The following is a 282,374-nucleotide window of genomic DNA, read 5'->3' as shown; positions in this document are numbered from 1 at the left end:
TCCTATAGCCTGTTCCGCCTCCTCTCGGGGGGCTGAGGCTGATGGGCTGCGCCTCCTGTCCACAGCCCCTAGCCAGTCTCTGGGCATGCCTTTCCCTCCTCCTCCAAGGGCTCCTGGGAAGTGCATGCAAGGGTGCACTTGGGGGGGGCATGCTGGCATAACCAGTGTCACCAGGGCACAGACCCCACCCCCACCCCTGGGAGTCAGGCTTGGCCTGGATCCCCTTGAGCTGTCCCTGCAGATTCCACAGCATCCACCAGAAATGAAACAACATTGGACAGGGACGGGAATGAGCCGGGCTCAGTGCAAAGGCTGCAATTTGTTTTTTAATCGGGTGATTTACAAACCTCTGAGACATCTGGACCACTCAGCCTCAAAGCAGCTGATCCCACACTAGCTAATGAGGGCAGTGGCTTCCAGCTGGAGGGCCTGGCAGCTGGCACTTCTGGGTCTATATGTGCCCTGGTGGCTGGACCGGCTCTCCCAGTGGCGTCCACTGGAGGAAATGCCTGAGGGCTCAGCTTGGTGGAGCTGGGGCCCAGCCTGCCTGTCTGCTCATCTCTGTGCCTGTGCCTGGCAGTGCCTCCCCTCTTACTGTCTGTCCTACCTTCCCTGACTCTCCAGCAGCAGCCTCACAGAAACTTGTTGTGTCTCCTGCTGGGGGAATATCCTCCACCACCACTTGGCTTTCACAAGCCAGCATCCCAGTGACATCTCCCTGAATCCCGTCAAAAATGCTCTCTCCTTTATTTAAGGTTCACCAGCATTCTGGTGACCCTGACGGCATTCCCCTTGCATGATAGTACTATCTTCATGGTCCTTTCCTCCTTGACCAACTCCCTGCCTGTGGCTGGGGCTGACTCCTCAGCTTTGCCCGTGCCCAGAAGCCATGAGGGTCATGATTTGCCTGTGTCCAGAAGCCATGAGGGTCATGATGCCTTGAGGCTAGAGTTTCCATCCTGTCCCCAGGGTCTGGCATTTCCCCCGACCTCAGTGGCTCAACAGCAACCAACCTGAGCAGGGAGATAATCTCCAACAGGGTCCCTGAGGTCTGAGAAAGCGACCCATCTCAGGTGAGGCTCCCTATAGAATAGGGCATCTTGTCCCTGGGTCCATTGACCCCCAAGGAATACATAAATAGAAATCAGAGGGTCCATATATTTGGGTTGGAGAAAATGACAACTTTATTCCCAGTAACTTTTTTAAATGTTTATTCATTTTTAAGGGACAGAGAGAGACCAAGTGTGAGCAGGGGAGAGGCAGAGAGAGAGGGAGACACAGAATCTGAAGCAGGCTCCAGGCTCTGAGCTGTCAGCACAGAGCCCAGTGTGGGACTTGAACTCACAGACCACGAGATCATGATCTGAGCTGAAGTGGGAAGCTTAACCGACTGAGCCAACCGGGTGCCCCATATTCTCACTAACTTTTAACTGAAGTTTAGCATTTTCTTCCACTACGAATGTAGGCAACAAAACACAGTGGTCAAAGCAGGAGCTTTGACTTTGTCAGCAGCAGAAATCCCGGATATTTTCATCTCACATCCCTACTGGTGGAGAGGCCTCAAAATGTCACCTTCTCTCAAACTTGGTCTAAAGTCACTGTAGCAGGGGCACCTGGGTGGCTTAGTGAGTTGAGTTCCCAACTCTTTAGTTTAGCTCAGGTCGTGATCCCACAGTCATGGCATCAATGTCCACATCAGGGATTCTCTTGCTTGGTATTCTCTCTCTGTGCCTCCTCCATTTTCTCTCTCTCTCTCTCTCTTTTTCTCTCTCTCTCTCAAACTCTTTCTCAATAAATAAACATTAAGAAAAGAAATATATCACTATGACATAAATGTGTTTCACTCTTTTGATAACTATGCTTCAACTGATTTCCTTTGCAATCCTTTATGTTTTATTTTTAATGCGTTAAAAACATCATCCAGGGGATCTGGTGGCTCAGTTGGTTAAGTGTCTGATTTTGGCTCAGGTCATGATCTCGAGGTTTGTGAGTTCGAGCCCCGCATGGGGCTCTGTGCTGGCATCTCAGAGCCTGGAGCCTGCTTCAGATTCTGCATTTCCCTCTCTCTCTGCTCCCCACCCCCACCCCCTGCCAACTTGTGCTCTGTCTCTCTCTGTCTCCCAAAAATAAATAAGAACATTAAAAACAAATTAAAAACGAAACAAAAACAAAAAAACACATCGTCCTAACCAGAGTCCACGGGCTAAGTCCATGGCAATGAAAAGACCCAAGCACTGCCATGGAGTGACTCCCAGGGGAGAGGGAAGGGGTGACCTCTGGTCAGGAGGGGTCCTCTTTCAACCCTTATGGAGGGGGACCAGGAAGTGCTGGAAACTAATATTCTGGGACAGTTGGCTGGGCATCCAGACTAGCAGAGGGCTTTATTCCATCTCTTCCTTCTACTTATTTTTAACTTGTATTATGTTACGACTTCTATTCCTGAATGTTTCCATCATGCCCAGCAGGGAGCTTGGCAGAAGAGGATTTCCAGCTGAACGGAGAGGAAAGTGAGAGCCTGGAGGGTAACAGTTTGTGGTACCCTGGATTGGGGCTTGGGGTGATGGCCAGCAGCCCACAGGGCAGCCCTCAGTTTCCCAGTTGGGGGTCTGGGAATGACCAAGCCCGGGGGTTCCCTGGAGATGGCCCATCTGGCTGTCACTCATGGCTAGTGACACAGGGAGGGCCAAGAAGTAAGCCCCAGACAGGAACTAGAGTGAGCCCACAGCACCAGGCCTAAGGAGTCAGGGGCTGACAGCAGGCCTTCAAACTTCACAGCCTAGATCCCTGTGCTCAGGCACTGTGGGTAGGGGGCAGGCAAAATCGGCAAGCTATCTAGGTCAGAGACACCGGAGTGGTCCCCCAACCTGTTCTCTGCTTCCTCTACAGTGGAACAGATGCTTTGGGGGTCCTTCCTCTGACCACAGCCGCAGCTGTGATGGACAGTTCTGTGCAGGGTCTCAGCATCCGCCTTCAAAAGCACAGAGATGTCTCCTTTTACCTGGCTCAGGGCTGTCTCTGAAGTCATGGGGATTGGGGTGGGCACAGCCAGGAAGCGTGGGGAAGTTTATTTCCCAGGTAGGGCCCACGAAGAAATGCCCCAGCTTCCCACCCCCCCAGCATGGACCACTCTGGGGGGTCCTTGTTGAGCTGAGCCCCTATCTCCTAAAGCAGACACCTCAATAGCACACCCCTTGCCCTCTTCCTCTAGCCACATAAGATCACCTGCCAAATAAACTATCCGCACCCACATGTCAGCCTGCGATGTTGTGATTTATAATAAGAAATGTGTCTTGGGTCTTCATCCCTGGTTCCTGGCCCAGAGTCCCTAAAACCCTTGTGATTTCTAAGTGATAAGAGCACTGGAGGCATCTTTTATTCTAACCTTTGGTCTTTGACCCCAGTTCCTGACACAGTAGTACATGCCTTGGGGTTTTCTGGGTGGTAGGAGTGACTTTGGTTCTAGTGAGGCATCTGTGGTGGGCTTCTGCGTGTTTCCTGGGTGGGGGCTGGTCACCAGAAAGACCAAGCCATAATTAGAAGCTTGGAATTTTCAGCCTCGCCCACCATTTTCTTAAGAAGGAGAACCACCAGGGGCGCCTGGGTGGCGCAGTCGGTTAAGCGTCCGACTTCAGCTCAGGTCACGATCTCGCGGTCCGGGAGTTCGAGCCCCGCGTCGGGCTCTGGGCTGATGGCTCGGAGCCTGGAGCCTGTTTCCGATTCTGTGTCTCCCTCTCTCTCTGCCCCTCCCCCGTTCATGCTCTGTCTCTCTCTGTCCCAAAAGTAAATAAACGTTGAAAAAAAAAAATTAAAAAAAAAAAAAAAAAAAGGAGAACCACTGAAAACGGACCTAATGATCTCTCCATCGTGCCCATGTGATGAAGTCTCCGTAAGAATGCCAAAAGTACAAGGTCCGGGCAGCTTCCAGGTTTGCAAACACATCCACTTACCGGCAGGGACATCCCCTACGTACACGGGGACTCTGGCTCTTGCACTTGGGACCTCCCAGATCTTACCCTCCGTCTCTTCATCTCTCTGTCCACCTGAGTCCTTTGTCCTATCCACTAACAAACCGCGGGATGTGTCTCCCTGAGTTCCGTGAGCCGCTCGATCAATTTAAGCCAACACAAGGAGGGGCCACGGGAACTCTGAATTTATAGCCCATCGGTAGAAGCACAACCCGGACTGGAACCGAGCCCTCAACCAGTGGGATCTGACGCTGTCTCCAGGTAAAAGTGTCAGAACTGAGTTAAACAGCAGCACAGGCAGTTGGCATCACAGAATTGCTTGGTAGGGAAAACCCCACACACATCTGGTGACTGGAAGTGTCAGAGAGGAAATGTTCGGTGTGGGTTGTGAAGGGGTCCCACAAAGAGTGGGGAACTGGGGTTTTCCCTACTCACGGGGAGAGGGGGGTGGGGGTGGGTAAAGACTGCCTTTTTTCTATCCTCCGGGCCCGGTTCTGCTTTTAAGGAGACCCAAACTGAGACCTGCGGTAACAGAATTTTGAACCTGGGCACGTGCTTGCCCCCGATCAAGGCCACAATCCCCAGCTTTGCGCTATAGCTGCGTGTGACCATGACTGAGTTTCGGCGAATGACAATCCCACAGAAAGCCAGCAGACATATCCTGTGCTGTCACTAGGAAGGTGCGCCCTCTCCCTCCCACTAACTGGAAAGCAGAAGTGGTGGTGAGCCACCGTGGGCCATGTGGGCGAGGATTTTTGCACACCATCGCGTAGTCCCCTTCCACACTAAATCAGGAGCAGCCCGTGTGACCAATAGGATACGGCAAAAGGGACACAGGGGGTGACTCCCAAGACTCGTTAGAAGAGGCATTGTAGCTTCATCGGTATCTTGGACCCCTCACCCTGGGGGACGTGAGACTCTGTGCCGTAGGACCCTCAGGCAGCCCTGTGGACAGGTCTGCGGGAGAGGTGACTGCGGCCCTTGGCTGACATCTGGCTGCCACCCCATGACTCATCTCATGCCAGAGCTGTCCAGCCAAGTCACTCCTAAATTCCTGACCCGCAGAAACCACGAGAGACGATACATGATTGACTTAAGCCAGCAAGTCGAAGGGTAATTTGTGACAAAACATTAGCTAACTGTTATGGGTTGAATCGCACCCCCCAAAATTCGTATGTTAAAGTCCTACCCACCCCCAATACCTCAGAATCTCATGGTATTTGGAGATAGGGTCCTTACAGTGGTAATCACGTTAAAATGAGGTCACTGGGGCAGGCCCTAAGCCAACGTGATTGGCATGCTTATAAAAGAGGCAATTTGGAGAGACACACAGGCACACAGGGAGAGCACCATGTGAAGACAAAGGCAGGGACTGGGCTGATGCTTCTACAAGCCAAGCATTGCCAAAGGTTGCCAGCTACCACCAGAAGACATGGAACAGATTCCCTCTTTCAGCCTCAGAAGACACTGACCCCCATGACACCTCGACCTCACGCTTCAAGCTCCCAGATCAGTGAGATGATAAGTTTTTGTTATTAAAACTATCTAATTTGTGGTCCTGTGTTACAGTAGCCTCGCGAACGAATGCCATGACTGATCGGGGAAGAGCTAAGGGATTGTAGGGCAGCAGAATGGAAGGTTCCTGGGCCCTTCACATCTCAGTGAGGACCCCCAGACCAGCTCAGGCTTCTATGTACCGAAGAAAGAAACTTCTCTCTTATTTAAGCCGCTGGTCTCTACCACATGCAGCTGAAGCTATATCCTAACTAATATAGCATCTAAAACTTCCTCCTCACATGTACTTCCCTCTCCCCAGCATTCATATGGAAATGACTCCCCCCAAATAAATAAATGGAGACCTGCACTATCATCGATGTAGAAACTGCCGTCCTTCCACATGGAGACTCTCAGCATTTCTTCCACGTGACGAGCAGGTGGGCGTGGGCTGGAGGAGACGCAGAAAGCCAGCTCCCCACTCTCCCTGTGAAAGAGCGACAAGTCCTGGCAGGACTGAGGGAGAGGCACTGGGGACTGCTGACCCTACTCGCGGACGCAGCACAGCATCTCCCTGTCAAAGAAGAAAACGTACCGGATGCAGGAGAGGCCGCACAGATCAGGAGCAGAGGCCAATATGAAGATTCAAAGGCAATGCGTCTCTCTGTCAGAGCTAAAACAAGCCACAGGCACTTTCTCACTCCTCCCCAAGGCAGGCTTTTGCACTGTGCTCTCCCTGAGCAACATGGGCACTGGGGAAGATGAGGTTGTACTACCAGAATTCTTGCTGATTCGTGTGACGGAAAGCCAGCATACCGTGGCTTAAGTAAAGAAGGGTTATAGCTTAAAAACTGGAAAGTCCATGGCGAGACGGGCTTTAGGTACAGCTGGATCCAGGGACTCAAACAATGCCATCAGAAATCTATCCCTCACCATCTCTTGGATCTGATTTTGTATGTACTGGCTCAAAACTCAAGCAGGTAAATAAGGCTACAACAGCGGCAGGCTTATATTTTCCTGGCGTGATAGCAAAAAAGCTCCCTTCTTTCCCGAAGTTCTGGCAGAGGCGCCAGGGCTGATGTTCATTGGTTCAGCCTGGGCCATGTGACTATAGTCTTGGCTCTCATTGCCAAGTCTGGGACAGGTACCCACCACTGGAGCCAGAATGGAGGTTGAGCCCCACCCAACCGCTGCACCACATAGGCCAAGAGCAGGGGAGCTGTGGTTTCCACCCCAGCAATCAAGCCACTTGCTGTTACCAGCAAGCCACTGGGTGATGATGGCCATGTTCTACGTGGATGTTGTTTCACACTGACAGGAGGACTGAGGAAACAACTCCAATAGCTGAGTGGCCAGCCTGTGCCAGGCTAGAACATCTTGGCCACAGTAATACACAGCCAGCCCATCCGTGCGGAGGGGAGACCAAGACCCCAACCCAATTCTGGCCCCAGATTAACTGAGTTGGCACTTCCCCTGGACCAGGGGTGGGACATTTCTTTAATGCACACAGTTCTGTACCTTCCTGGGGCAGAACGCCCTTTAATGGTTCTCAGGTGGTGCCCAGTTATCCTCAAATGGGGTCTTGGCTCTAGCCAGCAAGGCCTATGCTCTCTGGCTCCTTCCTGTTCCCCCACTGTGGGTCACACACACACATACACACACACTCACACACACTCGTCCATCACCAGTCCAAGACCATCCCTCCCTGGTCCTCCATACCCTTCAGTGTATGGTCCCCACTGAGCCCCTCCTTCTGGACTGCAGCACCCTAAGAGCCTAAGCCCAGCCTGCAACCCCCACTTACACTCTAACTCATCCCTACAGAGGATCCTGGTCTCCCCAACTACCCTGGGAGCTCCCAGGGGCCGGGCCTCCTCCTTGCTTCCTCTCCCCAACCAGATCCTCCCCTTTCAAGGCGGAGGATAGATTGCATCTACCCCAAGGGGAGACAAATAATCTCATATCTGGAGGCACTACGAAGCAAGAGAGCTAACAGTCAAACCAGGGTGACTTCCCAGAGGCAGCAGTGGGTGTTTACTTGGGCTGCAACAGAGTTACTGAAGCTATCTGGGCCCCTGACCCATCCCAGGGAAGAAGAGACCTAGGGGCAGACACAACTGGCAAGTGACTTGGGCCTGGGCTGGATCCAGAATAAGGAGGAAGTGAGAGAGGACTGCGTGGCTGAGGCTATTTTTACCTAGACCTGTGCAAATAGAGGCGTGGGCTGGTCCGGCCAGTTCTTCCCCTTCCCTGATGCTTGGCAGCTCCCCCTGGGTTGGGAGACAGAGAGGAGGGATGGGTACAGGAAAAGCAGATGTGAGAACTGCCCCCAGGGGCGCAGAGGCTCCCAGCTTTGAGGCCCGGGCCCTCATCTAGGGCCTGTGGACTCAGAAACTAACAGTCTGCCTCCCAATAGCCAGCCACACACTCCCACTCCCCATGGCAAGCAGTGTGGATTGCGGCTGGAATCAAAGCCAAGGGTCAGCCTGGGGTCAGAAATTAGGCTGAGCTGAGGCCTGTAATTAGAGTTAGACATCATCCTGGGGTCATGGGTCACTCTGGGCTGGGGCCCATGATCAGTATCAAAGGTTAGTTTGGGTCAAGACCCGTGATAAGGTGAGAGGTCAGACTGGGGTCAGGGATCAGTCTGCAGTCATGGTTAATTCTGGGTGGAGGCCCAGGTTCGTGGTTAGGGATCAGCCTGTAGTCAAAGGTCAGATCTGGCCTCGAGTCAGGAACAGGTCTAAGCAGGAAAGGCCTAGAGGAGCTCCATTTCTCTTACTTACCAACTTTCACTGACACCCACCCTGGGCCTATCATCCCAAGCAGAGGCCCCAGAAATCTTCCCAGAAGGGGTGACTGACATCAATTCAAGCCCAAAAGCAGGACAAAGTCACCCCTGAGCAATGTGTGGAGGAAACCATTCCTGGCAGAAGGAAAAACCCAGGCAAAGGCATGGAGGCATGAAAAGAATGGTGTTCTGGAAAGTTTGGGTGGGATGGGACCAGCCTCCAAGGCCAGGCTAAGGAGGGGGAAGAGAGGCTTCCCTTAGAGCCGTAAGAGGGCCACATTAGAAACCTGAGACACAGAGGCGTCTGGGTGGCTCAGTCAGTTAAGCGTCAGACTCTTGGTTTTGGCTCAGGTCGTGATTTCACAGCTCATGGGTTCAAGCCCTGCATCAGTTCCCGCGATGACAGTGCACAGACCCTGCTTGGGATTCTCTTCCTCTCTCTCTCTCTCTCTCTCTCTCTCTCTCTCTCTCTCTGCCCCTCCCCTGCTTGCTCTCTCTGTCTCTCAAAAACAATAAATAAACTTTAAAAAAAAAAAAAGAGAGAGGGCAGCAACTGCTATGGGTTTGGGGAAGAATCATTCATTCATTCATTCATTCATTCTGCAAATATGAATAGAAGATTTATTGTTTGCTAGGCACCATTTCAGGGACTTAAGATATGCTGGGAACAAAGCTCCTGAAAATCCCTGCCCTCATGGAGCTTCTGTTCCAGCAGGAGAGAGAGACTCACAAATAATTAAAGGGCATGGCAGCTGAGAAGGTGGAAAGCGCATGGGGGAAAGTGTAGACCGGGTGAGGGGCCCAAGAGTTGGAGTGGGGGGAGCAGTTTGCAGTATTCAGTACCGATACCTGGGGAAGAGTAGAGGGAACAGCCAGTCCAAGGACCTGAAAGCAAGAGTCGGCCAGCAATGAGTTTTTGGAAAGGCAGGGAGGCCAGTGTGACAGAAGACGAGAGGGAAAGTATCCATTGGGGCACTCACTCAGGGTCCGCAGGCATTTGAACTGAGGAGTGACACGATCTCACTTGTGTTTTAAAATAATCAGTCTTGGGGCGCCTGGGTGGCTCAGTCGGTTAAGCGTCCGACTTCAGCTCAGGTCACGATCTCGCGGTCTGTGAGTTCGAGCCCCGTGTCGGGCTCTGGGCTGATGGCTCAGAGCCTGGAGCCTGCTTCCAGTTCTGTGTCTCCCTCTCTCTCTGCCCCTCCCCCGTTCATGCTCTGTCTCTCTCTGTCTCAAAAATAAATAAACATTAAAAAAATAATAATAATCAGTCTTGGAGAGAGAGGTTAAATAACACCAGAGAGATACAATCAGGAAACGCAGATCATGGGACGCTAACACACAGGACCAACCCAGTTTCTTCAAAAGAGAGTTTGCAGGTTGAAGAGACATGGAGAACACCTCTGTGTTAACTTCCATTGTGTGAAGCTAATTTAAACAAACAACTGGGTTTTTTTTTTAAAGCACTTATAAGGCAAAGAATGAAAAAATTTTAAAACCTGAATATTTAACGCTATTAAGGAATGGGGCGTGATAATGCTACGCTGGTCATTTTTTTTCTTTGACTCCTTATCCTTTGGAGATACGTAATGAGATATTTACAGATAAAAATTGCTTCCAAATGATTGAGGTTGGAGTGGGACACAGGGAACGAACTAAGTGATGGGGGAAAAAAGGGAGCTCATTATATTATTTTATCTACATTGTATATTTTGTAGCTCTTCTTAATAAATTAAAAGACAATAGTCATCGGGGTGCCTGGGTGGCGCAGTCGGTTAAGCGTCCGACTTCAGCCAGGTCATGATCTCGTGGTCCGGGAGTTCGAGCCCCGCGTCGGGCTCTGGGCTGATGGCTTGGAGCCTGGAGCCTGTTTCCGATTCTGTGTCTCCCTCTCTCTCTGCCCCTCCCCTGTTCATGCTCTGTCTCTCTCTGTCCCAAAAATAAATAAACGTTGAAAAAAATTAAAAAAAAAAAAAAGACAATAGTCATCAACCTGGCTGCTGAGATTGGAGAATGGGGGGCCAGGGAGAAGCCAGGGGTTCCGAGTCAGCTACTGCTGTGAGCAGGTGAGGGATGAAATGAACATGAACTGCTACGGGAAGGGGGAGCGGAGCAGGGAGGGGCTTGCCAGGGACACTTTCCCTGGGGAGACATCCCCCTGGCTCCTGCCTCTGGTTTCCCCTCCTGCCTTGCCCATTCCTTTCCTCTCTCCCTCCCAAATGTCCTTCCTCTGCCCCCTCTCCTCACCCCCGATCTCTCCTTCCTCGACTCTCTTCCTCCCACCTCCCTTCTCCAGCTAGTGTCTCCCTGGCCTGGTTCCTGGCCCTGTGCAGGTGGCCCCTCCCAGCAGGTTTATGGTTTATGGCTGCAGTGGGTTGCCAGTCGCCACCCGGCTGCAGCCTCCCAGGCCTGTTCTCCCCATGCTGAGTGAGGGCTACCTTCTCTAGGTTTCCTCTGAAGAAGAAAGGCTGTTTTGCAAGAGCTACTCTCCCTCCTCGGAACGGTCCCCTCAGCAGTTCTAGCCCCGCCTGGCGGAGGTGGAGTGGGGCCCAACTTGGCAAGGAGACCATGACAAGGTTTTTGCCGTTCTCCTCCCTGGAAAGAAGTCTTCTCTTGGGCAGGATCTCTCCCCACCAAGCAGGGTTGAAGCTAGGAGGGAGCTGACCTGCAGGGGGAGGAGAAAGGGAGACCTCCCGGGGACTCCCTAAGACTGCCTTGCTTGAGCAGCGCTGAGCTCCCTGCCTGCACCCACAGGGAGAAGGGGACTGTGATCTGTACGGAGAGGCTGGACCCTGGACATGAGACCCCTGGCCCCACCAGGATTCTCAGGCCCCAGAGCCTCAGCACCACGAAGACTGGACTAACGAGAGTCTTGACATCAATCAATGAGGCCCAAGGCCAGAAGAGAAGGAAGGGAGTTGCTAATACTTTCCCAGCACAAGCCACGAGGGAACCCAAGAAAGGGGGAAGTTGTGGTTCCCAGTTGCCAATCTGATGTGGTGAGGGTATGAAGTCAGTATTAATTTTAATTCTAAAACAATAAAGACAAGCTGTATTTTTTGGACCTGGGAGTTTGTGAACTGTGAGTCCCACCCACGTGAAAGGGAAGGCAGGGAAGGGAATTAAGGGCTTCTGGCCCCAGTGAGGCCCTGGCCTGGCTGCACCACACTGCAGATTGCAGACCGTGGTCCCTGCCCGGGGGCTGGGCAGCAGACTACTTCACGGCACGTGGACTGCCGGAAGGGTCTCTGCCCCTCTCACGTGGTACTGGGAACCAGGAAATAGCCTGTTTCCTCAGGAAGCCCCCCGCCCGCCCCCCCCCCCCCCACACACACACACATGCCCTGCCCAGAGAAATCAGAGGGCAGAGCCTGGGGTTGATGGTCTGATTTAATAAGATGCATTTAAGGAGTATGGCCATATGCCTGTGGGGACAGTTAGGCTGTAAAGATCCCAGGGGCCTCTTTGCTAGACATCTGTGGCTGAGGACCAGCTGGGGACCAGAAGAGGGACAATAGACAGGCTCTCCCCACCTAGCCTGGGTCCCTTGCTCTGTCTGCCCAATCTTCAACCACAGTCCCAGTCCTGGAGCCCACTCTTCAGTCTGGAAGTCACACGGTGGCTGCTGGAAAGGGCCCAGGTCAGACTCTAGGTCCTGTTGTTGGGGAAAAGGAAGTCAGCTGGATCTGGATGCTTTCACCCCAGCCCTGCAAGGACCAGGATAATGGTTGTGCCTGACGTTTTCCAGGCCTGGTCTGTGCTCCATCTTCTCTGTCCATGACACCCCAGCTTTGGGCCCATCCCTTTCTGGGAACACCTGGTTTATCCACACCAGCCTCCAGGTTACCTGCCAGGGTTTTCCCTTCCTGTCTCAGCTCCCACCTGCTCCCACAGAGCAGGCCTCTGCAGAAACACCTGCTGGGCCCAAGCGCCCTCACCTCAGCAGGCAATGGCTGGCAGTGTCCTGTCTGAGGCACATCGGCTGACGACAGACCTGCCCCAACCGTTCCCCACCACAGCAGCCATGCTTTGTCTCCCTCGTCCCAATTTTTGCTCCTATGTTTATGTATGAACACGAATTAAACATTAAATTGAATTATGTATGAAAATAACTCATAAAATTACTTATTTATTAATATCCACTAAGTTATAAAATGGAATTACAGTCTTCTCCACTGGTGCTATCCATGCTTTGTTTTAATATCAGCATTAGGAGACCTCATAAAATATCTTGGAAAACATTCTGTCTTCTCTGCTGCTGTCGAGCAGTTTGATTACATAAAAATCATCTGTTCCTCAAAGGTTTCAGAATTCTCCTATTATAATCCCAAACATCTCGATAGACTGAAAATTCTAATGATATGAACTATTTATCTTACATTTTCCATCTTAATTCTTCATTCACATGGGTAATGGTGATTAATATTCATAATTATTCCTGATATGTGAGTCTATGTTTTTATTAACCATGTATTCTTGTCTCTACCCCTCCCCCCATGTATACAATCTTTTACCAAATTGGTGGGGTTTTCTTTGTCTCATTTTTCCTTCCTCTAGCTGCTTAGGACTTACATAGAGAGCTCTATTTTTTTTTTTTTCAGTTGATACGCTTAAATTTTTAACACACACACTATTCTCTTGTGTTATCGATTATGTTACTTACCCACCCCCACCCCCCAGCCCCGTCTGTTTTGTTCCACCCACATTATCTTCCTTTTCCAGAATCTCTGCTCAAGGTCAGCTACACACTGATTTACAGGAACACAGGGCCAGAAGGCGGGGAGGCGAGTGTGTAAGTTAGACCTGTGGCGTTAGTCTGAGCTCTCCCTGGGGTGGAAGTGCTCCAACACCCATGGGGGTCCACTGCCCCAGGAGTGAGCTTGGAAAGACAGCCTGGTCCTGTGGTCCTAAGCACCCTCCCTGAGACTCATTCCCTCTCTGCCCCTAGTTACCCAGAACCTTGCCCCTAACTCCGCCTCCCAACACACCCTGGCCAATGCCAGCTGGGAGCAGGTGTGCCCATTCACAAGGACACATGCTCACATGCCCTAATACATAGACACGCTCACATGTGCACACACACAAAGACGTTGCAGTAGGCATTTGACCAAGAGACTGTGGCTGCTGTTAGAGAGTAAACGGGGGTCCTCCCCTCTAGAGTCTTCCAGAATCACTGCACCATGACCCGTAAGCCAGGTTGCACGATGACAGACTGTTGACCCCCTGGACTCAACTGAGCATTGGGATTTTGAGGAAAGGAGTTCCTTTGTCGAGTCTCCCCTTTCTGTGCCCAGACTGGACCCTCTCCCAGGGTAGGAGACCTAAGTCTCCTCTTCCTGTCTCCCAGAACAGGAGCTCTCCCTCTGCCTTCAGTTTCCATGCCTCAGTTTCCCCTCTGTGGTAGCCTTAGGCATGCATCACTTGGACCTCCCCTCAAGAAAGAACTTGCCACTCGGCTGTGAGGAATGCAGTGAGCTGACAGCCTCTAGACGTAGCACCTTCAGGATCTTTTGAGCTGAGGGCCCGCTCTTCCCAGATAGCCCCCAGCCATCGACCGAGCACAGTGAAGTTACTAAGGCATCTGTGTGCCATCTTTGCTCTGGAGCTCCCTGCTAGGTTGGCTGGGGCTCTGTCTGATCTGGCTCTCTCCCTCTTTGTCTTTCACAGGCTTCCCCTGCCATCCCATAAACTTCCACAGTCCTCGTTCCATCTTAGCATCTGCTCACAAGAGGACCTGAATCGACACACCTAAAGTTGGCACCGTCCCCTCTGTTCCCTCTAAGCCCTGGCCTCCAGGACGAAGGGATGGGATGGTGTAGGCCATTTCAGAACCGGTCCCTAGGCTTCATTTCCCCACCTGTCAAGTCAGGACAATTCCTCCTCCATCACCTGTACTCCAATGAACTTTGTTTTTTTCCTAAGCGCAGCTATAGCACCACCAGAAATTTCCCCAGCACCCATCTCAAGCAGTGCTAGGCTCCCCTGGAGGGGCAGCCTGTGTCTGAGCCACTGTGACATCCACAGGGCCCATCGCTGGCCAGCACCAGTGTAGGTAGGTAATACACGCGGGATGAAGGAATGCTATTTGCTGCCTGCTGTTAGAGAAGGGATGGAGGGTACATTGCTTCTTTAAATACGTGTCTGGACCCCTCTCGCCCTCCAAATCACAGTCTGGAGTTAAAATGTGTCTCTCACAGGAAGGCCCAAAGAATCCTAGAGCGACTGCATCCACACAGCAATGTAGTTGGCTCTGGAAGGCAATCCTGGAGCCGTGACTCCCCAGGACAGATCCCTGCCTGGCCCCCACCGTGCAGGCCAAAACTGGTCCCCAGGCACCGTTCCCACTCTGCTGCAGAATCGCACGACCAGTGGGTTCCTGAGCTGGGAGCCTTGAAGCAGTGAGTGCACGACTAAGGGACATGGAGAAGGACTGGGGGAGGCCAGGGTGGCACCCACTGCAGGAACGAGGCAGGCAGCCAGGAAGCCAGGCAGGCTCCAAATGAGTAACTGCAGACTCTTTCCTGCCGTGCCTGTCATCACGGGGAAAGGCAAGTGACTGCCTCTTTCTCTTTCCCCCCATCTTCTGCACCCCTGTGATTTCCGGCAGCGGCAGCCGGATGGGTGCTGAGGGGGGAGGGGGGGGCGGGAAGAATTGGGCTACAGACTGGGGACAGATTCCAGGAATCCAGGAAGGGACACCTCCGAACAGAATACACCAGGGAGGAATTGTTCCCCCCAAAAGGACATGGGGGAACAGGGAGCAGAGGGTGGCTGTGGCCCACTCCCTAAGCCTGGACTGGTGAGGCAAAGGCCACCTCCAGATGGGGAAGAGAGATCCCAGTTACTGCTTCCCAAGCCCTCAGGTAGCCTGCTCCTGCCCTTCAACTTCTGATATCTGCCCCCACACCCCTCCCAGCCTTCCCAGATAAGGGGACAGGTGAAAGGCTGGCTTCCCCATAAGATCCTTTAGGACTCTCAGGTGATGCCCCCTGTGCCTCAGAACACAGAACTGAACAAGCAGGAACAGTTAGTAAAAACACGGTCACACCTAACCTTGGCTGAATTTTTAAAGTTTTTGTTTGTCTTTGCATTTTTCTGTTTTCTGCTCCTTCTTCCACTTCTGAATTTGTTTTGTGCCTTCTGACAAGTAAGGAAGGGTGGGTCCCCCGGGGGAACAATTTTGAAAGAACAAAGGAGTAATTTTCATTGCAAAGAATCTGCAGGGAAACGATTCTCCCTTAGTCACCTGCTTCCTTCCTGGGAGCCTGAGGAGCAGGGAGGAGGCCCTGCCAATTACCCTTAATGCCTCAAGCCTGCCCAGGCCGCTAAAGAGGAAGGTTCTTGTGGACCACCCTCCAGAGCCAGGGGAAAGGAAGCACATTCCCAGCTGGGAGCCTTGATTCCCTGTCTCCTCTCCTCCCACCAGCCACCTGATGGGCCTGAGTGTCAGGTGGCGAAGTGGGGTCTGGCTCCCTCCTATTCCCAGTCCTCACCACCTTCCTCTCAGTGCATTCTCAAGTAGCCAAGATTCCTGTCCTCAGAGAGAGCAGAACTTGAAAAGACCAAGAGACAAGCTTTAATGGTGGGACTTCAGTATCCTGCAGTTTGCTAGGTGGTGTGTGTGTGTGTGTGTGTGTGTGTGTGTGTGTGTGTGTGTGTGTTGAATGGGCAAAGGTTTATGAGAGCCAAAGCCCATGGATTTGTCATTCACATCAGGCACTCCTAGGACACTGTGCCAGCAGAGCACTCCCCAGAACTGGGACCCAATTCCACTGTCCCGCTGGAGAACTGAGACTTGAGAAAGGGTCACAAGGGGAGTCAAGGACTCCTGGCTCGTGAGCCAAACCTGGCCCCCAGAAATGGAGATGGCAGAGGAGAAGCCTGGAGATTCTTCAAACACATCATCCATTTAAAGGCTGGGTCCAAACCCCAGAATAGCCAGGTCAGAGGCATCTCCACAGTGCCGGTATCTGGGGAAGGGCTGCTGTCCAGGCTCGTCTGGAAGGAGGGAGAAATTGTGGGGAGTACAATAGCTCTCCAGGTCCCTCTCCATCAGGAGGTGCTGCTGTCTTATCTACCTCTGTGTGCAGCACAGAGCCTGGCACACAGCAAGGGAGAGAGAGAGAGGGAGAGAAGGAGGGAAGCAAATGCTAGCACCCCAAATAAGCCTAAGTCGAGGAGGGCCTGGGAGCTCATTCCTTCCAGGCTTTTCCCTGACTCCCCATAACTTCATCCCCCACCCCAGAAAGCCAGGGGCCGAGTTTCCCACGCTGTAAGAAGGGAAGCCTCGTTGGGTCTGCAGGGAACTCTGACGCACCTGCTAGTCAACCAGCGCCTGGAGTTGGGCCTCCTTCAAACAGCCTCGCCTCAGGCTGGGCGCCCAGGGACGCACCAACCCTCTCTGCCTCTCCACTGAACAGCCATCCCCTTATCAATACCCGCCATCCACCTTATCTCTGCCGCCGCCGCCTTCAGCCTCGATCACAACGTCTCCAGCCCTCGGAAAGAGGACAAGGCGGCCACCCGCTCTTGGTCTACAAGAAGACCTCCCGGGGCGCGGCGCCAGTGTACCTGAGCCTCATTCTAGGGACGAGTAAAACTGAGTCTGAGGACGCGCCGTGGACGCAGGCTGATCCGTTGTCACCCAGAGGCCGACTCGCCCGGTCTTGGAAGCGAGGCACCAGAAACAGGCGGCCCGAATCCAGGCCTTTCTCTGCACTTCGGTTTCCCGGGCTGTAAAACAAGGAAGGTGGGGCGGGGGGAGGAGGGGGAGGAGGTCTTCAGCTCCGTTTTAGGTAGGCTGCGCAGCCTGGTCGCGAGCACCGGGGACAGATCTTCCCTCCCCGCATGGGGGCGCTGGAACTTTGGCCCAGCCTCCCTCGGGAGGTGCCCGGGCAGGGGCGCGTGAGGGCGCGGACGTGCCGTCCTCCCTAAAGCACAGCCCCCTCACTCCCTGGTCGTGAAGGGCCCGGAAGCCCAGCCGGTGCTAAGCGCGTCCTGCCAGGTCGCCTGGGCTCAGAGGTGGCACCGAGGATCCCAGCGTCGGGCCTCACTCGCGCTCTTGTTTCCCCTCGCTCTGCCTGTCCCGGCGAGGGATGAGTTGGGGCGATTGAAAATGCATCAAATCACGCGCCCCACCTCCGGGTCGCTTACGACCTAGGGCCCTACGCAGGCCGCAGCCCGCAGGCCGCAGCCTGGGGGATAAGAAGTGACCTGTCCTGTCTCAGAGTCCGGCCCGCCCGCACCTGTCCTCCGACGCGCAGAAATGGGAAATGGGGAGGCTGGGAGGGAGACTTCCTGGAGGAGGTGGCTCTGAAGGTGGACGTGAAGAGCGTCCTGGGGTGGGGCTGAGGGGGCGTGTGGGAGTGGGAGATCTCAACCAGGCGCTTGGAAACGTTGTGATCTAAGCAGGGGAGGATGTGGCGTGTTGGGGTCTCAACACTCCCGAGGATGCGGCCCGAAGGGCTGAAGGCTTGTGAATCCCCGGCGACTGAGGAGGACTGACGTGGGTGATCCGCGGCGAGATCGCAGGGACACCCCACTGGCGGGGGAGCCCCCAGCCCCGCCCCACACCTGAGCGGCGGCCCCGCCCCTGCCGATCCATTGGCTAGACCCGCCGCCCGTCAGACGAGCCCCCGGGGCCCGCCTCCAGCCCCGAGCTGCGCCTCTTCGCGTTGGGGCCACCGCGGCAGCGCCACTCGGCCCGGCTCCCCGCCGTCGACCGCGCGGTGCGCAGCCCGCCCGCCTATTCCCGGCGCGGGGCCGCCTGTCGCGGGGTCGGGGCGGACCATGCGCCCGACTAGCCCGCCGCCGGCCCGCTGGCTATGCGTGCTGGCCAGCGTCCTCGCCTGCGCTCTCGGCCCCGCGGTGAGTGTCCGCCGGGCAACCCACCCCCCTCAGTCCCGGCCGCCGCGGGTGGAGTGGGGGAACGGCGGGAGCCGGGCCGTCTGTGCGCACGTCTGTGTAAGGGGAATGGGGGCACGGAGCGCTGGGTCTCGCCTCCCAGCTCAGCCTCGGACTGGCTCTAGACCCGAGGGATGGGATCTCGGTCGCGCCTAGTCCCTCCCAGCGCTACTGGGAGCCCGCTCGGCGCGGTGATCTGAGACACCGGTGGAGGGGCGCCAGGAGAAAGCGTGCTCCCCAAACTTGCCTTCGGTGTCGTGGCTGCGTCGTGCGTGGGGAGAGGAAGTCAGTGGGTGCAAGGTTGGGGGCTGTGGTCGATTGGAATGGAAGGCCCGGTAGACCGTGGGTGGAAGGGAGGGAGGCTGTGAGGGTCGTCGTTATGGGCTGTGCCCGGCTGGAGGTGTCTGCGGGGCGTTGTGTGTTACGTGGAGGAGTGACGTCTCAGCAGCAGACCCAGCGCTGGGAAGGGGCTTTGGGGATAAGGCGGCTGACTGGCAGGCCCTTCCTGTGCCCTCCCACTGAGCAGAGCTGAAAGGTAAGAGCCCGAGGTGGAAGGTGGTGGGCAGTGAGGCGTTGAGGGTGGTGTTTATCAGGAAGGGCCAGACTTGTGCATGGGGAAAGCTGAGCAAGGTGTGAACAGCCAAGAGGCAGTGGCATCCTCTTCCTCCCACTCCTGGTTCATCCCCACACAGGTATGTGTATGCCTCTGATGTGTGGCTGTGCCCTTGTGTGTGGCTGTGGGTGGCTCACCTGCAGGGCAGATCCTGGTTCAGGCAGGAGACGCGTGGATCATCTCCCTCTAAGATCAGGGAAGACCTCAAGACTCACCGAATCCAACTAAGCCCATTTTACAGATGGGCAAAATAAGTCCCAAAGACACCTGTTCACCCCCCCCCCCCCAATCAGACCAGGACTGAGGTTGATTTTCTCTCTTTCCCTACCCCAGGAATCTGGGGTTGCTGCTTGAGGAATCTGGGGTTGCTGCTTAGTCAGAGCCTAAAACCCAAGTGGGTCCCAGGTGTGGCACCAGCTCCAGGTTGGCTGCTGGGTGGGTAGAGTATATTGATCACCTACTCTCTTCTAGCCCATAGTTACCTCCCTTACCGTCACCTCCACCAAATCAGGAATCTCTGTGTTTCCATCTAGCTAATGTCTTGTACATCCTGGGGACGAGAAGCTCATTGTCTGTCCTGGGAGCACAACTTAATAACAATTGGTAGGAGCCTCCCCTCCTCCCATCGAGAGACATGAGACCCACCTCCTGAGCACTCAAAGCCCCACCTGCTTCTGGCCCTGAGGCCACAGCTCCACAGCCCTGGCACCACTTAGAGCCCCTCAGTGTCCTGGAGCCTCCGGGCCTCGCCAACAGCCCTCTGGCTCTCCCAACTGGGTGTGACCACTCAAATTCTCCTTGGATGAGCCAGGTTTCTTGGGACCACCACTGGTACCTCACTCCCCATCCTTGGAGGCTTCTCAGCCCAGGGGTGGAATACTTTCAGCAGGGCCTCCTGTCGTGCTAGGCCACATCTCTCCCCACCTCCTGAGGCAGTCCAGGCCTGCCTCCTCCAATGCCTACTGTTCCCTGTCCTTCCACATTTTATTCACTCAATACCCCACTCTATCACCTCTTCCAGACAGCCTTCCCTGATTGCTCCAGCCCACTCAGCCCTCCCCCCCCAACTCTGACCCGACTCTTCAGCCCTACCCACCTCCCACCCTGGGCTCTTCTGACCACCCCATGGATCAAGGGCTGTGGTCTGTCATTTTTGCTGTCCCCCACAGCCCAGTGCAGGGCTGGGTCTGAAGAGGGAGGACAAGGAACCCACCCAGGACCAGGTGAGGGCCGCCTGGGATGAAGGGTTCCCCACATGCTTCTCCACTTGACACTCCTCCCCACCAGACACCACTTTCTCCCTCACTGAATGGACACCAGGCAGTCCCGCTCCAGCCAGACTCAGGGTTGAGGGGGCTGATGTTATCAGAGTCATAAAATGGCAGCTGCAAAGTTCAGTTTAAAGACCCATGGCCTTATCGCTCCTATTTATGGTGCCCTGACCTCAGTCAGGGAAGGGGAAATCTCCGAACAGGGAAGCAAAAACAGGGAAAGAAAACCTCTAGTGTCTCAGAAGAGGAAGTCTGCCCCAAGGCCACCTGTCGGGCAGGCCTTCTGCTGCCCCTACCCCCTGGACAGCAGACACAGGGCTCCTCACTGGTAGCAGAACTGGACAGGGCAATGCCCAGCCCAGGGACAAGGAGAGGGGTGTCAGAGGAGGAGCAGACCCAGGTCCTTCCCTGGGAAGATTCTCAGGCTGGTCAGGGAGAGCAGAGCCAGTAAGCCAGGAGGAAGGCCCCGGGGCGTGAGGGACATCTCCCAGAACTGAGGCAAGAGTAGCTGAGAGAAGCAGTCAGGGAAGGCTCCCCGGAGGAGGCAAGACAATGCCCCAAAGAGTTTCGCCACATGGGCCAGCCTTCCACCAGAGACTATAAAGGAGCCTCTGTTGGCAGGACCAATGGGCCTGACCCCGGAAGGAGGAAGAAGGCCCCAGGTCCCCCTCTGAGGCTGAGATGGCCCAGGGGTTTGGGGAAGGTTTGGCTCCTCTAACCCCTCTCTGAGGCAGTTGCTGGCCACCTGCTCCTGAAGGGCTGAGTCTGCCGTAGGCATCCCGCCCTGGCCATCGGCTCCCAGCCTCTCCAGAGGCCGTCCACGGCTGGCCCGTCTCTCTTGGCCCCCAGCTGACCACCCTGTGGGCTTCTGGGAGCACGGCTACAGTGGGGTCAGGGCCTCCTCCTTGAGCAAAGTGATAACCTCAGGCCCGCCCAGGGCTCCTGGGGGACTGTGCTGGAAGAGTGACCTCCTCCTCGAAGTTTCCAGCCTCCCGTCCTGGTGCTCTGGGTCTCAGCCTTCCCTGACATTTCTGGAGCACATGAGACCTGGTCCCCGCCCTACTCTGTGACAATGGTCAGTTGACCTTGAGAACAAGCTGGTCTCTGTGGAAGGGCCTCAGTTTGCTCATCACAAAAGGGAGGGTAGGAACGTTGGCCCCGGCGTAGGAGAAATGGGGCGAGAGGGCTGGGTCGGAGGCCAGCTGCACCCTGCGACTAGGGCGTAATTTTCCCTCTGAGCCTCAGGACTCTGTGGAAGGGGACTGGTCCTCTAGTCAGGACTTCCAGGATGCTTGAAGGACAAAGTGCCATGTGAACTGAGATAGGCCATTTCTTCTCTTGATGCCCCAGCTCAGGAGCTCTGGGGACGGGGGTGTCCTCATGAGGTAAGCCGGGCAATGTGGGGTTATGGCTCCAGGCCCAAATAGGTGACGACTTGTCTCAGGGAAGGCTGGGTGGCAGGCACTGGGCCTCCTCGCACAGGGGGCAGCCTCAGCCTGTGCGAGCCTGCCACTCGCAGGGGTCCCTCACTGCGGCCCCTCTGGCGGTGGTTGCAGGAACGGGCAGGGGACTAGACGAAGCCCTGTCCCTTTCTCCCTGCTTCTGCTACTCAACCTCCCACGCTCTGCCCTCCCCAGTGTGACTTCCCACCGCAAATGTATACAATGTGCCGAGTCTCACGCACACCTTAGATGCGTTTCAGAAGTAATAGAGACACAGCTTAATGTCTCCACCACATGACGAGACTTTTTAGTCAAACCTTATCGTAAAGATTTTCAAATAGATTTTAAAAAGGAGAATAATATCATGAGCATGGAAATACCCATTCCTTGGAGTGATGTCAGCAAAATGGCAGGATGGGAACTGCCCACGCTCGTCCCCCCAACCCCTAGGTGTGACAACTAATAACCCGTAACAGTTCGTATTTGCAACATTTCCCTTTGGCGGCTCAAGTATCTTAAAGTAAATTATAGACATGATGACCTTGTGCTGCAAATTGTCTTAAGATGCATCTCTAAAACCAAAGGACATTTTCCCATGTAACTATAATACCGCCACCACGCCTAACAAAATGAACAGGCATTCCTGAATATCTTGTGTTCAAGTATCTCCAAACAGCATTTAGTCAAGCACCCCAGTATCATCGGGGGGTTGGGTCTGATAGCGAGGAGCATTCCTGCCTGGGTTGTGACGAGCCTGGACAGCGAGCTGGGGGGTGGGTGGGCATCCAGCCCTCCACTGGGACATGGCCCAGTCTTTATCTGCACTCCTTTCCTTGTGGCTCATGATGTGAGGGTCCATATCTCTCAGGAAGTCCCTCCCGCCCCCGCTATCTGAAAAACAAGCTTTCTGCCCAATCTGTCATCAGAAGAGGGGAAGAGGTCACCAACTGCCTCTGGAAGTCTCGCAGCCTCGTGGCTCAGCCCTCTGCATGGGGCCCCAACACCAATATCGCCCTCCACCCCCACCCCGGACACCACGGGTGTAAACTGAGTCCTCTTTCTCCAAGAGTGCCCAGGATGACTTCCAAGAGGCAGAGGATTTGAACCTGAGTCCCTGCTGCTCCTGCCTCACTGGCTATTGCCACGGTGGTCCTCTGCAAAGAAACTCGGAGAGGCTTTGTGCCCCTAAGTACACCTCACAAGAAGGGCCCTTAGATGAGGCCAGGCTTAACCACAGGCCGAACATCTTTGCTTGTATTCTGATAATGAGAGCCCTTGTCCTGGGACCACCCTGCAATATGGAAAGTTCTTTCTTGCCCCAAGCCCAAACCTGCATCCCTGTGTCTCCCTCTCTGTCTTTACCCCTGCACCCCGCACTACCACCCAGAGTTCAGCCTTTCCCAGGAGGAGGTACGGGTGGCAAAATTTGGATATTTAGAGGGGAGGCTTCCGACTATCAGTAAAAAAGATATAAAAATACATGGAGGGAGGGGTGCCTGGGTGGCTCAGTCAGTTGAGTGTCCAACTCTTGATTTCAGCTCAGGTTGTGATCCCAGAGTCATGGGATTGAGCGGGGAGCCTGCTTAAGATACTCTCTCTCCCTCTGCCCTTCTCCCCTGCTCAAACACTCTCTCTCTCTCTCTCTCAAATTAAAAAAAAAAAAATTTAAAAATGGGGGTGCCCGGGTGGTTCAGTGTCCAACTTCAGCTCAGGTCATGATCTCACAGCTTGTGAGTTTGAGCCCCGCGCCGGGCTCTGTGCTGACAGCTTGGAGCCTGGATCCTGCTTCGGATTCTGTCTCCCTCTCTTCTCTCTCTGCCCCTCTCCTACTCACACTCTGTCTCTCTCAAAAGTAAATAAACATTGAAAAATTTTTTAAGTAAATAAATGATTTAAAAAAGTTTTTTAAATACAGGGAGGAGGAAGAAGTCAGACTGCAGTGGGGGGGCGGGGAATGCCCGACTCGAGACCTCCCTTCTGGTGGGTACAGCTGCTGTCTGTCTATCCGTGGGACCTTCAGACTGCCTGGGGTTCTGCGGCGCTCGTCAAGGCCGTGGCGAGGCCGGGGTCCCCTCGCAAGGCTGGCCTGGCATGTAGGGCTGGTGGGGCCTTTGACAACAACTGCTAACCTTGGTTGGCAGTCCCCTAGTGCCATTTATGTGTGACCCCGGACACAGCCCTGGGAGTGGACAGCGCTGCCATTTGTCCCCATTTTCAGACGAGGTGGGAAGACTCACCCAAGGTCTCCCAGCCAGGGAGTGGCCGGCAGTCTGATTCTGGAACCTGCGGACTTAACTGGGCTCTGCCGTCTCACCAAGAGACGTTGCTTCTTCCCAAGCAGCTGTAGCATGCCCCGGGCTGCCCCGGGACGCAGGAGACATTTTTCAATTCATAAAATGTACAAATCTGAAGTGACATCCCGGGGAATTGTCACATACGTATCTGAAGTGACGGCTCAGGCAATTGTCACCCATGTGTTCACCCGTGTGGACACTGCTCAGATCAAGCTATTCCACACTCCCCATCACCCCAGGGGTCTCCCTCGAGCCCCTTTCCAATAGGACAAGGCCTGATTTCAACTTCTTGGAGTGCCCTCTGCGAAGCTGGGAGCGGGTTTCTCCTCTTTTCTGTGACTTCTGGATCGCATGACTTACCTTACCTTCCTGTGCCCCCACTTCCTCCCCTCTGCCCTTATCTCCTCTTCCTCCTCCTCTTCCTCCCCCTCCTCCTCATTCTCCCCCTTCCTCCTCCCCCTCCCCCTCCTCCCCCTCCTCCTCCTCCTTCCTCTCCCCTTTGCCCCCATACACCCTCTCCATCTCCTTACCAATTCAAACACAAAAGCCAGAATGAAGGGCACAGCCTGGGAAGCTGGGTTGGGGTCCTGTGTGCCTTTGACCACACTGCTTTCTCTCTAGGTCCTCAGTTTCCTCCTGTGACTCTTTGTTGCCCCATTATTTCAATAGGGGGAGGAGGCTTAAATAAATCATGGGATGGTGAGGGGAGAACAGTAAATGAGACCACCACAGCTCTTTATTCTCCGTTCCCCAGTCCCCTACAACTTGGCGGGGGGGAGGGGGGGGGAGGAGGGTGGGGAAGGGCCCTCCTTGACAAGGCTCAGAAACACAAACCACTCACGGTGACTCCTAGGGCTTGGTAATCCCCAGGCGGGAAGTGCTTTCTCCGGTTTTACCTAATCTAGCCTGCTGCATTTTTCTCCCCTCTCAGAAACCAGCTGCCCCTCAGAGGGACTCCTGTTTCCTCACCATGCTGCTTCTGTCTCCCTTGGCTTCTCCCACCACAGTTCTCCAGCCCCAGATGAGGCCGGGAGTTCTGACTCCAGACAATAGCTGTGGGCTCAAGCTTCCCTTGAGGGATGGGTATGGCACCCACAAAACCTGAGTCAGCCCTCCACCCTGTCTTTCAGAGCCCCTAGCGTCTAACAGCCACAACTCCCAGCATCTACACCCTACCCCAGATCTCAGGGAGCCCCACATGCGGGAGAAAGCCCTCATGGTGGAGATAGAGGGGAAGGGACCCAAGTAAGCCGGTGGAATTAACAAGACTTGGTTAATCCCTGCCCCCAACCAGAGACTCAGGATTCTCCTGCCAACTTCCAGTCTGTCACCTCCCACCTGCAGCCAGTACCATGGCAGGGGACATAAGAGGACCTGGAATGAAGGGAGGCTACAGACTGCCTCACCCTTGCCTGGGTCTCCTCTTCTGGGCTCAGGAACTCCTGTGATAGAGAAGGTGCTGGGGACTCGGTCGGGCCTGAAACTCTCACCTCAACCCACCCACAGGGTCAGGTGACTTTAAGCCCACTTGGAGCTCAGCCCAGCACAGGAATTGGTGAGGGCTTGAGAGAAAGCCCTGTTTTCTCCTCTCCCCGTGGGGCCTCAGGAGACAAGTTGGGAAATGTAGGCAGTAGTCGAAATAAGGAGGGACTTGAATGCCGGTTTTGAAGTGTGGGCTTTGACTGCTAGGCTTTGGGGACCCTGAGGTGCAGGTGGTGGTGCTGAAAACTACTACCCTGGCCCAGGCAGGCACTGGAGGCCTGGCCCCTGCCTGTATCCCACAGCTTGTCTCCTGATGCCTCAGGACCCCTTGCTGCAGTCACCCTAGGCTTTTGCAACCTTGCATGGATTAGACATTTTCATACCTTCATACTAGAATCAGTAGGCTTGGCTATATCTGGCTGGGAATTTTCCAATTTCGCGTGTCTGCAGTCCAGAGGGATAATGAGGATGTTTAGCATAGGGAAATAAGTGGAAGAGGAAGTTCAAAGTCTGCCTGAATTCCTCAATGATAAGGACTACAGGGAGCTGCCCTGGCCCTGTCCCCCAAAGGGCAATGGTAGACCAGATGGCCCAAAGCAAGGCCATGGAGAGGAATTGACGCAGTCCAGACTAGTGGTCAGAGATATAGGTCCTATCTAGGAATGTGCATTTGCTAGGTGACCTCAGATCCCTCTTTGGGTCTCTCTTTCCCCTACCCTTCTTCAGATGGGCTCTAGCATTCAACTAAGCTGTGGTAAAGACAGAGCTCATCTTCCAGACCATGCTCACTTTATTCAGAGATACCCCAGGCTCCTAGGTTATCCCAGGGCCTCCTGCCCCTGCTCTGCAAACTGCCTCTCAGGAAAGGCTTTATGGCTGTGCTGATGGGCGGTGCAGGCAGACTTGGCTAGAGAAGCTGACCCGATAGCTTTCCAACGTCAGAAGCTACTAGGAACCCTATGATGCCCTCAGTAATTTTGCAGAAGAATTATCTCTTGGTAAACAGCATGGCCACAGCTCTGGCTTAAGAGGACCCAGTAAATGAGGGCATCCATTGTCCTGTCCTCAGAGCACTAGTCTGGACTCTCTTGGTTACAGGGATAGAAAACTCAACTGATTCTAGAAATAAAGAACGACATTGACTCATGTTGTTGGAAGCAGGGCTACTTTCAGACATGGCTGCATCCAGGGACTTAGATGATGTCAAGAGGATCCAGTTTTTCTCTATCTCTTCATTCAGGCTTTACCCGTGTGGCTTTCATCATTGTGTTCCACAACAACACAAGAAGAAACAAGATGGTGACAATAGTTCCAGCCCCTGCACCCTTTGAGGTTTCCAGTCTAGTGGGAAAGACAAAATCCAAAGCCCCAGGAATGAGCCTGCTGGCTCTGAACAGCCTGACTGGGGCCATGTGCCAGGCACTAAGGCCAGGAAAGCTCTGACGGGCTCAAGTCTGATCACATGTTGATTTCTTAGAAGAGGGTTCATCAGAACCCCAAGAACTAGGGGTGGGGAAGGAGGTGGTTCCCCCGATAGAGATGAGGACGTGGCACCAGAGGAGGGTAAAGGATGGTAGAAAGGCAGCAACAAGAAATGTTTACTACCATCCATCCTGCGTTCATGTTGTGGGGGGAGCGGAGGGGAGAAGGGGCAGAAGGCAGAACAAACCCTGTTGCTGGAGCTGGGAAGGCACTTTGGGGAGAAGCATGCTCCAGGCAAGCAAGACAGCCCAGCAGTGGGACACAAGCCCATCCCCAGGTTCTTCTTCCAGAGGCCACCTCTGGGGTCCTTTGGCCACCCCTCTTCCCATGCCTGAACAGCACGAGCCAGCCACAGATCTCTTGAGATAGAGCATCTTGAGTGTTTCAGTCTCAGTAATGCTTTTGAACAGGAAGGGAAGCATGGGACCCCCAAAGAGGGACCACCGCACATTTCCTTCAAGTCTCATATATTTTCTTTTAAACAGTTATACAAAACAACAACAACAACAACAACAACCACAAACATATATCCTGCTACATAATAGATCTTTGTTACTCTCCATATGCCAAGTTTGAAAGACTTAACCAGCTAATGCCTTTACCCCAATTAGATGATAAAGTTAAAGGTCCAAGATCGAACCCAGTGGGCCTTCCAGGCCATGGCACATGGGTGAGCGAGGTCTAGGTGCTAGGGAGTCTGAAGGCATCCTGGACAAGGACATCCTCCCTTGGGCTAGGCCAGCAGTGGTGCTTAGCTGCATATGGGAAGGTTGGACGGTGAGGACCTCTGTGACAGTGAGGCTCCATCAAGGCCTCCACAAGGGATGAGAGAGTATTAAGTGGAAGGGACTCAGCTGCACAGCTTCTTGGGCACTGAGTTGTCCAGCTTCAGCTTGGACCCCCTTCCTCTATAGCAATGGAGAGCTCCCTGGCACCTGGAATGCTTATCCCTCTGGGGGATCACCTTACTTAGAACAATGGTCAAAGTCACACCCTTGGTGTGATGGGGATACACTTAAGGAAAGAAATGCTTTCCCCCATAGCCCCACTGCAACAAGGCTTTGAGTCAGCAGGGGGAGTTGGTAGAGGCCCGTTTGGCCTACAAGGAAACTGAGGGAGGTAAGGACCTTGTCCCAGGCCAGAAGGAACAAGTTGGAAGAGACACTGAGAGTCTCTGATTCTGGAGCTGCCTCACTGAACAAGACTGTTGGGGACTATGGCATTCTCTTCCCTGGGCAAAGATGAGGAAACTGATGTGGGGTTGCAGCCACTTCCCTAAAGCCAAAGAGACCAGTGGAAGCTTCTACCAGCTCAGTGGTTCCTCCATGGAGGCCTTCACCTGCCCTTGCCCACCCAGTGGTTCCCAAGACCTGTTTTGTTTTTTTTCTATCTGTTCCTGGGCAGCCATCACCCCTGCTCACCTGTTGACCCCAATGCCAATGCCTGCCCACCCCCCATGCCTTCACACAGGTCTGGTTCCATCCCTGATCCCCTCGTAGGGTGCAGGAAAGGGGAGGGGAGAGGCATGGGCTTTCCCATCACTTCTCCCCACCTCCCAGAGGCAGGAGTAGGGACAGAGGAGGTTTGGTGGGATGGCAAGACGACCTAGAGGGGCCTCCCTTATTTCCTGAAACCTCCCTTCCTTCATTAGATCTGATATAGCTTAAATTGTTTAGAAGCTAAGAAGAAGGCAGGTGATGTGTGGGTAAAGAGGGCCAGTGTCCCCTTCCCAGCCTGGTGACCCAGGAGACCGAGCACAGGCTCCTGGAACGAGGACAGAGGCTGGAAGATGCAGCCAGACTCCTGGATTCCTCCCAGGCCTGGCTCCAGGGACCAACTCCTCCTAACCAGGTAGCACTAGCTGAGCCCCACTCATCCGCAGAATCTGAGGCAAGCACTGAGGACTCCCCACCCCGGCTGGAGGGGAGCAGAGTCCAGAGGGCCAGCTCTGAGCTCTACAGAGAGGTGCCAGAGGGGTGTCACCCACGAAAAGGCTAAGTTGTTACAGCTGCAGCACTATTGGAGCCATCAGGAAGCCATGACAGGGCCCTCAAGGCAGACCCGGCTTTGGGGACTATGGCCAAGAGTTCTGGGTCCAATCCAGGTCAGGGTTGGGTTTTAGTCTGGGGTTGGGATTGGGGTTCCATCTGGAAGCTGGGTCGGTCAAGTGACAGGCCTTGTTGGGTCTCATGCTCCTGGAGTCTGTGGATGAGAGGTAGGCCGTGGATGAGGCTGACGGGTCCCCCCTCCCCCTGTCTCTGTTCCCCAGGGCACCCGGGCAACCATCCTGCAGCAGGAGGAATGTTACTATCTGCAGCTGATCGAGGTACAGCACAAGCAGTGCCTGGAGGAGGCCCAGCTGGAGAATGACACGGCAGGTGAGGCCCAGCAGGAAGAGAGGGCCGCGGACCTCCAGGGAGCCTGGCTTGTCCTCACCCCGTGAGCCCAGATCCAGGGTACATGCCTCCCACACGCATCAGACGGGAATGGCACCACAGAGCTGCTGGGGGTGAGGAGAGGGCGCCGGGAGAAGCTGGGGGGCCAGGAAGCGAGAAGTCCTAACAGGCCTCTCCGGTCCCATCATCTGCCCCTGGTCTGGAAGCGTCCTGCTGTTAGCCCAGGAGAACACACTACGTGGGGGGTTCTGAGGCCCAGCTTCTTCCTCCCAACCCCAAGCTCTGCACCCAGAGGGCCACCGCACACACACAGGCCCCCGGGCACACGCGCGTCCCTCCCCATCCCAGCCCACCTTCAGCAGGCCAGATGAACCACCCGCTCATTGTGCCGCTGATGAGACAAGTCTCAGTCAGACTCAGAGGCTGAGCGCATGCGGGCCCGGCTCCCCCTGCTCAGGGGGTGTGGGACAGCTCCAGCCTGGTAGTGCGAGGGCGTGAAGGGCGGTGCCAGAGGCACCCTCAGGCCGACGCTGCCCAGCTGCCCGGAGCCAGCAAGGCCATCACATCAGATGACACCTCCCTAGCCCGGGCGCCCCACACTTGGCACAACAGCCTGGGGAAGGAATGGGAGGGATTCCGGAGGCCTTCCTTTGCGAGGTGCCCTCGGGCCAGATTCTGAAGGGTGGGCTGGATGTGGAGAAGCCGAGAGGCTGCGAAGGTGGGAGGCGCCTAGGCAGACTTCCCCTGGGGACTGGGGGTGGGTATGGCTCGAGGCTCACTGAGGGCAGAGGAGGGCTGGAGCCGCTGGGTGGATGTGCCTGCTCCGGGCCTCCCTGCCAGGTCACCCCCCGAGGCCAAACTTGCAGTTATGTAACAGCCTTGCTCAGGAGCGGGGAACATCTTTATATCTCCCAGGCTCCCCCGTCTCCTGTCACCTCTCTGAGACTGACAGTTATGCAACCCTTCCTGGATCCCTCCTTCTTGGCCCTGGTGCCCAGAATCTCTGCTTCCTACACCGTGAGTGAGTGCGTGTAGCCTCATGGGTGGACTTTGCCTCCCCAGCTCTTGAGGAAGGACAGACTCCTGTCTCCTGAGGCCTTAAGACTGAGACCTGGGTGAGGGGTGGCCTGACCATCCACTGCCTATGCACCCCTCCCCACCCTCCAGGTGGGAGAGGCGGGAGACACCGCGGACCGTCCTCAGCAAACCCCAACAGTAGGATCTGGGGGTGCACGTAGCCCAGAGAGGCCCTGACCCCGGATCTAGGCCCCATTGCACTGCCTCCTAGGCCCCAAGGGTAAGCCACCCCTCGTGATCCAGGTGAGGTAATTGCTGGCACAGGGTGCCTGTCCGCTGCCAGCATCCTGTCACCAGGAAGACAGCCTGGGATCCAGAGGAGGGCGAGTGAGTCTGCCCATGACCTTGTGTGGGTGGGGCTCTGTGCGTGTTCACGCACATCCAGATGCGTGCTCCTGGCCCACGGCCGTCTGGAGCGGTCTCTGCGTCTGGGGTCTGTAAGCTCTATGTCTGACTCTGAGTGTCTGTGTGTGTTGTGTGTGATTGTGGATGTATGAGTGTGAATATCTGTGGTGTGCCCAGTCATGTCTATGCATGTGTGTTTGTGACTTGTGCGTGTCTCTCTGTGCCTTTGTTTGCTGGGGTCTGTCCTTCCATGTGCAAGTAAGCATGCATGTGTGTATATTTGCATGCATGACTGTGGTTCTTTGTGACGCTGAGTGCTTGTCTGTGTGTGTGTCTGTCGGTGCACACATATCTATAAAATGGCACAGTGGAAGCCCCCACCCTGCCTCGCCACCCCCGCCCCAGTCTCCAGGATGTCTTTCTTGTTGAGGTGGCAGTCCCTTTCTTGTGGGGGTGACACACACAGCCAACAAGAGCCCTGTTTCTCTGTGGGCCTGGGGACATGTGTGGTGGGGCCTGTGGGGCCTCTCTGGGGCAGGCACACAGAGAATACTCCTGAGGCCCAACCCAGGACAACAGGCTCTCCAGATAGCCAGCGTTTTTTGTTTCTGATTTAAAACAATTTGTTTAAGTTTATTTAATTAGAGAGAGAGAGAGCAAGTGAGCATGAGTGGGAGAGGGGCAGACAAAGAGGGAGAGAGAGAGAATCCACACTGTCAGTGCAGAGCCCGACTGGGGCCCAAACTCACAAACAGTGAGATCGTGACCTGAGCCGATGTCAGGAGTTGGGTGCTTAACCGACTGAGCCACCCAGTGCTCTAGCATTTTCTTGGCTGTTACTCCCTTCTCAGCTTCCTGACCCTGCTGCCTCCTCCAGGAAGCTTCCCTGACCACATGCCTCTAATGGACTTTCTTCCCAGGGTTCCCTGCCATGTCCACTGGCCTGCACCCCAGGACAGTTCACAGCCCAGTCCTGGTGGTGTTGAGACTCCTTGAGGCCAAGTGCAGCCCCCCACCCAAGGGCAACACCCAGTCTCCCTCTCCCTGTGCCACTTGTGGTGAAGCAGAGCTCAGGGCCAGAGACCCAGCTCTGAAACTGCTCTCTGACTATGCTGCAGCAACAGATCCAGAGAGCTCTAAGTCTGGTGAGGACACAGACACAATAACTGGCCTATAAAACAAGGTGTGCCCAGCATTGTCAGAGAGGGCTGAACAGAGTCCAGCAGAGCAAAATTCCCCAAGAAATGGGCATCGAGCCCTTCAGAAGAAGAGGAGCACAAGAGGTTTGCTGGAGAGGGAGCGTATGAACATGCGAACAGGCTGCACCATTCACCGGCAATGTGACTTTGGGCTTAGTTACCGAGTTGCTCCCTGCCTCAGTTACTCGTCTGTAAAATGGGAGGGTTAAATAAATAAGTTATGTATTCAAAGAGGGTAGAACAGTGCCTCGCACATACAAAGGCTACATAAGTATTTGTTGATATTATTAATAGCGTCTTGAACCGCTAGCAGGATTTACCAGGCATGATGAGCCCCTACATGGCCTCCAGAGAGGCTGGCTCAGGAGCGGGGGAGGGACCGGGAATCAGAAGAAGGCCACGGAAGCGTCATGACAGGGTGGACAAAAGGGCTTGGGGCCCTCGAGGAAGGGAGGCTGTGTTCTCTGGCAGGGCCAGAGTGGATCTGGGTGTTCTCAGAGAACGGATCAGAGAACGCATCCAGGTGTTCTCAGCCTTCAGCCATAGGTGCTACCTGGCTGCTGCAGCCCCGGAAGGTACCCCTCCCCGGGGCCACCCACCCCAGCACTCAGAGTCCCGAGGCTCTTTCCCACGTGGCGACATCCTTTCACCTCCTCTCTCTCCCCAGGCCCCCTTCTTGAGAACTTAGGAACCTTCGGACCTGGGCAGGGCTGGGCTTGGCTGAGCTGGCATTGACTTTGGCTCAGGGGTTGGGTTTCCCAAGGAAATCTATGGGACTGGCAGGGTTGCAAAGAAACAATTAAACCTCCCTCAGGGAAGGGGTTCCAGGGGAGTTCCAGTCCCTCAGGGGCACCCAGACCCTGAACAGGCAAAACCATGCATCTGCCAATTCAAGCAGCCCCCTAGGGACTCCACTGTGCACCCTTCGCTAGCCAGCCCTCGAGGCTAATACGTACATGGTGGAAAACACGGCCTGCAGTGCAGGGATTTCTCTGAACTCCCGTCCTGGACACCACCACCCCACAGCACAAGTCACAATTTGACGGAGTTAGGGGCATCTATGTTGCTTTTGACTTCTATGAAGACTCCTCAAGAACTAGCCAACCCCCAATATACCCATCGTCCCATCACACCCAACACCTCCTTTTATAACAAATATTTTCTAATGTCTCCTTTCCTATACAATGAAATTCAGGACATGTGCCTTCATTTTTTTTTTTTTTTAAATGAAGTTCTGGTTGTAAAAGGAACATAAAAAGGAAAGTGATTTATAATAAAATACTATGTACATATTCAGGCACAATCACACTAAAAGATAAGAAGACACAGTTTGAAGGTTGTCCCTATAAACTCTGGGAATGCAGTAGCTATAGATGTAGATTGATACATACAGCAGTTGCTTCACTGACTCAGGTTCACGGGCAACATTGCTGTCGGTAATGTGATTTTCCAAAACCTTGAACAACTCTTAATAATGTTCAGCATTTGAGAAAGCACAGTCTTCTCTCCCTTTACTCAGTTACATTTTGGGAAAACCCCATGTATGTTAAGCCTCTGCGGTAAGTGCCTTGTGTTTAGATGTGAGATGGAGGAAGAGTCTAGACTCCGGCCATTACAAAAGAGTTTCACCTGCACAAAGGCCCAGTGGCTCGTCTGAAAGTCTTGCAGAATACTCCGCTTACAGAATATCTCCCTGGCACAGACCCATCAAATGCCAGGCGAGGCCTCCAATCTCTGCAGCAAACAAAACCCCACCACTGTTCAAAACACCCCCAGGGGGCACTCCAGCCCTCACTGAGGACTGTGGAGCTGTAGTGATGCCTCCTCCCCACTCCCTGTCAGGACAGGCCCTTTACAGCCTGGGCAGGGTGATGCCACCCACCCCTCTCAGACTGAAGGCTCCTCTAGGTGGGAGCCTGGAGGGAGAAGAAGAGTGGGTGCCTGTGGACTCAGGCCCCAAGCCTGGAGGCACTCGGTGGCCATGCTGACCTCTGCGTCCTCTGCCTTCACCCCTCAGGCTGCAGCAAGATGTGGGACAACCTCACCTGCTGGCCAGCCACCCCTCCGGGCCAGGTGGTCGTCTTGGACTGCCCCCTCATTTATAAGTTCTTCTCTCCAGTTCAAGGTAAGAGCCTTGGGTGGAAGCAAGGGAGCCGGGGCAGCACAAGTGGTGCCAGCTGGAGTGGGTACTCACCTGTCGAGGCAGTGAGAAGGCAAACGGGAAGGGGACAAGGGGTGTGAGCAACTGGGGGTGCGGGAGGAGCTTTGTGGAAGAGGATGTGCCAGAACCAGGTCTTTGAAGGATTCGTGGGGTTTGATTAGCTCTTCACGTAAAAGATAAACACGTGGGAAGGGCTCACTAAATATTTGCTCAGCAGTTGATAACCAATTGACGGACAGATACAGGACTAATTATGGCTCCCATGTTCCCCGTTGTCTTGGGCTGGTCGTGATTCAGTCTTTCACTGCCTGGAGCCGATGACCTTTTGGGCTTTGCTTACACACCTTGTCATGTTTGTTTGTTTGTTTGTTTATTTGTTTGTTTTTATTTTGAGAGACAGCGAACATGAGCAGGGGAGGGGCAGAGAAAGGAAGAGAGAATCCCAAGCAGGCTCTGTGCTGTCAGCACAGGGCCTGACACAGAGCTCGATCCCACAACTGTGAGACCATGACCTGAGCTGAAATCAAGAGTCTGACACTTAACCAAATGAGCCACCCAGGTGCCCCACACCTTATCATATTTTTAAATGAATGTTCCCATAGAAGGCAGAAAAGAAGAGGGGCCTCTTTAGGAACTGGGCTTTCTTGTTACTGATTAACCAAAGAACCTTTCCTGCATATATTCAGCCATTCTTTCATTCAGTGAATATTTATGAAACATCTACTAGCATGACAAGCATGGGCTAGACAAACACAGCATGAAAACAGCCATGCTATCTGCCCACAGGGACCTAACGTTCTAGTTGAAGAGACATTTAGCAAGAGAACAAACACGTGTCACAAATGGTAAGAAGCGCCAGGAGGGAGAAGGGGGTAAGGCACAACATTAAGGCAGGTGTTCACGGATGGACGGGCTCGCCGAGGGGGTGCTACTGCAGCTTCTGTCTGAGGACCTGGAGGCCGGAAAGATCCTGGGCTGGGGGATCACTGAGAGGGAGAATCAGCAGCCTGTGGGATGGGCACTAAGGCAATGCAGTGGAGGCCAGGGCGGCTGGAGCAGAGAGAGCTCAGGGGAGGGAGGAGAGGAAAGAGACAGGTGGCAGAGGCCAGACCGTGCTGGCCCTGAGCACTGACTGAGGACTTGGGATTTTTTTCCTAAGTTCACTGAGAAGCCACTGGAGGCCTGAAGCCAGTAACTGACATAGTCCAATTTAGGTTGAGGTTTTTAACCAGTAATTCAGATTTTTCATGAGAAGGAGGGATTCTGGTAGTGCCATGGGAAGACCCATTCACAGGGCAGCTGAAAAGTGGTAATCGTTCGGACTTAGAGTGTGGGTGGCAGAGGAGAGAAGTGGGAAACTTGCCCATGAAGGGTGTGCCAGGCTCATGGCGGGGACAGAGAGATCCAGCATGCCCCCCTGGGGTTTAAGTTTGATGAACTGAGACACTCACCAAGGACTAAGGGAGAAAAAAAAAAAAAAAGAAGACTAAGGGAGGAGCAGGTCTGGAGTGGGGAGGATCCTTTGGAGGAGCAAGTCCAGAGGGGGAGGACCTGAGGGAGGAGCAGGTCTGGAGGGGGGAGCATTAATGAAGAGCAGGACCCAGAGTAGAATTCAGAGGGGGCTCCTGGGCGGCTCAGTTGGTTAAGCCTCCAGCTCTTGATTTCAGCTCAGGTCATGATCTCAGTTTGTGAGATCGAGCCCTACGTTGGGCTCTGTGCTGACAGCTGGAGCCTGCTTGGGATTCTCTCTCCCCCTCTCTCTCTGCCCCTCCCCTCCTCGTGCTCTGTCTCCTCTCTCTCTCTCTCTCTCAAATAAACATTAAAAAAAAATCTTTTAAAGAATTCAGAGACTGAGCAGAAAGACTCTTGGGCATCTCTTACTTCAGGTGGCCTTTCCCTCTCTGGACCCGTTTCCCTGTTTGTACAATGGGGACAGGAGGTGGGCCAAAGGGACTCTTTGGGGCAGGCTGGTTTTTCCCCCCAGGGCCCCGTGTTGTGGCCTCGGCAGTCAGTGAACGAGAGGTGTCAGTGCCCTCCCTGGGGAGTCTGGGAGCAGTCACAGATGTGCCGTATTCCAGGCCAGCCCCCACCTAGCCCAGCTCTCCAGCGGAACCCGGCACCTGGGTGGGTAGGCGAGGAGCTCCTCTGGCAGCTCTCAGGTGTCCAATCGGCAGAGCCTGCAACCAGCCTTCTCTCAGATTCCCTGGAAGTGCCTGCTACTTGTGCTCCTCCCTGACACTCTGCTAATTGCATTCCTCCTGACGGCATTTCCTTCTGTCCCTGCTGGAATTATCAAGGCAGCAACTTCACATAAGAATCTGGACCGCAGCCCACCATCTGGCTAACCCTGAGGCTGCCAGCCTCCATGGGGCCCACATGGTGCCTTGGTGCAGATGAGAAAAAGGTAGCCCTTCCTCAGGCAGAGTCAGCCTGTCACCAGAAGCCACCTTGTGACAAGCTGAATATGAAATAGATTGCAGCCCCCACCATTTATCAGCCAGATGCCCTTGTGCAGTGGACAACCTGCACAGCTGTACTTGGTGCCTTAGCCTCTGAAAATGATGGAGAGAAAGAGGAGACTAAGTTAGAGGCTGAAAATGTAAGGGAAAGAGGTGTGTTTTCCTGGGAGGAAGGTGTAAGCCAGTGACCTTAAACTCCAAAGAGGGAAGTTTGAGAGAAAGGCAAATGTGAAGCAGGAATAATACCATCCCTAACTCTAGTCCCTTTGGGTGACAGGACTGAGGAAGGAGTGTCCTCCCTGGAAGGGTTGGAAGGGACCTAGTTCCACAGGGAAGGCTGAGGCCACCTGAAGAGAATAAAGACGGTAGAGTTAGAAAGAAGTCATCTCCCGGGCTGGGTAAACATCCCGGGGGAGGAGTGCCGGCCAGGCAAGGGATTGCTCATCCAGGGACCAAAATGTTTGCGGGGACCTGATCCTTTAATTCGTGGTCTGTATGTCTTTCGTCTGTGGTGTTTTTACCTTTAAATATTTGAAAAGACATTTTTTAAGAGTGAAAACTAGGATCGCTAATTTGGTTGAGAAAATTCAACACAGGCTGCTAACTGTGTCTCTGGGGTCTAAGGGACACCTCCTCTCCCCGCCTCACCACCTGCACTGTGAAGCCATAGATAAGAGAGTTGTGATGCCAACCTAAGACGGTTGCCCCGGTTGTCTGGGACAGGATACCACGGACGGGCTTTTAGCAGGAGAGCACCACGGTCACATAGAGGATTTAGAACAATCTCTCCAACTCTCTCGGGTTGGGAGTGGGGTAGCGGGGACAGGAAAGCAGGGAGAGCCATCAGGAGGCTCCTACCTAATTCCGAGGAGATAAGGTGGTGGTGGTGGTGAGGAAGGGAGGCTGGGGCAGGACTCGTGGCTGAGGTGAGGTGGGGGGGGGGTGCGGAAAGAGGGCAGTGGGAAGGAAACGAATGCCCGATTTCTACCTCTAGTCACTGAGCCGTGCTTTTCACATGGAGGGCCCAGGGAAGAGTGGAGGGGTGGCTGTGACTTCTTTTCATGACATGGTGAGCAGGAAGAGACTCCTTCCTGCATATCACCCTCTACACACGCAAGTTCTGCTGGTTCCCAGGGCCGGACTGGGCTGCGTCTTGGGGTCCCATGGTGGCCACCTTTGAGATCTCCTCAGGAAGAGTTCCCTTTGAGACCTGGGCCCCAGTCCCAGGGCTCTTCAAAGAGGCCACCCAACCTTGAAGATGTCCCCCTATCCCCTGCCTTCCCCCCAATACCCAGGGCGGCCAGGGTTCCAGGGGACAGGGTGGCCCTTCGGCCACTCTGGAAGTTCAGAAAGGTGCAGTCAGGCTAACCCAGGTCTGTATCCCAAGCCTGCTGCTTCCTTGCTGTGTGACCATGGGCAGGTCACCACTCTCAGCCTTGGCATCCCCCTCTTTGAGTGGAACTAATAATAGCTCCTAATCACTAGCTTTAACACAGTACTGTTTGTTGCCTCCCCCCCCCCCCGACAGAAGGCATGAGAAGCTGCTGTGTAGATACAGATGGGGCACCTAATTCATGGTACCAGGTGCCTGCTATGTCATGGGCCTGGCCCATGGGGCCCTGGTCCTTCTGGTGAGAGTGGAGCTCAAAACTTGAGGCATTAGTGTCCCAACCTCAAGGCTGGCTGATCTGACCTTGTCCCCTTTTTCTACTTGCCCCAGGCTGGTGGGGGAAGTCCACACAAGAATCGGATCCTGGGAGGGGCCCACGGTGAGCTCCCTAGATCTGGGGCTGAAGCAGGCCGGCGGTTTACTGACGGTCTGGTCGAAGCCCGCCTGGGCCACAAGGGGGAAAGCTAAGGAGCTGAGCAGGGCCAGCAGGAGGACCTCTCTCTCGTGCTGGGAGCCCCCTGCAGCAGTGTGCTCGGGAGGCCTGCGCGGGAAAGGGCTGCCGAATCAGCAGCCGGCCCAGCCCAGTGCCTCTTCCTCAGCAAAGTCCCTCCTGCTTCCTCTAGGACCGCGCAGTGGCAAGAGACCCAGGCCCAGCTAGTCCTCCCTGACTGTCCCCAGCCCCCCAGCTGTCCCTCAATTCCTCAGCCATAAAGTAGGGTGCTAAGAACCTCTTTCAAATGGCAGCCAGGAGGATTAACAGAAATAGCAGACAGGGAATCACCTGGTATATTCCAAGCCCACAGCCAAGTTTAGAAATAGTGGATGTACATGCACGGTGGACCCCCCCCCCACCCCCCCCCACCGAGCTCTCTGGACAGCTCGACGTCTCCAACAGCTCTGCACCTGGACACCTGACACAAGTCCCCAGGTCCCTTCAGTGCAGACGGGGGCAAGGGGGCAGCTGAGAAGACTCTGGGGGTCACACCTGCTTCTACCCTCTTCTCTCCGTGTGGCCTTGGGCAAGTGACCAACCACTTGGAGCCTCACTTCTCAAGTGTGAACTGGGCTTCCCTTCCTCACTGGAGGGTGGAGGGGACTGAGACACTGAGCCTACACTGCTCTGTACAGTACTGATGAATGAAGAGTTCTCGACCTTGTCTTTGTGATGGAGCTGCTGCTGGTGGTGGTGATGGGGACCATGGTGGTGACCGTGATGGTGACGATCGCGGTGGTGCTGGTGGCGGCACTAGTGATGGTGACAGTGACGATACCAGTGATGATGGGGACAGTGGCTGTGGTGCTGGTGAGGAAGGAGCTTTAGGGCAAGGACGTCAGGACCCATCTTCTTTCTCGGCTTCACCTCACCTCCTTCCCTGCTGTGCTCTCCCTCCTCCCTCTTCCTCCATCCCTTCACCTCCTGCTCCTGCCTCTTCTCTCCTCCTGCCACCCCCACCCTCCTCTCTCCCTCTTTCCTCCTCCTCCTTCTCCTCCTCTTTCCCCCTTCCCCTCCCCCATAAGCCAGCTTTCGCCCCGGACTCCAGTGCCCCCTTAATGAGTCCTGGGATAGAGGGACGGGGATCTTCCCTGGCTCACCCATTTTCCTTCTTTTTTCTTCTTTTTTCTTTTTTCAGTTTATTTATTTATTTTGAGAGAGAGCTAGAGAGCAAGCAGGACAGGGAGAGAAACCCAAACAGACTCCACACTGTCAGCGCAGAGCCGGATGTGGGGCTCAAACTCCCAACCCCGGAATCATGACCTGAGCCAAAATCAACAGTTGGACGCTTAACCGGCTGAGACGTTCCGGCGCCCCTGGCTCACCCATTTTCTATTCAACTCCTCTCCAGGGCTAGAGAGTGGGCAGCCTCAAGGTAGCCCTCAGGTCACAGGCACTCTCATCAGCCCTGTCCCTTCGCTACAGCTTTGGGCCTCCAAGGACAGTGGAGAACTCAGTGAAGTTCAGCCGTAAGCTCCTGTAGCTCCATTCCCTGCACACACGTGCCTTTGCCCGGGCAGGTTCCCTGCCAGGACTCCCTGCTTCTCCATTCGTGGGCATTTCAGACCTGCACCCTTAACCAGGTGCCCTCCACCCCCACTTCCGGCCTCACCTTTGGTCCCTCTCCAACAGCACATCTGAGCCACACCAGGTGTGGGAGGAAATCAGGCCCATCGGCCCAGGCGAGCTGACCCAGGAGGAGTCCCGCGGCCCAGCCACAGGACAGAGAAACCATCTGCCACACCGGCTCCTGTGGCCCTGTGACAAGAGTGAACATTTAGCTCATGACAAGGGCCATGGGTCATTCTGTACCCAGAATTCAGGCCGTGACAAAAATCGCTTTATTTGTCTTGCACCCGGGGTCAGTTTCAGATGCGACAAGGGGCAAAGCTGAGCCCAGGGATGTCTGCTCTGACTGTCATTCGTGTTGCCAAGCCCTGGAAGAGCTTTTCCCTGCCCCCAAGTGCCCCGGCAGCTCCCTGGGAGTCTGGGTCAGGGCCGCTGGAGCCTGATACAACTGGGGGTGCCGGGGAAAGGCTGAGCTCAGAAACAGCCCGGCCCCATACCTACTCCACGGACTCACCTGCTCCCAGCCTCAGCCTCTCTCCTCTCCCCCTCTCCCCCCCACCCAGGCCGCAACGTGAGCCGCAGCTGCACCAACGAGGGCTGGACGCACCTGGAACCTGGCCCCTACCCCATTGCCTGTGGCTTGAATGACAAGGCATCAGATTTGGAAGAGGTGGGCCTCAGTCCGCCCCTGCCCTCCCACAGTGCCCTGGCCTGCAAGGCCCCTTCCACCCTCTCCCAGCAAGGAGTGAGGTCGCTGTCTATGCCGAAGCCAGGACTCGTGGGGTCCGCCTTCCCCAAGCCTCCTCCCTTGCCAGGCCTGCATTTCCAGGGGCTCATCCCCCTCTCTGTCCCTGACAGGGAACAGGAAGGGGACTTTCATGAGGATGACACACAGTGGCAAAAGCTGAAACAGCACTCGGCCCTCCGGCCGGGCCACCCCGCTGACTCATGGAAGCCTTGCTCCAGCCCTAGAGGGGCAGGGAGGGCAGATATCATCTCCCTATCTCATGCAGAGGGGAAACTGAGGGGCAGATCCTCAGCAGCCAGTCAGGGACAGGGACAGGGACAGGGACAAGACCATGGTCCTCAGTCCCAGAACAGGCATATGCCCTGGAGCAGGTGAAGCATGAATGGTTGCTGTGCAGATGTGGGCCCCGGAGCCACGTGGGGATACTGATGGGAAGCGAGAGTATAACTGGAGTCCTCAGCTAGGAGCCCCCTCACTGCTTTGGTGTGGGGTCGTGGGTATGTGTGTGTGTCCGTCTGCTGTGACGTTTGTCCCACCCCCAGACACCCTTCTCAGAGCTTTTGCTCCTCCCACAAGGGCAACTTCTTCAGAGGCCTTCAAAGCCCACCAGGTCCCCAGGCAGGATCTAAATCCCCCAAATCCCACTTAACCACTTGCCTGTTCTCCAGCAGGGTGTGGGACGTGGAGAGAAACAAGGGACTCACCCAGTGGCCAAGGATCTGCATACGTGTCCCTAGGGAGGGTTCCTGGAGGGGCCAGCCAGAAGCCTTTGGATTCCAGATTAGTCCCGTCCCCCTGCAGAAAGGCTAGATTGCCCTCCTCCTGCTGACCCCTGCCTCTGAGAGCCCCAGAAGGGAAATTGTCCCAGTGTCGTCTTTAGTATTCTAATTCCGTGTGTGGCTCTCTCGCTGCATGGCGGGAGGTCCTCATGTGGAGTCTGAAGGGCACAGTGTTGGGCCGCCGGGGGGCCGTGCCCAAAGCTGGCACGGAAGGGGTGCTGAACACATGACTGCAGAATGAACAAACAGGCACATGGAACGCGTGAGGTCTTTGCTCTTTCCGTCACTGACATTTCCCTCATGAAAGAGCAGAGAGAGGAGGTTCAAGTCAACCCCCGCCCCGCCCTGGGAAGCAGTCCTGTCCTGTCTGTGGAAACCCAGGGGAGGGGTGTCAGGGGTCCGGGGACTGGAGGGGGCGGCTCAGCTGCTCTTGGGACCCTGGAGTCTCTTCATCTGCCAAGGCAGGGATGGGAGGCAGGGTGCATAAGGCACGCACCGCTGCCAATACCCCCTAGGTGAGCCCACCCCAGCCCCACCTAAGACCCCCAACCCCGCCACCCTCTTCCCTCTAGCAGCAGCAGTCAATGTTCTACAGTTCTGTGAAGACCATCTACACCGTCGGCCACAGCCTGTCCCTCGCTGCCCTTCTGGTCGCTACAGCCATCTTGAGCCTGTTCAGGTGAGGTCCAGCCACAGCAACAAGCCTCAGAGCAGACCTAGCCAGGTGGCTCCTGTGCTCGAGCCCAGCCTGGCCCAGTCATGCTCTGGCCCCCTTCCCTGTCACCCCCAGGCAGCATAGAGTCCCTGCCCTGTCCCCCTACCACGCCAGCCTCCCCTGGAGAGAGCAGGCTGCTCAAAGTTCTCCACCTGTCTCGGCCTAGTCCCCGTGGGATGGCCCTGCACCTGGAGATCGGGCACCAGAGGGTGGGGCAGGCTCTGGAGGCTGAGGCACTCGGAGGCCAGGCTGCGCCAGCGTTGTACCTGGGGGCGGGGCCTGCCCTTGGAAGCCCTGTGCTCCCCCGCCCTGCCCTTGCTTCGAGCGCTGGACAGTGTAGTTGGAATGGGGGGTCCGAGGCCCCCTCAGCCTCCCAGCTCTGCCCGCCTTGCACAGGAAGCTCCACTGCACGCGGAACTACATCCACATGCACCTCTTCATATCCTTCATCCTGAGGGCCACCGCTGTCTTCATCAAAGACTTGATCCTGTTCAACAGCGAGGACGTGGACTATTGCACCAAGGGCTCGGTGAGGACCCCGCCCAGGCCCACCTCCCTCTCCCTCTTCGCCTTTACCTTCTGCAATCTCAGTCCCTCTCCACCTGCTGCTTCTCCCCTCTTCCTCTCTTCTCCTTCCTCCTCTCCCTCCCCAAGAATGGCCAAACCCCTACCCAACCCCGTCTGCGGCTCCTTGAATCCCACCCCCCTCCCAGCCACAGGAAGTGGTGCTCAGCCACCTGGGAGGGAGCTCACAGACCTGCCCCTGCCTGTGACGGATGCCTCTCCTTGGTGGGAAATGCGACACTTCATAGCCAGAGTCCACAGTCCCCCGTCCCTCCTCTGTTGCTAACTTCCAGAGTGATCTTCGGGAACTCCCTGCCTCCGTTTCCCCATCTTGCAAGGACTTCCAAGCTTCCATCCTACTCCCCCACCCCTACCACCACCTGGATTCGGTCCAGAAACACACACAGCCCTTCTCTTCCCTTCTTCCCCTGCCATCAGTCCGTTCTGGGCCTTCCTCAGGAAGGGAAGTTAAGACAGTGTCTAAGGAATTAATTGCCCGTCACTAAGGGGTCCATCTCCAAATGACTGTGAGCTCAGGACCCCCTCCCTGAGTGCCCCGGAGCTGAGACAGAGAGTCCAAGACCAGCCCTGGCTCCTACCCATTCCTGTGGCCAGTGACTCTGCTTCATGAGGACCTACCCCAGGGGCAGTGCGTTATTTTGGGCGTCAGCAATACCTTCTCCTCAGAGAATGGACCTACGATGGTGGAGTCTTAGGCATGTAGACAAGAAGGAAGGGAAACGCAGGGGGGCCACTCTGGACAGTCCCAGAGCTCCTCAGAGGATCCCACCCAGGAGCTGGGGCCCATGAGCCATGGACCCGGAGAAGCCAGGAAGCCTCCAGCACACTTGTTAAGGATAATTGTGGAGACCGGCTTTCTGATTCATTAGCAGCTCTCGGAAGCTTTTCTAAGGCAAGAAGCACAGATAACTGTCCTATTAAAGAGATGAGCTATTCTAGTTGCAAGGCAAGTGGGGGAGGATGGGGGACACAGGCCCGCCTGTAGCTGGAAGGACTGAAGTGGGACCTGAAGGAGCTTGCAGCCACAGGAAAAGGAGAGCAGACTACTGAGGATGCCTCAAAGCCAAGGGCACAGAAAGGAAGGAGTGGAATCTAGAGAGCTTCCCGGAGGGGGGAGGGCTTTAAGTTCTGGCTCACAGGTATTGGGGCTTGATCTGAAATGGAAAACTTTGGGGCGCCTGGGTGGCGCAGTCGGTTAAGCGTCCGACTTCAGCCAGGTCACGATCTTGCGGTCTGTGAGTTCGAGCCCCGCGTCAGGCTCTGGGCTGATGGCTCGGAGCCTGGAGCCTGTTTCCGATTCTGTGTCTCCCTCTCTCTCAGCCCCTCCCCCGTTCATGCTCTGTCTCTCTCTGTCCCAAAAATAAAATAAAAAAAAAAAAAAAAAAAAAACGTTGAAATGGAAAGCTTTCTGGGAGAGAACAGAGGACAGCGAAGGTCCTCCAGTTGTGCCAGGTGGGCCACCCAGAGCCCCAAGTTGCCCTGCTTCTGCCCCCTCTTGCCTCTTCTCCTCAACGCTTCCACCAGGGCCCCCCTCCACAGCCCATAGCCTACAGCCCCACACATTCAGGGAACCCTTGCAAACCCAAGCAAGAATTCTCCTCATACCTCTTCTAGCTACCTTCTATCCTAATTGAAATAAGGTGAATGGGTAGGTGGGGGCGGGGTTAAGTGAATGGGCAGGTAGACGGATGCTGAGTAAATAGATGCGTGGCTGGCTGTACAGGGGGAAGGATAGATGGGTAAAGTAGGAAAAATTGGGTAGATGACAGGTAGAGGGGCGGATGAGTAGATAGGAGGTTGGATGAATGGGTGGATAGCTGGTTAGGTGTGTGGGTTGGTAGAGGATGGCTAGTAGGTGGATAGGTAGAAGAATGGAGAGATAGGTAGGTGAGTGCGTGGGTGGGCTGATGGACGGGAAGATGAATAAATGATCAGTGGATGGACAGACAGATGGGTGAGCTGGTTGAACACCTAGTGGGTAAATAAACGGATAGGTGGGCAGATGGATGGTTGGATGGGTAGGTGGGTAGATAGACATATAGAAGGAAAATGAATAGATGATAAATTGATGGATGGATCGTTAAATCTGCAAACTTATCCCCAACTATCAGATGATCTAAAATCAGGGATAAGGGGAAAACCACCGGGTACATTTCGAAAGGGACAATGCAAGAACAACAAAGAGATTAAGCTGGCCGTGCTGCGCCTGTGTTTGTTGCCCCGAACGGAGATGTGGGCAGGCAGGGGACCCCAGTGAGCCCCTTCTCTGTTCCTCCCCCTGCAGGTGAGCTGTAAGGCAGCCATGGTCTTATTCCAGTACTGTATCATGGCCAACTTCTTCTGGCTGCTGGTGGAGGGCCTCTACCTGCACACCCTGCTGGCCGTCTCCTTCTTCTCTGAGCGGAAGTACTTCTGGGGGTACATACTCATCGGCTGGGGTATGGTACCAGGGAGGGCTGCCAGGCTGGGGACGGAAGGGGCAAGGCCTGGGGAGCTCACTAGGGGGTGGGTGCCAACCCTGCCTGCACTCGTAGGTCTCCCTGGGCTGCCGGTCCTGCCTACCAGGCTCTAGGCCAAGAGTTGACAAAAGTCCGCCCCAGTGTCTGACCCCAGGGTAGGTGCCCTCAGGCTGCAGCTGAAACTAGAGCTGATCTGTGGGACAGAGAGTTTCTGTGAGCATCCATTTCCCCTTCAGCCCTTGAAACGCAGGGCCACTGCTAGTCTGCAAAGTGCCCCTGTCAAATTGAGAAAAAGACCCTCCCTTTAGGGGGACACAGCCCCTCGGGCATAGCGCTCCACCCCCTCAGTAGAGCAAGCATGTTTGCACAGTGAACGGCCTGTGCAACCGCAGGTGGCAGCCCCGGAAACCCACTCTTCTCTCCCTCCCTTTCTCTCTCTTTCTCTCTCCTAAATCTCTCTCTTGTGCCCTTTTCTCTTTTTCTTTTCTTTGGCCCTGACAGGGGTGCCCAGCATATTCACCATTGTGTGGACAATCATCAGGCTCTATTTTGAGGATACTGGGTGAGCTGCCACCCCGCCCCCTCCCCCAGGCTGCCATCATCTGGGGCAGATCCCCTAGGTGGGATGAAGGGAAGCTGGGAGGCACAGACTCTGGGCCTATGGTCTCTAAAGGGCTCGGGGGCAGAGCCGGAGCACCTGGGAGGGCCTCTGACCCTGGCTGAGGACAACCGTTCTCATTCTCCCCCACCATGCCCTATCCAGATGCTGGAACACCATCAACTCCTCATTTTGGTGGATCATAAAGGCCCCCATCCTCACCTCCATCTTGGTAAGGCCTCCTCCCACCACGTAGAGATGGGGAAACTGAGGCCTAGATTGGGTAGTCTGCACTGACTTCAGGTCACACAGGAAATTCGTGTCAGGATCACAACGGAAACAGAGGCTTCCCAGTGACTCGGGGCAGGGTCATCCCCATCCTTTTCCCCATCAGTTTCTCCTCTAGGGTAAAGAACACAGATGGGGAGGGCCAGTCCTTCAAGATGTGAAGTAGAAATCCCAGATGACCCCCAAAGTGGGGAGAGCTAGGGAAGAGAGAAGACGGATAGACAGCAGGGTCCTGGGGAAGAAACCAGGACATCAGTCTGGGGAGCCGGACCCCTCAGCCTCCCCTCTCTGACCACTAACCTTGGCCGCATCCACCAGGTGAACTTTATCCTGTTTATTTGCATTATCCGGATCCTGGTTCAGAAACTTCAGTCCCCAGATGTTGGCAAGAGTCACAGCAGCCCATACTCGTGAGTATGCTCTGGCTTCCCTGCTGTCCCCATCCCCCGTCCCCAAATCTGCCCACGTGTCTTTGAAGTTTTCCAGGAAGTCAGGTGACTCCAGAGTCACCAAAAAGCCACCTTGCTCTTGCCCACCTCCACCCCCCATGACCTGGCTCAGCCCACAAGTGTCCCCCGCTCCATCCCTCCCTACCCTTGCCAGGCCCATAAACCCCGTGCCCGCTTCCCCTGCAGGCACTTACCTAGCAAGCGATCTGCCCCAGGTATGTATCCACTGCCAAGCCAGGGAGCTTGAGAACACAACAGATCACTTGTGCCCTATTCACACCAGGTGCCCAGTCCCTGGCAAGGGCCTGGCACAGAAAAGGGACACAGTAAGTACACAGTAGATGGATGCCCTGGGGGAGCCCCCAGCTGAACAACAAGATAGCCACATAGGATTAAGTAGTCCCCAGGAATAGTTAACAGCAGTTTCCATGCCAGGTGTGCTAAGGGGTTTCCACATATCATCTCATGTCATCCACACAGTCTCCTATAAACTGTCCACATTTTACAGGGAAGGAAACTGACACTCACTCCCTCCTCTTCAAGGATTTGGGAGCACATGGCCCTGGTAGGGGGGAGGGCACAGTGTCCCTGGGACAGTGGTCATGCTCCTTGCTTGGAAGGAAAGGTGTGAGGGCTGTCTTCTGCTCTAGGCAAGACTGGAGAAATAGGAAGGTTTTCATGAGAACAGGGCTTGAAGCCAGAACTAAAGAAACACGGACAGGGTGGCTGTGAGGAGGTGAGTAGGGGTCTGCATGCCTACCGATGGGAACAAGAGACTGATTATCAGTGCTGCAGAGACAGGACAACCCTGGAGCATCCCATAAGGCCCGCCCAGTCCTGGGATTCTGGACCGTTCTTGGCCTGGCTTCTCTTTGGAGAGTCTTGTGCTGTGGTTCTAAGATTCTTAGCTAGAATGTCACGAGCTGCTGGATTTAGGATTCTATTCTGGAATCCTGTGATTCTCTCTGATGAGACTAAGACTCACGTTCCTGGTGTGACGGCATTCTCCCCCGCTGGGTGCGTAGGAGGAACTTCCCCTCCAGTCTGAGAACAGGGCCTGTAGCCTGCCAAGGGGCAGTACATCAGGCCCGGGCATCCTTATCCTCTGCTTTGCCTGTGGGGCCCGGTTTGCCCCAATGCACAACTGCTCCAAAGGGCTTGAATCTGGGGCAAAGGAAGCCGGTCATCACCAGGTCCACGTGGGTGAGATAGAAACTGAGCAGCTGTCGGCAGGCAGAGGGGTGGGGGGAATAGGAGATGGGGCTCCCCGCTGAGGGGCTGTCGGCTCCCACTCTCCACCTCCCCATAAGCCTTCAATTTAAAGAAAGCCTCCATCTGTCAGCCTTGGGCATGCGGGAGAGATTTGTGGCCCAAAAGGGGTGGGCAGTGCTCAGGATCTTGGCATGGCTGGGACCCAGGTCTAGGAAGGAGCAGGAGGGGCAAGGCTGGGGGACCTCGGGCCCAGGACTAGGTTTCCCTGGACTGACTTCCGAGGCAGAAGGGATCACGGCGGACACCCCCAGCCCTCAGACCTCTCCCAGCCAGGGAACCGTGAGTTCACTCTGTCTGGACCGGCTGAGGTCAGGTGGTTGGGAGGCCTGAACCAGGATGAGCCCTGCTGCACAGGAGAGGGATGAGTCATTTAGAATGAATATCGACCCTGTGAAACACACAAGGCTGGAGAAGGAGGAGCTGGTCCTTCAGAGCCTGCTGAGAGTGTGTGTATGGGTGTGGGGAGCCAGGGAGGGAGGGATGCAATCTCAGAAAAGGTGGCAACTTCTAGAGAAGTGGACAGGCAGAGAAGCCAAAGATGGACTAAACCAGGCATAAACCGAGTGCCCAGCATCCTCCCAAGTGGCCTTGGGCATATGTGGTCAGCACCCCAATTACAAAATCTTCCTTCCCAAATGTCCTCATCCCTAGTAGAGAATTAGTCTCTTGTGGATGCACTGCACTTTATAAAACCCAAAGTAGTTCTGAGTTTCCAGCGAGGCCCATTTCTGTAATTTGATCATATTGAACATACATTTACCCCCACTGTAAAGATTAGGGAAACTGAGACCAGGAGAGGGGGAACCAGGATCTCCTGTTAGCTGAGAACATCTCTCCCTTGGCTGCCACAGACCCTGAAATACTATGTCTCATCCTCAGGGTTCAGCACTGACCTCCTCTATGGTCTCTCCTCCAGAAGGGTGAGAAAAGAGAGCTTCCTTCTCCTTCATGCTTCCTTTTAGGCTAGGAGACTTGGAGAGGGGGTGGAGGTGGAGGCTAGAGGCACTGCAGATATGGAACAGGAACACATGTGCACATAATATTTCCAGGAGCCAGTGGCCTGTCCTCACACATCCTGGTCATCATCCCTACCTCCTATACGCACTATCTGCCCTCCCTCTTGTCCCCAGGAGGCTGGCCAAGTCTACTCTTCTGCTGATCCCCCTGTTTGGAGTGCACTACATCATGTTCGCCTTCTTTCCCAACAACTTTACAGCTGAGGTGAAAATGGTCTTTGAGCTCGTCATGGGGTCTTTCCAGGTATGAACCATCCACCAGTCTGCATTCTTCTCTAGGCTTTCAGGAGATTCAGCCTGGGGCCTTGACCCCTTGCCACTGGATTCCATTTTTTTCCCACTGTAATAAGTCCTGATTAAGCACCTACTTTGCCCTTTGGTTAATCAGGGGAATGTAAGGACCAGGGCCAGGGGTGGTACAGGGGCTGGGGGGCTCCTGGAGTCTGTCCACCTCACCTCTCCTACTCCCTTCCTCCCCAGGGGTTTGTGGTGGCCATCCTGTACTGCTTCCTCAATGGCGAGGTAAGCCCCTCCCAGACCTTGGGGGCCAGGCAATAGCACTCAGGTTGAAACTCAGGTTTCAAGGTGCGGAAACACTAATGGGATAAGTGCAGAGCAAGGATGGGTTAAATCTTGCTACTCCAAGTGTGGTTGTCAGACTAGAAAACAGGTGATGGCACATACCTAGGACCTGGTTAAAAAGGCTGATTTCTGCCCTCTGCCCCCCAGACCTGCTGACTTAGAATCTGCATTTTAAGACACACACACACACACACACACACACACACACACACACCTGGGATTTGTGTGCACATCGGTTTGGTTAAGTGGCTGTGTCCAGCAAGTGGGGATAGGGGCAAGGGGGTGGACTGCCGGTGGAGGCTGAGTTACCGTGGAGCCTGGTTACAAAGCACAGAAATCCATCCACTCAGATGAGCGCGAGTGAGCTGGGGGGCAGCGATCAGGGGAATGGGGATTCAGCCACCCCCAGGCAGTACCCCTCCCCCTCCCCGACTGCATTCTCTGATCCTCTCTGCCTCCTACCGCCTGTGGCTCCAAGGCCTTGATTTGACCCGGGGCCCCAGTGGTCCCACTGTGCACTAGCCTAGGTAGCGTCCGGGTCTCTCAACTTAGACTCCCCAGGAGGATTTGACTGGCTGGCTCGGCACCCTAAATCCAGAGCAGCCCGATCAGCAGTGGAGGAGGCTTACTGGGGGCGGGCTTCAATACCTCCCTTTCCCCAGGTGCAGGCGGAGTTGCGGCGGAAGTGGAGGCGCTGGCACCTGCAGGGCTTCTTGGGCTCGGACCCTAAATACCAGCACCCGTCAGGAGGCAGCAACGGGGCCACATGCAGCACGCAGGTCTCCATTCTGACCCGCGTCAGCCCGGGCGCGCGCCGTTCCTCCAGCTTCCAGGCCGAAGTCTCCCTGGTCTGACCGCCAGGCGCCCAGGGGCCCCCGGCCGCTCCTCCCGTCCGCACCACCCACCCCGGGCGGCACCGGGGACCGAGGCCTGCCCGGGCGAGGCCAGCCCCGGCCCTGGGCTCGGAGGCTGCCCCGGTCCCCAGGCCACTGTCCGGACGCCCCTCAAGAACTCTGCCCTTGCGCTTGTCTGAGAGTAGGGTGCACAGATGCGGGAGCCGCTTCTCTGCAAGCAGGTGCGCCGGGGGCTCCCACCTGAGGAGACGTGGGGTGGAGCTCAGCCATCAGATTCCTCCCCGAAAAGTCCTCGTCCGCCAAGCAGGGCCAAGAAGTCCACACACTCTCCCCTGACTCGGCGCTGGTGGCTCTCGGGCGCCGTCCAAGGCAGGCAGCTGCCCGTCCTCGGACAATGAATGCGGGATCGTGGTGTGCGCCGAGGACACAAAGATCTTGCCCCTGAAGATCACCGGCCACCACCACCTCGACGGAGCCTGAAGTTCCACCATTGCGTCAAGTTCCTTTGGGTTAAGCATTACCATTAAGGCATCTCTTCCCAGATGCGGTCGCCTCCCCCAGCGTCGTCCTCTGAGCTGCCAGCCCTTCCCAGTGGAGGAGTTTGCCTCAGACGGGTGTGGTTTTGATAGGGAGTTTAGTTTGGGGCGCGCAGGTGTCTCCATAGTCCCTGCTGAAGTACAGGCAGTGGGAGCTTCCCCTGGCCGCCCACCTATGTGCCAACTATCAGAACCAGGCTGAGAGATGCGCGCTCGTGCGCCCCTTAATCCTCCCATCAACCCGGCAAGGTGGGAACTACTGTCCCTATTTCACAGGTCAGGAAACTGAGTCTCACAGACAGGTGCCTCGCCTTGTCACACAGGTAGGGTTCCATCTCGGATCCGTCAGATGAGAAAATGAAAGCACAAATTCTTAACTGCTGCTTTTTATATATTGTAACAAGCTTCATCCTCTTAGTTATTTGTATCACCACTGATATTATTGCTACCATCCCTGCAATCCCATTCCCACCCCAGCCACACTGGAGTGTGGCTGAGAAGCCCTCTAGCCCACATATTGTCTGGACAGGAGCCTGGTGGTCAATAACATCCTGTGCCTACCCTGCACCCTGTGGCCACGTGGCTTCCTGCCCACACTCCAGCCAGAAGATCCCCTCAGGACTGCAAACAGGCTGTGCGACAATAAATGTTGGGTTGAATCGGCTTGGCTTCCCTGGTGGTTGATGTTCCCACGTGACCTAAAACGGGGACCAGCTTTCAACTTACGGCCATTTTCCCCCATTCAGAGGAGGGGAGGTCGAAAGCATCACTGAAGCCAGCTGTCACCACCCTTCTGGCTTTGGATGGGAATCCTACACTTCTAGGAGAAGCGCGGAGTTCTAAAGGCCTTCACCCCATGTCTCATTGAACGGTATCCCATGTCTTCTGAGCGTGGGGAAGTTATACTAGGTTCTCGTTGTGTCCCCTGACCTTCTAAATCCAACCAAGAGAAGGAGATTCTATTCTTGGATTAGTACAGAACAGCTGACCGAGCTGCCGCAGTCCCAGAAATGGTTAAGTGGGAGCATGTTGCAGGCCACAGGGATTCCTGCAGACAGGGGTGCATGGGGTATAAGCTGACCATGTTTACACTGCCCAGGGTTCAGGTAAAAAGAGATAGAGGACAGAAATGTCACCAAAATGAGTGACAGAGCCAGTACGACTGGTGGAATGGTTTAGACACAGGCAATAGGGCAAAGTAGATGAGTTCAGTTGGCAAGAGAGGTCTCCCTCCAAAGCCGTTGCCTGACCCCTTGGCTTCCACTTCCTGCAAACCTGCAGAGGGGTTGTCTTGTTTGGGAGCAGGAGAGGGATGCCAAGCTGGTAAAAAGAAGCTAGAATAGGCTGGCAAAGCCTCAGATCTGCTTACAAGGCTCCTTCAAAGCCTTGTCCTACTCAGTACCATCCCAGAACCCGTCACCCAATGACAGCCCCAACCAAACCAGCATGCTGAGGAGGCCTGAGTCAGGGGTGGTCAGGCCAGGATCAGAGTCACCGTGAACCCAGGGCAGGGGCAGCCCCAGGCACATACCCTTGGACCAGTGGCCCAGCAGGTCTGACAGTGGCAAACTCCATCTAGAGTCACATGTCATGCCTGCCCTGTGCATGGTCAGCTGTGGGACAGAGAAGGAAATATCCCTACCTTTGGTTTCAGCCGTTCTCTGGCCTGCTGGAGAGCGCATTCCCAGCACTCACCGTCCCTTCCTCTGCCCGGGCCAATGGTGGTGACCACCAATGAGGTGTGGAGAGCTGGGCATGGGCATTTGGGTCACCCGGAACTTGTTCTATTCTTCCCCAGGAGTCTCCCATCCCTACTACTCCAAGGCATGGGGATAAGAGATAGGGAACAGGTGGGAGGGCCATGCTCCTCTCGCCCAGCTGGGCCATGTCACTGATTTCCCTCCCTGCCTCCCCAGCTCAGTGCTTCTCTAAACTGGTTCCAGAGATGTTGTCTACCCGTAAGGTCCAGAAGACCCAGCCCTACTCTTTTAGTCCTGATTCGAATTCCGATAGTCTTGTAGATCTTGAGCAGTTCCCTGTATCTCTGGGCCTCAGTTTTTCCACCTGATGGATCGCTAGGCTTAGCTCCTGGCTAAGGCATGGGTGGCTCATGAGGAAGGGGCTGTCCAGAGCCCTCTGCCACCCGCTGTGTCCTCTGGGCTGGGGGAGGACAGCAACTGGAGGGAGATCCCCAAGCAGACTGGGGACCGAGGGAGGCACAGAGGTTGGAGGCTGTGAGAGAAAACAAGAACAGTTCTCTGAAACTGAGAGATGAGCTCAGGCTGGTGGAAGAGGGTAAGGGGAGGAGGGAAAACAGAAGTGGGAGGAGTCAAGAGATCCAAGAAGTGGGGCATTTGCAGAGGAATGGGCAGGACCTTGCCTCCCAAATCAGTGACCCCACAGGCTGCCCGAGCTATGGGAAGGCCAGGAGGGACCACCCTCCAAGCTAGACCCAGCCCATCCACCACAGTGCCCGAAATCCCACCGTTAGTGAGTCATAGCTTCACAGTAAAGGAGAGAGCCCAGGGGAGACCGGATCGATCAGCCAGGAGGGTGGCATATGAAGCAAATGTGGGGAGACGCAAGACACGGGCAGCAAAAGGGAGAACACTGGTGAGGTCCTGCCCTGAGAGTAGGTGAAAAGTCCAGTGTTGGGCATTCAGGAACAGAGAGAAGCTGAAATACTGTCTCGGGTGGACAGAAGCCAGGAGCAAACATCCCCAGGTGCCTATGGAATGGGAATAACCACGAGCAGAATTTCTCCTGCACACCTTCTTCCCCCCAACCTCCCCAGTCCCTCTCCTGCCTTGCAAGGCACTTGTCAGGCCAGGCCAGCTCATCTCTAGCGCCACCTGGTGGGTACCTCAAGGACTTCACCAAGGTCGGCCTTTGGGACCCAAACATCACAGGGTTCAGGCCCCTCCGTAGCAGGCCAGGTGACACAGAGGGCAGGCCTCTCTCCTCAGCTCCATTTCAGAGTGAAATACAAGAGGGAAAATGTAGTGAGGCCACAGGACTGGTGACCCCAGGGACAGCCTAGGAGATTAGGGAGACCCAGAGCCCAGTCCCTAGACCCAGTCCCCTGACTTCTGTGGCACACAGTGATTCCTGTCCCAGTCCCAACTGTAGAGTTGGGCCTCTAGGGCACAGATTAGGCCCTGGCCCTTGACTGAGCCCTGACCCCAGGTCCTGAGGACAAAGTCCAGTTAACTCCGGTGGGCACCTCCTGGAAAGAGGAGCAAGGAGCCCCGTCCAACCTGGTGCAGAGGGCCACCATCACTGTGATGGCAGAGGCCACCATGTGGACAGTACCTGTCACTCTGGGGCACAGGCTGAACAAGGAGGGTGGCCAGTGTGCCAGCTGAATGGATAGGGAGCAGCCTCCCAGGTGAAGAGACCTCAAGTTTTCTCCAAAGACTAAGCAGGGGTCTCTAGGTCCCGAGAGAGCATGATGGGTGCCAGGGACACCCCAATCCAAGTAAGCAGGTGCCTGGGGTGGGCCCTTAGCCGCAGGAATCCAGTGGAGGTTTCTTAAATGAGGCCAAGGGGATGAGGGTGGTCTTGGGTCCTGAGAAGGGCCCCAGGGGCAAACTGAAGAAAAGCTGCCAGTCCATCATCCAGGTGTGAGGGAGGAAGAAGAGAAGGGGGTTTGGGGAGATGACCTGGTTGGGGACATGCTGAATGTAATGTCTGTGGGATGTCTGGGGAGAGCCCCAAGGCTACTGAAATCAGGATGGAAAGAGACAAGGCCCAGGCAGGAGTGGGGAGGCCTGGGCAGCCCCCATGGGGCAGGGGGCACAGGGAGTCCGTATCTGCAGGCACCTCCATCTGGCAGTGCTGGGCCAGGCAGGAGAAGGAGTCAGAGTCAGCCCCTCTGTTCCCACCACTTGCCCAGGGCCTGTTTTCCTGAGAAATGACCCTGCCTCCTCCCAACTCTCCCTATGTGGGAACAGGAACTGCTCTTATCTCTCCCAAGGGAGGGGGCCAGAGCCACAGCTGGCAGTCATTAAACACCCTGATCAGGCCGGGGATGGTGGAGATATTAATAGCCAGGAGTCAATGGCCCAGGAGACACAGCCTCCCGAGGAGAGGGACAGTAACCTCAGCAGGCCATGGGGATGAGGAAGATGGGTCAGGAGACCATCCTGGCAATGCCCTAGCCTCCACGCAGGACAGATGGGGGTAACCAGAGTCCAGAGAAGGGAAGGGACTTGCTTGGGATCACCAGCAAGTCACTGGCAGAGCCTGGCCATGAACCCAGGTCTTAAAATCCCAGAGCCCCGCTTTGTTATACGGATTGTCATAGGTGAGATTCATCAAGAGTGCCCTGTGTGGAAACAGGCAGAGCAGACCTAGCAGGAGACACTAACTCTTTAGTCTCTTTCCAAAAATCTTGATATTTTGTTCATTGTGTATTTTTTACATTAGCTTTGATTTTTTTGAAGTATTGCATTAAAAAACTGTTTATCCTGATTACTGAGTTTTTTGCCACCTCCTTAAAATTTGCATCTGAGGCAAATGCCTTGCTTGCCTCACCCTGGTCCCAGCCCAGCTCGTACAAGTCCCAGTATCCCTAGGTCCCAGTATGTCAACGTGCAAGAAAGGGAAACGTTCTGCACCGGCCTCTATGTGGCTCAGAGGGAAAGGGTCCCACCTGGGTAATGCCTAGTAAAAGTAGGCAGCTCCAGGGTTAATGCTGTGGCTCAACCTAGTATTTTCTGTCTGTCCCCTCTACCTTCCTCAGTATGTTGACTTTCATCACAGACGTACCCCCTCGTGATTGCAGATGGCTGTCACTACCCCAGGCATCATGTTCTCACAGAACTCCATCCAGTGGCAGAGAGAACGTTTCCTGTGTGTCTCCATTTATCAGAAAGATAAACTATCCCAGAACCCATCTTCTGCACACTTTCCTCAGGCTTCTGGGCCGGGACCAGGTCACATACCCAAGGCCTGGCTGCAACTTCCAGAAGGAAAGTTGATCTAATAAGGAAGGAGGGAGGGATGGCTGCTGGCTCTCTTTCTGGATGTTTCTCTGGGTAAATTTGCAGCCTGTCAGCATCCCTCCATCTGAGCCTGGTGGTATAGTAGTGTGAGGTGTGTAATGTAGAGGTGAGGAAGTCCCATCAGTCCAGAATAAGTGCACAAAACAGAAAAGACTCTAGGTACTTTGTGCAGAAAGATATTGAATGTAGGGAATTAAATGTAGAAAGGTCTGGAGGCATGGAAGTGAGGGCACACTTCTGCCCTGTGGTAGGTCATACTACCCCAGCTGCCACCTTGCAGGAAATTACTGTCAACATCCTGGTTGCACACCCATTAAGCTGTGACAAGAAAATGGAAGGAACAGTGTCCTGCTGCTGTGAAAACTCCTGTCTGCCAGATCCCAGCCAGCAGCCACCACACTGCGGGAAGAATGGCCTCCGCCTCCCTTCTGTCTTCCAGCTCTCTCCTGTGGTGCTTCCCTCTGGTGGGGCCTAGGTTGCATCCAGATCCCCAGCAGCAAGGGGGCGCTGGGAAAGGTAGTCCTCAGCATTCCAGCCCCTGCAACACACAGGAATATGGAAGGGGCAGACGGGGATGGTGGCAGCACAGAGGCTCAGGTGGCCTTGTAGCCCGTGTCACCAGAAAGAGCCTGAGATAAGAGTCTGTGATCAAGAAATAGGAATTGGGGACAGAGAAGTGTGAAACAGGGAAACGGGGAAAGCCAAAATGGTGGTGAGTTATTGCACTGGTCACCGGTGTGGCTACTGGTTCCCTCTATGAGAAACAGGCAGGACACGCCTCAGAAGAGTCCTGAGGGTCAGGATTAACTGCTGGTTCCCACCATCTGTCACTCCCGGTCTGCCATGTCAGTATCGTCATACTTCCACGCATGAGTTGTCAATGGGTTCCTGCAGGTGTCCCACACCATGGCTTCGGAGGAGCTCTGGGCAGAAAGTGATAGATGAGGTGGGGAACAGGTTTTTCCTGTAGAACTGGAAAAAGTAGGTCAATAGGCTACAAGGCAGCAAGTCCAGTACGTGGCCTCCTGCCGGCAGTGCGACCCTCTGTACTAGGGTCTTTCCACGGATACTCACTGCGGCCAAGGTATTCATAGCCTGTTCTCTTGGCTGGGGCCCCAGGGCCTGCCCTGGCAAATCCGGCCCCGCCTTGGCTCACCCTGGCCCCTCAGTCACGCCTCTCTCCAGCCCTGGGTGTGAGCTACCCTCACCTCACCATTAACCATGGCGGTGCCACATGCCAGGCCCACCGGCTCTAACTCGGCCACCTTCCTCATACCCTTTGGAGCATGCAAGAGCTTCTGGCGGGCCTGCCAGGCCTCTGGGAGCTGAGAGAGGCTTGGTGGTGCTCACTACAGCCTTCTAGCCATCAAATCCACCCATCTACTGTCTTTACCTAGTGGGGCCACCTAAGGGGCACAGGCTGCTTGGGAGACGGATTCCAAATGCGGAATGGGACAGACGCCTGCCCCCTCTGTTTTCGCTTTTTAGGGTTTTTCCCCCCTCTCAAGATTTCATCCCAGAGGATGAGACCATGACACATCCGAGAGATTCTTCCCCTTCTCCGTCTTGCCATTCACCAACTTAAGATGGGCTTTCCACCCTCCTCCTCCATCCTTCCTTCCGGTTTCCTGAGAAAGTGTCCCCTGGGTCATAATGGTGGAGTGGCTACTAGTTTCAGGGGTTGGGAGATGAGAGTTACATTGGTCCAATATTTTCAAAGTGTGAACTCCATGATATTCATTCAGCAAAGAGTCACTGAGCCCTTACTGTGTGCACAGAGGGACCAAGGCACAGGCCCCACCCTCACAGAGCTGACCCTCTAATGGAGGAGTCAGATGCATAAATGGGGAAAATCACACGAGGATGAAAAAGGACAGCGCAGGGAACACAGTCAATAATGTGATAATGTATCGTGTCAGATGGTGACCACACTTACCGTGGTGAGCGCGGAGTAATGTACAGAGATGTAAACCCACTATGCTGTACCCCTGAAACTAGCACTGTATGTCAGTTACACTCCAATAATAAAATATAGAAAAATAACCTATTGATGTTCACACACAAAAAATTTTAAATGAGGAAAATTACACAAGGAAGAAGACAGGATGAGGGGCTAGAGTAAAGGGGTGCTCTGTCAGTTAGGATGGTCAGAGGAGGTCTCCCCAAGGGGTAACAGTGGAATAGGAGCAAGTCATTACCCCATCTCGATAATCAGAGGATTTTAAACCACAGATACCAGAGCCAGGGCCCGAGACCTTAAGGACCAGGTCAAAATAGGCAGTCCCCTGCCTCTGCAGCAGCAGCCTGAATAGCATGTGAGGAGAGCACGTACCGGGGGCCTGGGCCTCACTGCCTAGCCCAGGGCTCGGGTGCTCACTGCTTCCCGAGTGACCAGGACGGGATGCCCGCCTGGACATGGGGAGGCTTGTTTCTTGGGCCCTCCACTGCAACAGTGACCTAGGCCCACAGACTCCATCTGGGTGTGGGGACCAAGAGGTTTCCCCCCCGACCCCGCCAACCCCAGCTCAGTGTCCTCAGCGGTGCCAAGTGACAGAGAACAGGCAGCTCTTGAAAAGACTAATATTTACTCTTCAACTGGGAGCTGGCACAGGCCGTTTCCTGCGACTGGCGTCTGGCTCACCCCACGGGATGGACACAACAGGAAGCACCCGGGAGACAGGCAGATGTCCCTGCGGACACCAGCACCCAGGATGAGGCAACGTCGCCGAGACGGGGACGGCATGTGCCGAGGCCCCATCCCACACAGCTCCGCTCCGTTTGCACACCTTCGTGGCGGAGCGCTCACGATCTCCCGGAGCCCTGCTGTACGGCCCTGTGAGAAAGTTCACCGTACTCTTAGCCCCGTGTTCCTCGCTTCTGGCCGCTGCTCTTACCCCTGGGGCCTCAGAAAACGTGCCTGGAATAACCCCTCAGAGCCATGGTGGTCCTGGTTAGCTTCACCCTGCCGGCCCCAGCCCCCTCGGCCTTCACTTCCCCAGGCACATGCTTTCGGCTGTCGCCGGAACAGACTATTTCTGGGGTGGGAGGAAGGACTTGCCACCGGGGGCACCTCCGTCCCTCCTGCAGCTGTGTTCCTTTTTCCCTGAGAGTCCCCCGTGAGAGTCCCTCAGCTGAATGCCTCATGTGGGAAAGAGTCTCCGCCAGGAAACTACTGGTCAGACGGCGAGAATCTGGGAAGGATAGAGTCCCCGGTGGCCAGAGCTGGCTCACCCATCTACTTTCCCCTCTGGAGTCCCCTCCTCTCTGCTTTCTGCCCTTCCCCTTCCGCCATGTGTTCCAGAAGCGCTCCCTGACCATTACAGCCCCCGGCCTCGGCTTCAGTTCCCCCACGTCACCCACTGGAGAACCCTGGGAGCTCAAACACCCTGCCAGCGTTTGGGGCTAGAGCCCCGCAGAGGCAGGCCTTCCCAGCCTCAAGTCCAGTGAGGGCTGGGCACAGCGGGGGCAAGATCCCCGGGGGCAATGCAGGCCCCCTGGTTCACCCAGGGCTCTCAGACCTGGATGCTGACCCTAGCAAGTATTCTTCTTTCAATTCCTTATTGTCTCTGTCCCTAACTCCCATGCTCCTGGCCCCTTCAGGCCACCACGCGGATGTATTTAACACGTATCTTTTAGCATACATTCTTACAAAATACTTTATCATTTTGTGTGCGTAGATCTCCAATCACATAAATGTTATTTTTCTACTCAGTTCTACGTTTTGAAGACCCATCCATGCTGCTGCATGACACCAAGTCTGGAACTTCCGCCTGCTGTGTGGTGGCCATGCTGAGCCTGCGCACTTTACCTGTCCGTGCGTGGAAGACACACGGATTGCTTCCTGCCAGTACAGATCATGCTTCTGTAAAACCTAACTTCACACAGGTCCCCTTAAGGATCTGTGTGAGAAGTTCCCAGGCACATAGAACCAGGAGTGAAGCATCCACATCATGAGGCCTGAGCCCACTCAATTTGGGTAGGTAGCCGAATTAGTTTTCTAGGGCTGCCGTGACGAAGTACCACAGACTGGGTGCGTTAAACAACAGAAATTTATTTCCTCACCGTTCTGGAGGCTGGAGGTTGGAGAGCAAGGTGTCGGTAGGGTTGGCGTCTTCTGAGGTTTCTCTCCTTGGCTTGCGGATGGTTGCCTTCTCTGTACCTCCCAATGCACACACGTTGAGGTACTGGGGTAGGGGTTAGGGCTTCAACATATGCATTTGGGGAGGGCACTGTTCAGCCCACGACAGGGGCACTGCCTTTCAGATTGGCTGTGCATGAAGTCCTATAACCACTCCCTCCCTCCAGCATTCGGTGCTTCCTAAGTGTTACCAAACTAATAGGCACAAGGTGACATCTTACTGCTGTTTTAATAGGTACTTCTCTGTTATTTCTAATGATTTTACACATCTTCCTATGCTTATTAGCTTTTTGGGTTTTCTCTTCTGAAAACTGTTCATTGTTCTACTGAGGTTGCTGTCTTTCTTGCTGACTTACGGGAACTGATTGTACATTACTGGCTTCAGACATTCTAAGTACCTTCTCCCACTCATTTTCCCCGTGAAATCTTTATTTGTATGCAACCAAAGTCATCAATCATTTTGCCTTAAGCGTTGTATCTGTAACATTTTTATTTAAGAGCACTTTCCCATCCTTGGTCACAAAGATACTTTCCTTCATGTTCTTCAATGAACTTTATCGTTTTTGCCTCGCACATCCGACCCAGTGACCTCTTGGAGCCGACACCACAGAATTAGGCAGCACTTCCCTGCCAGGCGCAGCCACAGAGACCCCTTCCTCTCTGAGCCTCACTCCCCCACTGGCACTGCTCAAGGATGCTTGGCAGTTGTCTGCTCCCTGGCCCCGTCAGGAGGTAGAGCCCAAGAAAAAGGAAGGCAACTCCATAGCCGGAACCGGCACCCGGCCCTCCTGGAGCCGGAAGGGCATCTTTCATGGGCCACGATCCCCCTTCACTCTTTGTGGTGCCGCCGATGGCACACAGTACCTTGTCAACAAGGAGGTGGAACCAGGTGGTGGCCAAAGGCTCTGCCAACTCCCAAATCCCAGAACCCGGTAACTTAAGAGTCTACTTTGGAAGTCTCTGCCCTCCCCCAATCAGGACAGACGGTAGAGAGGAGCTTGGACCATGCATTCCCCACCGCGCCTCAAATATGGGCAGAAAATTGGTGCATCTGTTTCCATTCTGGGAACTTCGTCAGCTGCTTACAGGGAGGACCTCTGTAAAAGGGTGCAGTCCCTTGGGCCCCGAGCCTGACGACCGGCTGGCAGCTGCGCCTCCTGCTGGCCATTCTGTGGTGGGGCTGGTCCTGGGAGATGGAACTCAATGGTCCCTCAGAGCACGGCCAGGAGCTCAGAGCCTAGAGCAGGGCAAGTGCCCGCTCACAGGCACACAGATAAGCAGGGGCAGAGCCTGCATAGAAGGCGGGCCTCCCAGCCCCCAGGGCTGCTCTGTGACTGCTATGTTGGCTTTTCCAAGGTCTTTCCTGGACCCACGATCGCTTTCCGGAGTCTGGGGGTTGGTGCTAAGGACTGAGGCCTGGCACCTGTCTAGACATTGGAGACGAGGATGTGAATTCCACTTCTTTCGACACCCCCCGCTCCATGATGCCAGGCCCACATCACACCCTCTAGGAAAACGGACCCAAAACTCAAAATTTTTTACACAAATACACACAACGTAATAAGCACCTTAGATTTATTCTCCTCTCACTTCTGAAGCCATGTTATTTAATTTATATATACATAGTATATAAATGGCTATACAATATTCTTTACATATATTAACACGAGTTTAGGCTTTACTACTGTGTGAGAGTTTGTTAAAACATACCCATCATTTATTCAAAATAGATCTTTGTTATTACATGAAAACAGTAAGAAGCTTGTACAACATGGACAGCAAGCATTCAAAACGCATATGTGAAGGAAATGGTTTTGCCCTGGCTAAATCAGTCTCAATCTTTTACGCTCTTAGTAGAAAAGTCTATTAAATGAAACAGAATTCGGGGGAGGGGGGGTCAAGTCGTACAAATAATTCATTAAATATACTTCTGAAGTAACCCCAGAATCACAGAAGCGTTAAAGAAGGTCACACGTACCAAGCACAGGTTAGAAGAACAGAATGGATTTGATAATTTGACCCGAAATAAAAGGCGCTTGTGAGCCGCGGCTCTGCCATCAGCACACACGGACAGATGTTTCCATATCCGGCCATTCCCAGGTCTTACTGACAAGCCCTTTTCCTCAGGTTCCCTGCCAAGATGTTTCCCCAGCAACCGGGGTCTGACATCACTGCTCCCAGACGGGAGACTCAGAGCTCTCCCCATTTGGCTCAGGGATGGACTTGAGGTTTGGTTCGACCAGCAGAACCGGCCTCCCTGGATGCCGGAGGGCCCAATGCCAATGGTAGCAAGAGCTCTGTGACTGGAGGGCAAGAGGCACGTTCAGGGGGGAGAAAGAGAGGTCACCACCTTTCTAGACTGGAAGACTGAGCCCATTTACCTCGCAGGATCATAAAAGGCCTGTCTTTGTAAAACCTGGAAGACCCGGCTGCACTGTGCTGCGTAAAGCGTGAACTTCCTCTCACCGGGTGAAAGCCTTTTTCCTCCTGCACGTGAACAGGGGATTCACCCAGTATTCTCCTCCACTAGGCTTTTCTCCTCATGACAGCATGCCGGGGGAGTAGGTGGTTACCACCGCTTCCCAGCTGAGGACCCTGTCCCTGCGGGCAGAACCTGCCCACAGTGGTGGAGGCCTGAGCAGGAGAGTCAAGTCTCTCTTCCTCTACCGTTGTTCACACTCACAGAGCACAGTGGAGCTTCCCTGTGCCCGGGCAGGATTCTGTGGAGGAACGTTTGAAATGTGAGCAACAGCAGAGCGGGGTGCACATCTGGTCCTTGTAAACACTCCCATGCCTGCCGGGCCCCACTTGCGCTGCCCTGTGCACGCACAACAGCAGGCTCCTGAGGGCCACCTGCCCTGCATGTTACAGTGAGTGGCCGATTCCTTCAAGGAAAAGCAAACAGCAGCCCCGGATGAAGGTGCAGCACGTGCCCCCAACACGCCAACTGCTTGAGGGCGGCTGCTTGAGGGCCCCCAGCTCTGCTCCTCACCTGTCTCCTGCTTGCTGCACCCCAAACAGCCGGCCCTCCTGGCTGTCGTCTTTGCCGACCCTGGCAGTGCTGACCGCCAAAGTGCTGTTGCCCTCTGGGCCCCGACTCCCAACTGTGTGCTGCAGCTCCTGGGGGGCACGGAGGAAGAGGGCCGGGCCTCAGTGCACTCTGCTCCGCCCCTGAGCTCCTGTACCCACCTTATCAACTACAGTGAAAGACGGCTTTCCCCCACCCCTCCAAAGATTCCAGTTTCAGCCTCTGTTTCCAGGGCTGCAATGTGTGGGACAGACACGGAAAGAGGCAGAAGAGTCCTGGAGAATAGGGGCACCTAGGAAAATAACAGGGAGCTCAAGGTGAGGTGACAGAAATGAGATTGTTTTAATTTCAGCACTCCTCCTAACACCCTTTTTCCAACTCCTTAAGGAATTTTAAAAGGTTGCTTCACAATGCCTGTAACACAGACCACAGGGGTGCAAGACTGAGAAGCAAAACCGGGAGCCTCCGGTCACATTCCTCCCACCACCAGCAGAGGGGCCTCTAGTACTGAGAGGTAATGCCACCCCCAAATACACCCCTGATTGTCTCCTCCCAGGAAAAAGAAACTCAGGAATGATCCTTATCACAGTAAGGCTACCCTAGGGAAATGAAACCAGAGTCTACATGTTTCTCTCACCTGCATACTTGAGGAAGGGAAAACCCTGTGGGCCTTGGCCCCATGGTTGGGAAACCCTGGCCAAGAGCACTGAGCCACATTCCAAGCCCGATACAGGAGATGGGAATAATGCACTCCGACGTTCAAAGATCTTGCAGTATCTGATCCCAGAAGGCACTTTTAAGGTTTGTTTTCAACATTATTTCAACTATTCCCAGATCCACCCCTGCGAGGTTGGTTGGGCAGGTAGCATTGAACCATTGGGAAAATAAAGTGCGAGAACAGCAATGAGTCCGTGGGGTAGTGAGGATAACTCCTGCGACGTGGAGCCACCTTTCTGGCATCAAGGATGACACAAGGGGCCACAAAACTCCAAGCCTGAACCAGGTCAACCCTGAGCTGGGATTTCCCTTGGACAAAATCCCCAGAACTACTTCTCTGTCATTTGTCTCTTCCTCCAGTGAATGAGGCTTCTTTTAGCTGGGTTCCAGGTGAACAATGTTTATGTGGTTATTATTTTGTACTATTTGTCCAGTGCATCTTTTCCCTCTCATTTGCAAAAACCAATCTGAAACCCCATGTAGATGTTAACTGATGAAAACCCCATTCAACCAAGTGTAGACAACATCTCCACCAGTGCAGGAAGCATTCACCAGGAGGGCCTACTCTTCAGGATAGTTCTCTACTGCCACATATGGATCACAGATTCTGCCCCCGAGAGCATCTGGGGTATAGGGCTACACGGCAATAAACATGAGCTCAAAAAATATTAATAACTCACTTATAGGCTGTGCTTACCAACGTTTAAAGCCTTTTTTTTTCTTTTCTTTTTTTTTTTTTTGGTACTTCCAATGTACAAAGACTTCTCTTCCCTCCTTGGCTTTCCATTCTATTTTACCATCTCTTCAAAATTATCTCCCAGAGAGCCTGAAGATTCGCCTGCTGGGTATGCAGAAAATTACGAAGATGCAACACTGATAGAGTGACAACTGTGCAGTTGACATCTGAGGATGTTGCCAATATAACTTTCATACCAAGATATTTTGATTAAAAACAGAAAATTGTATTATAAGAAAATTACTGTAGCATCATTTTCCCAACAGTTTCCAGTCACATAAACTTGTTTTTCTTAACCTGATACCAAGGTAGCTCAGTAACAATGCACTACCAGTAACAACCAAGTACAACTGAGTTCCCTAAAATAATATTCTTGCTTTCCCTACGTACTCAATAATTCTTGTGAAGCTTTTCAACTTTTAAGATCAAAGTAGGATTATTTTAATTTATCAAGACCACATAATTCAACCCAAAATATCCCACGCAACTGTCAGTGAGCTATTCAGATTCTAGACTTCTACCAAGAACAATCCAAAGAGGGGCGCCTGGGTGACTCAGTCGGTTAAGCGTTCGACTTTAGATCAGGTCATGATCTCACCGCTCGTGAGTTCGAGCCCCACATAGGGCTCTGTGCTGACAGCTCAGAGCCTGGAGCCAGCTTCAGATTCTGTGTCTCCCTCTCTCTCTGCCCCTTTCCTGCTCACGCTCTGTCTCTCCCAAAAATAAAATAAACATTAAAAAAAAAAAATCAACAATCCAGAGGGCAAACTCCTGAAATGGCCTCCTAAATGTACTGGACAACCCAGGCTGAACTTTCTGGAGACCAAAAGGATCTTACACAGAGCCTCTTTTTGGACAACTGTGATCAATCACTATTTTAACAGAGAGAAGAAAAGTAACTTTTCAGGGCATGGGGTTTATTATATCCTTATCCTTATGAAGCTTGAAAAAAAGTTAACACCTCCTTAACTCCTGTTCATAAAGAACGAGGCCCTCCATCTAATTAAGATGACTGGAAGAGGGGTAGAAGAGTAATTATCTCAGGAGGTCTTCTGGGAACAGGTACACAGGGTCAGGCATTCATCATCATTAAGATGACAGGCACTCAGCTGCCATGTACAAGGCTGATGACAAGGGTTTTTTTTGTTTTTTGTTTTTTGTTTTTTGTTTTTTTACTACAACCTGCATCTGTAAGGTGCCACTGTGTGAATCCATGTGACTCACCTACTCCTGTCTGTGGCCCCACCGCAAAGAACCCTGAAATTCTCGGGCTCATAAGCTCATCCTCATGAGCTTATGATCCAGTAGCACTGGTTACTCAATTTTTTAAATATTCAGATATACCCTGCAGACAAATACAAAACTTTTCTGTGCCCACGCAGTCCCACCACCATAAAAAGTTATATACAAATTAAATAAACTCGGCTTTCTTAACCATTTTCTCAGCTTGAGTTTGTCCTTTCCCCAAATGAAGATAAGTTCAATTTATATCCAAAATACATTTAAATATTCTAAAGGTATCGTATCAGACCTAAGTTATCAAAAAATGTAAACAAAATTTATCTAGCTTATACTTATGAACCATATTTTAAAATGTTTAATTCACCCTGTATTGACCCTCTACAAAAAACTAACCAAGTCCCATTTAGACTGAAAAGCTGATGTGGGTTTTAAAGTGGTTCCTCAGAGACAACCGCCAGTTACTAAAGCTAGTGTTATTGAATCTAGTGGTTTATTGCATCATTCAATTTAAAAGACCAAAATAATTCCATTCTGATCTTCTAATAATGCTCCTTCTGAATGAGCCCCCAGATTCTGCTGTCCTAAGTAAATGTGCTGAACTGGAGATTCCGCCATGATGCCCAGCACAAAACTGGGGCTGGGGCCACCTCGTGTTTTCCATCGCTCCTGTTAAAAATCCCCAACTTTCAGTATCACTCTGATTTGGTCGAAAGGAACTTCAAGGATGGAAACTCGAGGTGAAGTCGAGAAGCAAAAAGGGAAACAGAGGTGACTCTCACAAGAAAACGAAAGGATCCATTCATCACATGATGTCATCTTCATACTCCATAGTCAGACTGCTTCTCCTGAAGCTGCCTGGTCAGTATCTGATATGAAGACAGAAAAGCCACTCCTATGTGGAAAAGGATTTGCCAGAGGTTCCTTAGCCCATGCAGGTACATGTTGCCCAGGCAGATAAAGAGCAGCATCAGCACCACCTTCACAGTCCTGGCTGGACTGTAGAACAGGTACAAATAACACTGAAATGACACCATAAGAGGCAGTCCAGTCAGAGAGGAGAAAACAGCCACAGGTCCGATGCAGGACTCACTTCCTACACCTGCACACACAGTGTCATCTCACACAGAGTAGCTCATTAAACTGAGATCATGACAATGGAGCCCGGCCTTGCCAGGTGAGCTGCTGTTAATCAAATCACTGGATGAAAGTGGAGATCCAGAAGAGACAAGAAAAGTGGAACAGATGTCACAGGGGGAATTAGAACATGACACTCTTGAAAACATTTAAGAACTACAGACAGAAATGCCCAGGCTGTGGGCTGTGGAAAAAGAAGAGGTGCAGGTGAGCGGAAGAGAGCCAGGCCAAGACACCCCAACAAGAACGGCTGGTCTCCAACTGGACTTTTCCTTCCGGGGAGTCATGACAGGTAGGAAAGCCAGTAAAAGAAGCTATGCTTTTATTATTTGTTTTTCCTGAGTTCCAGCGACATCAGGGACCAATGTTCCCTAGACATCCTCCTTACCGTGTCTTCAAAAGCATCTCCGACACAGGGAAAGGTCTCACAGCAGGGAGGGGGACTAACATTTTGTGTAGGGCATTCACACAGAAAAGAGGCCATTCTTGTTCCACAAAAGCTAAAAGTAACTTTTGGGTTCAATGTTTAAAAAAAACACAAAAAGCACATTCTCAAAACACAGAGCAGTTCGACAAAGGCTCAAGCTCCAGTGGGAGGGAAAGAGTTCCCCACTGAAAGAGCTACCCAAGTAAGAACGCAGTCGGGGGAACGAAGGCCAAAGTGCGAGATCCCTGCAGCCCTGAATCCAGGCTCTCGGTACCTCAAATGGCAACACTCGAGGCCTGGGACGCTTGCTTTCTAAAAAATGAGTGCATTTTTGGTCCCGGGTGGAAAATTTCTTTCCCCACAATCATGTCACTCTTAAAAAATAGACCATTCTGGGATGTATGTGGAAGAGAGAAGAAGCGTTCTTTGAGAAAATAAATTTTAATTGAAAGGAAAAGAAAAAAAAAAAAAAAGCTTAAGAATGTAGACAAAGTACTAAAATCTGAGCCTCTATGGAGGATGGGGAAAGAAAATTACAGGTTTTTTGTTTTTTTTTTTTTTTTTACTAGAATTAACTCTACCTACAGAGGGTTCAAAAGCTCCATTTTACTCTGCCCTGTAAGCATGCAGCTTATTTGAAAATAACTAAACAGTAACCAGGGGCGCCTGGGTGGCTCAGTCGGTTAAGCAGCTCAGGTCACGATCTCGAGGTTCATGAGTTCAAGCTCTGCGTTGAGCTCCATGCTAACAGCTCGGAACCTGGAGCCTGCTTCAAATTCCGTGTCTCCCTCTCTCTCTCTCTGCCCCTCCCCACTCACACCCTGTCTCTCTCTCCCAAAAACAAATAAATCTTTTTAAAAATCTGAAAGTAACTAAACAGTAACCAACAGTAAAAACCCACTAGTTAATGTTGTAATGTTTGCCTCGTTTCCTAACGACAGATTTGAGTCAGATGGTATGACCATTAAAAAAAAAAAAAGTTTTGGGGGCGCCTGGGTGGCTCAGTCGGTTGAGCGGCCGACTTCGGCTCAGGTCACGATCTCGCGGTCCGTGAGTTCGAGCCCCGCGTCAGGCTCTGTGCTGACGGCTCGGAGCCCCGAGCCTGCTTCAGATTCTGTGTCTCCCTCTCTCTGACCCTCCCCCGTTCATGCTCTGTCTCTCTCTGTCTCAAGAATAAATAAACGTTAAAAAAAAAAAAAAAAAGTTTTTACCTAGTCTTGCATTTAAACAACACACACGCACACGCACACGCACGCATATGCAGTTGTTACTTCTGCGGGAGGACATTTCTATACTTGGACTGCCGTGACACTAAGCAACACCCTGCCTCACATTAGTCGGGTAACCCAATCCCCACAGCACTCTCATCTTTCCCTTCTTGAAATGTGAGTCCCAAAATTCCTGGCTTCTGTTCAGCCGTTGTGAAAGGCTCTGCGGCCTAGGGCAAATGGCTTTCCCTTTGAGTCCAATGCTGTTCCTTTGTGAAACCAGAGGACTGGACAGGATGGGCCTAGCGTGGTTCCACTAAGGGCCTGTTATTCCGTGACAGGCCTTGGTGGAACAAAATCACATCTAGAAATAAGCTGACGGTCCCAACAGAAGAACAAAATAAGGTCACGGGTTCAACCCACTCAAAATATCAATGTTTCACCCACCTGGAAAATACAGGCTACAAAAGGAATAAGAAAAGCCAGAATAGTTCCAATTTCCTCGTGGGCAACCTAAAACAAATGTAAGAAACAGGAGAAAAGGAATATTCCGATGAAAGGAAAAACGATGACATGAAGCTCTTCACACCTCATTGGGTCTGGTTTGGTTGATAATGCAAAATCCCTGACTGGGACAGAGCACCCTGTTTCTATACCAGAACCGGGGTTGACATGCAACTGCTTCCAACAGCCTGGACACACCATGTGCCCTCCTGTCCCCGAGCATCTGTACGAAGCCCCCAGGCTGGAATGCCCCCCAACACTACTGCCTCTCAAAATCCACTCATTTGTCAGCACTAAGCTTTCCCTAATTCTGCATTCTTCAGGTACTGCCACCTCCTTAGTGATGTCACCACACTCTACTTTGTGCCCCATCTTAACTGTCTTGTCGGCCATGTAACTGTTCTAGTGCGTACAGACGCTTGGTAAGTATCTGGGCATGGATAATCATAAAAAATAAGAGCAGGAAACAGCACCCATCAGCCAAAGACAGGACGCAGTAACAGGCGGTCACCACTCTTACAGCACAGGCCTGCTGCCACTCTCCACACAGGTCAGTCTACATTAGTCTCCTGAGAGCAACACCAGCCATGCTTCAGACCTTAGCTACCGCAGTGATGGTGCGGGCACGATGGCTCTATTTTTAAATGAGGTATCTATCCGTTTATGCCTACAGTGATTCTATGCTTTTTCAAAGTGTTTTAAATACTTCAAAATTTAAAAAAATATTTTAAGAGCCCTGACATACAGAGTTGCTTTGATTTAAGCAGCCTGGCAAACCAACTGCCTAATGATACAGTTCTCTGACAAAGACATAGGGAAGTGGCATCTTGCTTGATATAAATCAGACTAGGAGGCAACTTTTTAACAGGCAGAAACAGCCTGAACCTCAGAGGCTGAGAATCAGATTCGCTCTTGACGAGCAATCAGGACCCTGGGGTGACTCCTGGGGCCCAAGGATGTCCCTGTAGCAAACTATTTCTCACCAAGTCCCCCTGACAGGCCCCTTTGGCTTCTTGGGACAACAGACACAAAAGAGCAAGTTTTATATTTGTTCAACTTACTTAAAGAATAAACTTTAAAATAAAAATTGTATTTTAATTAAACAATTGTTAAAACCTTTGTACATAATAACCTTACGAATAAAGTGTCTCCCCCATCAGCTTCTGCCATCATAGGTCCTTCAATTTAAGCTGTAAAAACAAAGGTTACCTGTAGAGAATGTTCTGCGAGGTGAATCCCACGGATGAGGTTCAGAGCAGCACACATGATGTTGAGAATGAGCGAAAGGACACCCAGGGCTGTCACTGGCTCCATTCGGAAATTAGGAGCTTCACAATTAAAAAAAATAAGTGTCTAGTGAAAATAATTTCTATATGAAAGAAAAATAAACAAAGACATTAACTAGACCTCCACTAATGATAGGCTCATTATGTTAAACACAGAATAACAAACATATTAATTAAAAGCAGCTGCTGTTAGACGGCAAAAAGGCAAGAAATGGAGGACAGAATGGATCTGGGAATCTGAAGTGAGTTTCTTTCGGCACGAGGACTGTCTCTGAGTTAAGCACAGGTTTTTCAAGGCCTGATTTTCTTTCTACTTAAAGCAGTGGTTCTCAGAGAGGGGCGATTAGCCCCTCAGTGGGCAACTGGCAATGCCTAGAGATATTTGGGGTTGTCAAAACTGCAAACAGGGTATTACTGGCACCTAGTGGGCCACGAATGCATCTAAGCATCCTACAATGTACACGACAAGCCCCTCACAACAAAAAATTATCCAGTAAAAAATGTCAGTATGGCTTAGGCTGAGAAAACCTGATGTAAAGCAATTTATGGCTTTATTTGTAAATTGATTGTCAAACTGACAGCATTTCTATCAACTCTCAGCTTCTAAACAAGGACAGTATTCAGGGACTCGTGGGCTTCCGGGGCAATGTGCAGCAAATGCAGTTTTTTAAATTCTAAAATAATTGGGAAGAGGAGGTAAAAACACTGATTATTTGAGCCACAATCTGTTTCTGGAACTCTAGACCAAATGATCATTCTCTCTTCAGAGATAACTACCAAGACCGATTCTGGTTCACACTATTAAATGGTGACACCCTGCCCCATTCTCTTAGGATGATCTTTTAAATCATCCCTTCTGGTCCTTACATTTCCCACATACACACACATGCGCACACACATGCACACACACAAGTATCTAGCCACAACCCAAGGGATGCCTAGTGTTAGTGTGTTAGAGTTTCCACTGAGCTTCCAAAGCTCCTGTTAGAACAGAACATGCTACCTGTAAAGATTCTAGCCTCAGGACAATAGGGTGGGTCAAACCACAGTAAAATGTCCTAGAAAGATAAGCAAGTTGATGTTTTCTGGATTTTACTCCTCTTGTCTAAGTGGTTGAAAAACAAAATATATTACAGAGCCACCCCATTTTTATATACGGCAAAAGAAAAAGCTTGCAGCTCAATTACCTTCTACGAAAGTTAAGTTCAATCCTAGTATAAATTACACGTTACTGATTGGCATAAAAGCCAATCCAGGAATGTATTTGGTTTAAATTTAAACAGATTAAATCAAAACACAAAGTTAAGCCAAAAAGGTGAACATTAAGGAAAAACAATTTTTTTTAATGTTTATTTTTGAGAGAGAGAGAGACAGAGAGACAGAGCACGAGTGGGGTCAGGGCAGAGAGAGAGGGAGACATAGAATCTGAAGCAGGCTCTAGGCTCCGAACTGTCAGCACAGAGCCCTATACGGGATTCAGATTCACAAACCGTGAGATCATGACCTGACCGGACGCTTAACCGACTGAGCCACCTAGGTGCCCCCCAAAATGTGAACATTTTTAATACACCACTTTTAAAATTCAAGCAGTGAGTTTAGTATAAAAACTGTTAAAACAAAATAATTAGACTGTCATAGTGTAGACAACTCTATCTTTCAAAGAAGGATTCAGCTCTTAGACCATTACAGAATGGTTAGAAGATAAATTCTACTTTAATTGAAACTTGGTTTAATTGTGTGTGTAATCATAAACAAGGAATAAAAAAAAATCCTGCTTTGTTATGTGCTCTTAGACCATTACAGAATGGTTAGAAGATAAATTCTACCTTAATTAAAAATTAGTTTGTGTGTGTAATCATAAACAAGGAATAAAAAAAAAATCCTGCTTTGTTATGTGCTCTTAGACCATTACAGAATGGTTAGAAGATAAACTCTACTTTAATTAAAAATTAGTTTGTGTGTGTAATCATAAACAAGGAATAAAAAAAAATCATGCTTTGTTACATGCTAGGCATTGAGTGGCTAGTGGTGTTAACGGCGGACTAAGTCGCAGAGTGCCAGGGCACCCAGCTCGGAAATCCACAGGGCTCACGGGGAAGCAAACTGAGAACATTCGAAGCCCTGGCTCTGGCCCTGCCCACCCTCATCCCCAAGGCCCTTCCCTCCCAGGTCAAGGAGGGCATGGTTTCTCAGTGGAGATTTACAGTGTTTTCACTAAGTGATAAGATGAGATAAGGATTCATTGTCAAAAGAAAAAAGAGAGAAAGAGAACAGACAAATCTGTACACTTTAGTAAGTGACTTCCAGCAAAACCGAATGACTTCCCTTTACATTTAAACGGGTAGACTTCACCCTGGTTGAGAAAACAAGTCACTCTTCTGAATTTCATCAAGAGTTGCACCGCCCCCTCCCCAGAATGACTATGGTGACAGTTTTTTTGTTAACAGTCACCTGGAAACAGGTCAGTCCATATTTTCCAGACATATTTTCCAGACACCCATCCCCTAAAAAACAACTCCCTGGTTTAAAAAGAAAAAAAAAAAAGCCAATTGCGTTTGAAATACCTAATGTCACCTCATCTTCACCAACATCGGAGAAGAGCAAACCACTTACCAGGCTCCAAGTGTATCTGTGTGTGACCGTTCATTATCCCATTCGCTATATCTGTGTCCTCCACAGTAAGAACCACTGGAGGCTGGAAGTCAAGCTCCTCCTGAATTTTTTCTAAGCTGCTCTCCATCTGAGCGGAACTTACACAGTTAAAATGCCACTTCACTTTCTGAATGATGCTATCTGCAAAAAGAGAGCAACCCAAGTTGAGCAGTTGCATCAGAATGGATATTACAGAACAATATGTGCAAAATGAAGTTCACCTTTCTGAGCAAGCTAGTAAGTCAGCCAGATTCTGGGAGTGTCTGGATACACCTAAAGGTCAGATGTTCACTGGGTGTCATTACTGCTCTCATCAATCTCTTCAGTGCATAATACTTAAAATGCGATTGTCCACAGAGAAGGCAACAATGCTTCCCGGAACCTCAGTAATGAGGGAGTCAAGGGATAGGGGCTGGAGTCTTACTCAGCCACTGCTGATAGTACAATCCTGGGCCGTTCACAGAATGATGCAAAGCTTAACAGAAAGGGGAGACAGTTATTCTTGAATGAATTACCTCAAAAAAGGTACGGGAGAAAAAACTTACAAATAAATGTGAATATTTTGTGCAAACTAAAATCACATACTTGAAAGATATCGGTTTTAACTGCTTTGTTTGCCTTAGTATTAATCGATTACCAAGTTTTAATAAGCACTTGGAGTTTCGTACACACGTACAATGCCGGTATCTAGTATCCACCATTATATTCTACTCTCACTCACTGATGAGCAAACACGATGCCGGGGCAGGGTCTGCCGTGTGATCAAGCACACCACTTTAGAAGGAAGGCACATGCAGAGCAGCGGGAGCAGAACACGGTCCACACTGCATATCAACCGCCACAGCTGTGGTCTGCCTGGGGCCAGCGTGCTCTCTGTAGGAAGAAGTGGGGTTGAGAGCAGCGGTGGACAAGGCCTCATAGGGAGAACCGGGGAGAACTCTGTCTACATCACAGGTCTGCCTGGCAGAGGCCTGCGTACCAGGGAGCTTGCCAGCACCTTTGGGTGACAACAAAATGCACCAGCCAGTGGACCACGTGAGGGAGTAAGAGGGCTACGGCAGTACAGCCAGGAAGCACACGTGCCAACACGCCTGTGCACCTGACCCTTAGTACCGACTGCTGCCAGCCCCTCATTCAAGGGCATCACAGAGACAACAGCTAGTTTACGTACAGGCCACAGGATGCCCCCCCACTCCCACCTCTACTCCTGTTCTCCCAAGAGCTTAGAATGACTTGACTCACACCTGAGGAAAAGAGAGCACAGGCTACAGCTACCATGCTGTGCTCCAAAGCCTCCGAGCCTCTACAAGCCTCTCTGACAATGCCTAAGAGAAAACGATCCTCTTCCAGGGCAGTATTTCTCAGACCTTTGAATAAAGGGGCAGTTTTTCTTATTTCCAAATGGGTACAGACTGATTCTGTGATAAAATGCAATAAAAAATACCGCAGGAATGTCAAATCACCATATGAGTTTCTGGACACTTATTCTCACTTTCTGTACCTCCCTCATGATAGAACAAATTCCCACACCACCCTTTGAGTAGCACTGCTCTAGAGCAGGGGTTAGCAAATTTTCTTAAGCTGCCAGGTAGCAAATATTTGAGGCTTCTAGGCCCCATATGGTCTCTGTCACATCTACTCAACTCTGCTGGGTAAGGGCAAAAGCAGCCACAGGTGACCCATGAAAAGAATGAACGTAGCTGGGTTCCACTGTATTTGCAAGAAAAAAAGAGGCGGGGGCAGCTGGCCCTTGGACCAGTTTGCTGACCCCTGTCCCAGAGGGCTGTGGTGAATAATCGATACAAGTTTCACCACTCCCCAACCTGCCTCAGGCTCTGAACCTTGAAGCCCTCCAGGCCGCTCCTTCACTGAAATCTCTTGGTACAAAACTGATCTCCAGTGACATGTTATAGCCCCTGCAGTGGTTTTCCCTGATGGTCAAAGCCAAATCTAAACCATTAATTCTACACATACGATGCCGTGAGAGAACAGTAAATAAGAAAGAGGGTTACAAACCAAATTCAAGAAAGGCGTATGGCCTGGAGGCTAGGCCAATACAGGTGGTGTCATAGGAAGCTGTGAATTCCCACCACACGGTCTCCAGGAAGCAGAAGGCCATGGCCGCTGGACACTGGCGGGAGCAGATAGCCATGCAAGCCACATCCCCCAACGAAGAGAAACTAAAACAAAAGGGCAGCATCTCCATTACCGGGGAACAGACCCCTGTATTCCCATCCCATATTCAGACACAACGATGCTTCCACCCTGCTCTTCCTTGGCCTTGAACAGCCCTGGAGCTGTTTGCTGCATGCATACAGTCCCTTCAGCTGGACCTCCCTGGGACTCTCTTGTCCCTCCTCTAAAATAGAGAGCAGTTGGGGCACCTGGGTGGCTCAGTTGGTTGAGCGTCCAACTTCGGCTCAGGTCATGATCTCACGGTTTTTGAGTTCGAGCCCCGTGTCAGGCTCTGTGCTGACAGCTCAGAGCCTGCAGCCTGCTTCAGATTCTGTCCCCTTCTCTCTCTGCCCCTCCCCACTTGTGCTCTATCTCTCAAAAATAAATAAATGTAAAAAAAAAATTGAAATAGACAGCAGTTATTTGCCACTGACAGTGTGCAATCACTCCGACTAATTTGTGCACGAAGGATGCACGCTTCATGAGGGAGAAGTAGCCTCAGACTTCTCTGCATCTATTGAGGAAAATATTTTTTTTCTTTAATCCACGTCAATATCTTTCTAATGTTAAATCATCCTGCCATCCTGAAATGAAGCCAAGAGGTTATGAGTTTGTACATATGCACATACACACAACTTACTGGATATAGTTTGCTAATGTTTTATTTAGGATTTTTGTGTCTATGCAAAGTAATACTGGCCTGTAATTTTCCTTTCCTGCACTATCTTTATCTGGTTGTGGTATTAGGGTGATTCTGGTTTCATAAAATAAATGCAGGGTTCTTTTTTTCTACCACTTTTCAGAATGTCATGCTACCATTTGAAGTTCTGGGGACTCGAGTTCTCCTGTCTGTGGTGTCTACTGACTCACACTCATTGCAGAGTGTCTCCTCTGCTGTCCTGTAACTTTTGGTGAGAGGGGACCAGTGTGGAGCTTTTGTCTTTTTTTCTTTTTTTTTCCTTCTTTAAGAATCTCTCGAGGACTGAGTTGTGGCACACTTCTTCCAGAGTGGTTTTATGTGCAGCATTGGTGGCATCGTCCCTTCCAGAGTGGTTTTCCATTTGCTCTGGCCAGCTACTCCAGGAGTGTCATCAGTCTGGAACCAAAACTGAGAGCTGAACCTTGCTTAGGAATTCCTAGACCATGGAGAGTATGAACTCAAACTCCAATCCTACAGGAGGCACAGAAGCTGGGTTTCAATTTCTTAGATGAGATTTTGTGTTTCCTTCCCATTCAAAGCCAGGTAGAGATGAGCTACCCTGTACTGGTGGGTGGCTATTTCTCACCTATTGTCATTCCACCTGGACTGTGTGTGGCCTCACAAGAATCACTTCTTCATGCATGGGTCTTCTCACAACACCTCAAGCCCAAAGGCCTTTCCCTTAATGGGTACCGAAACTCAAGCCCTGAGTTTACCATGACTGACTTATTACCCAAGAGCCTCAATGTCAGCTCGCACACTTACCACACCCTGATACTCTGTTCCCCATCATTTCTGGCACCTTGGGAATTCTTTATTTTAAGCTCAGCTACACATTTAAAATAATTTCTCACATTTCAGAATGTTTCTGGAAAAGAGTTTTACAGTTATACTGTTCTATCATCTTTTCATAATCACAAGTCTCTATATAAAAACTTTTGTCAATTAAAAAAAAAAAAGGGGGCGCCTGGGTGGCGCAGTCGGTTGAGCGTCCGACTTCAGCCAGGTCACAATCTCGCGGTCCGTGAGTTCGAGCCCCGCGTCGGGCTCTGGGCTGATGGCTCAGAGCCTGGAGCCTGTTTCCGATTCTGTGTCTCCCTCTCTCTCTGCCCCTCCCCCGTTCATGCTCTGTCTCTCTCTCTGTCCCAAAAATAAATAAACGTTGAAAAAAAAAATATTTTTTTTAAAAAATAAAAAAAAATAAAAAAATAAAAAAAAGACAACCTGCTCCTTATACAAGGAATTTTCCAGAAGCCCCTATTTGTGGGCTGACTTGTATCTCCCAAAAAATAGGCCCAAGTCCTAACTCCCAGTACCTGTGAACATGACCTTATTTGGAAACAGTCTTTGCAGATATAATTAAGATGAAATGAGATTATAATAGATTAGGGTAGGCCTCCATCCAATGACCGGTGTGAAATTTGGTTTTAGAGACAGAGGGGAAGAAGGCCATGTAACCAAGAAGGCAGAGATTGGAGTAACTCTTCTAAAAGACATGGAATGACAAAGACTGCCAGCAACCACTAGAAGGTAGTAGAGAGGCATGGGAAGGAGTCTTCCTTAGAACCTCCAAGACAGCACTGCCCTGCAGACACCGCGATTCTAGACTTCTGGGCTCCAGAACGGTGGGAGAATAAATTTCTGTTGTTTTAATTTGTTATGGTAACCGTAGGAACATAACTCAACTCCTTAACTATAAAATAAGCTATAGTACTGCCCACCTGTACAAAAAAAACCAAAAAAACACACACTTCAGTTTCATCTGTGAAAATAATGGTGAATATTTAATTCAAAATACAAATGAGCAGAACGTTTTATATTCTAGTTTTCAAAAAATGACTGAAGCACCCATAATTTCATTTGATGCCAAAGATGTTTTCTTAACAGAGAAAGGTTTGAGGTGTAGCACCAAGATCCCATAAGGTGTTAGAGAATCAGAGCGTAATGAGGGAGGGACGTGAAGGACAGTGGTTTTGGGCACCCAGAGAAAGGAGGCACAAATGCAGACAGAGGCAGCTCAGCTTTGGCTCCTGAGCCTCCAGAGCCCACACCACAGGGTAACAGCCGCATGTGTTTGCTACCTGGTGCCCCCTTCAGGCAGGCCCCCTCTTGCCCAACGACACCAGCAAGCCCCAAGTCAAGCCTGGCCTTTTCCTTTTGTTTTTCAGATTCTGAGGCTGAATTCCCCTAAAAGGGCCCTACCTTATCAGGTCAACTAAAAATTTAGTGTTCAAAGGGAGCAGGAGGAACTTGGCAAATGAGAGGCCAAATAATGGAAAACAATGACGTAAAATCTATGACAAGCCGTTGTGATACTTCAAAACCTGCCAACCCCTGTGCCCTCCTGTAGAATGGCTTCGTGCATATTAGTCCTAGAATAAGAAATGACAGGGGCGCCTGGGTGGCTCAGTTGGTTAAGGGGCCGACTTCGGCTCGGGTCATGATCTCGCGGTCTGTGGGTTCAAGCCCCGCGTCGGGCCCTGTGCTGACAGCTCAGAGCCTGGAGCCTGTTTCGGATTCTGTGTCTCCCTCTCTCTCACCCTCCCCCGTTCATGGTCTGCCTCTCTCTGTCTCAAAAATAAATAAACATTAAAAAAAAAAAAGAAAAAAAAAAGAAATGGCAGAACACATGAGGAGCAGCCCTTGGGGCCCAGCTGCCTGTATTCAAATCTGGGCCCTACCACTTACTAACAGGACAACCTCAGCTAAGTCACTTAACCTGTTTCCTCCTCTGTAAAACACGTATGATACTGTCACCCACCTCACAGGCCAATAAAGCACTTAGAACAATGCCTGACATATAGAAAGCACTCAACAATACTAGCCATTCTTACTAGGATTATTGTAACCACTTGATTCCTACTTCCACTGGAGCATTTTCCCTACTGTATTATATTCAGTTAGGTATTTCTCTTGTTCCCTCCTTAGCCTTTAAGTTCCCTCAGAAAAGGGACCTACCTGTGCCCATTATTCACTCCCCTGCTCCATTACATAATAAAAAAATTTTTAATTTAAATTTAAAAACCAAACAGGCGAAAAATTTAAAAAGTAAAAAACTAAAGGCAAGAATTAGAAGTCTTTTATTTTCTTGGCTTTCCTACTCTCATCCTTTTCCCTCCCTGACATTATACCCTAGACTTCTCCCCCTTCCTCAGCGTTTCCACCCCTCCATCTAATGCAGAATAAACTACCAAACTACAGATATGAAAACTGATTGAACCCAGGTCTCCCGACACTCAAGAGCAACCCCACCAACAGAAGGGCAAGAGTGGGAACAGCACACCCCCTTGATCCGATGGCTGTAAATGCACACAACCTCACTCAGACTGCTGTCTGACAGCAGACCTACTCTTAACACACAGTGTGATCGGCCTCATGTTACCCCAACGTATGGTTAAAAGTAAACCCAAGTTTGTGGATGTTGTGGAAGAGTGAGCATGCTTGCTTACTGTATACTGAAGTCACGTCCTTCTGCAGAACCTCGACCTGGGTACTGGGTCAGTCGCAAGGCTAAAGTCTTGAGCCGTCTCCTGCATTCCAGAAAATCCTGGGTGTGGTAAAAGTCAGTGGAGGCCGAGAGGGGCAGTCCATCCCTCACCCTCACCACACAGGCAAAAAGGATCATAGACATGGTCTGCAGGGGAAGTCATGAGGACACCTGAGGAAAGCAAGGGCACCTTGTTACTGAAGGCAGACGATGGTAAGAGAGACGCCCCCTGCCCTTGAAACGTCCTTTCTGGCTGTTTCACCCTCACCCCACTGTAACTGCAAATGTTGCCTTTATTATTACTTCCCTGGCCTCTACTGCTAGGTCACGGCCTGTCTTCATCCCTTCATTTTCCTTCCTGTCTCTTCTTCACTTATAATCCTCCTTTCCCTTCTCTCTAATGAATCTCTCCCTTTCCAGAAGTCTACCAACGAGGATGAGGGAGAAAGGAATGGAGAAGCAAGGAAGCAGTGCCAGAAAGGCTAAGGAGCAGCAGCAATGACAGTGGGTAGTAGGACACAGGTAGCAAGACGGCCCCGAAGGGACAGGAAACACCCGACACTGAAGCAGCAGGGATGGGGCCCAGTGACCTATGCGTTTCAGGTCACCCAGGCAGGTAGGTGCTGAGCAGTTTTGTTGTCTTATCCTCACCTGCAGTAGAGGGATTCTGAGCATCCAACCTGAAGTTGGTGGCAAGGAGAACAGAAGGTAAAAATGGAACCAAGGGAGTATAGCATGTCCTCCTGAATTTCTCCAAGTGTTTGATCCCAAGCCAGTCTTCGAAATGATGACTGAGTCCCTACAGATGGCTAAAGGAAGTCATTTAGCAAATTATACTACAGTAAGTTACTCAATATTTGGCCATGAAATGTGGGCACTATTTAGCAACAAAAGGAATCAGATCTTGAGCCCTCGTGGTGCCTTTGGCAAATCAGACCAAAACGCTTCTCAGGGTGAAAAGAGAGCCTGGCAGAGCCTGGCTGGGTTTTGGCCCCATCTGCTAACTCTGCAGGTGCTTGCACAGGCCATAACCTACACACGTAGGCCGTGGCAGCCCGCAACCAGGGGTTAGTGAGGTGGCCAGCGTAGCTTTAATGGGTCTTTCCATGCACCCACACATCCCGTTTCACAGATTTTGTTCGTGAGGTCCTCTACTTGATAGGATGGTAATAGGTACACACACTGGTGGGCTTTTCTTTCAAAGAACTCCAAATACGTCACCTTATTTGGCCTCTCAACTCCTACGAGCAGTAGGAAAGGGGAACCCCCATGACGCACACTACTCTCTTCACCTCTGTGCCTCTACGGATTCTTTTCCTCTGTCTGTTCCTCCTCTGATCTCCCCATACCCAAATCCGCAGCCACCCTTTCTATGACCCCTTCCCAGGCTTGTCTGGCTGGAAGTCTTCCACCTCCTCCGAATTCTCAGAGACCCTATCTCCTTGTTCTCTATTTTACTAATTTTTCATTTCCATTACCTAAGTGTAGGTTCTAAGAATAAACACCCTATCTGGAATGCATAAATGAGTAATTCTTCCCATTTTACCCATGAAGAGACTGCAGTGGTATAAAAACAAGAGAAAGCCAAAAGAAAACTTGGTCTACTAGCCAACAGATCCTACAAAGTCCGTTTGTCCCATCTCCCCACACTTTCCATTCAAGAGTAAACATGTGAAAAGCCCCAGGAAAAATACCTCCACACACAAAATTGCTAAGTTCCCAGCGCCAGTGGCAGGCCCTGTCAACTGCCAGAAGGCCATGTGGGCCGCACCCCAGCTGCTTGGCCAACGCTGAGGCCTCTGGTACCAAAGAGGTCATCAGGGATTGGGTGTGTTGCGGCTAATCTCATGACCTTCTTATACTTTCATGAATGCTTGAAATATTTAATTTAGAAATAATTTTTTTTAATGTTTATTTTTGAGACAGAGAGAGACAGAGCATGAGCAGGGGAGGGGCAGAGAGAGAGGGAGGCACAGAAGCGGAAGCAGGCTCCAGGCTCTAAGCTGTCAGCACCGAGCCCCACGCGGGGCTCGAACTCACGGACCGCAAGATCATGACCTGAGCCAAAGTCGGACGCTTAACCGACTGAGCCACCCAGGCGCCCCTAGAAATAAATTTTTAAAGACTTACAGGCACAAAGCCCTGATAGAGACAGTGGAAGACTGTAAGATCAACTTGACACTAGGCCTTAGGAGCAAAACAAGAATGACAACTTGCTTGCTACCTTGAGAACAGTGTTATTTCAGTGCATGCAAGTTGTAACTATTCTGCAATGCATGTAGAGGAGTGTTTAAGAATACTTGTAATTAAGGGGTGTCGGGGTGGCTCAGTAAATTAAGCGTCCAACTCTCGATTTTGGCTCAGGTCATGATCTCATGGTTGGGAGATCAAGCCCCCAAGAAGGGCTCTGAGATGGGCTCTGTGCTGGGCACGGAGCCTGCTTAAGATTCTCTCATCCTCTCCTTCTGCCCCCTCCCCTGCTGGTGTGCACTCACGCGCACACACTCTCTCTCTTAAAAAAAAAAAAAAAAAAAGAATACTTGTAGTGAAGATGTTTCTAAAAACACTACTAGATAAGAAAGAACAATATAAAGACACTGAGCCCCCCCCCCACACACACCACGCCTAAAAAAGAGAGAACGAGAGAAAGACAATGAATTAATGAGATACCAAGAGAGTCAGAGACTGGACAGAAACGCCCCAAGGCAAAATAAGAAAGACACTGCTTAGGGGGCTGAGTAAATTCTCTGCTCTTTAAAGGAAAAGCAATATACATGTATTCCAACTGTCAACCCCCAAATATCCTCTCTAGTGCTGTTTTTATGGAGCATCTGCCATGTGCCAGGTATCGTGTTAAACCAATAAAAGAGAACAGTGAACTTTTACAAGTGATAGTGATCTAAGAACGAGTTCTACCACTCTCTAAAGGACACAACTGTCCCTTTAGATTCTCTACTTGACCCACTTGATCCTTTTGGTGACCAAACAATAGCATTCAAAATAAATAAAACTGTTGGTCAGTTCTCCCAAGTTACTAGTACTGGAAACTAGTGAAACCCACATACATTTAAGATATTTAAAATTTTTTCTGATGCTTCAATGAAGGGGATACTGGGATATTAAGTGTTACTTGTGTTTGTGTATACATATGAGTGTGTAAACATACAGGACGACAGCTGCCTGAGAGGTAGAGGGATTTTACACACTGCTGTGTTAGAGTCTAAGAACAGAGACAACATTGTTTTCCCCTTTTTGAAAATGTACTTTGTATTCTAAAAAATGAAAAAAAAAGTAATACAAATAGGGAGAGACTCATCTTTGTGTCCTCACAGCGCTTGGTAAGAGCTTTGCATACTGTAGGGAGCTGATGTTTGCAAATTCAGATTATGAACTATGATGAGATGATCTGTACTTGCATAACAGATCTGACCACTGCTCAAAAAAGAATGAACTGGGGGCTTTTGCTTCTGAAAAGGTAGAATTGAAGGGCTTTTTCCTACTCCCACTAATAGTGGTATAAAAAATATGGACACTATATACAACATAAACATAAATAAACATCTGAAAGGTGGGGACAGGAAAGCAGACTGGCTAGGGACTTTGGAACCTGAGGAATGGCACAGTTATGAGTTTGCTCAATTTTCTTTTTGCCTCAGATATCCTAGTCTTGGTGCTGGAGAAACCGGCAACCCAGAAATGCCAATGAATGCAGGCAGGAAAAAAGAAAAAAAAAAAAAGCCCAACAATGAAAAAGAGCCTGGTCTCTCCAGCCAAAGAACCAGGAAAGGTGCACGCAGCCTAGCAAAACAGTAAAGGTTTAGACAAAAACATTCTACTCCAGGCAACCACCACAGAAAAACTGCAGCCATCATATACCCACAAGAAAAGCTGAAATAAGAGTCCAGACTTCTATTTTTGCTTGGCAGTAATGAGGTGTCCCCACCAACTCTCCACACGGCTGGAGTGTCAGAGATCAGGTAGGGAGCTACAGGCAGCAAAGAGCCAGCCTCTCCCATTGTATCATTAAGGAAACAGAAATCCCCTTCTCTTCAGGGACCCAAAAGAGGCCCACTGGGGAAACCTGAACTTTTACTCCCACCTGGAAGTAATGAGATAGTATCTCCACCACCCCTGCTAACACAGTGTCAACAAAGGCCAACTAAAACAGATCTAAATAAGATCCAGAGTCTCATAACACCCCAAATGTCCAGGTTTTAATAAAAAAATCACTGGTCATACTACGAACCAGGAAGATCTGAAATTGAGTAAGAAGAGACCATCAACTGATGCCAACATCAAGACGATAAACTTTAAAGTAACCATCATAGGGGTGCCTGGGTGGCTCAGTCAGTTAAGTGTCCGACTTTGGCTCAGGTCATGAATTCAGGGTTCGTGAGTTCAAGCCCCACATCAGGCTCTGTACTGACGGTTCAGAGCCTGGAATCTGCCTCGGATTCTGTGTCTCCCTCTCTCTCTGCCCCTTCCCCACTCAGGCTCTGTCTCTCTCTGTCTCAAAAATAAACATTAACATTTTTTTTTAATTTTTAATAAAAAAATAAAACAAACCATCATAAAATGCTTCAATGAGCAATATAAACACACTTGAAACAAATGAAGAATTAAAAGTCTCAGCAAAGTAATAGAAGGTATAAAAAACCAAAGGGAAGTTTTAGAATGTAAAAAAATACAATAACTGAAGTAAAAAACTCAACAGATGAGCTCAACAGCAAAATGGAGGGGACAGAAGAAGGAATCGAATCAGTAGACATGAAGACAGAACATAAAAATTACTTAATTTAAACAATCTGAGAGAAGTTAGATTGAAAAATATTATACAGAGCCTCAGGGACTGTGGGACTATAACAAATTATCTAACACACCTGTCACTGGAGTCCTAAGGAGAGGAAAAAGAGGGTAGGACTGAAAAAGTATTCAAAGAAATGTCTGAAAACTTCCCAAATTTGGCAAAAGACATAAGGCAACAGATTCAAAAAGAATAAATCCCAGGGGCACCTGGGTGGCTCAGTTGGTTGAGCGTCTGACTTTGGCTCAGGTCATGATCTCACTGCTCATGGGTTCGAGCCCCGCGTCAGGCTCTGTGCTGACAGCTCAGAGTCTGGAGCCTGCTCTGGATTCTGTGCATTTCTCTGACCCTCCCCTACTTGTGCTTTGTCTCTCTCTCAAAAAATAAATAAAAACATTTAAAAATGTGTTTAAAAAAAAGAATAAACCCCAGAAAGGATAAACCTAAGGAAATCCATGCCAACAAAAGTAACAGTCAAACTTAAGAAAACTAAAGACAGAAAAAATCTTGAAAGCAGCAGAAAATAATACAGAGGGGGGAAAACAATTCAAACGACAGCAAATTTCTCACAGAAACCATGGAGGCCAAAAGGAAGCATGTTTCTAAAGTGCTAAGAGAAAAGAACTGCCAACCCAGAATTCTGTATTTGCAGCAAAAATATCCTTCAAAAAGGAAAGGAAAATTAAAACATATTTAGATGAAGAAGACTAAAAGAATTTGTTGCCAGCACACCTGCTGTAAGAGAATGGCTAAAGGAAGTTCTCTAAACAAAAAGGAAATGATAAAAGAAGGAAACTTGGGAAACAAAAACAAACTCAAAGAGAATAAAAACATGGGAAAATACAATAGACTATACTTCTCATGAGTTTTGTAAGTTATGATTTTTGTAAGTTATGTTGGATGACTGAAGCAGTTACTAGAACATTTCTGATACTCTCAATGTATTTAGAGGAAATATTTAAGACAATTAGTAATGGCGGGTACAGAGATGTAAAGGCAGGTAAAGTTTCAAAGCTTCACTTGAAATGGTAAAATCCTGTCTGCAGGAAACTGATAAATCATAAATATGCACAAACATAGATGTACATACATGCATATATAAGTATGCATATGTACACAGGTGTATACTAGAGCAACCACTGAAAAAGCTATACAAAGAGATACATTCAAAAACACCATACGTAAATACAAATGGACTTCTAAAAGATGTCTGAATTATTCACAGGAATACAGGAAAAAAGAAAACAGAATTTTAGTGCTCACTTTGGCAGCACATATACTAAAAATTGGAACGATACAGAGAAGATTAGTGTAGCCACTGTGCAAGGATGTCACAAACTTGTGAAGCGTTCCATATTTAAAAAAATAAATAAAGAAGAAAGAAAACAGAATAAACAGAAAACAAAAAGTAAAAGACCATATTAAGCCCTAACATATCAATGATTACAGTAAATGTAAACGGTCAAAATACATAATTAAAGACAGAAATTGATAAAGTGGATAAAACACATGATCCAATTATTTACTTTCTACAAGAAATTCACATCAAATATAACAATATAGGTATAGGGGCGCCTGGGTGGCTCAGTCGGTTGAGCGGCCGACTTCAGCCCAGGTCATGCATGATCTCTCGGTCCATGAGTTCGAGCCCCGCGTCGGGTTCTGTGCTGACAGCTCAGAGCCGGGAGCCTATTTAAGATTCTGTGTCTCCCTCTCTCTGACTCTCCCCTGTTCATGCTCTGTCTCTCCCTGTCTCAAAAATAAATAAAACGTTAAAAAAAATTAAAAAAAAAAACAAGCAATATAGGTATATTGAAAGTAAATGAATAAATATACCATGCAAACATTAATCAAAAGAAAGAGTAAGTTATATTAATATCATAAGCAGACTTCAAAGCAAAGAAAATTTCCAAAGATGGAGAAAAACATTACATAATGATAAAAGAATACATCTACCAAGAAGCCATAAAACTAAATGTATATCTACTAAATAATAGGGGTGTAAAATAGGTGAAGCAAAATTGATAAAGTGAAAGGAGAAATAGACAAATCCACAAAATTACAGTTGAAAACTTCAACATCACTCTTAACAATTGATGGAAAACCAGCAAAGATATAGGAGATCTTAACATCACTATCTACAAGTAGGTAATCAACATTTATAGAACACTCCATCCAACAACAGAGTTCCTTTCAAGCACTGACAGAACATATGGCAAGATAGATGTGGGTCATAAAACAAACCTCAACAAATTTTAAAAATGCACACAGAGTATGTTCTGGGACCACAATGTAATCAAAATAGAAATTAATCAAAGAGAGGCACTAGAAACCTCCAAACACTTAAAAATTAAACAACACACTTTTAAATAATCAATGAGTCAAAAAGGAAGTCTCAAAGGAAATTTAAAAATACACTGAACTGAATAAAAAGGAAAACCTATCAAAATTTGTGAGACACAGCTAAAGTAGTGCTAAGAGGGAAATTTACTGCACCAAATGCTATCATTAAAAAAGAGGAAAAGTCTCAAAATAATAACTTAAGCTCACATGTCAAGAAACTAGAAAAAGAAGAGCAAAAAACAAAAACAAACTGAAAACAAACAAACAAAAAACCCAAAGCAGGCAGGAGGAAGGAAATAATAGAAATCAATGAAACTAGGAACAGAAAAGTAATAGAGGAAATCAATGAGATAAAATTTTAGTCCTTTCAAAAGATCAACAACATTGACAAATCTCTACCAAAACAACAAAGAAAAAACTAGACAAGAGACATATTACTAATACCAAGAATCAGATAGGAAATATCACTATAGACACTATGAACATCAAAAAAATAAACAATGGAGGGGCGCCTGGGTGGCGCAGTCGGTTAAGCGTCCGACTTCAGCCAGGTCATGATTTTGCGGTCCGTGAGTTCGAGCCCCACGTCGGGCTCTGGGCTGATGGCTCAGAGCCTGGAGCCTGTTTCCGATTCTGTGTCTCCCTCTCTCTCTGCCCTTCCCCCGTTCATGCTCTGTCTCTCTCTGTCCCCAAAATAAATAAACGTTGAAAAAAAAATTTTTTTAAATAAACAATGGAATACTATAAACAACTCTACACCCATAAATGTGACAATGTAGGTAAAATGGTCAATTCCTCAAAAAACACTACCACAATTCAACCCAATATGAAACATGTAATTTAAACAATCTTATAACTAAATTTCCTATTAAGAAATTTTCATCTGTAATTTTAAAACTCTGAAATCTCCAAGTCCAGATGGTTTCACTGGAGGATACTACCAAACAGGTAAAAAGGAATGAACACCAATTACACACAATCTCTTCCAAAAAATAAAAGAGGAGGAAATAATTCCAAATTCATTTTATGAAACTAGTATTACCCTGATATTAAACCCAGAAAACTGTAGACCAATAATACTCATGAATTTATATGTGAAAATCCTTAACAAAATACTAGTAACTAGAAATCAGCAATATAATAAAAAGAATTAGACATCATAACCAAATGAGATTTATTCCAGGATGCAAGGCTGGCTTAACATAGTAAAATCAACCACTATAATCCATGATATTAAAAGGCCAAAAAAAATGATATCAATTAATACAGAAAGGGTGTCTGACAAAATTCAACCCTGCTTCATGATAAAACTTTCAGCAAAATAGGACCAAAGGTGAACTTCGTCAATTAGAGGAAGAGCATCTACAAAAAGCCTACAGTTAACATCATACTTAATGGTTAAAGACTGAATGCTTTCTCTCTAAAATCAGGAACAAGGATGTCTGCTCTCACAACTATTTTTCAACACATTACTGGAAGTTCTACTCAGTGCAACAAGGCAAGAAACAGAAATAAAAGGTATAAATATAGGAAAGGAAGAAACAAAACTACTCCTATTTGCAGATGACAAAATCATCTACATGAAAAATCCTGAGGAGCCCACCAAAAAAACCTTCTAGAACTATTGAGTTCAACAAGGTTGCAAGACATAATATCAACATACAAAAATCAATGTACTTCTATAAACTAGCAAGAACACACAGAAACCGAAATTAAAAATAAAATACCATTTACAATCACACCAAAAAAAGATCCCAATAAAGCTATAATTTTTAAAATAAAATACTTATAAATCTAACAATACATGTACAGACTTCTATGCTGAAAACTACAAAACACTGCTGAAAGAAGTAAAAAAAAGTTTTAAGTGAGAAAATACATCATGTTCACAGATTGGATAACTCAACATAGTAAAGATGTTAATTCTCCACCAAACTGACATAAGGGTATCATGTAATTCCTATAAAAATATCAGAATGACAGTTTGTAAAGATAGAGTATTCTAATTATATGGGAAGGCAAAGAAACTAAGATAGCTAAAACAACTTTGAAAAGGAATAAAGTGGAAGGAACCATGCCATTCCATTTCAAGACTTATTATATAGCTACGGTAGTCAAGATTGTGTGGTATTGGCAGAGGAACAGACACACAGATCAAGAGAACGGAAGAGAGAACAAAGAAATAGATCTACAGCAGTACAGCTAAATTATTTTCAACAATGGTGCAAAAGCAATTCAATGGAGGGAGGACAATTTTTTCAGTATTTGGTGCCAAAGCAATGGATAGCTATAGAAAAAAAAAATTATTGACCCAAACCTCACACCTTACATAAAAGTCAATTCAAAATGGATCATAAATGTAAATCTAAGAAGTAAAACTATAAAAATGGAAGAAAATGTAAGAGAACATCTTCAGGACTTGGGGATGAGTTCTTAGACATGACACCAAAAGCATAATCCACAAAAATCAGTAAATTGGATTTCATCAAATTAGAAACATTCGATCTGCAAAAGCTCATGTGAAAAGGAGAAAGAACATGGACAATCCAGCGACTGGAAGAAAATATTTGTAGACCACATATCTGATAAGGGTCTCTATATATCTAGAATTTATAAAGAATTCTCAAAACTCAACAGTAAAAAAAATCCAGTTAGAAAATGGGCAAAGTACGTGAACAGACATTTCACCAAAAAGAACATACAGATGGCAAATAAGCACATGAAAAGATGTTCAGCATCACTAACAAGTCAGGGATAGTAACTTAAGATCACAATAAGATAATGCTCTATACCTGTGAAAACACCTAAGATTTTTTTAAAAGTGAATGCTGTCAAGGCACACAGAGGAAGTGGATCTCTCATACATTACTGGTAAGACTATAAAATGGTAGAGTCGCTCTGGAAAATAGTTTGGCAGTGTCCTTTACTTTTATTTATTTATTTTTTTGGCAGTGTCTTAAAATTAAACATGCAAGGGCGCCTGGGTGGCTCAGTCAGTTAAGCATCTGATTCTTGATTTCAGCTCAGGTCATGATCTCAAGGTTTTGAGATTGAGCCCTATGTCAAGTTCTACACTGACAGCATAGAGCCTGCTTGGGATTCTCTCTCTCCTCTCTCTCTCTCTGCCTCTCCCCTTGCTTGTGCTTCTCTCCCTCTCTCTCTCTCAAAATAAATAAACTTTAAAAAACAAAACTAAACATGAAATTAACATATGATCTATCATTCACACTCCTGGGCATTTATCCCAGAGAAATGAAAATTTACATCCACACAAAACCCTGTGTACAATTGTTCATAATAGCTTTATTTGTAATGGCCAAGAACTGGAATCAACCAAAAATTCTACAAATACTGAATGGTTAAATAAAATATTACATTCATACCACAGAATACTACTCAGCAGTAATAAGAAATGAACAACTGAAATTCAGAACAACTTGGATGGATCTCAAGAGCACTGTGTTGAGTGAAAAAAAAAAAAACCAAACCTCAAAAGGTCACATACCGTAGGAATCCTTTCATGTAACATTCCCAAAATGACAAAATTACAGAGATGGAGAAATGACTAGTAGTTGGTAAGGGTCAGAGATGGTGGGGAGGAGGGGAATGGTTGTGATTATTATAAGGGAGAGCAAAAGATCTTTGTGGTGATGGAATAATTTTGTATTTTGCGACGGTGGTGATAGGAATCTACATTAAGTGCTAAAATGGGCATGGAGCTATACATACTGTATATCAATGTTGATTTCCTGGATTTGATGTTGTACTATACCTAAGTGAGATGTAACCAATGGGGGGGAAAGTAGGGTAAAGGGTATATGGGATGGCTCTGTACTATCTTTGCAATTTCCTAAAACTTGAATTATTTTTAAATAAACTTTGAAGAATAAAGTATTAACTTCAGATCTTTATATCACTTACTTAAATTATGCTCCCACTTGCTTTTTATGTGTAAGCGTCATTTTTAAATATCTCTATAAGTAGGGGCTCTGGATGGCTCAGTCAGTTAAACGCCTGACTTCCACGCAGGTCATGCTCTCGTGGTTTGTGGGTTTGAGCCCTGTCTCGGGATCTGCACTGACAGCGTGGAGCCTGCTTGGGATTCTCTCTCTGCCCCTTCCCCACTCATGCTTTCTCTTTCTCTCAAAATAAACTTTAAAAATAAAATAAAATAAAATAAACATCTCTATAAGTAGATCAATAATCTTTTCTGCTAATTAACTGTAGTTTCAATGATTTCTGCTTGAATGTTGAAAAACATGTTTTATAGTGAGCAGCTCCATAACTACATGACATTTCCAAACTAGAAGGTATTCTAATCTCAGGATTAATTAAAATAAAAGCTATCTGCATTTAACTAGTATTCAGTTCAAAAAATAAGAGGTAGTGAGGCGCCTGGGTGGCTCCGTTAATTATCTGCCTTCGCCTCAGGTCATGATCTTGTGATTCGTGGGTTCCAGCCCTGTGTGGGGCTCTGTACTGACAGCTCAGAGCCTGGAGCCTGCTTCAGATTCTGTCTCCCTCTCTCTCTGCCTCTCCCCCACTCACAATCTATCTGTCTGTCTGTCTCTCTCAAAAATAAATAAACATTAAAAAACTTTTTTTTTTTTTTTACATTTTATTTATTTTTGAGAAACAGAGCGAGACAAAGCATGAGCGGGGGAGGGGCAGAGAGAGAAGGAGACACAGAATCCGAAGCAGGCTCCAGGCTCTGAGCAAGCGGTCAGCACAGAGCCTGATGCGGGGCTCGAACCCACGAAACGTGAGACCGTGACCTGAGCTGAAGCCGGACACTCAACTGACTGAGCCACCCAGGTGCCCCTAAAAAAATATTTTTGAATAAATAAAAATAAGAAACAAGAAGTGATGGTATAAATCTGAAAAATCATGCCACAATAATAAAAAAATGTATTATCGATTATACAAAGACAAAAGCACCCTCAGAGTACTCACACAGAGACAATAGTCTCTTCCAGGTCTTCCCGGCTCCCTCTACAAGCCAGTAGACTGGCTTCCTAACCTAACACCATGCCTGGCACACATGAGAAGCCTTCAGTAAAAACTGTTAAGCAAACGAATGAATGACCTAACAGCTGCCTTATTTTTGCCCACTGAAACAAGAAATGTGGGTTTTCAGATCTTGTCATATCCTAATCTATATTTTGAACACTTTTCCACAATAAATTTCTACTTGGAGAGAAAAAGACAGATGGAATTTTTCTGAAGTAGAAACTGAATTAGTAATCAAATATACATACCCAAGTCACTGCTACCACGCTTTATAAAAATTACATTTTAATCTGCCTCCCCCATTTCCTAAATCCTCTTCTCAGCATCTATTTATAAACTGCTCGTGTCATAGATTATCCCTACTCTACCAGCAAAGACTTTGTCCTTAGCTGGAGGCCACCCTTGCTTGTTCCCATTGTTTTTTTTTTCCTCACCCTTAGCCCACCCCCAAATCCGTACCACATATGCTCCTCCCCCTCCTCCTCCAAAAAAGAGGGAAAGAAAAAGCATGAGAGAAGAACAGCATTAAATGACCAGACCATGACCAAGCCTTGCAAAACAGTAATGCAAACAAACAACGAATTTCATTGGGCACACAAATACTCAAACACAAGTCTTCGCCATGAGGCATATTACCCACTCCTCAAATACACAATACAGAAAACAAAACTGGGTTAGTCACCCTTATTGAATTCATCTTCAACTTGAGAACCGGTAACCTAATGTGTAGATCACTCAGGATCCTCTGTTCCATGTCTCTTGGGGATGGTGTGGGGATAGGGAGGGTACACATAACTCTGAAATGAGTTAAAAAGAGTAGGGGACTGAACTTGATAGCGACTAACATTACGTGCGAGGCACTGTGCTAGGAACTTTTAAACTGATAATGTTATTTACTGTTCAAGACTATCTATGAGGTAGGCATGATCTACACTGGACAGGTAGGAAAACTAAGACATAAGCGAGAGAGCCAGGTTTCAAACCCAAACTTCCTTACTGAAAACATCTGAAAGCCTATGCAATCTTTTCAATACACTCTGCCTCTCTAAATCCAATTTTGGGGATCACGGCTACCCTATTTCTATTTTCTTTCTCCTAGAGCATTACTACTCAACTAATCAAAGACCTGTTAATAGAAGAAGCAGAGGCCTAGAGTCACACTTGTTACAATTACTCCTTACTTGCTGTGTTACTTTGAATAAGCCAATTTTCCTCTCTGACCCTCAATCACCTTTTGGATGCAGCTTGTTTCTGAGGCTCTTTCTGAGAATAAAACTTTCGGACTCCAAGATGTCTTCTGTGTTGTAAAGACAAGCAGAGCTATAACCGCATTGTCTACAATGTATTTTCCAGAGCAAACTCTATTATATCGATTTAATTCTATTTACCAATATGAAACCACCTTCAATTATTTACATTTTAATTTTACTAAAATAACCTTTATCGGGATTAATTCCTTTGTAAAATTTAATTAAGATTTACCCTATCCATTGGTCTGAGCTTTACTGTTTTGTTCTGACCATGTAACAAATGTCACCAAATACTTTTCGCCACTAGGAATAATTCTTTTGTGGTTTTGATTTCTAAAAACCTCATTTTTCCCAGAGTGCTTTATCCTTCTGTCTCTGGAGGTCTAGAGGTAAGCCTGTAATGGACACAAATGTACATCACCTCCTACATCTAATGTTCGGAAAAGCTGGTCCAGTGCACCCAGTATTTGGTAAACCAAGTCGTATAATTTCGGCATGGTAAGGGAAGTTTGCTATTAAAATTAAACAGTACTCAGACCAGGGCTTCGTGGATAATCAAGGATAATCAAGGAAATCGTCCCCTCTCTCATTTGGACACACCCCTTCTCTTCCCACTGGGAGCAGCGCTCCACGCGCATCAGTCAGTTTAGGGTTCCAGCAGGCGCGCCCCGGTTGTCCCCGAGTCCAGAGAGCCGCCCGGGGAAGAAAGGGAGACAGGCGACTCGGGGAAGACCCACGCAACCGGGTGGGGCTAAGTCGGGCCTGAGGGCGGGGCGGGCCCGGGGGCCGCCTCCACCTCCAGGCCCGCCCTGCGCCACACCCGACCCCGCCTGCCTTCCGCTAACGGGCCGCGGCACCCGACTCCGCCCGCCAGCCCTCACCTCGCCCCGACGGCGGCCTCCGGGAGTCGGCGCCCGCCCGTCGCGCCGCCTCACCGCCGTACCACCCGCCGCCTCCTCTGCAACCTCAGCCCACCGGGCGGACCCGGCCCAGGTCACTGGCGGCCCAGGCGCAGGTAGGCGATGGTGCGCATGCCCGAATCTTGAATCCCTATTTGCAGCTGCTAAGCGACACCCGCACCCGAACCGGCCAATCCTGGAGTGGCTTCCCCGCCCAGTCCCGGAGGAGTCCCGAATTAGCTAGTTCTTAAAGGGCTGCCACCCAAAGGCACAGGGGGAGTGGCAGGGGCGCGCGCTCCTCCCAGCTTTCTTCCCATCTGCTGGCTCTCACCCGCTTGGGTTTGACGTCCAAGCGTGTAATTCCCACGTCCGGAGGTGCGAGGAAACTTCTGGGTCTAAGCTCGATTCCTCCTGGGGTAGAGTACAGAACTGACGTGCCGAGACAGGGAGGTTCTGCGTAAGCCCGCGACACGCCCCCGCTGTGGGTTCTGCCGTCTGCGCAGCTGGGCGGGAAGTCCGAGATAGGCAAACCAAAGAGCACAGCCTCCTGCCAGCCTGGATGAGGTGCTAAAGTCCGACCCTGGAGGGACACACCCCAGTCTGGGGGTGGAGGCACTCACAGGTGTCACACGGATGGATGGTCCAATGCAGGGAAGCGGAACTCGTCCATTTATTTTTCGCCCAACACATTTTGAGCACCTGCTGTGTGCCGGGCACTAGGCCTGGCGGTGGGGACACAGTGAGGAACTCCTGACACTAAACACTATGTTAAGAGAAGGCAAAGCGAAAGCACTCATCAATTAAACAATTACACAACATGTGTTGAAATACAAACTGAGATGTGTGCTCTTCCGAGAGGAACAAGGTTTTTGAGAGAAGTTACAGGAGCTTCTGGTCTGAACTTGGGAGTCCGAGGAGGCTTCCTTGAGAACGTGACACTATAGCTGACTGGTTGCTCACTAGGCAAAGGGGAAAAAAAGAGTGTTTCAGACAGAGGGCGGTTTGTGTATAAAGAACAAGAAGGCGGCAGGGCTCCTTTAGACGGATGAAAAGAAAGGTGGTGCATGAGGAGCTAGTGTTTAACAGGCACAGAATTACAGCTGGAGAATATGAAAAAGTTCTGGAAATGAATGGTGGTGATAGCTGCACAATAATGTAAATTTTTAAATGTCACAGAACATTTAAAAATGGCTAAGATGGTACATTTTAAGTTATGCATATTTTGCCACACCAAAAAAAAAAAAAAGACAAGAAAAGGAACTGAGAGTTTAGAGAGTAAGGAATAGGGTGAGAGCCACTAGAGAGAATAGAAGAGCTAAGACCAGGTAAGACCTTTGTAGGCCATGCTAGAAAGTTTAGGACAGTGGGAAACTGATAAAATTTATCTTGTGTAAAATCACTTTGGCTGCTGAAGTTAAGATCAAAATGAAAAAGGCTCACAGAAGCCCTGGTAGGACCAGCTGGGAAGCCAATGCAGTCATCTGGGCAAAAGACGATGAAGCTGGAGCTCGCTTAGACTTGGACTGGAGCGATGGTGAAGAGGAGGAGAACTGGACAGTCTGCAGAGACATGTAGGAACAAAATCAACAAGACGTGGTGACGAATTGGATGTGGAAGAGTAACAAAGTGGCTTCAAGGATAATGCCACTGTTCAGCCTTGAGTGAATGTGTAGATAGTGGAGGGGTTTCTAGATACAGAGAAACTGGAAGAGGATCTGATTTTGGAAAGAAAAATGATCTCTAGTTCTATCTCAGACAAGTTGAATTTGAGGTAGCCTAGAGACTTCTGGTCCAGATGTCAATGTAGGCAGTTGAATGTACAGGTACAGGTCTGGGCTAGACATCAACTTTTGAAAGTCATCACCACATGGGTAGAAACTGAAGCAGGCCTTACATAGCCAGAGAAAAATTACAAAATGAAAACAGATGACCTCCAGGGATCCCCACCTCCTGGTATTCACACTCTTGCGTGGTCTCCTCCACGTTGAGTCAGGGTTGGCCTGTGTGACAAGTGATCATGAGGCTAGGTCATAAAAGGCACAAAAGATAACAGCAATGAGATTTGATTGGTAACAGAGATTGAAACCTCCTCACTGAATGTGAGGGAACCACTGGGATTCCCTCTCCAAGTGTATTCGCAGGTGAATGAAGACCTGTTCTTGTCACCACAGGTCATGAAGACAAAACTCTGGCTTAAATGGGGAAGGAAAAATTGGTGCCAGACCCACAAAAACCAAGAGTTTTTGAATGTGGAGCCTCAGGCTCTCAAAACCTGCTATGTGAGTGCTTTATAATAGGGCTTTGTGCTCTCTGACGGGTGCAGATAGAGTGGCTCAGGCACCATAGTGGATTGGGCTACAGGGGTAAGATGTGGTGTCTGCAGTCCTAGCCCTCCTCTCCAATCATTGGTCATTTTGACTCCAGGCTCCAGAGATTTTCTTTTCCAGCCTTCTTCATTCCTCTACTTCCAGGCTTACACCCTAGGTTGCTGTATCACCACAGAAGAAGAGCTCCACCTCTGAAGTTGTAAACGCAGACACCTGATCTCTGACTGTCCCTTGGCTGTTCTCAGAATTCTGCCCACTGTTGCCTGGCCTGCGGAAGCCTCTACTTGTCCTTCTACTTTGTTGTATGTATCACCTTTCTCCATCCACTTTATTTCCTTCTCCATCCACTGAAAGTGCAGGGTTTATCATTTCCATCACATTCTTCCCAATATGCTCACCTCCATTGTGCAGTTTTTCTTCTGTCACATCTGCCTGGGAGCACTCCAACTCAGGAAAAAAATCCAATCTTCTGGCTTCTCTAAATAAGCCCCTGAGCTGGAAGTGCTGCTGGAAAAAAAAAAATCGCACAACCATACAGATCAGTGCTATGTATGTACCTCGCCAGCCTCCACCAGGTCCTCAACACTGCCCGGCAGTCCCATGTTTGCTGGGTTGGCTCTGTCTCCAGCTCTCCCCAACACCAACCTCAAAATCTCCTGCGTGCTCCCCAGATCTACCACTCTTCAAGATCCCCCTAGCCTCCCAGGTGCCCCCTTCACCGAGGAAAGAGCAGCCATTAAAGTAATAGCCCTCAGTTCCCACCAACTTCTGTCCCTCTACCACCTTCTTTCCTTTTTCCCCTTTATTGCCAGGTTTCTTGGCAACAGTGGCCTGCTCTAAAGACTCCATTTGCTTCATCTTTCCTGTATTTCATAGTCCCTGGAAATTCTCACTTCTGCCTCACCACAGCACTGAAACCTCCTTCATTAAAGACATTCAAGTTCTAGTCTTTACCTGGCTTGACCTTTCAACAGCATTTGTCATTGCTGTCCTGTCTTGCTTCCTCAGTCACTCTTATTTTTATATGACCCCCCCCCCACCTGATTTCCTCTTATATCTCTAGTCTCCCCACCCCTCCCCCATGCTCCTCTGTAGCCTCTTTTCCTTGGCCATGAGAGAAACCAAGTCACTCTCCTTGGGCAGTCTTATCCACTGCATGGTTCCATTTCCACAAGTGATGCCCCTCAAAGCTTATATCGCCAGCCCAGCCCTTGACCCTGAGTTCCAGACCCAAAGAGCCAGCCATAGACTTCTACATCTCCGTCTGACATCACCTTGCATGCACGTGTCCACGGCTGAATTGATCACTCTCTCACTTCCAGTCCAACTTCTCCTTCACTGTCCCCTGTCTCCAAAAATGGCATCACCAGTCTCTCAGTTGCTGAAACCAAGACACCAGAAGTCATCCCTAATTACTCCTTCTCCCTCCCTCCTCCATTAATTCACTAAGACCTGGCAAGTCTATTCCGAATGTCTTTCAAATGCACACATTTTTTTCACTCCTCCACCGTTTCCGGCCTGCACACCTGCAGCAAGTAGCCTTCTCTGTAGTTGTTTGTTTGCTTGTTTTTTAAGGAAAACTCTAAAATGCATCTCTGACTTCACTTCTTTTTTGCCTAAAACTGTCTATAGCTTCCATGGTTCCTAGGAGAAAGTCCAGACTCTGGGTACCAGTCACCTGGGTAACCTCTACTACCTCTTCATATTGAGACATCTGTCTGTTTTCTGTGGAGCCTTTGGGGACTTTTCCCAGGGAGAGAGCCTTGCTGGGGTTAATAGTACAGGCTTGGGAACCAGGAAGCCCTGAAGTCCTGGTCCAGTTCAGGTATGTTGCCCCACTTTTCTCACTGGGTTTTACTCCTCTGTGAAATGGAATGAAAGCTGCCTCCTCACAGGGTTGACTAAGGGAATTGTGGAGGGAGAGCCCAGCAAAGTAGATGAGCCTGCTCTGGATCAGGGCCACTACTCAGGGAAATGAAGCTCTATGAGGCAGAATTGCCCCCCCCCCCACCCTCCCAGATCCCTTTTGAGTAAAGGCTTCGAAGATCTTCCTCCTATATGATGTGGCTGCTGTTCACCCTGTGCTGCAGGGAAATCCAGCCTTGTTCCCATGTCCGTAATGGATGGGTTGAACCAGAGAGAAGACAACGACTTCAGAGTGTCAGCGGTTGCCAGCAGTAACTATGTGGCCCAGGAGGGTAGGACCAGCTTCCTTCTTTTATCTTGCAGCAAGCCACCTCTGCAGTATGGTGCATAGGCAGTATGGAGTAGTAAGTTAAGAACGAGGGCTCTAAAGCCATACTACCCGTGTACAGATATTGGCTCTGCCCTTAGTGGCTGTGAGATCTTGGGCAGGTTTCTTAACCTATTTTCTCATCTGTAAAATGGAGAAAATAACAGTTCTTTTTAGGGCCGTAAACCTAGTGAGCTTTATTACTACCCAAAGGAAAAATAGGTGTAGATACAAGTTTCTTCCTCAGCAAAGAATAAAGCTAACAGCAGTGTTTTCCTACTACCTGCAGGGTTTGGCTTGGCAGGAGGCAGTGGCCAGGGTTCACGTTCCAGACGCGTATCTGGAGGCACCAGAGTGATGTCGAAATAGGGAGGAGTGGACTTGGAGCCAGATATCTGGGTTCCAGCCACAATACCCGTGTGGCCCAACGCAAGGTGCTCCTGCAGATAGACTACCCAGCGCCTAAAAGGCGAGGAGCTGACGCCCGGCCCCGCCCCCGAGGTTAGCTCTCCAGACTGCGCAAATGCAATCGAGCGCCTACAGCGCTGAGCCCCCAGGGGGCGGGACCGAGGCTGACGCTCTGACCATCGCTCTTGCGCGCCCAATCACAAATGACGTTCCGTCTCTTCCCAGTCACCGGGAGGACCCAATCAACGTCGAGAGTGTAGGCCCCACCTAACATGGGTCCCTGCTTCAGTAATAGTGCGCCTGGGGCTGCCGGTTGGCTCCGGTTTAGATGCACGGGGGTCCTCAGGGCCTGAGACCGGGTTCCAACCTGGCTTCTCGGGATGTCGGTGGCCTTCGTACCGGACTGGCTGAAAGGCAAGGCGGAAGTTAATCAGGAGACGATCCAGCGGGTGAGCGCTAACGAGGGCGGAGAGAAGTTCCTTGGTTGAGATCTTGAAAGGGTTCGGGTTCGGGAAGCTTCCTAGAGTGAGCAGCATCCCAGTTGAGGCTTGTGGTGGGTTTGCGTAGGGGGTCGGCTTGCAGCGGTGTGGCGTGAGACCGGAACGAAGCCGGCAAGAACACTGGGGCAGTACAACCCCGCAATGAAGAGACTAGGGGGTAGTGTGCCTGGCCGTCCCGATGACGCACTGCGCTGACCCTTTCTCTGGTCTTTCAGCTCCTGGAGGAGAATGACCAGCTCATCCGCTGTATCGTGGAGTATCAGAACAAAGGCCGGGCGAATGAGTGCGTCCAGTAAGTACCCGCCCCTCCTCCCAACTTTTGGGAGGAGGATAAACCAGTGTGGTGATACAGCAAGCTGACCTGAACTAGGAGTCTTGGGTGACTGATCCCCTATGAGGCTCAGAGGTTACTTACCTGCTCCAAACCACACAGACAGCACATTGTGAAGCCTGGAGTCAGATGTGGCACCCTCTTTGAATTTGAATTATGCTCACTGCAAACTTCCTTCAGGTAGACATGTCAGTTGATGACAACAGGGGTGGGGAGAAGATCACGTGGAAAACTAGTCTCTGGAGATGAGCGCTGTGGCCCCTTGCTCATCATGGATCCTCAGCTCATCCTTTTTCTGAGGGGGTCAGACCATTTGACTGTTAAGTTAGTTCCCTTTCATTTTCTAACTCACAGTCTGTAATGCACACAAGGACCATAAAAGACTTACAAGTTAAGCCAAACGCACATTCAGCACAGTAATTGAATGTGTTTTCTAGTTATATACCAAAATGAGAGAAAACAGTCTTTCTAAATGTAGTCCATGAATTATGCTCCATTTATTATTACATTATTTCATTCTTACTGAAGACATGTTTAAGAAAGGCATGCTTTTCCCACCCCCTAAAAAAATCACCCACAATCCCTCACTGAATAGCTCAATGGAATAGTAGAGGTATCTTTGTGTAAGTCTTTGCATTTGATTCTGGCATCTGACAATTTGCTTTTTTACAGTTTATAGTAAACTCTCATTTTTCTATATAGAAGTTGCAAAACGTTCCATTTGGTGTAGCGATTCTCAACCTATGCATAAGAAAGTTATCAAAATTTCCTGGTGGGCTTTTTCACATTGCATAGGCCATGCTTCCTGCCCTCCTAGTCTGGTTTGCCTTCCTGGGTAGAGAACTCTGTCACCTGATTGAGAATCACTACTATAGTAAGCTCACATTGATCCTTTGAAGTGCTTTGTCCCTTTAAGTTTGTTCAACAGACATTCTATAAGTACTACTGAGTACCAGACACTGTTTCAGCTACTGGGGAATCAGTACCAAAACCAGCTTTGCTTTTTACCAAATCAGGTACCTTGTCTGCTCTTACAGAGTTTACATTCTAGACTCCAGAAGCTGGAAGGAGGAAATCATACAATTAGGCACATAGTAGTAAGTGCTTTGAATAAGAATAAACCAGGGTAAGTGAGGGAGAAGGGATGCCATTTTACACAGGGTATATCTGATGCGACATTTGAGCAGACACCAGAGGTGAGGGAGCCAGCTATATAGATTTGTGAGGCAGAGTCAGCATCAGGTGGAAAAGCCCCCTAGGCTTCAAATCACAGCAAGGAGGACGCTGCAGCCAGAACTCAGTGAGCAAAGGGAAAGTGGTAGGAGCTGAGATCAGAGACGTAACTGGAGGCCCCAATCTTATAGCCTTGCAGGCCATCAGAAGGGCTGGAAGAGCTCAGCTTTACTCAGAATGAGATGGGAGCTTTTGGAGGGTTTTAATCAGAGGTATTGCAAGTCTTGACTTATACTGTACAATGATCCCTTAGGTTGCTACTTAGGAGTCAAAGGTAGAGCAGGGAGACCAGTTATGAGACTGGTCCGATACAATAGCCTAGGCAAGAAGGGGAGTGGTTTGGCCCAGAGAGGTAGCCATGGAAGTATAAGTGCAAACAGGTAAGAAGCTGGATATATTTTCCTTGGTGTTAAATAAGGAGGTTGATGATACTAAATCATCTAAACAATAGATGAGCCATTCCACTAGGGTGGGTAAATTCCTTTCCAGTGTCTTGTTAGTGTTCAGTAAAAGCAAGCCTCTGATTTTTGCCCGTTTTTTACCCATAGGTACCAGCATGTGTTACACAGAAATCTCATTTATTTGGCTACCATCGCAGATGCCAACCCCACCAGCCCTTCAAAACCAATGGAATAATCTTTCAGCTGGCTCTCATAAGGAGTAATTGAGGGTAACCCATTTCCTATGAAGTAGAGATAGGATCTTTACCAACTCAACTGCTTGAAACATGAATGAAACCTCTGTGACTCTTTTAAAAATGTGAAAAGGTGAAGAAAGCTACTAAATTAACTGTATTTGCAGCGTAAATACTTATTTTAATAATTAAGCAGATTAAGTTGACTCCAGATGTCCTCTTTCCTGTTTGGATGTTTCGATAACAAAGATATCATGGGCATCTTCAATTCAACCTTTTCAGTTTCAGCCTGAAGAGGAAACTGAATAGATGTTGGGCAATCAACAGGAATTGGCAAGACTCCTAACTGAGGCCCTGCCGAATGGATGTGTAACTGTGTGCTCCCTCCTACCAGTTTGTAGTTGTGGACCTGACCATTTTTTTCAGGTTGCTTTGAAATAAAGCTCTCCTTTCCATGAAAGACTCCTATTGAGGTATAGAGGTTTTCATATAATAAGTGTTCCATTTGGTCTTCTGGAAAAACCGTAAGGACTTAAAAATATATGTAACAACGGGACACCTCTGTGGCTCGGTCAGTTAAGCGTCCGACTTTGGCTCAGGTCACGAACTCACAGTTTGTGAGTTCGAGCCCTGCATTGGGCTCTGTGCTGACAGCTCAGAGTCTGGAGCCTGCATGGGATCCTGTGTCTCCCTGTCTGTATCCCTCCCCACCCCTCAACAATGAATACATGTCTTAAAAATATGTATATATGTGACAACACCATTATCATTGCTAACCAAATCAATAGTAATTCTTAATTATTTAATATCATCTAATATCTTTTAAAATACTTTTTTAAAATATCTTTTTCCACCTATCTTTTTAAGGTTCTTGGCTGGGCCTCTATAATAAAAGACAGGTTAACAAAAGAAAAGCATATAAGTTAAGTTTGATGTGACATGGGAGTGCTTCATAAGGAAATGAAGACCCAAAAAACCAGTTAAACCTGAACATTTTTATATTAGATTTGATGAAAAGTAGAAAGTTGTGGAAAACTGTGGGTGGAACAGTAGGGTATGAGTGAAGCGTAGTAAATTAGGGGAACTTAGCATGGCCTTTTCATTCAAAATCTCAGTGTCCCTCCTTTTTAAAAGATAAAGATGCTCCTTTCTTCTGGGTATAAGAGGGCACTTCTCACATGGGGTCTCATGACCTTGCTTCTTGGGAGGTCAGAAAATCCTTCCAGCATCTCATTTTTCAGATTCCTTCAGCTTAAAATATTCAGTACAGGGGCGCCTGGGTGGCGCAGTCGGTTAAGCGTCCGACTTCAGCTCAGGTCACGATCTTGCGGTCCGTGAGTTCGAGCCCCGCGTCGGGCTCTGGGCTGATGGCGCAGAGCCTGGAGCCTGCTTCCGATTCTGTGTCTCCTTCTCTCTCTGCCCCTCCCCCCTTCATGCTCTGTCTCTCTCTGTCTCAAAAATAAATAAACGTTAAAAAAAATTTAAAAAAAAATATTCAGTACACCAAGGTGTCACGCTTTGGAGTAGCATGTCCTGAACTCCATCAATTATCACAAAATGTCTTTTTGTTGACTTGTCTAACTCTGGGTCCAAACAAGATTCATAACACTGCATTTTGTTGACATCCCTTAAATCACTGTAAAAATACTTAGCAGTTCCCCTTCTTGTCTTCATTGCCATTTGTTGGCAAAACTAGGTGATATGCCCTAAAATTAATCATGTTCTGGATTTGCCTAGTTGCATCCCTATGATGTTATTAAATATGTCCCAATATTGCCCACTTTTCCTGTAAACTGGTAGATCTAGAGGCTCATTCAGACTCAGATTCTAGTATTTTTGGCAAGTATACAACATAGGAGGTAAGAGGTACTTGCTTCTGCATTATATCAGGAACGACCTGATTTATCCATCAAGTGCCCAATAGTCTTTGACTTAAATTATGATCTACCTAGCTTTGATCTATTATTTCGTTAGGGATTGCATACCGGTGATTTTCTATTTTATCATCCCTCCTGCCTTTATTAGCTTTGTCCAATAAAGAACTTTCCCTCTTTGAGACTTCTCTGTAAAATGAAGCGAGGAGATTTTCCTAAGTGAACCCAAAATTAAAACCTCCAGTGCCTGGCTCCTTTTGTAGGAGTTAAGGGTTGTAACCTAGAGAGGCCTCATTTTGAGTCCCAACTCTATCATAACCTCTGACCGCTGCTTCCTCACCTATAATACGATGATAATGAAAGTAGTATCTGCCTCCTGAGGTTGTAAGATTGAGGTAATGTGGTTGAGAGCTGGGCACATAGTAAACACTCAATGTGTGTTGGCTCTGATGTGTTATCTAAGGGCTCTGGCCCTTTCTGGCCCTTCTCTAATCTGGGAAGAAGCCAGTTCTTTGTTTCCTCATTCCCCCATTCTTCCATCCTTAGAGTTCTAGTCCATTAATGAACGACTCCTTCCCCCACTGTTCATGGGGTTGGTGCCCATACTCTATGCGATGTGGTCTGCTCATGGGCCTGATCTGTTTAGCAGATATGGTGGGCACAATGCAATGTTTTTAGTTTTGAATTAGGTGCTAACATTTATTTTTTTTTTTTAATTTTTCTTTTCAACGTTTATTTATTTTTGGGACAGAGAGAGACAGAGCATGAACGGGGGAGGGGCAGAGAGAGAGGGAGACACAGAATCGGAAACAGGCTCCAGGCTCTGAGCCATCAGCCCAGAGCCTGACGCGGGGCTCGAACTCACGGACCGCGAGATAGTGACCTGGCTGAAGTCGGATGCTTAACCGACTGCGCCACCCAGGCGCCCCTTAGGTGCTAACATTTAAAGAGGGTCTCCCAATAAGCCTGAATTTCTAGCAGTGCTGGGCCTGCAGGTCCACATGGCAACCATCAGCTGGAGTTGGATGGCAGTTTCCCCCTTTACTAGGCAGCTTGACCTGTTCACATAGGGCTTGGCTCGAGCTGGAATAAAAATGCTAGCTGATGTTTCAGTTTGGACCTCCCCTAAAACAGAGCCTGAGACAAGGCCTTGGGTGCAGATAGTTTATTTGGGAGGTGATCTCAGGAAACAGGAATAAGGCCATGAGGACGATGAGACAGAGAAGGAAAAGCCGCTAAACAAGTGTGTTATCAAAATTACCGCTATAGGCAATAAAGGCTCAATTCTGGGGCAGGGGTCAGAAGGATGGACCTAAAAGCATACAAGCGTCTCAGACGTGTCTGCCTGAGAGACCCTGGCTGGGGTTGCCTCCAGGGGAGTTAGCTCCTCTGTACTAACAAGCAGCCTTTGTGGCCAAGTGGGCCCTAGATGTCAGAGGAGGAAGAAAGTAAAAAGCTGCATGGCAGCCCCTCCGATGGGCTTCTGCTAGCACAATGTGAGTCTGACCTTGTAGGAACTGTCCACTACTGGCACGGGAGGCAAGGGTCTGTGACAGAGCACTGGAGGTTCCAGTGTATGGGTTCTGAGCAAGCCGGTATGGCCTATGGCAGTTTAGGGTAGCTTCCTGTGTAGTAGGGGGAATAGCCGTAAAGACAAAGTCCAGTTCCCCCTTAGAGGGAAGGAGTTGGTGACCTGCTGTGTTCCCCTCTTTTCGTCTCTTGGAAGGATATGTCAGTCCGCATGTAGACAACTGAATCAGGGCAAATCAGAGGCCTCTGGAAACAGCCAAGTCTGTTTAAGCCACAGTTTACCCGAATTGCCAGAAAATTGCCAGACTCTCCAGAGGGCCCTTTTCTGGAGAGATACACTGGAGAAGTTGGCACAGGCCACTTAGCTGTTATGGTACATGCCCCAGCCCGTCTCTACCAGTCTGCTTCAGAGGGAAGCAACTACCATCCCTCTTAGGGGACCCAGAACTCAATATAGTTGTGAAAGGTGATTTAAAAAGGTAAAGACCAAACCTGACCAGACTGTATTAACTGCTTTTCTCAGAGGATCTCCTGCTTCAAGATTAAGCCTCCACTCTGCCTGTCAGCCCTTTTCCAGCTCTCGGGGTCAAGCTGATCTCCCAAAGCCGATATACGGCCTGGGCCTTTCTCTTGGGTTTCCAAGCCTGCTTCCCAGGATTTGCAACTGTGGCGACTGATGTCATTATCACCTTCTCCCGAGATGAGGATATGGCAGCTAAAACAAAGAGAGCAGATAATTTGAAGTCAGGTTTATTCCACAGAATGTTAAGCTATTTTCTCCCACTTCCTCATGAGGCTTTTTGACATCGCAGTCTGACTTTTGGGGACCGTAAGTAATAATATGGCTAGGGAAGAAATGATGTTCAGTGCTATCTCATATACTCTTGAGCCTCTGTAATAAACATCCATTACTAAAGGTGATCCTGACTATATTTCTTAAGCTGGACACATAGTATCTTCATTTTTGTTGTTACTCTACCTCACACATATATTGTTTTGATTCTATTTTAATAAAAGCGATTTTAAGAAGTTATCTGTTACCTCTTTTCCAAATGAAAATCCCACAGATTCTTCCGGAATCTAGACATTCCATTCAGTCCTGGGACATTTCTTTCCTTCCTAAATCTTTTCATCTTTTAAAAAAATTTTCTAATGTTTATTTATTTTTGAGAGAGAGAGAGAGAGAGAGAGAGAGAGCACTAGCAGAGCAGGGGCAGAGAGAGAGGAGACACAGAAATGGAAGCAGGCTTCAGGCTCTGAGCTGTCAGCACAGAGCCCGACGCAGGGCACGAACTCACAAACTGTGAGATCATGACCTGAGCCAATGTCAGAGACTTAACCAACTGAGCCACCCAGGTGTCCCATCGTAAATCTTTTTAATAAGAGTCTAGGGCCCAAAGGGAAGTTGTTTGTTTTCATTTCTGTTTGTGATAAATTCATTCATAAAAAAAATACTTACTGATCCACTAGTGTGTGCTGAAGGTACTACAGTGAGTAAGCCAGACAATGTCATTGCTCTCATGGAAACTTTATTCTTATATAAAGAAGGCAACACGGTATAAATAACCTGTATTTCTGGGAGAGACAGGCAACAAAATATAAACCATCAAGGAAAGCTTCACATGGCAAGAAGTGCTGTGCAGAGAATTACAACAAGGTAATGTGCTAAAGAGTGTCTGGGTGGCCACTTTAAGTAATGGAGTCAGGAATGACCCAGGGAGGTGACGTTGCAGCTGAGATATGAACAACAAGGAATCTGACACATGACCATCAAGGGACCCAGCAGTGCAGGCAGAAGCAAGAGCTATGCAAAGACTTTTCATTCCAACTGGCTTTTCTTTTCTCTCTCTCTCTTGAGTCCATGTATAGAGCAGTATTCACCTATGTGGTCATCAATTCAATTAGAACGTGAGTTCTCGTTTGGCCAGGCCTGTGCTGGGTTCTCCAGTGAGGAAACTAGAGGAGACAGGGCACTGGGTCGTGCTTTCAGGGAGCTCCCAATAAGCCTGACAAGATAAAAGAGGCCTACACCCAGGCACGGATCAGGGTACTATGCAGGACTGAGGATGCTGAGAAATTGTCCATATATTGAAGCTGCACGGATTCCAAGTGGAAACTAGCAAGTGCTTCTTACAGAAAAAGTCTATGCTTTTCCATTCCTGAGCACCCTTTTGTCTGCAAACAAAAAACTGCCCGTTGTAGCAGAAGCTACCAGCATCCCACGCTCATTTCTTGAACTTTATTTACTCTTTTAATTGTGCTGCAACCAACTCCCAACAGTCCATATCTGTATCTTTATTCCTGAGGACTTTTTTCTAAAACTAGACGGCTGCCTTGCCCAGGCATCGTAGACCAGAAGAACCTGGAGATTACCATGCTGGCAACAGCTTCTCAAGTCAGGACTCTCAGTAGATGGAGTATTAACATCCCAGCTTCCTCACCCCTCCGTAGGGATAATTCCAAGATGTTTCTTGTGTACTAGTTGCCAGAGTTCCTCATCAGGATTAGGTTCTAATCACCCAGTATGGTAGCCGGTTTATTAATAGCACACGCTTTACTGCCTATCTTCTTTGTTTCACTTTTCCATCCTCTGAATGGAGTTTCCTAGGGCCACTTCTTGCACTCAACTTGTACTCAAACCATCATCTCAGAGTCTTCTGAAGGAAATAACCAAGATACCAGTTGTTTAATGCCTTACCCTTGGTAGGTAGACCCAGATGGACTGGCTTAGCAAATATAGCTTCCATTAGCACCAGAGCAGATAATTTTTTACCCAAACCCTGTCTACTTGCAAACATTAGTGTCTAGAAAAAGCATCATTAGGACCAATTTGGAGTTTGCAATCAGAGAACAAGTTGATCAACATAAAGTGAGGAACCTACCTGACAAGAAGTGCTTGTTGTCGTGAGTTTTTCATATCCATTTGATGGGAGCCAAGCTCCCTGCTGAAGAGGACGAAGCATTAGACATTTGTGAAAATACAATCACGCTTTAAAGCAAGTTAGTGACGGGGCGCCTGGGTGGCTCAGTCGGTTGAGTGTCCGGCTTCGGCTCAGGTCATGATCTCACAGTTTGTGAGTTCGAGCCCCCCGTCGGGCTCTGTGCTGACAGCTCAGCCTGGAGCCTGCTTCGAATTCTGTGTCTCCCTCTCTCTCTGCTCCTCCCCTGCTCATGCTCTGTCTCTCTCTCTCCTTCAAAAATAAATAAAAACACTAAAAAAATAAAAAAATAAAGCAAGTTAGTGGCAAAAAAGCCACTTGCCTAAAAGGCCAACGGATGTGTAGTATCCACAATTAAGGTGACTTCTTAGTTTGCAGCCATTGCCTCAGTGGCCATTTCTGTGCTGCCATACCCCTGTGCTTCTCCTGGTAATTGGCGCCACCCAAGCTGATCAGTCACGGTATCTGCCCACTACTGTGACCATCAAGACTGATGCACATATGAACCTCATCAATTCAACAGATCTCTCGCTGGGATTTTTCTCACTGGTGCTGGCAGGAAAAGTGCCTTCCCCTCAGATTTCCAGGCTGTAAGAATATATGCTGGGATCTGCCACAGCCATGTCCCCTGACTCCCGTGGGAAAGCCCATCTGCTCTTGACTAATATCGTGAGAATGTTATTCTCTCAAAATGTCCATTTTTCTGTCAAATGGAAGTCTACTTGTTTCCCACAAAAGAATAAATCTAGGATTTCAAAAAATGTATTTAAAAAATTTCAATATAGATATTGTTATCAAATTCTGGTAATACTTCTTTTGCTATGTTTAGGTCCTAAGGTTACCTCCAGGTTTGATGATTGGCTAGGAGGACTCACAGGACTCAGCATATATACTCGTACCTATAACTTTTTATAGCAAAAGAATACAAAGCAAATCAGCAAAGGGAAAAGGCACATGGGGTGAAACCCAGAGGCAACTAGGTTCAAACGTCCCTTTCCCAGTGGAATCACACAGGCTAAGCTTAATTCCTCCAGGGATGAATCATAACAACATGTGAGAAATGTCTACCAGGGAAGTTCATTAGAGACTGAGTGCCAAAAGTTCTTACTGGGGGCTGGTCACATACGTGTATATCCTCTGCCTAGTACATACCCAGTTTCCAGATCCACAGAAGGAAAACAGGTGTTCAGCAGATTGTTTGCTCAAATAGTTCAGGCATAATAAAGCATTCTAATCATTCAACTGAAGTTTTCAATAAGCATAGGAAATTGATTGCCATTCAAGTTCCCTGATTCCACCCACAGAGCAGCCTTTTAGGCAGGCTTTTCTAAAGATAGCAGTCTTGGGCCTATTAATTCTTTTCTGCACAATTTCCTATTTAAGATGTAGGATAGCCTTTAATTAAAAAATGGTATAAGGAAATAAGGTAGAATTGTATATGTATCTTCTCACTGGATTCCTTTTCTCCCTTTTGTTCACCTTTTTTCTCCTTTCCCTAAATTATAAAAACATAAAAGTTACTTTGGTAGGGATCCCTGTGTATTATAGTGGATATACTTAAGGAATTTAGAGGCAATAGATAACCAGTACACCATACACTGGGATAATCATATGCCTTTTCTTTATTCTGTTAATATGATCAATTATATGAATAGATTTTCTGATCTTGAACCATCTTTGCCTTCCAGAGTTAAAGCCAACTAGGTCAGGAACATTTAGGGGTTTAAATGCTGCTACATTCTATTTCCTAATATTTTATTTGATTTTTATCTTTTTTTTTTATTTTTTTTCAACGTTTTTTTATTTATTTTTGGGACAGAGAGAGACAGAGCATGAACGGGGGAGTGTCAGAGAGAGAGGGAGACACAGAACTGGAAACAGGCTCCAGGCTCCGAGCCATCAGCCCAGAGCCCGACGCGGGGCTCCAACTCAGGGGCCACAAGATCGTGACCCGGCTGAAGTCGGACGCTTAACCGACTGCACCACCCAGGTGCCCCTGATTTTTAAATCTATGTTTATAATGAGATTGGTCTATAACTTTCTTGCCCTGTCTTTGGTATTGGTATAACAAGATAAGTTAGGTAGCTCTCTTTTTCCATTTTCTAAAATACTGTGATTGAGAAAAGATTATTGATCCTTAAGGGTCTGGTAAAATGTGCCTATGAACCAATGTGGAACCTGTGTTTTTCAGAAAGGAAGACTATGTTTGGTCATAATGGTTTTATTATGAGTCATTTCAAAGAAATATAAAAGTAGAGAACATAGCTTGCTCAAAAATCCCCATATACCTCTCACCTAGATACAATTATCAAGATTAAGCCACATTTGTTTCATTCATTATATCTAAAAAACAAAGGACATTTTCTTGCATAACCAAAATGTCATTATCCTTATGTTCATTATTCATTATTAGATGGCTAACAAAATTAAGTGTGTTTCCTTGTTTTCACCTACTATCTAGACCATTATCAAATTTCCCATCTGGCTATGTCAAAATGTCCTACACAGTTGTTTGGAAAGAAATTAGGGGTTACTAATTCAATTTTTTCAATGGTTGCTAGTTTATTTAGGCCTTCTATTTCTTTTGAGTCAATTTTGGCAATTTCTCTTTTCTAGAAAATTATGTTTCATCTAAATTGGGGCGCCTGGGTGGCGCAGTCGGTTAAGCGTCCGACTTCAGCCAGGTCACGATCTCGCGGTCTGTGAGTTCGAGCCCCGCGTCGGGCTCTGGGCTGATGGCTCAGAGCCTGGAGCCTGTTTCCAATTCTGTGTCTCCCTCTCTCTCTGCCCCTTCCCCGTTCATGCTGTGTCTCTCTCTGTCCCAAAAATAAATAAACGTTGAAAAAAAATTAAAAAAAAAAAAAAGAAAATTATGTTTCATCTAAATTTCCCGACCAGCACTCCTGATTAGTTTTGCCAGGGTCCTATCCATTAAAGTGCCAACTGCTGGTGTGATCCCACTGTAAAAGGCTTAAAACTCAGAATCAACACCTGAATATTCCTGCTACTAAGGTTCTCCAAATCAAGCCTGAGTTTGTAAACTCCTTGGATATGAATTTTCTACTCTGGAGGAAGAGGGAGGAGGTATCAGTCCTTTTGGCGCATGCTGGCCCTAGGCCTGCCTTCTCCCAAGAGTTCCTTCGCCTTAACCACAGCCTGAATAGCATACCTTATTGCTCAAATCCTGTGAAATATAATTTTAATTCACAGGACAGAATAAAAGAATTTTGAGCAAGGAGGGAACTTAGAATGTATTTCATCCTGCTTATTTTCCAGATGAAGTCACTGAACTCCAGGATCAAAGTGATTTGCCCCAGATCATTTGATCAGGAGACTTTACTGGAGGAGGAGGGGGGAGGAAGGAGACTTTACTGGAGTGGCAAGATAAAAACGAATTCCAGGAGATTTAATGCATTTTAAATACTCCCCAAATTAAGTACACTACTACATTCCAGAGCCCTAAAGTCTAGTTACATTGAAGTCAGCTGCCCCAAAGCATAGTAATGACAAATTATTCCCCATGGCAATGCTTTTCTTCCTTCCACAAGTCTTTGTATGAAAGTCGGTTTTACCAACCCATTTCATCTCAAAGTAGGCAATGTACATTTCACTTTTTTCCAAACCTATAAATGGTCAGCTGTAACACTGTAAGCAAAATCAGACCCAGGACCACTAACTTCTCAATTCAGCCTAGGTTACAAATGTGAACCCCAGGAGACTGTTGCTTTGATAGAGATGCTGGACTTTTAGAGAGGTGAAAATGGCAACCTGACAGAGACAGCACTTCCACTGTGGTGCAGAAAGTCTCTGTACTTTACAAGGTGGCACAAGTGCAAAAACAAATTAGAAACCACCTGAGTGACCCTGATTAAAAAAAAAAAATTTTTTTTTTTTTTACGTTTCTTTATTTTTGAGAGGCTGAGAAAGACAGAGCATGAGTGGGGGAGGGGCAGAGAGAGAGGGAGACACAGAATCCGAGGCAGGCTCCAGGCTCCAAGCTGTCAGCACAGAGCCTGACGCGGGGCTCGAACCCACGAACCGCGAGATCATGACCTGAGCTGAAGCCAGACGCTCAACCGACGGAGCCACCCAGGCGCCCCATGACCCTGATTTTTAAATTTACTGTAAAGCTACAGTAATCAAAACAGTGTGCCACTTCAGACTCATCAGGATGGTAATTATTAAAACAAAACAACAGCAGAAAATGACAAGTGTTGGGGAGGATGCTGAGAAATCGAAACCTTGTGCATTGCTGATGGGAGTGTAAAATAGTGCAGTTCCTCATAAAAACAGAATCAGCTTAGGACCTAGCCATCCCACTTCTGCGTATGTACCCAAAGGAATTGAAAGTAGGCTCTCAAAGAAATATTTGTACCCTCCTCCCGATAGCCATATTATCACGATAGCCAAAAGGTAGAAGCAACCCAAGTGTCCATCTGCTGGTGAATAAAGGAAATATGGTATACTCACACAATGCGGTTATTATTTAGCCTTAAAAAAAAAAAAAAAAAAAAGAGAAGGAAATCCCGCAATATGTGGTAACAGGGTTGAAACTCGAGAACATTATGCTAAGTGAAACAGGTCAATCACAGAAAGACACATATTGCATGATTCCGCCTGTATGTGGTAACTAAAAGAGTCAAACTTATTCAAAGAATAAAATAGTGGTTGCCAGGGGATGGGAAGAGGGGGAAAGCAGTTGCTATCAAGGGTTACAAAATTTGACCTATGAAAGATGAATAAATTCTAAAAACTTGCTGTACATTTTGTCTATTGGTAACAATACCACATTGTACATTTAAAAATCTGTTAAGAGGGTAGATGTCATGTTAAGTGTTCTTACCATAATAAAGTAAAAAAAAAGAGTGGTTGCCTGAGGCTGGGTAGAGGGGAGAATACAGTTGGATACAGAGTTTCAGTTTTCCAAGATGAAAAATGTTCTGTGGATAGATTGGTGGTAATGATTGCACAACAATGTTAATGTACTTAATGTCTCCAAATTTTACATTTGAGTTAAATGACAATTTTAGGCAGTGTGTATTTTAGTTTTAAATTTTTTTCTTCAATGTTTTTATTTATTTTTGAGACAGAGAGAGACAGAGTATGAGCAGGGGAGGAGCAGAGAGAGAGAGGGAGACACAGAATCCAAAGCAAACTCCAGGCTCTGAGCTGTCAGCACAGAGCCTGACGCGGGGCTCGAACCCACGGACTGTAAGATCATGACCTGAGCCGAAGTCGGATGCTTAACCGACTGAGCCACCCAGGCGCCCCTACAGTTTTAAGAAAATAAAACAAAAACAAAACAGTGTGGCCCGGGCATAAAGATAGGTACATGGAACAGTGTAACAAAGTAACTGCAGAAATAGAATAATAAGTGGTCGCAAAACCAAGGTAATTCAATTGATAAAACGCAGTTTTTTCAACCAAGGTGGTGGGACTACTCTGTTTTCATGGGGGAGGGGGGGTGTCAAATGAACCTCAACCTCTACCTGGCACCACAATGAAAAGTTCCAATAGATCGTATTCTTACACGTAAAAATTAAGACTATAAAACTTCTAGAAGAAAACACAGGAGAAAATCTTCAGGAGCTTGGGGTAAGCAGAGATTTCTTAGCACAGAAAGAGCACAAACCATACGAGAAATTGATCAAGTGCCTTCACTAAAATTAAAAACTGCTTCGCACAACCACCGTCTAAACAACGAAAAGGCCCAGCTGAGGAGAAAACATTCGCAATTATATATGAAAAAAAAGACTTGTACTTAGAACATATACGTCCCACTCGTTTAACAAAACATTTGTACACAGAACTCTCGCATTCAATAAGACGAAAAGGAATAAAAAAAAAAACGGGAATGGTCTTGAACTGACCCTTGACAAAAGAAGTAGAATGGCCACGAACAGAAAACTATTCCGGGGACGCTGGAGCCAAAGAGGGAACGAACGCACATCTCAACCTAAAAGGCTTTTGAAATGAGACAGTCTAACAGGAGGAGAGCGTCTTAACTACTCCTTGCGAAAAGGAAAACAGGCGAACAGATCGGTCGGTTGACTAGACGTCAACGACTTAATTTCTCACTGCTTGCTCACAGGTGTAGACAACACGGAAGCACCGCGACACCGGAAAAAGCGCGGACGCTCACGGCTCCAGAAGGAGGGCGAGAGGAAGTAGAGAGTGCAGGCGTGATCTCAGCTCCCAGATTGGGCGACTGACTCCGGGGCGGGGCAAAAAAGGACCAGCTCAGGTATGGGAGCTTCGGGCCAGAAGCTCCTCTGGAGCCCCCAGACACGCCCACCTGCGCGCGCACCCTTCAGTTAAACACCCCCTTGGAGACAGTGCTCTCGCGGTATTTGTCCCGACTCTCGCGGGGTTTAGCGTGGCACTGGGAGGCCGGGCCCCGGGGAGGGGGTGGTGGTCGGTTAGTGGCGTTGGGCTCCGACCGCCGCGGTGGCATTGCTTTCTCCTCTGCTTACGGGGAGCTGCTCAGGCTGGAGGCTAACCAGGTGAAGAGCTCGCCCGCATGTGTGTGCGCGGTACTTGGGAGTCGGGAGGCCCGGCGCTGGAGGGGACCCCGTCTCAGCCTCCCGTGGTGTCGAGGCAGGCCGGCGCGAGGCGACCGTGGCGCGGGCTCCGCCCCAGCCTCCGCCCTAGCTCCCGCCCTGACCGCTTTCCTCCCCCTTTCTCCTAGCTCTTGCCGCCGCCTCGGTCGCGATGGGGGCGCAGGACCGGCCGCAGTGCCACTTCGACATCGAGATCAACCGGGAGCCGGGTGAGCCGGAGACTGGGCTCCTGCTGGGGCCTGGACCGTCCCTGGGGAAGGAGAGGGGTCTGCCCTCATCAACCCTCCCCCAAGCCATTTTGGGAGCGGGTAGACGCAGTCAGCACTCCCTTTTCTCCTGAACGAAAAATCCATGGAAAGGAGATTTTCTACGGAAAATCTATAGCCCGGATCCACCACTCCCATTCTACTCGGAGTCCGGGCCTCGCGCTCCCAGACCCCTTGCGGGGACACTACGCCCTGCACCCCCGAACTGAGTGTTCGTACCATGCCTGGCGCCAAGATAAAGGGGGTGCAATCCTCGGACTTTTTCTCTCTCAGTGTCTCAAGGGGCAAACACTCCCAATTCCTGTTTCTGGTATTTTTCTCTCTGTGTGAGGTTTGGACTTGTATATTGTCTTTCCTACGCCTTGTATATATCATTAGTAGATTAACCCCACTAATATTTTTCCTAAAGTATCTTTAGCCAGAATTTCTTGGTTCGTGGGAAAATTACTTTGTGAAAGTCTTGTGCGATAAACCAAAGCAGTCTGTGCCAACAGGCCTGCAGCACGAATGCACGTAGCATTAATGCTTCGCCTTTAGGGAAAGCAGCCGTTCGTGAGTATATTTTATTGAGAATAAAATGTTTTCTTCTGAAGACTAGTTGCTACGTAGCAGACCCTTCAGGATTACGAACTGTTAGCCTCCCCCCCCCCCCCGTATCTGTGGCAGAAGTTTTAGTTGGAAAGTCTTTGTGCAGCGTCTTGTTCAACTGATTCTTACTGAGATCCTGCAACTGTTCAAGACTGAAGACAGCAAGGAGTAAAACAAAGGACTCTCTTCCTTGTAGTTTGTATTCTGTTTGGGGGAAGACCAGACCATAGAACAAGGGGGAAAAAATACGGTGGCTTATAGTAGGGGTACTGTTTTAATATGTTGGTCAGAAAAAGCCTTTTCTGAGATGACAGTTAAGCAGGCATCTGGAGGAGATGAGGAGGGGAGCCATTGTGGATACCTTTGAGGAGCATTCCTGGCAACCGAAGTTAGTACAAAGGCCCTGAGGAGGGAGTGTGTTGGCATGTTTGAGGAACTGCTGGAAACCCCTGGTGGAGTAGAGGAGCGATGAGAGTAGCAGGAAATGGCTGCAGACCATAGTGAGGACTTTGACTCTGAGATAAGATATTGAAGGGTTTTGAGCAAAGGAATGTTATGATCTTAGAAATCTTGTTGCATTCTCAGTTTTTAATGTATATTTTTTGGGGGGTTGATGGATTTTCCTTTATTTTGGCTGTTATAGTTGCAGAACTGTATGCATTTGTCAATAGTCACAAAACTTTACACTAAGAAAGGATTAAATATGCTGTATGAAAATTATATCTTAACAAAATATTATCGTTTAAAAACATCACCTAAAATAACCACAATCATTCTGTGACACAGAAACATCACTGGGAAGAGATTGATATAATTAGGTTGAGCAGTTCATTCACTCTTTGTGGTGGTTGTAAATGGAAAAGACGATAATTTTTAGCTGAAGCTCATGGATGGGTGTCAAAATTCCCTAAATATTTGCATTGTGTTTTTTTTTTTTTTTACCTGTGTTGCATAAAATCAGATTGAGCAAATAGTGCTTGTCACATTTATCATTACATTTCCACAAATGCAATATGTAACTTACTTTATCTTTTATGCATTATAAAACTTGCTTTCTCTTTGAAATAAACATAAAGTACTTCCAAATTTACATTTATAGCACCCAAAAGAAAAGGAAACTCTTTTTAGGATGTGGCATAAATATTATTGACTTACCTTTGGAACAGTGTGAAAATATCTTTTTTTTTTTTTTTTTTCAACGTTTATTTATTTTGGGACAGAGAGAGACAGAGCATGAACGGGGGAGGGGCAGAGAGAGAGGGAGACACAGAATCGGAAACAGGCTCCAGGCTCTGAGCCATCAGCCCAGAGCCTGACGCGGGGCTGGAACTCACGGACCGCGAGATCGTGACCTGGCTGCAAGTCGGACGCTTAACCGACTGCGCCACCCAGGCGCCCCGAAAATATCTCTTTTTAAAAAATTGTTTTTAACCATGTTTATCATTTTTTAAAATTTATATCCAAGTTAGTTAGCATATAGTGCAACAATGATTTTGGGAGTAGATATCCTTAATGCCCCTTATCCATTTAGCACCCCCCCCCCACAACCCCTCCAGCAACCCTCTGTTTGTTCTCCATATTTAAGAGTCTCATGTTTCATCCCCCTCCCTGTTTTTATATTATTTTTGCTTCCCTTCCCTTATGCTTATCTGTTTTGTATCTTAAAGTCCTCATATGAGTGAAGTCATACGATATTTGTCTTTCTCTAATTTTGCTTAGCATCATACCCTCTAGTTCCATCCATATATATATACATATATATACATATATACATATGTATACATATATATATATACACGTATATGTATACCATATCTTTATCTGTTCATCCATCGATGGACATTTGGGCTCTTTCCAATACTTTGGCTATTGTGGATAGTGCTGCTATAAACATGGGGGTGCATGTGTCCCTTCAAAACAGATACCTGTATCCCTTGGATAAATATCTAGTAGTGCAGTTGCTGGGTCATAGGGTAGTTGTATTTTTAATTTTTTGAGGAACCTCCATACTGTTTTCCAGAGTTGAGCATTTTTTCATGTGTCAGTTGGCCATCTGGATGTCTTTGGAGAAATGTCTATTCATGTCTTTAGCCCATTTCTTCACTGGATTACTTGTTTTTTGGATGTTGAGTTTGATAAGTTCTTTATGGATTTTGGATACTAACCCTTTATCTGATATGTTGTTTGTGAATATCTTCTCCCATTCCGTTGGTTGCCTTTTAGTTTTGCTGATTGTTTCCTTCGCTGTGCAGCAGCTTTTTATTTTGATGAGGTCCCAATAGTTCATTTTTGCTTTTGTTTCTCTTGCCTCTGGAGACATGTTGAGTAAGAAGTTGCTGTGGCCAAGATCAAAGAGGGTTTTGCCTGCTTTCTCCTCGAGGATTTTGATGGCTTCCTGTCTTACGTTTAGGTCTTTCATCCATTTTGAGTTTATTTTTGTGTATGGTGTTAAAAAAAAAAAAAGTGCTCCAGATTCATTTTTCTTCATGTTGCTGTCTGGTTTTCCCAGCACCACTTGCTGAAGAGACTGTTTTTATTCCATTGGATATTCTTTCCTGCTTTGTCAAAGATTAGTTGGCCATATGTTTGTGGGTCCATTTCTGGGTTCTCTATTCTGTTCCATTAATCTGAATGTCTGTTTTTGTGCCAGTACCATACTGTCTTGATGATTACAGTTTTGTAATACAGCTTGAAGTTGGGGATTGTGATGCCTCCAGCTTTGGTTTTCTTTTTCAAGATTGCTTTGGCTATTTGGGGTCTTTTCTGATTCCATACAAATTTCAGGATTGTTTGTTCTAGCTCTGTGAAGAATGCTGGTGTTATTTTGATAGGGATTGCACTGAACATGTAGATTGCTTTGGGTAGTATTGACATTTTAACAATATTTGTTCTTCCTGTCCAGGAGCATGGAATATTTTTCCATTTTTTTTGTGTCTTCTTCAATTTCTTTCATAAGCTTTCTATAGTTGTCAGTGTATAGATTTTCACCTCTTTGGTTAGATTTATTCCTAGGTATTTTATGGGTTTTGGTGCTCAGTTTTTATATTTTGAGGCTTGATGGATCTTAATCCTTACACCATAGTGAATCCATGTTTCAGATAACAGGGCTTATGTTTTTTTAAGAATTAAAAATAGCATACTCATAAAAAGTGTTGAGCAAAACAAACAGATTCTATACATAAAATACTCCTTTCCTAGTACATATTCATATCCTAGATTTGCAAATAACCTTTGTTATGAAAAATCTATAGAAGATGTTTGGTAAATGTTGTGTGAATTTCAGTCCCCAACATCCAAGGTAATTCATTATAATACCATACCATTCTGACAGAAGTGACTAGCAGTCTTGAGAACACTGAAACACAACAAGGAATGCTTATACTGTTCTAGGTTGACCCAGTTGATAATTGGCAATTTTATATGGTTCAGTCTCACATAGAATACTTTTAGCACTTTTCAGTGTATTATCTAAGTAGTAGGTAATTGATTTTTACACAGCTTTTAAGGATCACTTCAATTGTTTGAAATGAGGTACCCCACTTTATAGGATTTAACCATTAGTAAGTATGTCATTTGAGTACTTAGTCAAGTGATATTCTTGACTTCCTGAATTGTTAATAATTTGCTTAATGTAAGTACAAAGTAGTAACAAAGATGGTTTAGAAATGGCCATACTGTTGGGGCACCTGGGTGGCTTAGTCGGTAAGTGTCTGACTTCGGCTCAGGTCGTGGTCTTGCAGTTCGTGGGTTTGAGCCCCACATCGGGCTTTGTGCTGACAGCTCATGGCCTGGAACCTGCTTCAGATTCTGTGTCTCCCTCTCTCTCTCTGCCCCTCACCAAACTCACTCTCTGTCTCTCTCTTGCAAAATTAAATAGAAACATTAAAAAAAAAAAAAAAAAAAAGAAATGGCCATACTGACCATATTGATGAGAGATCAAGAAGTATTGATAAAAACTGAGTTGAATACAACACAGTATGTATTATTTTCCATTACTATCAATGGAGATGTGTATGTTTTATAGCAAGTTAACTAGACTTTTGAATTACAAAACTACAAAATGAATGCAAGTATATATTTTAAAAAAGTGCCTTTTTTTAAGTTTATTTTAAGAGTGAGCAAGTGCGTGCACTCTTTTAAATATAGTTTTTTAAAAATTATTAAGGTTTGATAGGTTCTATTTTAGGGGAGGGGCGGGGGGGGGGGAGAGTGAATCTCAAGCAAGCTCCTTGTTTTCCGCACAGAGGCCTATGCTTGTGGGGCTTGATTTGGGGCTCTATATCACAAATCATGAGATGACCTGAGCCAAGAACAAGAGTGGGTTGTCTGCCCTACTAAGCCATCCAGGCACCCTAGGAAGAGTCTTTATATATGAGTTTTTCTCTGTGAATCCAATAAAATGGTTCCTATTTGAAATAATTCCAGACTATATCTTAGGAATTTTTTTTTCAGAAGGTTTTTAACTAAAATTTTCATTTCTTTAATAGTTGCAGAATTGTTCATATTATTTCTTCTTGTGTGAGTTTATCTGTGGGATCTGTAGTGATAGCTCTTCCTTCATTTCTGATATTGATAATCTGTGCCCTTTGTCTTTTTCCTTGGTCTGTTTGGCTAGAGGTTTATCATTATTATCATATTTATTATCATTTCAAAGAACTAGATTTTGGTTTATTTTTTTCCACTACTGTTTTTCAGTTTTTATGATTTCTGCTCTTTATGTCCTTTCTAATGCTTGCTTTGGCTTACTTTGCTCTTTTTCTAGTTTCTTTAAAGTGAAAACTTGGATTGTTGACTTGAGACCTTCTTTTCTAATGTAAGAATTTAATGCTATAAATTTCCCTCTGTATGCAGGACACCACAAATTTCGATATATTGCTTACTTTATTTTAGTTCAAAATATTTTCTAATTTCTCTTGAGGTTTAATCTTTGGCTCATGAATTATTGAGAAGTGTTTTGGGGCACCTGGGTGTCTCATTTGGTTAAGTGACTGACTCTTGGTTTTGGCTCAGGTCATGGTCTGATAGTTTGTGGGTTCAAGCCCCACATTGGGTTCTGTGCTGTCAGCACTTGGGATTCTCTTTGTCCCTCTCTCACCCTCTCTGCTTTTCCCCTGTTCTCACAGATGTGCTCACACCCTCTCTCTCTCTCAAAATAATAAACTTTAAAAAAAAAAAAAGAAGGGTTTTAATTTCTAAGTACAGTACTTGGATATTTTGCAGTTGTCTTTCTGTTAATGATTTCTAGTTTAATTCCATTGTGGTCAGAGAATATACTTTGTATGACCTTAGTTCTTTTAAATTTATTAAGGTTGATATGTTCTATTTTAGTGAATTTCTCATGTACACTTGAAAAAACGTCTGTTTTGCTGCTTTTGTATGGATCTACATTTTTAAATTCTTAAAAAATGTTTATGTATTTATTTTGTGGGAGAGCACGACTGGGGAGGGACAGAAAAAGAGGGAGAGAGAGAATCCCAAGGAGACTCCACACTGCCAAAGTAGAGCCTGATGCAGGGCTTGAACTCATGAACTGTGAGATCATTACCTGAGCCAGAATCAAGAGCCAGATGCTTAACTCACTAATCACCCAGGCACCCCTCTGTGGAGTGTTCTATAAATGTCAGTTTGACATTTGGCTAATAGTGTTGTTCTATTAGTTTGGGTACGGGTGTCATTTCGACACCAGTTGGCTAATAATGTTGTTCAGTTCTGTATTCTGGCTGATTTTTTTGTCTCCTTGTTCTGTTGATTACCAAGAAAGGAGTATTGAAGTCTCCATATATAATTGTGGATTTGTTTATTTCTTCTTTCAGTTCTGTTAGCTTTTCCTTCGTTTACTTTGAGGCTCTCTTGTTAGGTGGATGAAGACACCTTTAGGATTGTTAGGTCTTCCCAATGAATTGAGTCTTTTATCATTATGTAATGACCCTTGTTAATTTCCTTGCTTCAGAGCCTGCTTTGTCTAATGTGAATACTGCTACTTCAGTTTTTTTTTGTTAGTGTTTATGTGGTATGTCATTTTCTATCCTTTTATTTTCTAACTTCTATTTAAAGTAGGTTTCTTGTAGATGGTAAATAGTTGGATCTTGTTTTTTCTCCCCCCCTGGTTTTATTAAGATATGATTAACATATAACATTGTGTAAGTTTGAGGCGTACATACGGTATGAAGATCTGATACACATATATTGTGCAATGATTGTCATAGTAAAGTTAGTTAACACTTGGATCAAAAGCAACCTGTTGCTTTTTTATAATAACCTCTTTCTTTCGATGTGATTCTGGGGATTAGAATTCACTTTAGAATGGATGTTGTTATACTGTCATTTAATCCTTACAGCAGCCTTGAGAGGTAGGCATTTTTGCATCCCTCTTACAGATCAGCAACAGTCTCAAATAAGTAACTTGCTCAAGGACACAGTGCTTTATTAAGAACTGAGATTCAAAGATGGATCTTGTTTTTTAACCCATTCTCACAATCTTTTAAACAGTATATTTAGACTATTTACATTTAATGCAGTTATTGTTTGGATTTGTCTAATATTTGTTTTTGCTTCCTCTGTTTTCTTGTGTTTGGGATTATTTGAATATTTTTTAGTATTTTTAATTTTTCTATTGATTTTTGATGATCTCTATAATTTTCATTTGATGCAGTTTTAATAAAAATTTTATTATACAGCAATAATCTAATCAACACTTTTCCAAATCCAAATGATACTGAATACAGATCTACATGGTGGATCAGAGTGACTCCAACAAATTATATGGAGTCAATCTCTCTGCATAGTTTTAGTGGTTACTCTAGAGATTACAATATACATATTTGGCTTTTCATGGTGTATCTAGAATTAATATTTTACCACTTCAGGTGAAATGTTGAAACCATCCCACCATGTAATATCCCTTTACCTCCTACTTTATAGTGTATTTGTCATGTGTATTACATCTACAAACACTGAAAGCCTTTGCTTTCAAACATCACACATAGTAGTTTAAGAAGAGAAAAAATACTCTCATTACTTTCTCTCATTATTTCTGTTGCTCACATGTGTTCATTCCTGAAGTCTCAAGTTCCCTTTGGTATCATTCCCTTCTACCTGAAGAACTGGCTTAAAGTATTTCTTTTAGAGCAGATCTTCTGGCAACAAATTCTGTTTGTTGTGTTGTTTTGTTTTGTTTTGTTTTGTTTTTAACCTGAGAATTTTACTTTGCTATTACTCTTGAAAGATATTTTCACTAGTTATAGAATTCTGTGTTGACAGTTACTTTCTTTTAGTACTTGAAAAATGTTCACTGCCTTCTAGTCAGTTTGGATTCTGATAAGAAATCCATAGTCGTTCAAATTGTTTTGCCCCATATGTAATGTGTTACTCTTGTCTGACTACTTTTAAGATTTTTACTCTTAAATTTTAGCAGTTTTATTGTGATGTGTCTGGGTGTGAATTTCTTTGTGTTTATTCTCTTTGGGATTTACTGATCTTTTGAATCTGTTTGTCTTTTGCCATCTTTAAGAAATTCTCAGCTAATATTTCTTCAGCTATTTTCTGTCTAGCACTCTTTTCCTCTTTCCAAGACTTTGATGACACAAATATCAAACGTTTTGATGTTATCTCACAAGTCTGAGGCTTTGTTCAGTTTTTTTCCCCCCAATATTTTTTTCTCTCTGCTTCTCAGATTGGATAATTTCTATTAATTGGTCTTTAAGTGCACTGACTTTTTCCTCTGTCATGTCCATTGTACTGTTGAACTCACCTAGTGAATTTTTAATTTGGCAATTGTATTTTTTGGTTTTAAATTTTCCTTGTTTTTGCTTGAGAGTTTCTGTTTTTCCATTCATTTGTACTTAATGTAGTATGATTGTAATAGCTGCTTTAAAGTCTTTGTGTAACAGGTTTCTAACATCTGTATCATTGTGGAGTTTCTGTTTTTGTCTTTTCCCTTATGGGTTATGAGACTTTCATGGTTCTTTAAATGTAGATAAATGTTGAATTGTATCCCAGACATGGCCCTGAGTGTAGCTTAATTCTTGTGGAGAATGCTCACTGTTGTTGGTATTGGTGATGATGATGATGATGATGATGATGATGATGATGATGATATTGTAGTAGGCAGTCAGCCTGCAACCACCTTCTGCTGTTTAGAGTCAGTTCCACGCATGCATAATGCATGGATAAGCCCTGGAGTTCGTACCTTATGGGACGGTTTTCTTGAGGGAGCTCCCTCTTTGAGATTTCCTCAACACGTTTTGGCCCTTAAGGACTCCCTTTTTTGGTCATCTGGCCAGAAAGCTCGAGTTTTAGTTTCCTTACTCTCCCATGTACTTCTTATGATTGTGTCTGTCTCTGAGGCTAAGTGGCAAGAGAATAGAGAGTAAAAGCAGCAAAGGGGCACCTGGGTGGCTCAGTCTGGGTGGATCAGTCGGTTAAGTGTCCAACTCTTGGTTTCAGCTCAGGTCATGGTCTCTTGGTTGTTGGGTTTGAGTCCCGCATCGTGCTCTGCACTGCTGGTGTGGAGCCTACTTGGGAATCTCTCTCTCCCTCTCTCTCTCTGCCCCTCCACCACATGTGCTCTCTCTCTCTCAAAATAAATCAACTTAAAAAAAAGATAAAAGCAGCAAGGATTCTTATCCTTTGGGAACACAGTTCCTCTAGTCAGCAAGATTTACCTCCCTTGAAGTTTAAAATTTTTTTTGTTTTATTTTTTTTTTTTTATATTTGAGAGAGAGAGAGACAGAGAGACAGACAGAGCATGAGCAGGAGAGGGGCAGAGAGATGGAGACAGAATCTGAAGCAGGCTCCAGGCTTTGAGCTGTCAGCACAGAGCCTGACTCGGGGCTTGAACTCATGAACTGTGAGATCATGACTTGAGCCGAGGTCAGCCGCCTAACCGACTGAACCACCCAGGCACCCCAACCCCTTTGAAGTTTTATATGCTTGCTTGGTCACCACTGCTCTTAGGCTGCTATCACTGTGGAATTGCCTAGGAGTTAAAACAGGACAGAGTGGGAAAAACAGACAGAAAATGAGATTTCCCCCATTCACTGTGATCTGTAGGAGTCCTCTTTCCTGCTCCCTAGACTAGAAATAGAGGGCTTTCCTCAGAGCTCTTTTCTGTACCCAGAGTGCAGTTCTGGGTTTCTTTTGGTTCCAGGTCACGAGATAAGGTAGGAAAACAAAATCCATTACCAATTGGGTGGACTTTTGTGTTACTTCCAAGTCTGCCTGCTTCCATTTATTTTTATTAGTCCTTAGGTATCTGTTCCATGCTTCCTGTCCAAGGTTTTTTAGTTGAGTTGCATTCAGTGAGAAAGTTAGGGTGGAATATATTTGCTCCATCCAGACTTCCTTATAAGGAAGTCTGAATCTAGAATTCCTCATAAATTTCTAAAGATGTTAACGGATAGAAATTAGCCAGTCATTTTTCATTGTCTTTATAAATACGTTCATGTTTTCTGAAGGCATAAGCTTTTTGAATGAAATGTGATACCCACTTTGGAAATACATATATATGAAATCCTCATTGACAACTTCATTTTTCTGACAGACTCACCCTTCTCTGGTTAAATGTTAATTCTCTAGGGTTGTTAGTGAGAACATCCCAGGGGGGCATGAAATAGTAATCTTGTTTTTTTCTTGTTTGGTGCCTCAGGAGCTTGCCTTTTTATTCAGATCCTGGTACCAAGAAATTGGGAGTCCAAGGAACTGTGTTTTAGATATCTATTAGTAAACTGATTTAAGCTAGGTTAGTCAAAGAATGGCCATTAGGGTTTTTTTAAAGTACATACTGGGGAGTTGCCAATGAGTTAGGTGCAGGCCATAGATTGCCTTTGTCACAATCTTGCTACCAGGCTACCCCCAAAGTCACATTTTGCCAACGCATAGACATTAGCAAGCAAATATGCCCACACGTAAGAAGTTCTGTAAGTTTGATGAAGTCCAAGTTCTGTTTTTTTTCAGTGCTCCAAGAACTCTTTATGTGAAAGATTCCTGCTCCTGAAAATTGTCACGCAAATGTTTATCAGGCACGAGAATACTCTAAACTCGTGGCTAGACTCAGGACTTTTTTGGTGGACCTACCCTCAGGTTCTACTCCAAAGGGTGACCCTCCAGATTCATTTGTCCTGTTAACGCAAGGGCATGGATTATCCCCAAATATTTTTATTCAGTCTGTATATCACTAATTCTGAACATGGCCAATAAAAACCCATTTCTAACATTTATGTTGCTAATTCTAAGGCCTCTGGTTGGTGAGAGATAAAGATAGTAAAAGTATTTTTAGTAGCCACCTCTGAGATTTGGCCTTTGATTATCACCTTTGGAGGGTGTTTCTTTATGGTTAAGGTGAGGTTAAAACTTGTGATCCCTTTATATCAATGTCTACATAAGATATCTTAAATTATAGTTATACTACATCATAGTAGTAAAATGGTGTAGGCCATTTGTTTTCAAATTGCAAGATGTTTTCACTTTTTTTTTTTTCAACATATGAAATGTATTGTTTTCCATTGGTTTCCATACAACACCCAGTGCTCCTCCCAAAAGGTGCCCTCCTCAATACCCATCACCCACCCATCTCCTCCCTCCCACCCCCCCCATCAACCCTCAGTTTGTTCTCAGTTTTTAAGAGTCTCTTATGCTTGCAAGATGTTTTCATGAAGCTCCGGGGTATCAGACACCCATTTGTTCACTTGCATCCTGTCAGTGTGCAGTGGTTTCCCACAGGTTACGGGACACGTGATGACACAACGTGTCAATGCAATGCAGGAGCAGTCAGGAAAACTTGTCTTCAGCCACACCAGACATTAGTTAGATTTGCAAAAATGTAAAACCATGACACTTGAAAACCTTTTGTTCATTTTTGGAAATATAAATTATTAAAAATATTTGTGTTAGCATGTAATGAGTTTATTTTATTGAAAATTGATTAATATTTTTTAAAATTTCTCCATTTTACTTTCTAATGTGGTAAATATCAGTAAATATAAACCCATATAAAAAATCTTTAAGGTCCTCAATAATTGTTAAGAATATAGAGGGGTCTGGAGCGCCCGGGTGGCTCAGTTGGTTAAGCATATGACATGAGCTCAGGTCATGATCTCATGGCTCATGGGTTTCAGCCCCGCATTGGGCTTTGTGCTGACAGCTCAGCCTGGAGCCTGCTTTTGATTCTATGTCTCCCTTTCCCTCTGCCCCTCCCCCACTCATGCTCTGTTTCTCTCTGTCTCAAAAATAAATAAACATAAAAAGATTTTTTTTTAAAGAATACAGAGGGGTTCTGAGACCAAACAGTTTGAGAACTATTGTTCTAGACACATGCTTTCATGGAATGCAAGCATTGGGCTTTACCTAGAGATGTTTTGAACTTTTTGTTTGGCTATAATTTCATATTTGTAAGAAGTTGAAAAATAAAAATAGTAAAAATCATCCATTTATCCTTTACCTAGAATCACCTGTTATATTTTATACCATTTGCTCCCTCTGCACATATAATTTTTTTCTGAACCATCTCAGGGTAAGTTACCTACATCATGGCTCTTTACTCTTTTATTTAGCATATTTGTTAAGAATAGAGATATTTCTTAACTACAGTGTAGTTATCAACTTTATAAATTTGCATTGATGTGATAACTTTAATCTGCCATCTATGTATTCCTTCCATTTTTGTGATTTGGCCTAAAATGTCAATTACAGCATTTTTTCTCTTCCAGTACAAAATCTAATCTAGCATCACATATTACATTCAGCTGTCATGTCACTTTATCCTTCTCTTTTTAAAAAAATGTTTATTTACCTTTTTTGATACAGAGCCTGCCACCCGGGTGAGATTAGAAAAGAGGCAAAGAGAATCCCAAGCAGGCTCTGCACCAACAACGCAGAGTCTGATATGGAGCTTGATCTGACGAACTGTGAGATCATGACCTGAGCTGAAATCCAGAGTCAGACACTTAACTGACTGAGCCACTCAGGCACCCCTATCCTCCATTTTTGTACCTTTTTTGTTTCTTTTGTGACATTGACATTTTAGAGGAATACAGTGCCCTTCCCTCATTTTTAAGTAGAACATTACATTTTTTATTTGTCAGAGGCTTGAAGTTTGTTTTCAAAAGTGATAACCAGGGTATTTCTTTAGAGGAATGTTCAACTTTGGAATTTTTATGTGGGCCTCACAGCAATATCATAAAACCTGGGCAATACATCAAAGTTGGTTAAAAAAAAAAGGGTAAATAGTTGAAGTTGGTGTTTTTACTTTATTGCTTATGATTCACATGGATTCAAGAAATTGAACTGAAAATGGAGTACAACTTGTGATCTTGCACAAGCCGCTTGACCTCTTTATAGAATGGAAATACTATCAGTTTTGTCTTAATGTGATTCTGAAGATAGCACAGCAAAACTTGCTTATATTCAGAATTACCCTTTAAACTTTAGACTCACACTCAATAGAATTTCTCCTTTGAGAGTGGGGCATGTGGGGATCTGGTGTATACTGAGGGAACAGGAGGTTGCGTCTGCCATGTCAACCTCGCCCTGGTCCTAAGCTCATTAATAGAGTGACTGGAGGCAGTGGTCTGCACTGTTTAGATGATTTTTTCCCTTTTTATATACTCACAAATTAAATAGGACTCCAGTGTATCAGTGCCTGTGTAGTAAGGTTGTTGGGAAGACTAATAAAATAATAGAACCAGCTATCTTACAGATTGTGTTTTTGTAACATGAATTTAGTGTGATGGCATTGGTTAATTATGGAGCACAGTTTTAATTAGTTTTAATAGAACACAGGCTACTGTTTGTTTATAACGATCAGATAACAAGGTGAGGCACTAGTTGTGTTGAGGCAAGGGCAGTTGGGCAGCACTGCTCTTCTAAGTTATTCTTGTCCGTCCTGACTAATCTGAAAGACCACAAGAAGAGTTATGTTAGTGATAGTGCTGGGAGAAGGGGGGAGAGTGAGGTGTGATCAATTGTAGGATTCCCACAGTGATGTTTAAGTTTTATAATAAACCCTTATAGCTAAAAGCATGCCTTTGTTAGTGATACTCCTCTAACAAAAAAAATCATTCTTCCTGCAACCCCACATTCCTTTGTCCCCCAACTCTCATTTTCCCATAGAAACAGTTGTTTTTATATACGATTATTGATAATGCAGTGTTTCTTTAAATTCTGTCGTGTTATTTGCAGAGCAGACTCTTAATCTGCATCTAGCACAGTGACATAACTGTTTTTATGTTGCTTTAATTATAGCATGTGCATGAATATGAGCATGCACACTGAGTTAAGTACAGCTTTCATATTGAGGTATTGTTTAGACAGATCTTTGTAGATGAAGCCTTTTTGTTCACGTTGTAGTGAAAAGGCTTGTTTCAGGTTTCTGTAAGCAAGAGGGTTTGGTGTGGTTTGTTTATTTTTTATTTATTTATTTTTTAAAGAAATTTGGCCTGGAGAATCCCAATCCAGGCCTGACTGGATGGTTTTGAAGGCAGACACATAAGGGTTTTCATGGGGACTTTGAGAGCAGTAAGTTGACTTCTTCGCACCTTCCTTTCCCTCCCCTTTCTCTGCCTCAGAAATCCCAAGTGAAATATACTAACTTTTTTTTTCCCTTTTCTACTTTTAACATAAGATGGCTGTTTCTTGTCTAACTCCCACCTCCTATCCCCCCATTGAATTCCTTTACTTTTCTGTTGTTTTTCTACCTTTGTTGGTTTTCATCTGTCAGTGTTGTTGCAAAGGGAATTCTGACATTAGTGGTATGAACCAGCTGTCCAGTACAATTCTTTACAGTTATGATTTGCACATCATTTACATAAAGTCTTAAAAGCTTTCCAGAATATATATCTTTCAGCCTGAATCCTTGATAGAACATAGCACTTAACACAGATGGTCAGGTGTTCAGTAAACAGTTATCCTACTGGGAATAAAAGCAGATGGAAACTAAAAAGATTTCTTTAGATAGCCGGAAGAAAGCTCAGGCTAAAAAGGGGAAGACTTAGGTAACAGAATTATCTAGAATTGAGATAATGCTTTCAAAGTTATCTCAAAAATTGCTGTGCTCTACTGTGAATGCCTTACTATGTAAGCCTTGCCACAGGTAGAGCCCTATTGTAGTTTCATTGTGCTTCAGGGGACTATGTCTTAAGTAGAGGGCTATATAGTGAGATCTTGAATTTCTGTTTCCAGTCCTTATAGACTTGTACAAATCATTGAAGCTGATGCTTTTTTTTTTTAATTTTTAAAAAATGTTTGTTTATTTTTGAGAGACAGAGTGTGAGCAAGAGAGGGGCAAAGAGAGAGGGAGACACAGAATCCGAAGCAGGCTCCAGCCTCTGAGCTGTCAACACAGAGCCTGACCTGGGGCTCGAACTTACAAACCCAATCGTGAGATCATGACCTGAGCTGGAGTCGGACACTCAACCGACTGAGCCATGCAGGCGCCCCGAAGCTTGATTCTTAAGTCATGTGTGAGTAGAGGGGCTATAAAGGGTAGATTCCCTCTATTCAGGTTGGGTACCCCACATGAAGGGGGAAAGGGAAGAGTTAACGTTCCTAAATTAAGCTCTAGGAAGGGATCCTTATAGGTAATGTAGATTAATATGAAGACCCTGACATTTTCATCACAGAACTGCAGTGACACTGGTAGTTTGGAAATGACCCAGACAGCGTGAACTACTATAGCTGCTGCTCTTGTCTCTGCCTCCCTGGTCTTACCTAGCTGTTGTCACCACCGGAAAAACTTCGTGTTTTTTTTAGAAGTCTAGTTCCGGGAGTCGAAGAAGGAGACTATGAAAAGCAGAAATAAACTGATGGTGTGTAGCTTCTGCCCCAAAACAGTTACCTTTCCCAGAGAGCCTGAAAGTTTCCATATGACCTTTCCATACCAACTGCAGTTCTGGGTACATAAGCATCCCCTGTTTAAGAATGCTATCATCTCTGGGAAGGTTTGTTTTTATACATAACCTGAACTTATGCAGCAAGAATGCTTTCTTCTTCTTTTTTATAATGCTTGTTTATTTATTTTGAGAGAGGGACCACATGTGAGTGGGGGAGGGGCAGAGAGAGAATCTCAAGCAGGCCGTGTGCTGTCAGTGCGGAGCCAACTCAGGGCACCGTCTCATGAACCGTGAGATTATGACCTGAGCCAAAGTCAAGAGTCCGATGTTTAACCGACCGAGCCTCCCAGGTGCCCCGAGACTGCTTTCTTCTAAATTGTTTGATGAGAGAGCCACTCTGGGAGTTGCCTGGGGCAAGGGGAAGTCGGTGATGTTACAGCCAGGGAAGACAGCTGAGTATATGTATTGGAAAGAGCATTGGACGAGGACTCAGAAGACCAGGCTCTGGTTCTGGCTCTGCTCATTTCTATGTAGGTGGCCTTTGGTAAGTTACATTATTAATAGCCAACTGTGTTTGAAAACAGGGTAATAATCTTGGCTATGATAATAATACCATATATTTTTAAGGTGTCTTAGTCCATACAGCATTATGATGTAAGATTTATACCCATTTTAGAGATGAGGAGTGTCTCAGAGGGGCTAATTGATCCAACCAAGATCCTATAACTAGTAACTGTGAAAGCCAGGGCTCTAGCCTGGGTTTTCTTTCTTGCCCACTATACCATGGCTGCTGTGTAAAACCTAGGGTTTAGTATTATGAAGTTGCTGGAAGAGCAGATTAGATTTGAGGATAGTGCTGAGTAGGGCAGCATTAGGATATTTGTTGGTTGGGGAGTGGAGCACCTAAGATAGGAAGGAAGATAGATATGGCAGTAGGGAATTCTTAAACAAAAAAACAAAAGTATTTCCCAACTGTATCTTCCATTGTCATTGTATACTGGAAGGAATGAAAAACTCCTTTTACCTTTTCCTCCCTTTCTAGAATTTTAGCTAATACTGTTAGTTATTTGCTTGATTGCATCAGTATCATGGATCAGGTAGGCTTTCTTGGCTGTCTTCAGAACTTAATCGCCACTTACAACATTTTGTTTCTGTTAGAAAATATTTTCCATATTCCTAACCACCAATTTGAAGATGACTGTTTATTTTTTATTTTTATTTTTGTTTAATTATTTTAATATGAAATTTATTGTCAAATTGGTTTCCATACAACACCCAGTGCTCATCCCAACAGGTGCCCTCCTCAGTGCCCATCACCCACTTTCCCCTCCCTCTCACCCTGAAGATGATTTTCTAAACATGTAAGATTTAAGATAGAGATTGCCAGTGTTTATGAATGACACATTAGGGAAAGAAAGGAATATTACAATCAGTAAAGTTAATTCACAAGTTCTAAACCGTGTGACCTGAACTCTTACTGCATGTTTGGCACATTTTAAGCTGAAAAGGGCTTCATTGTTTTTTCTGTTAGTAAAAATAGTGCATGCTCATTATAAAAACACCAATAATATTTAAAAAGTTAAACCTGTCTTAAAATCCTGCCATGCAGAGATAATAATCACAACTAACCTTTTCTGAACCTCTTAATTCTGTATAATGGTTCATGAATTTTGAATTTTTTTTAATGTTTATTTATTTTTGAGAGAGACAGAGACAGAATGTGAGTGGGTTGGGGCAGAGAGAGAGGGAGCCACAGAATCCGAAGCAGTCTCCAGGCTCCGAGCTGTCAGCACAGAGCCTGACGTGGGGCTCAAACTCACGAGCTGTGAGATCATGACTTGAGCCGAAGTCGGACGCTCAGGCGCCCCCATACATAATTTTTAAAAATGGTATAAGCTCCATTCTATTCTGGCCCTGCCTTTTTCTGTTCAACAGCATGTTCTCAACTTTATTCCACTTCAATAAATCAAGCTTTATGTAATCACTTGTAGTGGTTATATAGTTTACTATCATATGGAAGTATCTGTATTTGTTAGAGTATATGATGGCAATGGTTGCTAAACATAAAGGCTGATAAATAACAGTGACTTAGATTTAAGACAAATTTTCTCTTTCACAGCTCCCAGCCAGTCAGCAGATCAAGGCTGATGATGTCAGGGACTCAGGCTTTGTCTTGTTACTCTGTCACTCTTGACATTGGGTGGATGGGTGAAGCTCTTAACAGAAGAATTCAAGCTGGGTAAATACAAATGAAATGATGGAATTAGAAGAAACATTTTGCAACTCTCAGTATGATTGGTGCGGAAGAGGATCATTAGTGGCCAAACTATTGGGTGAAAAGTTGTTATAGAACATAGTATACACATAAGTTTCAAAATATCATTCCACTTATTAATTTAAAAATGGGGGAAAGTACATTTACAGCTGAGAGGTTGGCTAATATAATACTTCAGCATTACCAGTAATGGGTCAGACTGACATGTGCTTCCTGATGGGATGCAAAAAAAGGGGGGGGGGAATGTTTTAGATTAAAAGAGACCAAAGCATGACAACCAAATCAATGCATAATCTTTGGTTAGACTCCCAGATTTAAAAAAGAGGTATAAAGGGCATTGTGGAACCAGTTGGGTAAATATGAATATTGACTATTATTAGACTGTGGTGTTAATCACTGTTAACATGTTGTGACAATGGTATTGGGGTAATGTACAGAATATCTTTGTTCTTTGGGAGTATATAGCGAAGTAATTAGGATGAAGCATTACAACATCTATAATTTTCAGTTTGAACCTGAAGAAAATTATGTGTAGAGTGGTAGTAAAGTTAACATGGCAAAGCATCTTTATAGATTTAAAATTTTTTTTCAATAAAAAGTTGATGGGGAGAAGGGCATTGCATGTTCATTCAGATAACCTTCAGATAATTTTGTTAAATATCTCCAGAAATCTTAATACTTTGGGGGGGGGGTTGCAATTAAATGACTATATTTTACTTTCGGGAAAATTGGACACATTTGCAATTTTGAGTTTTCCTGTCTAAGAATAAGTTACGTCTCCTTTTATTCAGATTGCCTTTATGCCTCTCAGAGGTTTGTAGTTTTTATGGGTCCTACACTCTTACGGCTAAGTAGCTAGAATGTTTTTTGTTGGTGTCGTGAATATGATTTTAATTGTTATCTTTTTTACTAGTTCTTACTGATCATAAAAAATATTAACAATTTCAGTGTCTCCATTAATATTTCAGTTGGTTCCTTTAGGTTTTCTAGATGTACAGCTATGTCTTTCAAATAATGATGAATTTGCTCTTTTTGATATGTATACTTCTCATATGATTCTCTTGTCTACTGCATGGCCTAGAATTTCTAGAACAGCATTAAACAATAGTGATGATAACAAGCACCTTTTTAATTTAATTTAATTTTTATTTTTTAAAATTTGTATCCAAATTAGTTAGCATATAGTAAAACAATGATTTCAGGAGTAGAGTGCCCCTTACCCATTCAGCCCATCCCCCCTCCCAAAACCCCTCCAGCCACCCTCAGTCTGTTCTCCGTATTTGAGTCTCTTCTGTTTTGTCCCCCTCCCTGTTTTTATATTATTTTTGTTTCCCTTCCCTTATGTTCATCTGTTTTATCTCTTAAAGCCCTCATATGAGTGAAGTTATACAATATTTGTCTTTCTCTGACTAATTTCGCTTAGCATAATACCCTCCAGTTCCATCCACATAGTTGCAAATGGCAAGATTTCATTCTTTTGATTGCCGAGTAATACTCCATCGTATATATATACCACATCTTCTTTATCCATTCATCCATCAGTGGACATTTGGGCTCTTTCCATACTTTGGCTATTGTGGATAGTGCTGCTATAAACATGGGGGTGCCTGTGTCCCTTCGAAACAGCACACCTGTATCCCGTGGATAAATGCCTAGTAGTACAATTGCTGGGTCATAGGGTAGTTCTATTTTTAGTTTTTTGAGGAACCTCCATACAGTTTTCCAGAGTGGCTGCACCAGCTTTCATTCCCAATGTTTGTTGATTTTTGAGAGAGACAGAGCATAGTGGGTGAGGGGCAGAGAGTGAGAGGGAGACACAGAATCTGAAACAGGCTCCAGGCTCTGAGCTGTCAGCACAGAGCCTGACGCGGGGCTCGAACCGATGGACTGTGAGATCATGACCTGAGCTGAAGTCAGATGTCTAACCAACTGAGCCACCCGGGTGCCCCATGTCTAATATTTTTATTTTCTAATTTATTAATTTTTTCTTACACTTTTATTAAAATCTTTGTTAGGTTTGTTTATTGCTTTTCTTTCTTCATTTGAGTGAGTAATGTATCTAATCATTAGTGAAAACATTTAGGACTGTGTGCATTGAACAGGACAAAGAGGTGGTATTCAGTATTTTTGGCCTTTTGAAACCTGGCAACTCTGCCATTCCCTGGCCTCGTTCCCTGGCATCCTGGTTCCTACAGTTCTTTGGTTCTCTGCTCTCAGCCCATATCCTTGTCAACTAAGTACACAAGCCAATAAATTCTCTTGAGTTTTTGCTGGTACTATCTGCAGGATATTTTTAGCTGGGTGTTAGTTGACCTATCATGAAAAAAGCTCCATGTGCCTAAAAAATTAGCTTTTTGGTTTTATCCGAAATCTTATGTTTTCATGCTATTTCCTTTTCTTTGTTTATAGCTTTTTACTGTGGATTGCTCCTCCATAGTAACTTGAAAAATGTTTAATATATCTTCATGGTATATTCATTAAGTGAGTAAAGTAGAGTATAGCACAGTATGCATAACATGCTACCTATTTTTTTAACCAAGGAATTGCTCATTTTTATTCATGTTAAAATTGAGATACAATTGACATATAGGGGCGCCTGGGTTACTGAGTTGGTTAAGCATCCAACTCTTGATTTGGGCTCAGGTCATGATGTCACAGTTCATAGGTTCAAGCCCCGCATCAGGCTCTGTGCTGACAGTGTGGAACCTGCTTGGGATTCTCTCTCTCCCTCTGTCTGCCTCTCCCATGTGTGCTTGCTCTCTGTTTCTCTCACAAAATAAATAAACTTAAAAAAAATTGATATCTAACATCTTAGTTTCAGGTATACGCATAATGATTAGATATATGTATGTATTGTGAAATGATCACTGTAGGAAGTCTTGTTAATATCCATCACCACACAGAGTTAAGTTTTTTTTCTTGTGAGAACTTTTAAGATTACTACTTTCAGCAGTTACGCTGCTTTGTAAAACAAGAAAAATAGAATATAGCACTATTTGCCTGTGTGTTTGAAGAGACACTGGAAGCACACACGTGGTATTAATGAAAGTGATTACCTGTTGACAGAAGTACGAATAAGATTTCTCATTCTTTATGTTTTTTCCATTGTTGGATTTTTGAATCATGAGAAACATTACCTATTCAAAAGAAAATATTTTTAGAAGGTTCCTAAAAATAGCCAAAAGAAATTTTACCAACACCTACTTTGTTTCCCAATAGCTGAAACATTTATATTTTATTTTGTAACCATACCTACCATAGTTGTTTAGGTTTAATTCTGTGTTGTAATGGATTTAGTGCTCAGTATCACTCTTTTCCCACTAACGTTTTCTCATTTGTTCTTTGAGTCCTATCTTAGGCTTATATTTCAAATAGATTTTTTCAGGATGAAATCTAATTATTGTATTTCCTTTGCTATGTATAGAATTCTGTGTTCACAACCTATTAGTCTGTGTAAGATGGTAGGCAGTGTTCTGTTGTCTCCAGTTTCTAAAGTAAAGTGTCTGCAGTCAGCCTAATTTCTTTTCCCTGTAGGTGATATGATTCTACTGCCTGAATGCTAGAAGAAGTCTCTTCCTTTATATCTCTGAAAATAGCTTTTATTAAGCAATGTCTTGATGTCGTTCCACTTGTAATAACTTTTCCTGGTGTAATGAATACTTTTTATCTGTGTATTTAGGTGTTTGTTCATTTATATTTTGTTAAGTTCTATCTTTGAATAGTTTTGGTTTCAAGTGTTTTTATTGTTTTTATTCAAGTATTTATTGTGTACGTATTTTGTACCAGACTCTGTACAAATCAGTGGGGATAAAGTGGGGAGTAAACAGACCTGGTCCCTATCCCTCTGCCCTCACATGCATCAGTCAGGCGTAGGGTGGATGTAAGTGCATTTTGTTCATACTATTGACGGCTCACTCCATTGTGTAAGAATTTGTATCTGTCATTCCCAGCTAAGACAAGAGCTCCCCCAGACAGGCACTGTGTCTTACGTACTATTGGACCACCTGACACCTGGGGAGGATCTCAGTTAAATGGATAAATGGCCTGATTTTGTTGAAGTGGTATATCCATTCTTTTTTTTTTTTTTTTTTTTTAATTTTTTTTTTTTCAACGTCTATTTATTTTTGGGACAGAGAGAGACAGAGCATGAACGGGCGAGGGGCAGAGAGAGAGGGAGACACAGAATTGGAAACAGGCTCCAGGCTCTGAGCCATCAGCCCAGAGCCCGACGCGGGGCTCGAACTCACGGACCGCGAGATCGTGACCTGGCTGAAGTCGGACGCTTAACCGACTGCGCCACCCAGGCGCCCCTATCCATTCTTTAATTTCCTCTTAGATTTTGCTCTCTGCCTAACCCCTATGACCCGTTCATGCCTTTGTTCTTATCCTCATCTCTTACTTGTAATTGTATATGTGATATTCTTTGCCTTGTGCAGTGTACCATCTGCTAAATATTTTTTCCCAACCAGTGCTCACTTTTTCAACTACTGTATCTTTCATGTCTATGATATATGTCTCCTTTTTCACTACTATACCTGTAATTCCAGTGCAGCTGTTTCTGAGAACAAGAAACAATGATATTATTGAAAGGTGAGGTTTGTTATATTCATATTCCAAGTACTTGCTGATTTTATTGCTGCCATCTAGTGGCCACATCAGGATTACAACATGACTTAGGTGTGTCTTGCTTGGCCTTTCCTGTGTGTAGCCAGTGTTTATTTATTTATTTTTTTAAGTTTATGTATTTATTTTGAGAGAAAGAGCGACTGGGGGAGGGGCAGAGAGAGAGAGGGAGAGAGAGAATCCCAAGCAGGCTCTGCACTGTCAGCATGGAGCTCACCGTGAGGCTTGAACTCCTGAACTGTGAGATCATGACCTGAGCAGAAATTGAGTCGGATTCTTAACTGACTACACCACCCAGGTGCCCCACGTATGCAGACATTTTAAACTAAGAAGGCAGTCTCAGCCAGTGTGACTGAATGTCCATAGCCTTTCTCATGTCTTGCATGCCCGATTGGGTTAATCTGTTCTTTCTGTGGATTTTTAAGTTATTTTTCTGGGTTTGGCAGTGTTTTTAACCTGGCACCCTGGTAGTGAAGCCAAAACAGTTTGGTTTTAAGTTTATGTATTTATTTTTAAGTAATTTCTATACCCAGTGTGGAGCTTGAACTTACAACCCCAAGATCAAGAGTCATATGCTCCTCTGACTGAACCAGCTAGGCACCCCCAAAACAATTTGGTTTTGTTCTATCTTTTTTTACTTTTTTTAAGTTTATTTATTTATTAAAAAAATTTTTTTTAATGTTTATTTCTGAGAGAGAGAGAGAGAGAGAGAGAGAGAGAGAGAACGAGTGGGAGAGGGGCAGAAAGAAAGGGAGACACAGAACGTGAAGCAGGCTCCAGGCTCTGAGCTGTTAGCACAGAGCCTGACATGGGGCTCTAACTCATGAACCCCAAGATCATGACCTGAGCTGAAGTTGGATGCTTAACCAACTGAGCCACCCAAGTGCCCCTAAATTTATTTATTTATTTTGATAGAGAGAGTGAGCAGGGGAGGGGCGGAGAGAGAGAGAGAGAGAGAGAATTCTAAGCAAGCTCTGCACCATCAGAGTGGAGCCTGATGCAGGGATTGAACTCACAAACTGTGAGATCATGACCTGAGCCAAAACCAAGAGTCGAACACTCAACCGACAGAGCCACCCAGGTGCCTCTTTCATTTACTCTTAACAACATAATGCCATAAAGTAACCAAAACTTCAGCTCTAACTTAGACCCTGTCCCATGAGATTGAGAAGTGAATAGAATTTTTTTTTCTTCATCAAGTTAGAGGGTAAGATATTTAGAGGTGAGTGGTTTTTTTAGAAACATCATTGTCGTTTGCTATCCCTCTCAATATTAGACCTGGAAATGTAATCACATTTAACTGTTTTCATATGTATTATACCACTCGAGGGTTCATAGCTCTTAATCATCTGTAAAGGAGGAACGAGAAACATTTGAAACTTTTACTGGCTTTCATTTGGAAGCATCAAAGGTTTTGAAAAAAAGAAACTTGATGTTGAAGTTACTATAGTCCTAAAAGAAAAAGCTAAGTTTTTGAATGTTTTGATTATATCTTTTATCCTGGAAAGTAACTATCTTACAGGGATTCCAAAAATCTATGTTCTAGTCCGCAAAGCTAGATGGTTTTGAACTGACTTGTCACCAACCTAGTCAGCTATTTCCCAGGGATTTATGAAGATTGAAAATATTTTTATTACACTAGCAAAATATTTCCATGTAAATACAGAGTGGTATTATTACTGATATTACATGCATTAAAAAAATTCTAATTCCCTATCTTTTTCTTCATTCCTTTAGATGTAAAGATGAGCTAGAACGTTTTGAAATTGCTTTAAAATTTGGCTCCATTGAAGCGATAAGCAGAGTGTTGACGCAAGAAAGTCTTATGTAATGCCATGAATCCCACTTTTTATCCCTTAAGGGTGTCTATTACGAGGTAGTTTGTAGCTTTGTTTTGTCCTCCGAGAAACCGACTGACATGGCCAGGAATAAATTCAAATCTTAGTGGTACAGAGTGATTCCAATCAGTGTGCATCTGTGCTGAAGACAACTTAACATTTGGTCCACAGTTAATTTTGATTTATTCTGTAAATCCCTTTGATTAAATAAAAATGTTCATTCATAATGGAAAAGACTGTGTAGAATAAAAAGGAAAGGGGACTCGGGAAAGTGATTGTAAATCAAAATATTTTTTACTCTATTTGAGAACCTTTCAGGTCTGTAAAGCAAAACTACTTTGGTAGTAATACAATTTGCCTGTTGTGCTCTCATTCACAAGTCAAATTTTCCAGATATACAATACGTAATGATCTCACCACTCTGACAGCTAATGGAATGTATGCTTTATATTCTTGTCTTTTGAGAATTTCAGAGTTTTAATTTATAATATAGTAAATAGCAATGGATATAACCCACATTGTAAAAGCTCAATAATTTTTAAGAGTTTGAAGAAGTCCTGAGACCAAATAGTTTGTGAAGCACTTCCCTGTGGTATAATTAAGTCAAATTTGTAAGCTTGTTCCTTCTCATTTCCTGTGTATTGTATTTTTTTTTTTTCTGTCTGTTTTGTGTGTTTTTGGTATTTTTTAGGAACCATAACCAAGATGGCAGTTCAGGAAGTTGGTTCTAAGTAGTTCTTGCATAAAGGTAGAAAGCTAGATCCAGAGGGCAGAAGAACCTTCTTCTAACAGTATGGGCCAGAATGAGTATCTTATGATGATGTGCTCTCATCACTAGAGGGGCTCAAGCATAGATTAGACAACTATTATTGAGAATATTTTAAAGCAGATTAATGGTGTTTAGATAGGAGACTGTACTAAAAGGGATCTAATAATATGAAGCCCCTTTACAACACACTTGAAATCCTACAGTTTTCGGGCTGAAGCCGCTTAGGCTGCATATGAGTTCTAGCACTAACAAATAGAGTAGAATTCTTGTTAGTTGGTGTTGCTCCATGAAATTTTTTCCCATTAAGCCTTTTGAAAAATTAAATTACAAAAATGGACTTTTCCGTTTGTTGATTCAGTTTGATTATTTGTGTTTTCTCCCATATAAAATAAAATGACCTATTTAATCATCTTGCTTACCTTTGTTTTTTTTAATGTGTTTTATTTCAGTTGGTCGCATTATGTTTCAGCTCTTCTCAGACATATGTCCAAAAACATGCAAAAACTTCCTTTGCCTATGCTCAGGTAAATGAACTGTTAAATTATTTCTGATGAGAAGTCATGACTTATAGTTTTATCTTGCTTAACAGAATAGATGTTTTCCTTAAAAAGTAATGGGCTGTAAAATGAGTTTAGCATGTTAAAAAACACTATTTTCACTGGTAGGAAATCAGGGAAATATTTCTTGAAGAGAGGACAAAGAAATGGTCTCAAAAGTGAAAAAGAAAGTACTACTGCATGTAATTAAATCATCTCTAAACATTGTAGTTCAAAATTCTAAATTTTAGTATTTTAAACAAATTTAGCATTCCAGATTTCTAAGAAATTTAGGATTAGAAGATAGGCAAAACATAATGCAGTTGTTCTTTGTTATTTATAGTTGAGTTTATATATATTTTTTAATTAAAATAGGAAAAACATCTATGATGTTATTTTTTAAATAGCAAATTAAGATTTTTAAGTGTGTGCTTGGATACACTTACATACATATACAGTGTTTGTACCAACTCCTTCACCGCTCTCTTGGTGGAGCGATAAGCATTTCTAATCTGCTTTTCTCCTATAGCATATAGAGTCACTGCCACACAATTTAACATTTATATGCTGCTTGATACTTACTTTTGGAACCCATGTGTGTATTCCGTCGTCACCCTGTGTCTTGTATCTCTTACAGTGCCAGCACACAGGAGGGATTTCACGAAGGACTAATTTGGACTAATTTCCATGGACAGATACATTTGTAGCTAAATGTCATTTCTTTGTTTTCCAGGAGAGAAAGGCCTTGGGAAAACAACTGGGAAGAAGTTATGTTATAAAGGTTCCACATTCCATCGTGTGGTTAAAAACTTTATGATTCAGGGTGGGGACTTCAGCGAAGGTAGAGCTAAAAGTTACGCTTTTAATAACTCCAACTATCGGTTTCTTATGTGTCTCATACTGTTAATTGTAAATATTGTATCACAGTATGAAGTAAATATTAAGTGGTCAGTGAATAGATGTTGGATGAGTGAATGTTATAGAGCAAAAAATGTATGAAAAGCGAAATACCAAGCCACTTTATTTTGTTTTTATGTACTTTTGATAATATTACAGATTTTTGGTGAATTCTCTTACAATGAATACCAAGTACTTGTGGATTATTTTTATTCTTCCCGAATTTTGTTGGTATGATTACTTTTTGAAATAAATGGGTTATGGAGCTAATTTATTTTATTTATTTATTTATTTTTATTTACTTTTGAGAGAGAGAGAAAGAGAGCTCAATGAGCAGGGGAAGGGAAGAGAGAGGGAGACAGAATCTGAAGCATGCTCCAGGCTCTAGGCTCTGAGCTGTCAGCCCAGAGCCCGACGCGGGGCTTGAACTCGTGAACCACAAGATCATGACCTGAGCCAAAGTTGGATGCTCAACTGATTGAGCCACCCAGGTGCCCCTGGAGATAATTTTTAATAATATTTATTATAACAGTACTGGACTTTTTTGCACTTATATTCAAAGATGAGGTTAATTGAGGATTTGTAGAATTTTGATTATAGCAATTACAAGTTGTTAGTTTCTTTAATAAATTGAAAGCATAAAAAGTAATTTATATGTATTAGTATAAATTGTCATTATAACTTAATATAGGTCATTATTTGCAGGTAATGGAAAAGGTGGAGAATCAATTTATGGTGGATATTTTAAAGGTAAGGCTTAATATTTTATGGTCTTTTGTTTCAGTTCTGATGTTAAAGCAAATTTGATCATGTACTTTTAATGAGGAGAGGTTTACTTATAGTTCACTTTTTGCATGAAACTAATGCTGCATGAAAATACTTTATTTGCATGAACTTGGGGATAAATTATATTGTAATATGTAACTTTTAATTGACAAGATTAATTAAGGCTAACTTTATGGTTAAACATGACTTTCAGCATGGAGGTTAGGCAACTATATACATGAAAACTCCTATCTTCCTGCCTAAAACTGTCAACATATTCTTTTGTTTATAGAGAATGTGGTCTTTTGCAAAATGAAAAGGTAAGAGAACGAAGCTCAGTAACACAAACTCCAATTCTGTTCCCTTGCACCCTTCCTAATAAGTTTATGGACAGCCTGGGTCAGGTTGTGGCTGGATTTCTTATATTGCTTGAAGACTTGGAAAATTCTGTATACTATTTCCTACGTGCATCTGTATCTTTTTTTCTTTTCACAATGGGCTCTTAGTTCTACATCAGGGAAAAAAATCTAGTTGTGTTTTTTTCCCCCTAAACCAAACAGTTTCTTTGAATAAAAGTTGGTATTTCCTACTTTCTCAAAGGTTTGTATGTTTTCTTTTGTATACTAGAATTATGTGATTGTATTTTATTCCTACAGTAGTAGTATTTGCATAAGTCTAACTATTGCATTTGCCCCAAAAAGCCTTAGAAAAGTCAGTTGCAGAGATTGATAATGGGATCCAATCTGATTAGATTTTAATGCCATGATAGCTTCAGCGTTATAATAGTCTTTTATATTTCTTTTGGGGGAAAATGGATTACCACTCTTTTTCAGAAGCCTGTTCCCAAGGTAATCATTTTTTAAAGTTTTCTATGTTTCTGTTTGTTCTAAAGAAAGGTTTGTTTGTATGAATGTTAAACGGAAATTTAAATTCGTTTTCAAGATATTTCTGCTGGAATTAAAATCCTCTCTGAGTGATCTTTATGGCAGTTTTTCCTTTGAACCAGTAGGAAGCAGCTCATTAGCTGGTTCTATCAGCTTGTAGCAATTTGAGACTGATGTTGTAGGCCGCTTGAATGTGGTTGTTCCCTGCGGCAGATACTTAATGTATCTTAAAACTATATTTCGGCCTTTAAGTTTTTGTTTTTATAGGATTTTCTTCCTTAGGTAATTTTTTATCCTGTTGTTAGGAATCTATATACTTGATTTAATTTAGGCATATCCTTACAACTTAAGTTCTGTAATTTTTTTGTTTTTTGCTCTCGTAGTCTAGCTTTAGTACAGTTGAGTAATAAATTTACCATATAGAAACTAAGTTCATAAGATTATTAAACTTCTCCCATGTTTAGTGCATTAAGTAGGATAATTGGAAATTTGAAGGAAATGAGCTTTACTGTAGAGATTTTTCTAAAATTCTTTACTAGTTTTCCCTGAAAGTCATAGTTCACGTATCATGTAGCCAAACTATGTTACTACTAAAAGTGACTGTTCTAAGGCTGTTTGTATAAAGTATTAAATATATGTTCTTTTCCTCAAGGCTTTAAGTAGTATCTTTGATCTTTTTATGCTTTTGTTTTTTGATTAGTTGTAAAAATTTTTTTCTAAATATTCAGACAAGTATCTGTACTGACCAGAAGAGGAATTTCATCCTTTGCTTTCTATTTATTACTGTGAACATTACACTTTAAAAGTGGCTTATAATTGGAGACTGACGAATTTGTGTTTTCTTCAAACAGATGAAAACTTTATTCTCAAACATGACAGAGCGTTCCTTTTGTCAATGGCAAATCGAGGGAAACATACCAATGGTTCCCAGTTTTTCATGTGAGTAGGCATAATTCAGAGATGAGCTTTTCTTAAACAGAGAAGCGCTGTTCATGAGAAAGATGGTATAGTTAAACCAAGTTTAATGCTAGAATTCTGTCAACTTGGGCTTTATTATTAATTTCTGATGTTACAGAAACTGGTAAGCTCTAACAGCCGCCTCAGCTTTCAGCATATATCCTGCATTTGAAGAATGGTACTTACGAGATGTAACTTGAAGATGTACATTATTTTCAAAATAGGTTGTCATCTTAAGAAAAGAAATTGGCTTCTACTTAGCAAATTTGGGGGCTCAGTTTGCTAAAACTAGATTGGAACATAAACTATTGGTCAACATTTAAAAGTTGTTCATGGCCTAGGAGTAGATGTCCTCTTGGCCTGGAAAGTAGTTGCTTTGAGTAAACCATTATATGGTGGCTTTTTCTCTTAATGATGCTCTTTGAGTTCATTGGAGAGAGGTGCCATTATTTTCTGATATTGTATAGAGATGAGTGATTTGCTGTTGCATCAGCATTGTAGAAATCTTAAATCTTCTGAGATCTCTGTACATAATTGAATTAACCCAATATTGCTGTCATTTCGACCAAAATTTATGAGATTATCACTCAGGAAACTTCCGAATGCCGAATTTGCTTTTTAAAAAAATAAACAACTTTTCATGTATGTGCATGCACAACCAAAACCTTACTTACTTCTCATCTGAAAGCCCTTTGGGATACTTGTAGTTATATATTCTAATCTAAAGCTACTCTAAAACCTATTTTTATTATAATCCCAGGATATAAAATAAGAAAGATAATTGACTAGCATGAAGTTCAAGAAGCTTTTGATTGGAAGTAAATCTCTAGAGTTGTGCTACCTATGTTGGAGAAATATTTTATTCACAGTTTACCAGAAAAAGTTTTTGTCATCTTTCTGAATGGATGAGTGTGAATGGCGCTTCCCTGTCTTTAAAGGAGTAAATTATTCATGTAAAATAAATCTCACATTTTAAAGTTGTCTGCAAAATAGATTTCCAACATGATCTGATAAAAGTTCAGATAAGGGGCATTCTATTTCTAAGAATGTCCTAAAAATGGAAAGCTGCTGGAAGATGACAGTGCTTGAAGCTGTGCAGGAAAGGAGGACCAAAACCATTTGTTCCTAGATCATGTTTTGATCCCATAGAGCAGTAGTTATTAAGACTTCTCTACTAGAGCATGTTTCTATCCTTAACCTTCTTAAGGGCCAAAAAAAAAAAAAAAAAAAAAAAATTAGTGGGAAATATTTTGAAAAACTTCTTTTATAGTAATTTAATATAAAACTGTTTACTCTTTGAGGTTTCCCATTTTCCATTTTTAAGCTTATCTGAACTGTGAACATGATAAACTAATGATTCATTGGTCAAGAAGCTACCATCTGAGGGCTCTAAAGTTTCTTTTAGATTTCCTTTTTTATATCAGTACATGAAAATTTATCAGGCAGCACCAGCTTCTTCCCATTGCCACATACCAGTTAGCTTGTGTATAGAATGTAAAAACTGGTGCATATATTAATTACAATCCAGTGTCTGAGGTTCTCCCTTCAAAAAATACAGAGTATTTTGTTTCTGTGTACTTCAGTACGTCCTTAAGTCATTTCTAGGAATGCTTAGTATCAAACAAAATTAAGGCCATTGCTGTTTCTACCTAGTTTAATTTTACATTGGACTGCTATTTTTGACAAAGAATGCCAAATGAAAATTTTGACATCCATGAATTAGGATTAAAATTTTTCAGCTTCTTTTCATAATTAACTGTAGATGGCAGTAAAATCACTGAATTTGTGTTGAAAGAAAATTTTCTATTTTTAGTTTGAAATTTACTCATGGAAATGAATTTGCAGTTAAAAGCAATCTTGGAAGCAAATTTAGTGTTTTTGCACATACAAAAAAAGATCCTTATCTTTTTTTTTTTAAAGAAATTTTTGTGGCATGTGCTTTTTTTATGCTGGCTAAAACTGCCAGTTCCCCATGTGTTGAAGGATAAAATAAAACTAACATTCACCTTTCTATACAAAGCACTTCCTTGCTTTTATAGAAAGGGAAAATGGAGATAATGGTCCGTAAAAGAGAAATGTTTGAAAATCTGTCTTGCAAGTCCAAATCCTTTTGGAGTTGGAAGTAGTAAAAAAAAAAAAAAAAAAAAAAAGTAGAACTTACTATCTTCAAGTTGTGTAAACCGTCACAGACAGTCACTCTAAGAGGTGGGGCTGCGAGGGTTGGTGGTAGCAGGGCTAGCTGCCAGCTCCCCAAGGGCGGCAGCTACACCCCTCCCTCTCACCACAGCTCTGCCCTTTGGCACCTTGAGCAGCTCTTCTGCATTCCGAACAAGAAAGGGTGGTGTGACAATGGTGGTAAAATGCCAACGACTCCCTATATGGTTCCAGTCTCATAAGCTTACTAAGGACTTGTAATGCATCCTTGCAAAATTGCATTTGTAGCTCATATTTTAAATCTACTTTGTAATTCCTAAGGAGTAAATTTGGTGCTTTAGTGTGAGTATCTGCAAAATGTTCCTCAAAGATTCTTGTGCTTTGTGCAGTAACTATTGTCTTTATTATTTACGCATTTAAAACTTCCCCTTCGTAAGGCATACATCATTTTTGTTAAACATGATTGCGCATATATTGCTTCCTTTGGATGGAACAATTATGTATGTGATAAAATTCGCATTTTCTTCTTTAAAACTATTTGTGATTTTTGCAGTTACTGCCTATGTCTACTACTGTGTTAGTCACAAAGATTTTGCTTTGGAGGGTTTAAATAGAATAAAACTGATTCTTTTTGGAATAATACTGCTCAAGAAACATGGAAGAGATGATATATAGCACAGTCCCCATGAATCACTAAGGAAATAACGGTCTGTTCATGTTGAAGTATTTTTGAAGAAATTCGAAGACCTGGGACCAAAGTAGTAATAACCCAGTTAACTCAGTATTTAGTCACTTTGTCCTTTATTATTTATTTGTTGGAGCCAAACACTAGAAAGAAACCATAATAAAAGCTATAGAATTATAAAGTCTTAGAGGAGAAAAGGATGTGATCCTCTAGACCAACATTTTCCTTGTATGTATAATGCTAAGATAAAATGACACACAGGGAAACATTTTTCTTTTCCTTTGGCTGTTAGTAACAGTCTGTTAATTCTGCTCTTATTTTCATTGTTTTTGTATATATTCATTGAAGAGATAAAGAAGGTATTGTATGAAGTAGTCATTAAAAAGATTAATTAGGGCGATTTATAGCTTTGTATTAAATAACTATTTTTCTGGGTTAGAGCCACTAATCTAGCTATCAGGAGGCCTTGGTTCTCATTTTATTTGCTATTCACCTTGAGTTAGTTCTATCTTTCCTTTTCGGTTTATAAGATACCTACCCATTCTCATAGGTAAAGTAAACATTTTGGCATGAAAATGTGGGCATAAAAGGAAGAAAGTGTTTGTAGGTTGATCCTAAGTTTTTGAATATGTGGAATGATTTCTGTGCAAACATTGTCTTGCCCCTCAAGGAGATAGTTTGCTAATTGCCTAATTTTCATCAGTCTGAAAGGTGCTGCAAAGAAACTTCGGGCTCATTTGTCTAAATTAGGCAGCAGTCTTCATCAGCTATGGATAGAACGATGGCGTGGTGGTTACACTGGTCTCCCTTTGCTTAGTGTGTGGGACCTTATGTACAGCCGTGGAGTAGGAAGACCTACGGAGCTCTGGAGAGCAGTGTTTGTCACTGGCCACGGTCATTGGTCATGGTAATTATAAAAAGTTAAGAAAAGATAATGTAGGCGAGTCAAGCTTGAAACAAAAAGCCTTATATTTTAACAGGCATAAAGAGGATAGGAGGACAACATAGAGAAGTTCCAGGATGTGTTCTAACCAGACTTGTAGGTGGCTGCTCACCTCCACAGGAGAGAAGTGCTGGTCACTTCAGAGCAGAGCAAGGGGTACTCAGGGTGGTTTGTTGTTAAGGGGTTTATAAAACTGTGGAGATTTTGGGTAGCAAAAGAGAATTTGTGCAGAAATGCTTTTTGCCTCCACACATTCATGAATTTGAGAAGAAATGCTAGTAAGTGTTAATAATCTGGGCAGTTCTGGTTTTCCTTCCTTTTGGGGGGTAATATCTTCATGTGTAAATTGTAAGATTTTTCATCAGCAAAGATGTTGATGAAACTTGACCTTAAACCCAAGTTCTCTGAATATGAAGTGTCATCTGTAACATCCAGTCTTACTATTACTTAGTGTTTATGTGACATATGTGTTAGCCGCCTGGAAGGGATTTTGTGTCTGGTAGTGTTTGATGTGTATTATGTTAACCTGAGTGCTGAACTTTTGAAAGCTGTTCGGTGACTTTTGGAACACACAGGAAGAGCTCTGTAACATGGCTTGGTTAGTTTCTGTGGCCCTTGTCACTCTATATAATTTGGTGCCTCTTCCATGATTGTGTGGTAGTTTCACGAGTTGAAGGGGAAAATTGCATGTGAGAGGCTACGCTAGACAGAAATAGGTTATTTTTACTTCCATACTACTTTACACCTGGAGTCACTTTTTCTTTTGAAAACATCCATTGAAAACACCACATTATTTGAAACATATTCTTTTTTAACAGTAATTCATGTGTCAATGCCTTTATAAGAAATTAAAGCTTATTTTTAAAGATTTCAAGGCTTAATATGTCCAAAACCTTGATAAAGAATTTTGTCCACTGTATATAATGTGGATTTGGGTCTGATAATAGTAGATAATGTTTAAAGTTTAATAGAGTTAGAGTTGGTCAGACTGCGTACTTTTTGAAAAAAATTTTTTTACAATGGGGAAAGTGAGATTAGGCAGGGAAAGCAAGTATCATGGCCAAAATTTGACATCATACTCTTATACTTTTATCTCCCTTGCCTTTTTATCCTTTGAGAAGATCCTTAACATTCTAATTATGCTGCTTTATTATTATTGTTAGTTTGGGGACTTAACTTCGAAAGTGTGTGTAAAGGCAGTGAACAGAAACTACAGTCCAAACTTTGCTCATTTACTCCTGATAGTGGTCTGTTGTGAAGTGTGATGAAAAAGATTTCAAATGTAGAAACATGAAAGGTTCTTTAACTACTTGAAGAGAATTACTGAAAAAGAAAAAAGTTCCCTGAAATTTTGTGCTGAATTCTCTTAATTCTTTTCATTGAAGTTTTGCTTTCCACTGGTAGTAACTAACTGCTCCCGGGCATTCAGATTTTTAGATTTGTATACTCAGGATACATTATCCTCTTTTTGAGAAAGATGTTGGTTGACTTAGCAAGTTTGTAGGATTTGCAAAGCGAAATAGAATGCTTTGTTATTCACACTCTAGTGTTACAATATTAAGGCTCTGAGCAGATTCCCATTTTAACCACAGTGTTTTTCTTAAGCATAGTTCATCTCTACGTACATATCCTATGTGAAAGAAAATTTAGAGCCCTCCATTTTAAAAAAGCTCTTGTGCTTTGCATAAAACTTGAAAATACTTAATTTCAAAGTTATATTGATATTAAAACATAGAATCAGTCTTGTCTTAAAAGTGTATTACAATTTATTTCTTGCCATTTTTGTGTAAAATTTACAGAAAGAGTGTTACACCGTGCGCTCCAAAGGTAATGTCTCAATCCTCTAAGGCTCTCTTTTTCTTTCTTTGCCTTTATCTCTTTAATCCTATTGTTATGTGCATTGAACCATTTTAAGAAAAACTTTCTGCTTGATTTATGGCAGCAATACATGTAAAACAAGTGTGTTTTATTGTTCATGGTTAATCCTGGGAAGTGTATTTTAATTTCAGTGGCTTGTTTCCACCATTTTCCACACCTCTTCTGGGGGAGGGTGGGGAAGAGGGTATATTGTATAAAATGGTTTAGATTTCATTGCAGTACAGAACTATTAATTTCTGTGTAAGGCCAAAAGATTCTTTGATAATGGTATAAAACTGTAGATTGTTTTTTGGAGTAACAGTGACACTTTTTGATTTCTAGGATTTATAAAGTTTAAATGAATCCTTATGCTTATATTTTTAAAGTATATTCACGGGGTAGATAAAACTAGAAAATCAGTGTCGAGTGACAGGAGAAAATGGAAATGTGAAAATATCGAAAGCTTTTATAATTTGAAATGTTCTTTGTGGTTCTTTCTCTTTTAGGTTTGTTTTCATAAGCGTGTGTAAACTTACATATTTATGATAATCTCTGGCCTTTAAGGTCTGAGCTTACTGAGCATATGTCCCGTCCCCACCGCACGGGTCTTGACAACCGTATAGTTTTGAAAGATCAGTACGATTAAGAGGTGGTGGGATGAGATCTCTGCCCGGTTGAGTAGGATTGAGTAGCATGGACGGAGCATATCCTTTCTCCCTGCCCGTTTGGCAGTGCCCTCTGTTTTTCCATGTCTGTTGTCAGCCCAGTGCCAGTATGCCTGCTTCGCAGTGTTATTTCTACTCCTGAAATGCAGGCTGAGAACCCCAAAGGGCTTCTTTGTTCAGATACTGTTAGTGTTGTTAATATGTAGCCTACCCCAGTTACAGTATAAATTTGTATTTCTGCATCCTGAACTGCAGATGCCAGTGATGGACTTAATTACTCTCACCAGCTTAGGCACAGCAGCAGGCCAGCTGAAGTTTGTCCTTCAGATAATTTGTTCTTGTCTTCATTTGTTTTCTTCCCCGTTAGAATAAAGGACCGACTTTTTTAGTTTTCATGTGAATTCGAAGCAAAACTCGAATCTGTCACCGAGGTAGCCATTCCCTCTTCAGATCCAGTCTCAAGTAGTCTGTTGCTACATCACTGCAATTAGCTGAATTGTTTTCATCTCACCATTTGCTCGAAAGTTTTGCCATCATGTGGTTTTTACAGGACTCCTATTAGCCAGCATAGCAAATTGAATTCGGTTTTGTGTGTTTTAGGAAAATCTGTAGGCTTTTCCCTAGTACCAAAAGATTTGAGAGTTGTGAGAGAAAGGATCAAGGAAGGAGGAGGAATATACCTAATTAATACACCACTCCTTGTTTTCATTGCTACATATTTGAATTTGATCCCTTACACTATAAGAACATTTTTTACCTTTAAAAATTTTACCTCTTACATCTTTCATACAATAGAATCACTGTCCAGCATATGTACTAATTTCTTCCTGTCATTAGTGTGCTTTACTAAAGTTTTATATTTGTGGGAAGCACATTATTATCCAAAGTAGTTTCTGGATTCTGGTTTAATTATTTAATCATTAGTTCCTCACCAGGTTGCTAGATTTTCTCTTTTTCTTTCTTCTGTTTTTACTCATTTTTACTATTATATTGGCTTGAATTACCACTTCACAGTCTTTTAAGGAGAATTTGAGACTTTGTGGTTTTAAAATTCAAGATGGCTTTTAAAATTCTGGAACTTCCTAAATTGACAATTTAAAAAAATTCCATAGTACTTTTTCAGAACTGAATATTCTTAACGTAAGTATAAATGCTATCATTCCTTGCAATGATTTTTAACATTGCTGTGAAGGTTAAAAATTGTGTTTCGTTGACTTACATGTCTTAGAATTGCCTTCAAATGAATATAAAAATTGATATGGGAGCTTCTAGTACAGTTACCTTCTTTAACATAGCCTCATATCCAGTGTCCTTTCTCAAATTCTTCTATTTCTCATTATTATAAACTAAGATTTTTGTGGCTTTTGAATTTTTTCACTGCAGTTCACATAGTGTGAAAATTTGTGAAAATGCTATGGGAAAACCAGTTTGGGTTCAAAGTCTCTTAAGCAGATAATACCCCATAGGCTTCCTAAGAGTGACTATCTGCCAGTTTGTGACTGCAGAAGAAGCTGGTTGGGCATTTTCTGGGCCATGGAAATTTAAGGTGTCTGTGACGTTATCCATCATTACTTGCTGGCTGTCAGAAGTTTGACAGATCGGAGGTTTGCTCCCTGTCGCATTTTCAGAGTTGCTGTGTGAGTGGCAGAACTTCACCTTAGGTGGGAGAGGCAGGAAGTTTTGAGAACAGGACTCCTACCTCCATCTGCCTTCCTAAAAGATGCAGACCGACTCAGTATGAGAAGTAACAAATAGAAGAACTCATTTAAGGGGGAGGTGGCGGGGGGGGGGGCAAGCAAGTGTTGATCACACTTTTTTTTCCTTAGGGCAGATGATAGTGCTTTTTATTCTCTTTAATTATCTTGATGACTTTTGAGTTGATTTTTGCTTTTGTTGTTATTTTGGATTCGAGAGTATCTTTAATTTTATTGTATATTTATGCTGTACATTTCAAACCTGTTTCATATGTTATGTATAGGTATAGTCTTCATATTGGAGAAATAGATACAACTTTGTAATTATAATCTTGAGGGTTTTTTTAACCAGTAAAATGGCTACTATGGCTGTTTGTAAGGTTTTTAAGTTGAGATGTGTATCATGTTTAACTTTTCCCCATCTTTTTATCTTTACTTCTTTGTTCTCTACATGCCCTTCTGCTCTGTTCACCCGAACACCGGTTTTTGTCATCTTTGTGTTGATGTTTACACAGTACTACCAAACCTGCTCCACACTTGGATGGGTAAGAGTTACATTTTATTACCTTGGGGAGTTGGTGGGGTGGCCAGTCTACTACAAATTGGACCATGGATGAACCTCTGGGGGGGTGCTCTTGATTCCTGATCTAATCTCTCACAGCCAAGCCCCTCCTTAAGGATCAGAGGTTAGTCCGTCTTGAGAACTCATATTGTCATGTCATTGAATCTGGGCAATGGATAGACTTCTCAGCCTTGCTATCTCCAGTGACCCTGTAACAACGGTTTCTGAGTATCAAGTGCAATCTGTTCTCAGATTCTCCACCGTAAGATAGTTAAGAAATATTGTTTTAAGCAGAAAACTAAGGCCCGGTTTGAGTCGTGTTTTTATTTTTTCCTTTTTATGAAGCAGATGTCAAGTTCTAATTCCCTTCTAGTTGCTTCATTCATCAAACACTTTGCTTTTATATTTAGTTCTGTAGACATGTCATTTATAACAGTTGTCTTGATTACTGATTGTGGCTTAATTGTCATCAAACCAATTCTTTCTTGAATTTGTATTGTGACAGGGTGCATGTCGTCTTTGGATTGGTTATTTCTGGTTTTGAAGTAATTGAACAGATTGAAAATCTGAAAACCGATGCTGCAAGCAGACCTTATGCAGATGTGCGAGTAATTGACTGTGGGGTGCTTGCCACAAAATCATCAAAAGATGGTAAGAGTTTTGGGGGGAGTGAAGGGGAGCTAGGATACTGGTAAAACACGGTGAAGATTTTAGTTGAAAGATACCTCCTGAACTTTAGTAGTGGAAAAACCATTCAAGTAGTACATACAGCAGTAACCCATGCCTCTGTATCATACCTTATATCCAAGCCATCAACAAATCTTATCAAATCTTACTTCTTTTTACTTCCCATGTTATCAGCCTTGTCCAAACCACTGCTGTCTCTTACTTGGATTATTGCAGTAGCCTCATAACTATTCAGTTTGCCTCTGCCCTTCTTATAATCTCTTCTTGGCAGCAGTAAATTCCTAACTGGTCTCTTTGCTTGTACTCTTGACTCTGTAGTCTGTTAATAGCAACCAGAGTGATCTTCTCCAAGGGCTCCCTTCTTAGCCAGCCAAACTAAAGTCTTTACTTGGTCTGTAAGGCAGTCTGTTCTCTCCTGTGTCTCTCACCTCTTCACCCTCATTCATTGCCCTCCCAGCCGTGTTGACCTTTACCCAGACATGCCAAGCACAGGGATTTTGTGCTGGTGTCCGTTCTTTCTGGAACACTCTCCATCCAGATACCTACATGACCCCTTACGTCACTTCCTTCAAGTCTCTGAATGTTATCTTCAGTTACTGCCCATCTCTCCCTATTCCCTTTACCCTGCTTTTTTTGTATTTCTGTTTGAGCACTTCTCATTTGTCATGTTATGCAGTTACTTACTTCTTTTCTTATCTGATCCAACTAGAATATAGACTTCATAAGGGCAAGGGCTTTGTTACCTTACCATCTCACCAGCAAATTGTGTTATCAGCGTGAAAAAATGTTTATTTAAATTTTGTCTTTAGTTTGCTGTTTATAGAGCATGTTTTATGATACTATTTTTTACTCTGAAAGGTAGACACTAAGATCTAGTACTAATATTTTTGTTAATATTTCTTAAAAGTTTTTGAGAAAAAAAGGAAGAAACCAACTCATTCAGAAGACTCGGATTCCTCTTCCAATTCCTCTTCCTCTTCAGAATCTTCTTCAGAAAGTGAAATTGAACATGAGAGAAGCAGAAGGAGGAAACATAAGAGGAGGCCAAAAGTTAAGCATTCTAAAAAGAGACGAAAGGAAGCAAGCAGTTCCGAAGAGCCAAGGAATAAACATATAATGAGCCCAAAAGGGTAAGTGTGAAATGCCAGGGTAATCTTAACCTAACACAAAGACACTCTGGAATGGGGAAAGTATATGCAATTCTGTAAACTTCATTTTATTACCTATTGTTGAAAAAGGATAGGATTTTTTTTAACTTTAATTTGAAATCTGACAAATCTAAGGGTAGCACAGACATTTCATATTAAAGATTTGTGTGTTTGCAGGTGAAAAAAAATCCCTGAAACTCTTAAAAGAACAAAGGATCATTTGACAGTTTCATACCATAATTTTAGTACTTTAGTGGCTTTTTCACTGTGTTAATGTTTTATATGTTCTTTGTGAAAATTGTACAAACCTTTTGAGATTTGTGAGATATTAATAGTTTTGCTGTTTCATAATTTAAAAAAATTTTTTTTTAAGTTTATTATTTATTTTGAGAGAGAGAGAAATAGCGCACATGCATGCGTGAACAGGGGAGAGGCAGATAGAGGAAGGGAGAGAGAATCTCAAGCAGGTTCCTTGCTGTCAGCACAGCCCAACGTGGGGCTCAGTCTCACAAACCGTGAGATCATGACCTGAGCCAAAATCAAGAGTCAGATGCTTAACCAGCTGAGCCACCCCGGCACCCCGCTATTGTTTTATTATTAATTGTTACATATTATTATTTAATATTCTTGTGAAATGCAGACATTGCATATTTTAATTGGTGACTTGATTTGTTCTCTCTAAGTTACTCTGAGAGGAGTGATACCAATGAAAAAAGGTCAGTTGATTCAAATGCTAAAAGGGAAAAGCCTGTGGTCCGACCAGAAGAGATTCCCCCAGTTCCAGAGAACCGATTTTTACTGAGAAGAGATATGCCTCTTGTCACAGTGGAACCTGAACCGTAAGTAGGATGATTAACCTCTTTGTTTTCCTTTCTGTGAATGGTAATTCCATCAGCTCACTGCACTTCCACACTTATTTGTTGAGCATGACCCATAGGCAAAGATCTTTGAAGAATACTGTGGGAGATGCCAGGCTAATGAATGACATGTACCGTGCCTTTCAGAATTCACATTCTACTAATGGGGAAAGGGGGTTGGTCAAGTGGGTCAGGGGAGAAGTTCTTACGGGAGGTCTGGAAAGATTTCATAATTTTTTTTCCTTGACTTTTCATTAGAGGTGAGATTTGGTTATCAGAAGAGAGGGTTAGTTGAACTCTTTGGAACCACTTGAATGATAAAACGTGTTCCAATTTGAATAGTGTAAAATTAATTGCATTGATTAGGGATATAATTTAGTATCATAAATATGTGACTTTTGCTAACTTGCTCAGTGATAACTTCTCTGCATTGGAAAAGGTAATGTGTAGTTTTAGATTTGGTATAATAGTATATTTTGTGTATTAACTCAAGTTTAGAATTATTAAAAGAAATATTGTTTGATCAGAAATGTCATAATGTGGCTGGTGTAATTGATAAGTGTCCGATGAAGAGTTACATTGAAGGTTAAGAGGTTATGCACGTGTTCCTGTTCACAGTCAGGTCTCCACATAAGGTTATCGTTTAATTCATTAAATATTTTTAAAGCCTAGTATTGTCTTATTTTAGAAAGCTATTATAAGATGGGTTCTTTGAATTAATAGCTAGTGTTTTCATTTTTAAAAACTGGCTGTTAATGAATTTTAGTGGGATTCTTCTTAAAATATAAGATACCAAGTTCATTGATGGAATCTATTTGACTTTCAGAAAGTAGGAAACTTGAAAGGTTAGTTTCTCTGTCATATGGCAGGTATTGGCAAATTATGGTCCATGGACCAAATTTGGCCTGTTGCCTATTTTTGTACAGCCCATGAGCTAAAAAAAAATGGCTTTCTTGTGTTTAAATGTTTGTAGGAAAAATAAAAAGGAGAGTAATATTTTGTGCCATGTGAAAATTATATGAAACTCAAATTTCAATGTCCATAAATGAAATTTTACTGGAACACAGCCACATCCCTTTGTTCATGATAAGAGAATAAGTAAGGGCTGTTTCTGTGCTACAACAGCAGACTTGAGTGGCTGTAGCAGAGTTTGTATGTGGTGTTCTCTTGCCTTACACTGCTACGTGGTGCACTGCCCATCACAGTGATGCTGGTGGAACTCTCCAGTATTTCAAGTGCTACCCATATAACACATCTATGTGAAAAGATATTTTTAAAGATGAAATATGTACAGTCTCATTACAGATCAGCATTAGCACTATATTGATAGGGAACACTGTGAACCCCAATTAACATGAAATGTTCTCTCTCCTCCTTAAAAGGGCTCCATTCCTTTCGTTAGTAGATCTTTATTACAAAGAAATGATACTCAGTTATATTTCAAATTTCACTGATAAAACATTGGTTAAAATTTGTTTTCTTTTTTGTTATGTAAGTATCTACATAATAGCCTTAATTTTCTTCTTGGCCTACAAATCCTAAAATACTTACTCTTGGATTCTTTTCAGAAAAAGTTTGCTGACCCCTGTTATCTGGTGTTGTTAAAGCAGTGATTGCATTTGTGACTGATTACCGCTGGTAATTTTGTTTGGTCGTCACTCTTCTTTAGTCACATAACATCTTTGGAAGTTATTTTGTGCAGAATTATTTTAAATCATAATTGACTGCTAGTTGTGTTGTATTAAGATAGCCCATTGACCTATTAGGACCCTTAAGATTTTGATCAGTCGTTTGGGCGTTATAATTAAGTGTGCTTCAAGAACTCATCATAGGCAAGGATAAGAAGCAAGGGCTGTCAGCCATATGAACTTGCCACCTTACTGATTGACCAGCAGTCAGGTGAAGGGAGGGTAGCAGAATTGGATCAGTACCAAAAGGTTCCTAGGTAAATGTTAATTCTTGCCGAACACCTGTAGGCAAGTTCACTGCTTTTTCTTCACAAGGAAAATGGGGTTAATGGTTGCCTACCAAGATACCTACTTCTCATTGTGAGAATTAAGTCATGTCATGAACATGAAATGGCTGAATAAACTGTTGTATACTTTGTAGTTGACTTTTTTTTTTTTTACAGTATCATTTTATGTTTATCTGGATCCTTAGAAAACCCTGTATATTGGTTTTAAGAGTCAAGTTGCATTTCTTTCTGTGACTTTGGGCAAGACTTTTAACCTCTTAAAATTCTCTCTTTAAAATGAAGATGTGAATAGTGCCTACCTCATAGTGTTGTTAAGAGAAGTAAATGAGCCAATGCCTTTAAAGTGCTTATTAACAACCAGCAATGAACAATCTGAAAAGGAAATTAAGAAAGTAGTTGCATTTAAAACAACATCTAAAAGAATAAAAGAGACGGTGGCGGGGGGGGCGCCTGGGTCACTCTGTTGGTTAAGTGTCCAACTTCAGCTCGGGTCACGACCTTGCTGTTCCCAAGTTCAACCCTGCGTCGGGCTCTGTGCCAACAACTCAGAGCCTGGAGCCTGCTTCAGATTCTGTGTCTGTGTCTCTGCACCTTCCCCACTCATGCTCGCTCGCTCTCTCTCTCTCTCTCTCTCTCTCTCAAAAATAAATAAACATTAAAAAAATTAAAAGAATAAAATGGGAGTAAATTCAGCTAAAAGGGTAAAAGACTTGTACAATGAAAATCACAAAATATTTATAACTAAATAAATGGAAGGACATTGCACATTCATGGGTTGGAAGACTTAATATTGTTAAATGTCAGTACTAGTCAAAGCAAGTTTTGGATTCAGTGCAATCCCTATCAAATTTCAGCAGCCTTTTTGCAGAAATGGAAAAGTCCATATCCAGAATCTTGGAATCATAGGGGGCCCTGAATGGCCAAAACAATCTTGAAAAAGAAGGGCGGAGATGGAACACTTATACTTTTTTTTTAATGTTTATTTAATTTTGAGAGAGAGACAGAGCAAGAGTGGGGGAGGGGCAGAAAGAGAGGGAGATACAGAATCCGAAGCAGGCTCCAGGCTCTGAGCTATCAGCACAGAGTCTGATGCAGGGTGCAAACCCATGAACTGTGAGATCATGACCTGAGCCGAAGTCAGCCACTTAACCAACTGAACCACCCATGCACCCTGTAGCACTTATACTTTCTGATTTCAAAACTTAACACAAAGCTATAGTTATCAAAATAGAGTGGTACTGGCATAAAGATTAATATATAGACTAATGGGATAGGCTTGAGATTCCAGAAATAAATTCATACCAGTATATGTGGACAGTTGATTTCAGACAAGGGTGCAGATTCCATTCAGTGGAGAAAGAAGTCTGTCTCTTCAATAAATGGTGCTGGGACAACTGGGCTTCCACATGCAACAGAATGAGGTTGGACCCCTACCTCACATTATATGCAAGAATTAAAATGAGTCCATGACCTAAATATAAGAGCTAAAACCATAAAACTCTTAAAAAACATAGGAGTAGGGGCGCCTGGGTGGCGCAGTCGGTTAAGCGTCCGACTTCAGCCAGGTCACGATCTCCCGGTCCGGGAGTTCGAGCCCCGCGTCAGTCTCTGGGCTGATGGCTCAGAGCCTGGAGCCAGTTTCCGATTCTGTGTCTCCCTCTCTCTCTGCCCCTCCCCCGTTCATGCTCTGTCTCTCTCTGTCCCAAAAATAAATAAACGTTGAAAAAAAAAAATTAAAAAACAAAACAAAACATAGGAGTAAATTGTTATGACCTTGGGTTTGACAATGAATTCTTATATTTGACACCAAAAACATGGACAACAGTAACACAAAAAGACAACGCAGTTAAAAAAATTTCTTTTTAAATGTTTATTTATTTTTGAGAGAGACAGAGATAGAATGCAAGTGGGTTAGGGGCAGAGAGAGAAGGAAACACAATCCGAAGCAAGCCCCAGGCTCTGAGCTGTCAGCACAGAGCCCGACGCGGGGCTTGAACTCACGAGCTGCGAGATCATGACCTGAGCTGAAGTCGGACACTAAACCGACTGAGCCACCCGGGTACCCCAAGACAACTCAGTTTAAAAAATAGGCACAGCACTTGAATAGACATTTCATACAAGTGGCCAGTAAGTGCATGAAAAATGCTTAACATCATTAGACATTAGGGAAATACAAATCAAACTCACAATGAGATACTACTCGCTTACTAGGATGGCTGTAATTTAAAACTAAAACCAAAAAAACTAGTGTCAGCAATGATATGGAGAAATTGAAATCCTTATACATTGGTGGCAGGAGTCTAAAATGATGCAGACATTGTGGGACACAGTTTGGTTGTTTCTCAAAAAATTGAACCGAGATTTACCATGTAACCGAGCAATTCTATTGCTACAATTTCAAAAGAATTGAAAATCAAGAACCAAACAATACTTGTATGCCAGTGTTCATTGCAGCATATTCACAGTAGCAAAAAGGAGGACAACTGATCCCAAGCTACCAACAGATGAATGGATAAACAAAATGTGGTGTGTACATACAGTGGAATGTTATTTGGCCATAAATTGGAGGTTACCAGGGGCTGAGGGAGTTGGGGGGACTGGGGAGGTATTCCTTAATGGGTAGAGTTTGGGTTTTGAGTTTTGGAAAGGTAGCAGTGTTGGATGTACAACATTGTGAATGTAATTAATACACTGAACTGCGAACTTAAAATGTCCAATTTTGTTATATATAATTTACCAATAAAAATGTTAAAAATGTTGATTAACATAATGTCTGAAACATAGTACTCAATAAAAGCTAGCCATTGTGTTAATAACAGATAAAAAACAAACTTAAGGTGGGGGCACCTTGGTGGCTCAGTCAGTTAAGCTGACTCTTGGTTTCAGCTCAGGTCATGATATCATGGTTCATGGGATTGTGCCCCTGCATTGGGTTCTGTGCTAACAGCACAGAGTGTGCTTGGGATTCTCCCTCTCCCTCTCCCTCTCCCTCTCCCTCTCCCTCTCCCTCTCCCTCTCCCTCTCCCTCTCCCTCTCCCTCTCCCTCTCCCTCTCCCTCTCCCCCTCCCTCTCCCCCTCCCCCTCCCCCTCCCCCTCTCTCAAAATAAACAAACAAACTTCAAACAAACTTGAGGTATGAAGACTTCTCATGCATGGAGGATGATAGCTGCCCCCAAAACTATACTTTTAGCATTACCATAAGGTGGCAGCATTGAAGGAGGGGTAGTTTATCTCAGAGTCGGGAAGACAAATGAATTATTAAACATTGAAATAGGGGCACTGGTTGGCTCAGCCAGTTCAGTGTCCAGCTCTTGCTTTCGGTTCAGGTCATAATCTTGCAGTTCGTGAGATTGAGCCCTGCATTGGGCTCTGTGCTGACAGTGTGGAGCCTGGTTGGGATTCTCTTTCTCTGCTCCTCCCCTGCTCATGCTCCATCTCTCTCTCTCTAAATAATTAAAAAAACTCCATATATATATATGTAAATAATTTAAAAAACACAACTTAAGCATAAGAACCAGGAATATCTTAGGATTCCCTTAGAACATCACTGTTTTTGACAAGAGACATAAAAAGGAATTTTGTTTAAAAGAAGTACTGTGCTTAAAAAGGTATATAGTATGGTATGTTTCTACTCAATTGGATTACTTTTTTTTTGTTTTTCTTTTTAAATTTTGGCATTTGAAGAGTTTGCTTAGAAAAATTATCTGGGGAGTGCTTCATTTTACAGAGGTGTTGGATCTAAATGAAATGATTTTGTTTTGTAGGAGCATAAATTCTGCATTTAAATATTGAGAAATCCACCTAGCATTTGCTTATTTTTAATTTTCAGTTTTCTTTTCCAGGAAGATTCCTGATGTTCCACCCATTGTAAGTGATCAGAAACCATCTGTATCAAAATCTGGACGGAAGATTAAAGGAAGGGGTACAATTGTATGTTTATTAAGACTTCTTTTTCCAAACTACTTATCTAAGCAGTATGTTTTTGCCCATAGGCAAAACCCCAGCCTTAATTTTAGGTATAATCCAACATCTGCTCAAGGAACTAGCTGTATTCTCCATAGGTATGGGAATGTACTGCTGTTAGATGAAAATTTATTGCTATGTTTTTAAGTATGAAATGGCCTGAGAAGCAATAAGCAATTATGTTGAGAAATCTTAGTATGTTGAGTAATCTAGGCTAATGCAGGTAACTGTTAGGATTTCAAAGGAAAAATCCCATTTCTTTTAGTCTCTTACGTTTGATATAACTTCGTACCATCCTTTTGGTACTTTAATCATTATAGCCTTTGAATGGCATCTGAGTTTGGGTCTTACTCCTAACTCTGTCCTATAGCAGACTGTAATTGAGAGGTATTTTAAAAATAGTTATTCCTATCTTTGTTTTTAAAGCGCTATCACACACCTCCAAGATCAAGATCATGTTCTGAATCAGATGATGATGATAGCAGTGAAACTCCTCCTCACTGGAAAGAGGAAATGCAGAGATTAAGAGCATACAGACCACCTAGTGGAGAAAAATGGAGTAAAGGAGACAAGTAAGAGCCTTGAGTATAAGCACAATTCTGTGTCTGCTATATTTTAAGCGTTAAGGGGAGAGAGACTTACTTCTGGACTTTTCATTAAAGATTTACATTGAAAGTTAGACTGTGACCAAAGAGAATACATTTGGAAATACTTGGCAGAAAGAGAGCTATTAACTAGGAGGGCTGATTGGCTTCAGGGTGCTTTTAAATCAAGATTCTGTTTTCCCTCATAAAACTATAAAACTACCGAATCTCTCAGAGATTTCCTGTACAATTTTAAAAATAATCAGCACCTAAAAATTATATAGCAGGTTCTTTCCTAGCCAGGTCACTGGCTCTTAGTCACTGATGATTGAATAGATAGAAAATCTGTACCTTTCGTGTTGGTTAACTTCTGACCCCAGGGTCTGTTGCTGCTTCAACAGTGTACCTGTCTCTTACCCTTAGTAACACCCCACAGTGGAATATCTGTTGTAGAAATGGGCCTGGCTCCAGAGTAGCTAGTGAAAAACATACCAGTAGGACCCTTTATAATCGTTCATGGTAGAAGTCTCTTTTCCTCTTTGAGTGTCCAGTAGTATGGTTACAAGTTGGAAGAGGGAATAAAAGGTGTGCATCTGCTGTGTGAGAGTGATTTAGACACAGTGGTATGGAGGACTCTGAATTGTGGGCCCTGACGTGACAGGTTACCATTAAGATTGTAAAACTTACATCTGTTTTTATGTGCTTTTTCCTCCATTTCTGTACTAATTTAACCAAAACCTTAAGAGAGAGTCTTGATTACCTCTGTGAAGCTGAAATAAAACAGAAGCCATGCTAGCTTCTCCAGACGCTTCTCTTTAAAGTTCAGGCAGCTCTCCTCTGTCTGCAGGGAATCGACAGAATTGTTTGGGAACTTAATTGGACTCTCTCTCAAAACTTGCTCCCAGAAGCAGAGGGTCATGAACAGATCCTGGGCGGGAACTCAGGATGTGACTGGCGCTCCTGTGATGAATTGCTTTGGTTTGGTTTGACTCTCAAAATCGTTTTTCTGTCAAGTTTGAAATCCTTTGCTTAATTGAAACAAAAACAAAAAACTAAACTAAGTGCTTTTGTAAGTAACTCTGTTAGTAGTTGTCAGTGCATGTCTCTGAAATCACGAGGCCTATGCCTCTGATTTATCCTTCCTACGTGTACTCAAAGTGTGGATAGAGTCAGTACTGTGTTGTTCACTGGGCTTTTGTCAATGCATTTGTATTGACAGCAAACGTGTTTTAAACTTAAAGCATAGAAACATGCTTGTAAATAACTGCATGCATGTTGGGTCATTTTCTACAGATTAAGTGACCCCTGTTCAAGCCGATGGGATGAGAGAAGCTTGTCCCAGAGATCCAGATCATGGTCCTATAATGGATATTATTCAGACCTTAGTACGGCAAGACACTCCGATGGTCATCATAAAAAACGCAGAAAAGAGAAAAAGGTGAAGCATAAAAAGAAAGCGAAAAAGCAGAAACACTGCAGAAGACACAAGCAGACTAAGAAGAGAAGGATTATTGTACCATCTGACATAGAATCCTCAAAATCTTCCACCCGACGAATGAAATCCTCTTGTGATAGAGAAAGGAGATCTCGTTCTTCCTCGTTATCGTCTCATCACTCATCAAAGAGGGACTGGTCTAAATCTGATAAGGATGACCAGAGCTCTTCAACCCATTCCAGCAGGGACTCCTACAGATCTAAATCTCACTCACAGTCTTACTCTAGAGGAAGCTCAAGATCAAGGACTCCATCAAAATCCTCATCACATTCTCGAAGTAGATCAAAGTCCAGATCTAGTTCCAAGTCAGGGCACCAAAGGACAGCATCAAAATCACCAAAAAGAACAGCCTCTCAGTTAAGTGAAAACAAACCGGTTAAAACAGAACCTTTAAGAACAACAGTGCCACAAAATGAAAATGTCATAGTACAGGCGGTGGTGGCAGAAAATATTCCTGTAATACCACTGAGTGACAGTCCCCCTCCTTCAAGGTGGAAGCCTGGACAGAAGCCCTGGAAGCCCTCTTATGAGCGAATTCAGGAAATGAAAGCTAAAACAACCCACTTGCTGCCCATCCAAAGCACTTACAGTTTAGCAAATATTAAAGAGACTGGAAGTTCATCATCCTACCACAAAAGAGAAAAAAACTCAGAAAGTGATCGGAGTGCTTATTCAAAATACAGTGACAGAAGTTCAGAAAGCTCACCAAGGTCAAGGAGCAGATCTTCTAGGAGTAGATCTTATTCCAGATCATACACAAGGTCACGAAGTCTAGCTAGTTCACGTTCGAGGTCTAGGTCTCCCTCATCTAGATCTCATTCACGAAATAAATACAGTGATCATTCACGGTGTAGTAGATCATCGTCGTACTCTTCTGTTAGCAGTGATGATAGAAGACGAGCCAAGAGAAAATACAGATCGAGCGGGAAGAAAAATAACACTTCTAGTAAAAGGCACAGCAGCAGTTCCGAAAAGACACTTCGCCATAAATATATGAAAAGCAGGGACAAGTCTTGTCAGAGAAAGTATAGCGAAAGCAGGTCATCTTTAGATTATTCTTCAGACAGTGAACAGTCAAGTGTTCAGGTTACACAGTCAGCCCAGGAGAAAGAGAAGCAAGTCCAAAAGGAAATGAATAATAAGCAAGAGAGAAACAGAGATGAAGAGAAATCCAAGCCCGAACAAGAATGCCCTCATTCAAAAAAAGAGCCTTGAAAGAGAATCTTTCTGATCACCTTAGAAATGGCAGTAAGCACAAAAGAAAGAATTATGCGGGAAGTAAATGGGACTCAGAATCAAACTCCGAACGAGATGGAACTAAAAACAGTAAAAATATTTCCCGGCCATCGTCTGATAAGGAGGAAGGTGAAGCTACATCAGATTCTGAGTCAGAGTTTGGTGAAATTCACATCAAAGCCAAATCCACAACAAAGTCTTCAGCAAGTACTTCACTGCCTGATGGTAATGGTGCTTGGAAGTCAAGTAAACAGCGGTCTTCAACCTCTGATTCTGAGGGGTCCTATTCCAATTCAGAAAACGCTAGAAGAAAGGCACGGAAGCACAAACACGGGTCAAAGGAAAATCTTAAAAGGGAACAGACCAAAAAAGCGAAAGAGAAATTGAAAGGGAAAAAAGACAAAAAGCACAAGGCTCCAAAACGAAAACAAGCATTTCATTGGCAGCCTCCACTAGAATTTGGTGAGGAGGAGGAAGAGGAGATTAGTGAAAAGCAAGTTACTCAGGAGGCAAAAGAGAAAAAACAAGTTTCTGAAAACAGTGAAACCTTGAAAGAAAGTATTGTGCAAACTGAGAAGTCCTGTGAAGAGGGCAACCTTTCAGGTAAATGTAATACAGTAATGATTCCATCAGATATTGATCAGCCTACTAAAGATGATAGTAAACTTAGCATTTCTCCTAGAGCTTTAAATACTGATGAAAATGTAGCTGCTTCTCCCTCAAACGTTCAGCATATTGCAGAAATTGTCTCAAGTGGAGTGGAAGATGTGCTTCAGACAGATGACAACATGGAGATTTGCACTCCTGATAGGAGTTCCCCAGCAAAGGAGGCATCCCCTCTAGGAAACTCAAGGCTCGACACCCCAGATATAAACATTGTTTTAAAGCAGGATGTGCACACGGAGCGTCCTGAGGGAGAGGAGCTGAAGCAGGAAAGCAGCATGTCTGAAAGCAAAACAATGGGGGACATGGGCAAACAGGACGGCGGCCCCGCTGGCATTGCCAGTGCTGCAGAAAGCCCCGTGAAGAGAGAGGTGGCTGAGAAGAGCCAGATCGGTCTCTTAGATAATAAATGGAAGCCCCTGCAAGGTGTGGGGAACGTGGCCGCCCCGGCTGCTACTACATCCAGCACTGTGGAAGTGAAGGCATTGACTGCTGCACCTGAGATGAAGCCACAAGGCTTGAGGATAGAAATCAAAAGCAAAAATAAAGTCCGGCCTGGGTCTCTCTTTGATGAAGTAAGAAAGACAGCACGCTTAAACCGGAGGCCAAGAAATCAGGAGAGTTCAAGTGATGAGCAGACACCTAGTCGAGATGGGGATAGCCAGTCCAGGAGTCCAAGCAGATCTCGAAGTAAATCTGAAACCAAATCAAGACACAGAACAAGGTCTGTCTCCTACAGTCACTCAAGAAGTCGATCACGAAGTTCCACATCGTCTTATCGGTGAGCCCTGTATTTATTCTCTTTCCTTTTTCCCTCCCAAGGAGAGTCTGTTATTTTTAGCTTGGAAGAACATCAGAATTAGGGACAAGATTACTATTTCCAAATGTCTGGAAGGGAATGAGGGGAAGTCTTGTGCTGTGTGACCCAGAGAGCAGATCGAGAGCATAGGAAGTGGAGATTTTAGGGGAAGAAATTTGGGCTCAGTGTCAAAAACTATTAGCTTTTCAGGGCGCCTGGGTGGCTCAGTTCGTTAAGCGTCCGACTCTTGCTTTCAGTTCAGGTCACGATCTCACGGTTTATGAGTTTGAGCCCCACATCGGGCTCTGTGCTGACAGTGCGGACCCTGCTTGGGATTCTCTCTCTCCCTCTCTCTGCCCCTCCCCCACTCACGCTGTCTCTGTCTCTCTCAAAATAAATAAACTTAAAAAAAAAAAACTATTAGCTTAATCAACTAAAGCTCTTTGGCAACAGAGATGAGTTGCCGTGGTAGATGGCAAGTCTCTCTCTTTCAAGGTGTGATGTTCTCCCACCTCTCTGTGATGCCGTAGAAGGGAATCCTGAACATATAGAACTGTGTAGGATTTAGAGATCGTTAACCCTCCATTTTACACAAGTGGAAGGTGAGGGCCGGAGAAGCACAGTTACCTGCCCAAGACCTGCATCTAGTTGATCTTTATTCAAGGATTGGGGAGGGGCATGGCAAGACCGATCATCTTTAGATTTATGTATTTTGGTTCAGGTTGCCTGTAACTTTGGTCAGCATAGACAGTGCAGAGAATGAGAATTTTTACAAACTAAAAAATTAGTGATGGTGGCATGAAGTTAGTAATTTGTATTCCTTTTTAAATTTTCTTTATAAATAGTTCACGGTTTTACCTCACTGTCTCTTAGTTACTCCTATCCATTAATATATTATTGTGCTTGGTCTTCATCACTTGAACTTAAAACATAAGAATCTTCGAGAACTTTTTTCCCCTTTCTAGTTGTTTATCTTCCCTTTCCCACCCAGATTTCTTTAAAAATAGGAACCAGTACGTGCCATCTGTAGTAACAGTGCCCATTTACTCTTTAGTTGCTTGCAGGCTGCCTTCTGTGCCGTCCCTCCCTGCTTCTCCCTAAGCGGGCTATTTTCAGGTACTTCGCAGGAGTGCCAGGGCATGTTTTCAGTCTTTTCCGTTCTCCCCTTCCCTCTCACACCATTCCATGCTCGTGTTGTGGGCTCTTCTTCCTCCTGCCCTGACTCGCAGCAGGCCTGGAGAGCTGGTGAATCCCGGCCTGTTCTCTCCTAGGTTCATAGGCCAGGTGCAGTCAGCTATGGAGCTGCTTTGGCTCCCTGTCTGCTCAACGTCTGCCTTATCATTCACACTCCAGCAGTTCTGAGCTCTGGTTGATGCTGGCCACTCACTTAGCTTCTTACTGCTGCCTTTGGAGTGGCTGGCCTTTCATCTTCGAAATGAAGACAGGCTTAGAAAGCCTAAGGAATTTGCTTTAGGTTATGCAGCTGATAGACTGGACAGCCTCCCTGTTTTGGTTACTTGCCTGGCCCTGACTCCCCTAACCACACTGTGACTTCACTAAGTCGGGAACTACTTCCTACTCATCTTTTAGTCACCTCACAGAATCTGCTCTATACTTGTTAAGTAATTGAAAAAAAAATTGTTGAATAAATGACGGGAGTCTTACTAGAAGACAATGTGTTCCATTTTCTTATAGATAAACTGGAAGCACATCATGTCTTCCAAAACATAAGTACATAGTGAATAAAATAAAACCTATGAGGGGGCGCCTGGATGGCTCAGTCGGTTAAGCGTCCAACTGTGACTCAGGTCATCATCTCGTGGTTTGTGATTTCAAGCCCCACATCAGGCTCTCCACTGTCAGTGCAGAGCCTGCTTAGGATCTTCTGTCTCCCTCTCTCTGCCCCTCCCCTGCTCATGCTCTCTCTCTCTCAAAAATAAACATTAAAAAAAAAAAAAAAAAAACAACTATGAAAATGTTACATAGCAGCCTAGACATAGGGGTATTGTTCTGTCCTAAATGACAGGTATAAAGTTGGGGGAGAAGGGTGGGGAGCCAAGTGAATGCGGGCTGGGGGGGGCAGAATGGTGCTACTTAAGTCCCTTGTTGTATTAAATAGATACAAAAAAATAAAACAAATGATTAGGTATAAATAAATAATTTAAAATGTCATGTAGTTTAAAAAATAGAGCTTTGACATACCTGATATATCCCTACCCTCCTTTCTTCTAAAGTTGAACATTATTCTAAACTTTTGTCATAGTTTTGTTGTTTTTCTTCAGTTTTGCCAGAGGTGTGTCTATTTGTGTAGTGTTGTTTTTGTAGGTTTTCAAAAAGATCTTCATACACACATACGTAATGTGTTCTATCGATGCATTTTTCACTTCACATTAAGTTCCAGGAGATGCCTCTGTTGATGTATGTGCTGTAGTTCAGTCATTTTCCTACATCAGAATATTTTGCTGTGTGTCTGTGCATTAATTTTTTCCCCCATTCTGTCATTAATGGAGATTTGGATTATTTCTTCTTCCGATATTACAGATGGGGTTCCAGTGAACACACCTTTAGCAGCCTGTTCTGGTGTATTCCATTCTGTTCAGTTTAAACACTATTCATAAGCTACCACTGTCACACCCACAGTGAAGAGTTCCACGAAAGACTTTTCCTTTTGTTGTGTTTTCCTCTTTCCACTGTACTAGTAAGGCCTTGAACAGCAAGGTGAGTTAATGTAATTGTGCTTTTTCACTCTTAATTGTAGATCAAGAAGCTACTCGAGAAGTCGGAGCAGAGGATGGTACAGCAGAGGCCGCACAAGGAGCCGGAGCAGCTCCTACCGCAGTTACAAAAGTCACAGGTGAGCTTGTGAACCCCGCCCTCCCGTGTGGTCTCCATCCTGTCTGCTCTTCAGGGCGTGCACAGGCAGAGTGGGGGAGCTGTTGAGAAGAATCCTGTCACTGTTGAATACTAGACAGGCCTGTCGTCTCGTCCGGTTGTTTCTAAGAACTGTCAGATTCTCACTGGCTCTTCTCAGGATGTGATCTTATCAGAGTGAGGAAAGAGAAGCAGTAAAAATATTTAAAAGAGGCCCTGCCCGCCAGCTCCCCCTCCCTCCACCTCCAGTACATCTTCCTTAACCTTAGTTCACCTCTGCAGTCACCTCTTTCTTGACTCGGAGTAGGGATTGGGATAGGAGGACTGATTTGTTAACAGGGGCCACAAGATGGAGCATGTCGGGGGTGACCCCAGGTCTCTATTTCTTCCACGTTCTTGAAACCCCCTTGCCTCTCAGGCATTTTCCAGTGCTGCAGCTTCATTTTACTTACAGACGTCTGACCTGTGCAGACCCTTCCCTCCCCACCCAGTTCGAACCTCCCCAGAGACTTTCGTTATGTGCATCTCACAGAAGAATTGAATAAAACATAAGCTTTCTAATGATAACCAACCTGGCTTTTAAAAAATACAACATACTTTTGATATACAAATGAAATACAGCTACTGGATTTCATTGTGTTTTTTCCTTGGTGGGCAAAGAAATGTCTAGATTTTTTATATAGCCTGTCCTGACCCACAAGATGATGGTCCCTCATGTGATTAATATTAGGACATCCAGCAGGAGCAGATCCAGGAGCAGCTCGTACGACCCCCACAGTCGGTCCAGGTACGGACGGAGGTGGGGAACCATTTGTGGGGGCGGGATTGAAAAGCCTTGTTTTATAAAACCCTTCACTTCCTTTTCAAAAGTGCTGTATTCTGTTGAAAAGTGTAGATACCTGTATTTGTCTCATGTAATCCTACCCTATCTACGTGAGGTCTTTTTGACAGCTTTTATCTGTTGGCCCATGGTACTCTAGTGTCAAAAGTGACCATTGATGACCAGTTGTAATGGCAGGTGTTTATCGGATATAATTGCCTAATAAGATCCACCACCTTCATTCAAACTTAACTCAGTGTCAACTTCGTGATATTTTTCAATGCAGAAAATAAATGAACATTTTTCTTTTTACTATGGTAAGTCTGACTGGGGCAATTGTTCAGTGTTTCCAGTACTTGCTGTGCAGCTGTGTCCTCGCAGTGTCATCTAGGCCCTTGTTTTCGAGAACACTGATCAGGTCATAAAAAGAAATGGAAGCATAAAAGTATCTGAGTGGGAAAATTGAGTGTGTGTTGTTGCCGTTGAAGCAGGTCCTACACTTACGATAGCTACTATAGCAGGAGTCGGAGTCGAAGTAGGAGCCAAAGGAGTGACAGTTACCACCGAGGCAGAAGTTACAGCAGGCGGTCCAGGTGGGTCCCCCTCCTTTGGGGCACTGCACGGTACTGTGGGCACTTGGTGCATGAGGTGACAGACAGCTAATAGAAGAGAAAGCATAATCTTGGGAGGACAGAAATATTTTTCTCTTCTCGAATTTCAGCAGTCCACAGGCAGCTACTAAATAAAAGTGGCCGTTGTGTTAAGGGTTGCCGGGTCAGGTTTGCTGGGTATTGTTACATGTGTGAATCCAAAATGGATCTGGTAATACTTACATATCTTTGAATAGTTTGCAAGGAGTAAAGAGAGAAGGTCACCTAAACCATGGGCCATTCTTTTAAATAGGGCTAGTTGCTAAAAATAGCAAAACAGATTTGTTAATTTTTTTTAATCAAAAAATGTATACTAAAATGTCATCATTTGCTTCAACAGCAGAGTTGAGGTTTATATCATCAATTTTTAGTAAAAACATTTTTATATATTACAGATATTTACACATATTACATATTATGTAACATATTTTGGCTGGTACTGTAAGAGTCTTTGTGTTGACTTTTTATGGTGTCCCTTTCCTAGTTGCTTTTTTGGTCTTAACCCTTCTCCCATTCATTGCAACTACTGTCAGTGATCCTTGTTGAATATTGGTATAATCTAAACACCTCCCTTGTTTGAAACTCTTGAAGGACTCCCTGCTGCCAGAAGGGCAGGTCTAGGCTCTTTAGCATTGCATGTAAGGCCTCCCTACCTACCAGCTCCAGCTGGGGCTTTTCTGTCTTCCCTCCTTTAATGTGCTAGAACCTTTCCTTCTGCCTGGAGATACACACGCCTCTTGAAATGGCCAATTCCCACCTACCTACCCCACAGGCCTCAGCTGCAACCCACTGCCCCAGGAGGCCCGCCCTGACCGTTCACCCTGAGTTACGCCACCCCCACCTCCCTGCCGTGTGCCCTATTTGTCTTGTCCACTATTCTTTACTGTCCTTGAGCCCCAGGAAACTATACTTGGTCTACTGTGTATGTCCTAGCATTTGGCAAAGTGACTGGCTCCCTGAATTTTTTTTCAAAATAACTGAGTGGTGACAATTGCCAGGTCCTCTTGACTTAGTTTCCCAGAGGTCCTATCTGCATGCACCTGCCCTACCTTCCTCCCACATCCCTCATGGGGGGGGCCCCCATTTTTTGGGGGGGGGGCTTCCCCCTTTTTTTTTTTTTTTAATTTTTTTGGACCGAGGGGTAAGTGAGGGAGGGAGGGGCAGAAGGAGAGGGAGAGAATCTTAAGCTGCCCCATGCAGAGCTCCATCTCACGACCATGAGATCATGACCTGAGCTGAAATCAAGAGTTGGATGCTTAACCGACTGAGCCTCCCAGGCGCCCCTTGGTTTCCGTATTTTTAATGAAACTATTTGTGTACCTTTTTTATCCCTTGCTTCCTCGGTCTCATTAAATATTGATGTTCAGTTTGGGTAACATGGAAAATTATTCTGCTCATTTGCATGTGGATTTCAAGTAATTTCCCAAGATGCGATGTTTCTTTATCTTAACGTTGATATTACTATTCTGTCATTTAAAACGTCTTTGAAAAGTCTACACTGTTGCCACAGTCAAGACCCCACTCATCCACCCACTGTGCTCTGCCACATCAGTATTGCTTTCAAGCCACTCATATCAAAAAAAAAAAAAAAAGGCTTCAAGAGGAATTCAAAGGGTTGAAGTTAAAAGGTGTCTGTATATTTCTTTTGTTATACAGGAGTTGTAGATCTTATGGCTCTGACAGTGAAAGTGACCGAAGTTACTCTCATCACCGGAGCCCCAGTGAAAGCAGCACATATAGTTGAAAATGTCCCCCCCCCCTTTTTTTTATACAAATTATATCTTATTTGTAAATATCTGGTAACTTAAAAGTTGGAGAAACTTAATGGCAGTCTGTTGTTCTATTTCAATATTAGAGATAAGTTTCAAAAATAGGCACTTAATTGTTATCGTTCATTTACATGTACACAGAATTTAAAATACAGATATGTCTCCTAAAAATATTTTTATGACACATTTTACAGTAGCCAACTATGGAAATGAATTTCATTTTCTTGAATCAAGAAATCATGAAATTTAAGTATCATTTGCAATATTATTTTAGACAGATGATTTCTTTCCATCTCATGTATTCCTTAGAATACAGATTGTTTTTGCCCGTTTTTCAGGTTTTAGCATATATGCTGCCAAGCATAGAACTGTGAAGAACTGTTAAAGGTGGCCAAATATTTATGTACCAATCACACAGTGTCATACATACGTGCTCTTAAGAACAAACCACCCAGAATTGATACTTGATGGTAGCCAGGAATATAAGGCAGTGGCTCTGGAGTTCTTCATTCTTTCCTTACTTCTTGGTTGTCTCAGAGGATCGGGAAAAGTGGTCATCATACAGCCCACTCCGGCTGGCAGGTGAGGTTCAAAAGAATAAATCGGCCTTAACTGTGTACCTGCACTGTCCCTAAGGACCTAATGTTTTATGTGCTTTTTAATGAATACTGTCACAAATTTAGATTGTAGAAACAATTCTATTCCAGTTCATGTTTTGGTGCTCGGTACCTTTTGGTGCCTCTTTACGTATACTTTACGTTAGAATCTCCTAGAAGAGAGATTATTATTATTATTATTTTCATTCACTGGCGCCAAACGTTCCTTCTGAGCTGTATTCACTTTAAATATTTGGAGGGCTTCTCTCCAGCTCAGGTGTGGCCTGGGGTCCTCCGGAGCAGGCAGGACTGACCCAGAAGGTTGTGCGGCCGCTCAGGGCTGCTGCACGTAACTGACATGTGTGCCTCGGGAAGAGTCGATTGAAGAGTGGACTTCAAAGTACCACCAAAACCTCACTGCCACCATCCTGGAGACACTTGGCAGAGCTTTTAAGTCTTTCAAGTAGGAGAGAGAGATACCACAACAGCAGCTGAACTGTTCTAAGCACCAGCATGTTTTTCCTCTTTCTGCCGTGACCCGCTCTGACTCGGTGAAGCCTCGCACGACACGAGGAAGTCCGGGACATCACACAGGGGAAGAGGGTGTGCACGACTGCACAGATGACACATTTTCGGTTTGGGGTGGTTCCTCCAAAAAGGATTTGACCTGTAAAAACTGGTGTGATTTTTTTTTTTGGTTTTTGTTTTTTAATCTTTGAGTTTTTCCCCCAAGTGTACTTAATCACCTTAGTGCCAGTTTAATCAGTTACGCAGAAGAAAATCCTACTGGATGTTGGGTGTGGAACTCTGCACCAACCCAACCCAGGCCTTGGCTTGGGGTACATGGGAAGTGGGAAAGAGCCCTCAGTGGGAGGGATTTGACAGCCTCGGATGGGTGAAAGGGAGACCTTGGATATATTAAAACGGTCATCCGTAAAAGGTTCATAAACAGGGTTAAGTGGTCAGCTGTTTGCCAGGTTGATAGAGTACGTCAGAAAACAGGACCCAAGTCAAATAAATGGACTTCTTAGTGAACACAAAACAATGTGTGATTCATGTGAAGGGTTTTCAAAAGTTGCCTGTAATATTCAGTGGGGGAAAAAAAACGCATTCAGAAGCCCAACAAACTGCCAAATCTAATTAGGTTAAGAAAAGTTACCCTTGGACGATGTATTTGTTTACTGCTGCTGTGTAACAAAGTACCCCAAACTTAGCAGCATAAGACCGCCTATTTCTTAGCTCACAGTTCTGCAGCTTGTGAGTCTGGCACAGTGTGGCTAGATTCTCTGCTCAGGGTCTCACAAGGCTGAAATCAAGGGTCAGCAGGGCAGCATTCCTTTATGGAGGCTGTGGGGAAGAATCTGCTTCCAAGTTCATTCAGTTCCTTGCTGGCTGTCATCTGGAGGCTTCTGCCTCAGTTCGTGAAGGCTGCTCTCATTCCTTCTCGCGTGCTCCCGTCCATCTTCAAATTCTCAATGGCCCATCTTCTCACGCCTCCCATCCCTCTGCCTTCTTCCTCTGTTTTAAGGTTCATGTGATTAGATCAAGCCCACTGATCAAGTCTCCCTGTTTTAAGGTCAGTTCTGCCATAGAACATAACATAATCACAGGAGTGACTGCACAGGCGCGGGTTCCTGGGATTTGGGCATGGAGTGGGGGGGGGGGGGGGTGCAGGCCATTCAGAACCCCACCTACCACAGACCATCACTGCCCATTGCGCTGGAGTTTCATCCCAACAAGGTGGGCCCTGGAAGCCTCATTTGTTTCTTCCATGGACAAGAACAGCCCTCAGCCGTAGCATTCAACTGTGTGTTTACTGAATGAACTACAGAAACAGCTTTTCTGCCTAGAGGGGATTGTTCTGTATTTTAAGTTATTTTTTAATAAAATTTAATTATGTTGTGTATTGTGCTTCTTAATAGGAAATGTATTATTGGACTGTTTTTGTAATGTCGTTTACTGCAAATGAAACATGATATAGCTGGTATTGTTCAAAAACTGTAGAGAATACTTTTGTACATATTGGCAATGTCTAATTTGTATACACTTCATTTAAATGTTCCTAAAACTTGAAAAGGGGGACCTTGTAGAAATTAAAATATATACTTAGTCTAAATCCGTGCCTGTTTCATCTCTCTTTACTCGTCCAGACTTCCAGTAATCTTTCCGAAATGGAAAAGAAAATGTTGAGTCTCTTTGCTGAGCCAGGTGGCGAAGAGACTTCGTCTCTGCTGCCCGTTTCCATCTGGCGGCTGAGTATCGGCGGGGCGTGAGGTGGGGCCGGAGAGGCACTGCAGGCAGAGATGTTCACCTGCCCAGATGGTGCACCTGCTCAGTGATGGTGCTTGGTCTCTCCTGCCCTGCAAACTCCAGGTTTCCTCCAGGCTCCGTTGTTGTCATTCAGCCGAGGTGACCTGCATACAGAGGTCTTTGCTGAGGAAGGAATATGTCCCATCTTCTCTGGGAGTTGCTGCCTTGGGGACAGAACATTTACCTACTAAACCACCCACGGCCTTCACACTTCCCTCTCTACCAGTTCACTAGGCACAGAGCACTGGCTCTTAGAGAAAACATTCATGGTGATATTTTTAGTGTCCACATGAGAATTTGCAGGGCAAGTACAATTAACTTTTTTCTCCTCGGGACTCAGAGGAATTTGTATTTTCTTAGTGAATACCTCATAACTTCTCACAGTAAGACTTGCAGAGATTCAGTTTTCAGAATTGAGTTAACAGTAGACCCCCAAGTCAGGCAATCCCTGACAATAGTCCAATCTGGATGCATTAAAATTTAAAGAAAACTTCAGAGTCTTTTTTACTGTAGGGAACTCCCCAAGTGAGGTTCTTTTTTAGTGAGCTCCAGCATTGTGTTCACATTCTCATAGTGATCATTTTGATCAGCTGGGCAGCACTGGGGGGAAGCGTGTCAAGGATTTTGGCCTTGACTGTTCTGAATTAGCCGGGCATTAAATAGGAGGTAAGAGAATTCAAGAAAAATACCCCTATCACAAGTGAAAACTGGCTGGACACCACTGTTGGGAAGGGAAAGGAAACTGTAGTCCGTGTAGAGAGAAACCTGCCATGTAGGTGACGCAAACTAGCTGACTAGGTGAGGCCTGGAAGCCATGCCTCACATGCTAGAAGAGCCTGGACTCTGCTGGTTTCTAAAAGAAGTCCCATGCAGCACTTGTGAGGGGTTGAGCTGGGAAGCAAGCTGAGAGGAATCCTGCTGGGCAGGGAGAAGTCCTTTGAGAACAGGGGTAGGGAGGGGGTACCCTGGAAGAACAGGGCACCTGCTCGTCTTCAGGGCCCACTCCGGGCAGCTCCAGTCAGTGCCTGATGCTGTGTGTGTGTGTGAGGCCAGGGGAGCACACTGCCACAACACACACACACAGGGGCAGGAGGCTTTAACGGTCTGTTTTCTTTAAAGGTTTCAGTAGAGGGCAGAGGCAGTGCCCTTGCCCCTTTCTCTTCTCCTCCCTGTGAATCAAAAGGCCGGAGTGGGGCTGTGCCGAGCTCCAGGCCAAGTACTTCTGCCCCTTAGAGACCCTGGGCCCACCGTTCACAGCTCTGCAGGCTGAACTGAGTTTCAGAGCCCGGCCCCAGGACCCAGGCCAGCCTGAGGACTGTTGTGTCTGAACCGGCATAGAGCCCTGAGGAAATCAAGGTAAAGAAAGTGACCTCAGGCCGCAGGAGAGACCCCCGCATCCTGTCTGTTCCTGGGCCTCTGACGGCTCATCTGCACCAAGAAGACGTGGATTGCCCATTTCTCGGCTCATAAGCCCTAAAAGAGGGTGCGCGCAACTGGCACAACTGGGCATGGGAATCCGTGGTGCCCATCCTTTTCCCAGACCCGTCTGGAGAGGAGTCGGCCTCCCAGAGGGCCTACAGGGAATGGAGGCCTGGGCTGCCACTCCCCCAGCCCCAGGTTACCCGGGTCCTCCAGCAACTAACTTCTCTACCAGCAGGCCAGATTCCCAGAGAAAGGCTGCCAAAGACCCCACTAATGTCAATGCCTCCAGCCTAGTTTGACTTTATTTTGAAGAGATAAAGGACCTCTGTGAGCAACGAGTCTGTGGTATAGTCCATAAGGGGTCTGGACCAGAGCCAGACTTTCTGGGTTCAAGTTCTGCTCTGCCACTCTCTAGTTTGTTAACTAACTAGTTAGATTGCTTGACCTTTATAATTCAGCTCCTCATCTGAAAATCTGGGATACCAAGGCCTCCCTCTTGGGAAGTAGGGAGAATTAAATGCTTAGAGCCAAGCATACATCAAAGGCCCAGGGACGCGGGCCCTGGGATCGCCTCCAGGAGGAGGGTAGGAGCCCACAGGTTTCATGTGGAGGGCCAGGCTCAAGTCACCAATGAGAAGCCCACAGTCCCTTGAACCAACAGGGAGGGAGAGGATCCTGGAAGCTACTGGTGAGGCATGCCAAGGCCATGACGTTTACACAGCAGGAGGGAACGAGGCAACCTGCTGGTTTGAATTAGGCCCCCACCCCGGCAGCTGTAGCCTATTAGTGTGGTGCTCAGTGGAGGCAGAACGCAGGGGCAACACCCCCCGACTCCACACTCGGAGCTCTGTGCTCCCGTCCCTGTAGGGCCCTGGGTCAGCCTCTGGTGGGTAGCTCGAACATCCCTTTCCATCCCACCGACTTCACGCTGTGTTATCCCCTTCGGTTTTCTGACACTGTCCACTCTTGTCCTTCCCCATGCCAGCTACGGCAGCTACACAGCCTCCTGCACCCCAGGGAGGCTGAGTCCTGTGCTGTGCAAGTGTGCGTGCACACATCCCCCCAACCACCTCTGGGCTGTTTGTTCTCTCCATGATCAGAAGAGGTGGGCCTGGTGTCCCCAGCCAAGCTTGGGGACTGCCCCCGCACAGTTTGGGTGGCCCCATTTGAGCCCACCATACCGGGCTCTTCAAACAGCCCCTTGCTGCAGTCTCATGTGACCCAAGTGCCAGTAGCCTCTCCCAAAGCTGGCTGCGCCCTCGGGCTTCCCCAGTAGATGGGCTGTAGGCCAGAGGAGCAAGAGGGAAACAGCTGTGGTCTTCAGGGAGCCTGAGCCCCCATTCCTTCTCTTCTCACCCCAACTCCAGCCCCTCCTTGGCTTGACCGCCACGGCCAAAGCCAATCCCAAAGGGGCCAGGGGCCCCACCTTCGTTACTTAGGCTGGCCACACCCCTTGCCAAGCTTTGGCAGACAGTGGACCCATGAGGGTGTCTCGTGTAGTCCTCTCTGCCAGGATCCTCCCAGCCCGAGGGGAGGCCACACTCTCCCAGCCTCCCCTTTCCCTGGCTCCTGACACTGGTGCCTGGATGCATTATCTGTACTCCTCTGGGCCTCACTGTCCTAATCCAAGCAATGGGTACACAATCCATCCCTTGCCCCCTCCCAGGTCAGTGCAAGGACCCACTGAATCAGATGAGGAAGCGGGTTGGAACCGAGGAAGAGGCAGAAAGCAGCCCTGAGGTGACCAGCTGGTCCCACATGCTGGCCAGCTCTGGCCTGGCCTCAGCCTGAAGCCTCTGGGAGCTGAGCTAGCTGGCTGTGCACCCACCATGGCCACAGAAACGCAGGGTGTCTGCAGTGGCCGCCTCTGGGGGCATGTCCCCAGCTGTGCCCCCACCTCTCCTCCCGTGTCTTTATTCACTTGGGGTCTCTCCCACGCTGCATCTAGCTATGTGCATTCCTCCCCTTCCTCTTGGCACTCTTTGGTCGCCCCCATCTTTGCCCCTGAGATGTCTTCTCCCTGGCCCCAGCATCAGGAGGCCCTTGCAGGAGGTCTTGCAAAAGACCATCAGACTTGTTGACGGTGTCACCCTGGGATCTTTGCCTCTGTTCCATTCCCTCTCCCGGCACCCAGAACCAAGTCAATCTGAGCAGGCCCCAGAGACCCTGCCCACTCACGAGGAAGATGGCAAACCCAGGGGATACTGCGACAGCTGGGCAGGGGCTGCTGTGTAAGCACAAGGGCACATGTGTGAGGGGTGTGGGTGTTGCCAGGACAGGGGCACTATCACAGTGACCCAAACGGGGCAGCAGCCAGCTTGGGGTGGGGCGAGGGCACAGAAAGGCCCCTGAATGATGACATGGGCCACACGAGAGGCCCACAGAGGCCCCCTCTCCACCCTGGTGGCCCAGCCGCCACCTGGGCCCTGCCAGGCCAGCGCCCTGCGGTCCCCACCCTGCCGCCTGCTCAGCCTGGCAGCGTTCCTTTGCAGCCTCCTGCCAGCACAGCTAGCCCCCTGCCCCCACTGGTGTCCGTGCCAGAGCAGCATTCCGCAGGCCAGCAGAGACTGAGCAGGGAGGCTACTCAGCAGTGGTCAGGTCACACGGCTGAGGGGCACAGTGGGGCCTGGGCCTCTGGCCCCACTCCTCTCATCTTGCGTTTCCCTAGTGCTGGGCCGGCCACCGTTAAAGGCTTGGTCGCTGCAGCTGGAGTCGGGTTCTTGCATCTCCTGCCCTGGGCCCCTGCCCTGTGGAAATCCAGAGGAGGCCACCAGGTAGGTCTGGGCCAACCAGCACAGAGTAAAAAGAGCTCTGGGATGCCCTGGGGAAGGGGGGTGTGGGGGGCAGGGCTAGCGGGAGATCCTAGACTCACCCTCAGATCAAAGCAGCTCAGGCCAGAGGGTGGGGGTGGTGAGCGCGGCTGGGGTACGGGGGTTCGGTCTCTCAGCTGGGGTCGCTCAGGGGAGCAGGTGGAAGCATTTCTGCAGCTAGTTGGGGAGTGGGCGCGCCCAGCTTCCCCATTTCAGGGCCGCCTCCTACTCCGACCCCGCCTCTGTGGCGCAGCTGGAAGGCACCGAGATTAGACTCTCGGACGAACTTCCCGGCAAGAAGGGGGCCCGGCGCGAGAGAGTGAGGCCGGGGCCCATCCGCTAGGATGGGAGCAGTGGGACCCGGCTGGGGTCCCCTGCGGCCCGAGGCAGAGCAGGCTGCACCGGGACCGCGCACACCACGCGTGTCCGCGCCCCCCGCCGGCACGCAGGGCGGCCTGGCCCTTTAAGCGTCCAGACGGCGGCCCCAGCTGACGCGCGGGCTCCAATCGGCGCCCCGCGCCCCCCGCCCGCCGCGCCCGAGGCTCTGGGGCCGCAGCTGCTCGGCTGCTGGACTCGCCGCGGCCCTGCGCCTCCGCCCGCCCGGCCGCGCCCCCGGGGGCCATGGTCGCGGGGCCCTGCGCGGGGGCGGCCCCCAGCGCGGCGCTTCATGGAGCGGCCCCGGCCCGGCCGCCGGGGGCAGCGCGATCCCGCGGGGCCCTGTGAGCCCCCAGCGCCACGGCACCATGGTACGCAAGGCCCTGCCTGTCCCCCCGCTTATCCGCCCACCTGCCCGCTCTGCCCTCCCGAGCGCACCGCCCGCCAGCTCAGGGTGGAGTTGCTGGAGGGGTCTTCCCCCTCGCCGGTCTCCCCGACCCCTTCTCCCGGGTCCCCGCGGGCCGGGAATGCGGCGCTACGGCGCGGCCCTCGGCGGGGAGGGGGTTAAATTCCTGGGGTGGGGGCCCAGGCGCGAAAGGCTGAAGTCTTGCTAGGCGCGGGCGGAGGGGGGCGCTTCTCCGAGCCTGGGATGCCGCCGCCCTCGACTGGGTGATGGGGGGGAGGGGGGAGGTCGGATTCCCGCCTGGGCCTTGGGCCACGTGGGCGCTGGAGCCGCCCTGTTTGGGGATTTGGGGCGACTGGGCCAAGCCGGGTGTGTTGGGGCGGGACGTCCGCAGCTCCGGTCCAGACTACTGTGTGACCTTGGGCCAGTCCTCTGCCCTCTCTGGGCCTGTTTCCTGGGAAAGGAGTGGGGCCATGAACGCAGAAGAGGCTGACACAGACACCGCCTCTCCAAAAAGAGGAGCCTGGAAGTCATGAACCTGTGCCCCCTTGCTCAGTCTGGGCCCCACCTATGGTTACCCGGCAATAAAGATTGTCGTGGGCGTTTGGGGTGTGTGTGTGTGGCGGGGGGGTGCCGATGCAAGCCCAGGTTTCATCCCGGGGCCTCCATGGAGGTCAGGATAGGGAGCCAGCGGCTTCATGGCGCTGAGAGAGGGTATCCCTCAGATGCAGAAGGCTCTGGCCCTGGTGAGCAGCCTCGGCAGGTGTCCCTGGCACCTGGGCTCCTTCCCACCGCCCCCCCCCCCCCCATCCCCAGCCTGGCTTGCCGGGAGAGTTTGAGGGCAACAGGAGTGCCTGACCACTTCCCTGGTCTTGTATCTTAAATAGGCTGGCCTGGTCTGGACTTGAGGATGGAGTGCACCTGGCTGCAGCTGGCACAGCCAGTGGGGAGGGATGTCTGCAGTTTCAGGGAACTGGCACATCTGGCTGGGGAGGCAGGCGCAGCTTGTGGGCCTTGCATGGGAGGTGCCAGGCAAGGGGGTGGCCGAGCCCTGCCGAGGTAGTTGACGGGTTATGGACTCCGGCTGGTTGGGTGTGCCCTGCCAATTAAGTCCAGCCAAGGTTCCTGACTGTGAGATTCTCGGGCCCCTCAAGGGTGCAGGGTGGTACTGACTTGGGAGGAGGGGGTACTGCCGTGGGAATAGCGTCTTTAGGGGCACCAATACCCTCCAGGCTAGCCCCTCCTTTCCTGCTGAGGCCAGAGGGCCCTAGGACCAGGTCTGTACATGGGAAGGTCGGGCACTGCCCTTTTTCCCAATGCCAGGTAGGCACCGGAGGGCATTCTGGGAAGGGGGATGCAGAGTGTACTGGGGGCCTGTGGCCTAGGATGTGCTCCCCTCAACAGGCCTGGCTTTAACAAGCCCTTATCCAAGCCACTTCTGCCACTGTCTGGCCCCTGGTGGCCCTTAGGGGCCCTCTTACAACCCAAGTTGCATCCTGACCCCTCACTGACCTGCAAGTGGTGGCAGCTCTGGGGAGGAGGCCACAGGTTGCAGAGGGTAGTGGTGGGGTCTAGGGAAGCACAGCTGGTCCCCTGAGTCTGAGGTTCCCCAGAAGCCTCTTACTGCTCTTTAAGTCATTGCAAGCCGAGAAATCCATCCACATGGAGTGGCGTCCAGTCCAGCAGGGAAGGGGTGGCCTCAGCAAGGAGCTGGAAGTCCTGGGGCTCTGCTGTTGTTCACTTGTGGGATCCTTCCATTCTGAGCCTCGGTTTCCCCATCCGTGCAGTAGGGTTTGGTCCCAGAAGATGAATCAGGATGAGTCAGAGGAGGGAGATGGGAGGGACTTGGCACCATATCCCTGTTAGATTGGCCAGGCCTGGACAGGCTAGCAGTCCTGAGACAGAGGGGCAGATGGTTGGCTTCTTGGCTGGGAGGCAGGAGGCGTGGGAGAACTTGAGGAAGATGGTCTCCATGGTCAAGAGTCTGGCCAGACTGGGATCTGAGAGAGCATGGGGTGGATGGTGCCCTGGATATGCAGGGTGGGGCTCAGGGCAGATCTGGAAGCAGGTTGCCCCTGTGGCTCCTTGAGGTTCATCCTGACGCCTGGGGCAGATTCTCATAGGTGAACATAGATACCACCCCTGAGCCCAGACTGGGCCCACCCACTGCTGCTCTATCAATGGAAGGACTGTCCTAGGGCGTTGGGGCAGGCTCTGGATAGATGGAACCAAGGTTTCATCCCAGGGCTTTCAGGGAGGTGCTTGGGGGAGAGGAGCTGATGGCTTGTCGGCAGTGGGGCAAGGTAACCCTCAAATACAGGCGGCTCTGACCCAGCTAAACGGGGCCTGAGAAGGGCCCCGAACTGGAACCTGTGGAGTTGGTCCGGCCAGGCAGGTGGTCGGCAGATATTAACTGAACATCTGTGCACTGGGCCCATGCACGGGACTGGGCAGCCTGCCTGTGTGCTGTCTACCTTTTGGGGAAGCTGCTGTGGCGGAGCCAGGGATGATTAAGCCAGCCCTTATTCTGGACAATTCACAGGTGCCAGATGTGGCCCAAGGACCTGATAATCTGACCCTTCAGACTTCGAGGGCCTCTCTGAGGCTTCAAAGTAGTGTGACTTCCAAGATGGGGCCATCTTAGAGCCTCCGGGCCTGGACCGTACCTGACCTGGGGTCTGGGGGCCTAGAGGGAAGAGGGTCTAGGACAAGCCCTGGGGTGCTCCTGTCTCCAAGCACAGTGGACAGGTAACGCAGCTCTGTCCTTCTGCCCCCACAGAACCCCTGTGTGAGGGGGAGCTGCTGGCAGCCAGGCCTGAGGCCATGGGCAGCAGACTGGTCCCGTTAAGAAGGGGCTGGCTAGATCCCACCAGCCTCCTCCAGCAGAACAGTGGGACCAGGCTCTGTGGCTGGATTTCTTCACAAGAATTTCCACCTCTGCAAGGCCTCAGGCCCAGACGCTGAGGCCTTCCGCTGGTGAGGTGAGGGGTTTCTGAGATGCTACCCCCAGGGTGCAGTAGCAGCCAGAGGCTGAGCGGTGAGCTAATGAGCCTGACTTTCGTTCTTGAGGTGTCTGGGCTTGGGCAGGCATGGTTTTATTTCTACATGTGAGTGAGTATGAGGGAGAGAATCCACGGAGCTCAGGAAATGCTGAAGCAATGCTTGTGTCTGAGGTGACCACCTCGCCCCAGTTTGCCCAGATCGGCCTTGGTTTTAGCACAGAAAACCCCCACGTCCCAGGAAACCGCTAGGTCCCAGGCACTCCTGGACAGTTGGTCACCCTAGTCCCTGTTACTTCCTCTTTCCTTCTCTTCCCCTTCCCTGTCCAGGATGACTTCCCGTTTTGCAGGGAAGAGCCAGGGGCCCAGAAAAGCTAACCTACTAACCCAGGAGCCAAAGGTCATGATTGGAGTCTGAGCTCTAAGGGGCAGCTGGCTCGGGGCTTGAGTCCTGGTCCCGCCGCCCCCCCCCCAACCCCGCCCCGCATCCTTGCTTGAGCCTCAGCTCTTTCTCCATAATGTGGAGCCGGGAGTGATGGGCAGGCCGCCTCCCCGGTGGTGGGTGCTGCCCAGGTTGCTGGCCTTGACCTGACCTGTGCCCTGTGCCCCGCAGTTGCTGGTTGAGAAGACGACAGACTCACCGGCGGCCGAGTTCTCGCTGGTGGAGGACGTGGCATTGCACTTCGCCTGCTTGATGGGCCGCCTGAATGAGCAGCGCCTCTTCCAGCCTGACCTCTGCGACGTGGACCTGGTGCTGGTGCCCCAGCGCAGCGTCTTCCCGGCACACAAGGGCGTGCTGGCTGCCTACAGCCAGTTCTTCCACTCCCTCTTCACCCAGAACAAGCAGCTGCAGCGCGTGGAGCTGTCCCTGGAGGCGCTGGCGCCTGGCGGCCTGCAGCAGATCCTCAACTTCATCTATACATCCAAGCTGCTGGTCAACGCGGCCAACGTCCACGAGGTGCTCAGCGCCGCCTCATTGCTGCAGATGGCTGACATCGCCGCGTCCTGCCAGGAGCTGCTGGATGCCCGCTCCCTAGGCCCCCCGGGCCCCAGCGCTGTGGCCCTGGCCCAGCCGGCCACTGGCTGCGCCCCGGCCGCACCACCCTACTACTGTGACATCAAGCAGGAGGCAGACGCCCCAGGTCTGCCCAAGATCTATGCCCGCGAGGGCCCTGACCCCTACTCTGTGCGTGTCGAGGACGGGGCAGGGGCTGCAGGTGGCACGGTGCCTGCTGCCATTGGGCCAGCCCAGCCCTTCTTCAAGGAGGAGAAGGAGGGTGGTGTCGAAGAGGCCGGTGGGCCCCCTGGCAGCCTGTGCAAGCTGGAGGGCGGGGAGGGGCTGGAGGAAGAGCTAGGGGGTTCTGGCACCTATAGCCGCCGGGAGCAGTCCCAGATCATCGTGGAGGTGAACCTCAACAACCAGACTCTGCACGTGTCCACGGGGCCCGAGGGGAAGCCAGGCACCACCCCGGGCCCGGCCACCATGGTGCTGGGGCGGGAAGACGGGCTGCAGAGACACTCGGAGGAGGAGGAGGAGGAAGAGGAGGAGGAGGAGGAGGAGGAGGAAGAAGAGGAAGAGGAGGGTGGTGGCAGTGGAGGGGAGGAGGAGGAGGAGGAGGAAGAGGAAGAGGAGGGTGGTAGTCAGGGAGAGGAGGAAGATGAGGAGGAAGGGCACAGCGAGCAGGAGGAGGAAGAGGAGGAAGAAGAGGAAGGGCACAGTGAACAGGATCAAGAGAGCTCAGAGGAGGAGGAGGAGGAGGAGGGGGAGGCAGGGGGCAGGCAGGGGCCAGCGGGGCGTCGGGGCAGCAGGGCAGAGCCCCCTCCCCACGGTCGCATGGCCACTCGGTCCCGAGAGAATGCCCGGCGCCGGGGCCCCCCTGAGCCTGAGGAGACCAGGCCGCGGGGTGGGAAGAGGCCCAAGCCCGCGCCGGGAGCCTCTGCGCCGGCCCGAGGGCCACAGGCCACTGACGGGCTGGGGGCCAAGGTGAAGCTGGAAGAGAAGCAGCACCACCCATGCCAGAAGTGCCCTCGCGTCTTCAACAACCGCTGGTACCTGGAGAAGCACATGAACGTGACCCACAGCCGCATGCAGATCTGCGACCAGTGCGGCAAGCGCTTCCTGCTGGAGAGCGAGCTGCTGCTGCACCGGCAGACAGACTGCGAGCGTAACATCCAGGTGGGCCCCGCCGGCTCCGTGGGGGGGGGGGGGGGCAGGGCTGGGCAGCAGGCCCGCTGACGCCACACGGCCACTGAGGCCAGGCACCCCGCGTCGTGCTGCCTGCGTTGCCCAGACAGACAGGCTGGGGAAGCCGGACTTACCCCTGGCCCCTGGAGCTGGCCCAGGCCCAGGGTGGTGGGGATAATGCCAGTGCCTTCCTGGAGGAGGCAGGCGGAACCGGGCTTGGCCTGTGGAGACACGTGCAGATAGGACTGAAACAAACAGTACCCTTGGCCAGAGGGGCGAAGGGGAGCATGGGCTTTGGAGGATGAGAGGAGGGAGTTGTCTGAGTACTTGAGACTGGTGGATAGCCAGCTGCCAGGAGGGATGAGTCCGTGTTTTAGTAAATCCTAGGGCTGCTAGAGGGCCAACAGGTCCACCACCATTTATAGTTTCACAGACAAAGCGGGGCAGGGTTTGCCCAGAGAGGGCACCATTTCCACTTGCCACAAAGGCTGAATGGAGCAAGGGGTGACCGAGCAGGAGAAAGCCCCTGCTTGCTGTCAGCGCTTTGGAGATGCCAGCTGGCCTGGGCCTGGAAAGAGGGATTGGATGAGAAATTTGGGAAGAGCAGGGGCTGCTGGGGCCAAGCAGGGGAGCTGGGCCGGTGGCCAGGCCCCGGGTCAGCCTGTGTGCCAGCCTGGCCTCTCAGGGTGTGGGCAGCACAGGGCCAGCCTGGCTGCTTTTGGCTTGTTCTGACCTGGGAGGGGATTGATGGGGCAGCAGGTAGGCCGGCGCTAATTGCCTGAGCTAATTGCTAATTGCATGGCCCTGTGGAGAAAGTGTTACCCGGGGGTTACCTGGTCTCCTGCCCCACCCTCCTGCACCTGTTCCCACGTGCCTGCCTGCTGGGCAGCCCTTTGACTCTCCACCTGCACACACCTGAGCCTTCCTCCTGAAGGGGAAAGACGCATGTGCCTCTTCTGAGCTGGGCGCCCTGACCCATTTCTGCCCAAGCCTGACCTACTCTAGCCCTCTGGAAGAGTGTCCTGCAGGGATGTGTAGGACAGGAGGAGGAGGGGGGCCCCCAGGGTTCCCACCACCCTCCGTTCCCTCGTGGGGCCTGGTACCTCCCACAGTCTCCCCTACCTGGCCCTTTGGCACCTATCTCCTCGAGGATCCACGGGGTCAGGGCTTGGGTCCCCCCAGGGGGAGGCAGCAAAGATAGTGCCCCAGCTCCGCCAGACCTGTTACCGTGGCCCCTCAGTAGAGAGATGCTTTGTTAAAATGAGCACCGAGGAGGGGCTTCCTCGTGTAGGTGGGCCCTGACCCTTGTTCGGTTCAAGGATGGGGGAGGGCCCCAGGCTGCAGCCCTGGGTGGGTGGATTACCATCCCCAACTCCCAGAACATCCGATTTGGCTGGTCGCTGGACATCCGGGGCTCTCTCGCCAGCACAGGTGAGGTGAAGAAACGGAGGTCCAGAGAGGGGCAGCTTGTCCCAGGTCACACACGGTCCTGACTCAGGCCTAAAGTCCTCTTACCCCACAGTGTGTGACCTGTGGTAAAGCTTTTAAGAAGCTCTGGTCCCTCCACGAGCACAACAAGATCGTGCATGGCTACGCGGAGAAGAAGTTCTCCTGTGAGATCTGCGAGAAGAAGTTCTACACCATGGCCCACGTGCGCAAGCACATGGTTGGTGAGTAGGCCAGGAGAGGATGGGGCCCGAGGTCAGAGCTCGGCCAGCTGCTGGCTGTGCTGGGAAGGACTTCCCATCCAAGGGCAGTGTGAAAGCGTGAAAAGGCCCCTCTCAGCTGTGAAGCCTGGGGAGGCTGCTTGCTGTGGCAAGCGTGGCCTGGACAGGACTGCAGAGGTCAGGACTACCATGTATAGTTGGGCAGGTTGCACATTGCACAAGGGTTCCTGGACAAGATGGCAGATGGGGACCAGAATCCAGCTGGCACACTGCTAACCGGCCTATGTGCCACAGCATGGGGCTGTGGCCACCAGGGAAAGGAGCGCCTTTTCCTAAATCACGCAAAGTGACGTATGGGCAGACATAGGCCCTCAGTTTCAGGACAGGTGTGCCTCTCATTTTTTTATCACCTTCTTTCTGGCCCTCACAGGGCTTCGGGCTTCTCTGAATGCAACCCATGATAATGCGACGCAGTAAGGAGGCCCCCCCAAGTGTGTGTTGGGTGACTCTGCCTCGGGCATGGCTGTCCCTCCCCTCTGTGGGCCTGGCTGGAAGTCTGGTGTCCAGGTGCCCCTCCTTTCTTTGCCCAGTTGGGGCCTGGGGCTCAAGGGAGATATGGCCCTGGCCAGGCCCTCCCCCCTTTCTCCAACCACCTGGGAGCTGGGGCCCCAGGCTCGAGGTCTCAGCCAGGAGCATGCGGAGCAGCCCAGAACTGGTAGTCTTCCTGGGCTCGAGTTCCCCAGCTCTGAGCTCTGGCTCCAGTTATTTCCCCCCAGATCTTCCTTGAACAGTTCGTTAGGTCCTCACCTCTCCGGGGTTTTAGGGGAGCACGGCTAACTCCCTCTGGACTGCTCAGTGTCACCCCTGTAAGGCCCACCTTTGGGGTTCAGTACCACTCCTAGCCTGTCTTTATAGAAGGGCATGCTTGAGGCCCACAGAGGCTGTGCAGGGAGCCAGTGGCGGGCCAGGGTTTGAGCCGAGGCCAGTCCTACTTGGGAGTCCTTCAGTCTCTCCCCAAAGCTTTGGGAGTGAAGCAGCCTTGGCCAGAGGCTGAAGAACGTGAGGGCCTCCATGCTAGTCTGACCAGACTTGAGAGCAGACAGACAGACATAGCCCAGAGGGAGGAGCCCTCACCCTGAAGTCAGCCCCAGATCCTGGACCGAGGCTCTGAAGCAGACCTTAAAGTAGGTGGGCCTCCCGGGAGGCCCTGTGTGGGAGGTGGTCAGGCGGCGAGCCCCTGGGAGGAGCCATGGGGGTCCATCCCCCTGAGACATAATGGCCTGCCCCACAGCCCACACCAAGGACATGCCCTTCACCTGTGAGACCTGCGGGAAGTCCTTCAAACGAAGCATGTCTCTCAAAGTGCACTCACTGCAGCACTCTGGGGAGAAACCCTTCAGATGCGAGGTGAGCTCCTTCCTCTGCCTGCCCCGGGGGCCACCTGGACGGACAGGGAGCAGGAGCGGCAGCTGCCTAAAAACCTGGGAGTTGTGGGGAGTGGAGTCCGGGATTCAGAAAGGGGGGGCCCACCCTGGTGTCCGCGGCCCCTGCCTCCCACTCCATCTTTACCTGCATGCCCACCTGCCTGCCCCCCCCCCGGCCCCCACCCTCTGCCACCCCAGCTCCAACGCAACCCCCACGCATTCAGGGTGGGCAGTCTCCTTGGGCCGGAACGGTACATGGGGTGGGCTTTCTGGAGAGGTGGAGAGAGGAACATCTCAGAGCAGAGACAGGGCTGTGGACGGGGATGAGGGGGGCAGGTCTTCCAACAAGGAGGAAGGACGGAGGGGCGGGAAGGGGGGGGAGCTCAGCTTTAAGCATGAGGACTCCCTCCATTCTGTGGCCTTTTTCCACTTCTTGACCTCCATTCCCGCCTGGGCCCTGCCTGCCCTTGGCCTCTCTTCTGCCCGTGTGCTGCCCCACCCCAGGACCCCCTCCCGGTGTGTGTGTCCTCCCTGGGCCCTGCGGTCACAGGCAGGTGCTTCCCTTCCTGAAGGCTGCTCCCTCCTCTGCCCCTGGGCCTCACCCTCCCCCCCACCCTCAGAACTGCAATGAGCGCTTCCAGTACAAGTACCAGCTGCGGTCACACATGAGCATCCACATCGGCCACAAGCAGTTCATGTGCCAGTGGTGTGGCAAGGACTTCAACATGAAGCAGTACTTCGACGAGCACATGAAGACCCATACAGGTATGGCGGCCTCCAGGGAGGGACCCCTTCGCAGTCCTGCTCCGGAGGCCTGGGGTGGCCCCAGCCACGCCCCTTTTCTCAACTCTGTTTGCCCTTCTCTATGAGGCTCGGTGCCGTCCTCCCTGCCTCCCTGGGTAGGGAGGCCCTGCGGATGCTGGGGCCAGGCCCCGCTATGGTTCTCCGGGCGTGGGGAGGCTGGTGCAGAGCTGGGGTCTGGGGACTCCTCAGTGACTCCCCGGTGCCCGTCGCCAATGCCTAGGGGAGAAGCCATACATCTGCGAGATCTGCGGCAAGAGCTTCACCAGCCGACCCAACATGAAGCGGCACCGGCGCACGCACACCGGCGAGAAGCCTTACCCCTGCGATGTCTGCGGCCAGCGCTTCCGCTTCTCCAACATGCTCAAGGCCCACAAGGAGAAATGCTTCCGCGTCAGTCACCCCTTGGCCAGCGACGGCCCCCCTTCTGCCCCAGGCCTGTCCCCCACCCAGCCTCCGGCTCACGCACTGCCCCTGCTCCCGGGGCTGCCCCAGACCCTGCCGCCCCCGCCCCACCTGCCGCCCCCACCGCCACTCTTCCCCACCACTGCCAACTCCGGCGGGAGGATGAGCGCCAACAACTGACTGCCGAACCGCGTGTGCGCGGGGCCTGGAGCCCGGGGGGGCGCCTCTGGGAGGGACCCCCCCCCACCCCGCCCTCTCGTCTTTCCTGTGGGAGGGCAGCAGCACTGGCCTGGCACTGCCGCCCTCACCTCCAGAGGCGGCCGGACACATGCTGCTCAAGGCCCCTGGCCCTGGGAGTGTTGCAGGCTGGTGGCCCCAGCGTGGGGGAAGGACACCTCACTCCCAAGGGCCCCTCCCCCCTTCAGTGACTCCTTGAAGCCTTTACTTTTTTTTTCTTGGAAGTGAAGGAAAAAGAAAAGAGAGGAAACTATTTCCAGCACCGCCCTCCAGGTGAGGGGGGTGCTGGAGCAGCAGGTACAGCAGGGAGGGAGGGGCTGGGGAGCAGGTGTGACGGGTCACTCTGCTGATGCCTAAGCCAGAGGGGGGTTGGCCAAGCCAAGCCTGGGTCAGCTTCGGCGGCTCATCTCTGCCGCCCTTGTGCACCCTAACTTGCTCCCTCATCCTGGGGAGTCTGGGGAAGAGTTGGAGTGCCAGCCACCCCCCACCCCCGGAAGGAGTCGTGGACCCAGTCTGAGGGCCGTGGACACTGAGGCACAGAGCTTGAGTCTGGATGCCTGTGAGCGTGTTGTGGAGGGAGTGGCGGAGTGTGAAGGCTGCAGACCCAGCTTTGCACCGTGTGCAGTGGGGTAGGCAGGGGCTGGACCCCAGGCATTTGCTCTCCCGCCCACCACCCTGGCAGCAGGCACAGGGACCCTGAGCTGTACCAGGCTGCATTGAGGTCCCTGAGTCCAGGAGAGGACATCCCCAGAAGCCGCTGGGCCTCAGGGGGCTGGGGGCTAGGCCCTGGGTGGGCAGACGGGCTGGCTCCCGCAGTGCCAGATCCCCAGGGCTGCAGTCGAAGTCCCTGCAAATGGGTGAACACCAGGGGCAGGGCCCTGAGAAGGAGGCATAGACAAAATGTTTTAAGGTTTCAAGGTGCTATCAGTGGGGCAGGGGGCAGGGCTGCTGTTCACAGAGCACCCCGTCCCTCACCAGCTGCCCTGGTCGTCTCTCCCACACCAGAGATGTGTGTGTGTCTGTCCCCATCCCTGCTCTGAAGGCAGAGGCCTCATCTTCCTAGGTCTGGCCACAACCCGGCATCCCTGTCCCTCCTGGGCCTCTGCGGTGTGGGCAGGGCACCTGTAGCACTGTGGGCGAGAGGAACCTGCACATTCAGGCCCCAGGGTGGGGGCAGGAGTTCTGGGGGAGCCCCAGCCTGTGCCCAATGCTTGCCCCCACGAGGCTGGCACTAATAGGACACCCTTTTTTGTTGTCATTTAACGTCTTTATTCCTGCCTTTAAAATGGGGAGGAAGGTTCCATAAGCTACATGTTTCCTAGTTAAGCTCTTTCCCTTTGTGTTTATACGGTTTTGTTTGTTATACTCTGCACCTTAAACCCCCACGACTACCCCCACACCACCACCTTCCCAAGCATGGCTGGAGTGGGTAAGCCCAAAGGGGGACAGGGGCAGGGGGCAGGGGGGGAGTGGGCCCCATCAGCCCAAGGGCTGAGGGGGTTGGAACCCCTCTGACCTCCTTGTGAGGCCCATGGCGCTGGGGTGGGGGCTGGGGACATTTTAATCATCAATAAACGAAGCACTTTATTCTGTACAGATGTGGGCAGCTCCAAGAAGCCCGAGTGATTTGAGGATTCGTAATCCAAGCTACACAGCCCTGATTGTTCTCTGGGCACAGAGCGGGCAGTGCCCTGGCCTAGTTGCATTTGGGGCCGTGGCAGTAGTGCAAGCCAGAGCCTACAGACATGCCCTCAGACACCCCTGCTGTCCTCTGGAGAGAGAAGGTGGGCCCCTCACTGAGGGAGGAAGGCTCCCTGCCAGGCTCCCAATCGTGTAGCTCCCTTACCCCAAGGCTGAGGGTTCCAGGCTCCTGCTTTATTATAGCTCCCTCTCTATCCCTTGATCTCTGGGCTTCCATGACGTCCTCAGGGTCCCCCCCCCCCCCCGTTTCCTCCTCTTCCTTGCTATTTCTAACCTCTGGACCCAGTGCCTGGCAGCTCTTCAGAGCTGGCTCATGTTTTCCCCAAAAAAGTTGATCTCCCCCAATGTGCTGTAGGTCGGGACCCCTTTGGGTTCCTCCAACCCCCATCGCTGACACCAGGGTCTCCCATGGGGACTGGTGGTCTTGTCACCAGCTAGCCCCACTACAGCTTTAGTGAGTGAGCCGGGTGGGGAGAAGGCGGGGGTGGGGGGGATGCGGGGGCTGGCCAGATCAGGTCCCCGTGAGGCCACACTTTGATAAGCAGAGGCTGGAGATGGCTGTTGTGGGGGGAGCTGGTGTTGAAACCCTGTCCCAAGATTTGGGTTTCCTGTTCTCATACACCTCTCTGAGGGTGGGGATCCAGACAGCAGGCAGCCTGGGCTCTGGTCAAAATGGTCCTTGTAGCTGTGGGCGGGCATGGCCAAGCCCTCTCTTGGGAGGCCCCTGTCCCAGTGGGGTCAGGAGTCCTGGTCCCTGGTGCTAAATGCTCTCTTCCCCTCAGGCCAGTGTGGGTGGGAGCTCCTTTCCAGCCAGATCACAAGGGTCTGAAGCAATAATGGAACCTCAGCAGTGCCAGTATGGGTAGGGGTTCTTGTTTTACCAGCTTTTCCTTTTCCTTTTTATTTTTAAGACATTAACAAGCACCTGGATATTGGAGTAAGGGGACTGGGGCGTCATACCCACTTCCCAGGGCCTGTGGGGAAGGGGGCAGGGGATCATCACATCCCACTAGAGATGTACAGGGCGGAGGGGGTGGGGGGGTGCCCCTCAGTCCAGATGGACTTCTCAGCCCATTTGTCCAGAACTTGGGTCTGGAACCTGGGCCTGCCCCCTCCCCAGCTCCCCCTGGGCTCCCTGGTCTTGGGCCAGCTGGAGGTGAGCAGAGAGATGAGGTGGGCCTCAAGCCCCCTGACCACAGGCTGGAGTTAGAGCCTCAGCCTCTGAACTTGGCAGGTGCTGCCACCGCACTCCTCATTGGGGGCCCAGAGGTAGCTGTGTCAGGTGTGTGTGTGGACCCTTGGTGTCTGGGGCCCAAGTGCGTGGGGGATGGCAGGAGGGTGAGGACAAGAGTGAAGGAGAATAAAGTCAGTACAACTGTCCCTTGGCCCAGCCTCTTCTTTACATGTTCCCCGCCCTGACTACTGGCTGGAAAGACCTAGACCAGAGCAAGGGCAGCACGGAGCCTGGCCGCTCAGCCGCAGACCGCATGGGTAGCTGTACCCTGGAGCAGCTGCAGAGCCTGTGTCTCTCCCTTAAGGGTGGGCTGGGCTTTACGAACACCCAGAGTCAGGAGCTGAGGCAAGAGCAGAGATGTGCCCCCAAACTGGTGTTTGGTCTTGAGCTGGATGCAGAAGGGGATGGAGAGAGGAGAGGTCTCAGGGTAACTGATGCCGAGGCTCCCAAAGGAGTGCCCACAGGAGGCCAGGCCCCCTGCGGTATGGTTCTGCGTGAGCCCCAGGACAGCAGGGACAACTCCAGCTCATGTGCGCAACACTTGGCAGGCAAGGGTGGTTTGAAGGAGCCAGCTGTCAGAGATGCTGACGTGGGGACGAGGAAGACGGCTAGTGGCCTCCAAGGAGGGAGCAGATGGCTTTCTCTGGGGACCTCTAAGAATTATTAATATCATTGCACAGGTAATATACAGACCTCTAAGAATTATTAATATCATTGCACAGGTAATATACAGAGCCCTGGCTCTGCGCCTGGGGCTACACGGCGAACAAGGCCCCTGTGTTTGTGGCAACCGGCTCAGGATACGGGAGGAGGGGTCTGACCCTGAGCAGCTGGGTGAATTCACGAACCAGAGAGGAGGTGCAGGTTCTGACAGGCAGAGGCTGGAGATGGGTGTGGGGGAGCTGGTGGTGAAACCTGTCCCAGGACGTGGGTTTCCTGTTCTTATGCACTTCCCCTTCGAGGGCAGGTCCAAAGAGCAGGTCCCAGAATTTGGGGGCCGGTACCTTTCCGCACAGCCCTCCTTCTTTGAGCAAAAGGAACAGGCTCACTTAGGTTGCCCTGAAAATGAGGCTTGCTGATGAGGTCGCGCTGAAAATGAGGGCCTGGCTGCTCCCCTGCTCTCTTGGTATTCTGCCTCTCTGGTTCTGCTCTCCACCCCCTCTTGTTCCCCATCTGTGTGCCTGATGCCTCTCTGCACATCTCTTCCTTCAGCCCCACCGCCACCCCCCTCATTCTCATGCATTTCCAACTTCACATTCTGTCCAGAGCTGCTCAGGCATGAGTCACGCTGGGCTAGGAGGAGGACGTTGGGTAGCGGAGGGCACCATGGCTGGCATCTCTGGAGCACTCATTCTTCCCCAGTTTTGCTCTTTGGGACCAAACTGCTCATTAACACATCGCGTCCTGGAGTGCAGGAGTATTTATACCCTAGTTGCAAGGGAGGCTGGGAAGGTGAGCATGTCTGGTACTTCAGGCAGGTAGGACTCACAATCAGAAAACGGCTGTCCAAACACGCTGGGTGGCCACAAAGGGTCCCTCTCCCACCCCGATTCCTGGTCCCGGGACCCAGCCATCCTGAGAGAAACCACGGCCCACGCATACACACTGGGCACAGGTCTGGAGTGGACCCTGAATCCTACAGGAAAGCCCCAGCCTGGCAAGGCAAATCTCTGTGCTGGCTCCATAATTGATTCTTCCCTAGACAATGTCACCACTCCACAGCATCAGCTGCTCCTGGGCACTGGGTGAGACCAGTGTGTGCTGTGAGCACCAGCCCAACACCACACAGCGTTGTTTTCTGTAGAATCCCTTTTTTACAGGATTAAAATTAAAAATTTTCAATTAAAATTTTACAATTAAAAATTTTCTGGATGTTTAAAAAGCCAAATATTTCTGGAAGGCCCTTTAAAAAAAAAAAACAAAAACAAAAAAGCAAGGCTTGCAGTTGCCTGTATCTCTTCCTTTCCAACTCCCAATGGGCGACCATTTCCAATTCTTTTGGTATTTTTGGTGTTTACCCTCATGCCTATGAAAATCACGCCTCCGCAGCATTAGGCATCATTTATTGATTTCTTTAACACTCCCAACACACACACACACACACACACACACACACACACACACACTACACACGGCTTCTCTTCCCCTTTCTCCACGTATAGTTGTATTATTATTTTGGGTGAGATTAACATTCAGTGTATATATTATTATGACTATTACGACCTCAACAAAGTCACATCATAGAATATGATTCCATTTCCTTTCTTGTACAACTTCTTACTTTTGTCACTTTTTAACATGTTATTTCAGTTTCTAGGCATTTATCACTTCTGTGTACCCAAAGTCTGCCGTAAATGCAACTCTCCTGATATGTGCACACCCATCAATTTCCTCTTGACACTGTGTTTCCAGAATCCTCGCTCGCTCAAATCTGGGCTGGTTGATTTCCCCCAGCTGTCATGGTGGGATCTCCCACCTTTCTGAGGATTCCCTCTGCTACTTCCTACACAGATCTCCCATTTTCCTGAATCCTCTGTCTTCCTTTATCTGGATTTGCTTCCTTGATTTGGTGAAGCACATCCACAGGGGGCTTCCTGCAGACAGGCTCCTGGGCACGTGGAGACCTGTGGCCAGGCCCAAAGTGATCGGTCCTCCCCAGACCTAGTAACACAGGAGGCAGTGGAGCTAGTGACCGTCTTCACGAAGCTCCATCCTCGTTATAACAAGTGGCCAGTGTGGCAGACAACCTGGTGTGCACAAAAGTGAAGCCATCTCCCATAAGGACACTTACTGCTTAACAACATCCCCAGGCCTCTGTTCCCTGTCACACTTTGCTGAGACCGTGTCCCTTGAAGTTTCCTACAGAAAACTAACTTCTAGAAGGTTTATGACTTCGTGGACCACTTTTTTCCTAACCCTAAAATGTAGCTTCTCTTCAGAACCACTTCAGGGAATGAAGTTCTGAAGGTCTTGACTATTTTTATTCTAGTCTTATGTAGGGATGAGTTTGCCTGGGTAACAGAACTCTGGGTGGGAATTCATTTGCCCTCAGAATTTTAGATGCCAGTGTTTCCCCATCCCGTTTTGACTCCCAATGCTACGTGTGTGCTGTGCTTCCTCCCTCTCTGAAGCCTTCAGGCCCTTTGCTTCACCTCCAGCCTTGTGAACCTTCAAGCCGATGATGTACTTGGTGTGAATTTTTCTCACCCACTGAGCTGGGTACTGGTGAGCTCTGTCAGTCTGGGAAACTTTCCTGAATTATGGCTTTAAACCATTTTCTCTCCAAGTTTTTCTCTGTTCTTAAGCTCCTGTTATTTAGATATTGGACTTCTGGGCTGCTTGTCTCATTCTCTTACCTCATCTTTTTTGTTCCTCAAATTTGAGATTTCCTCAAATTTCTTTTCCAACTCTTCTATCAAGTATTATATTTTTGCCATTATACTTCTTAATTTCCAAAAGTTCTTCTTAATTTCTCTGGAATTTTTTTTGTGGTGTTTGCCGCTTTATTATGTAAGCATTTTTTGGACATTATTACTAGCAATGTTTGAATTTTTTCTGCGTCCTGATGTTTTTTCTCTGTTTCCTCCAATTTCCCTTCCTTTCATTGGTTTCTCATGAGACTCTCCTTAGATATTGGGTAATCTTTGATCTTTTTCTTAGTGGAAATTTTTATCGGGATAATTACAGATTCATACACAGCTTTAAGAAATAATAGAGAAAACACTTGTACATTTTACCTAGTTTCCCCCAATGATACTAGTTTGCAAAACTAGTACAATATCACAACCAGGGCATTGAAAATGACACCCCACTGCTCTTATCCAGATTTCCCCAACCTTACTTGTCCTCATTTGTGTGCATATTTGGTTCTATAGAATTTTATCACATGTGTATGTTCACGTATCCACCATCACAATGGAGACAGAACATTCCACCACCATAGGGTTCCCTCTCTTGTGCTTTTATAAATAAACAGAACCCCCCCACCACCACCCACTCTGTCCCTAATGACTGGCAGCCACCAATCTGTTCTCCATTTAAAAATTTTTGTCATTTCAAAATGTTATCTTAATGTATATGATATGTAATCATTTGGGATTGACTTTTTTCACTCAACCTAATCTTCTGGAAATTGACCCAAGTTACTGTGTATATCAGTACTTCACTCTTTTGTGTTGCTGAGTAGTAGTCCATGGTTTGTATGTACTACATTTAAAAAAAATTGTTTTTAATGTTTATTTATTTTTGAAAGAGAGAGAGAGAGAGAGAGAGAGCACGAGTGGGGTAGGGGAAGAAAGAGAGGGAGACACAAAATCCTAAGCAGGCTCCAGGCTCTGAGCTGTCAACTCAGAGCCCTACACGGGGCTCGAACCAACGAACAGCAAGATCATGACCCAAACTAAGGTTGGACACTTAACGGACTGAGGCACCCAGATGCCCCTGTATGTACTACATTTATTCATTGAGGGAGAACAGTGCTGTTTCTCATTTTTTTTGCTATTACTAATACAGCTGGCATGAATATTCCCGTATCGCTTCTGTAGGAACATAAGTTTTACTTTCTTGGGGATAAATGCCCAAGAGGACAATTGCTGGGTTATATAATAGTTGCTGGCTTAATTTTACGAGAAACTGCCAAGTGTTACCTATGAGGCTATGCCACTTTACGTTCCCCCCAGCGAGGTATGAGGGATATGGTTTCTCCTCCTCTTCAGCATTTTGGTGGTGTCATTATTTTTTATTTTAGCTACTCTGATAGCTGCGCAGTGATGGAGCTTTAACTTAGATTTCCCTGATGAGTAATTATATTGGACATCTTTTCAGGAGATGATTTGCCATCTGACATCACCTTTGATGACATATCAGTTTAGGTCTTTTGCCTGTTTTCCAGTTGGATTGTTGGGTTTTTTTTTGTTTTTTGTTTTTTGTTTTTACTGTCGAGTTTTGAGATTTCCTTGTGTATCTAGATGTTGCAAATATTTTCTCCCAGTCTGTAGCATGTCTTTCCATCCTCTTCACATGGGCTTTTGCAAATCAAAAGTTCTGTACTTTGATGAGGATTAATTTGTCAAACTTTCCTTTTAAGGATCATGCTTTTGATGTTGAGTCTAATAACTCTTTCCCTAGCCAAATGCCAAAACTACTGTCCTGTTATTTTTTTTCCCTGGAAGTTTTATAGTTTTGTTTCACATTTTTTAAAAAGATGCTCACTTACTTTGTTCTTTAAGAGCCAAGTCCAGGGGCGCCTGAGTGGCTCAGTTGGTTGGGTGTCCAACTTCAGCTCAGGTCATGATCTCCCAGTTCGTGGGTTCAAGCCCCGTGTCGGGCTCTGTGCTGACAGCTCAGAGCCTGGGGCTTGCTTTGGATCCTGTGTCTCCCTCTCTCTCTGGCCCTCCCCCACTCACACTCTGTCTCTCAAAAATAAATAAAAATGTAAAAAAAAAATTAAAAAAGAGCCAAGTCCAGTCTTAGACTGACAAAGCTCTCTCTCTCTCTTTTTTTTTTAAGTTGTGGTAAAATATACATAACATAAAAGTTAGCATCGTAACCAATTGTAAGTGTACAGTTAGTGACATTAAGTACATTCACATTGTTGTAGGATACCGCCACCATCCATCGATAGAATTCTTTTCAATCTCATAAAACCGAAACTCTGTGACCCACTAGGCACCAGCTCCCTATGCCCTCCTGCCTACCCCCAAGCCCTGGAAAGCACCTTTCTCCTTTCTGCCTCTATGAATTTGGTTATTCTAGGTACCTCATTTCAGTGGAATCATACAGTATTTGTCTCTTTGTGATTGGATTTTTTCACCTAGTATACTGTCCTCAAGTTCCATCCACGTTACAGCGCGTGTCAGAATTTCCTTCCGTTTTAGGCCTGTATAATGTCCCATTGTACGTATATACCACATTTTATGTATCCATTCATCTGTAGATTGACACTGGGGTTGTTTTCATCTTCTGGCTATTGTGAATGATGCTGCAGTGAACATGGGTGTACTTGTTTTTAATACCTTTGGGTATATAACCAGAAGTGGATTACTAGATCATATGGTAATTGTATTTTTAAGTTTTCGATGAACCGCCATACTGTTTTTCACAGTGTCTGTACCATTTTACATTCCCACCAGTGGTACACAGAGTTCCAATTTCTGCACATCCTTGCCAACACCTGTTTGCTTTTTTGCTTGTTTTTGCATAGCGGCCATTCTAATGGGTGTGAGGCGGGATCTTGGGGTTTGGGTTTACATTTCCCTAGTGATGAGTGATGCTGAACATCTTTTCATGTGTTTATTGGCCATTTATACACCTTTTTGCAAAAATGTCAAGTGCTTTGGCCATTGTTTAATCAGCTTGTTTTGTTATTGTCGAACTTTAGGAGTTCTTTATATTTTTCAGACAGTAACCCTTTATATGATTTGCAAATATCTTCTACTATCCCAGGGGCTGCCTTTTCTGTCAGTTGTGTCCTTTGATATACAGAAGTTTTAAGTTTTGATGTAGTCCAAGCTGTTTTTTCTTTTGTTGCCTGTGCTTTTGGTGTCATATCCAAGTAATTGTCAGTTCCGGTATCATGAAGCTTTCACCCCATCTTTTCTTCTAAAAGCTTTCTGGTTTTCACTCTTATATTTTGAGTTTATTTTTTATATGGTGTGAGATAAATGTCTAGCTTCATTCTTTTGGATGTGGGTATCCAGTTCTCTGAACACTGTTTGTTGAGAAGACTGTCCTTTCCTCATCGAGTGGTTTTGGTACTCTTGTCACAAGTCATTTGACATATATGTGAGAGTTTATTTCTGGGCTTTCTATGCTGTTCCAGTAGTCTATATGTCTGTCTTTATGCCAGGACCACACGGTTTTGATTACTGTAGGTTTGTAGTAAGTTTTGGAATAAAACTGTGTGAGACCTCCAACTTTGTTCTTCTTTATCAAGATTATCTTAGATGTTTTACATTTAAGTTCACTTTGAGTTCATTTTTGTATAAGGTATGAGATGTAGGTTGAAGTTCTTTTTTTTTTTTTTTCTTGGCCTATGGATGTCTGATTGTTCCAGAACCATTTGTTGAAAAGTCTCTGTCCTCCATTGACTTGTTTTTGACCCTTGTCAAAAATCAGTTGAGCACATTTGGATCTATTTCTGGATCCTTTATTGTGTTCCATTGATCTGTGTGTCTGACTCTTTGCCACACAATCCTGATTACTAGAGCTCAACGGGAAGCCTTAACGTCAGGTAGAATGATTCCTCCCCCTTTATTCTTCCTTGTCCAGATGGTTTTAACTATTCTAGGGCTTGTGCCTTACCATATACATTTTATAATAAGCTTATCTATGCCCATTAAAAATGTTTCTAGGATTTTGATAGGCATTGAATTAAATCTTTAGTTCAATTTGGGGAGAACTGACATCTTTACTGTGCTGAGCCTTCCAGTTTATGAACATAGTATGTTTTTCCATTTATGTAGGTCTTCTAGGATTTCTTTCATCAGCATTTTGTAATTTGCAGCATAGATCCTGTACATGTTTTGTTAAGAATATTCAATTTCTGGGGCACCTGGGTGGCTCAGTCATTTAAGCATCTGACTCTTGATCTCAGTTCAGGTCATGATCTCACAGTTCATGGGTTCGAGCCCCACACTGGGCCCTGCACTGATGGTGCAGAGGCTGCTTGGGATTCTGTCTCTCTTTCTCTCTCTGTGCCCCTCCCCACTTGTTTTCTCTCTCTCTCTTTCTGAAAATGAATTAACCTAAAAAAAGAATATTCAATTTCTTTGGACTGATTATAAATAGTATTAAGTTTTAAATTTTATTTCTATGTGTTCATTGTCAGTAGACAGAAGTGCAATTAATTTGGGTGTGTTGATTTTATATCCTCCAGCATAGCTGAGCTCATTTATTAGCTCCTGAAGTTTTTTTTTTTTTTGTAGATTCCCTGGAGTTATTTACCTTTCGTTCCTGATAGTTTCACTGGATATAGAATTTACCTCTGACCATCCTTTCAGCTCTTGAAAAATGTGACACTTTCTTTTGGCCCCATGGTATCTGATGAGAAACCCACCCTCCTTTGAATTAGTGTCCCCTATAGGTAATGTGTTTTTTCTTTCTGGCTGCTTTCAAGATTTTTTTTTCTTTGTCTTTAGTTTTAAGAAGTTTAATTATGATGTGTCTTGGCATGGGTTTCTTTGGGTTTATCCCTGTTTGAGGTTTGCTCGGTTTTTTGAATTTGCAGGTTTGTGTCTTTCACCAAGTTTTGGACGTTTTTAGCCATCCTTACTTCAGTTACTATTTCAGTAACCCTCTCTCTTTCGCTACTCTTTCTGGGACGATCATGATACAAATGTTGGATCTTTTGTTATTGTCTCATGGGCCCAAGATGACATTATTATTTTTTTTTTTCACTCTGCTCTCTTTTTGTTCTTCCGATTAGGTAAATCCTACTCATCTACCCTCAAGCACACTGATTTTATCCTCTGTCATCTCCCTTCTATTGAGGCCATCCAGCGGGTTTTTATTTCTGTTTTATATCTATTTTATTTCCGTATTTTTCAGGTCTATGATTTCCATTTGGCTCTTCTATATAACTTGTATTTCTTGACTGAGATTTTCTCTTTTTCAAATGTATTTTCAAGAGAATTGTATTGATTGTTGAAGCATTTTAATGAAATATTTCACAAAGCTTTAAAATCCTTGCCAGATAATTTTAACGTCTGATTAATCTCAGTGTTGACATCAGTTGATTCTTTCCACATTCAAGTAGTGATTTTCCTGGTTATTATTATGACAGGTGATTTTTTTTTTTTTATTTTATCCTGGACATTTTGGCTTTGTGTCAGAAGACTTTGGGTTCTATTTGGTTCTTTTTTTATAACGGGCAGTTGCCCTGTTTAGGTTTGGCATGCGGGTGCTGGCCTACTTCTGTGGGCTGCGGTTCCAATGACAATTTAATTTTCAGAGGCGTTGCCATGTTGTTTTCACCAGCTTGGTTTATCTGGTGCTGCTGGGGTTCCCACCTGTTCCTGCTGCTGCTGCCAGAGAGAGCAGAACGAGTTTCCCCAGGCCAGGTCGCCCGGCGTCCCTTGGCAGGGAATGTGGGTCTCAGGCCAGGTGTGGAAGGAGAGTGTTCCACTGCCCTCCACCGGCTGCTTGTTGTTGGTGGGCTTCTGGTGAACTCCCCTTGCTGGCGGGGCTGCATTCGTCTGGTGTCAGTGGGACTCCTGTGCAATTTGCGAGGGGAGTAAGCCTACCCGGGTCATCCTCTGTTGGGTGCGAGTATATCATCCTTCTCTCACTTTTCAGAGTTACTCTCTGATCGCCTCTTGCATATTTCCATGGTTTATCATTGTACTTAACGGGGAAGAGCAGGGAGAAAGGAGTCCCACATTGTCTAAGCCAGAAGTCATCTTTTCAATAATTACAAAATTAGTGTAATAATGGCACTGTGGGTTTTTGTAAGCTTTTTTTTTTAACGTTTATTTATTTATGTTGAGAGAGAGAGGGGGGAGAGAGAAAAAGCACGCAGCAGAGAGCATGCTCGGGAGGGGCAGAGAGAGGTTGAGAGAGAGGATCCCGAGCAGGCTCCGTGCTGTCAGCAAAGAGCCCAGTACAGGTCTTGAACCCACGAACCGTGAGATCACAACCTGAGCCAAAATTAAGAGTTGGATGCCCAACCGAGTGAGCCACCCAGGCGCCTCTCAATAATTTTTAAAAAGTGGAGCACCAAAAAACCCAATGGCAGTCAGCACGTGTGAAAGGACTGGTGAACTGGAGGGCCTCACTGTCCACTGTCTCCTTGAGGTCCCGTAGTTACTGGTATCTTTTTTTTTTTTCCTTCTGGTCAGTGAGGCTGAGAAAATAAGTGCTGGCTTCTACCTTGGGGAAGGACTATAGATGTGTGACTGTCCCACGCATAGAAAGACCATTTAGGAGATGGGAGGAGACTACTGAGCGTGACAAGTACCTTGTCATACAGCACGACTATTCCAGCAAATACTCGGCGGCCGAGGTACAGCCCCAAGTCTACATCTGGGTGAGGCCTGCTCATACGATGAGGCTGGCGGGCATTGTTTGGTTTCTTGGCACATTTGCAACGGGTTTGTTCTCTGACCTTGGTGAAATGAGTGTACGTTTTCTCAAGAATTGTCACTTGGCTAAAAAAAAAAAAAGAATTTTCACTTGGCATTTTTCTTAAATAACCCTTGCGATGTGCTAAGATTCCTAATGAAGGCAGGACATGAGTAGACAAACTGGATGAAGTCCAAAATAGTTGTCTGAGTAAAAGAAGTCAGAAGAGAGAGAGAGAGAGGACATGCTACATAATTCTGCTTCCATAAAACTTTAGAAACTGCAAAGGAATGATAGTGACAGCAGATCTGTGACTGTCAGGCTGGGGGTGTTGTGGGGAGAGATGAGGGAGGGATTAAAGAAGGGCACAAGGACACGGAGATCTGTTCTCTAACTTGATTGGGCTGCTGGTTTTGTGGATGTATCTATATGCACATCAAAACTTGCCAATTGTTGGCTCAGTCCTTTGCGCATCTGACTTTGGCTCAGGTCATGATCTCACGGTTCGTGGGCTCGAGCCCCACTTCAAGCTCATTGCTGTCAGCGCTGAGCCTGTTTTAGATTCTCTGTTCCCCTCTCTCTCAGCCCCTCCCCCACTCAGGCTCCCTCTCCCTCTCTCTCAAAAATAAATAAACTTAAAAAAAACTTCTCAAATTGTACACTTTAAATATGTGCATTTCATTGTATGTCACTTATGCCTCAACAAAGCCATTAAAAAAAAAACAAAACATGAGGGGTGGGGGCCCTGGGTGGCTCAGTCGGTTCAGCATCCAACTTTGGCTCAGGTCATATCTCATGGTTTGTGAGTTCAAGTCCCACATCGGGCTCTCTGATGTCAGCACAGAGCCCGCTTGATGATTCTCTGTCCTCTCTCTCTGCCCCCTCCCCCACTTGCATTCTCTCTCTCTCTCTCAAAAATAAATAAGCATAAAAAAAAAACATGATAAGACTGATCCCTGTTTGCTGGCCATTTAAATTTCAGCTTCTATAAGGGGGGGGCGGGTAATTCCTACCTCATAATTTGGGGTAAGACTAAATGAGTAAAAAGTCAAAGGATGAAGTGAGATGACATCCTCCCTGATTCAGCTGAAAGCCATGTGCTTTGTCCCACTCTGTCCTGTACTCGCGTCCAATCCCCGGACTTCTCCCTGAGTGACTCGCAGAGTGGCTGGGGCAGATGAAATGGGATTGGCCACAAGTCGGTGACTCAATAGTTGCTGAAGTGGGGAGATGGGGACATGGGAGACTGGCATGGGAGACTCTTCACTTGTGAGTAAGTTTGCATTTCCCACAATTATCATTAAGAAATAGGGGCGCCTGGGTGCCTTAGTCGGTTAAGCACCCAACTTTGGCTCAGGTCATGATCTCGCGGTTAGTTCGAGCCCTGCATTGGCTCTTCGTGGACAGTGTGGAGCTTGCTTAGGATTCTCTCTCTCTCCCTCTCTCTGTGTGTCTCTCTCTCAAAAATAAATAAACTTTTTTAAAAAAGTCCTCTTTAAAAAAACAAAACAAAACAAAACAAAACAGTGGCTTCCCATTTCACCAAAGAGAAAAACCAAAGTCTGAACACTGGCCCACATGGCCCTACTTGACGCCCCCACCTTACTCCTTTGCCCTTATCTCCTCCTACTCACCTCCTCATTCATTGCTTCAGCCTCACTGGCTTCCTCCCTGTTCCTGGAACATGGCAGGTGTGCTCCTGCCTCAGGGCCTTTGCTCAAGCTATTACCCCTGCCTGGAATCCTCCTATCCCATGGCTTGAACGTGCTCAAATGGAGTCCTCTCAGTGAGTCGACCCTGACTTATCTACTAAAATTATTACCACCGCCACCTGTCCCTTCCCATGACCTCTTCTCTGCTACTTGTCACTTAGCAGTTATCATCTGACATTCTGTATAACTGCTTGTTACTGTCTCCCCCCAACCGCCCACTTTGGCTGCACATAAGCTCCATAAAGACAGGAATTCCTGCCTGATGTGTTCACTGTTGAATCCTCAACACTGAGAAGAGTGCACAGTGGGTTCTCGATGAATGAATGAGCCACATAGAAATATGCTAGCGGAATGCCTGGTAGGCAGTGAGCACTATGGGATTCATCATAATCTAAAAATACGTCATTGAGTCATATGATAAACATAAGTTAATTGTTTGGTATGTACTTTCTGTCCTGGTCTTTGAAAAATGAAGCTACCACTAATTTGTTGTTGTTGTTGTTGTTAATTGGCGGGAGGCAGTTTGGTGGGGAGGGATTCCCACAGCCTTTGGAGGTGGGCAGATCTGCCTTGAGCCCTGGCCTGGCCACTTGCCAGCGGAGCAACTTGGCCAAGTTGCTCAGCCTTGCAGAGCCTGGTCTCTTCACTGATGGTGCTTGTTGGAAATGCCCTGCAGCCCAGGACCGCGCTGGGAGCCCTGGGGTGAGACTTTGCCCTTTCTGCAAGATGGACAGGACCACCTCCAGGACGTGCCCGGCTGCTGTGCCTCTCTAAGACCTGCCGGTGGGGTGAGCAAACGGTCGTTGAATGCGCTGCTCAGGAGGGACAGGAGGTGACATCTCTGAGATCGCCAAATGGGAGGTGACTCAGCCCTGGCCTATCCTGAGGTTCCCTCTCCAATCCCTCTGCCCCTCAAGCCTGAGGTTATAAACAAGTGACTCAGAGGAATGATGGGAGAATGCCCCATAACAGTTCACACCAGTGTCCTGGGGGCTAAATTTAACCCACAGCTGCAGCCTCTGGCACTTTGGGAGCAAGTTAATCTTGGTGGCTGAGGCTGATGTGTGTGTGTGTGTGTGTGTGTGTGTGTGTGTGGTGGTGGGGAGGTTGGTAAGGAGGTCAGAGAAGGCTGGGCATAAAGACTGGCTATCCTTGGCGTCTACTCTGACCCCCTAAATGGTAGACAGGGTACAAGAGCCCCAAGGCCACGTAGGCTCAGGTCAAGCTTAGTATGGACCAAAGACAGTGAGCATAGACAGCTGTCTTGGAACATTAAACTCTTAAGAGTATTAACGTTTTGAACACTAGAATCCACAGTGTCACTCCTCTAGAATGCTAAAACCCTGGGAGTTTATATACCTAGAATAGTTGAATCCTAGGAAATTAATTTTCTAGCGTGTCTGACGCCTTACAGTGTTAAAACCCTGTGATAGTGTACTCCCAGGAACACAGAACCTCAGTGCTTCTGAGCCTCAGCAGAACTGTAATTGTGGCCCTTAGAATCGAACTCCTCCAACGCCTCATTGTGTAGAAAGGGAGACTGAGGCTCAACAGAGCCATGTGACCTGTACAGGCCTTTCAGAAAGATGGTGACCTTCTTGCTTCCTTGCACAGTCTAAGGAGGGTCTCAGATCTGGAGCAGAAAGGGAGAAAGGTCCTCCCATTTTAAAGATAGGGCACCAAGGTCCCCAGTGAGTGAATGCCATTCCCAAGTTCATTGAGCAGGAAACCCAAGCACACTGAATCCAGGGGTGGCTGGGGTGAGATATACTCCAGGGAAGAAGATGGAAGCACCCAGACAGAAAAGCCCAGAAGGCATGAAGGAAGGGAGACCCTGGAAGAGGGATACCAATGCTTCTTCCTCCCTGGACCGGAGGGGCAGAGCTTGAGTCATCCCCTTCCTTCAGGGGTATTGCCTGACCAAGGAATGCAGCCTTAACTGCCATGGAGCCTCGGTGTGCTCCATTTAGAAATGAGGCAGCGAGGCTCTCCTAGGCCCAGACACCCCACCCCCGTCCCATGAGCCCCTGGGGCTGAGTCAAGGCTGCTCTGGGAGGGGGCCTCCACCCAGCTGTCCCCTCTGCGTCATGTGCAGGAAGCCAGGCGGCTCGCCTTACAGGGTCTTGTCCACCTCTATATATAGCTCCGTGAAGACAGCTGCGTAGACTGAGAGTGGGCCAGAAGGAAAGCAGAGGAATAGAAAAAGGAGGCCCCCCTGACCAGGCAGCGGCACCCCAAGCCACCCACCATGGCGCTGGGCTTGGAGCAGGCGGAGGAGCAGCGGCTGTACCAGCAGACGCTCCTGCAGGACGGGCTCAAGGACATGCTGGACCACGGCAAGTTCCTCGACTGTGTGGTGCGGGTAGGGGAGCGCGAGTTCCCGTGCCACCGCCTGGTGCTGGCCGCCTGCAGCCCCTACTTCCGGGCGCGCTTCCTGGCCGAGCCCGAGCAGGCCGGCGAGCTGCGCCTGGAGGAGGTGTCCCCGGACGTGGTGGCCCAGGTGTTGCACTACCTGTACACGTCGGAGATCGCGCTGGACGAGGCGAGCGTGCAGGACTTGTTCGCAGCAGCGCACCGCTTCCAGATCCCGTCCATCTTCACCATCTGCGTGTCTTTCCTACAGAAGCGCCTGTGCCTCGCCAACTGCCTGGCCGTCTTCCGCCTCGGCCTCCTCCTCGACTGCGCGCGCCTGGCCGTGGCCGCCCGCGACTTCATCTGCGCGCGCTTCTCACTCGTGGCGCGCGACGCCGACTTCCTCGGGCTCTCGGCCGACGAGCTCATCGCCATCATCTCCAGCGATGGCCTCAACGTGGAGAAGGAGGAGGCGGTGTTCGAGGCGGTGATGCGGTGGGCGGGCAGCGGCGACGCCAAGGCGCAGGCGGAGCGCCAGCGTGCGCTGCCCACCGTCTTCGAGAGCGTACGCTGCCGCCTGCTGCCGCGCGCCTTCCTGGAGAGCCGCGTGGAGAACCACCCTCTTGTGCGTGCCCAGCCCGAGTTGCTGCGCAAGGTGCAGATGGTGAAGGACGCACACGAGGGCCGCCTCACTGTGCTGCGCAAGAAGAAGAAGGACAAGGGGAAGGAGGCAGCCGGGTCCAAGGCTGCTGACAAGGGCGCAGGCGAAGCCAAGGCACAGGAGGAGCAGGTGGAGGAGGACGAACGTATCATACCCGGGATCCTCAATGACACTCTGCGCTTTGGCATGTTCCTGCAGGACCTCATCTTCATGATCAGCGAGGAGGGAGCCGTGGCCTATGATCCAGCAGCCAACGAGTGTTACTGTGCTTCCCTCTCCACCCAGATCCCTAAGAACCATGTCAGCCTCGTGACCAAGGAGAACCAGGTCTTTGTGGCTGGGGGCCTCTTCTACAACGAGGACAACAAAGAGGACCCCATGAGTGCTTACTTCTTGCAGGTGCCTGCCCAGCCCTGGGAGGGGCAGCCAGCTCTGGGTTCTGGGAATGGAGAGGGGCAGACTTGGGGCCCAGGAGAGGCTTGTGTCTACTTGTTGGGAGTGGCCATTGGGTCTAGGATGAGAAGCACCCCGGGGGCGGGGGGGGGGGGGGAGGTTGACTGAGCCACTTGCCTGAAGGTTGAAGACAGTTATAGGCAATTGACAATTAGTTACATAACTCCGATGTCTCAGTTTCAGGGGGATGTTGGCCCCAGGATGGTCTGATTTGTTGGAGGCTCTATCTCTGCCCAGGAGTTGAGGTCAGACACAGTGAGAAGGGGGAGCAAGGTCAGTGTAGGGGTCTGGAGCCAGGGCCTTTGCATGAAGCCAGGACTGGAGTAGAGAACAGAGTGTCCCAAACAAAGGGACTTTCCTGCCTAGTCTTTTCACTGTACAGATAAGAAAATTGAGGCCCGCAAAGGGCCAATAGAGTGGGGTGTCCAGTCCAAGTGGTAGTGTAGTGTGGGATCTCAGAGGGCAGAGATGACGGTTTCCTGATGACTGGCCGTGTAGGTTTGAGTCTTGCTATTTGGGGGGGAATTCGGACGCGTGAAGGGGAAGTTAGGGTGTTTCTGCCTGGGGAATGGTAAGCAAGGGACAGAGACTGGAATGAACCTAGCCAGTGGTGTGCTCAGCGAAGCCTGACCAGGTGTGAGAAGGGTGAGGGGCAACACGGTGCCAGGGTTAAACTGGGGGCAGGGTGGGGGGACCGGGGACGGCTCCACCAGTAACCAGCCAAGGCATATGGCGGGCACATTGTTTATTTTCTCCGGGCCTCTGTTTGTAAATGGGGATATTATTTTGCCTGCTTGATAAGGTTGTTTGAAGGTTACTTGATGGTGATAAAGCGTTCATCCTCACACCGCTCAGCCTTCAGAAACTTTCCAGATAGATGAGCCTCTGATACCACTGTGTAAGACTGTGGAGGTGGTCGGGGCCACAGATTTACACTGTAGATCTTAAGAGATGAGTGGCAGAGCTGTATTTGGAGGTTTCCTGTACAGTGGGATGTGGTGGAAAACAGGGCAGGCAGGCCTCACTTGCAGAGTTGTACTGGGGAAGGGACAGGACTTCGCGTGGGGTGCCCCATCCTGGCGCTGTAATGGTGGTTTCCGGGCGTCTAACCTCCGGAGGCCTCAGTTGTTCTTCGCCTGGTAGGAAGAGAGGGCACTGTCTCCAGGGATGACCTCCAGGCTGCTCTGGCCCCACCTGGAGGCCCGGGGTGGCTGGGCGGGGTGGAGCGGGGCCGGGGACGTGGGGGCGGGTGGCTGACTGGACGTCCGGCCCCGCAGTTTGACCACCTGGATTCCGAGTGGCTGGGAATGCCACCGCTGCCCTCGCCGCGCTGCCTCTTCGGCCTGGGAGAGGCTCTCAACTCCATCTACGTGGTCGGCGGCCGGGAGCTCAAGGACGGCGAGCGCAGCCTAGACTCGGTCATGTGCTACGATCGGCTGTGAGCGCGGGCCGGGGGCGGGGCGGGGCGGCGCTGAGGGGCCCGGCGGCGGGGGCTCGAGCCAGAGCCGGGGCTGCGGGCGGGCGGAGGCGGGGCGGTCGGTAGGGGGGTGCGAGAGGGACCGGGGGGTGCCGGTAGCGCACGGGGTGCGCTCCGAATGTGTCGCGGGTGGGCGGGCGACTGCAGAGACGCGGACCCAGCGCACGCCTGACCCCGGCGCTCGCCCTCCTCCCGTCCCCTTCAGGTCGTTCAAATGGGGCGAATCGGACCCGCTGCCCTACGCTGTGTACGGCCACGCGGTGCTCTCCCATATGGACCTGGTCTACGTCATTGGCGGCAAGGGCAGTGACAGGTGAGGCTGGGGCCTGGAGCGAGCGCACGAGCGGGTTTGTAGGTTAGAGCGGGAGCACAGCCTCCCCAGGCTCTCCAGGGCTGGTGCGGGCTGCAGGGACCGAAGCCGAAGCCGAGGCCGAGGAGGGGCGCTGTGCTCCCGAAGCCGAGGAGGGGCGCTGTGCTCAGGCTCCTCCCCCCTCACTCAGTGTCCCCCACCTTCCAGGAAGTGCCTGAAGAAGATGTGTGTCTATGACCCTAAGAAGTTCGAGTGGAAGGAGCTGGCACCCATGCAGACTGCCCGCTCCCTCTTCGGGGCCACCGTCCACGACGGCCGCATTTTTGTAGCCGCTGGGGTCACAGACACGGGGCTGACCAGTTCAGCGGAAGTATACAGCATCGCGGACAACAAGTAGGACTGTTTCCTGACCCCTTCGGCTGGGCAGCCAGGGACCAAGGGCCCCACTGTAACCGCCTGGCTGTGTGGCTTTGGGCCTGTTGGCCCTCTCCGTGTCTGTCCTGGCAGGACCCATAGTTGCTGCCCCGAGCGTCTGCTGTTGAGCTTGGACGTCAGCACAGACATAGCCTCTCTCCCCTAATCAGCAATGAGGCGGGCTTCCCCCACGAGGTGGGGCAAGGGGTACGGCCAGCTTGCTCTGCAGGAGAGAGCTCCCAGGAGTGGGGTGGGAGGTGCCAGGTTCCTCATTCAGAGACTCATACCAGGCAGTGGCCTGGTGCCAGGGATACAACGGTGACCAAAACAGATGCTGCCTGGTCCTGGGAGGTCGGGAGAAAACTGAGTTGGAAGTCCATTTGGACTTAGCCCACGAAAGGGATGGTGGGAGAAGGATGCCCCAGGCAGAGGGAAGTTGGTGCCAAGTTGGGCCTTGGCTCAGGTATGGTGGGTGGGCTGGAGAGGTGGCGAGCAGGGCTGCGGGACTTTATCCTGAGGGCGGTGAAACGCCTGTGATGGGTTTTAGGCTCACATCTGTGTTTTATTAGATGACAGCTGATGTGGAGAACAGACGAAAGATTTCCCAGGAGGCAGGGGTGCAGCTGTATAGCAAGGGAGGGTGGTGGCCTGGAGATGAGGGCACAGCAGAAATGGGGCAGAGGGGATGCACTGGAGAAAGACGTAGGCTAGGGCATCTCCCACTGTAGTGCACACACGAATCTCCCAGGGATCATGTTAGAATGCAGATTCTAATTCTCAGGCCTGGGGAAGGGCCTGAGTGTGTCTTTGTAATAATTCCCCCTCCGCCCCCAGGTGATGCTGATGCCTTCTGGTCTACGAGCCACACCTTGAGCAGCTAGAGTTTAGGAGACAGAAGAAATAGAATTTAGAGACTGATTGGATGTTGGGGATAAGAGGGAGAAGTGGACGCCCTTGAGGCAGGGTGGGAGGCCATTTATTGGAGAACAGTTGGCATTAGATCAGAAACGTGAGGGTCCACTTAGGACCTGTGTATTTGAGGGAACTGGGGGCACCCAGGAGGAGCCCACCAGGGCAGGGAGAACGCTGAGCAGGGGTCAACAGAAAATGGAGGGGACGAGCTCCCTCGGGAGAGAGAGTGTAAGAGGGAGAAACCGAGGCCCGAACCCCAAGGGATGGTGAGGGTAGATACATCATCCAGGAAGGAGCCTGAGGACAGGAGAGGGTAGGCAGGGGGGAAGTGAGAAAGGCACATCAGCAGAGATGCGTGCTGTGCCTGGATTTTATGCTCTGTGGTGGCTGGGGACCTGAGTGCTGTTTTGGAGGGTAGGGATGAAGGCCCAACTTCAGGGCCAGAGGAGGGGAGTGAAGACACCCTGAGAATAACTGGGCAGTGAAAGGAGAAGAAGGATGGGGCAGGGGCACCAGGAGAGGACTGCTCAGTGGCCGCTGAGGTAGCGAGCAAGCAAGAATTAGTTCAGGAGCAAAGGAGGGACAATGGGGAGATCTGTGGTGGATTTCACGGGACAGGCTGGATGCAATGACCAGGGGTCCATGAAGGGAAGTGGCAGGGGCAGGAGAAAGGGGAAGACCGGCGGGAAGTCCTGGGAGGGTCAGGACACAAGAGGTTGTGCTGGGAGCATGGGTGTCTGGGATTCAGGTTTCAAAGAGGTGCAGCTGAAGCTATGGGCGCTGGGGCTCCTGAGGCCCCTGGGTGATGCGCCTCTTCATGCCCCCTTCTCCCCACCAGGTGGGCACCCTTTGAAGCCTTCCCACAGGAACGCAGCTCACTCAGCCTGGTCAGCCTGGCGGGCACCCTTTATGCCATCGGTGGCTTTGCCACACTGGAGACCGAGTCTGGAGAGCTGGTCCCTACAGAGCTCAATGACATCTGGAGGTGAGCCTGGCCCAGGGAGGTGAGGGGAAGCCTGAGCAAGGTTGATGCCCCACAGCGGGACTGGCAAGCTCATTTGGGAGTGGGGCGATTCCTCTTCCAGGGAGTCCCATGGGGAAGGGGCAGCAGACACACCCTGCTCGGCCCCTGGAATCAGGTACTCCAAGAGTCAGTCTCTCTGTGTGGCTGGCAAAGTCTGGGTTGACTCACAGGGTACCAAGTCCCACTGTGGAGCATCAGCCGTGTCTCAGTTAGGAGCTGACCCCAAGCTTAGGGCAGAGACCCACAGAAACAGGCCCCAGGGAGTAGAGGGGGCCCTGAAGAGGCAGCCAAGCTTTTCTTCCCTGCTCCATCCTGGAGAACTGGCTCCAGGATTGAGAAGAAGCTGGGACCCCAGCTTCTCAGAACCATCACTTTCCATCTGACCCTTCCTGGGGGTGGAGGGAAGAGGTTTCCGTGCCTGGAGCACCTGCTGCCGGCATGGGGGTGGGTGGAACTTGGGGACCGGGGCCTCTGGAGTGCTGAATACAGAATTGTCCAGAGGAGGGGCCATGGAGATGCAGGCCTTCCTGGAGGAGTGTGGCATTCCTTAAGAGGTGACCCTTCCTGGAATGTGGGGTGGCTGTTCTTTAAGGGTGGGCCTTGTGGCAGCCCCCTTTCCCAGGGCATGAGAATTCTCCAGGACCAGACCTTCCTGGAGATGGGCCTGGGGCCGGAGGGACAGTCCCCAGGGGTGGGCCTAGCATACCCAGCCACCCCTCCCTGCCGGGGCCCACACTGCACTTGGCTGATCAAGCTCTGTGCTCCTGTCCCCAATCCCTCCCACCCCCAGATATAATGAGGATGAGAAGAAGTGGGAGGGCGTCCTGCGGGAGATTGCCTACGCAGCCGGTGCCACCTTCCTACCTGTGCGGCTCAACGTGCTGCGCCTGACCAAGATGTGACCAGCCCGGAGGGCCTGAACTTAGCATCCCTCCTGTCCTGTGGCCACACAGGCCCGCCATGTGGGGACTCCCGAGAGGAGGCTGGGAGAGGCCAGAACCCACCTGGATCCCGTTGTGCCGCCCGGGCTGCTGCTTTGGCAGGGAAGGGAAATTGCTGCCCAGTCCTAGCCTTTCCGGGCAGGGATGAGGAACTTAAGGGCTCATAGGCATCTCCATATCCTTGGTGTCCTTGTTCCATGAGCCAGAACCACAGACAGGTGTCCCAGGCTGCATTCTGGCCCAGTCCCAGTTTGCGTGTGTGTGCGTGGGGAAATTTCCCCACGGGAAGCCATCTCCTTACCTGTCAGATGGGGAGTGTCCCCCTCAAGCACACCCTGCGGCCTGGATAAGTCACCTTCCTTAAGAAGAATAAAGTGCCTTCTGAGCAAGTAGCTCAGGGTCTGGAATCAGGTACTCCAAGAGTCAGTGACCAAGTGGTTGAAGATTCTGGGCTTCAACGTTCAGCTGCTGGGCTGGCCAGGTCAGCGGCCTCTGCACTCCACACAGGTATCTCCTCCACAGTCTGTGTGCACCAAGAGCCTGCCCCCCACTCCCTGGGGCCCAGAACCTCCACCCCCTCATCCAGCATGGACAAGGAGCCAGGAGACCGCTGGGGGAAGGGACAGGGAACAGCCAAACTGTGGTAGAAAAGTCTTTTATTCTATCAGTCAGGCCCCATCTGGCCTGGTCTGGGCCCGGGCCTGGAAGCAGCTGAGCAGAACCCATCCCTCTCCCCTCTTCCTCCTCCCACCTACTCGGGCTTCTCTTTGTCCTGCTTCTGCTCCTCCTCTAGTGCTAGGGTTCGCTCTCGCTCCTTCACCAGCTGGACACCACAGTAGGTGACAAACAAGATGGCCAGAGTGGTCTGGGGGAACCCTGTGTGGGAAAGAGGTCATCAATGCGCAGGAGCAGGACCCCATCCTCAGTGACTCTTCTCATGCCTGTCCCCACTTGACTAGCCCTCCCTCTGAGTCCCCAGGGTGTTGGGTTGGGGTGGGGGCATTTCAGAAGGGCCAGAAGGTCACAGTCCTCAAGGTTGATGCCTGGCATTTTTTATAGCCACACCCCCCTTTCCCTCACCTGTGAGTAGCAGGCGCCTGGCAACCAGCTCTGTGAACTCCAGGCTGTTCAGGCTTACAAGGTTGTACATGATGATGGCCCAGAAGTTCATGGCCCCAAAGAGGGCCCGGACCCTGCGAGACATCTGCTCCGACAGAGAGGCCTGCCCAGTCCAGGAGAGCATTGGCAGTGGGGCAAGAGGGCCAGAGGAAAGAGGACATGGTTGGCCACAGGTCTTGCCCACATGGCCATCCCAGGTCCTGGGAATGGGCTTGGGTCTCTGAGAGCCCCCAGGTCAGCTCTCCCTCTTTTTTTTTTTTTTTTTTTTGATGTTTGTTTGTTTTTGAGAGAGAGACCGAGCATGAGCGGGGGAGGGGCAGAGAGAGAGGGAGACACAGAATCCAAAGCAGGCTCCAGGCTCTGTCAGCACAGAGCCTGACGAGGGGCTCAAACCCACGAACTGTGAGATCATGACCTGAGCTGAAGTTGGATGCTTAACTGACTGAGCCACCCAGGCACCCCAGCTCCCCCTCAGTGTTAAAGATGAGGACACGGATGACCAGAGAGAGGGGACGGTCTGACCCAACACAGCCTGGTGCAGGCGCCCACTTCTCATAGAAGGAAGTGCTAGATACCCAAAGGGTGAGCCACTGCCCTGACAACAAGGAGGGTGTTCTGAGAAAGTTCTGGACGGGGGGCCACATGTGGCTGGAAGACTCTAGAGAGCAGCAGTGCCACCCCCTCCAATGACCCAGCCAACCGCTACCCCAGACTTTCCCCACTCACCTCAATTTGTGCTAGGGGCCCCGACTCAGCCAGCTTCTGCACCCAGAGCTCAAAGTTGAGGCCAAAGCAGTTAAGGAATGACCACAGGTAAACAATATCACAAGGTCCAAGCCACAGAGTGGTGATGGCAAATGTGGCCACAGTGGCCCCCAGCTCCGGGATCACCTCGGAGTGCTCCCCACCAATGTGGTCATACACATACCTGCAAGAAAGGCAGGAGAAAGGACAAGCAAGAGTGTGGGTGAGGGTGAGGGCAAGTAGGAGATGGGCAAAGGATACACAACAGGGGCAGCCCTCCTCAACGCTATCACCCTGGGCACATTTTACCCAGAGGAGGCTGCCTCTCCTCTACCCAACTTCAGAAGGTGCAAGGCTCAGCTTTGAATTCCCTATCTCCTATTCATTCCCTAAGTGATCTCATCCAGACCCAAGACTTTGAACACTGCCTCTCTGCTGATGAGCCCCAAATCTGTGTCTGTAGCCTGCTCCCTTGATTCATACATTTCCCTGTCACTAGACATCTCACTTGAATGACTGATTCCCCCATCCCTATCCAACCCCGCTGCATCCTTATCTCAGATAATGACACTTCCATTCAGTTGCACCCAGAAGCCTCGGTGCCATTTTGGACTATCAAGTCCCCTCTCCACGTCCAAGCCAGCAAATTCTATAGGCTCCACCCAGTCCTGACCACTGCTGCCACCCCAATTACCACCCTCATCCAGCCGATCATCTCCTCACATAGATTATTGCAAGAGCCTCTTAAGCCATTTCTCTGCTTCTCCCTTTGGCCCCCTACCGTCCATTCTCCCCCTACAGCAGATAGAGGTATCTTTTAAGAGTGTAAGATCACATGACTTCCACGATCAAACCCTCCCCCAGCGGCTCCCCATTACATTTAGAATAAACTACCTCTCTACTAAGTCTAGAAGATCCCTCCCTGACCTCATCACCTACCATTTCCCCCCTCATTCATGCATGCTTTTGACTTACTGGCTTTCCTGTCCCTCAGATAAACACAGCTGGATCCTGCCTCAAGCCTATGCACTTGTTCCTTCTCTCTGGACTTCTCTTCCTCAGATTTCCTTATCACTCAATACTCTGTTCAAATAGCTTCTCACAGAGGCCTGCCCGGACCACAGCTGTAGAAGCTTCTATCCTGTGGCCAGCTTCTATCCCATTACACTTGTTTTATTTTTTTCATAACGCTTACCACTCTCTAAAATTATCTTATTTATGTGTTTGTTTACCTGTTTATGGTCTGTTTCTCCCCACTAGACTGTAAGCTCCATGAGTTCAGGGTCTTTGCCATGTTCACTGCTGTATCCCCAGTGCCTAGAACAGTGCCTGGCACATAGTAGGTTCTCAATAAATATTTGTTAAACAAATTCAGTAGAAGACCCCTTGAGTAACTGGCCTCACCATGCCTTGACCTCTTCATTGCCAATGGCTTCTTCTCCACATCAACTCAGCCACCCACTCCCATGGACAAACTCCAACTTTGTCACCTCTTGAAATCTCACTCCTTCCTAATTACCATTCTCGACCAGCCCCTCCTGATGTGGCCTCCCACCTCCACTTCTTCAATTTCACTGACCCCTCTGCCCCTTCCTCATCTTAAGACCCTATCTTTACCACCATCTTTAATGGGCTTAAATTCAATGAGTCATCATTATAAATAATCTAAAACCCTGTATCCTTCACTTCTTCCTTCTCACCCATCTGAGAGAGCCCAATCCCCCACTTTCTCCTCACCCGCACCCAAGAAGCTAAGCCCTAATAAGGAAAATCTCACACCTTCACATATTAGTGTCCAAAAATCCACTACCTTCAACCCCACCTGGGCTCTCAATGCCACGGTTTCTCTGGTCAGCTTCGTCTGCCATGCTCTGCAGTGGCTATGCCACCCTTATCTCTCCCACAACTTGAATGGGTGTGGTGGGTGAGCTAGGCAGGAGGAAAGCAGACACAAAGATGCTGCCTCCCTCCATGCCCAACTGTGCATCTCTCAGCTGGTGACCTTGCCTCCCACTTCATAGAGAAAACCAAAGCCTTCAGGTGGATCCCTTACTTCTCTACACTCATCTGCCATTCTGCTTCCATGATGGCTTCTCTTCCTCCTCCCTGTCCCAAAGCCAAGCTGCTGCCTAGCTCTGGTTCCATCACCTCCCAGAGACCTTACGCTAACACTCACCCCTGTATTCTGCCTCCCCAGCTTATACTTCTAGCAACCAAGCATGTCCCATTGTTTGCTGTCTTAAGACACCTCACCTCTCCCTTCAGTCACTCCTCTGTGTTCCCCCCTCCGTAGCTTCCCCAGCAGCATCTGACCCAGCTGCCCCCACAATGCCTGGTTGGTCTCCCTTTGTTTCCAGGCTGTCATGTGGTCTTGACCGTTCTGCTCCTCTGACCATGCCTTTCAGTCCCTTCTACGGTTCTCCCTTTTCCCCCAGTGGGAGTCCTTCCAGCTCCAATCTCAGCTACGCTTAGTCTCCTCTTCTTTGCTCTCTCTCCTGGAGACTTAATGCACTCCCAAGGACCAAAGACTACCCTCCCACATTCATGACGCTCAGAGCTGCATCAGTTGGCCAGACTTCTCTGGACCCCAGACCCTCAGACCCAACCACCTCTCTGAACCTCCACAATGATGTCTCCCAGATCTTACCAGACATTTCTCACACAGAACCCCTCTCTGGATGCCGCACCTCCCAGATAGGAATCTGGGAGTCATCACCCTCTCCTTCCCAATCCCTCAATCTATGGCCAAGTCCTGTCCAGGCTCCCCCTGGTGTGTCTCCAACCATTTCTCACCTCCAATGCCCCATCCACGTCCAAACCTCTGTCTTTCACCTAGACCTCTGCGACGACCTCCTCCTTGCTTCCTCTGGCCCAGGGCTGATCTTTTAGAACGTGGACCAGTCTCTGCACTGCCCTGCTCAGACACCTGGCAGTTTGATGTGACCATTGCCCCACCCCACCCCAACTCACTTGCAAAGCCAGTCGTTGATGCCACGGTCGAAGTGCCTGAGGGAGGAGAGTGGATGGGTGTCATCAGCCCAAAGCAGAGCTCCAGGGGAGTGGGGGAAAGAGGCTACGGGAAAGTGGGGGTCCCCGTGGCGTGTCCCCGGGATCTCGCACTCACGTTTCCGCGAAGACGTAGAGTGCGGTGATGCACTTGGGAGGCTGGGGCGGGTCCAAGTGGTCAAGGCGAGCCACGGTGTTGACCACGCCGAAGAGCACGGCCGCCTTCACCCAGTCGTACACCAGGTTTGAATAGGCTAGGCCAGCTGGGGACAGGGTGTCGTCACTGCCTGGGGGGCGTCGCGCGGGTCTTCGCTCCCCGGATCCCCAAATCCCAGGAGGGGGTGGCGCAGAGCCAGAGTCTCCCCTACACACTTTCTCCACAGTGCGTAGGGGAGGTCCTTGCACCCGGCCAGCCCGCACAGAGACCCCGTCCCTACTTCCTGGGGGAGGAGCTGGACTGGGCCCGCCCAGGGGAGACCCCTTCCCGGTTGTGGAAGTCAACCCGAAGGCCCAGTGGGGCGGGCTTTAGCCCCAACAGCTCTGGCCTCGCAGAACAAAGCTATCTCCAAGTCCCCCGCATTTCAAAGAATCAGTCCCCGTCCCCCCACCCTTGGATAGGTGCTGTGCCCTCTCAGGGTGTCAGCTTCCCCAGCTGTGACGCCATGGGGGCGCAGAGGGTCTTTTTGTCTTTCCCAGCCCCTGTTCTGGCCCCACGCGCACCCACCGAGGGCGCTGTCCGGGAGGCGGTTGGCAAACTTGAGGTCGCTGGGGATGGTGAGGATGTAGAAGAAGTGGAAGAAGATGTCCACGGCCATGACGGCCACCACGCTGAGGCCGGCCTGGGCCCGGATGCGCCACAGCTCACCCTCGCGCCTCACCGGCTCCACCTGGCTCATCTGGGGGATGCCAAGTGTCTGAGTGGGGAGGCAAGCCTTGCCGGAGGAATCCTTTCTGAATGAGGAGGCACCAACTGCCCGGGGATCCGAGGCTGAGGGGAGACGCGGCTTCATCCTGGCAGCCTTGCCCGAGAGGGGAGACACTTCTCCACCCGGTGATCCTTGTCTGAAGGGGGAATGTGGCCCCATGCTGGGGTCTGAGGAGGCAGGCCACTACGGCTTCATCCTGGGGTCATGCCTGAGGGTGGGGACACAGCCTGCCCTGGGAGTCCTACCTGAGATGGGAGCCCCTCTCTGAAGACCGGGCCCCAGCCCTGCTCTGGGGCCCACAGGGCGTCCTCTCACCTGGGTGTGGAAGCGATCAAAGGTCATGATGGGCCCGAAGAAGAAGAAAGGCAGGTAGAAGTTGTACTTGAGCAGGTCAGCTAGGGAGTAGCGGCGATCGGGGTGGGCACAGCTCTCCAGCGCAAAGCTGGTACAACGCAGCACTGTGAAACCGCTGCCCCCGTGGAACAGCACCTCTTGAAGATCAAAAGTGCCTGTTACAAACCCGCTCTGGATGGGAGAGAATAGGCCGCCAGCTCACCAGGTGCCCCTGTCTCTGGGAAGCCCACCCAGCTTCCCACAGGGGCCCAGCCTTGTCCTGCCCCTTCCTGTCTTGCCCAGAGTCAGTCAACACTGGCCACTGAGGGCTAATTCATGTTAAGTGCTCGGACAGAGCAGGAAACCACCTGTCCCTGCTGCAGTGGATGGGGCCACTTTGTGGGCAGGTCTATGCCACAGTCAAAGGCTTGGAGACAGGTGGGAAAGTGAAGGAAATGCTTGGGGAGACTCAGGAGGTAAGGGCTCTGGATGGAGTGAGAAGTTTGGGGTTCTATTCCTGCACCCTCCACCCTTGCTGCTCCCCATTGCACACCTGCCAGGAGATTAGAGGATCAAGCTTGAAGGAGGCAAGGCTGGCCAGGCCAAGGCCGAGACAGAGCCAGGGCTGGCCCAAGAGTGAGGCCACATAGAGGCTGACACAGTGGCCAAGTAGCAGCAGCAGGTACCAAGGACCCATCGTGCCCAGCACAGCCAGGGCCCCATACACGGCATACATCCAGGAGCGGAGCTGTAGACAGGGAGAAGGAATGGCTTATCTATCCATACAAATGGAGGTGGGACCCCAACCCTTGTAGCTGAGGGGGAGTTGCAGGGGAGGCTAGGGTGGCCCAGTCCAGCTCACCTGGGGGGCAACCATCGTGCAGAGTTTAGCAAACAGCACATGTCCAGAGAGGGCGAAGATGATGACATTGCGGAAGGAGGTGAACCACATCACCCACTCGAAGTCAGCCACGTCCTGGGGCAGGCCCGGGCAGGTTAAGGAGGGGCAGGGGGCAGGATGGGCTGGCACTTTGGCTGATCAGAGTCCCAGCACCTCTCCAGCCCCTGTATTCTTATGCAGTAGAGGACAGCAATAGCTGAGGTCCTTGCCTTCCCCAGCCAGGTAGGTAGAGAGGAGTGAGGGGCACCATGTGAGCTGCCCTGCCCCTCAAAGCTCCCCTTCTGTCCAGCATATTGCCTCCCATTACACCATTATTGCATTGTTCCTGGGAAGGGTGGTTCTGGAGGCCCCTGCTGAAGCATGTCTCAATTTATTTGCTAAACGAACAGTGTCTGGGTCAGGCTTGATGTGGCCCCAGGAGGACACAGGATGGGCCAGTGGAGAAACTGAAGGCATTGAAGCTCAAGCCACAGACCCTCCCCACTGTGAGTCCTCTGTTACATGGGAATATCTGGAATAGGAGAGTCAGGAAGGGTCTGGGATGGGAGAGACATGCCAAGGGTAAGGGACCTCAGTCAGGGATCCTGGGGCGTGGGACCTACCATCTTCCGGCCAATATACTCCCAGCCAGGTCGCACAGACTCCCGGAAGGCCTTCCGGTGGGCCCCATCTGAGAACGGAATGCGGCCTTAGTGGGGGCTGGGGAGGACTCCACACACACACACACACACACACACACACTCACACCTGCCCCTACAGCAAGGCTGACTCCCACCCTAGAAGCAGGGGAATGGGTCTAGGTCAGTCTCTCTCTCTCTCTGCCTCTGCTTCTCTCTGGGTCTCACTGTGTGGCTGGGGCCAGGTCTCTGACTGTATCCCCGAGTGTCTGAGTCTCTCTCTCTCTCTGTGGCTCTGTGTGCAGGTCTCTGTAGTGTCTCTGCATCTGTCTCTCCCTGTGACTACGCCTAGCTCAGCCCAACCCCCTCGGCCTAGGGAATATGTCGGCCTTGCTGGGTGGAACCCTGAGGTCCCAAGGGGAAGAAGGTTCCCACCCTCTGCTCCAGAGCCCGGCTGTTACCTTGTGAAGCTTCTAGGAGGCCCCGGCCAGCATAGGCCAGAGCCCCACTCAGCACCAGGGAGTACAAGCCCAGCTCCGCCGCAGGCAACGCTGTCTTGATGCCCATAGCCTGGATGGTGCTGGGGGAGACAGATCGAGTGAGGGCACTGCTGCCCCCCTGCCCTGCCTAGCCCCATCTCATGGTGCCCCACAAAGGTGATGGGGATCCCATTCTGAAGAGAAGTTGCCCCTCCTGCCCTTCAGAGATCTCATGCTATTATCCTCCCCTCCCCTCTTCCCATCCCTCCCACACCTGCCAACATCCCATGTCCCTTCCTAGCTGCTACTCCCACTCCCACCCTGCCCATTGAAGGCTCTTGAAAACATAAGCTTCACTCTCAGCCTGTCTGCCTCATCTTCGCTTAATCTTTCATACCTCTCAGGGAGACCGGTCCCCACCTTTTGCTCAAACTGCTTCTGCCAGGGCCTCAGATAACCTTCATGTGGAAGAACCCTATATCACCTCAATCATGTTTCTGGCCCCAAGGGTCCCCACACCCCTCAGTAAGCCTCCTTTAGCTCCTGACAATGCCCCACTCACCTCAACATCCCCTTCTCTGATTCCCACACCCCTCCAGAGCTGCCTTTACTTCCCTGAGAGCTCAAGACCCCCAAGGTCCTGTCCCCAGCATCAAGCTTCCTTACCTCTCATTCAGCCTCCAGCCTTTCACTGACTCCCATTGCCCCAACCAGCCTCTGAGCCCCAGTCTGCCACTTCCCTGGTCCCTGCCTGTGTCCGTGGCCACACCAGCCCCACTCTCTCAGTACTTGTGTATTCAGGCCCTGGATACTGGCTGGAGGCGGTGCTATTTGAAGAGGTGCCCCAGGGTAGTGGGTGTGGGGCCAGGCAGGGCCAGGCGGGCACCAGGGAGGGTGCTGGCCACTGTCCAAGGTGCTGACTGGTATCGGGCTCACGGTGAGCCTAGCCACTCCCTCCTTCCAGGGCCTAGTTCATCCTCAGGAGTCCTGCGGGGCCATCCTTTCCTAACCCCTCCTAGACTGCAGCCTGGCCTGGGGCCTTCCCAAGGGTGCATTGGTTAACAGACCCAGGGCCAAATTAAAGGGAGAAACATGTATAGGCACCTTCTTGGCCTGGGCTGGGCCAAGAGGTGGCTGGCATGACCCTGTCTTCCACCCTTGATCCTCCCCCAAATCTTCCTTACCAGCACCACAACCAGCTCTCCTGGGCCCCCAGAGTTGGCGTTCTCCCGACTACATAGAGGGGTCATGGACCAGAGCGGGACAGGGACCTGTCAAGGTCACACAGTGAGCCTGGGACAGGATTGTGTGTTCTCAGTGAGCTGTCTGGAATCTCAGATAAGAGAAGAGCATTGCTGCCCCTGCCCATACAAGGGGGCTTCCCAGCCTGACTTCTGCCCTGTTGGGCTGAGGGCTGAGGCAGCTCCTCATCGGCCAGGTGGGGGTAGGGAGGCCTGGAGGATCGGGTTATTGGAGCAGGAGCTTGAAACCGGAGCAGAGTGAAGAGCCCGCGAAATAGCTTTGTCAGCTGCCTCCCACTTGCTACTTTCCAATTTTAGCTCCCCATGGCCGGTGCAGGGTGTCTCCAGTGAGGCCCCTGTGAGCAGGGCCAGGGCTGGCCCCCGGCCTCGGACCTCTTCCGATAGACCCCTGGAACCTAGGCTACCCTGTGGACACAGGGGTGCCCCTGCCCCCTGGTCCTGCCTACCTTAGGTACACCTGGGGTAAAAGACTGCTTTGGGGCCTGAAGTCTGGGATGAGGGGCCTGAGGTGGGCTCCGCAGGTCTCAAGGACCCCAGAGTGGCTGCATCCCCAGATGGCACTGACCTTGAGGAGGTTGTGAGGGACCCTGGCACACTGCCCACCTCAGGCTCCGGGGTCCTGCGTCCGACCTTGTGTCCGTCCGACCAGCTAGGCTCTGGGGCCACGGTGGGGTGTGTCCAGCCCTGGGGTCCCCACCCCCTCAAGGCTATGAGCGGTGAGTGGTGACAGCAGGAGGAGGGTGGAGGAGGGCAGGGAGGAGGTGGCCTTCCTGGAGCGGAGCTGAGCAGAGTGGAGCAGAGCCGAGCGCTGCAGAGCTGCTGGCCACAGGGAGCCGCAGGGAGGATTGTGGGGGGGGCAAGGGTGGGGGAAGGGGTGGCCAGTGGCATAGGCTCCAACAGGGACACCTGGGCCTCACTCCAACCTGCCTCTTCTGGTCTATAGAGCCTGTGTCTCCCTCTCACTGCTATCCAGGACTCCCCTCTTCCAGGAAGCCTTCCGGACAGCCCCTACTGGCTTTGTGCCCTGCCCCCACTGCACACACACACACACACACACACACATGCACACTTCATGCGCAGCTCTGTACTCTACCCTGCACCTTTACATGTGAACTCCCAAGGGCCATCCCAGGGCAGATCCATCTAGCCCCCTGCCCTGGTTCATTTCATCATGCCAAGAGTCCTAACTGGCCAGGCGTCAGTGCCTGAGGCAGGACTGGCTTAACTAGCAGGGCTGGAACTGGCATGAGACATGTGAGGGGGCCCCATACTTCAGCCCTATCCCACAGGCAGTTGCCCAAGTGGAGGGGTGCTGGCAGGGTCACTTGGCAAGGCTTAAATATGTATGTGGAGTGGCTGGCATCCTCTTGAGTGTCCCTAACCGACTGGGAGCTCTCTGGGGGCAGCAGGACAGGGCCCTCACTCACAGAAGGGGCAGCCAAGGCCTCAGCCCAGCCTTCCCAATACAGAAGGGTACCCTGAAGAACCCACAGAGAGGACAGGAACATCTGCTAGTCTCCCTTTAGGATGAGAGCCTTGAGTCTAAGGGAGCTGTATATACTTGTGCCGTGTCTGTGGGGCCTGTCCAGGCATGTGCAGTGAGGAGGGTCTGGGGTCGGTGGAAGAGTGGCGTTGAAGGAGCTGTGTGACTGAAATAAATCACAGGACAGGTCCCGGAGCTCCTGCTGATCTCTGGACCCCAGCCACAGGCTCAGCTGAGGATGGGGAAGGAAGGGGCTGTTCCTCCCCCCGCCCCCAGCAGGGCAACTTCCAGAGCCCGACCAAGGTCTGGGAAGGGGAGAGAGAGTCCCCTATCTTCTCATAATGCCCTTAGGCCTCCCAGGCAGACACACTGGCCCAGAGGAAGAAGCAAGGAGACCCCCGCACACACACCACACAGAATGACACAGTGGCCTTCGTCATGGTGCCTGGACCTGAGAAGTGCACGTGGAGATTACTGCACAGTATGGGGGCTGGGTGAGGGCTGCAGCTGGGATCATGGGTCACACTGGAGGAGGGATGGATACCTGAGCCAGACTTCAGGGCTTAGGGAGGGCTTCCTGGGCAGGGGTGGGGTGCGGCACACCCAAGGGGAGTCCTGAGGTAGAGTCAGTGGTTATTAGAAGGGTAGTAAGTTAACCCCAGTAGCCAGGCACGGTTCTAAGGCTTTACATGGACTCTTTAATGTCACTATAACCCCTAGGGAAGGTGTTACCATTTCCCCCAGTTGATAGAAAAAGAAACTGACACCCAAGGAGGTCAGCCCCATAAGCTTCTGGAGCTGATCGCTCTGCAGAGGCAAGAACCCCATTCACCCACCCTGGGTGCAGGCCGAGACCAGCCTGGGCATGCCAGCCAGTTCTCACGAGGCTCGAAGAGAATGGCTCAGAGACGCGGATGGGTGGTTTGGCTGCACATGCAGAGCACAGGCTCAGCTAGCTGACTTGAGCCTGAGCCCAAGATCTGCCTCGCTGGTGGGATCCACTTCTCAGAGCCTCAGATCCCCATTTGTAAATGAGCCTGCTCTGTCCTTATTGGGCTTTGGGGGGGATTCCATGACTCACTCCATGAAGGGCCTGGCTCACTGAATTGCTCGTGAAGAGAGCCACAGCTCCCTCACTCCAGAGGCCCAGAGAGGCAGAGCTCACCCAGCAGGAGCTGTGCGCAGCGGGGTCTGCAGGGAGCCTGGCATGTGGGGAGGGCAGGCTGGATAGAGGGCTAGAGAGGCCTCTTGGACGTGGCACCGGACAGTTCAAAGCCAGCCTCACCCCGTATGAGGGTGGTGGCAAGGGAGGGTGCCTGGCGTGGCCAGCCCACAAAGCAAGGGCAGGAAGTCGACCAGGCTTAGATCAGGACAAAGGCCTGGGTCAGCTTCCCAAATGCTGCAAGGGACACTAGGAAAGATACAGTGGGCAGGGGGGCCAATTCTCTCAAGCCCCAGCGTCCCCTTTCATTTCCCAGTGTATTGTTACTCAGAGTAAAAATGTGTGGGAAGTAGCCTGTGTGTCTATAATTGTGTTTTGTGTCTGTTGTATGTGGGGTCTGTGTATGTGTTGCCTTGCATGTTGTTTGCGGTGTGTTTGTTGTGTGTATATGTATGCCGTGTGCACTTTGCATGTGCATGTGTGTTATGTATCTAGTGTGTGACGTATGTACTTTGTGTGTGTGTATGCAAGGCTCAGGGACTGTAGGCAGTGCCTGGGGAGAGGAGGTGGGGTAGCTTGGGCCTCGCTGGGGATGGAGATGGAGAGAAGAGGCTGGTTCTGGCCACTGCATATGGGGGCGCAGAGGAGGACCCCCACTGCAGGCCACCTTGCCCTGAGCTCCTGAAAGCAGGGGAGGGGCCCCATGGCAATGGAATGTATTTGGGGTTGGAATCAGCCTGAGCCAGGCTGCGACCTTGTCCAGCTCAGCTGTAGTGCCCCAGAGGCCTTCACAGGGACAGTGGCCAAGCCACACCCACAGCTCAACCAGGTCTCACCTGTCAGTACCGAAACCTGAGCACCCAGGCTCGCAGCACCTGCCTGGGGTGCGGCCAGGGAGAGTCCTCACGTGAGGCCTCTCCCCAACCCAGCCTCTTCACTTGTCCTTGTCCCTCCGCCCTCCAAGCACCTGTCTCTCTCCTCCCCCTACTACTTTTCAGCCCCAGGAAGGGACCTCAGCGTTGTCATCTGTGAAAGGCAAGTCCAGCCCACCGGCTGCCTACCTGTCTGGGGGCTGAGGAGTTCCTCCTCAGGGTCCCAGGGGAAGGTGGTGCTGCTCTGGAGGGGCCACGGTCACTAAACTGTACAGACTAGGCCACCCTACCCCCGACCTGGCCCACTTGCATTAGATCCTCAGGGCCCCAGTCCTTGGCCCCTTTGACAACCCCTCCCTTCCTTAAAAAGCCTGCTCCCAGGTTCTCCTGGGCCTTCCCCTTCCACCCTCCACCTCCCACTCCTCAGGGAAGTATGGACAGCCCCCTCCCCCCAAACCCCAGATCTGGACAACGAGCCTGGGAGCCTCAGCAGAGAAGGTGAGAGGCTCTGAGGGGCTGCATTCTGTGTGCATCCCACCCCCATCCCACCCCTCCCACTCCATCCCAGCCCTATTTGCCATGCCTCTGACTTGACCAGGGGCTCCCCGAAAACAGCAAGTCAGATCTACCTCTGGACCACTCACAGGCCTGAAGAGGCTGGCATGCCGATGGCACTCCCCACCTGATGGCCGGCCGGCTGAGTGGATGGCGGCCTGTGAGTCTATCTCCCCCACTGGCTGGCGGGGCACTTCCTAGAGCTCAGGGGCCATGTCTGTCTCACCCGACACCCCCCGTGCCGGGGGCAGTGGGGCGGCTCAAGAGGTAACTAACAGCGGTAAGAGGTAATACCAAGGGCTAACATTTATTAAGTACTTACTGTGTGCCAGCCACTGCTCTAGCACTCGACCCTTTTTAACTCAGCGACTCCTGAAGAGGGATTCTGACGGAGGATGGAGCAGGCTTGGTCTAACTAAGCTGGGGTGCTGATGGCAGGTGCCGCAGCACACAGCTCCGGGGCAAAGCTCTCAAGGCTGCCTGTAGAATCTGTAAATGGAGACTGTTGTCTTTATGTCCACAGGTGGCCTAAGCAAGGAGTGAGTGCCCAGACTGACCTCTCCAAGATGCCAATTAGTCAGTTGACCCCAAAATGAGCAAACAAGATTTACTATGCCCGATGGCAGTCTTTTCTGGCCTCTCTCTCTCATATAAATCCTGTTTTATCTTTGTGGAATGAAATCAATCTATTGATACATGTGCCTTGTACAGAAGTGAATGGCAACCGAATAATCAGCTAAATGTCTTTGAGCTGTTCTTTGACAGCTCAACAGCCCTTGACGGAGGTTTCTAGTTCTGCCCCCATTTTACGGATGAGGACGTGGAGGTTCTGGGAGGTTAAGTAACTCGCCCAAGGCCACACAGCTGGTGAATTGGAAGAGAGATCTGCCCCAGGCACCACCCCCATTCAGACCCCGTGACTTGACGCACTTTCCTTTCTCAGATGCACCCTTGACCCAGGAAGGGCAGCAAAACCACCCTTGAGCGGTTAGAGTGTGGGTTGTGCCACCCTGTGCTTCCACAGTGTGACCACTCTGTCCATCCCTGAGGAAGGGTAGTTGGTCCTCTGCCTGTTTGTCCCTCCCAGGGACTTCCCCAGGGGCTGGAACCTGCACACAGCCCCTCAGACCACCCTCGGGGGCTCCCCCACGCCTGCAGGGGAAGGTGCTGATCACTTGGTCTGGTGTCCTGACTCTGCCTTGAGCCCAGTCCTCACGGTCACACAACGACCCCTCTCAGCACAGACCCTCTCAGTCCCTCCGGCACTGCCTGGCCATTTCCCTCCACCAAGAACTGGAGGAGAGCTCTTCCTTTCCAGGGACCCTTAGGACCCCATCAGGACTGCTGCTTCATCCTGTTGGCCTTCACTTGCCGAGGAGCCTCTAGACCTGTCACTCCAGGCAGGGTCCGGGGCTTCCCGACTGTGGGGCAACACAGAATACCTCCAAGGCCCCATCCCCGAGGAAGGGCCTGAGCAGACAGGGTCCCAGGGGCCCCAGGTGGCTTCCCTTCGGGAGGAGGTATTTGCACGGCATGTGCCCCCACATCTGTGAGTCACTGTGCTAGTGACTGGTCTTCACGTGTGGGAGTGTGAGCACAAGCCCGTGTCTGGGGGTGTGAACGCCGCTCACGTATGGCTGCGTACGCCCGGGTGTAGGTATTTGTGTGCATCTGTGCCTTTGTGTGGGCCTGTGTGCACACAGGTGTGGCCAGGGTGTCTGGTCGGTGTGTGTGGCTGTGGATGGCTTTCCTTAGGGCCACCCCTCCCCATGGCTGTAAGTGCAGTGAAGCAGGGAGTGAGCCTGTGACAGTTACAGAGGGACGTGGGGGCTCTCCTGCCGCAGCCCTCCCAGCGCTCCCCTGTGTGGTCGTGAGGGAGGAACACCATGCCTTTGCCTGGGGTCACTGCCTCGGAATCCTCCTGCCTGGAGCTCCGGCCCAGCTCCGCACCTGCCCTCCACCACCAGCATCCACTAGAGGCAGCCTTTTTGGAAGCAAGCAGAGGCAACCTCCAGAGTGGCTGGCTGAGGGTGGGCACTCCCGTCCTGGCTAATTGCTCAACTGGAGGGTTAAATGTTAGCCCAGCTTCTTTCTATAAGCCTCAGTTTCTTCATCTGCAAAGTAGGGTTACTATTAACCTATTAACCTTACAAAATAGGGTAACCCAACAAATCCTTGGGTTACTAAAGGACTAGATGGGGTCAGGTTTCCACAATAGATGCTCACTCACTAGGACCTGTGGCGACTATGAAAATAATGATTATTATTACAAGTCTGAGGGTCTGCATCTAAGGAAGACCCCTGAAGAGCGGGCTGACAAAGTGGCTGGGAGCACATGTCCCCAAGGCTGCAAAGGTTGGGGGTGTCCACGGATGGAGCCATGGAGGGGAGAATGGGGGGGGATATGCCCTGGTGAGGGGGGGTGGGGTGGGTGGGATTGGTTGGCCTGAGGGACGCTCCCAGCTGGAGCACGAAGGGCTCGCCTGTGCATATGGAGCCATTTGGGCAGACAGGGACTCCCAGCTAGGTCCTAGGACAAGGGTGGTGAGCACCTGCCCAGGGGACCGCCGTCTGTTCACAGACAGCTTGTTGTCCAAGAGCTCACGCCGGTGCTGAGCAGGCAGCTGGGCCTCCTCCCCTGCCGTATCCACGCCTGTCCAGGGTCTCCGGCAGGGCTCAACCAGGGTTTTTCCTTTGCCCTCCTGGTCTGAGATGTTGGCTTTGGTCACCCTCGGGGAACCTCTTCTGGGAGAAGGAGCTGAGCTGGTTGCCCCAGGTTGGCTGCCAGAGCAGATGGAGTCGACAGAGCCTCATCCTCTCAGAGCCTAAGGCTGCCTCGTCCAGCCAGGCTGACACTGAGCCACCGTCCTAGTGCTTGTCCACCTTCTGCTGCCGCAGGGCCTGCAGGAAGACCCCTTTCACCTGGCCCAGGGTCTCGTGGTACATACGGAAGTCCTCCTCCTTGCCACGCAGGGCGCTGCCCAGGGCAGCCTTCAGCATCTCATTCTCCTCCGCCTGGATGGCCAGCCTGGGCCACATGAAGAAAGGGCTTAGCGTGGCCGTGCGGGCATACATGGGGGTGCGTGCATGTGTAAAGGGCGCTGGGAACAGGGCTGCTGGCATGGTTGTTCTTTAGGCTCAGGGTTCTCCTGGACCCGTCCCCTCCTCCCACAGACCCTTGGGGGAATACCATGTGGGATTGTTCTCTGGGCCCACCCACAGCCCTGGGCCTGGCACCCAGTATCCCCCCGAATGTTGGCTGCCTCAAGGAGGAGGACTACTTTGTAAAGGTCCTCCCCATCCTTCTTTGAATACCATGGTCTCTGACCCTGAAAAGTTTGAGTGAGAAAAGAGGGTTTAGCAACCCACACTTGGTAAAACTTCTCTTGGGACTTTGAGGTCATCAGGGATATGGCTGGGTCTCTCTGCCCTCTGATTGCCAGTTGCTGAATCACAGGCCCAGAACCCAGGCAGGCCAACCTCGGGGCAGACAGAAGTCAAAGGGGGAGGGACACGATCCTTCTGCCCATCGAAGCACCTCCACCCAGACAATGCCACCCTCAGGAAGGTGGGGCAAGAGAGCACCTGGTGGTCAGCTCCTCCATCTGTGATTCCATGGGTACGTTGGAGAGCTGGGTGAAGGAGGGGTCCTTCCTTTCACTCCCATTCGGGTTGTGCCTGGTGTTGGAGGTGGGCAGACCTGTGGGGGCAGTGGCAGCCACTTTCTGTGATGACACCATGGCCCTATGTAAATGCTCTCCTTCTCCCCTCCTTCCCCACCTCCACTGCCTATTTCCTGCTTTTCCATTTGCTGAAACATTATACTTCCTCCAAGATGAAGGACAAGGCATAGCATAACATATAAGTTGTCAAATCACTATGTTGGACACCTGAAACTAACATTGTGTGTCAACTATACCTCAATTAAAAAAAAAAGGGTTTTTTAAGATGCAGCACGAGGGCTGCCTCCCTCTAGAAGCCCTCCTGATGCCTGCTCTGCGTTCCCTTGGACTCAGGCTGTGCTGTCTGCTACGGCCCTGATTCTGCTTGCCTTGTACCAGGGTGGTTCCTCTTGTTATTGTCTCCAACTTTGCCCTTGACAAGTTTCTGGAAGGCAGCTGGGACTGAGATCTGCCCTGCACACTGAGCCTGAGTCTAGACCATCACTGCCTCTGATGCCCTCACACCACTGGACCCCCCACCTCCAGAGCCAACCCTGACCAGCAGCTCCCTACATACCTACAGGGGATCCAGTGTGGCCAGGGCCAGAGGCCCCAGAATGTTCAGAAAAGGAAATCAAAGCCAATGGGTAGGGAATTTGGGCACAATCACAGCATCAGAAAACCTGTGCTGGTTCTCAGGGATAGTGTGGCCCAGGGAAAATCGCCTGGAGTCAGTAGACTTGGCTTTCACCCCCTTGCTGTGTGGCCTCAGGCAAACCATCAACCTCTCTGAACTGGTTTTCTCACCTATAAAATGAGGATGATAGTTCTTGCCTCTAGAGCTTTGTGAGGCCGGGTGAACTCACATTTATACCTCAGGGCCTATGTGATCTGACCACCTCTTTAGTACCTTGTCACTTCTTTGACCTTGCCTCATATTCCCCTCCCCTCTGGCCGGCTGTACTCCGGCCTCACTTGCTGTTCCTTCAAGCCTCCAGCTAAGCTCTCACACAGTGCCCTTGCGCTTGTCTTCCCTCGGGTATCTGTATGCTCATCCCCCGTCCCTGCCATTGTCTCTGCTCAGATGTCAACTCTTCCATGAGGTCTTCACTAGCCCCCTGTCCCTGATGGAAACCAGCCGCTCTCAGCACCTCCTATCACCTCCTCTGACTTAGCATGTCTTTTAGTGGCTTGTTTGGTTATTATCCACCTTCCCCACTGGAGGGGAACTGCTGTGGAGGGGCCAACTTCCAGAATCAGGTCTCCTCATTCTACAGGTGGGGTGGTGCTCTGCCCATGTCACAGGCCAGCAGGTGGCAAAGGCCACATGAACACTTTTTCTCAGGCAGCTGCCCCTTGCTATTTGGGCAGAACCAAAACGGTTTTTCCTGCCGCGGCTTAGCACCCCCTGGTTAGGTTACTCAGGAGGTAAGCCCAAAGCCTAGAAATACCACCTCCCTAGAGGACCTGTTCCTGAGGGCCCAGGAGAGTCAGCTGGGGACCTTCCCCAGCCTGGATTCTCAGCAGCTCCTGGAAGGCCCCTTGAGTCCTGGGCCCTGCTGGTTGGAGAAAGGAGAAGGGTACAACTCCTGCTTTGTGCCTCACTTCTGGCCCATCCTTCTGAAATGTTCTCATCTCATCTGGGCTTGGGACAAAGGTCTGAGTGTCCTTGCTAGGGGACGGCTGGGGGATGTAGTGGAGTGTTGAGAGACAGGGCAGTGGGGGTAGCACCTCACTCCAGAGCCTGAGGGAGGTTGGGATGGGGACGTCAGAGGGAGGCAGGCCTAGCCCCTCCACACTAACAGTTTTTCCTTCTTTGGCTTCTGGTTCTGGCATCCTGCACCCCCATCTGGCCACAGCCTCACAAGATGCTGATGCTGCTGGTCCAGGGACGGCACCTTGAGAACGACTGGGTTACGGCACTAGATCTTTTCGTTTAGGACAACAAAATCTCCCTGTGCAGCTAGGTGTGGTCAGGGGGTGAAGGCAGAAGTGACACGAGCAACCAACCTTAGGACCATGCCCTTAAAACGTAAGGAGCAGGACGTCCCTTCCCTCCTGCCCTTCATGCTGCTGGTGGGGAGGCCGAAGCGGCCACCTTAGACCATGGAAGCTGCATGTTGAGCATGACGGCACACAAGACAGAGAAGCCTGGTCCCCAAGCCTGCGGAGAAGCCACTCCATCCCTGCTTATGCTCTACTGCTGTAGCAAGCAGAGAGGGATTCTTCTCCCGGTCAGCCACTGCTGCTGTTCTGGCCTCCTCAGCAGGCCAACTTCGCCTCATGACCAACTCTAAACAAAGTCAGCTGGGGACAGAGGGTTAAGGGCTGGGGTGGGGGTGACAGGCAGTGGTGGTGGTAGCTGAGAGCGTTTAGCAGAGGCACTGCCACTTTTATGAGGGCTCACAGGTGGGCTGGGTCAGAGCCACGTGGGCCGATGGCCTTCTGGGGCTCCTGGCTCTGAAGAGGAGGCCTGGGGAAGAAGACGCCCAGCAGCAGAGGCAGGACGAGCTCCGCCCCGATGGAGGCCTCCGCTCCCCCATGCTTGCTTCTGGACGGGGCTGAAGTGGTTGCCGCTGGCGGGCTCTCCCGTTAATGGCAAGGCCACCCCCTGCGGCTGGGGGCCCTGGGCCAGCCCCTACCTGCTTTGCTCCTGGGGGCTGCTCTCTGACAGACTGACGTCCTCCCAGGCTCCAGGCGCATCTTCTCCAGGTGTTGCTCCAGCACCACGGTGCGTTGCCGTTCTTCCTGCAGCTTCTTCTCTGATTCCAGAAGCTTGCTGTTGCTCTCCTCCACCCTGGTGATGAGACAGGAGGGGCTGCCGTCCATCCCCTGGGGGCAGGCAGGGGCAGCCCCGCCCCACCTGCTCTGGCCCTCAGAGAGGCAGGCACGTCGTGCCCTGGCGGTGCTGTGACCGGTTCTTTATTTTTACCGCAGGAACCGAGAAACGTGCGTTTGAAAACCATATAGTTCTCTCCAAGGCTCAAAATGAAAAGCTCGCCAGCCTCTCGCACTCCTGCCCACTCCCGTTTCCGGCTCTCCAGAAGCAATCACTTAGAACACTTTTAGCTGTTTCTCTGAATATTTACTGCCATATTTCTACAGATGCCCACGCTGCTATTTTTAAGGTTTCAATATAATCTTTCAATTTCCTGTCGTGCAACATGAAAATTTAGTTTTATTTTGGCCTTCTCCCCTTACCAAACAGAATTACCCCTCCGCTTCCCAGTGTAGTTACATTACCATTTCCCAGCTGAATTAATAGTAGGTGGTGTATTAGTTTTCCATTGCTGGTGTAACAAATTACCACAAACTTAGCAGCTTAAAGCAACACACACTTATCACCTCACAGTTCTGTAAGCCAGAGGTCTGGCAGGCTCTGTTGGTTTCTCTGCTCCAGGTTCTGGTGTTGCCTGACCTGGGTTCTTACCTGGAGGTTCTGGGGGGGAAATCCACATCCAGGCTCATTCAGTTATTGAAGGGATTCAGTTCCAATGGAAGGACTGAGGTCCCTGTTTCCCATTGGCTGTTGGATGGGTGATTTTCATGTTTCAGAGGCCACTTGGGCCTCTCCATCTTCAAAGCCAACCAGACACCCCTTAGCATGCTTTGACTCTCTCTGACTTCTTCCACGGCCTCTCTCTCACTGACCCCAGCTGGAGAAATTTCTCTGCTTTTAAGGGCTCAAGTGATTAGATTGGGCCCACCTGGTAATCCAGGATAATCTTCCTATTTTAGGGCCCATAACTGCAATTGCATCTGCAAAGTCCCTTTTGCACATATCATAAAGTAGTCACAGGCACAACAGCAGCAAGCAAAGGGCATAGGGGACAAAATCCTGTCTACCACAGGTTACATTAGAGCGATTATTTAGACATGTGGCACGGTAATGGTCACGTTTTCTTATTTAATTTTTTGCTTTCCTTGGGGTTATTGATTGCTTTCTGTTTATTATTATTTATTGTTATTAGTCATTATTATGTTCTGTATGTCTATCCTGAGTTCTTGGGACTTGAAGATATTGCTATTCGGCCATTGCACCTGAAGGATTTGTTTAATCCGCTGGGGCTGGGTCTAAGGTCTTTCCTGAGTCTAGGTATGGCATTCCAGACTTTTGTGATATGAAAGGCTCAGCTAGAAGGCCAGCACTTCTGAAATTTAGCCGAAGCAAAGGGTCGTCTACACATATGCAAATCGGAGTGGAGGCCTGGAAATTTACAGTGTTGGAGGAAGTGGTATGAGTCAAGAAGGAGCAGAATGGTGACAGTTATGAACAGTATACAACTGCTAACACAAAACTGTACAATAACACAGTTATACAGCTACTAACATGACTTGTTCAAGCATGTTCCTTGAGACTTAATTTGCAAGAACAAAAAAATTAAAAAAAAAAAACCTATAGGCCCATCAACAGGGGGAATACAGAGCAAGTGGCAAATATTCATACCACGGAATGTGACGGAATATGACAGATTGTCCTGTTCAACACAGTGCAGCCTCATGTCCACATGTAGCTGTTTTAAGTTGAAATTAGTGAAGATGAAACAAAAAATTCAGTTCTTCAGTCACACTAGCCACATTTCAACTGATCAGAGCCACATGTGGCTAACGGCCGCTGCATTGGACAGCCGAGCTGCAGAACACCTCCGGCATCAGAGAAAGTTCTAACGGACAGCACTGCTCCGACAACAGGAAAGGAGGAGGCAGAGCTACGTGTATAAACACGGATCTCCAGACTGTAGGACTGGTGAAGAAAAAAACAAGTGCCACAAGAATATATACAATATAATGCCATTTATGTAAATAAAGGATAAATAAATCATAGTGGATTCGCGCAGTAAAAAAACTCCTTAACCATAAAAAGGATGTGTGCTGATATGAAGGGGATGTCTGAGATTTATTACTGAGTGAAGTAAGTAGCAGAAGATTATGCATAATATATGACCTAATTAAAAAATTTATAACAGATTAAAAATTTAAAACCAAATAGATACTAGTGCTAATGAAATTCAGCCAGTGAGCTGAAAGCAGGGGTCTGCAGCACTCACTGACTGTCGTCCGTGGGTGAGGGGCTTTCATTTTCCTGCCGTGTATTTCAGTAATGTTTGCATTTTGTTTAGGTTCGTGATAGGGGAAATAAGAAACGAACAGCAAACACCATATAAATGGTAAAGCACTTTACGAAGTCTGACAACGTTTAGGAATGATCGAACTTTTGGTTTCTCCTCCCAAAATGTGCCATCCTCGAGGAATCTTGATAAATGTCACCACCGCCCATAGAGGTGCTTGGCCTAAATACCTGAGCGTCATTCTTGCCTTCTCTCTCTTCCTCACTGCTCTCTGCTTCCGATTGATCAGCAGGCCCCACAGCTTTTCTTCTAAACACACACAAAAGCTCACATCCTTCTCATTCCTCCACCTGTGGCCTGGTCTGGGGCTGCTCCTTCTCCGGCCTCTGCAGATTTCACTTTCTACTCGACACTTCTCACTGGTATTCTGAGTGTTCTCTTTTGACCAGTCTGCATTCTCACCGATTTGTTCTTCTTTAATCATTTACTGGGCTAATTCAGCTAGATTCTTGTTTGCCATGGCTTTCTAACAGCTCCCTAACATCGTGGGCATCAACCTCATGACATGCCAGATTTTTTGTTAATTTGCCTTTTTACTTTGTAATTGATTTTCATTATATTTTAATTTTTTTTTCAACGTTTTTTTATTTATTTTTGGGACAGAGAGAGACAGAGCATGAACGGGGGAGGGGCAGAGAGAGAGGGAGACACAGAATCGGAAACAGGCTCCAGGCTCTGAGCCATCAGCCCAGAGCCTGACGTGGGGCTCGAACTCACAGACCGCGACCTGGTTGAAGTTGGACGCCTAACTGACTGCGCCACCCAGGAGCCCCGATTTTCATTATATTTTAAGAGTCTGACCAAAGTGACCCAATGGCAGCGTAAAGTGAACAATGTTAGGTAAGGCAAGTCATTAGCGAATGTTTTCATGTTAAAAATTTTGCTTTCACGAGGACTTTAAATGTGGGGATGCTCAGATGAGGAGGTCCCCATGCCCAGGAACTAATTTAATATAAATGATATAATACCTTTATGGAGACAAATGTATGTAATATTACATATTACATACCTAATACTATATACATAATTCATAAAAAGCTCTTTATAGATGTAAAGAAAAAACATAAACAACTCTTTTTAAAAATGTGCAATAGTATGAATATATATTTAACAGAAAAGAACATGTGAAAGGCTGGAAACAGGTGAAAAATATGCTCATCCCCACTTTTAGTTATAGCAAAGTAGCTAAAAACAACCATGAGATAATAGTGTTCCTTAATTAGCTTGGCAAAAACATTATGCACTGATAAAACTTTGTAGACGTGACGCTATGGGGAAATGGTGGATAGTTCACATCATTGGTGGGAATGTAAATGAATTCATTTTAAAATGGTAATCTGCCATTATTTGTAAACATCTAAATGTACACATTCTATGACCCAATGATTCCACATTTAGAAACCTAACAGTGGTATACTCTTAACAAAAATGTAAAGATGTGTTTAGTGTGAGTCCATCTTTTAATAAAAATGTATGTGCATATATGTGCACAGATGTATACACATATATTTGCATATACATTGTTGGATGTGCAAAGAAAACATTTTAGAAGTTCTGACAGTTCTTTTCTATGAGAAATGGGGAGTGGCAGGTTGGAAAAGGAGGCTTTTTACAATAAGTAAGTATATGTTTGTAATAGAAAACTAATAAAACTTCCAATCACATAAAGCAAGGATTTAAAAAAATATTTATTTATTTTGAGAGAGAGAGACCATGAGCAGGGGAAGGGCAGAGAAAGAGAGGGAGAGAGAGAATCCCAAGCATGCTCGACACTCGGTGTGGAGCCTGACTCGGGACGGGATCATGACCTGAGCCAAGATCGAGTCTGATGCTTAACCGACTGAGCTTCCCAGGGACCGCATAAAGCAGGGTATTTTGAGGCCAATGTTGAGTGTAGAAGCTGTAAACGTGGGCTCCTATAAGGCAGCAAGCTGCAAGGAAGCTCCCTGTATAATTCTGGAAGCCTCAAAAGAATGCCTTGTTTGCAATAAGAGACTTAGACAAAATCCATCTGTAAGCTGGGGAAGTGGTAAGGAAGCTTGCAATCTACTGGGCCTTAAATGTGTTGGTGGGGAAGCACCGATCATGAGAAAATTGAACCACAAGGCCAGCACTTCAGGTGCTCAGGAAATCCTAAACCAATAAAGTACCACTCAGAGACCACTGACACCCCCAAAGCTCCACAGAAACAAAAGCAGAACCATTCTGTAGGAGCACTTTCATAACCCAAGAATTCCCACAAGAAGGAAAAAACAACAGCATTGAAGAAAAGCTTACAGAAACAACACAAAAATACAAAACACATAGAGAAATAATTCACTGTGAGGGGGAGGTAACAGACGTTACTTAGGGTCCCAAGAAGTAATGAAGATGATAGAGTAACTTTCAAGGGATGAAGTAGGTTTCATATTATTACAAGGAGAAAAGCAAGAAATCTTAATGAAAGAACAAATAATATAAGAAAGAGAACAGGAGGGGTGCATGGCTGGGTCAGTGGGTTGAGCACCCAACTCCTGATTTCAGCTTGGGTCATGACCTTGTGGTTCATGAGTTTGAGCCCCACGCCAGGCTTTGAGCTGACAGTGTGGAGTCTGCTTGGGATTCTCTCTCTCCCTCTTTCTCTCTCTCTCTCTCTCTCTCTCTCTCTCTCTGCCCCTCTCCCTGTTCACTCTCTCTGAAAATAAATAAACATTTAAAAAAAAAGAAAGAGAACAAGGGGTTTTACACAAAAAAGAGCTGCTAGAAATGAAAATTACAATTATTAAAATAGGTTTCATGGCAAATGAAGTGTAGCTGAAGAGGTTTAATGAGATGGAATGCAGATTTGAAGAAACTATGCAGTTATCAGCCCAAAATATTGAGAAACTTTAAGAGTTGCAGAGGAAAGAAGGTCTAACATAGGCTGACTAGACATTTTATTTTATTTTACTTTTTTTTTTAAAAAAATTTTTTTTTTCAACGTTTATTTATTTTTGGGACAGAGAGAGACAGAGCATGAACAGGGGAGCGGCAGAGAGAGAGGGAGACACAGAATCGGAAACAGGCTCCAGGCTCTGAGCCATCAGCCCAGAGCCCGACGCGGGGCTCGAACTCACGGACCGCGAGATCGTGACCTGGCTGAAGTCAGACGCTTAACCGACTGCGCCACCCAGGCGCCCCTATTTTATTTTACTTTTAAAGTTTATTTATTTTGAGGGAGAGAGCAAGTGAGCATATGCAAGCAGGGGAGGGGCCGAGAGAGAGGGAGAGAGGGAGAAAGAGAATCCTGAATCCCAAGCAGGGTCTGTGCTCAGCAGGGAGCCTGACGCGGGGCTCGATCTCACCGAACCCTGAGATCAGACCTGAGCTGAAATCAAGAGTCAGTTGCTCAACCCACTGAGCCACCCAGGCTTCCCGATGAGGCATTTTAGATGAAAGGAACTGAAACAATGGGGAGAGGCAACACGTGGAGTGAGTCCTTGGTAATGTATAGACTGAAGTCCTCAGAAAGAAAAGGCATACCAGTTCCTAAGTAGGAAAAATAAAGCGAAATACAATACCTAGACACATCACAGGGAGACTTCAAAATACCAAAGACAAAGAGAATATCTGAAAAGACTTCTAGAGAGAAAGGACATAACTAGGAAGGAACCACAATCAAACTGATAGCAGATTTCTTTTTGGCAACAATGGATGCTCAATGACAATGGGCTTTCATGGCCTCCAGCTACCAAGAATTCTGTGCCTAGGGAAATTGTCCTTCAAGAGAAAGGCAGAATAAAGATTCCAAAGTAAATAAAGACACAGGGAGTTTACCATCCACGTAGTCTTATTGAACTAAAGGACGCACTTTGGTAAGAAGGAAACTGAACCCAGAGGGGAGATTGAGATGCGAGAAGGAACAGTGAAGGAAGACATTTTTAAATACGTTGGCCGAAGTAAAGGGATACTGACTAATTTTTTAAAAGGTGAATTTGGAGGGTTAATTTTGGAGGATTTTGTAAAAAGAATGTGCTGTAATAGACAAATATTAGAGTCCAGTAACATGGAAGACACAAAAAGGGGAATCAGAATTAAACATTCTCAACTATTCGAGGTGCCTGGCTGGCTCAGTCAGGAGAGCAAGCGACTCTTGATTTCAGGATTGTGAATTTGAGCAGAGATTTGCTCTGCGTTGGGGGTAGAGATTACTAAAACAAAACAAAGCAAAACTTTAAATGTATCCTATTGCTCAAAGGGATAATAAAGAATTCTACTGACTTTAGACTTGCTGAAACTCTATGTTAAAAGAGTGCAGGTGACCACTAAAATAGAAGATAGAATATATAACTTCCAAACTTGTATAGAAGAGAGGGAAATAAAACCCGACCCAGCCAATATAAAGGAGGAGAATGGAGAAAAAGGAGCAAAGAAAAATCATGGCAAATAGAAACTATTAATTTAATTGATCAAAATATTTCCAAATATTGTAAAAATTAAAATGGGTTAAAATCACATCCTCAAACACAAATTCACAGATTGAATTTAAAAACAAAGCCAACTATATGCTTTTCAAAAGGAGACAAATTTAGTGACTTCTGTCATGGCGGACTAAGCCGACTAGCCCCTCCTATTGTGTAAACAGCTAGAAAAATGGCTAAAACGTATGAAACATACTGTTTTCAGACACTGGACAGCAGGTCAAGAGACACAGAACACTGGACACAGGATTTGAGAGAAGGGAAACAGATGACCAGCTCTATTTTTATCTTCAGTCTACCTGCACCAGGTGAGGGGGTGAGGGGATCCCAAGCAGAGCACAGTGGTTTCTCCAGGATGCGGACACAAGACTGGGGAATTGCAGGGGGCCTGAGGCAGCTAGAAGTGATAGGGCGTGTATGAGAGGGGGAAACTCTGCCTCCCCGCACGCCCCCTGCAAGACCAGAACAGACTCTCTAGATAAAGAAAGGAATAGAACTGGGGATCTCAGAGAAAGGCAGGTCCTGTACTTTGGGGTGAGAAATCCAAATAAGTTTGGAGGGGATACGAATGCAGAGGGAGCTTGGGCCCTGTTTCTTAGTTACAGCCCAGGGAGACAGCAATGCCCAAGAGTAGAAATGGCCACGTGTCTTGGCTAACGGGCCTGAGAGAGCCACAGAGAGCTCCCTCACACCCTAAAATGGCATAAAGCCGCAGAGTGAACCCAAAAAGGTCAGGGGTATCAGCTGAGAGAAAAACACATGTGCATGACTCTGAGAGTGAGTGCCTCCTTAAATTTTGTGCTCTGGGTACCTTGCTCACTTCACCCTAATCCCAGCTCTGCATGGAGAGAGGCCCTGGCAGATGAAATACCACACGGAAAGAGAGGTCAGTAAAGGGAACTGAGGCACCTCTGTCTACCTTCCAGATGAACAAGGTCATATGAGTGATCCTGGCTGGCGTTATGTGGAACAGAATTACCTAGGTAACCCACAGAGCCACGAGAAAGAATAAACCATTGTGTGCGAAGCCACAAACTTTGGAATGGTTTGTTACACAGCAATACATAACTAAGTCACTTTTGTTCACAAAATCCCCCAAATTCAGGTGAAGCTCGAGAGAAATGGGAGAGAAATCCTAAATTGAGTATGTTTCTTCCATTTGATAGACTAGAGACTTGTGCTATCCATTATATTTCAATTACAGAAGAGAAATTAATGTGACTTTTCTCTTATCCCTGAGTATATCTGAAATTCGTATCTTCTCTATGTACTACATGAAAAGAAAACAATTATAGCTAGTCACTTCTCACTACTTCGGGAATGGCCATTCATCGACCACTTCCCAGCACCGCTCACTCCTTCTTTGGTATGGTACTCGATTTTTCCCTGTGGCAAACTGCCCCTCCTCCATTCTGTGAGTACCTGGAGGTCCTTCTAGCAAGGTGCCTGGCCTGTGTTTAGGGCTGGACATGAGAGCAACCCAGGCCATCTAGACCTTCTCTCCCACAACCCACTGGCATGAGAACTGGAAGCCACTGGGCCTGTGTTGTTCCAGTGCCCCAGGAGAGACCACCCAAGGGGTCCTGTGACCAAGATTCCCCAACCAAGATTCCCAAGCCCCTCCGTGGGCTCCTCTCCTGCCCTGCCCCCTTAAAATCTGCCAACGCCTTCCAAAACTCTGCCTTTCCCTTAACTTACCAGAAGTGGTTTCTACTGTCTGTCACCAAAGAGCCCTGGCTGCCTGCCCTGTTGGGGTAAGAAGTCAGTGCTATCCTTTATATTTTCCACTGTGGAGGTCACATGGTTGGGCCATGTGTTGGCCTGAGTACCTGCAATTCTTGCCAAAAGGGTCACTTGAGCAAGAAGCACTGACTTATCTGAATGGAAGTCTGTCGACAACCCCTTGGAGAAAACTATACCTCCTGGTCCACTGCCTTGGGTGACATGCTTCCCTCCTCCCCAGAGAAGTTTCACCTCCCATCTATGAGCGGCTCTCTTGCTGTCTGTAATTCAGACATCAGTCTAGCCTCTATCTTGCCACCAAATTTCCCAATGGTGCCAAGTACGGTGCCATGTTCATCAGAGACTTCAATTATTTGTGGATTCGTCTGACTGATTTACCTACTCCAGAGAGCCTCTCCCCTGAGACTCCCACCACATGTCCACATGCACATAGCAGTCCCACTGGATACACATAGGACAGGACAAACCACAAGAATGACAATAGGGCCCCAAAGCTGTGAAGCACTTAGTTGAGCACACAAGTGATGACTGGGAATGCCCTAGACCAACGTTGCGGGAGCCAAACTCTCGAGGAAGGTGGGCCCAGTCACAGATGAGGCCTGGCCCCTGTCTAAGAAAGATGCCCTTGTGTCAGGCCGTCCACACCCCCATCCACATAGGCCCATGACAGCATGTCCCTGGGCGCCATGTGTTACCGTTTCTGTAGGACAGTGACAAACTCGGTGAGCCGGTCGCGCTCCACCTCAGCAGCCTGCCAGAGGCTCTTGAACTCTGTCACTTGTGCCTGCCAGCCCTTTTGTTCCGGGGAGTCCGAGAACCTGGGGACCAGGGTGGGTACAGAGGGCAGAAGTCATTTGAGGGGCTATCTGAAGACACACACTTACCTCTGATGGTAGGAGGGACTGGAAGAACATTCAGGGATCCTCAGAGATAGCCACAGAGAAGGAAGCCAACCCCATCCATCCTGGCCCTGATGGTCTTCCTCCTCCAGCTTCTTCTCAGCCCACTATTCCTGTACCTGCTGAAGTCTCTAGACCTCACTTAGCTGGCTGCACAGCCAGATCTCACTATGGCTAGAGCTGCATCAGTATCTCTGTCCATCCAGTCCCTGGAGGGGCCTGGAATTAGGCTGGCTGCTATGGAATTTGGCCCTTGAGGGCCTGGGGTGTCCTGGGCACCTGTGTGGCCAGTGGTCTGGCCACCATGCCTAGCCTCTGTCTCCCTATCAGCCTGTCCCAGCCCTCCTGCATCTCCTGGCTTGGCCTCAAGCCCAGCCCACTTTGTGACTTGGTCAGTTTTCTTCAGTGCTGATCTAGCCCGTCACTGCTCCCCTCCTGGCCACCGGGCCTGCCTACTAGCCCCTCACCTGCTGGCTGGAGCCCAGATGGAAGGTGAACTCTGCCCGCAGCCCAACCCCCCAGAGCCCACTTGTGAGTCCCAAGCTGCTCTCTGCTTTGCCCTCATCTTTCCCCCCGAGGCCCTGGTGATCCTCCGTTTGCTTTTCTAGCAACGCAGGACACATGGAGAGCTGGGCTGGGGGGGTGCGGGCCCAGGGGCTAACTTGTTCTGTGATCTCGGGCAGGTCTCTTACCCTGTCTGGGCCTGGGTCCTCCCTCTGAAAGCTGAGGGGCTTGGATGAGATGGGCCCTGAGGACTGCAGACTCCTCCATGTTCTGACTCCTAAATATACTTTAAGGCTTTGCCGCTCAAACTATATAGTCGCTGAATCAGTGCCTGTGGATCCAGACCTGCCAAGTCAAAACCTGCATCTAACCTGGCAAATGCCCAGCTGATCTGTGTGCACACTGCAGTCCAGAAAGCTCTGGTCAAAGCCACCTCCATGATTTTCTTGTGAGGGGGTGTGTGTAGGAGGGAGCTGCAGGAGAAAGGGGCCTGACCCTTCCCCCCTGCCCTCCTCCCAGATACCCCGTCACGGTCACCACGCCAGCCCCGATAGACACGTTCCTCGTCCTGTCACTGTGGGAAGAGGTCTGTGTGCTCCATGAGGGTAGGGCCTGCACGTGGTTGAGTTCAGTAAATATTTGTGTAACGTGCATGAAATAAGTTTGAGAGTCAGCAGTCTGGACAGCTGAGGAGCACGTCTGCTCCTGCTTCCCTGTGGAGCGCAAAGGTGACGGCCACACAGGCCTGGAAGGGATCTTGAAGGCCATCTTGTCCCTCTTCCCACTCCCACTACTGTGACTAAAACCTCAGAGAGACGGAGCCTGTCCATTCTCCCTGTGGCCCCAGGAGGCCTCCCACACTTAGAAGTAGTCATCTTGTCACTCAGAGTAGCCCACTCTCCCCCAAGTGCCCTTGTGACCCCGGGGCTGATGGGTGGGGCCGTTGCAGGGCTGGCCTTGGCCCATGGTCCCTTGTGCTGCCAAAAGTCAGGCTAGAAGTGTCTCAGGCGCTACTTAGGAAACAGCATCTCAGAGAGGAGGAAAGCCCGGAGCCATAGAGCAAGTCATATGTGGACTAGGGCCACTCAGAGGCCTGGCCCGGAACCCGAGCTGACCTGCCTAAGGGGCGGAGATGGGGGCTGACGCCAGGAGCATGGCTCCAGTGGACAGTGGGCAGGGCTCACGACAGGGCTCAGAGGCAGGACAAAGCTACCATTTGTCTGCGAGCTGGCAGGAAAACAAAGGAGCCATTTAAGTACTAGGCTTGATTCTAACAACAAAGAGGGGCCAGAGAGCTGAGGGGATATCAGTGACTTAAAGTGGTAACCCGTATGACATGAAATTCTCGCCCTAGAGACTGAGTCTCAGTGGGGAAGAGAAGACAAGGAGAGGAGCTGGGCTCCAGGCCCTGGAAGTCCCTGTGTTAACTCTGTGGTAGCAGGAAGGGACACTGAACTGCAAGCCAGAGGCCAAGACTCAAGTTCCGAAGCCACCTGCGCTACCACCTTGGTTAAGGCACTGGGCCTCCCTGACCCTCCATGTCTTTGTATAAACTTGGTAGAGTCCTTTGACTTGGCATGGCCTCAGTTTCCCCTCCTTATGATGGGATGGCAGAACTGGCCGACCAATCAAGGATGGGAAGGACTGTGAGGGCTCTGAGATCCTGGGTTCATACCTGGCTGAGGCCCCATGAGGACTGGGCAGAGAAGGCCACGTGAGAGCAGATTCCACCAGCGTGTGGCCCAGGCTGGTCACCGAGCTGTGTGAAGGCAAAAGGGGCTCATCACCACGGGAAGGCCGGCTGGGCCCCACCTGGGAGGAGAGCAGGGGCCGGCCGGGATCTGGGGAGCCCGAGGAGGTGGCTGGTGCTGGTCCTCACAGCGAGCCTGGCGGGGCAGTCCTGTGGATTTGCTGCCCTTCTTTCCAGAACTCTTGCTTGCTCAAGACGAGACAGAACCAGGAGACATCATAGCCTTGAGCAATCCAACACAGGTCTGTTTGAAAATCCTAGAAGCAGGTGCGTTTCAAGGCCAGATCAGAGAGGATATTACAGGGAGCTGCAACCAGATGTTCTCGCAGGAATAATACCTGGAGCCTAACCGGCTCCTCCCTGCAGACGCAGGGCTAATGGAATAGGAGAGGCCCACAGATTGGAAGGACAACGGATGGCACAGTCATCTCAGAACTGCACCCGTGGCTTCCCAGCAGAGGCAGCCTTTTTTCTGAATAATTAATATTCACTTACCAACCCCTCTATCCCACTTTTTTTCTTACCGAGAAGATCCAAGCCTGCCAACGTGATCACCTGCTGAGGCCGGGGACTTTGTCTGGCCCGGGTCCTCCAGGAACTTAGCGTAGGCAGGGTTGACCTCAGGCCCACCGGACCCCTCGCCCACTCCTTTATTCCGAAGATACTGCAAGGAACAGACATAGGTTCGACGCTCAGCGCTTTGGCTCAGAAGCCTGGAGGAGGCAGGAGGGGGCCTTGGCTTGAGTTCGGGGCTTTTAGGGGATATGAAAGAGGCTTCTTTTCAGGAGAGAAAAGGGAGGCTGTTTGGCGAAGGCACTCGTTGCATGATAATGACATCTAATAATGCCTCTCTTCAGAAAGGGAGCTACATGGAGCGAGGTGGTGACCGGGCCAGGAAGCTGTTCTACATTCAGGTCCCAAAGGGAAGTGCGTGGCCTTTGATTCAGGCCAGATCGGAGGCTGACGTCTTTGAGTGGGCCCACCTCTCTGAGCAGCCCCACCCACACAGGGTGAATGCCACGTGTGACCTGAGGCTGGCTGCCTTTGTCAGCTGGAGACGCTTGGACTTTCCAGACACCTGGGGCCATAGAGGGTGGCAGGGCCACAGCAAGGGCCAGAGGTCTTGGAGGGAGGCTGGGCTTCCCGGACCCCTTTTCCCCCTGGCACCTCGGGCTTCTGGATAGCTGGTGAGGCCAGAAGAAGGAGCACTGGAGGGCCCCCAGCAGGAGGTCAGGCCATCAGGGGTGGATAGTTGGGGGTGAGTCCCAGACAACCCGGCACGTCCCCCAGCCCTGCCCATCCTGAGATGTGTGCACCAACTTCTCTTGTGGCTCCCAATTAGCCGATGACCTCTGAGGTAAGAATTGGTTCTGTGTTGTGTGCCTGGAGGCGGGACAGTGGTGGAGTGAAAATACTGGAATGTTCCCACATGCTCCTTGAGACTTCACTTCCCACTGGGAAGCAGGGTGAGGACTGAAAGGCAATGCCCCCACTCACGGCCACACATACTCTGTCCCTAGGCCTTGGTCAACCCTGGGCTCCCTGCCTTCACCCTCAGGGGCTGCAACATTTTCTACCACAGCCACTTCTGAGGTCCCAGGCCACCCTGGCCTCTGCGGATGGACGGCTGTGAGACAAACCACCAAGCCCAGGCAACACCACACTGAGGCTGGGGCTGAGGGGCTCGTGGGCGCCCACACTTTTGATTGGACCTGGATCCCTGGGAACGAAAGGCAGGGCTGCTCTGTGACTGCCTTTGGCTGTCCCAGTCACCCTGGCTGTGAGGCTTCTCTGCCACGGGGAGACTTGTGTGCCTGTCATGGAATCCTTTTCCCCAGAGGCCACCAATTCCCCTCTCCTCTGAGCACCACCACCACAGGAAGGAGTCACAGACAGTCCACGGTGCCACGGTGCCTGACCCCTAGAAGCCCAGGCTGTGCCAGCAAGGCATCCACCAAGGTACCACTCTAAGGAACCCCCTCATTAGACAAGCATTAAGCGCTTTTGAGCACACTGGGGGCTCAGTCTTGTGCCATGCAAGGAGGCACCGTGGCGTGTGCCCCCTCAGGAGGAGTTTAGAGGGGGAAACAGGAAGATGATCACATAGGGTGACAAAGGTTTGGCCTGGGGGTGCCCGGGGAGTTGGGAGAGTGCCCAGGAAGGGCATGGAACACAGAATGTGGGCCTTGGGGCTCCCTGGAGAAGCTCATGACTGGGTAGGGCCTAAAGGCCGAGGACCACTGAACAGGCAGTGGTAGTGGGGGAGGAAAGGGAAGACATATGCTTCAGGCATGTGCACAAGCCTGGAATGGGGACAAAGCAGGGCCACGTAAGGAGCTAAACGGTGGCCACATGGCCAGAGTGTGGGGGAAGGGAAGGGTGAAAAGAAGATTCAGGGGGTGCCTGGGTGGCTGTCTGTTAAGCGTCAGACTTCGGCTCAGGTCATGATCTCACGGCCCGTGAGTTCGAGCCCCACGTCAGGCTCTGTGCTGACAGCTCAGAGTCTGGAATGTGCTTTGGATTCTGTGTCTCCCTCTCTCTGCCCCTCCCCTGCTCATCCTCTGTGTCTTTCTCTCTCTCAAAAATAAATAAACATTAAAAAAAATTTTTTTTTAAAAAGAGAAGATGCAGGAGGGGGGCAGCAGCAATAGCTTATCACATGGGGCCTCGTAAGTTGGATGGAGAGTGGCTTCCTTTCTGCCATCCTGCTGCCTGGAATGGGAATGTAAAGCCTGGCACTGTAGCCGCCATCCTGGATCATGAGGGTGAAGGCCACAGGTGGGGAGGGGGAGGGGGAGCTGGGAGGAGCCTGGACCTTGGAGGATCGAGTGAGGCCAAGGGGGACGCAGAGTCCCAGACAGGTTTTATGCAGAGAAGGGAGACCATCAGAGGAAGGAGAGGAAAGGTGTGTGGGGATGGGTGGGAAGCCAGAGGGAAGCAGAGGGCCAAAGTGGAGCCAGGTAGGACATGGCGAGGCCTGAGGAAAGGCAGGTGGAAAGCGGCAGTTGCTGAGCTTTCTCTGGATGGTGGACGGACTTGCCAGGGCTTGGAAATGGATGGCGGGCCGAGGCAGGCCAGGGCCCTACTCACCTGCACGCCCAGTTGCCCGATCTCCAGCTCCAGCTGCTGCACCTTGGCCTCCCTCTCGGCCACCATGGCCCGCAGCTGGGCAACGAGGCTGCTGCTCCGCTGAGCCTCACTGTTGACCTGCTGGTCCAGGAGGAGCTGGGATGCCCGTGTCTTTTCCTCCTGCAGACTCAGGCTGCCCAGGATCTCCTGCAGCTGCTTCAGCTGGTCCTGGTGGGGGCCAAGCAGGAGGGAAGATGACAGACAGGGTTAGCCATGACCCCTGGGCAAGGCAGGCAGGGAAGACCGCCCCCCCGCCCCATCCATTCCCTGCTCCTGCAGGAACCTGATAGTGGGATGCTCCCTGTTCCCTTAAGAAGCAGGAAAGGCACCTTCCTTGCCTGCCTTCAGCGGGGCTCAACCAGGCAGGTGGGAACCATGGCCTTTTCCTGTCCTCAACTTCCTTCTCTGAGATTGGGCCAAGGACATCCAAGGGGCTCTCAGGACAACAGAAAGCAGCTTGGAGGGTGGCCCCTCAGCCAGTGTGGGAGATACTTGGGTACTCCCCTGCTGGGAGATGGCCTTGAAGGTAGTACCTGCACCCCTCACCAGGGATCCCTCAGCACCTGACCAAGGCCCCGTCCCCTGCAGAGGCTCCCAGGAGACTACTAGGGTGGGGGCTTCACCCGAAGGCCATCAGAAAGGACAGGTCAGTGATTGGGAATGGGGAAAGGGGCCGCTGTCCTCAACTCAGAGTGGAGGAAACTGAGGCCCAGAGAGCCCAAGGGCACACTGCTCTGAACGGCAGGGCTGGGGCTTGTCTGCAGCTTTCCTCATGCCATCTGCAGTAACATATGGTGGCACACAGGGACCTCAGAGGACATCCAGCTCTACACCTTATTTAAAAACTGGGAGCTGAGGGGCGCCTGGGTGGCGCAGTCGGTTAAGCGTCCGACTTCAGCCAGGTCACGATCTCGCGGTCCGTGAGTTCGAGCCCCGCGTCAGGCTCTGGGCTGATGGCTCAGAGCCTGGAGCCTGTTTCCGATTCTGTGTCTCCCTCTCTCTCTGCCCCTCCCCTGTTCATGCTCTGTCTCTCTCTGTCCGAAAAATAATAAACGTTGAAAAAAAAAAATTTAAAAACTGGGAGCTGAGGCTCAGAGAGGAGGTGCAACTGACCCAGGGTCACACAGCAAAGTGTCCATAGATGCCGGCCTAGAGCTCAGGTCTTCTGTGCTCCACCTACCACCCCACCTGGTGAAGTTATTATGGACGAGGGTGGTGCCTAAGCAGCACCTGTGCCCCCACGCACCCCGGCCAAGCCAGGCATGACCACCTCAGGGGCCTGGGGCACAACTTGGGAGCCAAGAGACCAACACCTCTGGGTGCCTCGGTCCCAGAGAGAAAAGACCAGGCTAGAATCAGGAAAGCAATGCGGCCTTGCTAATCAAGGAAGGCTTTATGGTCAGACCAACCTGGTTTGCACTCAGGCATATAGTCCCGGAAGACTTTGCTAACTGGAATCTTAGTTTCCCCGTGTGGGAAATGGGATTATAATCTACGACCCTAGGGGCTGACTTGGCAGCCCACCATTATGAACCACGTGTACCCCGGGTGCCCAGAAGGGGAGGGGCTCTACGCTGCCACATGGATAAGAGTTTCTTGGCCTCCCGCTCAGTTGCCCCTCCCATTCCTCGTTGAAAAAACCACCCAGGGCGTAATATGCCATCTCCTTCCTCCCTGTCCATGTCTCCTTCTTTGGGCTCCACAGCTCCAGCGGCTGGGGCCGGCTCAGACACCACAGCCCGCACCAGCACCACGCAAAACGACCTGTCCACATGCTCGGGCAGCCTCTGCTGCTCCTGTCCCTGGGGCGTGGCTTTGGGGCTGGGACCCACGTGGGGGCGATGGGCTTCTGGGTTACGCAGGAGGCATTCTGGGGCAAGAGAGGGCTCACTCTGGCTGCGGCTGGGCCATGGGTTTCTGGGCAGGGTGGGGGCCGTGTTTGAGGGACCTGGCCTGGCTCTCGCCGGGCCCGAGAGGCTGGGCCGTACCATGAGGGCGTCGATGAGCTCATCGTCATGCCTGCCCTTCTCCACCAGGGTCCCCATCTGACTCCTCAGCGTCTTCACTTCGCTTGACAGCACCTTGTTCCGGGACCTCATGCCCTCAAACTTCTTTTTCAGTTCTTCAAGCTCTCTCTGGAGGCCATCCCGCTCCCCCACAAGTTTCTGTAATCAGGAAGTACAGTCGTGGGCAGTGGGGCTGAATGGGACCTCGGCCACATCTGGTCCCTGGCTCTCGCTCACAGGTGAGGCCCAGAGCCGGTGCCCTGGCCCCCAGCCCTCGCCTCTCGGGGGTGTCAGGTGGGCCCAGAGACTCCTGCCCTCGCCCTGGTGCGTGGCAGATGTCACTAGTGGGTGACAGCACTCCTCCGTCAGCCCGAGAACACAGGTGTCCAGGCAGCTGCCCTGGCTCTGCCTGGGTCAGACAGGAGAGGAAACACTCGCCAGCTCTGGCTGTGCCTTCCAGAGAGCCTGGCTGCCCCCGCCTCTCACTCCCTGCTTGAGCTGAGGAAAGAGAAAAGCCATGCTTTAGTGAACAGCACCAAGCCCAGGGTTCAAACTGAAGTGGCTTCACCCCACCGAGAGCTAGATGAGTAGGTGCCGCCCCACTGCATTGCCCCGCTGCTCCGTGTGCATCTGCCCTTCGGCCCAGACCACGCCCCACTCGCCTGAGCTACAAAGTGACAACTCAAGTGCTGCCCACGCCTTTGGAGTTTTCCCCCCCTCCCCTCCCCTCCCCTCTCAAACATTCCCTGCGGGCCTACTATGTATTTAACATTACTATAGGTGCTGGGGATACAGCAGAGAACAAAACAAAGTCTTTCTCCCGAAGGAGCTAACATCCTAGCTGGGAAGACTGATGTCAAATGGTGACGGAGTGCTTATTGAAAAGTGGGGAAGGGAAGAGGTGGGGGGCGGGGAGACAATGGCATGGTCCAGGAAGGCCTCTCTGAAAAGGTGGCGTCTGAGCAGAGACTAAAGGAAATGAGGGTAAGAGCAAAGGCCCCGGGGCAGAACATGTGTGAGTAGAGCACAGCGAGTGAGAGGACAGAGTCCAGATTAGATCAGGAGCCGAGATTGCGACACTGAGGAGGGTTTGGGCATTAGGTGGCATAATCTGCTTTGGTCTTGAGGGTTAATTATCACTGGGAAGCTGTTTTCAGATCCCTGTGGACGTGATTTACAGAAATGACAAATAGTAGGAGGTGATGGGCCTCTGATCTTTGCAAGGAGGCAGCCACTGTTCACCTGTTGCTCTGCTGCCTCACCTCCAGCGGGCATCTGGCAGAGGAAGTGCACACGGGGAACAGATTCCTTCTACCTGCATCGTGGCTTGTGATTGGTTCAACAACTACAACATACTCTGCTCTGGGTGAATGTGTAAGTCTGAGCTAGGTGCACCTCCAACCCAACATTTTCAAATCCCAGCTCCCCATCTCCCTTGAATCTCCTCCCTGTCTCCTCTACCCACCTGTGACATTCACTGGAAGTCCTTCACAACCCTTCTGCTTCCCACCCCCTATCCTGTCACTGAGCCCTGTGAAGTCGACCCTCAAATATTGCAGGTGTCTGGCCTTTGGCTATAGTCTTACTGCCTTGGCTCAGGTCCTCAGTCATGTCTCAAGTGGATTATTGCTTCTGCCTCCCATACCTCCTCCAACCTAGCCCCCTATACCTGACCACGTGACCTTCCCCAAATGCATAGCAATCTGCGTCCCTCCACAACTTAAACCCCTCTGGTGGTTTTCCACCTCCTTCAAGACAAAAGCCTAATCCCCTGGCCGGCACACAAGGTCCTGGAGGACCTGGCCCTGCCTGCTTCTCCAGTCCCACTGTTCCCTCCTCACACCTGATGATCTAGGATGCCGGGGGTATGACGTAGCGATGGTCACAACGTTCCTAGCACAGGGCCTAGCCCAGAGTTGGCACTCATAAATGGAAGTCTCCTGATGGAAAGGTAAGGCCTCACTGTTAAGAAGCCCATGGCCAGTGCCGAGGAGTGGGCGTGCCCAGCCTCCCAGCACCTGCTTCTTCCTCTACTTACTTTGAGAAAGCCCCGCTCGCCACTTTCACGCCCACTTTTGAGAGGCTGACTCATGTCTCAGACCCAGGGGAGGGGATCTATCTGAAGCTGGCCGGTCAAAGCATCCCGTACCATAACTGCCGTGACTGGCTCGGGGATGGGGACATGGCCTAAGCTAGCCGAGTGACATTTAATTCTGGGACTTTGTTGGAACTACAGGGGAGGAGAAGCCCTTTGTTTGTGGGGGATGGGCTGGAAGATAGAAATTAGGACTACCAGGAGTCCCCACAGGAGAGAATGAAGCTTGTCTGGAAAAAGTAGTGTTAAGACCAAGTCCCCAGATCCCCGGATCCATCTGTGCCTGAAGCTAGACCACCTCTAGACTGTTCATCTACATGGGCCAATACATTCTTTGTCGCATAAGCCTGACAGAGTTTGGCTTCTGCCACTCCCAGCACAGCCAGTGAGATGCGTGTGGTGCTGGTCCCAGCTTGCCCGCCTCCCCACAGCTTGGAGCTCTCCTCCGCTGAGCCCCACCTGATGCTGTCCCTGGGTCGTCACTCTGGGCCGTGACATTCTCCTCTCGTTTTACAGTGACAATTTCAGGTCCAACATCTCCAGAACAGCCAGGATGGGGCCACCTAAAGCTCATGAAATGGGCTGAGGGTGTCAAGCTGGATTGACAGGATGTGAGGAACATGCACTAAGGTGCCCCAAACCCCAGGTGTCTCCTGCCTGTAAGGGGTGACTCAGAACTCAGGAACGCATGGGCCGCAGAGCCCTGCAGAGGTGGCCATGTTCTCCCGGTGCCACGTGCCCGACTAACCTCCTCCCTGGACATCATTACCTCCCAGCCCTCCTGTTTTTCCCTTTCCAGGCTGCGGATCCTCAGCAGGTTTTTCTCCTGTGCAGACAGCTTCCTTGGGTCTGGATAGACAGACGGCTCATCACTGGATGTTCCTGCAGACTGGCTCCGGGTCTGTCCCAACTGCTTCTCAAGCTCACGAACCTGAGAGCGGTAAACTAGTCATTCCACAGTGGGTCTGCACCCACAGACTCAACCACTCAGGGGCTGTCCTGCAGTGCAACAGGAAATCCCACTAGGGGAGGGTCTGATGGATGTAGAAACCCCATATGAGGGGCACTGAGGTGGGGGAGGAACCTGAGGCGGCATCTTGAGCAAAACAGGGGAGGACGCGAGGGGGATTTAGTTGGACAATGAGAAAAATCACTCCATCCCTTAGAGGCTATTTGAGACCAAGAAGCAGCTGAGTGGCTCCAGGAACCTTGGAGAGAGAGGTTGGAGGATCTCAGTACAAGGAAGAACTCTCTAACAGACAGGTCACCCAAGACTTGGGAGGCCACGGGTTCCTGGCCACTTGCAGGAGATGTTGCAGAGGGAGGACGGCATTTAAAAGCTGAGAGACCAGCTCAGATCCTCACTAACTGTGTGAATGTACACAGCTTGCTTAACTTCTCTGAATCTCGCGTCCCTCATCTGTGAAATGGGCCTAAGGATACACCCCGTATAAAGTTATAAGGATTCAGTATCCTGAACTTGTCTGAGCCTGGGAACCCCTAAGATGCTCCTTAGAATGACAAATCTTAGGGCCTACTCCAGACCAACAAGTCAGAGCTCCAGGGGAAGGACCTGGGGACCTGCATTTTAATCACCTGCTATGGGTGATTTTTAGGATTAGGCAACATTGAGAAACCCCAACTTGGCCCGGGTGGGCCACAGCTCACAGTCCAGCACTCATAGGCTCTTGGCCAGTGGCAGGTAGAGGTCACCCCACAGAATGATGGCTTTGTTGCACTGGAGTTGAAGTGAATAATGCCTAGGGTCCTTCTAACCCTGCTTTCCACGTTGATACATAAATGATGGAACACAGTTGGGTAAACCTATGCTGGGGCAAAATTGACTAGGATTCCACAGCATGCTTTTGAAAGCACACATCAGCGCCCTCGTGTGGCAATGTGTGGTAATTCCAGTCAAGCATTAGAGAACACAGTATGAAACTTTTAATCGTTTATTTATGCAGCTTAACAATGGTAACGACAAACGTGCTGAGTGCTTATTATGGCCAGGCACTGTGCTGGGTGCTTTACAAATGTTATTTCATTTAATCCACAACACCGTCCGTTTTACAGGTGAGGAGACAGAGGCCCAGAGCGAAGAAGTGATTTACCCAAGGTCACTGAACCTATAGACCAGCAACTGAAGGCAGACTCAAACTGGGGTCTTTTGAACCCCAAGGCCACGCATTGGTCATTAATTACAGTGTTTTGGAGACTTCCCGCACCTTCGTATTGGCTTCAAGGATCCCCATGAGGCCCTGAGGACAAAAGCCACCCAGGAACTGTGAACTTGAAAGTCCCTGGGGATGCAGGCCATGTGCTTGGCAAATAGTAGAAGTTACACACCTACTCCTGTGTTTTTTGGTTTGAAGGCAAAAAAGGAAAATAGCCACAGCTAACCTTTGTACAGTGTTTCTTCCATGCCAGGCACTGTGTTGGTCATTTTACACATATAGACTCATTCAGTCCTCCCAACAAGCCTGTGGGGTGGCTCCTATCCTTATCCACAGGATACAGATGAGGAAACAGAGGCACAGAGACAAGAATGAACTTGCCCAAGGCCATTACAGCTGGTGACTCAAGAGCTGGGATTTGAAGCCAAGCCAGCCTGGCTCTGGAGCCGCAGCTCTCAGCCTCCAGAGATGCTCCAAAATATTTAAAACATAAAGAGGGGGGTAAGGCTAAGTCTTTACTGGGTAACTGCAACTTTCAAAAGCCCTCAAGCATCTGGACAAAACTGGAAAAAGCCTGCAAGGATAACAGTCACGCAAATTTACATGAACTAGGGAAGAAAATATGCCTAGGGTAAAATAAATCAAAGGTTTTGGCATTTGTTAAGCGCCAGTGCCTGGCACATGGTAAGTGTTATATAAATGCCTGTTCGTTAAATAACAAATTAAAATCAGGCTGGTGGGGGAGAATGGAAGACGACGCAGCCCTGCAAGCATGCTCTGTAGTGCCTCAAGGCCTTTTTAGGGTTCTGTGCCTCTAATGTGGGTCGGCGTCAGCCTTTCTGGGGCATTTTGAGCCCTCTGTTCGGGCCCAGAGGAAGCGCACTCACCTTGCTTTGCAGAACGAGAATTTGTTGAGCCCGACCCCTCCAGGTCCCAGGAGAGGACAGGAGCTGCTGGACATTCACATCTTCCCCAACCTCACTGGTCAAAACCTGAAAAAGGCAGGCCCTTCGAGTGAGGCCAGGAGAGAGGGCCCCACAAGAGCCCTAATACTGCTGCCCTACTAAGAAGCAGTGCAGGGTGCACAGGGCTCCCAGAGGGCCTGGCCCCCGCCTACACACCTTCCTCCTGCCTCGCGGGCCAGCTGGCCATGTTCTCAGAGCCACTGTCCCTGGGAAAGCAGGAATCCCACCGGCCCCAGCATTTCCTGGCGATGCTTACAGCCGACAAGGGACTGCCAACAATGCCCAGAGGCGGCCCTCTCTGCTCTTGACATATTCCGGGATGAGTGAACTGCAAAGTTGACCAAAATCTGCTTCCTCAATTTGTTCACCTGTCACTGAAAACTGAGATCATTCTGCATAGATACAGGAAGTACATGGCCACAGGGCCTTGACCTCTGTAAGAAGCCACCGACGAGGGGCCGTGTCTGAGCACAGCAAGGAGGAGGGCTACCGAACGTCAGTTGGGGGTGTTTGGTTCCAGAAGGGCCCAACATTGTAGCTGTTGAACAGTGGTGTGCAGGCCCTACCTCAAGGCTTTGAGGTGGACACAAAACACTCCAGCTGGTGCCCAGAGCCCCTCTGAAGCCTGTCACGGGAACCCAATCTAGCACACCCGGTCTCCGGCGCTTGTTTCCACAATAGAACACTGTTTTGGAAATCTTGGCTAGTCTGAGTGGTTCCAGCAGAGAAGACAAATGCCAGAGAATTCACTATGTAAATAAAAATAAATAATGAACCAGCTGGGCCTGCATCCCAAGTCTAAGTATTTTTCTTTGAAAGGGGCCTTTAATACACAAACAACCTATTCATATTCTAATATCACAGACAGCAGAGGGCAGGAGGCAAGTCTTGGCAGGCTTCCAAGTCCAAGGTGGCTTATTAAGGAGAGACCCGGGATCTACTAGGGTGCACGTAGCATAAGGAAAGTCTGTAGCACTTTCCCTGGGTAGAAGGCACTGTCCTTCTCTGTCCAGGGCAGGGAGAGCACCACGAGGGCACCACGAGGGCCCCTCAGGCAGCCAGCAACCCCACTCACCAATGGTCAATATCAAGGGCCGACAGAAGGAAGTTACTGGACCTGGAACCTGACCCAGAGCAAGCAGCATGATGCTCATGGGGCCAAGCACTTGCTGCCCCTGAATGGAACCCATTGTCCTGGCCATGCTCTTCCCAATCCCAGCCATACAGGAAGACCTGACTGCTGGCTCTGAAATACCTTCTGGGCCATCCGGAGCTCTTGCTTCACCGACTGGATCTGGTTGCGGAGTTCACTCATCTTCAGGTTTGTGGCTGCCAGCCTGTCCTGCAAGACCTTCACCTCTGGGGTCTCTGGCTAGTTGGGAAGGACAGAGGAGAGAGTAGTCACTTGTTGCCTAACAGTAGCAATAATCATAGCCTCCATTCAGCCAGGTGTGTGCCAGGCACCGTGCTGGGTGCTCAACACGGAGCAACTCGTGTAATCCCCGCGCACCCCCGTGAGGCAGGTTCTATTGTCAGGTGCACAGGCAGAGGATGCTGAAGTGGCTGGGGAGACCCGGTTGGGGAAGGTGGAGCGTGGACATGAATCCTGGCAACCCAACCCTGGGCACCAAGCCCTTTGCTCAGAGTACTGCACGTCCACGGACACAGGCAGTGACCACAGAAGGGGGAGCCCCTGGAGGAAGCCCGCAGGCCACACACCTCCCAGACACCCCCTAGGTGTGGGCACTCTCTGCTGTGCTCCAAAGACTGGCATTGCAGCTAAACCGTCTCCACTCAGAATAAAGAGGGGACTAGTTCATGCACAGAAGGCAACCTCAACTTGGCAGGGGGACGGTGACCATCCTAACTCGGGGCCTCCTTCCCCCGGAACCATCAGCTTGGGCCTGGGGCTCCCTTTCCTGGCAATGAACTCACTAAACAGAAATAAGGACCCAGTTTGACCCCCAAAGACTCCATTTCTGTGGCTTGCAGAACTGCAGCAACCATGAAAACTGCCTGCTGGAACTCTCAGCAATGTCTTTTATTTATTTATTTTTTTAAGTGATGTTTGATTTAAACCATTTGGATGTAAATTTTTCTCAAATGTGCTGCCCAGGGGGACCTGGGTGGCTCAGTCGGTTGAGTGCCCACTTCGGCCCAGGTCATGATCTCGCGGTTTGTGGGTTCGGGCCCTGCCTCAGGCTCTGTGCTGACAGCTCAGAGCCTAGAGCCTGCTTCAGGTTCTGTGTCTCCCTCTCTCTCTCTGTCCCTCCCCGGCTTGCACTATTTCTCTCTCTCTCTCTCTCTCTCTCTCTCTCTCTCTCTCTCTCTCTCTCAAAAACAAACATTAAAAAAAATTTATTAAAAAAATGTGCTGCCCATTTCTCTGTCTTCAGTATAAGTTTCTGAGACTCAAAAAAGTTTGGCATTAAAGGGATTCCATGGTCAGCCCATCCAAACCCCTTCCATAAGTAGTGAAAATGAGGCCCAGAGAGGGGGAGTAACTTGCTCAAGGGCACAAAGCCGACTGGGTTTGACACAAGTCAGATTAGAAGCAGCCTGGTCCCTCCCCTGCACTAGCTGATTCTCCCACTTGAAGCTGTTTCTGGCACCAGTGGGCTGGAAGTCCCATCGGGCAGTGATGCCAAGACCATCTGCTCTTGCCCCAAAGACCAGGTGAGCTGGACTTCTGGGAAGCAGGGCGGGGGCTGCAGTGGACTTCTGATCTTTCCTCAGCAGCCACACACAAAATCTCCTGTGAACACTAGCATGGAAGGCAGAACCACGCAGGTTGGGTCTGGGAGGTTCCCTGGACCCCAGAGGTTCTGGACATCCCAGGTGAAAACCACTGGTGAAGGAAACAGGAATTGGACACACAGCCCGAGAAGTCTGGCCTCCTCTGGTTTCCTCCTTTGTGGAACGGGTATAAAAATACTTCTTTGTCCTGCTTCTTCGCAGCTCCACCATGAGGCTAAACAGAGTAACAAATGTGAACAGAGCATAAACCGGGAACTTACACAGAACACAAACGTATCTTTAAAAAAATTGTGTGTGTGTGTGTGTGTGTGTGTGTGTGTGTGTGTGTGTGTCCTTCCCCCTGTCTGGCTACTTGCCATCCTTCTCCCTGCTCGTGTGCTGTTTTACATCTGCCCCAGGCTGGCAAGTGACCCCTGCCTGTCAAGTCTTGGGTGCCATGACCCCCACTGGCCCTGGTGGTGGTGCAGGAGCTCTAGTTATGAGTGTCCCACGTGATGGCTGTGACCCTGCTCAGAGCATGGAAAGAGTACACATCCTGGACCCAGATCTAGAACCCAGGCAATGACAGACACCCCTCCCCAAGCCTGATTTCCTCATCTGTAAAATAGGGCCATACAACACCAGCCTCCAGGGTGCCATGAGTGTCGATAGGATAATGCACGTAAAGGATGCTTTCTGCGGCAGATTCTGACAGAGAGCAGTGTGAGGGCTGGGGGCCTAGCCTGGCTTGAGGGGGCAGCTGGCAAAGGGGGCTGAGAGCTAGATAGTGTCCTAGTGAGGGCTGGGCCCGCATGCATAACAGCCTTCATCCCTCTGCTCTGCCAAGCCCCCCCAGTCCTCTCCTCCTGGACAGCTGCACCCCCGCCCCCTGCCATTTCAGGGCTACTTCAGCCCAGAGTGAAATTCCACAGGCTTTGTGGGAGACTTGAGTATGGGTATAAGCCTCCCCTTCCCTGGGCTATTTTCTTTGAGGGAATAACTGAAATGTAGTCTGAGGGGCACAGACAATGCCAATGTTGCTCATGGCACAGCCCCGTGAAGCCCCATGCTGACTGTGCCAAGTGGAGACAAGGCATTCAGCTCCACTCTGGAATGTGCTTTGGCACACGGGGGCCAGAATGAGGAGTGAGCATGCAGGCCTCCGGAGTGTGGTTCAGGCTGGGGCTGCCCCAAACAGTCCAGTGAGGGGGGTGTTGCTTTTGTCGTCTCTCTGATCAGAGGTACCCTGGAAAGCACCGGCTACTGCTGAGCTGAGGCTTGCGGCCCACCACCCACTCTTGTATCAGAAGCCCACAAGGCTCCCCGTGGCCACGGAGCAAAGCTGAAATTCCTGCTCCAGCTGCCAGTCAAGGCCTCCCTCCGTGGGTGACCCCACGCTAGCCTTGTTTGGCTGACATTCCCCTTTCCCCTCTCGGGCTGTGGGCTGCAGCCAGACGTTGTCCAGCTGACACCCAGCTAGCAAACAGAACAGGTTCTCGGACTCTCAGCCTCAGATTGCACAGCTCCTGCTGGAAGACCCTCCTCCCTCCTCCTTCTCCAGCAAGGCCCACCTCAGGAACTTTCCTCCAGCCCACCTCCTAGCTGCCTCGCATGGTGTGCTCTCTTTGTGAACTCTGAGCCCCTGGGACTCTTTCTGAAGGCCCTGTCCCCCTCCTTCCTTCAATATGGCTGCTCATCTCCCCTCTTGGGCTCCCCTGTGGACAGAGGCCGTATCTTTGATTCCCTGAGTCACAGGGCTCAACAAGTGACCAATCAAGCAGTCCTTCATCAGTGGCAGACTAGTCAGGGACGTGGAAGTGCTCAGTGTTCTGGATAAAGCAGGAGCAGCTGAACAGTGTCCCTTGGGGCCAGGAAAGGCCCTATAAGCGCAGCCCCTGCCAAGGGCAGAGCCCTCCCACCAATGAGACAGGTTTATACAAGACTAGCCTTCACTCTACTAGGTTCTACTCCTGGAACCTAGGGCCCTATCACTATACACTGAGGGCTTAATTCTCCTCAAGAAAGGCATGAGGTGGCTTTACTCTGCATTGTAGGCAAAAGGGAGGTGAGACTAGAAAAGGAACACTGAACAGGGAGTCCTAAGGCTTGGCTCCCTCTATCTCCAACTGGTCTGGCTTCCCAAGAAAAACCCCTGGAGAGGCCTCCTGGGTTGTTCTTGAGACTCTGATGCTATTTATTATCTGCCTTGGGCTCCATGCTCCCCCCTGGTAACCCACAGGGTCAGACTGCCTTCCTTTCATGGGCCTGCAATTTCCGTTTCTTGGGTTTCATGCCCTACACACTGGTTGAGCAAAATGGAATCTGAGGGACAAGCCGCCATTCCCAATAGTCACTTTTACTTTGTACAAAGGGAAGACTTCTCACAATATGAAATGTCCCCCACACCAACACACAGGGCTGGGCACTAGTGAGCTCCCTGTCCCTGGGGTAAGATAGAGGCTGGATGTCTCCCCAGTGAGAATGCTGTAGAGGACACAGCTGGGCTGAGAGTGGGAGGCCAGTTGGACAAGGCCTTCGTTGCTGGTCCCCAAATTCTAGGGTTCCAGGGTCCTCAGACCCCTCCTGTTCTTTCTCTCTAGGGACTGAATCAGAATTAGACCTGGCCTCCACTGAGGCATTCTTGGCCTCAGGCCACGGACTTCATTCCCTGATGGCTGCTCTGAGGATGCCACAATGGTGGGCATTGGCTCAGCAACAGAGGTGGACCCTGGACACAGGCGCCTATACTCACATAGAGGACGGGAGACCCAGACCCACGGCTGCCTCCCAGACTCCCCAGCACAGAAGAGAATTCATACCAAGGCTCTGTCTCCCATCTGAGCCCTCGGCGCCTTGGCTCCCACGTCGGTGGCCGCCTTGGCTGGTAGCCTGGCCTGGGCCGCCTGCAGCTGAAAAGTAAATCTCGCACTTAATATTGGATTCTGCTTGGCAACTGCCGTGCCTGAGTGCAGTGCCCTGGTGCCGCCACGGGTGTGTGGTTCACCTTTCAGCTCACTTTAGGACCATTAATGGAAGAACTCTCCTCTACAAACTGCTGCGATGAGAGAGGGTTTAATCGATTGTCGGCCTCACTGCCCAACCACACACTAGAGTAGCACCAGGATTCACTAACAGCTTAACACATAATAATACTGAAGCCGTGGTCTGTATCCCAGAGTTCTGTCCACAGTCTGGGAGGCGTACCATAAAGGGACTATGGACTTAATGTGACTGACGAGGAGACAGGGTCAGAGACGCAAAGAAACCTGCCACATGGGCTCATGGCCTGTAGCCAAGCCCAACACTGCATACAGTCAACTAACCCTTTAATGCTTTCCCAGTTGTTCACACGAACACCGGACTGTGTCTGGCAAGGCTGGGGGTGTGGTCTCTGACCTCATCTTGCTTCACTCTTGGCCACATGGGTTTCCTCCCAGACTTTCTTCCCCACTCAGAGTCTTGGTATCTGCTGGGCCCTCTGCATGGGGGCCCATCCCCCCTTTCCCAGTGTGGCCCCTTCCTACCCTCCATGGACCCACTGTGTGTACCTACTCCTCTACGAGGCCCTCGGTGCTGGGTCTGTCTCTGAGGAGGCAAGGCCCATGCCTATTTTGCTCCCCCCACGGGGCCTGGCACAGAGCCTGAGATGGATCTCAAACAAATTGTTATAGACTAAAGAAGCTCTCATTCAATGCCTTACCACAACAACTGAGGAGAATTTCGGGGGGCAACAGAATTGGATTTGCGATGCAGCACCACCACGTGCTGTATGACTTGAGAAAGCCCCCTAACCTCTTTAAGCTCCAGCTTCTTCAGCCATATGAGGAAGCTACGTAGGTTTTCTCTAGCATATGGATTCCATTCCAGCTCCTAAGGGACCATGAACTGCTTGGGCTGTGTCCTTGCAAGACTGGAGGGGTCTGTGACTAGCTGTGGGAGGGCGGGGGCAGCAGAAAGAGGAAGATGGGCAAAAGTGAGACCAACTGCTAGAGTGCCCTGGCACAAGGTTCCCTGTTAATTCATTTAACAGACATTTATCTAGTACTTGCTACCTGCCAGGCACTGGTCAAAGCATTTTACACTTAATCTTCAGAAAACCTTAGGGTGAGTACTCTTATTACTGTCATGTGACACAGGGAGTTTATAGCCTGCTCAATGTCACAAAGTAGGGCAGCTCTGGAGCTAAGATTCACCTCCAGGTGGTCAGGCTCCGGGTCGGCGTCCTAACCGCCATGCTGGCTGCCTCCCCGTGCCCTGTGCCCCCCTTGCTTCCTGACACACTTTCCCCTCTCAGGACGTGACAAAGACTGAGGAACTCTTAGCGAACACTGACCCACAAGCCCTTCAGAGGGACCCAAAGCATCTAAGTGTGGCTCCCTCTCTGGAGGAGTGGCCCAGGGTCCTGGGAGTCCCCTCCAGAGGCGGCAGTGACCAAGGCCCCTCACTTCCCGCTCCAGCTCCCGGATGCGATTGTTCAGCTGCTTCGCTCTGGTTTTCGCACCCTCTGACTCTGCCATCAGCGCCCGGTTCTTTTTGGACAGCTCGACGATTTTGGTGGCGATCACATCCCCGGCCAGACCGGCTGTCCCTAAAGTGAAGGAAAACTGGGAGGTCAATTAAAAGCACAGGCCCACACATCAAACTCATGCCACACTACCAACAGCCCTGGGGTTTGAAAAGCTGAAACCCTCATGAAAGGGCAGAGGCTCGGGGGAGTGACTGCACACGTAGGCACCCTGAAACCCCACTCCGATGAGCAGAAAGGCAGCCATTCAGGAAATTACAAAATCCGGAAGCAGAGTTTTAATTCTATGGGATATCAGTTTATTGCCCCGATTCTCCATGCCCTCCTCAGTGACACGGTTACACACCCACACCCTGTGCTCTGTGCCTTCCGGCAAATCGTGTGTGCCCCCTCGACCCCTCTATGCCTGCCTGACTCTGGGCTCAGCCAATGACTTGTTTGGCCATGGGTTGTTAGCAGATAAGGCACAGGTAGAGCCTTGAAAAGCACTTGTGCAGTTAAAGCCCCCCCCTTTTTCACTCGTGCCATCTCCACAAGAACCCAGCCAGGCCAGCTGGCTGGGCCCAGGACGAGGAAGAGAGACACGTGGAATAAAGCTAACCCACCCTAGTCAAGACCGACCTAGATCTGCTGAGCCCCAATTAACCCCAGATGTTTGAGCTCAATACATGCTTACTGCCGAATGCCGCCAAGATTATGTGGTTGTTTCTGACACAAAGCTTTGTGGTGACACCTAACCAACACAGAGGCATGCACCCATTTAATAAATATTTATTGAGTTTCACCAAGTGTTGGGCACTCTCGGTACTAGGGATTCAACAGTGAATAAAACAGACTTATGGAGTTTACATTCCAGCAGGGGAGACAGATAATAAAAAACAAATAAATATGCATTCCAGTGCCTGGGAGGACTACCTGCTATGAAGCTGGGCAAGGGGATGAGAGGGATGGGGATGACGCTATTTTAGACGGAGTGGTCAGGAAGGAAGGCCTGTCTGTGGAGATACGTGTGAACAGAGACCTGGATGAATGAAAAGTGAGGGATCAAGCCATCAAGAAGAGTGTTCCCAACTAGGAAGGGTATTCTAAGAAAAGGGCACAGCAAGTGCAAAGGTCCAGGGGCAGGAATATGTTTGGAGAATCTGAGGCCCATCGAGCAGGACGGAGTAGCTAGAACACAGTGGGCAAGGGCAGGAAGCTGCTGGCAGGGTGTGAATGTGGGAATCTGAACTGTATGGGGCCGTGCAGATGGCAGGCAATGGGAGCTAGCCCAGCTCAGCTCCTGACTGACGGGGTAGCCTCACAGTCCCCTGTCCACGTGCGCAACGCAGGTCTGGTCAGATGGTCTGCAAGTTCTCTGAATGCTTCCGACATTCCAGCAGTGGGTAACCAGCAGGGACACCTTCTTAGGCCTGTTTTTTTCACACAACTGTCATGTGCCTTAGAACGGACTGAGAGTGACAACTGGTGGAAGGTATACAAGGGTGCTTGATGGTTTTCAAACTGACTCAGCCCAGGCCTGCAGCTGCCCCTGGCCTCCTCCTACCTGCTGCAGAGGCTAGGGACACTTCAGGAGAAAGGGCTCAGAACAGGGATGGAAACCAGACCTGGAAGGACACATGGTCCAGCAGTGAGTTTTCTGTGTTATGCTTTCCTTCCAGGACTCAAAAGCAGCATAAATCCTGCAAGTAGATGTCATGAAGAGGTCCCAGAGAAGCCCTTTCTGGTCTAAGGGGCAGGAAGGGGCACTCAGAGAAAACAAGAAAAATCCTCTGTTGTTGTTTTTTTTTTTTTCTTTCTATTCTTTCCCAAGCCCCACTCTTGAAGCTGCAATCCCATGATAAGGGAGCAGCAGTGAATGGGCAAGGACAGAAATACTAAATGTCTGGGTAAATATAATAGATTATTTTTGTCTCCTTAGGCTCTGTAAGATATGTGTAATGATTGAGAGCAAATATGATAACATTATCTGTTGGGATTTTCAATATATAGGGATATAATACATATAAAAGTTGCACTATTATGGGGGAGGGTAAAGGGACCCATATGGTGGTAGTTTCTTTGTTCCACTTGAACTAGTAAAATATTAATTCTAAGTAGCCTGTGACAAGTTATGTATTTTGTGATTGCCTGAGCAGTCACTAAAAAATTATGCAAAGAAGTATAGTTAAAAAAAAAAAAACAACAGAATTGGGGAGCCTAGGTGGCTCAGTCAGTTACACATTCGACTTCAGCTCAGGTCATGGTCTCACAGTTGGTGAGTTCGAGCCCTGCGTCGGGCTCTGTGCTGACAGCTCAGAGCCTGGAGCCTGCTTCAGATTCTGTGTCTCCCTCTCTCTCTGCCCCTCCCCTGCTCATGTTCTGTCTCTCCCTCTCTCTCTCTCTCTCTCAAATAAACTTTAAAAAAAAAACAAAACAAAACAGAATTAAAGCAATCACTAAAAATCCAGCCAAAGGAAAACCAGTCTGTCAGCTGTCAGCAGACTGTCCCTTGAGGCCTGGTCTAAACACACATGCTGGGCCAGTCAAACCTTTCTCTTCAAAATTTGACACTGGAAATCAGAAATGGTGACTGCACACCATGGACTGGATTTAAGAAGTCCTGAGGAAGAGATGGGGCTGGCAGTCAGACGAGGCCTTGGGCAAGCTGGCAGAGACAGCAAAGAGACTGCACGGGGCAGGCTGGGCGAGAGGGAATCACCCCTGTGTCCACAGGCTCCTGGGGAGAGGACGCGTCTCCTGCTTCCCCCCTGGAACTCATCAGCTTCTCTATGGCCCTGCCAAAGGGCAAGCTGCCCCTTCACATCTGAACCTCAGCCAGGCTGGGTGTGTTTTTCTATTCCTCACAATACAAGTCCTTCCCTTCAGTGTTGTTTTTTGTTTTAGACAGAAAAGGCCAAAGAATGGAGTGAGGCACAATAGTGACCAAGGGCCTTTAGGACACCAAATTCCTGTTGGCTGTTAATTCACTACTGGTCCTCTGCACGTACCTACCCTTAAATACACTGGCTCTCAAAAGGCAGGGAGGGACACTCTGGCAGATGCCGGGTGAGGCCCATTGTCATCTGTGGTTGGTTACACTGACTTTCGGGGTTAGTCAGCTACCTGGGAGTTGCTCAACGGGTGTACATGGAACAGAGGACAATCAGGGCCAAGGTCCCCACCAGATCTGCAGGGCCAAGGTCTAGCTCATAACCACAGAGTCAATGTCCAGTCACACCCACAGAACTAAGGTCATCCCCAGACCCGTATGGCCAATGTCCCTACCAACAGAACCAAGGTCCAGCCCAGACCAAAAGGGCCAAGGCCCACTCTAGACCCTACTAGGTCCCAGGAAATTCCCTCAGAACAGCTAACTTCCCTGTCTCGTCCACTTTTCTGGAGCTGTCGAGTGAATGCCTGCTTCCACTGGGGTTTCTTCACATCCACAACACAATGGCTGAGCCAGAGCACCAAGATAAAACGGACCGTGCTGGCCCGACAAACGTGCAGCAAGAATCCACGGAGAACCCCTGTCATGAGTCCTAGCCAGGTCACCAACACTGCCCAGAATGCCTGCCGACTGTCCCTGCTGCTCCTGTGCTCCCATTTCCTGGCTCACTGGCCTCCTTGGCCTGCTCTCTTCCTCTACCTCTCCTTCATTTCCAGGACTCATCTGCATGAACTTGACCATGGCTGACCCTTGGCACTCTCTCTTGAGCAGTGTGCTCTGGAACCTGCTCTTTGCCCTGCCCAGGGGGCTCCATGGCAGCTCGGCCAGCTACCTGGAGATCAGGGCAGGCACTGCCACAGCAATGGTTGAGCTACCTGTGAAGGCAAATCTGTCCTCTTCTATTTTCTTTTTGAGATGTTTGATTTCAAAGTCCCTTTCCTTCAGCAGCTTATACAATCGCCCATTTTCATCCACTGTCTCCCTGAGCTGCTCTCGAAGGTGTGTGATCTCCTCTTCAAGCATCCTACAAGGGCAAAGGCAGAATTATAGGGACCGATGGGCAGGAGTCAGGCCTCCACTGCCCAGGCTTGTTGTACCTGGTTGGGCACTAGGTGGTGAAAAGAACTCGTCTGTACAAAACAGAAAATGTCAATGAGCAGATTTTAACACACTGTTCTCAAAATCGAGTGACTATGCACACATACACACACATGCACACACATGAAAAGAGAAAAAAGGTTTGAATTACATTGTTTACTATGGATTTAAGAAAGGGCTATATAACTGACTGCTTCTCTCCAAGAATTCACACTCGTTCAAGCATCCATGGTACGTGGATAAAAATGTATCATCTTATAGGCCACAAAGGCAATCTTAGCAAATTCCACATAATGGACATCATACAGATCTTTTTGTTTAATGGCAATTGACTCAAATTAGAAATCAATACTAAAAAGACAGCAAAAAAATAAAATAAAAAACAAACCCCCAAACCCATCATACGTTTGGGACTAAAAAAAACAACAACAAACCACATGCCTGGGGAACCTGGGTGACTCAAGTCAGTTGAGTGTCTCACTTTGGCTCAGGTCATGATCTCATGGTTTGTGAGTCTGAACCTCACATCGGGCTTACCGGTATCAGCACAGAGCCCACTCCAGATCCTCTGTCCCCTTCTCGCTCTGCTCCTCCCCCACTCACATTCTCTCTCTCTCTCTCTCAAAAAAAATTATTTTTTTTTAAGAAAAACACATTTCTAAATTATTTATAGGTTGAGAAGAAATCATAGCATGTACCGTGAAGCATTTAGAACAGACTGACTGCAGTAGCAATATATATAAAAATGTGTGAAATGCAGGGGAAGGGTAGAGAGAGAGGGAGACAGAGGATCCAAAGCGAGCTTAGCACTGAGAGCAGCAAGCCTGAGGCAGGGCTTGGGCCCGTGAACCGCGATATCATGACCTGAGCCAAAGTCAGATGCTTAACCAACTGAGCCACCCAGGTGCCCCAAGATACTGATAGTCTTAACTGCATGTGTATATACACATACACATACATATTAGAAGACCACATAGGAATTGTCTAAGCCTTAAGTTGAGCCTAGGTCTCTAGGTTTCAGGTAAACCTGACAGAAATCCGAGCAGGTGGTTGGTTTTGTTCATCATGAGTTGTCTTGCAAGGTACTCTCCAGCGCTTTAAAACACGAGAACCACATGATTGATGGGTCTGTGATCATTTCTACCGTGAGGCACAGAACAGGCTCCCTAGGGACAGTTGTGTGGGAAGTGAGTAAGTTATAGACGTTATAGGGAACGGTTATTATTAGTTAACAGCTGATATCATCATTACTGCTGTTATTCCATCAGTGGCTCGGGCCTCCACCAACCAGTTTCTCCAATTTGGGAAAAGATCATGTGGAAACATAGGTCTGGGGTTAACTTAGAGCTAATATCTCGGAGCCACAGGAACTTTTCCAATTATTGCACAACCTGTATGTTTTTCCCTATTAACATTTTTTAGTTGAACATTTTGAAAGTTGAGAAACCATAAAAAGTACCCATCTGAGGATGGGTAAGATAGATTCTGGGACAAACCAGAAGCAAAGAGACAACTCAACAACTATTGTGGAGTTTTGGTTTTTTTGTTCTTGTTTTTTTTTTTTTTTTTTTACTATCAGAGAATTTTGTTATCAATATAGACTTCTGCTTTGACAACCAGTATAAATCAACATGCACTGAATTTAAAACAAAATGAGAAGAGGGGCGCCTGGGTGGCTCAGTCGGTTGGGCGTCCGACTTCAGCTCAGGTCACGATCTCACGGTCTGTGAGTTCGAGCCCCGCGTCGGGCTCTGAGCTGATGGATCAGAGCCTGGAGCCTGCTTCCGATTTTGTGTCTCCCTCTCTCTCTGCCCCTCCCCCGTTCATGCTCTGTCTCTCTCTGTCTCAAAAATAAAATAAACGTTAAAAAAAAAATTAAAAAAAAAAACGAAACAAAAACAAAATGAGAAGATTCCAGACTACTTTCAACCTTTTCACCAATGTGAAAAACCAAGGAACCCACCAAGAGCTTTCTTAGGACAGGTATGTTTATGGTTGTTATGTGTCAGGAAAGGGAATTGGCATAGGAGAACGATCTCAGATGAGAATTTGCAGCAATCATCATTTATGAACCATCAGAGTTAGCCAACCACCTCCTCAGAAGCCCAAACACGGTTTTCATGAAAGAGAGACGGAATAAGAAAATCCAAGTGAATAAACTACACCCTGATGAGTTTCAAATTTTCAATTTGACTTTGAACAATTTTTATACACATTTCATACCAACTTATATCCACGGGAGCACAGATCTATCAGAGGCAAATCTTCAGTAACAACCTCTGTGTCAAAATCTCTGTGACCCAACTTATATACACACATCTAGTCAACTTGATTGTCTAGCTGTCTGTAATCATTTCTCCCCCACCTTCTCTACCTCCCTCCAGTGCTCCTGGGAGGGTTCAAGTCTGCATTTACCTCTGCTCGAAGCTGTTTTTTGAGTTTTGCTCCCCAGCTTGGAGAAGGCTGAGGCCATCCGAGATCTCCAAGGGCTCTTTTTGGTCATCAACTTTGCTTTCGAGGCTCAGTTCCTTTTCCCTCTGTTTCTCCATCTGCTTCTGCAACCTTTTGTGCTGCATCTCCTGCATGGCCTTGAACTGGAGCCGCAAGGTGTCCCGTGCACCTTCATCTGCTGCCATCTTGCCCTAGGAGTAGGAAAAAAGCCTGCGCAGAAGCAAACCCCAACAAGCACACATTTCCCAAGAGTACTCAGCACACAGTCAGCTCTGTCTACAGCCTCCAAGTCTGAAGTACCCTGCTTAGCCTCGTGTGTATCCCTATGGAAGCCTGGAAGACCCAGCCTCACCTCAAATCCCCTGAAAGCCAAGGCTGAGCTGAACATCCTCCTCCTGCCCTGAATGTGCCACCAGACTGCTCCCCGTCGCTCAGACTCAACACTGCTCTCCTTCCTGTCTCTAAAAGCAATGGCTCTCCACACTGGCTGGATATTAGAATCTCCTAAGGGCTTCTAAAATATAACAAAGCTTGGACACATCCTTGAACCAATTAAATCCCAATTTCCAGGAGTGGGGTTCAGACATCATACTTTTTAAATTCTAAGTATAATTTACACATGGTAAAGTACATAAATCCTGAATGTACAGCTCAATGGACCATTACATAAGTATACATCCCTGGGGTGACCACCTGGATCAAGGTATAAGTACTTCCTGTCCCCAAGCAGACTATCTTGTGCCCTCTCCAGGCAGTCATTCCCCCCAAGAAACCACTGTTCCGACCTCTGCCATTGAAGATGAGTTTTATGTTTTCTTTTTAATCTTTAAATTCTACCGAAGTATAAGTCATTGACAACAAAATATGCCATTTTATGTGTGCAAATGAGTCTTGACAAACACATATACGTGTGTCAGCCATGAGCAACAGCACTGTAGAACATTTCTATCACACCAGAAAGGTTCCTTTGTGCCCCTCTGCAGACAATCTCCCTGCCAATCCCAGTCCCAGGCAAACTCTGATCTGCTTTTGATCCCTTACATTTTGTCTTTTCTAGAATTTCATATAACTGCAATCATACAGTAGGTAGCCTTTGTGGTTTGTTTTTGTTTTGTTTTGTTCGTGTGTGTGTGTGTGTGTGTGTGTGCTTAGCAGTACCTTTTGGAGATTTATTAATATTGTTGCATGCATCATTAGTTCATTCCTGCTTATTGTTGGGTAGTATCCCATCACATAGATATACCACAGTTTGTTCATATATTCACCTGTTATTGGACACCTGAGCTGTTTCCATTTTCAGCTATTATGAATAAAAACTGTTATAAACATTCATATACAAGAAAGTCTTTGTGTGAGCATATGTTTTTATTTCCCTTGGGCAAATACATAGAAGTGGAAATGCCAGCTTATATGGTAAATTTATGTTAGTTTTATAAGAAACTGCTAAATTGTTTTCTAGAGTGGCTGTAACATTTTACATTCCCACCGGCAGTGTTTGAGAGTTCCAGTTGCTCCATATCCTTGCCAGCACTTAGTATGGTCAGTCTAAATTTTAGTCTCTCTAGTGACTATGAAGTAGCATCTCAATGTGGTTTTAATTTGCATTTCCCTGATATCAAATTATATCGAGCATCTTTTCCTGTGCTTACTGGCCATTTTCATATCTTCTTTTGTGACATGTCTATTGATATTTTTTGCCCATTTTTAAATCACGTTGTCTGCTTATTATTGAGTGGTCAGAGTTACTCATACATTCTGGGTATTTTTGTCTACTTTTGAACTTCAGGTAAACAGAATAACAGAGCACGGACACTGGAATTTTTAAATGGCCTCCTCATGTCTGGTGTTAAGCACCCCTGCCTGAAACCAAACTGAAGTCACAACATCCACCCACCATCCAAGTAGTGATAAATCTTGTTGATCCTCCATAAATGTCTTTACATAAATGTCCGTGTATTTCCAGCCCCACTCTCATTATGCTCACGACCACCTCAGGGCATTTGTACTTGCCATTCCCTCTCCCTGGAATGCTCTCCCCCCAGACATCCACTTTACTCACTTCTTTCAAATGTCACTTTATCAGAGAAGTCTCTACACCATTCCATCGTGGAAAACTTTCTTATTCTCACTCCCCACACTCCTTACCCTGTTGTATCTTTCTCCACAGCACTTAGCTTCACCTGACACACTGTATGTTTATTGATTGCTTCTCTCCCTCTCTGCCAGTCCTACAATGGCAAGCACTATCTGATGTTCACTGTTGGATCCTCAGTGCCTAGAACAGGGCCTGGTGTGTAGCAGGCAGGAAATGAGTATTTGATGAACAAATGACAGATGGTTCTGTCCTAGGACTGTTCAAGCAGGTCCTTACTGCCCTGGCTGCCCTCTCCTTTTTCCTACTTGTAGTCTACCCTGCATTGGCTGAGGGAATACTTTATTCAAAGCACAGCTCTTAGCCTGACACACTCTTGCACCAAAGAACTTCAGCAGATGCCCATTAGCTGCAAAACCAAGTCCAAAGGCATTAAAGGTGTTGGGGGATTAAGCCTCTGTCTCTTCTTCCAGCCAACTTTCCCTTTCTTAAGGCCAGTTCTAGTCTCACCTTGCTGCTCTGTCCCTATATGTCCTTCTCCCCTAGACTTAAACCTTGCTGGTTCTCCCAGGCCCAGCACAAACACCACATCCTTTCCTGACCCCCCAGGAAGAACATGCTCCCTGCCTGACCACCCCCAGCTGCTCCAGCAACACCTTTCCACTGTACTTATCCCTACCCTGTCCTCAGGGGTGGTCCCAGAGCCTACACCCAGAGCTTCTTAAAGCTGTCTTAATATTGAATCTGCAGGGATACAATTCAAAAGTACTGATGTCCAGGCCCCAGTCCTGGAGGATTCAATCTAACTAGTCTGGGGTGGAGACCAGGCATGGGGCTGTGTTAGTGCTGCCCAGGTGGTTGGGATGTGCTGAGAACTGAGCCCACAGTATAGCCTTTGAGCCTGTCACAGCAAAAGAGGAGCTGCTGTTACCTTGGAATTCCTCACTAGGTAGCTCTGCCCTGTTAGAGGAACTATATAACTATAACTGTAACTATAACTGTAACTATAACTATAACTATAACTATAACTATAACTATATCGCTCTGTCCTGTTAGAGGAATTAACTCAGCAAGTCTGGGTTGTCCACACCCTGCACGTTCCAAAGGAAGGTTTGGCCCTTGACCTGCTCTGAAGGAGGTAACCTCTAAGTCTCAGGTATATCCTGCCTGACAATAAAGCCTTTCTTTACCTGGGCTTGGGCCACTCAAGATGGTCTATGCTAACAATGTGATTTTATGATGGAGACCTTGGGCCATGCCATATCAGCTTTACCTCTGGAAGGGTGGGAAATTGAGTGACTAAGGTCAGCCATGTATGCAGTCAGCCATGCGTGTGTGACTGACCCCCAGTAAAACCCTGGACCCCAAGGCTTGGGTGAGCTTCCCTGGCTTGCAATGCTCCATGCATGTTGTCATGCATTGTTGCTGGGAGAAGCAAGCACTGTTCCTGAGACTCCACTGGGAGAGGACAACTGGAAGCTTGTGCCTTGTGTCTCCTGGACTCTGCCAAATGTGCCTTTTTCCTTTGCTGATTTTAATCTGTACTCTTTCATCAGAATTAAGTGTATAACAGCTTTGCTGAGTTCTGTGAGTGCTTCTATCAAATCCTGGAAGCTCAGGATAGTCTTGGGGACCCTCAAACTACAGGAACCCCTGGACACCTCTGCTGAATGTGTGACAGCCATAGATAAGCCTCTGCTCAGACTTCATTAAAAAGCAGACAAGCAAAAGGGTTTTTACAGGGGGCTCAGTCACACAGGCACGGCTGACTGTCTGCACAGCTGACCATAGTCACTCAATTCCCTGTTCCATGTTTTGGGACACCTAGGGATATAATGTAACTTAACAATCAGACTCAATGTTATATAAACAGGAAAATCAGACTTTTTCTGTAAAGGGCCAGATAGTAAATATTTTAGGCTTTGTGGGCCATATGGTTTCTGTTACAAGTATTATATTCTGCTGTTGTAATGGAAAGCAGCAATAGACAAGACAGAAATGAGTGGGTGTGGCTGTGTTCCAATAAAACTTTATTACAAAAATAGGCAGTGAGCTGGATTTGGACTGTGTGCCTTAGTTTGCCAACCCAATTTAGGGAATTTCACCTGAAAAAGTGCCTAGAGATTGAAGAAAACCCTACTGAGCCTATTATTTGAAAATATAACTGGAGAGTTTAAAAATAAGTTTATCCTGTGATTCCCTATTTTTTGTAGATTATAAGAAAGGACCATCATATACTTCATTTTCCAAATTGGGTCACCTTGGAGAGTGAAAGGAAGAGCTATTAATAATCATTCTAGGTCAACAGCAACTTGGAAAAGCAACTTGAGGCTGTGACTAGCATATAAAACAGCGGTTCCCACCCCTGCTACACACTGAAAACACCCGGAGCTTTTAAGATACTGGTGCCTGGGTCCCCCACCCAGGGATCCTGATGTCATTGGTCAGGGTGCAGCCTGGATGTTGGACACTGCTGGTCTGGGCTACCGTACAAGTAGCTTGGCCCAAGCTGAGACAACACCTGAGTTTCAGGGTGAACTTGCTCTATACCAGCTGTGTGAGTTAGAAAGTTTCTAGCCACCTGGGTGGCTCAGTTGGTTAAGCGTCTGACTTTGGCTCAGGTTATGATCATGGTCCGTGAGTTCGAGCCCCGCGACGGGCCCTGTGCTGACGGCTCAGAGCCTGGAGCCTGCTTCGGATTCTGTGCCTCCCTCTTTCTCTGACCCTCCCCCCATTCATGCTCTGTCTCTTTCTGTCTCAAAAATAAATAAACATTAAAAAAAAAGAAAGAAAGTTTCTAGACCTCTTTGGGCCTCAATCCCTCTTCAGTAAGCAGGAGATGAGAAGGAGACCATAGATGTGCTGTAAGGGGCAAATGCAAATTGGGTGGTGGTGCATGAAGGTACTTTGTCAGCTATGCATGGTAGGAACAAAATACTATTTTTTTCTCCCTTTCTGGTGGTCTGTCTTGGGGAATCCCTTCCTCCTTCTCTTGCCCCACATACAGAGGCTTCCAGGCCCTCACAGTGATTCTTGTGACCCATTAGCAGAAAGCCTTCTCAGGCTACTGGGCCCACAGTGACCCAGCCCCATGACATAGCTCCCTCTAGCCTCCACAGCCACTCCTTCACATCACAAGGTCACCTCCTCTGCACCTTATCTCCTGCCCGCTCACTCCAATATCCCCCTGATGCCTCCCCATCTCTCTGGCTGCCTGCCTCCCACCTTCCCTGGGCCTTGTCTGGGTACTTCTAACCTATACCGCACCTGATCATTTGGGATCTTTTTAAACCAGATCTGAGTGGCTCCTGCCTTTCCAAGACCTGGCCAGGACTCATGGAGGGCACTCTGGCTGGTCTGAGAGCTGCATCCATCCCACATTTTCCTTTAACTTGCTCAGAATGCTCCGTGAGGATTTGAATTTGTTGTCAACATTCAAACATCTGCAGGGGCGCCTGGGTGGCTCAGTCGGTTAAGCGTCCGACTTCGGCTCAGGTCATGATCTCGCGGTCCGTGAGTTTGAGCTCTCTGTGCTGACTGCTCAGAGCCTGGAGCCTGTTTCAGATTCTGTGTCTCCCTCTCTCTCTGACCCTCCCCTGTTCATGCTCTGTCTCTGTCTCAAAAATAAATAAACGTTAAAAAAAAATAAAAAACATTCAAACATCTGTAGATTTCAAGTAAATCCAGATTTCCAGCTTCTTTTTGACAAGTTTACAGGTTTGGCCGTGCTGGGTCCCTAGCCTTACATGGACAGCAGCTTCTTAGCAGAAGGAGTTCCCTCTGGGCAGGCTATGCTCTTTCCACTCAACACCATCCCTACCACTCCCAGATGCTGCAGCCGGCACATCCACATCGGCTGTCTGGTATCGTTGCTTACAAATGGTGTTCTTTCTCTCGCATCTGCTGGATTCACTCACTTTCATTTCCCATCAGTCCTTGAGGATGTTTGGTTTTGTAACTCCTCCCAGTGCTCAAGCCTGGAGGCATCTCAGAGGCTTGTTTCAGCCACTCTACCTTCCTGGGATGCCTTCCTCCCCAGGCTCTTCCCTCCTCGCCTCTCCTCTTTCCCCAAAACTTCTGTTTAGCTTGAAGATTCCCCTGGAGACACTCTGTGGACTCCTAGAGTCCCTTGGGCATCCTTTGATCACTAAATTTACCTTAATGTATTATAATTATCTATGGCTTTATTTCTATTCCTTTTACTAAGAGGACTCTTAAGGGCAGGGATCTTAGGTCTTATTTCCTAATTTTCAGCATCTTTCCCAGAATGGGTCTTCAATTAATATTTTAGAATTGTCACTGAATATAGCAGGTGCTCAAAGATGAAAGAAAAGAAATGGATGAATGATACAGAGAGCAAACTGGTCGTTGCCAAAGAGGAGGGGGTGGGAGACGGGTAAAATGGGGGAAAGGGAGTGGGAGTTACCGGCTTCTGGTTACAGAATGAATAAGTCACAGGATGAAAGGCACAGCATAGAGAATATAGTCAATGGTACTGCAACATTGCTGTAGGTGACAGATGGTGGCTACCCTCATTGTGGTGAGTACAGCATAACATAGAGATGTGGAATCGCTATATTGTACACCTGAAACCATTGAAACATTGTGTGTAAACTCTACTTCAATTAAAAAAAATTTTTTTTAATGTTTATTTATTTTTGAGAGACAGAGCACAGGCAAGGGCGGGGCAGAGAGAGAGGGAAACACAGAATCCGAAGCAGGCTCCAGGCTCTGAGCTGTCAGCACAGAGCCCGATGCAGGGCTTAAACCCATGAACCATGTGATCATGACCTGAGCCAAAGTCAGACGCTTAACCTGAGCCACCCAGGTGCCCCTACTTCAATTTTTTTATATTAAAAAAACTTAAAAAATGAATGAGTAAATAAATGAATAAAGAAAAACTTGTAGGGGCGCCTGGGTGGCTCAGTCGGTCGAGCATCCGACTTCAGCTCAGGTCATGATCTCATGGGATGATAATCGTTATATACTTCACAGGGTGGCTGTGGAGATTAAATGAGAGAATGCATGGGAAGTGTGTATTACAGTGCCTGGCATGTGACCACTCCTGACAGTTTAGCTATTATCATCTCTCTCATCATATGAGATGGGGTGTCCTCAACCCAGTCAAGTCTGTGGGAGACAGACAGCATGTCTGCACCGATGGGGCACCTTTGGTCTACATCAGCCGCCAGGGCATTAGCATCTGCTCTGTCAGGGATTTGGATGTCGTTGGTCTGGGCTGTGGCCTGGGCATCTGTCTATTTTTATTTATATTTTAAATTTTATTTATTTTTTGCATCTATTTTTAAAGTGTCCCAGGTGAGTCTAATGATGAGTGAGGCCTGAGAATAAGGCGGGGGCAGGTGCTCTGAGAGGCTGGGAAAACCTGCAGGAGAGGAAGGCACTGAGTCAGCCTGAAGTTGAGTGCTAAAGAATCTGGCTCCAGTGGAAGAAGAGGGCGCCAGGGGTGAGGGGCAGAGGGCTATCCTGTCAAAAGAAGAGCATTTGCAGAGAGAATGTGATGAGTGTGGGGAATCGAGAAAGGCTCAGGATGGACAGAGGGCAGCGCAGAGGTTTGGGGAGGGACTGGAAAGAAGGCCTTATCTGGCTCAACTAAGGAGCCTGAACTTCAACCTGAAGATGATGGGGATGTTTAGAGGATGCACACAGGATCGCACTTGCATTTTGTGAAGCTGGAGGCAAAGGGGCCTAGTTGGGAGGATGCTTCCGGGAAGGAACGTGGTCCTGAATCAAGGCTGCGGCAGTGGGGATGGAGAATGGGGAACGGGAATGATGCCGAAATGGAAGAAATGTGAGGCAAGTGTGCAGGAGAGAAGGAGAGGGGAGTCTAGAAGGTTTGGGTTTGAGTGGCTGGGGAGATGGTTATTCCAGGCAGAGGAGTTTTCCAAGCTGCTGGCAAGCCCAGTCCCAGGCACTGCTGAGTTTGAGACTCCCTAGGCTTTCCACATGGAGATGCCGGGTGGGCCTGGGGCTCAGAAGGGCAGCCTGACCTGGGGCCTCAGGTGGCCAAGACAGGGGTGTGGACAAAGCACTATGGGGAAAGGGTGAGCAGGAGGCTAGGTAGGAGGTGGGAGAGAGAAGGGGAAGATGGAGGAAGAAAAGATGCTGGGAGCAGATAAGAGGTGAGCAGATATTACTAGGCAGAGAGGGGAACAGATGGGTGAGTCTGAAGAAAGAAGAGGCAGGGTGGACTGATCAGGGCGGAGTCTGGGGTGGCAGGAAGCTGCAGATAGGGGCAACTGAAGGGTAGATGCCAGGAACCTTCTGAGATGGGCCCTGACCACATTCTTCTTTCCCTTCCTAAACAATTTAATTGCAAATCAAGGTAGACCCTTGACCAAAGACAACATGGATCCAAGCAGGGGATGCTGATTCCCAGGAAACAGAAAGGAAAACTTTTACTTTTGAAAAACAAAAGAAGTAATGCTAAAGCTAAATTTTTCAAAACACCTGTTGGCCCGGCCTGATTCCTGACTACTTCATGACAGTGTGGTTGGTGTATATTAAAAGCAGGAACAGGGGCGCCTGGGTGGCGCAGTTGGTTAAGCGTCTGACTTCAGCCAGGTCATGATCTCGCGGTCCGTGAGTACGAGCCCCGCGTCGGGCTCTGGGCTGATGGCTCAGAGCCTGGAGCCTGTTTCTGATTCTGTGTCTCCCTCTCTCTCTGCCCCTCCCCCGTTCATGCTCTGTCTCTCTCTGTCCGAAAAATAAATAAACGTTGAAAAAAAATTAAAAAAAAAAAAAAGCAGGAACAAAGATATGCCTGCCGTTTATATTTGGCGGGATCCAGATGAAAGACTGGAAGACTTTCTGTCACCTTCCACCTACCCTCACGGTATAGAAACTGTCATGTTCATCTCTGAATCTTGTCTCTGCAGCACAAGGCAGCATGGGTATGCAGTGGGTGCTAAATGAACATTTATGCCATGAATGAATAAAGGAACCACAGCAGCAATTTCGGCTTTAGAGCAAACAGCACTAAAGACACTCAACTTGATTTCCTTTGCTCGTGTAGGATGTGGGTCAGAAGATCATTTGGCAAATATTTATTGGCATATGAATAGCTCTCTCCTCATGGAGTTTCTAGTCTGGTGGAGGAGACAGACATTGATCAAATGATCACATAAAAAAGCATAAAATGATAATTGTGATGTTCTGAAGGAGATACATAGTGCTGATAGTCTCTATCAGAGAGTTTGATGTAGCCTGGGGGAATCCAGGAGAGCAATCCCAAGGAAGTGAGCTGCGACAGGAAGTACGAGTAGGAGTTAAGTAGAGGAAGAGCATTTGGGACAGAGGCACAGCATGTGTAAAGGCTCTGTGGCAAAATGAAAAATGGCAGTGCCTCTAATGATCAGTGCCCTCTACTCCCCCTGCATAGGTAATCCATCAGCAAATTCTCTTGGTCTACATTCAGAATATACCCAGAATCTGAACACTTCCCACCTCTTGATCCTTACTGTAGCCTCCTAATTCATGTCCATACGTCTGCCCTTGCCCTCCACCCCATGGTCTCTTCTCAACACATCAGCCAGAGAAACCCTGTTAGTAGGTAAGTCGGACCATGCTCACCTCAGCATAAAAACAGGGCCCAGTGTAATCTGGTTCCTCTTGCAAACCATCTTTCATTATCAAGAATGCATCAAACTCACAGACTTCCACGCTGGCTGTTCCTCTGCTGAAATGTTCTTCCCAGGATATTTACATTTAGTTCCAGGATTTCTGTTGTTTTTGTTGATTGTTTGGGATTATCTACATAGACAATCAGGTCATCTGAGAACAAGACAGTTTTATTTCTTCCTTTTCAACCTGTAATGGTTACTTTTCCTCTCTCATTGCCAGACAAGTAGACAGGTGTCTACTCAAAGGGGATGTTTTCAGGGAGACCTTCCCTGACCACCCTACCTAATAATGCATTCCTTTCCCTTGCTTCCACCCCTTGAACTCCCTCTCCCCTGCCCAGATTTATTTTTCTCCATCACATTTCTCACCATCTGATATACAGAACATTTTACCTACTTATCACCTATGTTCTCCAACTAGCTTGTAAGCTAAGAGTGTACATTTTAATCTATTTTGTTCATTACTGTACTGCAGACCTGTAACGGTATTTAGCACACAGTAGGTGCTCAGTAAATATTTCTGGAACAAATGAATGAATTTGACGTCCCTTAGTCCAACCATCTTTGGTAACCAGCTGCTGTGTCTGTGAATACGCTACTCGCATGTAATTGTAACAAATGTTTAGAAAGCATTTCTTTAAAATCCATCTTAATAACATTTGTGCCTTCTACATGTGGTGCTCTGAGGGCATGACCAGTCGTCTTGCTACTTGCTCTGGACTTGAGGAGTAGAAGCAAAGGTGCAGAGGGTTTCAAAACTTAAAGCTGAGCAGAAACTTCTGACATGTAAAGAGTTTTAGAAGTTATCATTCCTATCCTCACAATAAGAAAAAGATCTAAACTAAAAATCAACAACTGGAAATCAGTGGAACTTAGAATCCTTAGACAATTGAGGTCACAGGGCAAAGTACTGCCCTGAATATTGGAGAGTCAGGTGAATACAGAGAATCACAGTTTACTGGAGCAGAAGCCTGCAGCTAGAGTCAATATCGGTAGAAACACTAATCTCTACCTGATGAATTGCTGACGACCCTGTGTGGCTTAGGTTGCAGTTTTAAAACTCCTCGGGGTTAAGCCCTCATAGTTTTGTGATTTTTATCTCCAAGAACCCTACCAGATTCTCACTGCGAAAAACAGAGGGAAATCTGCTCCTGTTTCTGACAACGGAAGAGGAAAAGTAACAATTAAAGATTGGAAAGAAAAAAATAAAACTGTCTTCTTCTCAGATGACATGATCGTTTATATAGAAAATCTCAGAGAATCAACAACAAAAACAAAATCCCGGAACCAATAAGCAATTATAGCAAGGTCGTGGGACAGAGGTTAATATACAACAGTTGATTGTTTTTCTACCTACCAGCAAAGAGCACCTAGAAATTGAAATTTAAATGCAACACCATCTACATTCACATTAAACCATGGAGCTACTTGAGTATACATCTAACACGTATATGTAAATATGTAGATGTACATAAATGTATGCATATAAAAAAATATATGTATATAAGTATATGTAAAAAATCTGTATGAGGAAAACTAGAAAACTCTGATGAAAAGAAATCAAAGAAGAACTAGATAAATATTCCATGTTCATGGACAGGAAGACTCAATACTGTTAATAATGTCAATTCTTCCCAACTTGATCTGTAGTTGCAACTATAGGTCCCAATCAAAACCCCAGCAAGTTAATTTGTGGATACTAACAAAGTGTCTCTAAAGTTTATATGAAAAGGCCTAGAATAGGCAACACAATATTGAAGGAGAAGAACAAAACTGGAGGACTAATGCTACCCAACTTTAAGACTTCCTATAAAGCTATAGAAATTAAAACAGTGTGGTATTGGGGAAAGAACACACAAATAGATCAATGGAACAGAACATAGAGAGCCCAGAAATAGACCCAGACAAATATATTTAACTGATCTTTGAAATGAAGCAAAGGAAATTCAATGAAGAAAAGTCTTTTCAACAAATAGCGTTGGAACCACTGGACATCATGTGCAACAAAATAAATCTAGACACAGACCTTACACCTTGCACAAAATTACATCAAAATGGGTCACAGACCTAAATGTAAAATGTAAATGTAAAACTAAAAAACCACTAGAAGATAATATAGGGAAAAAATCTAGATGGTCTTGGGTTTGGCAATGAGTTCTAAGATACGATACCAAAAGCACGATCCATGAAAGAAAAAAAATGATAAGTTGGACTTCATTAAAATTAAAAACTTCTGCTCTGCAAAAGACACTGTTAAGAGAATGAAAAGACAAGCCACAGTCTGGAAGAAAAACTTTGACTGCAGAACACATATCTGATAAAGGACTGTATCCAAAATATACAAAAGAACTCTTGAATTCAACAATATGACAACCCAATCAAAAAGGGAGCAAAAGATCTGAACATACATTTCACCAAAGAAGATATATAGATGGCAAATAAGCATATGAAAAGATGATCAGTATCATATGTCATTAGGGAATTGCAAATTAAAACAACAATGTGATACTACACATCTATTAGAATGGCTAAAATCCAAAACACTGACAACAGTAAATGTTGGTAAGGATATGAAGCAGCAGAAAATCTTATTCATTGCTGGTGGGAACACAAAATGGTACAGCTATTTTGGAAGACAGTTTGGCAGTTTCTTGCAAAGCCAACCATGTCGTACCAAATGATCCAACAATCATTATTTACCCAAATGATTTGAAAACTTGTGTCTACACGAAAACCTGTAAGTGAATATTTATAGTAGCTTTATGCGTAATTACCTAAAATAAAGAGCAACCAAGATATCCTTCAATATGTGAATAAACAAACTGGTACAACTATACAAAGGAATGCTATTTAGGGATGAAAAGAAATGCGTTATCAAGCCATGAAAAAACATGAAGGAAAGTTAAATGCATATTGCTAAGTGAAGAAGCCAGTGTGGAAAGGCTACATTCTGTATGATTCCAAGTGTATGACATTCTTAAAAAGGCAAAACTGTAGAGAAGTAAAAAGATCAGTGGTTGCCAGGGGTTGGGGAGAGGGGAGGAGGGATGAACAGTGAAGTACAGGGGATTTTCAGGGGAATGAAACTTTTCTGTAGGATACTTTAATGGTGGATACATGATATTATGCATTTGGCAAAATCCATAGAACTGTACAACACACACACACACACAACCCATTAATGTAAACCATGGACTTTTTAACTTAATAATAACAGATAGCTTTATCAGTGGTAACAACTAATATGCAATATGCTGGAAGTGGGTGCCACCAAGTCGCGTAGTTCCCATTCCGCCTCTTGGTACTTGTGCGGCAGGGCTCCGTAGCAGATACCAGGACAGTGCGCTGGTCAGACGGACCTGGGCCGGACTTCTGACCATGCCACCTGCTGTGTGACTGCGGGCAGGTGACCCACCCTCCGAACCTCACTAACCCCTGTACTGCATGGGAACTACGTGTCTGCCTGGAGAGGGAAGAGGGCTGTATGTGGAGACTCACAGAATGAAGTGGGGCGAGACCTCGCTCGCCACGCGTGCAGGGAGGGTCAGGCCAGGGGCAGGTCAGGGCGCCCGGGCGAGCGCGTGCGCTCCGGCGCGGGTCCGGACCCCCCAGTGGCTGTGGGCTCCCCCGGCTTCTGCCTGGGACTTCCGTCCTTGCACACACTTACAGCGGTCACTGCGCTCCTCACTTTTAGGGCCGCAGCGGCTCGGTCTCTTCTGGACGCCTGCACGCGCGGCCCCAACAACCGTCACCAGGGAAACCAGAAACGCTCTATGAGTGACGTCACCACGTGTCTACGGAGGCCGAGCGGGCGCCCGGAGTTGGAAAAGTGAAGAAGGCGGAGGTGGGGTGGGTTGAAGCAGTTTGGGGAAAAGAGCGGTGGGCTGGGTGGGAAGAGGCTTCCTGTGCCTGAGACTTTAAAGTTGGCTCAGTCGTCTGATTCTGGAAGGTAGGTTTTAAAAGTTTCGTGGGCCAAGCATTCTACGCAGAGATACACAGCCCTGCAAGAGGGTTGAAAAGTGAATGGCCCACCACGAAACTTGACACGTTCACAATGTCTTTGGAAAATGTTGGGGAGGGGCACTTGGGTGGCCCAGTCGGTTAAGCGTCTGACTTAGGTTCAGGTCATGATCTCACAGTTGTTGAGTCCCAGCCCCGCATCAGGCTCTGTGCTAACAGTTTGGGGAGCCTGGAGCCTGTGTGTTCGGATTTTGTGTCTCTCACTCTCTCTGCCCCTCTCCGCTCACACTCTGGTTCTCTCTTTCAAAAATAAACATTAAAAAAGAAAAAAATGTGGGGGAAAATTGTGGTAGTGAAAAAAGCAGAATAGTAATTGCTAAATAAACGTGTTTTTTTCAAACAGAAACAAGTCTGGGAGGAATATATAGAAATATTTTTTAAAAATGGTTATTTTTGGGTGGTGAAATTACAATGCTCTTTTTATGTTTGCACCTTTGGGCATGTTAAAAATAATGAACATGGTCTATTTTCATCGTGGAAAAACACTTGTTTTTGTTTTTTTTTAAGTCACTGCCCAATATAAGTCGCTACTATATTCAGGACTATATGCAAGTGGGAGGCAAATTTATATGAAAGAAGATTCAAGGATGCTTTCTAAATATTGATTCAGGCCTTTATAATTTGAAAATCTTCAGACATATCATAGTCGCTTTTCTTGCTTTTTCTCCCCCCATGAGGCATTCACCCTCAGAGACCTGCATGGACATGTGGCACCCG

General features: G+C 48.5%; 8 protein-coding genes, 3 long non-coding RNA genes and 1 other non-coding gene across 23 annotated transcripts; 6 read left to right on the top strand and 6 right to left on the bottom strand.

The window, feature by feature from the left end:
• Positions 1-17,939: 17,939 nt before the first annotated feature.
• On the top strand, positions 17,940-51,370 carry VIPR1 (vasoactive intestinal peptide receptor 1). Of its 3 annotated transcripts, none has more exons than XM_043595647.1 (13): positions 17,940-18,117; positions 29,007-29,115; positions 33,772-33,879; positions 40,390-40,496; positions 41,926-42,032; positions 42,465-42,597; positions 44,938-45,091; positions 45,614-45,674; positions 45,876-45,942; positions 46,362-46,408; positions 48,850-48,979; positions 49,216-49,257; positions 49,980-51,370. In XM_043595647.1, the coding sequence occupies exons 1-13, from the start codon at positions 18,040-18,042 to the stop codon at positions 50,169-50,171; spliced, it is 1,335 nt and encodes a 444-aa protein (XP_043451582.1). In that variant the 5' UTR covers positions 17,940-18,039; the 3' UTR covers positions 50,172-51,370. The 3 variants fall into 3 exon arrangements, with proteins under 3 accessions (XP_043451582.1, XP_043451581.1, XP_043451583.1); XM_043595646.1 differs by having other exon boundaries at positions 17,941-18,117; positions 46,317-46,408; XM_043595648.1 differs by lacking the exon at positions 17,940-18,117 and adding an exon at positions 18,569-18,688 and having other exon boundaries at positions 46,317-46,408.
• A 10,039-nt stretch (positions 51,371-61,409) lies between these two features.
• SEC22C (SEC22 homolog C, vesicle trafficking protein) lies at positions 61,410-94,307 on the bottom strand. 2 transcript variants are annotated; one of them, XM_043595643.1, is made up of 7 exons: positions 93,785-94,307; positions 79,110-79,318; positions 74,802-74,965; positions 72,747-72,926; positions 70,057-70,175; positions 68,791-68,856; positions 61,410-66,593 (listed from the first exon to the last, which is right to left on the bottom strand). In XM_043595643.1, exons 2-7 carry the CDS (start codon positions 79,289-79,291, stop codon positions 66,393-66,395), a joined length of 912 nt encoding a protein of 303 aa, XP_043451578.1. In that variant the 5' UTR covers positions 79,292-79,318; positions 93,785-94,307; the 3' UTR covers positions 61,410-66,392. The 2 variants fall into 2 exon arrangements, with proteins under 2 accessions (XP_043451578.1, XP_043451577.1); XM_043595642.1 differs by lacking the exon at positions 93,785-94,307 and adding an exon at positions 93,436-93,593.
• LOC122492460 lies at positions 85,207-85,312 on the top strand. Its single transcript, XR_006299647.1, has one exon. It is a non-coding gene; the product is annotated as a U6 spliceosomal RNA (small nuclear RNA).
• Positions 94,308-94,314: 7 nt separating the features above from the next.
• LOC122492109 lies at positions 94,315-98,801 on the bottom strand. Of its 2 annotated transcripts, none has more exons than XR_006299543.1 (4): positions 98,689-98,801; positions 97,055-97,161; positions 96,179-96,284; positions 94,315-95,012 (listed from the first exon to the last, which is right to left on the bottom strand). It is a non-coding gene; the product is annotated as an uncharacterized LOC122492109 (long non-coding RNA). The 2 variants fall into 2 exon arrangements; XR_006299544.1 differs by lacking the exon at positions 98,689-98,801 and adding an exon at positions 98,297-98,512 and having other exon boundaries at positions 94,316-95,012.
• On the top strand, positions 98,519-105,556 carry SS18L2 (SS18 like 2). Its single transcript, XM_043595644.1, has 4 exons — positions 98,519-98,870; positions 99,137-99,213; positions 101,034-101,155; positions 105,047-105,556. Exons 1-3 carry the CDS (start codon positions 98,802-98,804, stop codon positions 101,119-101,121), a joined length of 234 nt encoding a protein of 77 aa, XP_043451579.1. The 5' UTR covers positions 98,519-98,801; the 3' UTR covers positions 101,122-101,155; positions 105,047-105,556.
• Positions 104,144-113,782, bottom strand: LOC122492108. The gene is made up of 3 exons (XR_006299542.1): positions 113,333-113,782; positions 107,406-107,468; positions 104,144-105,238 (listed from the first exon to the last, which is right to left on the bottom strand). It is a non-coding gene; the product is annotated as an uncharacterized LOC122492108 (long non-coding RNA).
• Positions 113,783-113,829: 47 nt separating this feature from the next.
• On the top strand, positions 113,830-174,034 carry NKTR (natural killer cell triggering receptor). The gene is given in 18 exon segments (XM_043595639.1): positions 113,830-113,965; positions 114,151-114,231; positions 139,656-139,730; positions 140,476-140,583; positions 141,345-141,389; positions 143,140-143,227; positions 151,759-151,788; positions 152,311-152,456; positions 153,400-153,622; positions 154,324-154,479; positions 160,315-160,402; positions 160,862-161,007; positions 162,313-163,709; positions 163,712-165,194; positions 167,971-168,066; positions 168,814-168,870; positions 169,392-169,496; positions 171,210-174,034. Coding segments are annotated over 17 exon segments (4,389 nt in total). The 5' UTR covers positions 113,830-113,965; positions 114,151-114,173; the 3' UTR covers positions 171,298-174,034.
• Positions 174,035-174,040: 6 nt separating this feature from the next.
• Positions 174,041-179,004, bottom strand: LOC122492110. The gene is made up of 2 exons (XR_006299545.1): positions 178,523-179,004; positions 174,041-174,332 (listed from the first exon to the last, which is right to left on the bottom strand). It is a non-coding gene; the product is annotated as an uncharacterized LOC122492110 (long non-coding RNA).
• On the top strand, positions 178,293-192,037 carry ZBTB47 (zinc finger and BTB domain containing 47). 2 transcript variants are annotated; one of them, XM_043595640.1, is made up of 6 exons: positions 178,293-178,424; positions 182,851-184,413; positions 185,945-186,092; positions 187,381-187,496; positions 188,134-188,278; positions 188,538-192,037. In XM_043595640.1, exons 2-6 carry the CDS (start codon positions 182,932-182,934, stop codon positions 188,897-188,899), a joined length of 2,253 nt encoding a protein of 750 aa, XP_043451575.1. In that variant the 5' UTR covers positions 178,293-178,424; positions 182,851-182,931; the 3' UTR covers positions 188,900-192,037. The 2 variants fall into 2 exon arrangements, with proteins under 2 accessions (XP_043451575.1, XP_043451576.1); XM_043595641.1 differs by lacking the exon at positions 178,293-178,424 and adding an exon at positions 179,054-179,206.
• A 13,771-nt stretch (positions 192,038-205,808) lies between these two features.
• Positions 205,809-212,598, top strand: KLHL40 (kelch like family member 40). The gene is made up of 6 exons (XM_043595630.1): positions 205,809-207,074; positions 208,406-208,566; positions 208,811-208,918; positions 209,123-209,308; positions 211,080-211,226; positions 212,056-212,598. Exons 1-6 carry the CDS (start codon positions 205,911-205,913, stop codon positions 212,165-212,167), a joined length of 1,878 nt encoding a protein of 625 aa, XP_043451565.1. The 5' UTR covers positions 205,809-205,910; the 3' UTR covers positions 212,168-212,598.
• Positions 212,599-212,845: 247 nt separating this feature from the next.
• On the bottom strand, positions 212,846-232,077 carry HHATL (hedgehog acyltransferase like). 6 transcript variants are annotated; one of them, XM_043595636.1, is made up of 12 exons: positions 231,970-232,077; positions 220,314-220,432; positions 219,838-219,905; positions 219,197-219,310; positions 218,888-219,082; positions 218,317-218,526; positions 217,800-217,971; positions 217,194-217,338; positions 217,040-217,075; positions 214,052-214,253; positions 213,287-213,428; positions 212,846-213,082 (listed from the first exon to the last, which is right to left on the bottom strand). In XM_043595636.1, exons 2-12 carry the CDS (start codon positions 220,417-220,419, stop codon positions 212,958-212,960), a joined length of 1,515 nt encoding a protein of 504 aa, XP_043451571.1. In that variant the 5' UTR covers positions 220,420-220,432; positions 231,970-232,077; the 3' UTR covers positions 212,846-212,957. The 6 variants fall into 6 exon arrangements, with proteins under 6 accessions (XP_043451571.1, XP_043451572.1, XP_043451566.1 ...); XM_043595637.1 differs by lacking the exon at positions 231,970-232,077 and adding an exon at positions 225,988-227,778; XM_043595631.1 differs by lacking the exon at positions 231,970-232,077 and adding an exon at positions 222,159-225,433.
• On the bottom strand, positions 227,903-281,448 carry CCDC13 (coiled-coil domain containing 13). Of its 2 annotated transcripts, none has more exons than XM_043595629.1 (16): positions 281,305-281,448; positions 267,867-268,093; positions 265,229-265,377; positions 261,342-261,484; positions 259,716-259,805; positions 255,416-255,532; positions 254,083-254,187; positions 251,791-251,952; positions 248,909-249,085; positions 246,882-247,088; positions 244,316-244,455; positions 243,717-243,800; positions 241,334-241,456; positions 231,970-232,124; positions 229,251-229,365; positions 227,903-228,693 (listed from the first exon to the last, which is right to left on the bottom strand). In XM_043595629.1, the coding sequence occupies exons 2-16, from the start codon at positions 268,085-268,087 to the stop codon at positions 228,534-228,536; spliced, it is 2,148 nt and encodes a 715-aa protein (XP_043451564.1). In that variant the 5' UTR covers positions 268,088-268,093; positions 281,305-281,448; the 3' UTR covers positions 227,903-228,533. The 2 variants fall into 2 exon arrangements, with proteins under 2 accessions (XP_043451564.1, XP_043451563.1); XM_043595628.1 differs by lacking the exon at positions 281,305-281,448 and adding an exon at positions 277,588-277,815.
• Positions 281,449-282,374: the final 926 nt, after the last annotated feature.

This window comes from Prionailurus bengalensis, chromosome C2 (genome assembly GCF_016509475.1).
Source record: "Prionailurus bengalensis isolate Pbe53 chromosome C2, Fcat_Pben_1.1_paternal_pri, whole genome shotgun sequence".
Taxonomy (NCBI): domain Eukaryota; kingdom Metazoa; phylum Chordata; class Mammalia; order Carnivora; family Felidae; genus Prionailurus; species Prionailurus bengalensis.
The sequence above is the reverse complement of the archived record's forward strand: the minus strand, read 5'-3'. Positions and strand labels throughout refer to the sequence as shown.

Excerpts from the sequence above, each read along its gene's own strand:
- VIPR1 (XM_043595646.1), top strand. The coding sequence starts at position 18,040 with ATGCGCCCGACTAGCCCGCCGCCGGCCCGCTGGCTATGCGTGCTGGCC. Across the intron at positions 29,116-33,771 it reads GCTGGAGAATGACACGGCAG|GCTGCAGCAAGATGTGGGAC; the intron begins GTGAGGCCCAGC and ends TTCACCCCTCAG. Across the intron at positions 45,092-45,613 it reads GTACATACTCATCGGCTGGG|GGGTGCCCAGCATATTCACC; the intron begins GTATGGTACCAG and ends TGGCCCTGACAG.
- SEC22C (XM_043595643.1), bottom strand. The coding sequence starts at position 79,291 with ATGTCTATGATCCTTTTTGCCTGTGTGGTGAGGGTGAGGGATGGACTG. Across the intron at positions 72,927-74,801 it reads ATACGCCTTTCTTGAATTTG|ATAGCATCATTCAGAAAGTG; the intron begins GTTTGTAACCCT and ends CTCTTTTTGCAG. Across the intron at positions 70,176-72,746 it reads ACAGATACACTTGGAGCCTG|CTCCTAATTTCCGAATGGAG; the intron begins GTAAGTGGTTTG and ends TTAATTGTGAAG.
- SS18L2 (XM_043595644.1), top strand. The coding sequence starts at position 98,802 with ATGTCGGTGGCCTTCGTACCGGACTGGCTGAAAGGCAAGGCGGAAGTT. Across the intron at positions 98,871-99,136 it reads ATCAGGAGACGATCCAGCGG|CTCCTGGAGGAGAATGACCA; the intron begins GTGAGCGCTAAC and ends CTGGTCTTTCAG. Across the intron at positions 99,214-101,033 it reads CGGGCGAATGAGTGCGTCCA|GTACCAGCATGTGTTACACA; the intron begins GTAAGTACCCGC and ends TTTTACCCATAG.
- ZBTB47 (XM_043595641.1), top strand. Across the intron at positions 184,414-185,944 it reads ACTGCGAGCGTAACATCCAG|TGTGTGACCTGTGGTAAAGC; the intron begins GTGGGCCCCGCC and ends CTTACCCCACAG. Across the intron at positions 188,279-188,537 it reads GCACATGAAGACCCATACAG|GGGAGAAGCCATACATCTGC; the intron begins GTATGGCGGCCT and ends GCCAATGCCTAG.
- KLHL40 (XM_043595630.1), top strand. The coding sequence starts at position 205,911 with ATGGCGCTGGGCTTGGAGCAGGCGGAGGAGCAGCGGCTGTACCAGCAG. Across the intron at positions 208,567-208,810 it reads GTCATGTGCTACGATCGGCT|GTCGTTCAAATGGGGCGAAT; the intron begins GTGAGCGCGGGC and ends CGTCCCCTTCAG. Across the intron at positions 208,919-209,122 it reads GGCGGCAAGGGCAGTGACAG|GAAGTGCCTGAAGAAGATGT; the intron begins GTGAGGCTGGGG and ends CCCACCTTCCAG.
- HHATL (XM_043595631.1), bottom strand. The coding sequence starts at position 222,481 with ATGCCACTGGCCACCCCTTCCCCCACCCTTGCCCCCCCCACAATCCTC. Across the intron at positions 218,527-218,887 it reads ATCCTCTAATCTCCTGGCAG|AGCGGGTTTGTAACAGGCAC; the intron begins GTGTGCAATGGG and ends TCTCCCATCCAG. Across the intron at positions 213,083-213,286 it reads CAGGCGCCTGCTACTCACAG|GGTTCCCCCAGACCACTCTG; the intron begins GTGAGGGAAAGG and ends TTTCCCACACAG.
- CCDC13 (XM_043595628.1), bottom strand. The coding sequence starts at position 277,644 with ATGAAAGATGGTTTGCAAGAGGAACCAGATTACACTGGGCCCTGTTTT. Across the intron at positions 261,485-265,228 it reads GGACAGATTTGCCTTCACAG|GGACAGCCGGTCTGGCCGGG; the intron begins GTAGCTCAACCA and ends CCTTCACTTTAG. Across the intron at positions 251,953-254,082 it reads TTCTCGTTCTGCAAAGCAAG|GTTCGTGAGCTTGAGAAGCA; the intron begins GTGAGTGCGCTT and ends TACCGCTCTCAG.